The sequence below is a fragment of the Natator depressus genome, chromosome 8 (assembly GCF_965152275.1).
Source record: "Natator depressus isolate rNatDep1 chromosome 8, rNatDep2.hap1, whole genome shotgun sequence".
NCBI lineage: Eukaryota > Metazoa > Chordata > Testudines > Cheloniidae > Natator > Natator depressus.
The window spans coordinates 93526440-93805993 of NC_134241.1; the positions used below are offsets into that span (position 1 = coordinate 93526440).

Genomic DNA, 279554 nt, shown 5'->3' on the forward strand with positions numbered 1-279554 from the left:
AGGTCTATGCAGAGTTCCAGGCAGCGTACAGTCCCTAGCAAACAAAGAGAACAAGGCTGGAACTCAAGCTTGTGTGAAAGTATTGGTAGCTATAGCTCGTAGTTATTTTCTTTAACAAATGCCTCCTGGTTATGAAGAGCTGTGGTTCTATGTATCAAGACAGAAAAGAGGCTTTTGCTCCAAGGAAAAATACATTTTAATTTTTTAAAAATACAAATAGAAATTTGGGCTTGCCCTTATAAAAAACACAGAGAATTTCTAGAGACACAAAATCAGTAGGGTTCTATATAGAAATTACTTTAAAAGACTATCAGACTGAAATAGAAAATTATACCCTACCCATAGGGTTTTGGAATCCTAGAAGAGTGATATTCTTCTCCACTAAATTCTATAGCATGATTTTAAAAACCATACCTGTAGAAAGGCCATTATTTAGTATTACATTCTCTAACGATAGCTTTGTCCCTCCAGAAGAGCTTTCTCTCTCAAGCAAGCCAGCCCCTGTTCTTTTATGAAAACAGACTCTCTATTTAAAATGATGTTTTTATTACTCTCCTATCATGCTGAGCAGCCGGGGGACATCACCCCTTTAACAGCTAGAGTACAAGGCCTTCCATCCCAGGGGATTTGGCAGTTACCAATTGCGCAATAAGTAGAGCAGGGAGCAAGCATGCTCTCTGAAGAAGATGTATTTACTGCATGATAATAGTGCACAGGTCATTCTATTCCAGCAGAACCAGAGCCAGAGCACTGTTTTGTTTCTGAAAGAGACAATAGCTCTTTCTCCCCCTCTCTCTAAAGAGGGTCCCACACAATAGCTCCAAAAGGAAAACCCTTTTGTGTTTGTTATTTGATTCTATGCTACAATGATGATTTTTCAGTCCCTCGCATAGCAGCTACAACTGGCAGCATATCTGCCTGCTTGCAAAAGGAGGGAGGATCTCTTAGTAGCTTTGTGGGGGATATTAGTTTTTTTTTCCAAAAGGCTGTTTGAGAAATTGCGGTCAGCCAGCCCAGTAAACTACTGTCTACGGTTATATAAGCAAGTTAGCAAGGAGCGAGAATGCTGCCTAGTTTTATTGATCACTAAGCTGCTCTGTGCCAGAATCCAGGTTTATAAAGTCTATATAAGGGCACACACATGGGTTAATTAAACACAGGCAACAAAATCTTTCAGAGGCAGTAGAGTAGCTCTTTCTAAACAATCTATAACTGTATAATAACTCCTATTCCTGTTTTGAACATATCTACTCTACCCTGGAAATCACATGCTAAAAAGCCAGGCTCCCTCTTGGGACTGGCCTTTTATACCATCTTTCTGGGCTTAGTTAGACTCAGCTGTGTACTGGGCAGAGTGATCTCTCTCCCTATATAAGTGGCATTACAAATCACCTTCCTTCTCCCACTTTATCTCTGCTGCTTAAAAAGAAAGCTGTATGGAATTCTCAGATGGAGGCTCCTCAGGAAGGAACCTAAGCAGGCTTGCAGTTTGTAATAGGCTTCATTGGATGAAACCTGTTTGTTTCAGTGTCTAAGGTAAACAAAAGAAACTCTGGTTTACTCTCTTCAGTGAGAAGGCCTCCTGATGAGTATTTTGTGTGCTATCAAAGACTACCTTAAGGCAGGTGTCCATTGTATTAATATCTCCTGGTGATTACAGGAGAGAGAGCCTGTCCTGTGGGTAGCCCTTTTTCCCTACTGAGAGTCAGGAGTCCTGTATCTGCTCTGCTGTAACTGTCTCTGTGATCTTGTTTACTGCATTGTTGTAGCCATTGGTCCCAGGATGTTAAAAAGCAGGTGGGTGAGGTTATATCTTTAATTGGGTGAACTTCTCTTAATGAAAGACTTTGCACTACACAGAGGTCTTCTTCAGCTCTGTGGCTTGAAAGCGTCTCTTTTGCCAACTGAAGATGGTCCAATAAAAGATATTCTCTCACCTACCTTATCTTTGTGATCTCGGGCAAGTCACTTCAAGCCTCTCTAGATCTATTTTATCTGTAAAATACGCTAAAACTTCCCTAGTCTTCTGGTGGGAGGATTACTTCATATAAGCACTTTCAGACTGTCTGAAGAAATATATCTACACTGCAATAAAAGACCTGTGGATTGGGCTGGGTCAGCAGGCTTGGGCTGCAGGGCTATGAAATGTCTGTGTAGACATTAAGGGTTGGGCTGGAGTCTAGGGCTCTGAGACCCCTTGAGGGAGGAGTTTCTCCGAGCCCAAGCTCCAGCTAGGGCCCAAATGTATATGCTGCCATTTTATAGTCCCACAACCTGAGTCTTGCAGAACCGAGTCAACTGACCGGAGCCAGCCACGGCTGTGCTGCACGTCTCTTGTTGCAGTGTAGACATGACCTAGAAGTGCACTGTATTACTCTTGTTCTTCAACCTGTGAATGTTACAGAAGCGAGAAGGGGAAGAAGTGATAGGCTGTGCCTTAAGCTACTGAATAACTTTCTTCTTTCTAAACCATCTGTGGACCTCTGCTCCCAAACGAGCTGTGTCCAATCTCACCAGCTTTATTTAACCTGGTGCGTCTGAGAACACTGCTTTTTTTTTTCCCCCCAACACTAGTCAGATTGTCTGCATTGTCCCTGTGATTGCCCTCAGCGTCTGACCAATGAGCTGCTCCCCTTACCTTGTTTCATTAGCTCCTGACGGGTTCTAACCTAACTAGGTGCATCAAATCCCCATATCGAACACCCTCTCAGTCACAACCAGTGCCCTCTCCTGACACTCCTTTCCTGAGCCACATCTCCTTAAAATCCCAGACGGCTCTGTCCCAGAGTTCTGCATCCCATCCGCAGGGATGCCCCAGCTAGACAGACATCTGTTTCAGAAGGTGCCAAATACCTGGTATCGTTTTCTTGGTGCTCATGCCAGGATTCTGTCACATATTCTAGCAAGGGAGCTGGCATTCACAACAATTGCTAAGAGGATGCTCAACAAGTGAAAGGGTAAAAGCTTGTCTTAATGTCTCCTCATCTACCCTTAAAAGGAGAGAAGGGAAGTATGGGAAATAATTTTTAGGTAGGCAGTGTAGCCTAGTGGCTAGAGCAGTGGACTGATTCAGGAGAGTTGGGTTCTAGTCCTAGCTCTGTCACTGGTCTGCTGTGACCCCGGAAAAGTCACATCACTTCTCTGTGCCTCAGTTTCCCCAGTAGTGGGGCTAATGGTCCTGATCTCACAATGAAAATCATTACATAAGAGCAGATATTAACACTGGAATGTCTGAACATTGGCTAAACTAGGACCCACCAGTGTCAAAACAGTAACAATAATTGCTGGCCTTTCAAATGAGACTGGGTATTGTGTCCACTTCCCTTGGCATGGGGGGCCTAACTCACTTAGATGCTTGACAATCCCAGCCAATAAAAACATGAATTGAATGTTCAATGAGCTGGGTTTCTCTTCTCTTGACCACTGTGTGCAGCTCCCTTTCGGTCTTAGTTACTGGGCTTGGTGTCTCTCTACCATGGAGGTGAGTACCACAGAAATGACAAAGGGAGGAGAGAAAATCTGCCCTCCTGTGAGACTCTAGGAAAATCACATCCCGCTTAGAACATGTTACCAGTACTGTAGGCTATTCTTTATAGTACTCACCACCATGGTATATGAGTAATTAATAGTTGCGTTAGTTGTCCTTATCCACGGGAAGTGCTATCCCAAGGGACAGATTGAAAAACTGCGGCACAGAAGTTGAGGTCCAAGACTGAGGATTTCCATGCCCAATTCTTGCTAATTTCCTTTGCTCTGTTTATGTAAATCCCCTAGGTGGCATTGACAATCTCATTCTATATCGGGTGTCCCGGGGCTAAAGGTTCACAGTTTTGAATTACTTTGTCTAGCATTTAGCAGCAACTTCCAGGCTCCCCCTGGAACCGATTATAGATCTTCAAAGCCCCTTGGCCTGTCTCATCTAACAGTAGGGAGAATTGCACCTTCTCTGATTTCTCTGCAGAAAAGCTAGGAAGCACTGCAGTTCCCTTACAGATTGGGGAGGTGATCTGGCTTCACTTGTGCTATCTTTGTCCGTTTCCTTCTGCCACCATGTTGTAGGGATGTGACACGGGAGCACTGGTAAGACAGTGCTCTTGAAAATCCCAACCAATTAAAAACCTGAATTGATTTTTGGCCCCAGCTACAGGAGTCATTGTTACAGATTATAGCTCTCTATTTGATGGGATGGGTCAGTGTCTATTGAATCCAGTGATTGCTGTTAAACAGTTTTCTTAAAGGCTGAATAAGAATTTCATAGGCTTCTGAAAACCTGCATGAATAAACTCTCAATTGTTCATGTAAAATCTTCCAGAGAAACTAAAATACAAAAAGCCATCGAGTTATGGAAAGGGACTGGCCCAAGCCATAAAGTTTGGATCTGAACTTCCCCAAAGTTTGTGGATCTAAGGCTCCAGGGGTTTAAAGGCCTCTAGGACTCTAAAGCAAGACCACCAGACCTCCGCTATTCATTCTGCGCTGTCAGAATCTAAGCATGAGACCTACTGCCTTGTGATTGCTGATTTCAGTTTATTTCTCTGATTTACAGTTTCCTGATTTGCAGGTTGTTAAAATACTTATAAAAAAGGCTGGTCTGGAATATGTTCTGAAATAATTACGTTGATGACTCAAAATCAGCCTGAAAGGGCCTTAATTCATAGCAGCTTATACAATAAGAGAGATTTAGGGGAGAGCTTTTATTCTCAACTCGTATTTTTTAATACATTTCATTCATGTTCATATCCTGTGCTGCAGGCCCCAATGTGAATGAGTTTATATGGCTAAACTAGCTCTAATCCTGCTCTCAGGAACTGGTTGACTTTTTGGAAAAGCTTTCTAGGGCAAATAAATTCTTCTAGTTGAAGGTTAGTGTTGTGTTTATGTTCTGGATATTTATGTGGGGAATTAATAAAGCGGTTTTTCCTTCTTCAGAGACATGGGGGATTGGGGGAGTTTTGAGAGGTTACAGTCTGCATAGCGAGAAATGTAGCCTCTAAGGTAAGGGTCTAGCCCAGTTTCCTTGCTGCAGATAAAGATCCTGGCTGACTTTGTACATAAAGATGTTTTAAGTAAGCAAGAGCTAGGATTCAGGAAGTGAGTGAAATGCATCCTAAACAATTTTCATACTGCACTTCTCTATTGGTGCTGAGGGGGAAACTTGCTCACAAGACACTGTCATGTAGGTAAGGCTGAATAGTTGGGATTTGTAAAATGTTTTACCAAAGCTAGCATCGTGAGTAGTTCCAGGCTTCTCTAATTTAAACAGCCCCCTGCAGCACTGGAAACCGAACACAATGTGATTGTGCAAGTGTAGGAGAACCAGAAACTGACACTAACCATTGAATAATCTCAGAAATTCAAGCGTGGTCAACTCTTGTGATTTGTATTGCAAGTCTTCTGATATTTGGTGCTTTTTTCCTTAAACTCCAGCTCCATGGGGTCATGTGACTATGGCTCTCAGCTTTCATTTAAAGTTTCTACCCTCACACTGGCAGAGAGAAGCTTAGAAATGTAATGCCAATAGAATCCAACACCCGAAGAAAAATCAACATCTGAAACCTTTTTAAATACCATGATTTTTGAAGAGCCCAGATGCATGATTTTGAATGCTCAAAGTTAGCAGTACTGGAAATCTCCCACTGCCTGTTTAGCAACTGTGCATCTGTGCTGGTGCTGGCAATAATGGGGATGTTAATGTCAACTGGCTGCAGGTGTCCTCACCAGCGCTGTCTAAAGCACCGTTTATCAGGGGAGGATAGTGGGCCCCACTGGGGAGGGACTGCTGAATGTGTAGTAGTATTTGCCTGTGTAGTCTTACCTGAAAGAGAGAATGTAGTCTGCAGTGTAATGCAGTGGAACCAATCTGTTTAGATCAGACCTTTCCCAGTGCAGAATATCCGCTTAATTCTCTCATGAGAGGCAGAGGCCGCCCACTGCAGCATTTCATAAGCTCATGAATAGGCTGCTCGAGAACCTCTCCTGAATGACTCTGAAATCCTGTGCCTTGCACTGCTCCCTCTTGCAGCCATCAAGCCAGTGACCCTCTCTCACCCCTCCCTTCCTTGTCTCTTCATCTAGCTAATCCCCTCCTAACATAATCCCACTGATTGTATTTCAAAACCAACCCCCAAATCAATGACCGAACTAATGCTCTTTGCCATCACATGGATCATCCCTTCCCCTCCCACATGTGCATCTTGTCTATTTAGTCTGCAGGCTCTTCTGGGCAGGGACTGTCTCATATTCTGTTTGTACAGTACCTGGCACAATGGGCTCCCACTTCGGTTGGTCCCTAGACCCTACCATAATAAACATGACCAATAAATAAGCACCCTAGAGCTAGAATACCCAAGGAAATATTAGCTTAAAACAACAAATTATCTCTGCAAAGATAATGAAACAAGGATACAAAGACCGGGATGTCAGCCCGGAAGATTCTTTGTGTTGACAATATGTCCAGCAATCAGAACTCAGAATGCTGCAGCAAAAATCGCTTTTCTAGCCCATAGCTATGACCATGTCACCCCCTCAGTCTTTCTCTGCTGATACTCCTCCTTCTCTATGGCCTCAAACAAGTTACTTGTCTTCATTTTCTAGGCCCTTCACAGCCTGTCCGCACTCTACCTATCAGCTCTCATTCAGGAGTGTGACCCTAAATCTGCTGGCACTGGAATGCCACTGAAATACTGATTTATTTATTTTTTCTTAAACAAGAATTCTACAAATTCACATTTTATTTGTATACCGAACTTCTAGTGCAGTAATCCTTGGCTAAACCAGGCATGTCTAGACACAGGCAGGTTGTCTGAAATAACAAGAGGTCTGTTTAAAAAAAAAAAAAAAAAAAATTGCCATGCACCTAAGCACACATTTATTGGCGGGAGGGTGGGGTCGCCAAACCCATGTGGATTGGCGGGAACTGAAATGAAGGATGTCTGGGGACTTTGGAGAGGTCTGGTTGCCTGTCCTAGTTGCTCATGGGTTACCTAATTGCATCCTTCCCCTCAAGATTTTCTACCAACCTGTCCACATCAGCTCACCCTGCCACCCCAGTCCCTGCCAGGTGTACACATGTGGGAAGTGGGGTGAGCCCCCAACCCCGCTCCCCAGCAGGAGCGCCGGGCAGGTGGAGTGGGTTAGGGTGTGGGGGTGCCCATTTTTATGGGGCCCCCCAATTGGCTGGGGCCCCAGGCCTGGGTCCTGTTGACCCAGTGGCTAATGACCACTGGTGGGTACATCCCCCAGTGCCTGGGGTGGAGGAGGGGGCTCTGGGCTGGGGTAGGGTGTTGGGGTGCGGGAGGGGGTCAGGGGTGCAGACTTGGAGGGAGTTTGGGTGCAGGAGGGGGTTCCAGGCTGGGATAAAGGGTTGGGGTTCAGGCTCTGGCCGGGAGGCACTTACCTCAGGCGGCTCCTGATCGGCGGCACAGCAGCTAAGGCAGACTTCCTGCCTGCCCTGGCCTCATGCCGCTCCTGGAAGCGGCCAGCATGTCCTGGTTGCCCCTGGTGGGGAAGGGGTCTCCACACACTGCCCATGCTCTGAGCGCTCACTCCACAGCTCCCATTGGCCGGGAACTGCAGCCAATGGGAAGTGCGGGGGTGGAGCCTCCCTTAGCCATGCTGCGCTACTGACCAGGAGCCGCCCAAGGTAAGCAGGCCAGGGGGCTCTGCGCCCTGCCCCCTCCATGTGCCACTCCTGGAAGTGGCCAGCACATCCCTGTGGCCCCTGCGGGGGGCCCAGGGGACTCCACATGCTGCCCCTGCCTGTAGGCACCACCCCTGAAGCTCCCATTGGCCACAGTTCCTGGCCAATGGGAGCTGTGGAGTTGGCGCTCAGGGCATGGGCAGCACACAGAGACCCCTACCCCTACCCCCCCCAGGGGCTGCAGGGATGTGCCAGTTGCTTCTGGGAGCAGCAAGGGCAGGCAGGGAGCCTGCCTCAGTCCCACTGTGCTGCCGGACTTTTAGCACCTCAAATCTCCCGATTTGGCTTCAGTAGCCTCTGGGAGATACCTGGCGAAACTGGAAGGGTTGGCAACCCTAGTGTCCAGTTAGGCTGGTGAGCCTTGGGGACCTCATCCAGATGCCTATAATGGAGGGAATTGGCCAACCAGCACTGAAATCTGCAGGGCTATCAACAGGAGCAAGTAGGAGTGTCTTGTCCAATTCAGATGTGGCCAAAACCACCTGAGAGAAGGCATTCTTGAGATTTTTGGCCCCAAATGGGAGACCTCTTGCAAGATCCGTTGTTTAAGATTTCCCCCATCTTGTGTTGTGGAGATGTCAATGAGAGATCTGCTGCTTCAGCACAGTTTACAGGGTCACAGCACCATCGGCTCCAAACCCTGGCTCTGACACAGTTCCCTACCTCAAACCCAAACTCTGGCCTAAACTAGAACATTGTTTAGAACTTAACTAGCCATGAGTAAAGAAGGGATCAACAAGAGGCAGTCAGCAAGAGTGATGCTGCCTCAACCAGGCATGAGCCTGACCCACTGTTCCCACTCCATTTCAATAGAGGCAACCTTGCGCCATCATCAGCTGCATCATGTGCTAAATCAAACCTCATTGCCACTTGTCTCCCTTCTTAAAGAATTGCTCCCAAGCAGGATGTAGGACAGACGGAGGCTGAGATTTCTTTAAAGTCACTTCCACTTCATTATTAGTTATTAAAATGTGAATGTTGATTTTTGACTTCCTCTCCTTTGATTATTACTGTTTGTCCAAAAGCAAACTGGAAAGGTGTAATTTATTGCCCCTTTTTAAAATATATTAACCTTCCATTAAAGGTTCTGGTTCATGCCCACAATATGGAGCAGAATCTGAATTAAAGGTGAAAGCTTGTCCTGAAATCTGAACACATGGCTCTGTGCGAAAGTGGAAGTACATATGAGTCTGTAAGATCACCATTGTCTGACGTCCCAGTGAAACTGACCCCAACTGGTGATGGAAGCACCTCTAAAGGGTCAGCCATTTAGCTAAGCACCCAAAGAACCGAGCCAATGTAATTACTCAAAATTTCATGATAGGCTTACTTGGGAGGTTTCCATTACTTCCTGCTTTTTGGTTTGTGCTGGAAAACAGATGTTCTTGCAGTTCTTGGCACTCTTGCTTTACTGGCCAGAACCAGGAAGCATAGAGGGGCATGAAAATAAGAAACCTGTTTTTTAAATTGTATCTGACCATTTCTGAACCTCAAAGGTTGGGGTCTGAGTTTTGGGCAAGCATTCAAATTCGCTCTTGATACCTAAATCAGTTCACACATCCCTATGCACAATATGGTGAGCGAAGGCTAGTGTTTCAGTCTTAATTCTCAATTCCCTTGCTTGGGTTCTTAGCCAAACCTTTAACTGCTTCACTGCTAGGGTCAACCGCAGATTCTCACAGCAGATCATTGTGGGGTTCTTTTTAAATCTTCCATTTCCACTGAAGAGTTGAATCAGTGGTGACAACCTACCAGATACACTGGGCAGCTCTATAGACATCATGTCCCAAAAATCTGTGTAACTATTTCATGTTTGGAGGTTTAGTTAACATCTTTGTCTGCAAACCATTGAACTGTAGTATTATAGTCTGAAATAATGGCCTGTAGCCATTTTATCTTGAACAGCCATCTCATCAGATTACAGATTAAGCCTAGTTGGGCCTGAGCAGTACTCGGATAGGAGATTTCAAAGGAAATCTCAGATGGCATGGGAAATGGATGAATTCAGTTGGTGAGTCTGTGCTTGAAATCCTGCCCAGCGTAAAAGATGTAAGACAAACATGACTTTTATAAAAGTTTAAAATGTAGGTCACTTGTCAATAAAGGTCCCATAGAAGATTTTTTTACAGTAGTAGGGGGCCAGTACCCTGGCAATATTCCAGCTTGTCTCAGAATTCTGTATCTTCATTTCCCTCCTAGTCACTCTTTACTTCTCTTGCTACAGTTCTTGGGCGATGGAGCTGGCCAGGAAGGGCTGAGGCCTTTCCAAAGATGACTGCATTTCACTGATGAATAATGTGGTCTTTGTACTAGTACATGAGCACATCCTTTGGCTGAAAGATGTTTAAATATAATAGATTATTAATCAAGCTTTTGATGACTTTAGAATTTGGCAATCTATCATAACCAAAAAAATGAGGGATGCTTTAGCACAGGCCCAGAGTGTGATGCTTCATGAAAATACATCTTCCAGTACTTTTATATGGCCGCGTAAGGTTCTACCAAACTATTAATTCAATTGACTGAGCAGAACACAAATGTTGCTATAACGATCTATTTATTTGCCAGTGTTGAAAGATTTCTTAAAATGGAATATTAGAGTACATGAGTATCTTGGATATAATCACCACGCTATCCCTGGTCTGTGGCATTACAGCCTCGCTGAGTACTCAAAGGAAACATGGTAATAATGACAAGCTATGGATACAAGTCAAGATGATTGCTGCTGATTGGTGCATTGCAGCTATGACCTGAGCATAGAGCTAGTCTGTTGAAAAACAGGCAGTTGTAAAGCCATGCTACTGAGTGGGTTTTCAGTGGGAAGGACAGAACCTGGGGCCTTGGATTTTAAAGCATAAGCCTCTACTCCCTGAGCTTAAAAAAAGCTCTGTCAGCAAGGCTAAAGTAGGCTGGTCATCCTGTATATGTCCCAGCCACCACAAAAGGGGGTCAGAGCACTGCGCCGAGTGCATATGCTACATTCATTATGGTTGCCTCATTTTCCTCTTCTCCTGTTTCACCCACCTGTTGTCTTGTGGATAAGACTTTGGGGCAGGGAACTCTCCAGCAAAATCAGTGGGGCTGGGTAGCTTCTCCTTCTCTACAAAGGCCCACATCTGCAGGGTCCCAAAGAGATCTATATTCTACCCTGCCGGTCCATCATCTATGTGAGACCACTGGGAGAGAGTGGGACACCACAGGCTCATGCTGATGACACTCTCTCATTCTCAACTGAGACAACCACCGCTGCCACCACTAAGCTGTCAGAGTGCCTTCCTTCAGGAAACGAGCTCTTGGATTAAGAGCAGGGAGCTCAAATTGAACCCTGGCAAGACCAAAGAGATGCTACTCAGAAAGGGGAAACACTTCCAAGAGCTGGCCAAGACCATCTCTACCTGCTTTGGAAGGTGCACAAATCCCATTTGTCAAAGATGTGTGAAGCCTGGGGTCCTGCTTAGCTCCTTGCTAAGCTTGGATGACCAGATGGCCTCAGTTTCCAAAAATGCCTTTTCATCTCCAGCTTGCTAAGAAACTTTGTCCCTTCCTCCTGGACAAAGATCCAGCCACAGTGATCCATGCAGTTGTCCCCTCCACACAGTGAATTACAGAAATCCAGCATCTGAAGCAGAATGTGACTCTGATGCCCAAACTCCAGCTGGTACAGAATGCAGCTCTCCTTCTCCATGGCTCAGGCTGCTGTAAGCACAACAGGCCCATGCTCCAGGCTGCTCTCAGTCAGCTTCTGATGCCAGTTTAAGGCCTGGGTCCCAACTTTCAAAGTAATTAATGGATAAGAATGAACTCTGGTCTCTGAACCACTGTGCTCCTCTGGGGAAATGTGGTTCACCAAGCCCAGGAAGACGCATGTGAGATTTGGAGACAAAGCATTCTTTGCCAAGGGGATCCAGCTATGGAATAGTCTTCCAGAGGAAACTGGGCAAATCCAGAGTCTCACTGTCTTTAGGAACATTGCAAAGCATTCCTCTTGGAGACAGCCTTCCCACCAGAAGTGAGGCTCACAATATGAATACCCCTGTCTATCCTCAGCCCTCACTAATCCCTCTAAAAACAAACAAGTCCTACCCCAAGAAGCATTTTCACCCTGAAAAGAAAGACAGGTAGAGATGGCATGAAGTCCCCTAGTGACTTTGCTTTTGCTGTTGGTTTTATGTGGAAGGCACTATTCTAGGGATGGGCAGCAATATTAAACCCTAACGTAGACAGGAACTACATTTGTACAGCACCTACTAGAGCCCCAACCTATTTGGGCCCTGAATGCATTATTGTAATGGGGATAATGAATAATACAAATAATTGCATAAACCTGCCAATGCACTGAGCCAAGTTCACTGCCAGTGTAATAAATGGAGAGAGGTGAATCAGTAGCAGTAACTTACTTTCTTAAATGATGTTACTTGGTGGTTTAAATTAGATTTCCCCCAAAATACTTAATTTCTGGGCTAAAACCTTCCGTTTAAAATACACCATGAAGTCACAAGAAGGCAATATTGGAGGTGAAAACAAAGATGTTGAGGGCTATAGGTCTTATTTGTCCCTGCTACAAATGGTGCCTCCCTCCCAAAAAGTGGGAACACTTTCACAGTTTTTCTCCAGAATTGCCCCTTTTAACGTTTGTTCGAAAGTCAACATCAATTTTGAAGGTTTCAGAGTAACAGCCGTGTTAGTCTGTATTTGCAAAAAGAAGAGGAGTACTTGTGGCACCTTAGACTAACCAATTTATTTGAGCATGAGCTTTTGTGAGCTACAGCTCACTTCATCTGTAGCTCACGAAAGCTTATGCTCAGATAAATTGGTTAGTCTCTAAGGTGCCACAAGTACTCCTTTTCTTTTATCAATTTTGAAGCCGGTCAAAAAACCAGGATGCTTGGTTGTGGTTTTTTGCAAAACTTGTCATGAAAAATCCCTTCTGTTGGCGTCTTTTGAAATTCCAGCTACATGTATGAAAACTTCCACCAGCTCCGCTGTAACTGTGGGGATTGAGCAGCAGCTCTGCTGCGACCTGGGGTACAGGGAAGGAAGGTTGTGCTGACTTGATCAGCTGCCTCCCAATGGGCTTAACTAGGGAGGCTGGTTTAGGTTTTGCTGAGAATTCTACAGGAGAGGCTGGAGTGAGGATGCATTGAGTCAGCACGTCAGCCAGTCATCCTGGCCATGCTCTTTCCTAGCCTTTTTTGGTTACACTGGCAGTGGACTGACAATTCCCTATTGTCAGAGCACTCCCCATAAAAAGCCTGCATGACCTAGGGCTATATCTAGCCCTGTGAGGTTGAAGATGGCCAAGCAGATCTTTCATATTTCAGTAAAATTTCTTCCCCGTGAGAAGTTCAGCCCAGAGCAGAATTCTTTGTAGCTCAGCTGTAAATGTTCCCTAGCTATGGAGGCTTTTGTGGAACTCTTACCTAGAGTGTAAGAGCTGCAGAGGAAGTGGCTCTGCATTAATATGAATGTCTTCCATAACTCTCAAATTTTTAATATTAAAGTTATCCCAGAGGTATTTACAACTGAAGTGCAAAAGACCCTTAGCTTGAGTGCAGCTCTTGGCACACAGCTGAACGAGAAAGGAAGTCTCAAACTAATCTCAAGGAAGGACTTGCTCCTAGCAGGAGCAAAAAGCATTAATAATCATAACCATTTCCAAGCACAGCCGCTCCAGACTTATCTGCACCGAGCTAATTAACCATAGCAAAAACTAAACACGCGAACATTCTGTTCATTTTGGCTACCAATATTGGCAGGAGTTAAACTATCAGCATCCTATCCAAATCCAAAATATTGCTTCTTCATCCTTTCTCTGCATAGATCACCCCGAGCCAACAAATAGTTCTACATGGTGTTCTGCCAGAACATTCTGATATTCTTTAGATAGATCTGCAAGTCAGCTTTCTTATAGCAGCCTGATAGACCTGTAGCTGTTGCAGCCTGTTCTATGTAGATGCTTGTAAAAGACTCGTCATTGTAGCTCAGCACCTTACAAAGTTTAAATACACTCAGTAGTCTACTGAAAGACTGGATTCCTGCCCTCCCCCCCACCACACACACATTTCTCTCCCTCTGTCCAGGGCCAGGTAGGATTCCTCTTGCCCTTCTATTCTGCTTTTTTTCCCCTGGCCTGAAGCAAGCGGACTAGTGTTTTTGTGGGAAGGGGACAGAGTTAATGAGCAAGTGTGGTATCAGAAGGCTGTCAGATGACTTGTGCATTTTTGTCCTCTGTGTTCCTTAACCAAGATGATACATCCCTTTTTGAGACACACACCCCTATATTATGTATATATTTGTCTGAATATTCCTATACTAGGCATAACCAGTATTATGTACAGAGACCTCCAGAGTATGGAATTTCATATGGAGCTCCTGTAGCCACTTAATTGTTGATGCTCATTTTCACATGTACAGGATTAGCTCTTAAATGGCTAATTTTTAAGCATTTCACTACTTGCTAGAGCGGTCAAGCGATTAAACAGATTAATCACACGATTAAACAATACTAGAATACCATTTATTTAACTATTTTGATATATCCGTTTTCATCATCTGAGTCAAATGCCACCAGCAGAAAGTTGATTTTGTTTTTTGGTGGTTCGGGTTCTGTAGTTTCCACATCAGAGTGTTGCTCTTTGAAGACTTCTGAAAGCATGCTCCACACCTCATCCCTCTCAGATTTTGGAAGGCACTTCAGAGTCTCAAACCTTGGGTCGAGTGCTGTAGTTATCTTTAGAAATCTCACATTGATAGCTTCTTTGCATTTTGTCAAATCTGCAGTGAAGGTGTTCTTAAAATGAACAACGTGCTGAGTCATCATCCACAACTGCTATACAATTAAATATATGGCAGAATGCAGGTAAAATGGAGTAGGAGACCTACAATTCTCCCCCAAGGAGTTCAGTCACAAATTTAAGTAATGCATTAGTTTTTTAATGAATGTCATTAGCATGGAAGTATGTCCTCTGGAATGGTGGCCAAAGCACGAAGGGACACATGAATGTTTAGAATATCTGGCACGTAAATACCTTGCAATGCCGGCTAAAAAAGTGCCATGCGAACGCCTGTTCTCACTTTCAGGTGACACTGTAAATATGAAGCAGATCGCATTATCTCCTGTAAATGTAAACAAACTTGTTTGTCTTAGTGATTGGCTGAATTAGAAGTAGGACTGAGGGGACATTGTTTTGTTTTGGAGTGCAGTTATGTAACAATCTGTAAATTGCACTTTCGTGACAAAGATTGCACTAGAGTACTTGTATGAGGTGAACTGAAAAATACTATTTCTTTATAATTTCACAGTGCAAATATTTGTAATCAAAAATATAATATAAAGTGAGCACTGTGCACTTTGTATTCTGAGTTGTCACTGAACTCAATATATTTGAAAATGTAGAAAAAAATCCAAAAATATTTAATACATTTCTATTGGTATTCTATTGCTTAACAGTGCAATTAAAACTGTGATTAATCTCAGTTAACTCATGTGATTAATTTTTTTGAGTTAATCAACAGCCCCTCTACTTGCATGGGTATGGAAATTAATTTTCCAAAGAGGAATTTGAAAGGCAGTGTGGACATTCAGACCAGTACACAGGAGGTGTTGCCTTGTCTCTGTTCTTAATTCTAGCCAGCTTTCTTAATGAGGTAATGTTCTTCTGTTCCGGGTTTATCTTCTAGCAGACAGGGCAACAGGTAATCCATTGCGGAGGCACACTTGAAAAACATCATAGGCAAGCTGTTTAATGTTAACACTGTCATTCATCACTCAGGCCTTTTGGATAACTTGACAGATGTAGCACACTCCCTTGGGATCCCACTGGCCTCTGGCATTCTGCTTAGTGAAATGTATCCATCGGCATCACAGGGGCAACTGAGACTTGGCAGTGTGGAGGAAGTGGATAGAATCCTGTAAATCTTCAGGAACTATTCAATAAAATGCTTTGTGGCATCATAAGGCAAAAGCAGATTCTCATAATGAAGGGTTTCCAGCAGAAGTCATGGTACTGTTTTTATCCACAATTTGCATATGGTGTTTGAAAATAGAGTAGGATTCAGATTTCATGCAATGGGTTTAAGGTGACCTTTTGAATTTGCCCAAATGGCTTCTGGCTGTTAATAATTGTGAGTGAAATATATATACACAGCAGCCTTTACGCTGCACACAGCAAGTCTGGATTTGGGCACTTAACCCTTCACTAACCTTGCATTTTTGTCTCTTCCCTTCATATTCTGCCTATGTAGTTCCTAATCATGCACTCTGATCAGTGTGTGCAAGTGGGGGTTGTCATCACTCTGCTCATTAGCAGGCCATGCTGGATTCAAATGTCATTAACATTGGATGGGGAATAAATTGATGGTCTCAGTCCATTTCCTAGTGAGCAGGTGTCTACATCACAAAATTGGCACACCCGAGGGTGGAGCGCTGGTGAGGGAGTGTAGGGACACTTCAACTGCTTCTACCTGGCCCTGTCTGTTCTGTGCATAAATAAAACGTCAGTCGCAAGTGCTGTCAATCTAGTTCCATCTACACGACTGATCATGGCTGGGGGTGCTCAGCAAATCGCAAGATCAGCTTTCAATTCACTTGTGGGGGTGGAGGGTGAAATCTCTCCTCTTCAGTGACACAAAGGAAGATTATCCCTCTCCCAAGAAAGCATAGTCTGCTACAAGAGGAGCATACATAGAGGGACACAGAGTCCTAGTGTTACTGTCCACAATGTCCTGTTAGCCAGGTCTCGCTTTGGATGAGTGCTCTGAAAGCTGCTACTTTGTTAGACGACTGGAAGGAATCCTAATCATATGCAATGTTGGTGATGAAAGCAGGCAGTGTATTTCTGCTACGCTGGTGTTATTTATGTGTCAAAAATCCTGTCCCTAGCCACTGATGGGGAGAAAAGAACTGGGCCAAAGCACTAACCACCAGGCTGTAAAGGAGCTGCTGGTAACATGCCATGGGGCCATTGCAAGGAATCTGCTCAGCCAGGTCTGGGAAGGGAGCAAAGCCTGCGTTAGAACACTGACCTGTGTACCTAGCCTGAGAGAGGGGACTGAGTTACTCTGGGCTAAGCCTTCCTTGCAGAAGCAGAGCTGTACTCTGTGCAGTAACATTGCTCAAGATTCAAGCAGAAGTTTGGCAATAACAGAAGTGGCGGGAGGACAAACTGCACATTCTGTTTAAAACAACAAAAAAAAACCTTCCAGCGGGTTTGTTCATTCTCTGCCATCCCTGCGCACAAGTAAATCAGTGGGAGGAGTGTGGCCTGCATCCAAGGGAGAGCAAACTCCTCATGTGCCAAATTATGCACCAGTGCCCTGAGCATCACTCAGCTCCATGTGGTATCGTGTTGGCTTCACCTATTCAAATGCAGATGTGGCTTGCGGTGTTCTTGCTGCCTGCATGTAAATGTAAAATACATAAAGCTCTAGCAGATTTGGAGAGGTCTCTCGATGACCTTTCCAGCAGCAGAAATGTAGCATGTACAGTGGGCTTAAATTCTATTGCAGATAAGTCTCTTTTTATGACCACACTACAGTGGTTTAACTTGCATTTAATTTACATAATTTCTTCCAATTATCTAGTCACATGCTAAAATGATTACCATAAGCCCTGGGTGTGAGTGCAAGGACTGCTTAGAGAATTCATACTCTGGACTCAGTTTAACCCTTCTGCTACAGCTGTTTGACAATAAAGGGCCAGATTGCTGACTGGTATAAATTGGAGTGGCTCCATTCAAGGCAATGGCATGACTGGGAGAGGCTTGTGCCTATAAGGGCAGAATGGGGTCAATAGTGTGGTTTTTTTGTTTTTTGTTTTTTTGCTTTGAGATACCAAAGAAAAACTAGAGCTTGAGACTTGTAGATTTTGGAGATATTTAGGTGCCTTAACTCCCACTGATTGTCAATGAGTGAGGCACTTAAATATCTCTTAAAAAAGAACTAGCCCATAGTTACTGCTTCCCCAAACCCAAAAACAAAATAATGCAGAATAAAGGCTTGTGGCTGCTTTGCAAATGAATGAACTACATATCTCAACTGCTGCCATGTAATAGCATGAAAAATGCTATATATGGCTTTTGCAATCTGCTTCGTTTAAAGCATGTGTTCTCTTAATTCAGCTCCTGTCAACTTTACTATTATGAGGCAAGGGCAGATCTTGCACTGCTTATTAAAAGCAGTACACTACAGGAGTGGGCTGGCTAGTTTGTGCATGGAACATCACCCTCTACTACATAGAATCAAACCAACTCATCGGGTTACACCACATACTCCTAAGAGCTAATGGGAGATTCTCCTTTAGATCAATGAAGGGGAGGATCTGGGATATATCCCAGCTACCCCCAACGTTCAGAGTTGTCATTGTGTGCCAAAGAGTAACTGCTAGAACGATTGTGTAACACGTGACTAGGCAAATTCAAATTACCCAGAAATAGGGTGACCAGATGTCCCATTTTTAAAGGGACAGTCCCATTTTTGGGGACTTTTTCTTATATAGGCGCCTTTTACCCCCCACCCCCTGTCCTGTTTTTTCACAGTTGCTATCTGGTCACCCTACCCAGGAATAAGTGTGTCCTCTATTCAGACTGCTGTATAGATGGGCAAACAATTTCTCCCTTCACAACATCTTTATCCACCATCTAGCTTATTTGCCAACCATTTTTTCCCCTACTATTTGATCAGCTCTTATGGCAACCAGGAAGCCCTCCTAGTAGTCAGGCATGGCTGTGTTACACTGAAGGACTCCTTCTAGTACGTATAAATGCAAGAGCTGGCCTCTACACAACCAAGATCTAGCTTGCAAAATGTTATGGGGAAGGGGAGTAATGTTCATAAAATTATGGGATTTACACCACAAACTAAGGATGTAGGAAGGATGGTCTAGAGATAGGCCAATGACCTGGGATTTAGGATTTGGACTCTGAGCTCTCAGATGAGCCACATACTTTCTGTGTGATCTTGGGCATGCCCTTTAATCTACCCCTATGCCTTTATTTTCCTTATTATTCCCTACCTCAGATATTGTTGAGGATATTATCCATTCATGATTGAGGTTCTCCTATTATAGTGATGAGGCCATGTAAGTATCTAGACAGGGGGATGGAAAAGAATACAACTTGTACATGTAACCCTGAATCCTGATTTCACTGAAACTTCAAGTTTCTAAAATTAGTTTTTTCACTAATAATTCAAACAAATCCTCTTAGATTTGAGTCCCTTTCCTTACCAAAATAGATATTTTGAAAGATAAAATTTCACAGGTTCGTAAGCAAATCTGGACCAATTTGGTTATACTGGGGGACAAAACCTTCAACTTTTGTTTCACGTTGCCTAACTTTGAGACTTATATTTCACATTTCCCATTGCATGAAGAGGATGTACAGTATCAAAATGCCAAAAATCATCTTAGAGTGTCATACGTTATTCCACTCTTCTAAATCTATTAAATATTTCACTGGTGAACTCCATCCAGTTTTTGGTACACGAGTGTTCTTCATGTAAATCACTGACACAAGTGGCATTAAGGGACATACTTTCAGATGGTCTCCATTTTTGGATATGCAAATGGGGCTTTCCATGTGCAAATACGGTTAAGTGCACAGCTACTAATCGGTGCTCAAAATCATCCATTTTCAGTTGTAAGTTTGGGGTTTGCACATGCAAACATTGCATATGCCCCCAAGCCATGGGCTGCGTGAAATTTTTGACACCCTTGTTAGTAGATTTCCATGTCAATTAAACCTTTTAATTCCCCTCCATCTGGGATGAGACATGTTGGTAGACAGTGCTGGGTACCTTGTGCTGCTGTTGCTGGTGTGGAGTCTGTTCTGAGAGGCATAGGTGACAACTCCGTGGGTGCTCCGGGGCTGGAGCACCCACAGTGAAAAATTAGTGGGTGCTCTACACCCACTGGCAGCCAAGCTCATCCCCCTCCCCCCCCTCCAAGCGCACCACATGCCTGCTCCTCAGCCTACCTCCAAGCGCTTCTCCGCTCCCCCAGGCCACCACATGCTGGGAGGGAGGGGGAGGAGCAGAACATGGCGCACTCAGGGGAAGAGGCGTGGCCAGGGCGGGGATTTGGGCAAGGGGTTCGAATAGGGACAGGGAGTGGGTGGAGTTGGGGTGGGGATTTTGGAGAAGGGGTTGGAATGGGGGCAGGGGCGGGGCCACATGGAAGGGGTGGAGTAGGAGCAGGGCCGGGGCAGAAGGGGGTGTCAAGCACCCAGCAGTAAGCGGGGAAGTTGGTGCCTATGCTGAGAGGAAACAAGATTTCAGTCTCAGGGCTGTCAATCTAGTAGCTTTCACAAACAGTGTAAAGCTACGTTTACAAAAGATCAGCACTTTATTTTTTCTTTAATAAGGCCGATGACTTACTGACTCAGGGGAGCCTGCCAGGACTTGGAGTTTAATAAGAGCCCCACTCTAATTTAATAATGCAACTTACTAACAGAGCAATACTTCAGCAGTACATAATTGTATCAGTACTTTTTTTCCTATACCAGGCTATTCTGCCATTTTTTCCCTCCTACAGACATTTGAAATCTCCCTGATATGATACCTTCAGCATTATCTTTAGATTTTGCTTAACCTTGCTGAGCAATCCTAGGAGTCTGAGACGTCTAGAATATTTTGAAATTGCTAATATACCCCTATATGATACCACTTTATAGCAACTTCCTGGCTTGTAATGAGGAGATCTCTTGCAGATGTAGTTAATCAGAAATAGATTACTATCACTCTGCAAACACCTGCATTGGAAGTCTGGCTTTTATTAGTGTAAATTCCTACTGCTGACAAGCTCAGGGAGACAAGGACAGGCAAGAAAACCAAGATTTCCCTTGCACAGCTGGAGTATAAACTTGAAGTTTTGTTCACATTTCTCTTTCTTCTGTAAATGATTTAGCCACTATTGATCAAAATTACCACCAAATAAAAACCAGAGTCTACTAGCTTGTTTTTGTGTGTTACATGGCCATAAAACGTGTCTGTGCCTCCTCTTGGAATCTGCTGTACTTCCTTGGTCTGTTGCATACAGAGAGAGAGGTAGAACAGCAAAGAGACTTGCATTGCAGATACATTTGTTAATGTTAAGTCTTCAAGAAACTAGATCCAGTGCTGGGACTCCGTATTGAATATGTTGGACAGAAAATAAGTTAACTATTCCAAGGGTCTGCACTATCCAGGGGTGCTGGAACAATTTGCGTAGTGTGGGGTGTTAAGTTCCTAGTTCCAGCACCTATGGCACTATCTCTGAATTGTAAAGTTCTGAGCAATGTGGCAGGTGTAAAAGACAGAGTCCTACAGGTAAAATATGTGATCTTAAAAAGAAGAGAAGTCAAGAGTATGAAGCATGTGTAAGAGGGTAGGGAGAAGTTGTGTAATTGAGTGTGCAGTCGGGAAACTGTTCATCACCCTGAGGCCTACTGGGTATGCTGGCTGATTTTTCTAACACCAGAAATTGGAATATGATCCATGCACAGGTGTAGATATCAGTGGAGATTCAAGCTCAATCTTTTGAATAAAGGGACTGTCAGTATTGATTGTTAGGAGATGCTGTTTCAGAAGCTGGACGTTCATATAACTGAGGTTGTGCTAAAAAATCTTGGGACTCTTAAACAGGCAAACCTGGATGTAGAAGCTCACTCTTGGTGGGAGAGCATGCATGTCCTTCAAGGGCAGAAATGGAAATAGCTCGAGAGATAGCTGGGAGAGTTCCAATTTACTATGGAACATTAATATACTAAGGTATTCTGTTTCCAGGCTCTGGTCAAAAAATGCCAAGTGTTCTTTGCAAGAAATGTTAAGCGTTGCAATTTTACAGGGTTTTTTAATTTTTCTTAAAACAAAACCTGAACTTTTTACCAGAAACTACTGTTTTTGCTTCCTTAGAATTGCCAATTTTCAGGAAGAAAATTATGAAGAAATTTCAATCCAACTCTTCCAGGGCCTGATTCCCCAGGGCTTTGTGTAGTCACTGACAGCTATGCAATCAGAATGCTCCACTTTCTTACACCAGGGAACAATTTAACCCCCCTTGACAATGGTTTAAATGGCAGGACAGTGGAGAATCAGACCTGAGGCAAGACACTCACTGCTGCTGGCACCAGGCCCCCCACTAGCACCCCCCACTTCCCCCCCAGGCCACCCTGGACCCAAAGCTATCCTGTCCATAGGATGGACCAGGGCAACCAGCCCGGGCCCTGTGCTTTATGGGGAGGCATGCTTCAGGGGGATGTGGGGTCCAGGGTGGCCCGGGGGGTTAGAAGGGGGCCTGGCTCTGGCCCCATTCCACCCCTTCCCCCAAGCCCCTGCCCCGCCTTCTCTGGCTCCCCCCCCGCCCCCAAGCAACGCTGGGAGCTGGTGGGTCAGGCTGGGGCCGGGTTGCTTGCTGCTGCCAGCACCAGCCCTCCCACCCCCCGCTAACCCACCCAGGCCTCCCTGGACCCCGCATCCCCCTGAAGCACAGGGCCCCCCAAGCATAGTGAGCCCAAACATTGGTGGAGCCGGGCCCACATTCCTAAATATTGGTGGATCATGGGCACCACAAGCCCATATAACTCACCACCTATGGACTGTACCTCACAATTAATTAGGAAACTGTACCAATCCAAGTTTTCATCTGCTCGCACAAAATCTGAGCCAATAGTTTGCAATGTCTTAGCCCCTTTATCCATTGAAGAAGTGTAGCTTGAGTTGAATAAGTCTTCCTTTATTACACTTAGCATGGATGCGTCAAACAGAAAGGAGCAAAGACTATTTCCTGTTCTAAAATGGTATTTTCTCTCAAAACTGAGTAGAATTTGCACAAAAATTGACTTTTCGTCTCTCCCTAGAGAAACATCAGATTTGCAGTGTGCATTCATCCAGCAAGTGACTGAGAAATACTCTTAGTGACAAGATTGTTGGAATATGTGCAGACAACACCAGTGCTAACTTTGGGGGTGCCATACCTTGTGGGAAAAACAATTTGTGGTGAAAGCTCTTGGCCAGCTTAGGAAAAGAGATCTTCGGTATTGGGTGTGGTGCACGTATTGTGCATAACTGCAATCAACTGTCTTCCTTTAGATGTGGAGAACATTGCTGTAAAGGTTTACAAGTGCTTTCATATCTACACGTGCGTGTCGAAAAGCTGAAAGACTTCTGTCGATTTGTTGAAATCAAATATAGCAAATTACTAGAGCATGGCAGCACACGAGTCCTCTCATTGGGACCAGCAATACACAGGATTTTGTTGATTGTTCTATGGGCTTAAAGCGTATGTTCTTTCCCAAGATCAATGCCCGACACTGCTAAAGAAGATCTTGGATCCTGCCACTCAATTGTGGCTTCTATTTGCCAGCAAACAAACTGCCACGTTCCAAAACATAATGGAGATGATACAGAAAAATGATTTGTCAGTGACAGAAGTTGTACTGCAAATATGTTTCCTGCATGTTAACTTATCAGAGAGGCTTGGAGAAAGATTTGTCACAACAGAAGTGAAGAATCTACTGCACACTCTTGTAGAATGCAGGCAAACGAAAGAAAAGGAGTTTTAGGATGTAGTTGACAATTTTCACAACATCCCTGTCCTACTTAGAGCACTGGAGACCTGTCTTTGAGTGCACCGAAAAACTTGAGGTGGGCTCTGCTGAGGAATATGCTGAGAATGCCAGTCACCTAAAGGCGGTAGAATTTTCGAGAGATGGACCGTAATGCAGTACAACACCCAGATCTAGCCAGGGCTGTGGAATTTGTGCTGTCTGCCTGGTACTACAGGACCTGTTTAATGTTGGGGTTTTTTTTTTTCCAATTATGAATGATGCGTGGTGTCCTGAAAAATCACATCTTAATGTCTCCACTATGAACGCTGTCTTGTGTGTGTGCAAGTTAACTTTTCTCTACGACAAGTTGTTGAAAGACCAGCAAACCCTCAGAAAAATAGCATTGTCCGAGAAATACAACTGGTATCAAGCAGCTTTACACCCTGAAGAACGGCAAGACAAGGAACAATGCCAGTAATTACTGAGTTCTAAGTAAAATATATGAAACAACTGCCTTATCTTTTTTGCATACTGTAAGTAAACTCCCTTGAGCACTGACCATCTCTTACCCAGTCCCATTTCCAGTTTAGGGAAATATGGTCACGCTATGCATGTTGATACAATCAGTGATACAAGACTAAGAAAAGACTGGTCTTAGCACTGAAGACCAGATAGTGCTTCAAGTCCTTAATGGCATGAATTTGGTGTTCAACTTGTCCTTGGTAATCAACTCACTAATGCACAATATTGTTCTATTTGCATCATAGGGGACAGTTATGACTGAGTTAGTAAGGAGTGCCAAAATCCCAGACTATCGAGTGCTCCCTTTCTAGTTGGAGATGAGGTAATATACAAACGATAGCAATGTCTACTTAAGCCAGACTTAGCCTGTGGATAAATATACAGGTCCTTTGACCTTCAAAACTTGAAGCGCCTTTGTACAGAGCTACTGCACTGGCTTATATTACAAGATAAATTATGAAAAATAAGTTGACCTCAGTAGTTTTGTTTAGCTGTTCTGGGCATGAACTTTTTTCACTTTAACTCTGTTTTCCAGACCACCTATCTCCCTCACCCGGAAGATGAGGAGAAACTAATCAAGACTGGTTGGAATGTGTTTTGACAACTGACCAGGGTACTGTATAGGGAGCTCCCTCTAGGCTTAGAAAGAGACAGAGAAAGACAAGGGAGAGAAAAAATACCTTCCATTTTGAATGAGTTTAATATTACAAAAGTGATAGCTATGTCACAAGGCGGGAAGATGGGATATAGTCCTGACAAAGTGGATGATGTAAATTTTAAATCAGCTGAGGATCTGATTCAATGGGTACCTGCCTATCTGTATACAGGAAGGCTGAAATAGCCTCAGTAGGACTAATTTGGTCACATTTGAGCACTGTAATGACTGATCTTCCCCACACAACTTGTCACCCTCAAGTGCCAGCCCGTTAAAGTTCACAAAACTAAACCAGCCATTACCACATTATTTTGATAGTGTGACACAAATACAGGCCTCTGTGGATGACATTATCAAACCCAATTATCTAAAGTCTGGGCACTTCATCAGGAAATCATTGGCTGGAACTTGAAAACAGACACTTCCCCGCTACCTTTCCTCAAATCTTCTGTCGTCTTCATAGGCTTTGCTTCCCTATTACGGTTGCTTAAGTGCCGATTACGCACTCAGCATTCCGCAGGAGCTTACAATCAAAGACACGTATCCCTCCAATCACTTAACAGTGATGCTGTCATTTGTGAAACCTGTAAATGTAGATAAATCAGTGTTAAATGCTTAATGTATAACCAAGCACTGTACAAACCTGCAGCTGGAATCTAAGTGGCCACTCGTTCATAATGGATTTACTCATTAAATATATTCTTGTATGTTCCTGTCTAGGGATGGCTCACGCTGGTAATAACTAGTGCACTGTACAGGCACTTTTGTAGTGGTCCTATCATGTGCCCATGGAGTATAAACTTTCATCTTATTTAAATATTGTGGGCTGGCTCCTCAGCTGTTACAAAAAAACGTAACTATGCTGAAGCTCTTTTTCCAGCCCTCTTGGCTGCAAACATAAGCTTCTGAATGCCCATCTTCCTGAGCCTTAAGACAGGTGTCCTCTAACAAGAGCGCTTAAAATGACCTGCTTCTATTTGTCTCAATATGGTATTAGTCTAATGATAAGTAAACGTTCATGAACTAAATTGCTGATCATTTTAGTAGAATCATCCGTGGGCGGGATCTGAGTTGTACCCCTACTTACTTTTAATCTAAGTCCCACATTGATTTTGGGGGCAGGGGGAATAATGCCTAATCCTGAATGGGGTGGGGGGAGACTGCAAATGAGAATTTATGATCTCATACATCATGAGAGCAGAAGGCCCCTGAGCATCTTCTGAATGACAGCAGAGCTCTCATCTGGATTACAGCCTTAGTTTTCAATCCCAGAGGAGTCAGAGGACTATGCATTGTTGATGATTACACCGTGAAGAGCCTAAACTAAACCAGGTGTCTCTCCCATTTTGCCAAAAGCTAGTTTGACACACACTAGCTTATAAATGGATAGCTTTGCCAGATCACACAATGATATATTACACTGGCCACTCGAGTGGCCCCAGTGGTGAAGCAATTTTCACACAAAAAATGCAAATTATTTTAATTGAAAATAACAAATAGGCTGGCTGGTATTGTTGTGAAAAGTATGTTAAAGGGGAAGGTTCTGTTAAGGAAAAAAAATCTGACAAGTCGTAGGTTATAAAAAATTTCAGTTCAAGCTTCTTCATGTTGTAGCAAAGTAAATTATTGCTGACAACTTCTTTCAAAGGTCCCTCTTTTGGTCATGTTAAAATAAGACAATCCACTACTTTTAAATGTGAGTTGTTTCTGTTTTAGTGAGCAGTGGCATGCTGATTGGGAATATGGGAAATGGTTTAGTCCAGCAGCAAGGTATCCAATAGCCAAGCATGAGTGTACCTTTTAAATTGTTTGTGTATTATGCTTAACTTTCTTACTCAGGTGCCTAATTGGAGGCACCTAAACAGAATGCTTTAGGTATCATGTACAGTTCTGTTTGCTTGCATGGGAATAAACTCTAGTGACTGCTACCCCTACAAAAATGGACATTGGCTAAAACTGAATTTACAGATGCTACGTAATATGTCCAAAAAGTGCATCACAGCAGAAAATAAGCATTTGTTCAAGATCTAGCGCCTATAAACAGAACTAGATAGGCTCAGGCCATTTACAATTGCACTGTCTGGTGATGCCATAAGGTTACCAGGAAGTGATTTGTAAGAAATCCTAATTTTGTCCCTCTCCAAAATCAGGCTCTACCGGGAGAACAGACCCCTTTGTGCGTGAAGTGGCTGGCAGGGCGAGGCTAATGTGCATAGCTTGAATCTACAGCGTCCTCAGACCACACAAGCTAAAGGAGTTCTGGCTTTTCCTCCAAATCGTAGCCTTTAAGGTCAGAAGGGACCATTATGATCGTCTAGTCTGACCTCCTGCACAACGCAGGCCACGGAATCTCACCCACCAACTCCTGTAACAAACCCCTAACTTATGTCTGAGCTATTGAAGTCCTCAAATCGTGGTTTAAAGACTTCCCCCTAGGCACTGAAATACTGCAGGAACTTTGGAGTCAGCGTTTCACTAATGCCATGGACTAGAGCAGGGGTTGGCAACCTCTGGCAGGCGTGCCAAAGACGGCACACGAGCCGATTTTTAATGGCATGCTGCAGCCTGCCAGGTCCCAGCCACCAGCCCTGCTCTTCTCTGCCCCCTCCCTCTCCGCTGCGGGGGCAGGGTGAAGAAGCTTGGTCCTGCTGGCTGCAGGGCAGGCAAGGTTCCCACTCCCCCGCCTCTTCCCCCACCATGCGATGTTCCTGCCCCTCCTCCTCTCCCTCCCTGCTGCCGATCAGCTGATGGCCCTTGCGAGGGAGGGCGAGAAGCAGAGCTGCAGCGTGCTCGCTGCTCCGGGGAAGAGGCGGAGAAGAGGTAGGGACGGGGCCTTGGGGAAGGGGGGGTGGAATCAGGGCATATCCCCTCCAGCCCCCTGCCATGAGCCGCTCTGGGCAGGGGGCTGGGAGCACCCCCACGACCGTACCCCACACACCCCAGCCCTCTGCCCTGACTCTTGCACCCCCCACGTTCCCACCCCCACCCTGCACACCAAACGGGAGCTCCTGCACACACACACCCCCCACATTCCCACCTGCACCCCTCGCACCAAATGGGAGCTGCCCAGGTAACCACTCCACACCTAAACCTCCTGCCCCAACCCTGTGCCCCCTCCCTCATTTTATTTTCTGGCCAGTCTGGGGTCCTGGTCGCCAGCCCCACTTAGCCCGCTGCCGGTCTGGGGTTCTGGCTGCCGGTCCCTTGCCAGCCAGGGTCCCGGCCGCAGGCCCCGCTCAGCCTGCTGCTGGCCTAGGTGAACGGAACCCCAGACTGGCAGCGGGCTGAGTGGGTCAGTGGCATAAGATCAGCATTTTAATTTAATTTTAAATGAAGCTTCTTAAACATTTTGAAAACCTTGTTTACTTAACATACGACAATAGTTTAGTTATAGACTTAATATACAGACTTATAGAGAGAGACCTTCTAAAAAACGTTAAAAATGTATTACTGGCATGCGAAACCTTAAATTAAAGTGAATAAATGAAGACTCGGCACACCACTTCTGAAAGGTTGCCGATCCCTGCACTAGAGAGATGCCTGAATGTGATAGTAGGGAGAAAAGACACAAGGGAGATGCTGTCTTTCAGACGGGACATACACCAAGGTCCTCCTAACAGTTAACAGTCTTTCAAAATATGCCAGGGGATAGAGTAAGTCACTAGGACACAGCTTCACTAATTTTTGTCCCTACCTGTCAGAACTTCACAGTAAGTGAGAGACTTTATCAGGAACTTTCCACCTCTGCCACACTTCCTGCATGCTGCAGGCCTCTAGCCCTCCTCCATCTTCTGCCTTCTCCTGCTGTTTCCAAGGAATAGCTCTTGTCTTCATCCTGTTTCACTTCTGTTCCTGGGGCACCAGCTGGCCAAGGAACTTTGGGGATGTAGGAGGTGACAAAAGGTGCAGCACCTGCTTGGTGTAGATAGTGCTAGGCCCAGGGCTGGTCAGGGACAGTTTGCTCTGGACAGCCTCCACACACCCACACACACACACCCATGGAACAATATAGGGGCTGCAGTGATCCATTAAAAGTGGGAGGGGTGACATGGGGGGTCATCAAGTCCTGCCCTCAGGGATGAGAAGGTGAAAGGGGTGTTGCAGAGTGAGGCAGCTCCTGTGCAGCTGGGCTGGGCCTGGCTCCCCACTCCATCCTTGGGCTGGCTCTTGATGCAGCATCACGTGACCAGGGCCGGACTTGAGGCAGGGTGGGAGAAGGGAGAGCTGGGCTCAATTTGAGCGAGTGGTGTTACAACCTTCATGGGCCCAGGCTGCTGTCCGCCACACTACTTCCTTTCTCTCGCGTTGTCTGGGTCGTGCAAGGAAAAGAAATAGACTGGCTCCAATTGCCTTACGCAGCTGTAACACGTTTGCCCCGGGGCTTTTCCTGACCCAAAGCTCTAGGTGCTTCGATGTGAACGAGCTCTCGTGTCGGCAGCACTTACTTTCTGTGAGCACCAGCACATGAATCAAACCCCTTCAAACATCCGAATTTTGGAAGGATTGGCAGGGAAGACCATTATTTACCTATACGGCTCACCCTAAATCAGGATTTACCTGTGCAACCCTTATTCTACTGAGCACTTGCTCATGGGAAATAATCCCATTGACCCCCTGGTGCTAGGCGTGTACCTGCGTGTGTGAGGGTTGCACTGTTAACACAGGAGAACCTGGCCCACTGACATGAGAAAATAGTAGCAGTAGGGCTGGCCACAATAAATAATCCTCCTCCAAACATTTGTTTTAGCCTAAATAGTTTACATGGGGCTGGATTTTTAATCTAGGGCTTTTACAGATGAAAGTGGCAGTAATTTATAGTGCATCCCTGTAAATTCCTTGCACCTAATGCACCTGGTTATTAAAATCGTGGTCACGGTTCTGGATAGAAGGACAAACAGAATACAATGATCTCTTTCATAGTTTCCCCAGCACAGCCTTTGCTTTGGGTAGGAAATATATTTTTTGAATCTTCTTGAAAATAAACACTCATTCCTCTCCATAAAAATAACATGGGGGTGTGAGAAAGATTTCATAAAACTGGCACTTGTCTTATGAACTCCAGACTGGGGTGGGGGGAGGAGGATGGGTGGGGGGATGTGTCTAAGCTCACAGACCTCAAAGGACAGTGCATTGGTACAGCCCTGATTTGTATTATACGATGCAGCCCCAAGCGGGGGATTTCATACAGTCTGGCTCTCAGGGCGTTGTACTGGAGGAGCTCAGGCCGGCTGCCCGAAAAGCTGGTTAGTGTTCATCTGACTTCCGGCTGCTTATTAACGGTGAGGCTGGCTCCTGCATGGATAGTTAAACTGCACAACACCATGATAAGTAGTGACAGAGCCATATATGTCCTGCCACCCGTGCAAATAGAGCCCCTGTGTGCACCACCATCAAAGCTTGAAATATGCACCTTCCACCCCAGTGCTGAGCAGTGAACTTCCTCTGGTTAGTGAGAATTAGCAGCACACTGACATTGACCAAGTATGTTCATTTTCACAGCTGCATTCTAGGCAGCAATGAGACTGAGCAGAGATGCCGGTCTATTTCAGTGAGCTACTCTGAAAGCAGTGGAAAAGGCAGGGGCTCAGTCCTCCAAATCGGGGAGAACTACCCCGCTCTTCACCTGTCCCGCCCGTTGTTCCCCAATGCCCTAGCTGCAGAGGAATGCATACCTTCTGATGCTGCTTTCCAGTAGCTGGTCAACTTCAGGGCAGATCAGAAAGTAGCAATGAGTCTGGCCAGATGCTTGTCAATTTCATGCTGCTGGCTCAGAAAACTAAGAGCAGCAGTGATAAGGGCTTGTTTAGGCAACCAGGAGAAACTAACATGAGAGAATGGGGGAAAGATTCTCTCCCCCCTTATTCCCAATTTACCATCATTTTAGATCTCACTGTCATGTCCCCTCTTATGCGTCTCCTCTCTAAATGATAGTCCAAATCAGTTCTTTCCCTCTGGAACTCTCTCAGTGCTTCTAGTTACCTTTGTTACCCAGCACTGTCCCCCTCTCTTTGGGCTGTCTCTCACTAGTCCATGGGAACATGTACCACTGCATTATATAATGGCATTGCAATATGTTTAGTATCTTCCTCGTCTTCCTTGCACTGAAGTTTGGATTGCTGACCTCTGCTGCAGGCTGAGCAGAGGCTTTTACTGAGCTGTCTGCCATGATGCCCATGTCTTTATCCTTACAACTTGCTTAGACCCCAGCTGTGTAGCAAAATAGTTCAAATTGTTCATTCTAATCTGCATTACCTGACCTTTTTTCCAACAATATACCATCTGCTAACCACTCCTTCAGAACATAAGAACGGCCATACTGGGTCAGTACAAAGGTCCATCCAGCCCAGAATCCTGTCTACCGACAGTGGCCAATGCCAGGTGCCACAGAGGGAGTGAACCTAACGGGTGATAATCTAGTGATCTCTCTCCTGCCATCCATCTCCACGCTCTGACAAACAGAGGCTAGGGACACCATTCCTTGCCCATCCTGCCTAATAGCCATTAATGGACTTAACTTCAATAAATGTATCCAGTTCTCTTTTAACCCCTGCTATAGTCCTAGCCTTCACAACCTCCTCAGGCAAGGAGTTCCACGGGTTGACTGTGCGCTGAATGAAGAAGAACTTCCTTTTATTTGTTTTAAACCTGCTACCCATTAATTTCATTTGGTGACCCCTAGTTCTTATATTATGGGAACAAGTAAATAACTTTTCCTTATTCACTTTCTCCACACCACTCATGATTTTATATACCTCTATCATATCCCCCCTTAGTCTCCTCTTTTCCAAGCTGAAAAGTCCTAGCCTCTTTAATCTCTCCTCATATGGGACCCGTTCCAAACCCCTAATCATTTTAGTTGCCCTTTTCTGAACCTTTTCTAATGCCAGTATATCTTTTTTGAGATGAGGGGACCACATCTGTACGCAGTATTCAAGATGTGGGCGTACCATGGATTTATATAAGGGCAATAAGATATTCTCTGTCTTATTCTCTATCCCTTTTTTAATGATTCCTAACATCCCGTTTGCTTTTTTGACTGCCGCTGCACACTGCGTGGACGTCTTCAGAGAACTATCCACGATGACTCCAAGATCTTTCTCCTGATTAGTTGTAGCTAACTTAGCCCCCACCATATTGTATGTATAGCTGGGGGTATTTTTTCCAGTGTGCATTACTTTACATTTATCCACATTAAATTTCATTTGCCATTTTACCTACTTAGATCCCTCACATTCCTCCATCTTCTCTAGTCATGACTTTACAGTGTTACTGGTGCATATGCCGTACCCCTTTATACCTATGTCACATGACTCCGTGAATGTAATTCATCTGGTTCATCTCCCATTTGCCAGTACAGAAGATGGAACTCTGTATAACAGAATGGCAGAAGGCTGCAGCTATATGCGTTATATTTAAATGTAATATGCCACTAAAGTATTTTTTTAGAATGCATATGCCAAAGGAGCAAGAGAAAAAGGAACATTATCACTAGATTTAAATATATATTACAAACATACATATGATCAACTAAAATGACTACTGCAGTGCTCGCTTTACGGTGATGGTGGCCCTAGAAATACCTAGATTAAAACACACAGCTATGCTTATTAACTACAGTCTGCTTTTTTAAATCCATTTTAGTTCCAAAAGTCATCTGTCTGACTCCCAATTTCCTCACACTGAATGCAAGTAGATCTGGTAATCCAGATCTGTATTTTTCACAGTTCTGCGTAACAAGGAATATGAGGCTTGGATGACAGAAACCCATCTGTATCTCATGTAGACTCTCCTAGATTTATTTTCTATTTTATTGAAAGTGGGGAAGATTCTGGCACACCATTTACTGCATGTAAACCTAATTGAATGTTCAGCCAAAAGAGAAATGATCTTTCTCATGAGTTATCAAAACCACGAGCCTCATTCTGTTCCCATTAAAGTTAATGGCCTAATTCCCTCCATTAACGCTGGTTGGAGTAAATTCAGCCTCACAGATTTCAAAGATGATCTTGAGACAGAGGTTTCAGGCCACATTAGCTTTTGTGCAAATGTAATTCCTTATCTGTTAATATCTGAAATATGCAGTGTAATTGTAGCCATGTTGGTCCCAGGGTATTAGAGAAAAGGTAGGTACGGTTATATCTTTTGTTGGACCAAATTATGTTGGTGAGAGAGACAAGCTTTTGAGCCACCCAGAGCTCTTCTTCAGGCCTGGGAAAGGAACTCCCAGCATCACAGCAAAATGCAAGGTAGAAGAGATTGTTTAGCATAAGTACTTAGCACATATTGTAAGGGACCATTCAAGGTAGAAAGAACAGGAGGACTTGTGGCACCTTAGAGACTAACAAATGTATTAAAGCATAAGCTTTCGTGGGCTACAGCCCACTTCATCGGATGCATAGAATGGAACATATAGTAAGAAGACAGATAAATACATAGATATAGATATACAGAGAAGGTGGAAGTTGCCATACAAACTGTAAGAGGCTAATTAGTTAAGATGAGCTATTATCAGCAGGAGAAAAAAAACTTTTGTAGTGATAATCCAGATGGCCCATTTAGACAGTTGACAAGAAGGTGTGAGGATTCTTAACATGGGGAAATAGATTCAATATGTGTAATGACCCAGCCACTCCCTGTCGCTATTGAAACCCAAGTTAATGGTATCTAGTTTGCATATTAATTCAAGCTCAGCAGTTTCTCGTTGGAGTCTGGTTTTGAAGCTTTTCTGTTGCAAAATTGCCACCCTTAAGTCTTTTACTGAGTGGCCAGAGAGGTGACAGCTAGTGGCGTTCTGTTATTTTCAAATAGATTGACAGAGCCAGAAGAGTACCCAGAAGTCACCTACTACAGGACAGGCCCAACGAAGAAAATAACAGAACGCCACTAGCCATCACCTTCAGCCCCCAACTAAAACCTCTCCAAGGCATCATTAAGGATCTACAACCTATCCTGAAAAATGATCCCTCACTCTCACAGATCTTGGGAGACAGACCAGTCCTCGCTTACAGACAGCCCCCCAACCTGAAGCAAATACTCACCAGCAACCACACACCACACAACAAAAACACTAACCCAGGAACCTATCATTGCAACAAAGCCCGATGCCAACTCTGTCCACATATTTATTCAAGTGACACCATCATAGGACCTAATCACATAAGCCACGCCATCAGGGGCTCGTTCACCTGCACATCTACCAGTGTGATATGTGCCAGCAATGCCCCTCTGCCATGTACATTGGCCAAACTGGACAGTCTCTACGCAAAAGAATAAATGGACACAAATCTGACATCAGGAATCATAACATTCAAAAACTGGTAGGAGAACACTTCAACCTCTCTGGCCACTCAGTAAAAGACTTAAGGGTGGCAATTTTGCAACAGAAAAGCTTCAAAAACAGACTCCAGTGAGAAACTGCTGAGCTTGAATTAATATGCAAACTAGATACCATTAACTTGGGTTCGAATAGAGACTGGGAGTGGCTGGGTCATTACACATACTGAATCTATTTCCCTAAGTTAAGTATCCTCATACCTTCTTGTCAACTGTCTAAATGGGCCATCTTGATTATCACTACAAAAGTTTTTTTCTCCTACTGATAATAGCTCATCTTAACTAATTAGCCTCTCACAGTTTGTATGGTAACTTCCAACTTATCTGTATGTATATAAATATATATATATATATCTTACTATATGTTCCATTCTATGCATCCGATGAAGTGGGCTGTAGCCCACGAAAGCTTATGCTCTAATAAATTTGTTAGTCTCTAAGGTGCCACAAGTACTCCTTTTCTTTTTGTGGATACAGACTAACATGGCTGCTACTCTGAAACCTGTCATTATTCAAGGTAGAGTGGCCTGTTAATACGTCCGCAGTCTTAGGACAAAAAGACGGGATTAGGGGGTTACAGAGTGTTGTAATAAACCATAAACCCAGTGTCTCTTTTCAGTCCATGATTTTTGGTGTCTATATTATATCTGAAGTAGTTTTTTATGAATTAATGATGTTTTTGCCAAATCTTTAAAAGCAATAAACTGCAAGAATTCTGATAAATGGGATTCTTTCATAGGCCTTCACCCTACCCAGAATGGAAAACAACAAGAAAGTCAACGTTAGAGTATAATTGTCATGATAGAAGAATAGAAAACCATTTAACCTTAGGAGCAAGGATTTTTCCAGGGTCTGAAACCCTTCTTTAACCACTAAACTCAATACCTTGTGAGATGTAGAAAGAACAAAGAGGGCATTAGACATACAAATGAGAAAGCGGTCAATTATTGCATTACAATCTCCAAGGATGTTGTTTTAACACACATTTCACATTTAAAGTCTTGCATCTTTTCAAGTGATTCCTTATTTTTCTACCTTATAAATAGGCACCAGATGCCAGAGGGAATTCTCAAAATGTCAGTGAAACCTGAGATAAAATAAGTAGCCTAAGGTCAGGATAAGTTGTTAAAAAAAAAAAACAGGGATGACTTTTCTTTCAGAATTAACACCAAAAAAGGCCTTTCTTCCAATATTCCACATTTAAAAGTTTGACAATAGCAAGTAGGCATGAAACACTGTAAAACCTCAAAATATTTGTCACTGCCCATCACCCTCTTCCCTATTAAATAAGGTTCTGGCACTATCCCCATCCTAAAATAAGTGGCCACCTTTCCTCTCCTAATGTCAAACGTCCCCCAGCTGTAAAAATGTCATCCGATCCATTGGGAAATGTATTGTAACACTACAGCTTATGTTTTGTCTGCCCTCACTTGCCACATTGTTAGGGGAGGAGGGTTGGGAGCCAAGGAGAGAGGTTAGTGCAAAGGCTGCCTTGCTTAACAATGTGTGTGGGCCAGTAGCCAAGTGATTCTGTTTAACCAGTTGGTCCTAGAGCCACATCTCATGTTGGAACATGCAGCGAATTAAAACATACATTTTAAATTAAATAATTCTCCATTATTTTTTGTTCTTTTTTTTAATTCAAAACACTTTCTCCCCACCACCCCCCTCCTTAGAGCCCTCCTGGATTGAGTTACTTGGATCAAAGAACAGGGAGTTCTGTACAAGAATGAGACATGTTAAGTTAAGGGGCTTTTGTGAATTATCTGCCTGCATCCCGAAGGGGTGAGATGTTGTTTTGCAATTCAGTATTTGAATGCAAGGAAGATTCCTAGGTCCTTTCACTGGATACAACGTTCTGAAACAAATACTTTTCAAGAGAATTAATATCTTTATTTTAGCTTCACGGCCTTTCAGAAGAATATCCCTGTTGTGTTCTCAAGAGTCCTGCTTATCTGAACTCTCTTCTGCTGCAATGGATCATTTTCATTAGGCTAAAAGTCAGCTACTTGCCCATGTGCTGCCCTGCACAGCATCCTGGGTTATATAAGCAGCCACTACCAAGTTGTAAACCATAATGATACATTACAAAATGGGCCTTCTGAGCTTGGAAACCTTCATTTCCATATGAGTTTATATGAGTTTTCCTTTTGCATGGAGTTTATAATGTGCCATCATTTTCTTACCCTTTGTTCTTAGAGAACAGTAATTTTCCAGGCTTGCCCAAAGGGAGGCTGTAGGAAAATACATTTACGTGTAATGCACCAAATCAGTCTAGTCAAAAGTTATTTGAATTGGACTTTGTAAATCAAATGTGGTGTTTCATGTCACCTACTCCTCCACCCAACCACTTGCCATGTGAACAAATTTCATTTGTGCTCATCAGAGTTATACACGAGCATAGCCAGGAGCAATTAAACGGCATCTTCTGAAAGGGACAATAACTTCAGCCACACAGAGCACATTTAATTCTGTGTTATGGGAAATTGCAAGTCTGCCTCTCTCTACCTATGCGGTTCCTTGGGGCTCATTCTTCCGCTCCCCTGCACGCAGAATTCCTATTGACTTCAGTAGAAGTCCATGTGTGATAAAGCAATTACAGCACCCTAACAGTTCCTGCCACATGTTACGGATTGTCATATTTAGTAAGCACTCAGGAGTCCAGTTCATGAGGAGAGAAGGTGCAGCAATTCCATTGCACAAGCACTCGGCTCAGCATGAATCTGCTCAGGTTTCTGGAAACACTTTCTTTCCCCCAGGCATGCTCAGAGGCTAAGCAAGGCATTTGCAAAGTCAGATACTAATCGTATTTGCATAGCCCCTCCCACTTGCAATTTAATACCTACCCTTACATGAATAACTTCTTATAGCCTTAAAAATCAGGGCTTTTCCAAAAACAAACTTACTTTTCACAATTTGCATTTGTTTTCTGTGACACTAGATGGTCAAGGTTCATCTTCTGGTTCTCGTGCATTGGCACGATGCTCTTCGTCCAACTTCTTTGGATGTCCAATACTATAGAGAAATGGGCCCCATCCTTATTTAAAATTCATAAAAACATTTTTATTCAAAGTAGGTTTCTGGGATAGCAAGTTTTTCAGCAAAACTGAATTCTTTTGGTCTAAACCAGAGGTTCCCAGCTGGGTCTGATAAGTGGTCCATAGAGCACTGGCTGGTCACATGATGCAGGCACCTCCTTGTTCCAGCTACTAAATGGCCTTAAAAGATGATTAAAATTGTATTAGATGTTTTCCTACTTTTACCTGCTTTTATCAACACAGACACCCCAACTAAGGAAGAGATCATTCAAGCCATCAAATCCTTAAAAAATGGGAAAGCTCCTGGCAAGGATACCTTGAATGCATAATTTTTCAAGGTAAATCCTAAATTAGCAACATCTATCCTGGCCCCTCTATTTACATCAGTCTGGGAAAGGGGAAAAGTGCCAGATGACTGGACCAATGGGGTTATAGTGAAGATACCAAAGAAAGGAATTCTCAGTGATTGTAATAGCTGGAATGGAATCACACTTTTATCTGTGCCAAGCAAAGTACTGTGTAAGATCATAGTCCAGCATATATCAGAGGCAGTTGATAGCGTTCTCAGAAAAGAGCAGCTGGTTTTCGGAAAGGGCGGGAATGCACAGACCAGGTCTTCACTCTACGAAACATAATAGAACAGTGCTTAGAATGACAACGGCAACTCTACATAAATTTTATAGACTTTGAGAAGGCTTTTGATAGCATTCACAGGACCACGCTATGGCGCATTCTGCGGGCATACGGAATTCCTTTCCATATAATCAATGTGATCAAAAGCTTTTATTTCAACTTTACATGCAGTGTTGATCACAGTGAGCTCAGCTTTGAAGTCAAAACAGGAGTACGTCAGGGGTGTGTCATGTCTGCAATCCTCTTCAACATTGCCATCAACTGGGTAATGTGGTGTAGAACAGAAGACATGTCAAGAGGCACTAAATGGACACTCGTCTCATCCCTTGAAGACTTGGACTTCACAGATGACGTCGCTCTCCTATCACATACCCAACACCATATACAAGAAAAAACAACTAGACTCAAGGCATTCAGCCAGCAAATCGGACTGAAAATCAACTGCAGTAAGACATATATCATAACCTTTAATATTGCCTCACCATCACCAGTATGGATAGATGATTATGTTCCCACCAATGTAGAAACATTCATATTCTTGGGCAGCACCATCAGTCAGGACATTGGAACAAGCCAGGACATCTGGAACAAAATCAATAAAGCCAGGAACACCTTCAGGAGCTTAAATACAGCCTGGAAATCATCAAAATACAACACCAAAACCAAACTCAAGATTTACCAGAGCAGCGTACTTTCAACACTACTTTATAGTGCAGAATGCTGAGGAATGAGAAAGTATGACATGTCCAAACTGTCTTCATTCCATACAACCTGACTCAGAAAAATCCTCCATATCTTTTGGCCCAGAACAATCTCAAACCAAGATCTGTTGACACAGTGCAGGCAAGAGGATCTGAGCACCATCATTGCCAGGAGGCGTTGCAGATGGATTGGTCATGTGCTTCGGATGGAAACTGATTCCGTCACCAGAGAAACAATAAGATGGACACCTGAAGGCAAATGAAAACGAGGCTGCCCGAAAACAACATGGCAAAGAGCTTTGGAAGCCGAGCTGAGAAACCTGGAGCACAGCTGGGGAACCATTGAAAGACTTGCCAGAAACAGACAGGAGTGGAGGAGCTTCGTCACTGCCCTAAACATTAGAGGCATAATAGGAACATCATGATGATGACTTTTACCCCGCCACGTCGGCCATTGCTGCTGTGACTAGAGGGGAATTGGGGCATACGATTGTGAATGGGAGGAGAAGGGTCCATGAGGCATACTGCAATGTGGTCCACACTATGTGGGAGTGGGAAGGGGAGTTAACTTCTTGTCTGAACTATCTGACAGTGTCCCTTTAAGTTTATGCCCATTAAAATACAATTTTTGGTGCAACACAATTATTTGGAAGGCCGAGAGAATAAGTCATAATGAGGCAGAATTCACAAAATTATTATTTTTCTGTTGGTTTGGCCAGTTTGCAGATCACCACATGGATGGTTTTAATCTGCTGTAGCTCAAACAGGAATTAATTCAGCCAAATCCTATGTCCTGTGTTATACAGGAGGTCAGACTAGATGATCACAATGTTCCCGTCTGGCCTTAGAATCTATGAATCTAAAAGCTGGTTCTCAGTTATTTGAAGAAATTTGTCATGGTTCTCATGCTACTTGAGCAGTGTTGCTTTGCTGTGAGTGGTCTACAAGTTACATGGCTATTGTTCCCTGATGAGAGGAAAGCAGCTCATGAGGTTTGCAATGCAAATGCTCTCAGGAAGCAAATTTAAAATTCACTCTAAAGCAGTGGTGCCCAAATTTTTCCTGTTGTGCCCCCCCTTACCAATAATGGAATCTGTCCACGCCCCCCCACATTACTGCACAGTTGGCTCAGCAGAGGAACTTGGGCTGAAGGCAGAGCCAGGAGCAGAACTGGGGATGGGGCTGGAGCTGGGGCTAGAAGCGGAGCTGGCCTGAGGGTGGAGAGGGAATGAGGGCGGAGCTTGGCTGGGGGTGGGGTGGGGCTGGAGCTGGAGCTGGGTTGGATGCAGAACAGAGTTGGGTGGTGCTCTTTCCCCGGCCCCATGGGGGATGGTGTCCCCCCCCGCAAATGTTCCTCTGCACTCCCCTAGAGGGGCACGCCCCACCGTTTGGGGGCCACTGCTCTAAATTAATAGTGAGCATGCAAGATTAGAACTTCTTTTCTACGAGCAGCTGTGCTAGCAAAACTCAATCCCATGAATGTTTGGCCATGTTCACTTAGCACAAAGTGCAGTGAATAATCATGGAAAACTTTTGCAGCATGTGGGCAGCTCTTATTATGAATCCTTTCTACCTGTTTTTCTATCCGACTTATAGTGAGTGGCTTCCTTCTGGCAATGAAGAACATTCCTAAAGGATGAGTTGCTGATCATTTTGCTGTATGATGAATTCCCAAGGGGTGGATGCATTTTTGAACTATTTGTACTAAGTTAACTTTTTATTGTAAATAAAATCTGTGAGCCGTACTGTTTTTTTACATTCAGAGTAACACTGGATAAATACCACAGGATGTATCATACTTTTAGGATTCCAGTGCATATGCCATACCCCTACTTACCACTATTGCCAACCAGGAGCGGAGTCGGTTGGAAAGGTCCATGAGATGGCAAGTTACTATTCCTTTTCCTTTCAGTTTCTAGCGCCTGCATGTGACTTTCCTCTTTGGCTTTGAGCGAAATCTTGTCCAGGGTTTTGTCAGCGAAAATGGCAATTTAAAGTAAGCAGGTTGAGAGACCAGAGGACATGTGAAGAGGAAGAAGGGAATGGGAACTTTCTAGCCATCCCTTAGATGAGAAGCTGGAGTGGTCCAGAACCCCTCCTCCCCCGCCACCTTTTCTAACTTAGCAAGTAAGGAATTGGGAGAAGGGGAAGGAAGCAGTTAGTTCTGCTCTTGGTTGGTGGCACACTGAACATCAGGGTGGGATTTTCAAGCACGCTTCATGTTGGCTTAACTCTGGTCCAGTTGAAATCAATGGAAGTTTTACCAGCTCTCTCATCGAGTCCTAAATAACACTACTCACATTGCCACCTTGTATGTCATAAATTAGGGCTGGGATGTTCAAAGGGGCCTAAGGGAGTTAGGCACCTAGCTTGCATTGATTTTTTTGAGTGGAATCAAAATTTAAATAGCATTGTGTGCTTCATCCCCTCAGGCACATTTGACAATTCTGGCCTACATTTTAAAGTGGTCAGCAGTGCCTACAGCGTGCTAAGTGCTTTGGGAAATCATATGATCTGCACAGATCCAAGCTCCAGTAGGCATGTTTTAAGACACCCTTCTTACAGTCCATTTATCTTTTGAGTCATGTTATAAGGCAGCCTTTTTAGCAGTGGAAATTTTGCCTTAATTATGTACTGCTCACTTGATACACTTAATTCTTCTGACACAAATTTGAAAAGTTATTTGCATCAAAGCTCAGTAAGTTGGAAACCTTCCTATATATATAAAATAACTTCCTGAACTAAAATTGCTAAAGGCCGAATCCAGTCTTGTTGAGCTCAATGGGAGTTTTACCATATACTTCAATAGAACCAGAATGTGGGACTAAGAGAACAATACATACTTTGTTCCTGAAAGTTTAACAGGTGCTTACTATAACTAGGTAAAATACTGTATCTTTCTACATGAATGAAATATTCTGCCTTGTATTGCACCTGTATAATTGTATTTCACATACATTTGAAACCCTGTAGAACAAACAGGATGTATATTTTTCTCATCAGGTTTTGTTCTTTGTTTTTCAACATGGATGTCTGAACATCGGCCTGATGTATGTAACATTTGATCTAAGGTGTTATTTCAGGGTTCCATTACATGTAAAAAGGCCTTCTTATTCTCAATCTTTGGCTTTGGAGAGGACCACACAGGATCAAACTCTTCCCACTTGGACTGCCTTTTAAGGCTGAGTGTAGCACAGAAAGTGCTCTTGGATAATAGAACGGCAACAGTTCATAATTAGGGCTGGTCAGAATCCGGAATTCCCATTCTGTGGGAAATTCTGAAACCTGCCTGGTTTCCATTGGAAGACTCGGCAAAATCAACATGTTCCCACAGAAAGTTTATTTCAACTAGCTGGCATTTCCCCAAAAGAAAAACATTCCATCAGAAAACTTCCAACCATACTTCTATATGCACAGTTTTTAGTCCAACACTGTTCCATTTATACCTTCCGAATGTAGTATTTAGCTGTGTTGTTTAAAACCTTATTTTGGACTTTCTGGAATTCATTTCATAGCTGTTTCTTCTTTTCTCATGTAGCTACAAGTTCACAGATTCTTTTGTTGGTGATGGATAGTCTCACATCTAGGGCTTGTAAGTGTAGTCTTTATGAAGTCTATTTTACAGGGGTCCTCTTTTGATGAATGTTTATAAGTTCCCTTTGGATGCTATTGGTCATTGCACCTATCACATGCAGATGGAACACCAGGACCATATCCAACCCTAGGCTTGATGTGACATTTTCACAAGTACTTAAGTGATTTAGAACTCAATTCTTTTTTAAGTGATTTTAGACTCCTAAGTCTCATTGCAAGTCAATGGTGACACTGTTTTTCTGGTGACTGATCAACACTTTGGTTTTTGAAATAACTTTCTCAACATAAAACGACCCCCAAGTCTATTGTTTTGTTCCCGGGAAGTATGGTGTTCAGTGTAAAGTTGTAATATGAAGTGTGAGTAATAGGGTAGGATTTTAATAATTACATTTTATGCTTCAATTTGCTGTGGAAATGAGGAGAAGCCAGTGCAGGGACTTGAGGAGGGGCTGGTTCCAGACAGTGGGCAAGGGAGATGATTTTCACAGCAGCATTTTGAACAGATTGAAGTGACATGTGTGAGGAGCTGGGTGGCCAGAGGGGAGGAAGCTGCAGCACTGAAGGTGAGTGATTGGGTCCTAGACAAGGGTCACCACCGATAACACTTAACAGTCCAGCCCTCAGGGACACTTAGCAGATGAATCCCTCAACCGTGAAATGCTTTTCTTTAAAAATCGTCTCTAAATCTTCTGTTAATGAACTAGAGCTCACGACGATGAAGGCTCTTGGAAACTGAATAGCGCGTATCCAACCTACCCCATGCAGCCCTGCCACTCTGGCTCGGTTCTGATCCGCTTTTTCAGGCCCGAGCTCTTTTATTTGTCAGTGGCCATCAGTTTTGGACCTACAAAGCCTCTCTACTTCTCTGTGCCTCCTTTGAAAAGAGATTGCGTGGTGGTATTGTGATGTACCCAAAGGGGGAATGGGCTCAGGCGCATAAACTCTATTTCATTTGTTACCTAGGGCAGCATTTGAACCCTGCTTTCCAGAGGTTAGAATGCCCCCTTCTACTTCACATTGGAACAAAGGCCATCCAATCAGCAAGGTTTCAAACCCACCGTTAAAACATGAATGTGATTAATGTGTGGCTTTGAATTTCATGTATTATTGAACTGTATACATTGCTCAGTGCTTGGAGGGCTTTCCTTTTTAAAGTGCAATACAAATGTAAGCTTAAATGGGAGAGAGGAAAGAGCTAAGCAAAAGTATTTCCATATGTAGTTTCAGAATCCTATGCCTGGAGGACAAGGGTGGGTTGGGATTTATACTATGTTTCACCAAACCAGAAACCAAATTTGAACCATGTTAATGAAGACACGTTGAATTCAATTGCAGAAGAGCTGTGGGATACAGGACCCCTGCCAAGAATGCTTGGAGTTCGTCACTTGTTCATGGACCGGCTGAACCCCTAGAGGATTATCAGAGTTAAAATAACAAGCACAATGCCCTATTTCCCTCCCAGTATCACTCAGGATTATTATTTCTCAGCAACCAAATTCTGAGCAGGTCAGTCCTTAGACAGATTCAGGTCCTGATCCTGCAACAGGATCCTCAAGGCTGGACCTTCTCACCCATTGGTTTTAATGGGATAGCACATGGACAGAGGGGTCTTTTGGATCTCATTGCAGGGAGGGGGTGCCTCATGGAGTGTTTTTAAATGCAGTTGCCTCTATCAATCTGATGTTCAATGACAGGGATAATTTTAAAATGTGACTTGGCAGTTCTGTAAGGGGGAGGTATGTTGTCCAGCATTTTGAACAAAGAATTGAGTCAGGACTCTTCCATTTTACTCCTGGGCCTGCCACAGTCTCACTGCATGATCTAGGGCAAGTCACCTGACCTCCCTGTGTCTCTAACATAGCAGGAAGTTAATAGGTGGGGTGCCTTCAATGGTGGTTATGAAATTTTAATTCATGGGCGCTGAAGTCTTTGAAAATCACACTGCATTGAAAGTGTCCAGCAGTAAATGCCTGAAGTGCAATAGCAGGTCCTTGCCAGATACAATACAAACCCCCTGTTCCTACTTCGTGCCGCAGCTACCTTTGCAAGCTCTGTTGATTTATTATTTTTTTAATGGCGGGAAGACAGTTCAGCCTCCTGTGGTGCCAGATGGCGTTTGTATTAAATATGATTAGTATATAGAAATGAGCACATAATCCATGGGAAGTAATGTATGATCAATTTCACCTCTCCTTCTGTTCATGAGTTTTCCACCCACTGTTTGGTTTCTATGAATCTAGTTGTTCAAAATTCTTTCAGTTAGTGGAAAAACCCTTAATGGGGTTTACTTGATTAAGAAGAAGGGTTGCACAATTATGCCCTAATGCTTTAGTTCTATATTACAGCTGTGATTCCCCTCCCTGAGAACCACCTTCAGCTTTGCCGCCCTGGGAGGAAGTTAAGTTCTCAATGATTATCCCAGTCTATAAAGACAAATCTTTAGGACAACTTGTGTTACCATCACCCTGCTCTGTTAACACTGGAGTTATTTCAGGCCTTGGGGGTGGAATGAATTCAAATTTTGGCTTAGGTCACAAGTTAAAGTTACTGTTTGTGGAGTGAATTCTCTTCCTCGTCACTGTCCAATCTGCACCTTCTGGAAGTGTTCATTTTTAAAAAGTTGGACAAGGGGCGGAGGGGGCGGGGGTGGTTCATCCTAGTTCCCCATTTGTTCACATCACAAACCCCAGTGCACAGTTGGCAGTCTCTGTCCCGGACCAGAATAGCAGGAGTGTTGCAGGTCACTCTTGTGGTTGGATTTCAGAGGAACATGCTGAGCCACTGCCTGCACTAAATCTTGGATTTCTGAGCATACCAAAGCCTGAATTGCATCATTTCACTATGTAACCCTCTAACCCAAGAACACTGGCAAAGAGTGCCATTTGAATTGACCTCACACGGAATACAAATCACTGGCTCAGCGGAGAGGACCTGGCAGAGATCAGAATTAACAGTTTGTTGGCTTTTTTCAAAGCCCAAGTCTAGGGAATTCCTCAAAGGTTTCCATCTGGATCGGCACCTAGGACTTCATTTGCTTGTGGAAAGGGGCAGGGAGCAGGGCAGGGCTGCTAAACAAGAGAGGAGCACCAGCTGAACAAATGGGATCTGGCTCAGGAAGCAAGCTGGACTACATTGGGAGTGGGAAAATGGAACTTTCTCACCTTGGGAGCCCTGTGAATCCCCGTGCCCCTTGATTTAGCCATCACCAACCCTAGGATTTCAAGAAACACATAATAAGGCACATACTCCATCAGCAGTAATAACCTTCCTGCCTTGACAAAGCTGGTTAAGGGAGATACACTCAAATCTGTGCTTGTCAGTGAAAATCTCCAGATGGTAGATGTAGAATTGCTAGTGCAATGCTTGTCTGACACATTTCCAGTACTGATTTTTCTGGCTTCTCTAGAACACATGCATTGAAGAGATCTTCATCCAATAGATTGCAGGAGAGATGAAGCCCAGCACAATGCAAAATTGATTCCCAAATCCCAGAACAGCTCTGAAATGTCATTTGTTGCCTATGAAATTTTGGGAGAAAATGATTAATTGCCCTGATGGAAATAAGTCCAGTAGAATGTAATTAATGGAGAATGATCATTCTATATGGTTGGGTTTTTTTAAACCAACCTGTGTAATTTTATGGCAGGGATAAAATTCTGTTATATTCTATACGTGTTTGGAGTAATTCCTATAAAGCCCTGTAAGGATGAAGCCAATTGGATTCTACCAGATTCTTCCATAAAACTGTTTTCAGCCTTCATCTATTCCTTCCTGAGCAAGCTGAATTACAGGAGAAATCCATGTGTGCTGGAGACCGTCTTGCTAGTGTGTGGCAGTCAGGTGGCTTGACTTGCATGTGAGCTCATTCCACTGGTATTTTAATAAATTCTGAGCATCCCAGAAGTCCTCTGTTGTGATGCCAACCTTGTCCTGTTTAAACTGACCTCCCCCATTTTTAATTTCACATGACTAGACCTCCTCCAGTCTTTTTAATTAAATCTAACAGAAAATGGGGAGTCTTGCAAGACCAGCTGATTGCCTGCCCCCCTTAGGCTAATTGGCAAACATATATGCGCACCATGTAGTTCCATTTTCAGGATCTGACCCCGGGCAGGGCTCTTTTCTGATATATATATATATATATATATATTGTCAAAGCATGTTTTGCACAGGTTTATTTGGACCCAAATCTTCAAATTCATCAAAACTGTCATGGGCGATTTGCAGGATGTAGCTACACCAACAGTCCAATCAGCTTTGGTGTCACAAACAATTACATGCCAAAGAATGATCCCAATTAGTAAATACGCTACTAATAGGCCACCTCCTCAAGGATGCTGATTGCTTGTGACAGAGGTTTTCCAGCAGACAGCATGAAAACTACAATCCAAGCCTTTGTGGCTGAGGCTTTAGAAAATTCCTTGTTAACTTTCTGCACCCTCCCACCTCCAAAAAAAAAAAAAAAAGACAAAACTGCACACACACAATTAAAAATATTAGAGCAGGAGTGTTATGTTTGTTCAGCTTTGTTGCCCAACGTCCTTTTACAATAAGGCCTACTTCCTGAACAGATCAAAAGAGAAATCCTAAACCATTGCATATTTCCTATCCTGACTTGTACAAGGAGATCCATGATTTGGTGCTTTTCTCCTGGAGTCAATAGAACCATATAAAAGTTAGAAACGTATTTGCTCTCCCATTTCCCCTTCATTCTGTTTCCCTTTCTCTCCTTTTGTGTCAACTTATATTTTTTTCAGGACTGGACTCAAGGGTGAAACTGTCAAGTTCCTGAACTCCAGCTGATTATTCCTTAGTTAGTGCAGGGTGTCTTTAGAGTTTTATGTCACTATTTAAAACAGCCATAGTCATGCTTTTAACAGCTACAGTGTCACTTTCTTGGATGGAATCAGAGAGCCAGGAATGAGAGTCTGTACACAAAAATAGGTGTAGTAAGACCTATAAGAGCTCAGATATTCATTCAAAAAAATTAGTACCCGTGGACAGGGAGGACAGGAAGTGATCAGTCATGCCCTTTTACATGGACCTATAGTGGAATTAAAGGTGAGCCCGATTCTGATTTACTAGTGTAAACCAGTCAGTGAGATTGCACTGGTACAGAACGGAGGGGTGCTGCAGCAAGCACAGTATGCTGAGAACCTAACGAAGAAATACCACTTTCCACTGTGCATGTTCAACCTCTAGCATCCAGTGCCGCAGACGGCTCCAGCAAAGTGCCTGCTCGGGCTAGAGTTCATAACAAGCTGGCTCATTTCATGAGCACTGATGACATAGTAGCTGTGAGATAAGGTTGTGCTGCAGGCTGTAAACTGATAACTGCAGGGGTCAAGAAGATTTCTCCCTTTTGGACAGAATTGCAAAACAGGCCAAATGCTTTAGAGGTTTTTCAGGTACTAGCTACTAGTAGAGACATGATAGCACTAGTCTAGCCTGGTAGAGTAAGTCCTAGGATTCCTTCACTAGGGAAAGATAGTAGACATTTTTAATACTCTAATCCCAAAGTAATTCCTATGTGCTTCCTTCAGAAGGTGTTGGAGGACACCAAACAGCCCCCAACACTCTCACAATAAAATACCCTCCTGAGTAAAGGAATATTAGATCTGACTCAAGCAAAATAAAGAGAAAACACCAGCAGTAAATGGTAATTTCCCCTTTAATGTCCATTGAGAATAGCATAGATGAGATCTGAGCCAAACCGTCTGTAAATCAGATGAGCTGAATTCCCCTTCTCTCTTTATTCACTTGAAAAAACAAGACAAGCCCTGTGATGCAATAACACTCCCAATCATTCATATGTATAAAGCGCCTGCTTCTCGTTCTCACCCCACTGGCTGAATTCTGGAGTTCTGCAAACCTATATGAAATTCAACCTGGGGGAAGGATAATTTAAGAGTAAAATATTCCCATTCTCCCACCATGTGCTCAGAGCATTCAGATGAAATGTGGTAGCCAGGCAAGAGGAATATGCAATTACTGGAAGCTGAGGTTCCTTCCAAAGCCGTCAGCAATAACTAACTGATCTACAGAGCACATATCTTGTGTCTCTCAAAGGGGAGGGAGCTGTTACAGGCTCTCTGGACCCTCCATTAATGGTTAATTCATCACCATTTGGAGTTTAAATTGAGACTGTGCTCTCGTTCAACCACAAGTGATTGGGCTTGACAGCATACACTTACGTAGTAAGGAAGAATAATTCCGTCCACTGCAGGAATTGCTGGGTGAAATTCTATGTCCTGGTGTAGTCCACAGTCTCCTGTTGCACAGTGATGGAAAAGACTCAGTTGGTCATCTCACCCAACCAGTGCAGGACTGTACCAAAGTTCATTTATTAGCGGCTTGTCCAGATTACTTTTAAACCTGCCAAGCAATTGGATTTGCACCATTTGCCTTGGGAGTCTATTCCGAAAGCTGAGACATTCTCTCTTTGTTAGGAAACTTTTCCAACTGAACTTTTGCTGTCTCACTTTTACCCCATTACTTCTAGTTTTAGCATCTGTTAATTTCATTAACGTTCTATTTCCTCCCTCAATGGAACAAATAGTGACTGTTTAAATAAGAGGGATGCAACATCAACTCCATTAGGCCGTGGCTACATTATGAAATTTGCCAACACAAGTTATGTCGGGATGCATAAATATGTCGGGATAGATCGAATTTAGCAGCGTTAAATCGATGTAAACCTGCACCTGTCCACACGATGAAGCCTTTTATTTCGTCTTAAAATCGATTTCCTTACTCCATCCCTGACAAGTGGATTAGCACTTAAATCGGCCTTGCCGGGTCAAGTTTGGGGTACTGTGGACACAATTCGACGGTATTGGCCTCCGGGAGCTATCCCAGAGTGCTCCATTGTGACTGCTCTGGACAGCACTCTCAACTCAGATGCACGATTGTTTGCCGTTGCTCTGACGCGGGGAGGGGCGACTGACGACACGGCTTACAGGGTTGGCTTACAGGGAGCTAAAATCAACAAAGGGGGTGTCTTTACATCAAGGAGTATTTCAGGCAGGACTTCACGGAGGGTTCCAATAAGAAATGGTGCACCTAAGTTATTGTTCTTATTGGAACAAGGAGGTTAGTCTGGCCTCTGATTGATACATGGCTAGATTTACCTCGCTGCACCTTCTCTGTGAGTGACTGCAGTGTGACCTAGAGGAATGAGTCCCCTAGACTGGGGGCGGAGGGGGGGGGGAGTTGCAAATGAGTACAAAATAAATCTGGTCTATTTCTTGTTTTGATACACTCCGTCTATCTTTTACATCTTTGGCTGGCAGCAGACTGTGCAGAAGGACTACATGCCATCCACATCTCAGGGCTGCTCGGCAGAAGATGGTACAATAGGCCTGCTAGCCATCCTCATCTCTTGCCTGCCCGGCAGAAGATGATGCAATAGGACTGCTATCAATCCGTATCACCTGCCTGGTCACCATAAGATGGTTCAATAGGACTGACTGCAGGACTAAAGAGAATGACTTGATCAAGTCACTCCAAATTTAGTCCCTGCGCCCATGTCTGCCCAGGCGCTCCTGATTGACCTCACACAGGCGACCAGGAGCACCTCGGACATGACGACGACGGCTACCAGTCCTATTGCACCGTCTGCTGCCACAAGGCAATGGGTTGCTGCTGCTGTGTAGCAATGCAGTACCGCGTCTGCCAGCACCCAGGAGACATACGGTGACAGTGAGCTGAGCGGGCTCCATGCTTGCCGTGGTATGGCGTCTGCACAGGTAATTCAGGAAAAAAAGGGCGAAATAATTTTCTGCCCTTGCTTTCACGGAGGGAGGGAGGGAACAGGGGCCTGACGATATGTACCCAGAACCACCCGCGACAATGTTTTAGCCCCATCAGGCATTGGGATCTCAACCCAGAATTCCAATGGGCAGCGGAGACTGCGGGAACTGTGGGATAGCTACCCACAGTGCAACACTCCAGAAGTCGACTCTAGCCTCGGTACTGTGGAAGCACTCCTCCGAGTTAATGCACTTAATGCACTTAGAGCATTTTCTGTGGGGACACACACACTCGAATATATAAAACCGATTTCTAAAAAACCGACTTCTATAAATTCGACCTAATTTCGTAGTGTAGACATACCCTCACTTGTGCCTATTTGGTGCCTCACCAGGAGTGCTTGTATCGATGCACAGTGCAGTGCACTATTGGTGGGTATCCCGGTGAGCAACGTGCCACCATTCAGCACACTGTCTTTTGGATAGTTTTGGCAATGCACTGTGGGGCATAAACGAGTCATGCAGGGGTTACTGGGAGCCAGGGGTCAATTTCTCATAAGGCAGCCCATGTAGGGTGACCCATTTTTAATGGGATAGTCCCGTATTTAAACCTTTTTCCAGGTGTCCTGATTTTTTTGTTCAGTATGGGCAAATTGTCCCGTATTTTCTGGGATCGCAGCACAGAGCCAGCAGCGGGGGACAGCAAGCGGCCATGCCCCCAGCCTCTTTGCTCACCCCCGTGAGTACCCATGCCAGGGTCTCCCTTGCCATCTCCTCCAGGGGTGGCAGCAGCACCAGCACCAGGGATGGGCAGTGAGAGCACACCCAGGAGCAGCCTGGGTTCCTCCATTCCCACTGCTGGTCCTCCCCCACTGCCCACCCTGTGCTTCCCAGGAAGCACCCCTGCCATGCCACCATCAGCTCCCGCCTTGCACAGGTGAGTAGCCAGGGCAGGGCTTGCCCCCCTCCTCCATGCACCTTCTATGCCCCTGCCTGGCACTTCGGGCAGCCTACAGAGATGGGGGTCCCTGCTAAGCCCTGGTGGGAGGATCCCTGCTCCCCCAGGTGAAGGGGCTCCACTGGCTCCCTGGAGGGGGGAGCAGGCTGTGAGCAGTGTTTCACCTTGCTGCTGACCCCCCTGCATGTGGGACCCCTAGTGGGGTGCAGAGGAATGTGGAGGGGGGAGTGGCAATGCTACCCTTGTGCTGGAGGGAGGGCGAGGGAGAGTGGCTCAGGCTGGCCAGCCCACTCTGCATGCAGGGGGCTGCGGGGGGCCTTGGGCGGCCCTGCGCATGGGTGTGTGGTGGGGTAGGGGCTCAGACCACCTGCCCTGCAGGTGGGTGGCACGGTGCCTCGGAGGACCAGACCCAAGCACAGGGCAGAAGGTGGGGGCTCGGACCAGCCCTGTGCCCAGGGGGGAAGGGGGCCGTGGGGAGATTGTGGGGAGGGGGGCTCGGAGGACTAGTCCCGGGAGCAGGTGGGCAGTGGGGGGCGGGGTGGTCTTCGAGAATCAGCCCTGCATGCAGGAAGGCAGTGGGGAGGCTCAGACCAGGGGAGGTCACAGGCGGGCAGCGGGGTGGTTCGGGCTGGCTCAATGGGGAGGGGGACCTCAGGTTGGCCCCGCATGGGCAGGAAGCAGGGAGAGCTCAGCCTGGCCCAAGCGTGTGGTGAGCAAGGGTGGCCTCCCGTGTGCGGGAACTCAGGGAGGGCTTGGGTTCGCCCCGCATAGGGGGTGGGAGTTTGGGCCGGCCCAAGTTCAGGCTGTTTTCCCTTTGGGAAAATATGGTCACCCTAATCCCATGTCATTTCTATCCCATTATTTTCACACCTATTGTCAACTTCCCACAAACCCGCACAGGACTTGTCGCTGTCCACCGTCTCTGACAGAAGCACGGGGCCTGCACAGCTCTGCACTATTGTCATGAGCGTTGCAAGCACAGGACACACGATCTGCCAGTATTTGCAGACCAACAAGAAGAATCTCAGGGAATGTGACGATTTCTTGGAGGGCAGATTGCTGTGGGACATAGTACAGACCAATTCATGGTTGTTGGTGGTATTCACAGAGCAGGTGTGGATGGTGGAACGCCGATTCTGGGCCCAAGAAATGAGCACTGGCTCGTGGGATCACATTGTAGTGCAGGTTTGGGATGACAAGCAGTGGCTACAGAACTTTCAGATACAAACCACATCCCTGGATCTGTGTGCCACATCCCTGGATCTGTGTGCCACATCCCTGGATCTGGATCATTCCAGCCATCCAATGCAGGGACACCAAACTGACAGCGGCATTGACAGCAGAGAGGCGAGCGATGATCACACTATAGAAACTTGCAGTGCTGGATTGCTCCCAGTCAGTAGGAAGTCATGTTGGAGTGGGAAAATCCACTATGGGGGCCAAAGTGTGCAGAGCTGTTCATTGTCTCCTGCTGTGCAGGACGCTCAGCAGCGGGCAGGACATACTGGATGGCTTTGCAACTATGGGGTTCCCAAACTGTGGTGGAACAACAGACAGCGTGCACATCCCTATAGAAGAACTAATGCTAAAATGAGTAACAAGAAGAGAAAACTTCTCTTATGCGCTAGCTTAAATCATACTAGATAAACTACTGATTGTTAACAACTAATATTATAAAACGAACAATACTTAACATACCATATAAACTAAACTGTTAACAGGAGCGCATATAAGAAAGATTAAAATTTGTAAAAGAAACTAGGCAAATAAATGCTCCTCTGGCCCATGAAGCCATACACCAACCACTTCAGGAGCAAGGAAGGATTCAGCTACCAACTCAGCAGGTGCAGAATGACAGTTGAGTGCACTTTTGGTAGACTGAAAGGGTGCTGGTGTTGTTTACTCACCAGATTGGACCTCCATGAGAAAAGTATCCCAATGGTTGCAGCTGCCTGTTGTGTCCTGCATAATATTGGTGAAGCAAAGGGGAAAAACTTGCTAGATGGGTGGAGGTGGAGTGGTTGTCTGCTGAGTTTGAACAAGGGCCATAAGCTGAGTTCAGTGAGGAGCTATACGGTGTGGAGGCTTTAAAAGAGCATTTCAACAGCCAGCCACAGTAACATGCTGTGGTATGCTGTGCTCAACCTGGCGCTGCAGTTTGAGGCCTATTAGGAGTTGTGTGGTGCTTGCTGCACATCTGTGCATATATCACTGACAGTGCAGCCAATAACGTTGTAGTGCTTGCTGTATATTTATGATGACTACAGTCTTTGGCACTGATCCAGGGGTTGAGTGTACAAGAGCACTGCTTTCACTGCCAGCAGGCATTATCCACCATGTGTTGCAAACTACGAAAGATAAATAAAAGCTTTATTCAGTTACTAAATCAGCTCCAAAAAAAATCTGAAGAACTTAATAAAAAATACATTTTAACTTCAAAAAATTTAGGAACCTTAAACAAGCAAGGGAAAGGAATACTGATGTCCATTGTAGCTACACATACAACTGTGGCTCTCAGAGATCAGTGGATGTGAAGCTGGGGTTGTCCATGCTTTCCCCTGGTGTGGAGTGGTAGGGGTAGGCAGGGCCCTGACACTTGAGCTCCTCAGAGGTATCCGGGTGGTGTGCAGGGTGATGGTGGGATCTCTGCCAAGGATGGCATGTAGCTCTTTGTAAAAGTGACAGGTCTGCAGCTCTGTAACGGAGCAATTGCTGGCCTCTCTGGCCTTCTGATATGCCTGCCCCAGTTCCTTGGCTTTCACAAGGCACTGCTGCTGGTCCCTGTCGTACCCCTTCTCCTGCATACCCCAAGCGTGTTGATGTCCCCATTTCTATGGCTGGTTTGGAGCTGGGCCTGCACAGCCTCTTCTCCCCACGGGCCTAGGAGATCTAGTATCTCCTGTCTGCTCCAGGCAGGAACGCATCTGGAGTATGTAGTCAGCATGGTCAGCTGCACACAACAGAGCTGCTAGGTGTGCTCGGTCGCCATGCTGGACAATCAGCAAAAGGCACTTCAATAATTCACTGGGGTTTCAAGGGAGGGAGGGGGTGAGCGGGCTTCCATTCTACATGACCCTGGGCAGTGGAGTTAACAAATGTGACCAGAGGGGTCCATGTTGGACATTGTAGGACAGTGGCTAGAGGGACAGTTAGGGTCGACATAGGCAACACAGTGTCTACACTCGCACTGTGCCGACCTCCTTACATCGACCATGGCTCAACACTGCTCAGGGGGCCGGTGTTACTATGTCGGCGTACCAGGGCACTTACAGCAGTGGGAGACAACTTTCAGTGTAGAACAGAGGTCAGCACAACAAGGCGGCTTACGTTGAGTTAGCTTGGTAGCATAGACCAGACTTTCGTCACCTCTCCCCAGATCTACAGGACTATTGCCTTGAATCATTGCCCTTTCTCTGGGGTATTTCAGTTACTTTTCAATCCACTTGACGGTGTTCTTATCCAAGCCACTCTGTATGATTTTTGTAAGACGCTATCATATGCTTTAATAGAGTCCAAAGGCAATAACTCTATCATATTCCCTTTGTCCACTAATTTTGTCTTTTGCATAACTGAGGATGAAGTTGCATAGCTATTTAAAGTGTCCCAAGTACAATACTCTGTGACCTCTGAGGCCTCTAAGTGTTAGTCTTGGAATTCATCTCACTCTCCTCCATTCCTAGTGCTTGGTAGCAAACGCCCACTTTTTCCCTCCTTTTCATTCCTTCCCTCTTAATCCAAGGAATTTCACTGTTATTTTACGTTATTATCTTCATTTCAGATTGTAAAATCAAAGGCAAATATGGGAGTGACGGTCACAGCCACCATGAAAATCAATGGGACGTGGATGCCTAAATCCCACTTAGGAATTATGTGAGTCACTCTCACATGAATGACAAAAGCTATCATTGGAACAGAATGGAACTGGATCCCTGGCTTGTCTAAGGGAACTGTAATGCACAATTCTCTCTGAACATCCCTCTCTCACATTATGAAGGATCCAAACGGCTGAGAACCCATTGCATCCACAGAGGGTGCTTCATGACAGCTCCCGGTATGGTACCATATGATACCCAGAACCTGACTCAGCAGGAAAGGCCTCATTTCAATATGGAGCAAATTCTCCCTACAGGTGGAGATGCCACAGCAGGCCCAGAGTCACCTAGAACAGTCGATGCTGGAAAAGAGACAGCATGGCGCTCCTTTGGACAAGGTTTTTCAGGGTCACGTTGGAAAAGTATTTGCCTTTAAAATAAAAAATATCAAGGACCAATCCAATCTTCACTGGGCATGAGTGGCTCTCACCGAAGTCCCTGGAAACGGCACTCATGTATCAGAGGACAGAAACTGGACCCCTAAATGTCGGAGGAGCAAAAAATCAGCAGGTTTTCTAGAGCAGTGGTTCTCAAACTAGGGCCACCGCTTGTTCAGGGAAAGCCCCTGGTGGGCTGGGCCAGTTTGTTTACCTGCCGCGTCCCCAGGTTCGGCCAATCGCGGCTCCCACTGGCCACGGTTCGCTGCTCCAGGCCAATGGGGGCTGCAGGAAGGGCGGCCAGCACATCCCTCAGCCCATACCGCTTCCCGCAGCCCCCCATTGGCCTGGAGAGGCAACAGCTTCCTGAACTGTGTGTAAGCAATGGTGCTTGGTCCTGGGAGAGAAACAGCTAGTGTGTTTAGCTGGATATTTTCTAGGCACCTTTCCTTACCAGGGAAAGCACCCTGAGTATCAGATACATCTTAAATCCGTTTGAGAAGCAGTGTGATCAAATGCACAGACCTCTGTGACATTCTGATAATCTGCCTTATCCAACATGCTGACATGGGCTTTGCCATGTGTGCTCTAACACACAGGCCAAAATGTTTAAAACCGGGTGTCTAAAGCTAGGCTCCTAAGGTTTTCCTGCGCCTAGCCACTTTGACAACAGAAGGTTCATCGTGCTTTCTAGCACAATTAATGATTTCCCACTCATTAAAAAATAGTGATTCTGGAATCTGAAGCATCACTGTGGTTAAAATCCAGCTGGCGACTCAGTGTGAATAATCATTTGCATTTTATATGGCAACTTAACTTCTATCTAAAGATCAAACAGCACTCTAAATATTATTGCTAGCTCTATTTTATGGAGGGAGCCTATTGCTGTATTCAAAGACTTACCTTTACTCAATTTACAGGGGGATAAACTGAGGCACAAAGAGATGGTGACTTGCCCAGGGTCACAATGAACCAGTGGCAGAGGTGGGGATAGAACCTACATGTGTCCTCTTAACCCTGCATTCTAACCATGAGGCCTTACTCCCTCCCTCTGTTTATATTGTATCTATTTGCACAGCTGTTTCTGAGAGGTAAAGTCAGAGGAAAGAATTATTTTTAAAAACCTGGGTTTTGCTTCTGTTCCACAGCAGGGACTCTAATATCAAGCGGGTCTCTGGGGAAGCTTATCAGGCCAGCCCTATTAGTTACAGTAGGTATATCAGCCAACTATTTTGCTAAGATGTTTTCTTAGACTAGTCACCAAGTCTATCCATGGTGTAACTCCTTTGCAATCAATGGAGTTACACACTAAAGGTGATTTTGATCCCAAAATGATTATTTTGATCTCATTTACATCAGCCCTACACTGGTGTAAATTCACTGACTCGTGTGGAGTTGCTCTTGATTCACATGACTGGAGAGCAAAATCAGGCCCTTCGTGTCTTACAAGAAATGGTTGGCCACCCAAACTTCTGGTTATGTGAACATTGGTCAGACTGTTGGAGCAGAGGAATGGATCATAGAATATCAGGGTTGGAAGGGACCTCAGGAGATCATCTAGTCCAACCCCCTGCTCAAAGCAGGACCAATCCCCAATTTTTGCCCCAGATCCCTAAATGGCCCCCTCAAGGTTTGAACTCCTGGGTTCAGGCCTAGGCTCCATACCCCCCGCAAGCAGCAGCTTCTGCCTGGGAAAGGTGCTGAATCCCCTGTGTGGGGGCAGGTCAATTGACTCCCAGGCTCCAGGGAAAGAGGGGTTCCATAGGGCTAGCACTGGCACGCCACCCAAAGAGGCTAGTTGCAATGGGCTGCCTGCGGCCTGGCTTGTGCTGGCTGACAATTGGGCCCCATAAAAACTTAATTTATTCCTGGTATAAGTGGAGGTATCTCCTGCTGAAATCAATCAGTGTTTGGCCTATTTGCACCTGGGCTGAATTTGGCCCCCGTGTGAGTTACCTGTTAAGAGGTGAGCTCAGTAGTTACAATATGCATTAACTACGACTGGAATGACTGCGGCTTCAGGAGAAGCCCACAGTCCCTCCTTTACTCCAAAGGGCCAGTTTGATTTCCTGGTTGCCTGGGAAAGCCAATGACACAAAGCCATCCTCCCCTTTGCTGAAGTTCAGAGAGTACAGGAAACGATGGGCACTGCCTCTCTCTGCTTTGCCTGAGGCTCAGTGTAAAGTTTCAGCTGTCAGCCATGCAATTAGTCCTTTGCTAGGAAGGAAGTCATTCAACATGCCTAGATTGGTTTCTTGTAAATCAGTCTGCAAGCAGGCAGCCTCACCCACACATGCCCACACAAACAGGCCGGCTGCATTCCACATAAAGCAGGAAAGATATCGATCTTGTTCCAGAAGTCAATTATTTAATGAGGCAAAAAGGTAAACATTATGCCACCTCTTTTATCCTTCAAATCTTAAAATTCTTATATCTAACACTCTTGTGCCAGCAGAGGGGCCCATCAGATTCTTTGTATGTTTGGGATTTAGTAGAGCTGGATGCAAACCAAAGCCATAAATCCATTTACCCCTGAACACTGGAGAATTCGGGAACTAACTACAGATTGACTGTTGAAGCCTCTCTAATGGGCCCAAAGCAAAATCCCAGCTCTGAACACGTCCAAACGCTTAGTGATGTTCAGATCTGACTGAGGTTTAGTTCTTAGAGTGCTAAACTTACTTCTGTCAAGTACTGAAGTTCCATGCAGGTCCTTGACACACTAAAAACTAATGGGGTGTATTGGATATGTTCCCCTGGGGAGGAAAAACGGACTGGAACAAGATATTTCAGTGACCTTGCACAATAAAAATGAATGGCCGGTATTTCAGGGAATAGCTCTAGTGAAACTAGTGCTATAGCAAAGAGTGCCGAGGACTATGAGTTTAAAAGAGGTGGGAGTGGGGGAGGGATTGGGACAACTAATCTGAAATAAAACAGATAAAGGGAAATATGTCAACTCGGGTTTTTGTTGTCAATGTATAGGCTAGCCAACAGCGCCACCTAGTGTCAATAAACTAGAAACAGAATAGTTTAAGACAAAAGGTGTTTTTCTGAATTTACCCAGAGGCCAGCATGTAATAGGTCAATATTCTCACCAGGGGTCTGAGTTGCCCTGGGGGGCTGTGAGCAGGTTTCAGGGGGGGCCACCAAGCAGGGCCAGCATTAGACTCTCTGGGGCCAGGGCAGAAAGCCAAAACCCTGCTGCATGGGGTTGAAGCCGGACCAATACAGTTTTGCAGGAGGGGCCTGTGGGATGAGGCCCCAGGCAATTGCCCTGCTTGCTAGCCCCTGACGCCGGCCCTGTCTTTCATGTGCAGAAGACCCGTTATTGTGGCCCAGGTGGGCTGTGGAGTTTTAATAGCATTGTGTGGGGGAGGCTCAGAAAGAAAAAAGTTGAGAACCCCTGTAATAGGTGATTCCCAAATTAAACGCGGGAACCGATGAACATGAGCAGAAAAATTATAGCCATTTTTAGTCTGTCCTATAACTAAAGTTCAGGGATTCAATGGGTATGTTTTCAGCCACGCTGAAACCTGACACACTGGCAAAATGAATTGTGTGTGCACATTGGAGCACCCAGGCCTGGGATTTCCTGACAGCTCGGGGAGACAGAGGAGCAGTATTCGGTCCCTGCACTTCGACTGTGGGTGCAGGCGCTGCTGGTGCCTGCGCCAAGAGGCGGCTACGTTTCCTGAGATGGAAATGCTGTGTGAAAATGAATGCAACTGGACAGCAGGATCCCATTGCTGGCTTAAAAAATTGGCCCTGTTCTTTCAGAAAAGTTCCCTGGGCAGCTTTGCTAACATTCCTCGTTGTTCCTTTTCATGATAAGAATAGCTTTGCTTCAAAGGTACCACATGCTCTAGCTGCAAATTATTATTATAAAAATACAAAGCAAATGTTGGGGCAGACTCTGCTACCCTGGAGCACTTCGCCTCCTTGGATAATCCCAATGAAATACATGGGCCACGCACAGAGTAATTTACTGCTCATCAGGAGCCAGGGTGGCGGAATTGGTCCCATATAAAGACCACCAGAATGCAATACATATGACTATGCAAGACAGAGGCAACTAGGCTGTGCATTGCATTGAAGGCATTAGAAGACCTCCTGTCTGTGAGGGAAAGGCCATCTGGTTTAGGTCCACGTTAAGATTAAATTTCATGGGCTCAACCTAATCTCTAGTAAAATCTACCCTATAGGTTTACCCGTGTTCTGTTGGCCATGGAGTATTCATATTTGGGCTCCCTCTGCAGCCTACAACCTCATCATTAGCTAGATGTGGTTAACCCTAGGATGGGGGATTTCCAAGGAAATGCTTGGTGCAGCGGGAGCTGATGTTGGTGATTCAGGATACATGCATACACAGGGCAACATGCTCCTCCCTGCTGTACAGCAGCAAAGGAAGCAATACCGGTAGTGCCGACCCCCAAATGTTCACAAATCAGGAGTTAGACCTCAAAAAAATCATGACTTGTTTTAAAAATGAGTAAGTGGGGGGTTCTTTGTATTTACCTTCTGGTTTCTAAGTCTGGAGGGGTTCACATTTTCAAGCTTTTCTTCCCAAGCACAAGGGCTACAAACTTTCATTTAAAAAGAAAAAAAAGCAAGCTGAGATTATCACATGGTCACTTGACTCCAGGAGCTGGGGCTTTAAGAAAAAAAACACCAAATATTTCAAGACTCATAAAATCATGAGAGTTCGCCACGCTGCAATATGCACCAGAGTGCATGCCAGAAAGGTGGAGAGGAGGGAGCAGTAGCTTCCCAATCTGCTACCCCCTGGTCCTAAAAACTACAGAGGCACCACGAAACACATCTCCACAGTTCAAGAGTAATGGGTGGAGGACCAGAGGTGGGGAGAGGTAAGGCTGGGGCGTACCCATTCCCTACATTACACTCCCATTTTGCTTTAGGAGATTGGAAATCTGCTCTGAAGGCATTTTGGGTGGAAACTCCAGTAACTCCTCCTCACATGCAAACCCCTCCACACTATAACCAAACGTTAGGTTGTTTGTGGGTACTAGGCAGCCATGATCAGGTACCACATGGCAGCATTGGTCCTAAGGTGGCTGGTGAATAGCCACAACCAGCCACCATTGGATGCTGGCCAAAGGAAAGGGGAAGCCCAAAAAGTGTGCAAGCACAAGAAGAGTGAGAATTCTGTTTCTGGTGGAACAATTATGTTCAGAAGAATAAATCGTCGCGAATAAAGTCTGTAATTTTGCTGTATATATCGACAGTCATATAAAACTCTAATCAAGGAGGCTGATCAGGTGTTTAAAGCCTTTTACCATGTTTTCATTATTACAGCTAGCTAGTTTCTACAGTACCTCTCTCCTTTCATGCCTGCATCTAATGATGAAACTGCTAGTAGGTTACTTTGCTGTAATTGGTTTCATGCAGTGTTTAAAGTCCAGAGATAAAGCCTGAAGGGGTTTAATGATTTCTTGAGTCCCCTACAAAGTTTTTGGACCCAGATTCTGCTTTTCCCCTGGTTGTAAATCCCCAAAACAGATTGTGGTTTTTCACAGCTGTCCAGTAGCTTATTTCACTGGTCGTTCATGGCCCAATAGAGGGCAGTGGTGCAAAACAGTTAGAAATCAGTACAACAGCTAGCGGTCAGGTTGATTATTGATATTATGAAGGCAAAATGATTCTCTTCCCCACTGTCGCTGTGTGGTACGTTAAAGAGTAGGCTAGTCTGTACCTAGCAGGAAAAATAATCCTGAGGAAAAAAATCATTGCAATTATTTTTTTTAATCACCTTTTAGAAAAAATATTTGGCAACACGAATCTGTTTCTCTCGAACTGGATGGCTCAGAGAATTGGTAACTGGCTAAAGAGTCTCCTTCTTGTTCATCAGACTGACTTCATGCTCAGTCAGCAGAGAGTAGCAGTGATGAAAGACTGAGAAGCAAGGTGGTCTAGTAGGTAAAGCACTGCCCTGGGACTCAGGAGAAGCAGATTTGATTCCTGGTTCTGCCACTGACCTGCAGTGTGACTTTGGGCAGAGAGAATGTTCCCAATCTGGATTATACTGAAAACTGGCCACAAGATGCAGAGGCGGGATCTATTTGTATTTATAAATAGTTCACCTACCTATTTCAGAAGACAACACATGCCGTTAAGCAGCTTTGGCTACAGTAAAAACAAAAAACAACCAAACCACCTTCCCCATTGGCTTATATCTAGTTTTCCTTTGTCCATAGCCTGGGATGTGGATGCTCAGGTCTAATGAGCAGAGCCATGGTGCTCAGGCCTAGTAGTCAGAGCTGCAGTCAACATCCAGGAGTCAGAGCCCAGGGGCAGGAACTGGGAGTCAGGAGCAAAACTGGGAACAAGGCAGGGACAGACACAATCGCAGCTGCAGGCGTAAGTGCTGAGTAGCCACGGGTCAACCCCTTCTGCTGGGCCTAAGTGCAGTCCTAGCAATGATAGTCAGATGATCTGGCCAATTCGGGGTTTTGGCTGCAGTGAGCTGACTGATCCCAGGCCCTGATTCCTAACACTGGGCTTTCTTTAGAAGTCTCCCATCCTTTAACTGACCTGGCTGGATCTTGTTTAATTTGAGATTTGGTCAAACCAAGAGACCTTCAAGAAAAAAGAATGGATACTATAAGAAGCAAGGATGATGATTTAGCAGGTAGTACCGTTCCCCGAATCAGTATGAGCTCATGTCCCTGCATGGATGTATGGGGCACCATGTTGCTGTAGGTGGTGCCTTTCAGATGAGCCTATGAGAACCCTCATGTCCTGAACACATTTCATCTTTTAGCCTATGGATAAATACCTGCTTTTGCTTCACCTGGTGCAGTGATTTTTCAGGTCAGTTTCCTAATGACTGTGTTGTAGTGTTACTTCCTTTGATCTCAGAAGTAGTTGTATTTCAGCACTGGGTCTATGATTTCTAGTTTGTAGTGTTATGGGATTCGTCTGGATTTTAACCTACTCTTTTGTTAGGATACCTAGCTGCTGCAGGATGTGATTTTGGTAATTCATTATTAGTAGTATCTACTTGTAAGTTACACAACACTAACACCTGTAGCCTCCAGTGATGCTTCATTGTGTTAGGTGCTGTACATATATAGCAAAGAGACAGTTCCTCTCCCAAGAGTTTATAGTTAGGCTAATAGCAACAGATGGATAAGACAAGCAAATATGGTGGGGAGAGGGAGGACAAGGTCTCAATCATTTTGACATAGACTAGCTGTGTGCATAATGTTGTTCACCACTGACCTAGCTGTTATCTACTAACAGCGTTTGGGAGATGACACACTAGAAGTGAGTCTTGAGGAGGCTAAAAATGTCTTTACAATACGTGTGGGGGCAGAGGGAGAGGAGTTTCTGCGATGCACAGGGGCAGCAAGGTAGAAAGCAAGGAAGTGCTGGTGGGAGAAGTGGACAAAGAGGCTGGAGATGCTGGTGAAGTAAAGGTAGCCATGGATGATGTTATAAGGTAATACTGCTGATAAGTGAGGTGGAGCTCAGTCCTGGGTATGCCTTAAAGGGTAAGGGCAAGAAGCTCCTCCTATTGAGTCATTATTAGACCAATATCCGTTTGATTTTAGGGATACATACAGTACTGCTTTAGCTGAGACAAAAGAAAACCAAGGCCCCTATCCAATCATGACTACTGAAGATCTCTTGGTACTTCTTGAAAGCTAACCCTGCTGTTCTAACCAAATTGAATGGCCTGCTTGAAATTCCCTTGTAGTTCCATCTGCAGAAATTATTCCTGACTTCCTTTCCTAAACTCTTTGGCACAGAATGGCTGCGGCCTTCCATCCTAGAGTGGTCCAAGTTTTGGTGTTGGTGGGTGAGTGATCCTGGTACGTGCATTTAGTAAAGTGCTTTGGAGCCTGTTCGAATGAGAAGTGCAGTAGAAATGCTATTAAGTGCAATGGAAATCTAGAAATGTCCCAAAGGGAAGTACTCTTCTACCACAACTAAAACTGCTCTAAAGCTTTCTGTCTAAATTCCCTGTGGAATTTCAATTGGAGAAATTATTTATCATTTCCCTTCTTAAAAACCGCTGCATGGTGTTCCAGGTGCAGAATGGCTGCTGGATGCTACCCAAAGCAAAGCCCCAGTACTAAGAACGTGACTGTGTCCTTGAAGACAAATAGGGTAACATTTCTTTTCAGTATGTGCATGTACCTCCCATGAGCATGGTAGGAATTATGGACCAGATCTTCATGTGATGTAAATCAGCTACGCCATGCTGATTTACACCAGCTGAGGATCTGGCCCTACTGACACCCACTTGTTTAATAAATGTGTATTTAGTGCTAGTTTTTGTTAAAATCAAATATAAAACCACACAGGATCTGCAAAGTAAGAGTCCATTCCCCCTCCCTCTTGTTTAATTTCTTTCTTGAGGCTCTTTGTCAAAATAATAGCGTTAACGCCCATCAGCCAAGTGTCTCCCCCCGCAGAATGTTTTATATCTATTTAGTGCTTTGTTAATAGGAGCTTTTAGAATTATTTACCTTTATAGACTTGTTTCTTCAGCTCTGACATTGAATTTACACAATGAAGAGCTGAAGAGGCAGGTTCTGCTTTAAAGGTAACACAGTTGGGAAGAAATCTATACAGGGTGAAAGACCAAAGAGGAGTTTCTCTGTTGCTTCAGCATGTGGCACTGTATCGCAGCAAATCAATACAATCTGCGGCAGGAAACTCTCAAGCGGTTTTGTTTCCTGCATATTCTATATACACACACTACAAAAAGCTGCCTTAACCCTCAGAGCACTGCACACTAATACAATCATCCTCAGTGCATTGCACTGCAGTGCACTAGACAAATTTGCTCCTCCATAGAGTGCTCTCATCCCACCAGTGTTAGGCTCAATCTAAATTCCTTCCTAGCTACCTAATTCTTCCATTATCCCCCACAAGTGACCTGATTCTCTCCACCTCCTAACACTCACAGTTTGTCCCAGATACGCCCCCAGATGCTCCCTGTCTAAAAACTGCATTGTAAAAGTGAAAATTATGTCAAGGGTGTGATTGACCACAAAAGCCACAATATTCAGCTGCAGACAGCGGTCCTTATACCACAGTCACAACATTACAGTGGATGACCTAAAGAGGAGCTCTATGGAGCTCCAAAGCGTGTCTCTTTAACCAACAGAAGTTGGTCCAATAAAAGATCTTACCTCGCCCACTTTGTCTCTCTTATTCCTTTTATTTACATATGCTTCTGCATCACAGAATGGAAGATACGTATGATCAGAGGCTGTTCTAAGGTTCCTCGGAGAGCTACAGCACACAGGTATACTGGGACAATGAAATTCTGAAATAAAATCACCTTGTTTTCAGCCCCTCCAGCCCCTAGAAGAATTCAATGAAGCTATTTGGACATTAGGATGCTAAAGTGATCGGAACTGAGATGGGCACATGTCTAACAGATTGGAGTGATCCAGGCATCAGCACTGGGAAACTTCAGACGTTTGTTTCATAACGAGTGTCTTCTTTAAAATGTCACTACATACTTGTATGCAGTGGTGTTATTGTAGCCATGTCGGTCACAGGATATTAGAGAGACAAGCTGGGTGAGATAATATCTTTTACTGGACCAACTTCTTATGATGATAGAGACAAGCTTTCAAGCTTACAAGAACTCTTCCTCAGGTCCGGGAAACTTCCTCAGAGACTTTCCCAGACCTGAAGAAGAGCTCCGTGTAAGTTCCAAAGCTTGTCTCTCTCACCAGCAGAAGTTGGTCCAATGAAAAACTGGATCACCTTGCCTCATTACATATTTGTGCATATTGGTTGGTTGCTTTTTTGGCCCTACAGAGAAGTATGGCCTTTCTTCCAAAAAGCCACAGTCCACTTCCTTTCCAAATCAAAGGACGGCATTTAGGAACGTTATAACTTATAGTGATCCCTGTGTCTTCACTGTTTCATTGCCACCAAGAACCTTATCCTGCTCTTTGAAGTCAGTGGAAAAGGCTTCTCTGTAATGCTCTTTCTGAATCCTTGGTCATGTGCTCACAAGCATGAGTGCCCAGCCAGGTTTCCTGTGTTAACAGTAAATGAGGCATTTTAATGTAATTCAGCTTTGCTCTGATTGAGGTCTAGCACCCACTGTATTATCATCATCTTCATGCTCAGCCAGGTTTAATACTGTGGTGGCTATGGTTGAAAAATAGCTGACAGTTATATTAAATTGCAAGTCTTTGTTCCTCCATGGTGATGTCACTGAATCTTCTAAGTAGTCACATGGATCCTGGGTAAGAGCTGCTGGGTTACTCTGGTGGTCTTTCCTTCCTGATTTGTTGAACGAATGCTCATATTCCATACTTAATCTAGTTTTTGCATCCTTAAAAGTGAAACATTCAAAAATTATGTAGATGCTCATTATAGCTCCTTAGTTAAGATTGAGTTGAATTTTGCACTTAAAACCTCTGTTATTTGTGAAGAATACCACATATCCTCCCCAAAACTGCTAGAGAGATGAATAGTGTGTGTCTGAATGTCTGTGGTTGTGTATATGATTGAGAGCTGATTTATGAAGGGATAGGCTTTGCATAGTATTTCCTGTTAGGAGGAAGGGTTGTTACTTTTAGTTTTGTGTTATTGTCCCTTAGTAACCTTAACTGTTTATCATAAAGGTGGGGTGGGGGGGTTTATGAATAGACTATAGGCAGAATCAGCCCAATAGCTCTGGTTATGCTGAACTGGAGCCATTGTGACATCAGAGATAACCAGCCATCACGCTCCTTCTACAGCTAATTTGCATGCTATGATTTTATTGACTGCAATGAGGAACTAAGTATGATGCTTTCCAGGGGTACCCAGGGTTGTGAGCACCTCGCTATCACTTGCCCTTAGCATGTGGAAGCCTTGTCTGTGCCCACCCTGGGTCAGCTCCCCAACTCTACTAGCAACATAAGCCCTTCCCTCTAGACCTGCACAGGCACTGTTCTCTCTGACAGGCACATTCCCACCTCCAAGCATCTCTCTAGAGTGTCCAGACCCTGTTCTACTGAACACCCATAGTATTCACAGAAACCGTACACACCAGTTTACCAGCTCCACCTCCAATCACAATTCTGCTTAACACACAGTACTTAGATATGTTTACAGTGAAATGATGTACGAGTTTATTTAACAAAGTATAGTGATTCAAGTGATAGCAAGTAGAAGCATTGGAAACAAAAGGTTACATAGAAAATAAAATCATAATACTTATTCTAGAGCCTAGACTTAATTAACAAGATACTCTCACCAGTACTTTACAACCAGGCTTGACTGTGATCTTCTGTTCATGAGACAAGTCACACTGTCAGCTTGCCTCCTCAATGAAATGTCTTTTGGTACCCTTAGATATACCAAGACAGTCCCTTGGTCCTTTTCATAAACAAGAACCCCACTCCACCCACCCCAACCCTCCACCCTCCTGCTGATTGTTCCTTCATGTGGCTTCCCTCTCTTGTCAATTTCTCTTGATTAGGATCCGGTTCAGCATGCAAATAGACCTCCATTGTGAAGTGGACAATACAGAATACACATATGACCAGACAGGGAGATAAGCATCTGTTATCTCCTGCCTGAAAGGAACCTGTCTGATGTAGATCACCTCTTCCAAGATCTTAAAACACAATTTTCAGTATAGATATATAACTTCTTAAATACTATTCTTACATACATTTTGCAATGATTGTGATGACCAGCGGCCTACTGGCTCTCAGTAGAGACATTACATGCCACCCGTTGGTGAACTAATATGTATATATCTGACCCAGGCAGTCTCTGTAAACCCCTGTGCCCTCTGCCAGTTGGCACTAAGTGGTCTCTGGGTTGCACTAAGGACCATCATGAACTTCACCAGCTTGCACTCCAATTGCAAAGGTGAACTTCATTGACCTGCATTCTCTAACATAAATACATAGCAACTTGCATGTATAAATCATACCAAAACAAAATGCCCCACTGCACACACTTCGGCTCCTGAGGAGAACATGAAAGAATAAACAGCATGACAGATGTTAGTCACATCATTTAACGCGCTACTGGAAGACACTCAGGTACTACGATGAGGAGCGTGGTATAAGAACTTTTGTAGAACCGAATATTGTAAAAGCATTGCGTTTACTCAGCTCATGAGGGAAAATATAAAAATTATGTCTTTAAAATCATTTTTACTGAATCTAGAACCACAAACATTAAAATGCATCAATCATAATTGTATGATTATTGCGTGACCACTACAGGGTGGAGTTATGGTTGTTTGGCTACTTTTACAAGTTTAGATTTTTTTTTTTTAATTTAACCCTATCTCTGTATTTCCTGGGTTTGCAGAGTTTGTTTTGGAGAGAATCAAAACATCCTTGTCACTTTTTTTAACATTTAAATTGTGGAGTGAGAGAAAGTCTTGTAATGCTGGTCTGAGTTGAAGAGCAGAACACAAGATTGGGTACATCTACAATGCAATTAAACAGCCCCTTACCCTAAGCCCTGCGAGCCCAAGTCAGCTGGCACAGGCCAGCCGTTGGTGTCTAATTGCAGTGTAGACATACCCTATATGGTCAATCAGGAGTGAGCACTGCAGAGCAGGTATGATCAGACCGTTGAATAAGTTCTTTCCTCCCAGCTGTGTTTCTCTTAAATTACTGTTTCACTATTTCCATTGCTGCATCATGCTGTTCTCATTCAATGGAAACAGTGTGACACTTTGTTTTTGTATTTAAGAGAATAGCTAGTACTGTTAAAATAAAAAGTAGAGTTCAGCTCCTATGTTCTTTGACCACCAGGATGAGAAGGGGATTAGTCAGCTGCCTTGGCTGGATGTTGTACCTCTAATGATCACACCAGGATTTGCAACTCTAGAAGTGGTTAGCTGGGGTGGGGGGAATATTGGGCTATGATACTCCCCCCTCCTCTGTAAAGCACTTTGAAATGCAGGGTTACAAAACAGAAGAAGAAAATATTGTAATTAGGATTATGTATGCACATAAGCAATCCCCTGCTTGAAACCAAGGTAAGCAACATTGGTGCAAATCACAACTTATAGCAGCTTTGCCTGAGAGTACAGACCAATGCAACTATACTGTTATCTGGCCACCAGCAGCTGTAACTGCAGGCAAATCCACAAGGCCTAGGAGTCTTGCATTTATTTGTTGTTTTTAACTACTTGCCTGTATCACATGGTGCCAAATAACACCTACAAACTCTTTGTCTCTGTTAAAATCTTCATTTATATATTTTGCCTATATTTGCCTAGATGTCTTAATATCTAACTGCATTTGTGTGTTTATTTTGTTAGTATCTGTTCTTGTATTTGTATTTTATAGGATACCTTTCATGATCCTTACTGAGGCCTTTTGATTCCTCACTTTAAAATTTCTCTTTAAAATTGAAGAGAAGCTAAATTATTCCTTCACAACTTCACCAGAGAAGCTACTGGAGACAGAACTCTCTCCGATATCCTTTCTTCTGGTAATACATATTGATGTGTTAAAAGAGGAGGTGCTGCAGCAAATAGCTATATTAAAGAGCTGGAAGTCACCTGCTACTATAAAGCACACTCATTAGGCCATCCCTCGTTTATAATGTTTTAAGTTAATATATATTATGTTTGGGGTGAATGAAGATAGAGAGGGGATGTACCTGTAGCCGATGATTTAAGTTTATTATTCATTTATTGTGTGATTTTATGATTAATCAACATGTTATATCATATATATTCATTGTATGTTAATTAGAGTTAATTAGTAGGATTATAGAAGTATAAGATTGATCAGTATTTACAGGAAATTGTGTATTAGATATAAGTAAGACAAGCTAAAATGCAAGAACCTGTAGGCTGGTGCCTGCAAGATTTTAGTTTAGCTATTTTAGGCCTTGGAGACAAGAAATGCTGACATAAGTAAATGACCGACGAATACGCTCTAAGATTATGGGAAAAAAGGCACCAAGTGGTAATGTTGCGAAAGTCTAGCCGAAAGATTAAATTTTAAATTATAAAATGCTGTAAAAGCAAATCTTGTCTCCAACATGTATCTTAACACGTGGTATGTTAATGAGAACCTACATGGCCTATAGAATTCAAGGTCCCTTATGTTTCTAGGGACACAAACCAGTAAGAGAGGGTTGACACTTCCGTGTACATGCGCAGAATGTAAGTATAGACAAAATCATTATAAAAAAGGGTGCCCACAGTGGGAAAATTGAGCTTCCTATGGGAAACCTCCAACAGGATCCATCCCCATATTGATGATCAATCCATGAGACAGCCATCAGACTCTAACACCATCTAGGAGGATGTGAGTATGTCTGTAGTTATAAATGGTGCATGGATATATTTAGGAATTGTATATGCTGTAACATTTATAACTTTGTTGGCAGCTTTAATAAAACGACTAAAAATAATGAACCTTCTTGTAATTGTGTTACTTGCCTTTGGTTTCATGTGTTCCTATGAGCTCTAAATATAAAACAAACAGAGATAACTCTTATTAAACTTAAGACTGTAGCTGCCAAAGGCAAACCCACTGTAGCATAACCATGCTAAAATTAACATTAAATAAAATAAAAGGCTACATACCTAACTAAAATAATAAAAAAGACCATCTCAGCTCAAGAGCAACGTACTATTAATTTCTTAATTTATTGCATAATCCTGCCACGTTTGTTGACAGTTGTGTGTGCCAAGTTCTCACCCACAGTTTCCACCCTTCTGCCCATGGAGAGAGATGCTGTTCATTTGGCTGGCTACCAGGCTGGAAATCTCCATTATCATCATCTGACCTGCCTGCGTCAGGTGCCTTATCCTAAACCATTAAAGTGAGTCAAAAAGAGTGTTCTTCACTCCCAAACAGAACACAGCTGCTTTTATAATGCACATGACTTGCATACTCTGGTCACCCCTGGTCTACACTACAAACTTATGTCAGTATAACTATGTCACTCGGGTGTGGAAAATCCACACCTACCGACTGACCTACGTCCTGGTGTAGACAGTGCTGTGTCAACAGGAGGGCTTCTCCTGTCAACATAGCTACCGCCTCACGGAGAGGTGGAGTACCTACGCTGACGGGAGAAGCTCACTAAAAGCTACAGCAATACAGCTACACCAGTACAGCTATGCCACTGCAGTGCTGTAAGTGTAGACAAGCCTCATGTCCCTTCATAGAATGTCTGGAAAGAGAAACTCTTTGTGGAAACCATTAATATATATGTATTTCTTACTCCTGTTTTATGCAACTCCTATTGCTTACCTACCTGAGTTTTGAGTATTAAAAACAATAATGTACCTGTCTTTTTATTCCACTTCCCTGTATGTCTATTTATTCATAGCTATAAAGGATTTATAAACAGGAAGGTTTAATCTCATAGCAAACTCTCCTTGATAACGTTACTCTGCTACTTCAGGGAGTCAATCCTTTAGCATAAATAAATTATACAGACAAAATAAAGGATTTGATGGCAGTATAACAAATTTAAATTCTCCTCTACTAAAATCGCCAAACATTTGTTAGCCACTTTCAGCTACAAGGAGCTGAAGCTTTATTTATAATAGGCACATAGGAAAATAAAAACATGATCACAAAATTATTTTCCAGTAAATTCAAAGATTTTGGGTGAAATCCTCACTCTGTTGAAGTCAATGGGGAAACTCCCATTGGGCCAGGATGTCACCCTTTGCCTGTGCTGTGCATGCATGGTCTCCACAGCAATACAACTGTTTGTTCTCACAGAGTGAAAATGTTGCATTTGCTGTTTAAGTAAAGGTGATCTCTAAAACACAGCATTGCTTGGATCTGTGAAGAAAAGAATAAACAGCCAGTTAAAAATATAAATCAACACAACAGCCCTGCATCAATATCTCTGCAAAAGTCATTGTACTTGATTCAGTCACATCTTATTTTTAGGCTGGTTGTCTATCCAAGCTATCCAAGGTAGCTATGACTGCCATCCCAAAAGCTGTCCACAAGGTCATGTACTTCTGGCACCTACCAAAACATTAATGGATACTGCAAAATACTCTTTTGTGAGTAAGTAACATTCTTGGGGGTTCTTAGGTATTTGCATACCATTGATTCTGTAGGAACTGGTTAACTTCTGTAGAAATAACACAATCCATATAGCTGGTAAATTCGCACTATATTAAATAGGAACACATTTAAATCAATCACTGAATACATACCCACATTCCTGGTGACCAAAGTACCCATTTTGATGCTCTAAATTAGGGGTGGAAAACCTATGGCCTGCAGGCCGGATCTGACCTGTTGCTTAATTTCACTCGGCCCGTGGCAAGCCCCGAGCCTAGGCGCCCCACAGGGCTGGAGCTGTGAGCACTGGCTTGCCCCGCCATGGGCGGGAAGCCCCGAGCCTCGATGCCCCCCTCCCCTACCCCACGGGGCTGTGTGGCCCGCTATTGATTTTTTCTGTAGGCCAATGGCCCATGATAGAAAAAAGGTTCCCCACCCCTGCTATAAGCATCCTGTGACCTTAAGAACCCCTCAGTGCCAACTGGCAATGGGATTACAAGAATAGCCTGATATGTACATTCTCGTTCACCGAAGAATATCACGTGAGGTCTTAAATGAAAGCCAACGACATGTTGGTCATTAATATTGTTGTGAAATGTGAGTACAGTAACTATATAAGGAATTATGTGTGTATATTGAGAATATGTTCCTAAAGTCTGTATCAAGGCAGAATTGACAGACAGGTTTTCTGTCATAAAAATGATGTTTATCACCCGTCTCGCTGGCATGTAAGTTAAGCATATAAGTTAACACAATGGAGACTCACTTACATATGAAGTCAATGGGAGGGTTGTGAACTCAACAGGGAGGCAGCACACCAGAGAATATGCTATGAGGGTAGGGGTCATCCAAATTCTGAAGTTCAGACAATGAACTTTGGGGAAAATAAGGAGAAAGCAAGGAAGACAACCCTTTATCCTGCACTGAGCACATAACTGGGTAATACAATTACATTCACGAAAACAGGATCACAACCTGCCATCGTGGGAAATGCTGCAAAGAACATTTGGATGAGATAAACTTCTTTAGACAGAAAGTTCGCCTGTTAGGTTTAGTCTCTAGAAATCATGTTATAAATATACATGTTTTATTTGACCCTTTTGTTCCCTTTATCCTTTTTCATTGTCTCTTGTATCTTGAACCTTTGATAATAAATGTATTGTTGTGCTTCCTTGCACCCTCCAATGCCCTTCTGGGTCTCTAGGCACCACATTCTCTTTGCAATGCTCCATTTGGGCGCGTTTGCTCAGCTAACCTCCTCCATCTGGGGCATAAATTCCTTCTAGTGATATCACAGGAAAAATGTGTGCAACTTGGGACCCACAACCTTCCTGGAGGATTATTTGACATCCTCCCCAGCACCTCCACTGAGCTGTAAAACGTGGTCTTTGCCTGAGGGCAGTCTCCAATGAACCCTGTCTGGTGAGATGGTAAAAGGCACCTTTGGGACTGGCACTCCTGGTTTCTAAAGTGACACTGCACTGTTATCACTCAGTGCTATCTCCACACTTGGCCAAAATGTCATCAGTTTGCCCAATATAAAATTACAGCTAGCTAGTTTCAGCACTGCTTGACTATAATAGAGCATCTATCACTACAACTGAGTCCACGGCATTCTGCTTCCCTACTACTTCTGCCTGCAAGCCAATAAGGCATGCAAAATTACAGATGTAGTCTGCTGAGCTGAGTGCTGGGCTTCCTCTGTATAGCCTTAGGCAAGTCACTTAAACTCTGTGTGCCTCAATTTTCCCATCTGTAAAATGGAGATAAGTCTGACCTACTCACAGTGTGTTGAGGACTAATTAATGGTTGTAAAGTGCTTCAAAAATGAAAAAGTGAAATGTAAGCACTACTGTAGGTAATATCATTGACTGAAGAGTCAACATTCAACATATTAAATGGATCAACCAGAAATGCTGGAATTTTTCTGGAGCCTGCCATATTTGAGCCTCGGAAGCTCAATGAACTCTAGTACCTCATGACTGGAGTCAGTGTGAATGAAAATGCCCTACCTTGTTCTGGAAGGTGAATTCCAAAACATCTCACAACTTCCACACAATTGATTTGTACGTAGTTCCATTAAAAGAGTGAGAGGAATTAGAAAGTCTATATTGCGTGACTTTTTCTGCCCATTGGTTTGTTGACATGAGGAGTGTGATGGCTAGTGACATACTGAAATACAAAATGAGTCAACATTATGATGTCAAGTTGTCCCTTGTTTCACCTAAAAACTGTGTCTCTCAAAATCTTGATCTTCATAGATAAGTACTGTAACAAATCCAAGGTCATCTGGGACATCAGTGTCACTGCATGCCATACCATGGCCACTTCGAATTTCATAAAGATAGTGAAGACGTAGACGATCCTCCCACTCCAAAAGCACAGGTCCTACTTCTTGAGTTAAAGGAGACTCTTCATTAATGGCTAGCAGTACAGAGCCTATGACATACAGTTGAGCAATTCTAATTATAGTCAGTAGAGGATACATACACAGTACTCAGCTCATTACAGCATTATAACCAATGCCTCTTTCTTACTTGTAGTGTTCCTGATTTTAGGATCAGCTTTTCCAATTTCCTCCTAAATTGCACCCACAGGGTTTGCCTCTACATCTGCAGAATCCACCACGTCTGCGCCTGTGCTCCTTGAGCCTGCCTGACCATTTGCACACGTACCTCACATTTACCTCTGTCAAGTCCTCATTTATGCCACCAGTTCTGCCAGCCTGTGCAAGTACAGGGTTTATGGGCACGGCAGAGATGGGCACAAATAAGCAAAGCAGGCAGAGGCAGGTTTGGGAGGCTCTTTCCCAGTCCTCGCTGCCCGCCCTCCAAAGGACAGGGTGGCATTAGTCTGGAAAACTCTCGTCCACCTCGCTTTCTGTCTCCCCCTAGCAGCCCCCTTCTTCTCTCCTTGCCTTGCAACCTCCTCCATCAGATCCCTGGCAGCTCCCCTCCATTACCCTCCTCCTCCTCCTCCTCCTCCTCCACTCCTGGGAGCCTCCATCCCACTCCCTCAGCCTCCCCTGGCACCCCCCTGCCCTGAGACCCTTCGCCCCCTCAGGCTCCCCAGGAGGCGGCATCCACCCCCTGAGAGCCCCTCCCTCCTGTCCCCTCTCCCTGCCCCCGCAGCAGCCTTTTCAGGTTCCCATGGCAACCTCCTCCTCCCTCATACCCCGCCCCTGCCTCGCCTCCATTCATGCCCAAGAAGCCACGCCCCTCCCTTGTCACGTGACCAGGGCCCCAGGCGCGTTCCCCACCAGGGCTTTCCCGGCCGCTTCCGGGTGGGTGCGGGGCTCGCGGTCCTGAGGCGGAGGGGGAAGGCGGCCGTCAACATGGCGGCGCGCAGAGCGGGCAGCGCCTGAGCCCGGCTCCCGGCCCCGATCCCCCCCCCCCCCCGGCCCGGCCATGGAGAGCGAGGAGGAGCAGCACATGACCACGCTGCTGTGCATGGGCTTCTCGGACGCGGCCGCCATCCGCAGGGCCCTGCGCCTGGCCAAGAACGACATCAACGAGGCCGTGGCGCTGCTCACCAACGAGCGGCCCGGCCTGCACTACGGCGGCTACGAGCCCATGGACAGCGGGCAGGGCCAGCCGGGGCAGGGCGGGCACGGCTCGCCGGCGGGCGGACAGGGCTCCCGCGGAGGGGACGGAGACGGCGGCGGGGGGAGCGGCGGCGGCGGCGGGTTCGACCCACCTCCCGCTTACCATGAGGTGGTGGAGACCGAGGTGAGGCGCGGGGGGCTGCCTGGGACGGGGCCCTCACCGCTGCCTTGGCTCCCGGGCGAGCTGAGCGCTGTCAGCCGGTGCCGGGCTGCGCCTAACGGACCGGCCGGTGTCGCCTCATCCCCGGGTTAACGGGCCGATCCCCCGCAGGGGCCCGGCCCGGGAGGGTGGGATAGCGACCCTGTGAGCAGAGCCCGTCCGCTTTGCTCAGCTCCCACCGCTCGCCCGGCAGCGTTGCGGGCAGCTCGGCCACCTCCCAGCCCCGGTGCCCAAAATACCTGGCCGGGGCCCCGGCATCTTGGTGTAAGGGTGCCGGTCGCTAACTCCACCCAACCTGGATGACTAGGCTACTGGGCCAAAGGCATCGGGGAGCTGGTAGGTTTCCAGTGCTGCGTTGGGGCGGTTCCAAAACTCAGTGGGTGCACGGGTGAGTGCTGCTCCCTGATGTGCTGGCAGAGCAGAGTCTGATGGTAGCTTTAGCTTCTCCCACAATATGGATCCTGTTGTAGGTTGCCCCCAAAATGGAGCAGCTCTACCCGTGGCATGTGGTAGCCAGTTTCAGCCATCATCAGCTCAATTAATTCAAGGTATCGCTGCCACCGCCCCACTAAAAGCGTTTTTCTCCTCTTTGGTGGTTGTGGAGAGAATATGCCGTATTTATTTATTTTAGTTTCTGGAAAGTGAAGTGCTTGCCATTCGCTCTAAGCATTTTAGGAACACCGCATTATCTGGCTTTGCCAGGCTTATTTTTTTTTCTTTGCCTCATTGCATCAGCCAGGTGGCTCTACACTGTAATGTTCTTTTATTATTATTATTTTATTTGGTTAAAAGAAAGAAAAAAGAAAAATTACAGTGTGATTACCTTGGTTTATGTTGCACAAATCAAAATAGAGTTGGGTTTGTTACTGGATGCTAGGTTAATACAGATAGAAGTAATGGAAATAAGAATAAATGACAACTTAAAAGATGGTGAACTGGAATAAAAATGCTTTAAAATATTGATTTTTCAAACATTATAATTTAAACTTATCTGTATTTCAGAATAGCTTTTTGATAAAGGTACTGAAGAATACTGCCCCTTCACAACTTTGCCTCTTCCTACTGGTCTGCTTTTGTCTCTTCTCTCATCTCTCCTCTGTCAGTTATGCCAGCCTTATGTCGTCAACCCTTATGCCAGCTTCTCATGCAAACCTCTTCATGCCTCCTGTGCTGCTTCTCGTGTGGATGCCTTCTCTGACCTTACGTGTAAAGCCATTACCCTTTCTTCCCTCAAATCTGAATTCAAAACTCACCTTTCCCATGATGCCTTTAAGAAATGAGGCAATAAATGTCTAGATTGTTGAATATAGGGGGGTGGCTGGTGCTTATCTCTATTTTTTAATGTTGCTATTATATGCGTGTGTGTGTGTGTGTATATATATACACACACAAGCTGTACCCCTACTTTCACTGCATCACTTTACTTAGGCATATCTTAGGAACGTGAATAGCCCTGTTGAACTCAATGCGTTAAATCTTCAGTAGATGTGCTTTGATGAATTATCTTACATGCATAAAGTTACTCATGTGGAGGTGTCTGCAAGATCAGAACCATATATTGTTTGAATCAACAAAGTTACAATGGGTAAACCACAAACTGGTTTTTAGTGTCTGCCTTGGAGAGGCTGGTGGGGGACGGGTATCGTGATCCCAATATGTGTGATCTCTTGTCAGTAAGCAGTTTATGACCAAAGAAGGGATATTTAATGTCTTTAATTTCAAATAAACGTGTGTAGTTACACATGAGATAAGATGCTTTTTTCAATATGATATTTAAAGGGACACGGGCCATTTAAACATTACATTTGTCTTTTTTTAACCTATTCTTGTTACAAATGATATCTAAGATTATGATACTACCTCTGATAGAATAGAGGGGGGAAATTCCTTTGCTTGTGTATTTGATGCTTTGTGTATAGTGAACTTCACTGTTTCTCTTTCATAGTAAAATATTTCCCTTTTAGTGGTAGTGTTACAGAAACTAGGGAAACAGAAACAAAATACGGAAAATATGACAAATTGCAGAGGGTTTAGGAGCATTTGGGAGTACAATTTCAGCAATAGGATCCACACAGATGCAAGGGTTCTTCCACACTGACAGATCTGATTACAAGATTGAGAGCCTAATTTTTTGTAATGTAAAAGTCTTACTCACAGGAATAGTTTAGGGAACAAAATTAGATGTTTTTGTATTGCATTGTTACGGTTCTTTACTTATTCCAATTTTTCCTCTTTAAGGTATGAGCTGTGACCAGCTATTGTATTTTGTGTTCATTTTTTTTAAATTGTAACCTGGAGCATTCCTATATATACTCATATTAGGAGACTACTATAAAAGACACCTTCTGAAGCAGAGCTTCAAGATATACAATTGGTTAAAGAGACAGACCACTGAGAAATGTTTATTTGCAACATAAGATGCTCTTTCTCTTACTAATGCTAGCTTACATTATTAAAAACTAATACATTTTAAAATCCAGTTTACATTTTAATTTGTTTTTCTCATCTTTGACAATGAAAATTAAGTTCTTAATGTTCTTAATGTTGCAGTGTTCAGGTTGAGCAGGACTGGTTATGTTTTATAAAAGCTTGTCTTTACAAAATTAAAATTTTGGCCAAATATATGTTGATGCTTTTTCTTGTTTCCTAATAGTAGTTTTAGATGCCCCCTTTGTGCTTCAGCTGAGTTGTTTCTGGGATAATTTTAATGAGGTTTTAAATAAGGTGTTCTCTTGAGAATCCATGAAACTTTCCAGAGAAAAATATTTCCACAGCATTTGGATATTCCTAGAAATGCCTATATATTATGTTTGTTGTGATTACTAGAGTTGCATGTTAAGCACTTGTATTGACAATTTTTGATAAATAAGCAAGGTGATGGAATTTAGAATAGTCCTATAATTCACTTGCTGATTATGATGCATGCCATTATGGTGGGTTATATTATTGCAGAATTCCCTACCCTAGCTACCAAAAAAGTCTGTTCAACCATCATCAACTCCATCCATCTTGGAGATATATAACGGGGAGCCTGTTTGCTTGCTGCATTATCTGCCTGTGTGGGCATGGAGTCCATTAAATTTAAGGCTTAAAAAAAACCCAAAACACATTTGACATTTTGGAGACATTTCTGCGCTCTTAATTCCCCTTATACTGTCCTGTTCTTTGAGGCCCCATGGGACTGGGGCTTTTGAGCCTGAGGCTTGCAAGAGGAGATTGTGTCTGTGTCTTGGTGGCTCTGGGGTTGTGGGATCTCTTCTCTTTGGAACTTATGGTAATAACTTAATAAGTCCTCTTTAGAAATTCAAATCCTTTTTTATTTCAAATCCTGTTTTAGTATGGCATGTTTCTTATTTTTCTGATTTTAAGGTTTATTCTCTTGAATTACAAATTATAAACTTTGATTCAATGATTAAAATGCCAAAACTGCTTGTAAATATATGCTACGTACATTTAATAATAAAGTCAGTGATGATGTGCACTGTAATTGCATATATAATATACTTGTTAATTTGTATTTACATTGCACGTTAAGGATATGCAGTCTAAAACTAGACAAAGCCAAAGGATGAGAATCTAAAAGTTGGAGTGTTCAGATAAAATCCCAAGAAAATACAGGAAAGGAAGAATTTAATCAGGAAGGTAATATCTTGATCAGGAATACTCTGTAGTACATTAATAAAAGTGATGTAATTAATAACATCTCTTGGTTTAAGCTTCGTGGTGAATGGGTGAGTTTCAGTGAGCAAGGGTCTTAAACATTTGTTATGTGGGGAGAAGAGCGAAGGAACTTTCTCATCCTTTGATGATAGTAGGGAGGATTGTGACTGTTATATTGTTACCATCCTCTAAATGGATCAGAATAAAAATTCTCCTGTGAAATCAGAAACTGATCTTAAAGAGAGAATATGGTGGCGGTGGTAACTCTCTTACTCTGGTTATTGAGAGGAAAATTTAGAGGGCTGGGAGCTCATTATATAACTTAAACCCTGCAGTATGACAGAATAGTAACATGCTGTGTGCTTCACCCATACTAGATGCACTTGCTGATCTGCAGTTTTATGTGTTAGTTTCATTTCCTAACTTTGCAATTAAAAAGAATCTGGAATTCATATTAGTTTTTCAGGTTTTTTAGATAGGAATTTCCTTGGTGCTCACTCCCTAGTATCTGAACAGTTCACATACCTGAGGTGTTACTGCATTTTTCAGCTACCAGTCTAATTAGCAGTGATGGCTGGGAAACTGAAACTATGTGCTCCAGTGTCTGATTCTTGCTGTAGTCCTGAACCAGTGTCATTGCACACCAAGAGCCAGTAGTACAAAGTTTGATCAGTTTCATCAGGATAAAGGTGTGTACCTTCTATCTCTGAATCTGGTTGTTAGTTTTGACCTGAATTAGGGGTCTGCTGCTCTCTTTCTCCCCCCTCTTATCTTCTCCACTGACTGACACTTGTCTCGAGTGCTGAGCAGGGCAGAGCTGAGGCCCTTGCTCAGTACTGACTTCAGGGGGACTGCAAAATGGGATCCTCCAGCTTGGGGAGTACTGAGCAGGCCTTGCAATTCTTGAGCATGGCCAACCCTTGAGATGGGATAGCAAATATAAAGTTCTGAAATGTATGAGATATGAAAAGACAGCACGTTTTCTGTTCAGCATTTACTTCTGGCATATAATGCTGTTTAAAAGTCAATGAAAACAAATTATAGTAATAGCATTCAGCATACACTAGCATATTTCTGCTGTTTCTGTTGAACTTCATGTTAGCATTTTAAGACTTGCCAGAAAGTATGCACGGTAGAGTAATTGCCTCTCTGTTAAATCTATTTCTAGATTATCACTTAACAAGTGGCACACAGTGCAGGGATGTTATGCTTTTTTATCTAGATGGTATGTTTCAATACAGTTCATGAACCTGTGGATGCAATTTATTTTTTACTACAGGATGTTTTTCTCTAGACAGAACTGTGGTGGTCTGGTGAATTACATTGTATTAGTGTGTTTGCCTTAAAAAAGTTACCATTTTTTGTAATACAAAATGGAAGAGCTTCAGGCATAATATAGGTTACAGAATGGGTTTGTATTCCACATTTTCAGTTGGAGTTCTGTTACCTCTGTATCATTCATACTGCAGGTGTAAATAGATTTATAAATGATTGAGTGCTTTATGTAGTGGTGACTGTGAAGGCAAATGTGACCATTATGCAGTCGCTAATGTACGCAGAAACTTGGATGTTAGAATCTGTTACGTTGAGTGAGGGAGAATGTTGGCCAGAACAGAGGTTCGTTCACCTTTTTTCCTTTTGAAGATGACATGACACTGGATACGTGTTGAATGCTGGAAGCATGTCACTTTAAGATAACATGAAGGATACCAGATCAGCTGCCCCTTTTCTTCCCCCCAAGTACTGCAGTGTCAGCCTGGGAGGGGATCCCTGATCATGGTGTGAGGCATACAGTTTTCATCTAAAAAGAAAAGGAGTACTTGTGGCACCTTAGAGACTAACCAATTTATTTGAGCATGAGCTTTCGTGAGCTACAGCTCACTTCATCGGATGCATACTGTGCATCCGATGAAGTGAGCTGTAGCTCACGAAAGCTCATGCTCAAATAAATTGGTTAGTCTCTAAGGTGCCACAAGTACTCCTTTTCTTTTTGCGAATACAGACTAACACGGCTGTTACTCTGAAAGTTTTCATCTACTAGCCCAGTGGTTCTCAACCAGGAGTACGCATATCCTTGGGGGTACAAAGAGGTCTTCCAGGGGTTACTCAACTAATTTAGATCAGTGTTTCTCAACCTAGGGGTTGCACCCCTAGGGAGGTCATGGGTTGGGTTAGAGGGTTGCAAGCGCAGGGCTGGCATTAGGGAGTGGCAAGCAGGGCAATTGCCCAGGGCCCCATGAAGCTAAGTTACATGCTTCAGCCCTGCTGCGTGCAGATCAATCTTCAAACAAGGCTCACAAGTGAAAAACAGCTTGAAATATCACGCTGAAATGTAAGTACAATATTTATATTCAAATTGATTTATTTTATAATTGTAGGGTAAAAATGAGACAGCAAATTTTCCGTAATAGTGTGCTGTGACACTTTTATATTTTTATGTCTGATTTTTGTAAGCAAGTAGTTTTTAAGTGAGGTGAAACTTGAGGTATGCAAGACAAATCAGACTCTGAAAGAGGTATAGTAGTCTGGAAAGGTTGAGAACCACTGCACTAGCCCAGAAGTAAGGCTGCTAACACTGAGCCATCCTGACGCACTGAATATATTTTGTATGTCATGGTTGAGAAAAAGGGGAAAATTATAAATTCCTCTTTGTATGTAGACTGAAACTTGAACTATACAGCAAGCTAGTTTATTTACTTAGAGTGAACTAACTTTTAACTAAATGTCATTGCAAATAGGTGAGGCCTATCGATTACAGTTAATCTTGTTTGCATCTTCATACGCATCTCACCAAGAAAAATAAAAATTGAATGTCAAAATTCAAAGAAGTGCCTCCCCCCCCCCCCCAAAAAAAAAGTTTGATTATTTTTGCTACTCTTCTAAAACATAATTAAGTATCACAGTAGGGTTTCGGTTGCCCCAAAAGGTCCTCCCTGTATAAGGCAAAACACCTTGGACCAGCTAAGTTATACCTGCTTATACAAGTCTTGATTAGGCCCTGTTAGCATAACATAAATTGAATGCATATTAGATTTACTCCAACCGGCAGACAAATTGATTTGGAAAAAATATAGAAATCTGCACACCACATTCTTTAAACATGGATTTTAAATTAAGCTGTTTTCACAAGAAGTATGAAGTGTTTACTCTTTTCATATATCTCTTGCTGATCATAATAGAAGCTGTTGTACATGCTTGAAACAGGGTTGTGAATGAATGATGAAGATGAATGTCAATTTTTTAGCAGCAAATCTACATACTTTCTGATACCACTCTCTGAAGAGAAAGTGAGCAAAATGTGTAATTCTCTGTCAGGAGATTGACTTCTGTAGAAGGAAAGGAAGAAAGCAAGAAAACTCAAGAAGTCTGCTTGCCATACAGACTTCCTTAAATTTGAGCATTTACTGAGCCATATAGGAAAAATTCTTCTCCCCTTATGGCCCAGTATTGAGTATATTATGATAAAGCCTCTCCAGTGAAAAATCCTGTCATACTTAAAAGCAGAAGTGCAATATCTTTTTCAGCTTGATTGGCTTTTGTTGAATGTGCAGGATCCTACTCAACCAGCTTCCTTTTATTCCTACTAACATTGCAAAGTGAAATGTGTAGTAAAATTTTGTTTTATAGTGATGTCTTGCCTGGGAGGGAAAGGCTCAAAATGGAGCAGACCCACCAGTGTGCAGAGACCAGATGCAGGGATTCTGTAGCGAGGAGCAGCAAGGGTTTTGGTAGGCAAGCCAGGAGAATGCTGGAAGCATGACCAGAGAGTCCACAAATTCTGTGTGATCCAGTAAGAAACCATGACTGATATTAAACTCCCGGAATGGAGGAGCAACCATGCATGTTATAATGGTTGTAGTGTCTCTTTGGATATTCTCTTACTCTGTTAAATGGTTTTTAACCATCATTACTGTGATCTTCTTGTTAAAGTGTGACTAATAGATTGTATGCCTTCTAGCTGTCCCTGACTCACTTTAAATACGTCCTCTCTTCGTCAATTTGTGATGTATGAGTTTTGGTTCCGCTTTATACCGTATTGCACGAGGATACCGTTGTACTATAGACTCATCAAAGATTGTTTTCAAAGGTAGTTTTATGTTCTAGGTAGAATTCCATCATTCTGCCAACATTCTTCCCACGTTCTACCTCATAGAAAAGAGGCTTTGTAAGGAAAATGGGCCAGTAACCTTTGTGAACAATGTGACAGCAGCAATTTTTCACTAGCTATACTGTACGCATCTCAAAACTGTGTTGCAATAATGAGGCGAGAGAGTAGTTTTTGTGTTTAACGGTAATGTGACTCAGGAAGTGTGGATTCTGTTCCTGGCTCTGCCACAGATTTACCGTGTGGCTTTGAATATAGTTCTCTGTGCTTTTGGATTCCCTCTGTAAAATGAGAATAACGATACTTGTCCACCACATAAGTGTACTGTGAACGTTAAGGCTTTTAAAGTGCTTTGACATCATTGCATAGAGGGAGCTATATGTTTGCAAAGAATAATTCTTTTGTCATGTGTGATAAATCTTAGTCTTTAACTAAACAAGTGTGTTAAATTTAACCCCATGATCTTGCTGTAAATTTCAGACAGTCCTGTTTATTGCACATAGTGATTTTGAATTATACAACATGAAGATCTTTGCATGTAATTCTGGAAGTTTTTACAATGTGTTTTACATAAGAATTGGCCTTGTAAAATAATTAAGTAATCAAATAAAGCTTTGTGGTGGATGCTGTCATTAAATTCCTGTCTAGCTGCCACTTGATAGCCACATGGCAGTAGAATTTTAACACGCTTCCAGTTCTCTGCACTTGCATTTCTAAAGATACTTAGTAAGCTAGAGTATGTTTCTTGGTTTTGCCTATTTAAATTTTTCAGCACTTTTTTTTTAAGTAACTTGACATATCTTTCACTGTTTACAAATCTTGATGGGCCAAGAGTAGAGACAGATACCAAGAAACTACTTGAAGAGGGTAGTACTGGATGAGAATTAGACTGAGTTGCTAATGCTAAATTCTAGCTTTGTATTCAGAGGACTTGCAAATCAATTGGCATGTAATCTGCAGTGTATTGAAGTAGTTGTCACATAAAAATTAATGCTTTTAAATTACTAGATTGACTCAGGACACATGTTATAGAGGTGATGTTTGTAGTCCATGCAGATGAGAGGTTGACTTCTCAGCTGGGCAGGAAGTCTCTTTGATATAACATTCTCTAGCTGCATTTTCTGGTCATCTTCCCAGTCTAAAGCACTATTCTGTGGCAGATGTTTAATAAGGAAGTGAAATACTGAAGGAAAATGAGGATAAAAACAAATTGCCAGTGTTAGAAGTTAATTCCAGCAGATCATTAGGAATGCTTTTGGATTAGCAAACAGTAGCTCTTTGTAAGAAGAGGGCTGGGAGGGTAAGGGAAGTGCTTATTTATTTGTAACCCTTATTTTCAGAAGCACTTGGGTATGTTAAATTTGCAATAGGAATAGTTTTCAATATGTAAGTTTCTGCCACACTCTGAGCCAAATGCAGAGGAGTCTGGGGTAGTCTGAATTTACCTTGCTTCTTCAGCTCTTCCACTTGCCTTATTTACACTGATGCAGACTCCCTTTCTACTTGCACATGCTTCACTAATGTGAAGTTTACACCTCCTTGCTCATTGTCTCTGTATGTGGCCTGTGGAGTTTAGGGAGCCTAGCATGGTGTAGTTCGCAGGCTGTAGGGGTAGAGGAAAGGAGTGTTGTGGGGGGAAAAAGAGCAGCTAATAGAAGCGTGTAAGAAGATGAGTTAAAGAAAGCCACCCCCTACTTAAATTTACATTTATCATAGCTCCTTGCTGTGTAAGTTTCGTCATTAGACTCCTTTTACACTCCTACATTAGTAGGTGGGAGTAAGTAGGACTAAATATCTGAGTTAAGCTCCATGTATGGAGGCTTAGAACTGACGTGATATATTATTATTCTCTTCATGGCAAGCAGGATTAGGCACTTGCTGATTTTCATAAGCAAGATGGCCTAATGGCTAGTGCTACATACTGAGATTTAAGAGAAATGTCAGTTTTGTTTTCCTTACTAATTTATTGTGATCACCCTAATTTAATACCTCGTTTAGAATCCTGAAAATCTTTCCCTACTGACTTATTTTGTCACTGGGCAAACATTTTTATATCTCTAGTGATCTTGCAGCACTGTAATGTCAATACCTAGTGTCCTGGCAGAAGCAAATAACACTACTGATGATGTGTTTTTTGTTTTTTTTTTTAAATTCTGGAAATCTGTCATTCATTAAGGCACAATATTTAATTCCTACTAAAGATTGTTTTTTGGAGTTCTGGCAAGCAGTATGTTTGTGTGTGATCACTCCAAAATGTTTTATAATTATTTACTCCTCAGGATCGGCGCAATGATTAGTCTATAGAATTGCATCTATGAATGTGGAATATACCTGTACACAATTCTGTTTAAAATATTTCTTGTCATAGTATTTAAAACATTTTCACCTTCAGATATGTTTTTACATGTACATGACATATACACAGCCACAGAAGAAGCTTACAGTATCAATGGCATTCCTTGTAATGGCTTTATTTTCCCCTTTCCTAGACTAATGCTAGTTACCTAACTTTAAAAATGAGGCCAAACAATGTTTGCAATAGGTGCCATTGTACCTCCTGATCTCTCATGGTTTCCAGGACACACGATGGTTACGCTAAAGCAATGGTTCTCAACCTGTTTACCATTGTGGGCTGCATATGCAGCTCTCTGTGTTGTTTGGGCCGTATCCACACGTACTACCTGTATGGCCCTGAGGATGTCACAGGCGCTGCAGCTGTATGCGGATTGGGCTGCAGGTTGAGAACCACTATACTAAAGGGATCAATATTGCCCTTCCTTAAGCCACACATCTCCCAGGAAATCAAATATGTGCAAAACATAGGCTTAGGATCCCATGGTCTTTTTTTCAGCTATAGCCCTACTAATATTTGTGCACTGTGCTGGACTCTGAACATCTAGTCAGTTGGGCTGGGGAACACTGAATGGTAACGTCACACCATTACCCTGGAAACCAGGAATTGCAGTTCCCACCAGTACTCTTATAAAATTTTAATTAAATAAGTTTAATTTCTAGACTGGCTTTGGGCTAAGAGGATTTCCTTTTGGAAGTGTGTATAGCATTCCTGTATCCAGTCTTATACAATACACTGGCTTTGTTTATGTAGCTTGCAGTTTTGAATGAAAAATAGGAAATCGAAGAAGATGACTTTATTGGGCCTAATTTTTAATAGTTATTAGGGATTGTAACAAAGAAGATTAAAAAGAACAGGAGTACTTGTAGTCTCTAATGTGCCACAAGTACTCCTGTTCTTTTTGCGAATACAGACTAACTCGGCTGCTACTCTGAAAGAAGATTAAGCCCACTGATAGACCCTTGGTAACAGTCTGAAGCAGTGGTGAGCTGGAGCCGGTTCGCAAGGACCAGTTGTTAAATTTTGAAGCCGGTTTAGAAGTGGTTGTTAAAGGGGTGGGCAAACTCCTGCCCATGGGCCACATCCGGCCCGCGGGACCGTCCTGTCCGGCCTGCCTGAGCTCTCAGCTGGGGAGGCTCCCCTGAGAATCCCTTTTTTAATTTTTACTCACCCAGCGGTGCTCCGGGTCTTCGGCGGCACTTCAGCAGCGGGCCCTTCAGTCGCTCCGGGTCTTTGGCGGCACGACCCAGAGCGACTGAAGGACCTGCTACCGAAGTGCCGCCGAAGACCCAGAGCGACTGAAGGAACTGGTTCTTCAGCTTTTGGCAGCTCATCACTGGTCTGAAGTAGCCTCAGAGCCTATATCTTGCTCTGTGTGTGTACACTGACTTAGAGGCTTGATGGGAGCATATTTAAATTCACCTGTAAAAAGGATCCCAGTTAGCTTCAGCTAGATGGAGCTAGCCCTAAGACTTCTCTTGTGAACTGAAAAGCAATCCTCATATACAAGTGCTACTAAATGTTAATTGCTTCCCATACCTATGTTGCAAGCTACACTTACATTTGTGTGTAATAGCACAAATTTGAGCTAAAGGAGTTGACTTTCTGTAGAAATTTAGGTAAATCATCCAAATGCTTAAGCAGTCTAGGACTTTTTTGGTATCACTTTGATAGCAGAACAGCAATAAAGTATAACCTTCCTGACTTTGCTAATCAGCTAAAACTTCATAATTTTCACACATGAAGCAGTCTCCCTCCTTTTACAAAGATGTAATAGCAAAGTGCTGTAGTGGCTTCTTGTCTTGCTAAAACTTAATTATTCTAACCATATATATGCAGAACACTTATCTAAATATTATGAAGTATTATCAACAATTTAAGCTAGATTGCACTCTCAAAATAAATGAACACTATATTTATAGTACATTTTGGCATGTACTATACTTACTAACTGGTAAAATTCTTGTAAATCACAATGGGTCTCTGTCACTAACTTGCACTAATGAAGTTCTGCAAAGTTTAGTTTTGATTCTCTGAAGATTAGAAATGGATGCCAAGTTTGCAGTGAGCAGTATGTATTAGATGAATTTAGGGTAATGTTGGGAGTCGAAAATCTTTGGTTCTGTTCCCAGATCTTCCACTTGTAGGACTTTGAGGAAATCACTTAACCACTGTGCTGATGTCCACCAGTTTATAAAACGAATAGAAGACAAACATTACATCTCACTTTATAAGGTAGACAGTGTTTTGAGATATTTGGTTGAAATTACTGTGTAACATGCAAAAAAGTGACTCTGGGTGGTTGATTTTAAAAAAAAAAAATTCAGCTTTCAGCATCTGCCATAATAGATCCTAGACTCAGAGACCAAAAGGTGGATTTGTAAATTTTTTTTAAAAATTGAGGTCCCCAGACAGACTGCAGAACATACGTGCTGTCTTAAATATGAAAATTCCTCTGGATAGCTAACTAGAAGAGGAACTGGAACTGTCATGTGTCGATTTCAGGATTCATTTCTGTCTCCTAGGTTGACAGACATCAAACATTACAGATCAGGGAGCAGAGATAAATGCTCCCTGTTTTTATGAGTATCTGATGTAGTGCTTTTACACTGCCTTTCATCTCAGCGTCTTGAAGCATTTTGCAAATACTCATGAATCGTGCCTCAACACACTGAGGTAGGGAAGTACCATTATTGCTATTTTATAGCTGAGGAAACTGAAGCATCAGGAAGCTGTGACTTAGCCATTGTCACTGAGCCATGCCTATGGAAGAGCTGGAAACAGGTTCCATATGTCTTGGCTCCTCATCCTGTGCTTCTTAAGCACTAGGACGTATTCCAAATGTGTTACTTACTGATCTTAAAATGTGAGTTGCGTTTACATATAGGCACAGATTGAAATCACTGGGGAAGTCTCTGAAACAACAAATTGAGGCACTTAGATCTGTTTTCTTGGCCGTGAGACGTTCCCTTCATATTGTAAAAACCACAGATTTATTAGCGGGGACTAGTGAGACTTTTAGGTTGACCGCTAGTATTCATCCCAGGTCCTCAAAGGTTCTGGTCCCCCATTGCTTATTGAAAGAAATATGATTCCATATCTGTTTCTATTTTAGGAACTTCATTAAAAGTCTTAAAGTAAAACTAAAATTAAGAAAACATCACCAGAGTTAAGTTGCTATTAATAATACTAAATTACACTAAGAATAAAATGCTTTGACTGTTAAATCAGAATTAAATTAACAAATGAAATCTTAAATTAATCTTAGTATTGGATAAGTATTGGATAAGTGTTAAATTATCCATTTAATACCAAAAATATTTAATACTTTTAAATTCTGAGAGGGAGTTGAGGAAGGTGGCTGTCTGATTATAAATCATAACTAGAGAATTTTGCCAAAGTCAATTAAATCTACAGTTGGGTCTCAGTAAATAGTGTAATACTGAAACATGCGTGCATAGTGCATTTCTGCAGGATATCTGGCTCTCACATCTGCTATTAAACCCTAATTTTCAAGAGCACTACACTAATGCTTTTTTTTAAAAGTTGAATAATAAACCATTTGAATTAGTATCCAAGGATGATATTAACAAGAAGCAGCCATGCATTTCTAGGGAGTTACTACCCATTTCAGGTGTGTTGTAAGATACAAAATTGAGTCCTTGGTAGTATAAACTACTTGAAAAAGGCAATAATATTCCAGAAATGAAGGGTCTGAAATTTTACTATTATGAGGTAGAAGCTGACTTTGCCTTGTAAGCCATTTCTGTGTTTGCTAAAGGCCGACGACATAGGCTTGACATCACTTGTAAAGCTGCTTTTGTGTCTTGAACACTATATAATTACTATTTAGTTGTTTGATATCTTTTTGGGGCAGGGTTTTAGCAGAAGAAAAACTCAGCTATATTTTCTCCAATCAAAGGAATATGACAAGGGATGCTTTCCCTTTCCCAAAATGATGGCTTAATTTATTAAGTCAACTTTCTAACCACCCAACATCACCATTTCCTCGTGTAAATGGCATTCCTTTCACTATACTGTTAGTGAAGGTATGTGGCTGACCCCCTCAGAAATACACAGATTGTTGGGGGAATTTGTATTTAACATCTCCTCTCTCATTTCCTCAGTGGTACTGACTTAAGTGATCACCTTCTGTTGTATGGTTTTTAATCTCTGTGGGGAAGGAAGCATAAAAGGTCAGTACTGCTGAAAGATAATAGTGACACACACAATGGACAGCTGAAGTCCTTTAACATGTTCAGCGTGGGTAGTAGCAGTTGAGTATCCATGCCAATTTAAGAATAAGGACTGGTCTACACCTGAAACTTCGGTCGACCTAGCTAAATGGCTGAATTTTTCACACCCCTGAGTGACATAGGTCAGCTGACCTAAGTCCCAATATAGACACTTCTAGATCGACAGAAGACTTTTTCCATGGACCCAGCTACCACCTCTTGGGAGAGTGGATTTACTACGGCGACGGAAAAACCCCTTTCATCGCCGTAGCAAGCGTCTGCAGTTCTGCTGCTGTAGTGTAGCTATGTTGCTGTAGTGTAGACACCGTTAGCCTCTCCTGAAACTGCCAACAAGATGCAAACTGATGCCAGCAGTGGATTTATTTTTTTAAAAAACACTGATGCTTATCCACTAAGAAATGGACTGAGTCCACAACTCACTTCACGTAAACCAGTCACTAAAAGGTCATTTTCAGTCAATACAAGCCTGGATAGGAGTCAGATCGATGACCTAGGTTCTGCACTGATGTGCCACTGACACCTCTTTGAGTTATTTTTCTTTTTTACTGGACTAATAATTATCCTATCTTGTACTAGAAAAAGATGACTCATTTTAATAAATGTACAATCTTTTTTTCTGGTCTACATGAAATGAGTTGTGGTTTCAGTCCATTTCCTGGTGGATAGGTGGCTGTGGTAGCACCCTGTTAGCAGTGTTTGAAGAGGCCAAGTCTTAAACTGGTGTGAAGGTTCAGCTGTACTACTTACATTGTATGTTTTAGAGTGTTTAGACTCTCAACCTTTCCAGACTACTGTACCCCTTGCAGGAGTCTGATTTATCTTGCATACCCCAAGTTTTACCTTACTTAAAAACTACTTGCTTACAAAATCAGATATAAAAATACAAAAGTGACACAGCACACTGTTACTGGAAAAATTGCTTACTTTCTCATTTTTACCATATCACCTTGATCGATCAGTCCTTCAGCCCTCATACAGATTGTGCCAATCACAACATGCCTTCCATTCTTCTCATATCCTGGCCTTCCTTTTTCATGTGCGGCCATGTATTTTCACGATAAAATCTTCCATCTCTTTGGAGGTCGGGCAAGTGGGCATTTCGGTTCCCAGGGGTACCACTCGGCGACAGCTGCAGTCCATCGATAGTCAGTGAGCCTCGCTATATGCCCGGCCCATCGCATTTTACTATGCATGCTCTCAACAACAACATCCTGCACTCCACTCTGCTGTCTGATCGCTTCACTGGGGACTCAGTCGCTGTTGGAAATTCCCAGAATTCTTCTTTCCATCGCCCTCTCCGTGACAGTCAGTTGCTGTTACTCTGTCTTCGTCAGCTCCCATGTTTTGCTGCCATACAACATTGCTGGCAGTACTGTTGAGCTGAAGAGGCTGGCGCATGTTGCCTTGTTGGTTTTTCTGCTTGCTTTCTTCACGAGAGCTCACCTTCCTGATCGTGGCACATGTTAATTTCTTGGCCAAAATAGACATATTGCTCAACTTCTACTTGTTCTCCTGTGATTTTTATTTGGGCTTTTGGCAAGGTATCAGACCACATAAATTTTGTTTTGGAACTGTTAATTTTCAGTCCGACTTGGCTGCTTTTTGTGTTGAGTTCTCGCAGCATTTTCTATAGTTTGGTAGTATTTTCTGCGATCACACAATATCGTCCATGAATCTGAGATGGTTTAAGTGCTCTCCATTGATGTTGATTCCACCCCTTTAAATCATCTGCCTCGTTACCATTTTGAGGCAGGCTGTTAAGAGTTTCTGTGAAATGGTGTCTCCTTATTTCACACCTTCCTTAACTGGGATGCGAAGGGGAATATCAAATAAAGTTATATTTGTAGTGCAGTCAGAATTTGCTTCCTTTAATGGTTTGATGTAGTTTGTGTCGATGCCCTGCTCTGCAAGAGCTGTCAACGCTGCATTGATCGCTGTCAAACGCTTTTCATAGTCGACGAAGGCAGTACATAAAGGGAATTTGTATTCCCTTGAGCTTGTTCAATCGCTGTTTTATAGTGAAAATATGGTCCGTTGTGCTGAAATTCTTTTGAAAGCCTGCTGCTCTCTGGGCTGCTGCTCATCCAGACTCTGTGAGAGTCTGTTTGTTGTTACTTTGGTGAACAGCTTGTAGACATGTGAGAGTAGGTATATTGGACGATAGTTCTTTAGATCTTCATGATCGCCCTTCCTGTACAGCAGAATGGTGTTGGACTCCTTCCAGCTAGATGGTATCTTCTGCATGTCCAAGTAATGGCTAAACCTCTGAGCAAGGGTTTCCCAGAGGTCTTGGCTTCCAGCTCTTATAATTTCAGTTGTCAGTCCATCTTTATCTGGGGCTTTTCCTTCCTTCATTTGGTGAACTGCATGTCAAACTTTGCTGACAAGGACTGGGAATACGTGCTCATTGGTTTGTTGAAGTGTTGGTACTGGGACATTTATCTGAGAGGCGAACAGTTTGGTGTAGAAATCTTTGCAGACTGCTTTCATCACTGTTCTGTCAGTTACTGGTTTTCCCTCCCTGTTCTTCAGTGCCATTATTGTATCATATAATTATAAAATAAATCAATTGGAATATAAATATTGTACTTACATTTCAGTGTATAGTACAGGGATGGCCAAACCTACTGACCCTCTGAGCTGTGCATGACAATCTTGAGAAGTTCGAGAGCACCTGCAGTCCCGAATCCCCTCCCCCTCCCCTCCCCACTGCCAGAGGTGATGCATGGGGGGAGGCGCGTGGGGTCATATCTCCCCCGCCCCCTCCGGATTTTTACCAGGATTTGCTGGCTCTGCTCGGTCACATGATGCTGCCAGGCCCCCTCCCTGCCAGGCAGCTGCTGGAGCCAGCAAGCTGGGAGCTATGGCCATGGGGAGAGACAGTGGCAAACAGCTGGGAGCTGCAGGGAGAGCTTCTGCTTTTACTGCTGCCTCTCCCTGTGGAGCTAAAGCAGCGCCTCTCCACACGGAGCTAACACCTGGAAGTTGCAGGGAGGAGCTGCTGGGGGAAGCTGGGGGGGCATGCCTGGGTGTGTGTGACTTAAGCTGTTGGGGGGGGCTTTAAATTGTGCCCCCCACTATCAGTAGGCACCAGTTGTCTCGCACAGAAGGTCCTAGACCCACCACCCTGCCATGGGGAAGAAGCCCGAGCTTCTGGTAGGCAGAGAGTGGGGGGAGGCGTCGGGGGCTCCGTGAGCCACACTTTAACTGTAAAAGAACCGCATGCAGCTCATGAGCCACAGTTAGGCGACCCTGGTATAGTATAGAGAGAGGTATAAACAGGTTGTTGTCCGTATGGAATTTTAGTTTGTACTGACTTCGCTGGTGCTTTTTATGTACAGACGCTCCCTGACTTACGCAATTGTTCAGTTCCAGAAAGCCTTGCATAACTCTAATTTTGCATAAGTCAAACGTATACCCGAACGTTACGCCAAAAAAGAAACCAACCCCAAAACCCTCCTATTTCTAGCTTATGGAACTTTTTCCATAAGTGTGAATTTGTGTAAATCGGGTCTTGCGTAACCCAGGGAGTGTCTGTAGCTTGTTGTAAAACTAGACCGATATCTAGATAAGTTGATGACCCCCGGAACTCCTCTGTGTACCCCTAGGAGTACATGTACCCCTAGTTTAGAACTACTGTTTTAGAGCACTTGTGTTGTCAGTTTTGTCTCCAATATCTTTCAGCATAATAAATTCATTAAGGGTATGTCTACTCTGGGTATGAGCTACAAGGTATAATCTCTGGCCTGAGTAGACCTATTCATGCTGCATCTGATGAACTAGCACACTAAAAAAGGAGTGTAGCTGCCGTGGGATGGGCTAGCTTCCCTGAGTACATTCTTAAGATCTCAAATGGGATTGTGTTCAGGGCGATTAACCCATCCCACCAGTTGTGCCACTGCAGCTACATTTCTGTTTTAAGCACACTAGTTCTATTAGAGCTAGCATGGGTATGTCTGCTTGAACTGAAAATTACACCTTCCAGCTCCGTACATACGCTTGGACTTTCAAACTCCTCTTACCTAGAAAGCTTACTAATCCTCCTTCCCCCCCCCCCCCCAAAAAAAAAAACAAACTAATTTCAGACATAAATTACATAGGAATGTATTTACCACATCAGATCAGGCTGTTTCAACAGCAGTGGCCAACACCTGATGCTTCAAACGAAATACAAAATCCTATAGTTGCTTGCCAACTACATAGTGTTTTTCACAAAGTTGGATGTGGGGGAAACTGCTTCCTGTCTGCTGACAAGCTTATGCCCTGAAGCTTTGGACTTAATTACTCTTTTGGGCTGTGCAGCTGCAAATATTAATGGTCATGATATCCAGCCTTGTTCTGTTTTACTTCAGCAACTGTATCCCAGTAACACCTGTAATAGTGAATGCCATGGGTCAGTTATATACAGTCTGAGTTTATTTCTAAACTTACTGCTCTTGAATCACTGTTATAGTTAGGGTAGAATTTTTTAAAATAAACTGGACAAAACCTCCGTATAGGGGATGCAGTGAGAACTAGGAGCTCCATTATTTGCTCAAACAGACTGAATTCTTTACCACTTTCTCATGGATTCTGTTTTCTTTTGATTTTCTTTCTTTTGTTCATTTCACTTCCCTGACACTGGTGTGGGGGGTTTTTTGGGTTTTTTTTTTTTTACACTTGAATATGTTTTGTCCTTGTCCGTCCTCCCCACATTACTCCTAAGGGAATTCTGGCCCCCAAAAATAAAAATTCTGCACACAATATTTTAAAATTCTGCAAATTTTATTAATTAATAAACAAATATGGAGGCTCCAGCATTGCAGTGGGGAGCACCCTGCAGCCCTTGCCCTGGGAAAGGGACTCAGCGGTGAAACTGCACCCACCCCTGACAAAGTACAAGGGCTGGGCCTGCCCCAGAAACACCCTGGGGCCCTGCCCTTCTGTGTCAGGCACACCAGTTGTGGGCAGGCAGGCTCAGCCCAGCAGAATCCAAGTGTAGAGGGATTTCATGTGGGGAGAGCCCGGTGTGGGACAAGAGGGCTTTTTGTGGGGTAATCTGGGTGCGGGCAGCTCATTGGGGGGATCTGGATGCACTGGGACTCATTTGGGGCTTTCTGGGTGCAGGGGGGTCCAGGTGAGGGTGGTTGGGACTAGGCAGGAAGGGTCTGGGTGTGTCATGATGGGGCTTGGTGGGGGTTTATATCTGTGGGGGTCTGGGTGCTGGGACTGTGGGGGGGCTCATTGAGGTGGTTCAGGTGCGGGGGGGGGGGGGCTTGTTTGATGGGGTTCAAAGTGCCTGCTTATTAGGGGAGCCCCAGCTTCTGCCACCGAAGGGATGCCACGTGCTGGGCTCCCGCTTCCCCTATCCACTTCTCATCCTCCTTCCCACCGTCTCCTGCCCTCACTCCCACATCCCTGCCCTATCCCACCCCACTTCCTTCCCTACTGCCTCTTCCCCTATCCTATTCACCTTCCCCTGCCCCCCTTGCCCTGCCCCACTGCAGGCACTCATTCCTGTACAGAAGACAGGATGGCTTCTAGCACACAGAAAGGGAGGACCCATGAGGCAGCGTCCGAGCGGCACCCTCCTTCAGCTGGGCAGCCCTGTGCTCCAAGAAATGGGAGGGGCAGTAGCATGTGACCCTGAATGCCCCCCACGCCTAGCCTTTGTTTGGGAGGGCAGTGCCCCTCCAAACTAAGCCCGTGGGCATCCCCTGGTCCCCCACCCCCTACATGGCTTCCCTTTACTTCCGTATCATTTTCTGTGGGGAAGCAAAGAAATCTGTGGGGAGACATGAATTCTCTGCATGTGCAGTGGCACAGAATTCCCCCAGGAGTATCACATGGCTTTTCTCCTGAGTGCAGTCCTGTTGCTGTTACTGTATTTTTGTTTTCACTTATTTCCAACTGGTGCAGGACCTGAGCCAAATTCTGTCCTTTCTCCTGTTAAAGTTCTGCCTCCTGTTTTCGTGTCAGAGGGAAAATTCCTCTTTGTGAATCCCACTACCCCACCCCTCACTGGGTGATCAGCATTAGAAACAGAAAAAATGGTAGCTTGTTTCCCAGGCCCTTATTTTATCTGGCATCACTGCTTTACCTCACGTGGCACTTCACAAAGAATGTTGGGCTAATTTTGTGTGTGCTCTCTGTGTGCAGGAATAATTGCAATTCAGTGGCAATTACAAGGAAATGGGTAACGTTGATCTGAGCAGATTGCTGCTTGTCCTGTGTGGGAGGGGGATGGGAAAATACAGCACTGCTTTTTTTAATGACTCATTTTGACTGTAAAAAGGGCAGAGTTGTGATTGAGATTTGGGTTTTTTGATAAATCACTACTTTATGTACAGCATATTAGAAATATTTTAGTCTGTCTTGTTTCTTAAAATGAGGGAATGATCGTGTCATGCAGCTGAATTACCTCAAATGATACAATATCTTGCCTAGTCAGATGTTTCACAGTGAATGTTTAGTAGAGAATAACTGAGATGAAATTGCAGAATTCTGAAGTGAATAGGGTACTTCGCATTGTAAGCATGAGACATTTATTACCTTTAGTATGTAATATGTTCTGTGATAGTGTTTAAGAATACAGAATATTTGGTATTTAATTATTAGAAATCAAATTATAAAAATACTAGGGGTATTTGTTAGATATTATTTAAATACAGTATTGCTAACCCCAGGTGTTCAAGAATCATGAGGCAGGCCCCCCAAAATTGAGAGTGGCTTAAAAGCTTAAAGCTTAGAAAGAAACCGAGCTTATTTTTAATTTGTCTTCTAGTTTTTGAACCTTTAGGGTTCATGTTTTCCAGCTTTCCTTCACGACCAGGGCAGTTTTTTATTCAGCTAAGATTCTTCTGTCACAAGACTCCAGGAATATTAATATCACAAGACTTAAGTTTAAATCATTAGTTGGCAAGCCTGGAAATAAGACATGTAAATACACACATGTATAGAGGAAAGTACAGTCCCTGTTTCAATGGGTATTCAATTGAAACGTCAAATTCTGCCCTCAAACATACTTGCAACTCCATTTGAAATCAGTGGGAGTTGTACATGCTAATTTTGTCTTAAAGGAGTTGATAAGCTAAGTAATCACTAGCAGCGGCTAAAAATGCCTCCTTCATTTGTATCTCTTTTCATTCACAGAAAAATGATGAAAATGGGAACTGCTCTGGAGAAGGTATTGAGTTTCCTACAACCAATTTGTACGAACTGGAGAGCAGAGTCTTAACAGATCACTGGTCCATACCATATAAGCGAGAAGAGTCCCTGGGCAAGTGCCTAATTGCATCTACCTACCTAGCAAGACTTGGTAAGTTCTGTTTTTGACTTGTTTTGTAATGAGTCCAGTGTGTATTTAGGAAGAGTACTTACGAATTCTGTGTAAAGGTGTATACAGAGGATACGCTCTAGAAAACTGCAATTTTTATACTTACTAACTAGTGCCATACAAAAATATTGCTAGAACAGTTAACAATCTGCTGTTGTGAGCTCATACTGGTTTTGCAAAGAGGGTTTCAGTTTTGTCTTGCTCATGTGTGCTTGATTGTAGGATAGAATAGGCATGCAGTTCTTTCTATGTTTTAAAGATTGTAAATATTTTTGTATGTAAAATGGTTTCATTTTAAAAATTACTGTCAATAAAGAGCTGTATTAATTTACTTGGGCATTTATTATTATATTAATGATGTTTGTGTCCAAGCTCACTCCATATTAAGCTGTAGAGTGGTTTATTTGACCAGGCTGTCCTAGTGGAAATACTCTCTATTGCCATATCATAGACTTGAGTTGATTCCTCTCCGGTCAACAAGTTGTCAGGGGCTGAGGGTGCTGTGGAGGCAACATGTTCAACTCCTGAAATTGAAGGTATACATGAACTTGCTTTTCAGTATGCCCTCTGGCAAGCTAAAAGGAGGTTATGCTATGTTGTTGCATTGGTGGAAGACAATACAGTGCGTAAAAAAAAAAAAAAAAAAAAAAAAAAATTAGCTGAGTGTACTGTAGGCTGTATGTGAGTTTGTTATGGTGGATGAGCAGCAGCAGAATGATTTGTGCAAGTATCAAAACATAAACTGTGTCGTTGAAAGGAAAAACACCTATAGAGGTGAGGTTCTGATAATGCCATGTAGTTGTACCAGATGGAATGTTTGGAAACTAAACTGCCCCTAATTTCTAAAAGGCTGGAAATCTAGTTTCTTTGACTTCCAGTCCCTTTTGGTGGAAGATGTAGAGCACGAGTAATGTAATCCCAATAGGATGCTTATTGCTTTGTGTTGCAAACACCTTATTTGATGAGCTCATCTTCTGTGACCTCAGTAGCAAGGCTTTGAGATCTAGAGCTCAAGAGCCTGTAGGAAACCAGCCAGAGGTAATCCTAAATTATATACCCTCTATCCTTTCTGAAAAGGTCTTTCTGATTCTGATGAGAATTGCAAAAGATTCATGGACAGATGTATGCCTGAAGCATTTAAAAAGGTAAGGGGGAGGAAAGTGCACAAATCCAACTTTTGTGTTTGGGAGTCCATTTCATGAAATGTTCTGTTCCATTCTGATGTGTCTCTGATATTATGGTGACTGGGGTCATATAAATTTTTCAGTAAAATTGAACGCTTATGCCCCAATCCTGCATCTGTGCTGAGCTCCATTTAAATCAATGGGGTCTTTCATATGGATGCGTCCCTGCATTCGTAGTCAGTTGCAGGATCACGGCCTTAACTGGTACATGTTGATACAGTGCTTTTGAAGGTCTAAAGTTCCATAAATATTAGGATGTATTATTGTTTAGTACTAATGATCAGTCTTCCTCCCTCATTCTTCCATTGCAATCGTTCTGTCCCCCAGGTCTGAAAAACTGGAGTCATTGATTCCTCTCCTCTCTCCATTACCCTACACAGTTAGACCCCTAACTCCTGCCACTTCTGCCTTTTACAGCCTAGCCAAAATTTGTCCCTTCCTTTCTGTGCTTACCACCAAAACTCTCTTCCATGCTTGGTTTTCCTGCCTGGCCTACTGTGAACTCCTACGCTTTGGAGTTCTCAATATCCATCTTGCTTTCCTCCTTCCTATTCCATATGCTGTGGCCTAACTTTCTTCCTTGCCCATCACTCTGACTATATCACGCTATCCCACTTAAAATTACCTTTACTGGCTTCATGTCCCCTTCCACATCAGTCTCAAACTTTGTCCTTCCTTTCAAAGCTATGAACAAACTCTGTCCTGCTTCTGTCTCAACACTGGTTGCATGACACTTTCTTATTTGGACCCAGTCTTCCACTAATTCTTCCTCCAGACCACTCTCTTCCCTGCCCCAGTAATAGTCTCCATGGCTTATCCTAAGCAGCCCCTACACTTGGAATGGTCTTGCTTACCTTGTATGCTTTGCAGCTTCTATCGCCCTCTCAAATCCTTCCTTACAAGCCATCTTTTTCTACAGTCCTTCCAAACCATGATTTTCTGAGCCTCTTTTAATATAGTAGTTTAAAAATATCAAATCCAGATATTGACATGTACCATACCATATGAGCAACTCCATTACCCTGTTTCTGTGTATTTCCCTCTCCATGCCATTGCCCCTTCGTCCCGTGCATTCTCTTTCTTGTCATGATCATGTCATATAAGCATGATGGTGCACAGACTACCTTATCCTGCTACATAATGTGCCATGCGCATCTATGGTCCTATATTCCAATGGTAAACAAGGGATAGACCTTTGAAACTAACTGGTATTTTAGGAGTTAAGAATAATGGTCTTGTATATGATTTTCTAAATGTACATCAGTTATTAAGCCCTATAATTTCCAGGAAAAATTATATTTCAGGTAGAAGGATTTAAAGAAAATAACATCATGTTCCACTTGGCTTGAGAGTAATGTCTGTGCTCTTTAACCACTGAGTGCTTTGTACCTACTTAGTTTTCATCCTGTATTGTTGGGGTGTGGGTGGGGAGGAGGAGAGATGGAAAGAGGGTAGCTGAAAGATTCTGTTTGCGGAGGTTAGTCTTCTGCTGGGTTACATTTACTCTAAAATACGCATAAGCCATTCATGAAGCTTAACGCACTGTAGTTTCTGAAAATCTTAAAAAATAAATTAAATAGTTTTTGGGTTCTGTGAGGTTATAAAGCTTAGTAATTTGCATGCAAGCCCAGCAAACGCAGTGGGTAATATTTACCTAATTGCTGTTTCTACCTTTTAAAAACCTAATGTAGTTCTGTTATCAGTTTGGCCTAACATGGCGGTTTAATGCTGCCTCTCAATCCATTAAAAATGTTCTTTAAACATACACCGCTTCAGTAGTGACATTTTCCTTGATTTCTAAGGAAAATTATATTAGAGAGGTGATATAGCAAACCATGACTGCAAGCAAAGTAATGTGGCCATGTGACAAGCTTATTGCAAGAATTAAAAATGGATTATCTAACATCCTACAAACATGTCAACAGAGTTACTCAAGCATTTAGGAATAAAAACATTAAAGTGAATGGCTCTCTTCCATACAAAACTTTTCTGAATTAAATAGTAATTTCCAGGAGAAACCGTCAGTGTATTTTGATGATTACCTCTTAGTGTCTGCTATATCCTGTTTCTAATTAGGAAGTTTTAAAATGGTGGAATTATAACTATCACTGTTGCTTTTCCTACCTTTCTGCTGTATAAAGATATCATAAATAATATTTATATTAGAGTACTACTACCAAATACTGTTACGGAAAAGTGTTACTCTGAAAATAATGATCAGTGCCAGAGATTGATGCATCTTTCTCATTTTGGTAGCTGCTAACATCAAGTGCTGTTCATAAATGGGGTACTGAAATCCATGAGGGAATCTACAACATGTTGATGCTGCTAGTAGATCTGGTCGCAGAGAGAGTGAAACAAGACCCAATTCCTGTTGGCCTTCTGGGTGTGCTTACAATGGTACTGTATTATATCCTGCAATCTCTTGTAATGGTAATATTTTACATCCATGGAGACATTTGACTCACTTGGAGGGAGGATAGAAGTTATAGAAGGAATTAATATTCATTAGTTTTATTAATGTCCTTAAAATATGAAAGTCTCTAGAAATGAGTTCTTAAACATCACAGATGGTTTGTTTACAATCTTCAGGAAAGCTCTTGTGACCTCTAATATTTCTGCTGCTACTGTTTACCATTTAAAGCATGAACTCAAACTGTGGCCAAAATATTAAAAAGTAAGTAATGATTTTTTGCATGTCTCAGGTTTTGTGTGTCGAACTTGAGAGATCTGACCAGGCCTGATTTTTCAGATTGAGTGGTCAATGCTTTCTGAAAATCAGCCCTCTTTAAGGTATTTCATGTGTAGCACTCAAATCATTGGTCACTTTTTAAAATCTTCCCTTGTATTACTGCTCTAAAAAGGCTACCTTGCCAAAAGAATGACCATAGCCCTGGAAGGCGGGAACTCCTGTCTTCTGATCCCTGCTCTGACACTATTGTGGTCATGTGCAAATCACTTTAACCCCCTTTCAGTCTGTCCTCCCTCTCTGTAGAGGAAAATCAATAAGGGGATATCTGTCTGCCTCACAGAATTGTTGGAGATTGTTTGTACTGTGTTCTGAAGTTGTAATACTGTATACGTTAAGTACTAAGTATCATTAACATGAATTATCCATGCTAAACTGTTAATTTATATTTCACTTGGAAAAATTAGCCATGCTCAAGAACTGTGTTCAACTACTGAAGTCAAATATTAACAAGATCAGTCTTTGAGGCTCACAAATAAGCCACGTTGTGACTGGTTTTTTAATGTTTGTTTTTTTTTCCCAAGGCTTTTAACCCTGACAATGAATACCATTTCAAGAATCGAATGAAGGTATGCCAGAGAAACTGGGCAGAAGTCTTTGGAGAAGGAAATCTGTACGCTGTCTCACCCATATCTACTTTCCAAAAGGTGATCATACATATTTTTGTCTGTTTTATAGAACAGAAATGCTTTATACCTAGAGTATAAAAGGCTTATCCAATATATGTAAATGCTTATCCAAAATAAGCTGAAGTAAATCTTTAAAAAATATTGAGTGGCTTTTGAATACCAAATGTGGTGGCTCTTTAGAAGAGCATTCCCTTTTCATGATTGCGAGAATGTTCTACCAGAGGGACTGGATCTGGGGATTGGTGCCCATTCCTCTCTAAATCTGTCATCATTACTACTAGTCCAGTAATAAACAAAAGACCATCTAACACAGTGGTCATCAACTGGTAGATCGCGATCGACTTGTCGATCCTGGCACCTTTGACAGTCTATCACAATCTTCAGCGCTAAAAATCTGGTGGCGCAGCGTGGCTAAGGCAGACTCCCTGCCTGCCTTGGCCCATGACGCTCCCGGAAGTAGTCTGCATGCTCCTGTGGTCTGGGGGGGCAGGGGTCTCCACGTGCTGTTCCTGCCTGCAAGCACCGTCCCCACAGCTCCCATTAGCTGGGAACGGGGAACTGCAGCCAATGGGAGTTGCGGAGGTGGTGCCTGCAGGGGAGAGGCAGTGTGCGGAGCTACGCGCATGCCACCGCCCCCCTAGGGGGGGCTGCAGGGGCATGCTGGCCGCTTCCGGGAATGGCATGGGTTGAGGCAGGCAGGGAGCCTGCCTTAGCCCCACTGCACCACCTCCCGGGAGCTGCCCAAGGTAAGTGCTGCCCAGTGGGAGTCCGCCCCTGAGCCCCGTTGTGGAGCCAGCACCCTGTACCCCCTCCTGCTCCCCAACCCCCTGCCCCAACCTGGAACCAAAGTCCATCCCAGAGCTTGCACTCCTCACCCTCTCCTGCACCCTAACCCCCTGCCCCAGGCTCAGCCTGGAGGCCCCCTACACACTCCAAACCCCTTGGCCCCAGCCCAGAGCCTGCACCCTCTGCCCCAGTCCAGTGAAAGTGAGTGAGGGTGGGGGAGAGCAAGCGATGGGGTGAGCGGGGTGGGGCCTTTTGGAAGGGGCAGGATAGATCCTGGTTTGCACTTAATTTCAAAAAGTGATCTTGTGCAAATAAAGGTTGGAGACCACTGATTTAACATCTCTAGCTTTTGCTGTATAAAATGACCTAGTTGCTCTTGTCCAGATCCTAATATACCAGTGTCCACCTCACAAAACCACCGTCTTAATTAACCCTCTTGTTAGCAGTCTCAGCAGACAGTTCAAAACTGATCAAGTCTACATGCTCATTCAGTCTCTCGCACCTAAAGGTGGTCCCTTCAGGTCAGGGTGGTGGCACTCCGGTAGAGATGCAGTTTGAGGCTTGCAATGCCTTTGTGGGTGCTGTATCTGTTGTGTGGATGAAAATTGTTTCAGTCTCTGGTTATCACTCTGTTGCTAAAAAGAAAGCACGGGGCTTGTGAAAACAAAAAGAAACTGCCAAAATTCAGGGAAGGTTCTTCCATCATATTCCACACTACTGATAAGTTATAATTATGGCTGTGTCAGTCAGCAGCCACATAGCTTAATGTTGCCGCAACCCATTGTCGGTGATGACGGGCGTTGTCCAAAAAAGGATGATGGTAATAAGAACAACTCAAAGCTCCAGCTGCACTCAGTAAAGGAGGTAGCATAAACACACAAATATATTCTTTGAAGTAGTAGCACATACATAAAGCTAATTAACCCAAAATGCTAAATACAGCGCACAATAAAAAAACCTGCCTTTCACATATTGTTTTAAAATATGTTGCCAATTAACTTTTTTTAATTATCTAGGAACCTCATGGGTGGCTGGTGGATCTGGTAAACAGGGTAGGTAAAGCTAAACTGAAAAGAACTGTTGATAGTATCTGGTGTCTGTCACTTGAATTCATTGCTCTTAAAAGTGATGCTTCATATTTGTTCGCATAGAGGATGGCAACTGTAGAGCAATGAGTTTTATACTTTAACCCTACCCAACATAGATGGAAAGGTCCTTGCCAAGGCAATCATGCTCGGTTGCCTCCCTCTTCCTTTCCCACCTTTGCACTACTGATTTGTACCCTTCAGCTGAGGAAGGCCAAAGGTCACCTCTGGGGCTGCCATGCCATTCCACAAACAGCTGCTAGGGAATGCTAGAGAGATGCATCCTGCATGCTGTCCCTCAGCTTGTCATCCTATGTGGATCTTCTATGTTGTGTTCTCCAATGAGCCATCAAATAGACGTGAAAGCACAAGTCTTATGTTAAACTTAAAATCCCACTGTGGAAGATCCTTGTTGACAGCTCGAGCATCTCGTCTTGAATTCTTATTTCAGAGATGATCATTGGAGAACAAAGCTTTATACGCTCCAAGTTAAAGCTTGGAATATTTGCTTTAATCACATATTTAAAATGCAGACAGTTGTAATTCATTGACTTGATACTGCTTTTTGCAGTTTGCAGAGTTGGGTGGATTTTCAGCAATTCAGTCTAAACTCCATTCAGAAGATATTGAACTTGGGGTAAGTTAATCTTCTGTTGATGTCGTTCGTTATATGTTCTATAGCAAGCGATACTGGTAATTCGATACATAGAACGCTTTCTTCAGTACTGAAGAAGTACTCCAAAAAGAATGCTGGGAGAATTCTTTGGTATGGGATGGTTGGAGGTCAGGGAACTATATATTTGAGATGAGACTTAGAGTTGGTCTCTACAGAGAGTTGACACCTGGCAAGCTGGGATGTAAATCTACGCATTACATTTGCATCCTAACTAGCCACATGTACCGTGTTACCATGCTCTAAAAGTTCTGTAATGCATTATGGTCTACTGCTGCTTGAAAGAAAAACAAAGTCTTGACCACTTGTTACTAAAGATCCCATGAATCTACACAGAAGAGAGCAGTTATTAGCATTGGTGTCCTGAATTAATTTCAGTTTGGGTAATTATGTTCAGCATACCAGTTTTAAGTGGGTGTAAACTGTTACATAGTTTTAGCATTCATCACTGAAGTAGCTGCATTTCAGTTGCAGGGAAGGTGATTCCCATGTGTAAATTATTTTTAAAATATCTTTGGTTTATATATTTCGTCTGTCTATCTTATCAATGGAAGAAAGCATAAAATCATCACTCGTGAAGTTTGCAGATGGCCCAGTCATTGGGAGAATGGTAAATAACGAAGAGGGCAGGTCACTAAAACAGAGCAATCTGGATCACTTGGTAAACTGGGTGCAAGCAAATAATATTTTAATATGGCTGAATGCAGGCCATACTTACACAATGGGGAAAAATATCCTGGGAAGAAGTGCCTCTGTAAAGGACTTGGGAGTCATGGTGGAGGATCAGCTGAACATGAGCCCCCAGTGCCATACTATGGCCAAAAGGGCTAACGTGATCCTTGAATGTGTGAACAGGGGAATCTCAAGTTGGAGTAGAGAGGTTATTTGTCACTGGTGCAAGCACTGCTGGAATTCTGTGTCCCGTTTTGATGTCCACAATTCAAGAAGGATGTTAAAAAATTAGAGAGGGTTGAGAGAGGAGCCATGAGAATGGTTAAGGATTAGAAAATGTGCCTTATAACGGTAAACTCAAGATGCCGAATCTAGTTAGCTTAACAAAAAGAAAGTTAAGGATTGACTTGATTACAGTCCATAAGTACTTACATGAGGAACAAATATTTAATAATTGTCTCTCCAGACTAGCAGACAAAAGTATAATGTGATCCCTTCGCTGAAAGTTGAAGCTAGACCAATTCAGGCTGGAAATAAGGTGTAAATTTTCAACAGTGAGATTAATCATTGGAACAATTTACCAAGGGTTATGGAAGAGTCTCCATCACTGGCAATTTTTAAATCAAAATTGTATCTTTTTCTAAAAGAGATTCTCTAGGAATTACTTTGGGAAAGTTCTGTGACCTGTGTTACAGAGGATGTCAGACTCTATGATCACAGTGGGCCTTTCTGGCCTTGGAATCTCGGCACTAAATAACTCTAAATATGTTAACTACTGCATCAAAATTTGACACATTTAATGACTACATAAACTATACGAGGTCTTAGGTTCATCGAGCCTAATGGTGTTTGGTGTTGAATGTAATCTAGAAGACTCGGATATAACAGATTTCAAATCTAAATAACCATGTCTGAGAACCAGAATACTGAGAGGAAGCACATTTTTTCAAATTTTAATTGTCTGTAAAGTAATAACTTGTTCATCACCTGCAGTTGAGCTACAAATTTGGAAAATTCTGTTTCCTTTTAGTGGGTTGATTTCTTCTTCCTCCCTCTTCTCCTCCCTCTGCCCTCCCACACACACTTATTAAGGAGAGGCAAGTAGTTTATATGCAAATATGAGAGAAGGGGAGTTTATCTCATTAAATTTAGACATTGCTATAGATTCTCTCCTCTTAACTTACTAGTAACTCCTTTCTTAAAGTGATTTTTGACGAGGGACACTTAACTTACAGGCTGTTGGTTGTAGTGAGACACTCACTATTATGTAAGTCATTGCCTCTTCTCAGGAGGAAATTGGTCTTGGTATGTCATAATGGCAAGTGAATTTCCTTCACTCTACATGAAAATTGATAAAATTTGGAAACCTTGGATCTCAAGATTTTTTTCATTCCATATGTGAAGGAAAATCCTTGTGTGACTGATCTGCATGAGGAACATTCTTCAGCATTGGGTCCTACACAGAAATCCACTTTCTGTTGAAGCCGTCTGGCAGATAGTGATAGGATTCATGAAGAAGGTGAATGTTGGATTTGGGAGAAGAAATTCTCTTTTGTGGCTTTCCACCAGAGAACATGCATTGGTACTCTACAGTGCTGCAGAGTGAACCATCAAAGCATTTATTGGCTCTTGCATTGGACCAAAACAGACCATGAACAGACTATAACAGAACCATAAAATGACCAAAACCACTGAAAGTTGAGATGGTCCTTTTGTGTTAGCAAGCAAGAGATGCAATACTTAATGCATGCCATTATTTTAAGTCTGTTTCTTGAACTGCGTGTTGTCAATCATAACTAGTCAAGACGTCCCTTCAGTGCTGAAACAAAATTGTAAGCAATGGGAGGATAATTGGGATGTATGATACATGCTGCTTGTAAACCTTCACCTATGTTTTAAAGAATTTAATCATCAGTCTTGAAAGGGATTACTGTGTCTGCGCCTAAATATCTACTATCTTTCTTCCAGGCAGTCTCTGCATTAGTTCAGCCATTGGGGGTGTGTGCAGAGTATCTCAACTCTTCTGTAGTGCAGGTAAAACACCATTTTTATGAGTTAATTTCAGACAGTAGAAAAACAAACTTTGAAACACATAGCTATATTGCTTCCTTGAGTTTTGTATTTATTTTTCTGTGTTAAAATGGATCTCTTAAAAAATGGCATCCAGAAGGCAACACTACTGGTACTTAAGTTTGGCATGAGAATCGGAAAGTTAACATGGAAAACTGAATTAGTTTATCACCGACTTAGTATCAAAGTGGTGGTTAATTTTGAAACACTCTTAAACATGTCTGGTTTAGGGTGCAGGGTACTTGTTTTGCATAGGCTGCTAATATTGGTTGAGTGACACATTTTGTGCTGTAAGATGTGCAAATACCAATTTTTAGATGCATTCACAAGTGAAGGTGGGGAAATAAGTTGCCTTTCACAACACATGGCTAATAGCCACCAGGTTTAGATATGTCAATTTTTGAAAACTTTATTGAAGAAGATCTCAACATACTTTCTTCATAAACAAGGGCTGAAGGAAAGTTGCATGCATTAGAGAAATGTCTGCATATTACAGTGGTGGGGAGCTACCCAGAACAAGGAGACCATGTGTGCCATTTGTTACCCAAGAGAGTAGAAATGCCATTTTTAATTACAACTATGTAGTCACGGGATGAGATTTTCAAAGTCAGTTGAAAATCTCAACCTAATTTTTTGGTTAATACAGAGTAGAAGGGTTTCTCACTGTGTGAATATTCATTTGCTGAGGATGGTAATCCTGAATCTCCTGATCTTCATCAGTGTAAATCAGAAGCAACTCCTTTGCAGTCAGTTGAACTATCGCAGGGTAAAAACAGGTGTGACAAGAATCTGCCCCAATGAGTACCTCTTGCTTTAGACTGCTAGCTTTGTGACTGAGATCTAGTGTGGGTATGTGAGCATCAGTTGGAAAATACGTTGCTAGAGAGAAATGTCTCTGATCCACATACCTTTGGTAAATTGTGGCAGATATTGCAACCCCATGCAGTATCTTTAGGGGCCATTGTATTAAATTTATGAGTGGATTATGTGTGATTGTGTTCTTCTTTATGGGGGAGGGCTACCAGAGCTCCTCTAAAACCTAAAAACAGTGAGGGCGGTTAAAGTGAGTCACTGAGACTGAACAGTTAAAAGAAATGCCACACCCTGCGGAGGTTTGCAAATGTACTGGTTCAAACTGAGTTTTTCAGAGACCACCAGCCAAAGAAAGGGCTTTTGGGGATAAAAAGACTGGATTTAAACTGATTCAGGGCCTTCTCCCGTTTCTTGGATCAGAAAGGCCCCAGCTCTTGTGAAAGAGTTGGAAAGACTTTGGCCTACTAGGGTCCTGTAAGACTTGTGGGTGACTCCTAGTATGTTGTTTAAATCTATTTATTGTTTTTATATGTTTTTTTTCTGTAATATTTTTACCTTAAGAATAAATGTGCTTGCATAGAAAGAGCTGTGTGGTAATTTCTAGATGCTGGCAATACACTATTCATAGCCTTCAGAGAGAAAGAAACACAAGTTCTGGTTGTAAGGCACACTGGCTTGCTGGGAATATTGCAGCTGGTTTTGGAGGGGGGTTTGGTCACTCTGTTCAGAAGAGTGGCAGATAGAAAGCCACTAGGTGTCAGGTTGACTTCATTGTACGTATAGCAAGTGTTGTGTGTTGAAAAGATTAGGTCTCTTTACTAGATACTTTTATGGTACAACCTGCTGTTAATTCATCTGGGAAATTTTGACTTCTTCCTTTACATTACTTCATTCTCTGTTCATACCAGCAGGATGGTTTATGTATGCCATATTTGTGTTAGCTTATGTATTCAAAGTAAATGTGATCTTAAGTTGTTTTAGCCTTTTTAGAGAGAGAAGCTTTTGTATTTCATTTTACTGCAACCAGATCTTCCAAGTAACTTGACTTTGGAAAATAAAAAATGATTGTCCTTGTATTTTCTCATTCCTTAGCCCATGCTGGATCCAGTCATTCATAAAATGATTAAATATGTACAGAATGTGGAAGAGAAGGACCTAAAAGACAAGGTAACATTCTGATTATATCAAATATACATGTAGAAACTACTGTAAATGTTAATGCTAAACCACCATAACTTGAGAACAAATTATACTAGTTTCTGTTTGGAAAGTATCACTTGAGCTAAATTTAGACTGAGAATGTTTGTAATAGGAAACTGTGCTAGTGGGTTGGCTGAACTTACCAGGATCCACTTTAAAATCTTACTCAGTGTTAGACCTTCCTGTCTAAAAAGACTTTTCCCCTCATAGTTGTCCAACATGTTCCCCTAGGTCCAGTCATGCAAGGTGCTGAATACCCTCTATTCTTGTTGACTTTCAGGTGCCTAGTACCTTGCAGCATTAGGCCCCATAGCCTACATTTTTAAAGGCATTTAGGCATTGCTCTGCTGAGTGTTGCAACACCTAACTGACTAAGGAGGCTAGATATCATTTTCAAAAGTGACTTAGGTGGAGCAGAGCCTAAATATCTTTTAAAATCTGAGGGCTGCATGGCTGCTTTGCTCTGCCGTGGCTGCAGCAGATATAAAATTGCATTTCTTTACAGATACAAATATTGTATTGTTTCCAAAAGAGTGTGCTGATCTTTATCAGAGGAGATCATTAGATTTCAACATCTTCTGACATATTTTTGTTCTACATTGTACTGAATTTGTCCTCTATGTTTAATGAGTCTTTATAGTGTCTTTTTCATGAAGCTTATTTTAGGTTATAGCTGCACTGAAATTTTGTGGGTAAAACTTTTGTCAGTCAGGGATGTGAGAGAAACATTCTCCTGATGGATGAAAGTTTTACTGATGCAAAGCCATGCTGTGGACAGCGCTTTGTTGGAGGGAGACTCTCCCCCGCCAACAAAACTACCGCTCTTCATTGTGGGTGGTTTTATTTTGTCAGCAGGAGAGCTCTCTCCTGCTGACAAAAAAGAGCAGCTACACTGCGTACGTTACAGCAGCATGGCTGTAGCAGTACAGTAGTGCTGCTGTAAGGTGCACAGTGTAGACGTAGTCATAATGATGTGTTGGAAATGTTACTGTTTGTGCACTTAAAAAATAGTGATAGACATGAAATATGTATCTTACAAATTAGAACATTTTAGCACATTTAACTTTCAACAGAAGTTTCTTCATTACCCCTAAACTTTTGTCTTCATAGTGGTTCTTTCTAGTAGTGTGAGTAATACTTCTCCAGATGTTCACAGAAAGACAAAGTATTGTGGATTATAGATCAAGCAGCCTTCACCAGGTTACTATTATTACCCTTTGTGTCTATTATCCAAGTCTAAAACATGACAGAACTTATGCTTAAAATAAAATGTCTAAAAATCTGTACAGCCATTACTTTAAAAAAAAATGTTTTTAACAGAGGCTAGTTAGTATCCCTGAACTCCTGTCTGCTATAAAGCTACTGTGTATGCGCTTCCAACCTGACCTGGTAACTGTGGTGGATGATCTACGATTGGACATTCTGTTGCGCATGTTAAAATCTCCCCACTTCAGTGCAAAAATGAATTCCCTCAAAGAAGTAAGTCTGAATTTTTGTTTGAGTATGACAGGCTATTCTTGCTGTACCAAAAGTAGTGTCTGAAAGGCAAAGGGGCGGGGTGGTTTTATGCAAATCATGTGGCCTTAGGGAAGTCTTAATTCCAAGCAAAGAACAAAGGAAGTCAGTCTAACAAGAATTATTTTTGCAAGTTAGCAATGGATGCAAGGGTTTTGGTTTCCTTGGAAAGAGTCCAAGTCATATCAGCCTTCTCTAAGGACTATTGTTTCAGCTGTATTTGTGAGCAGTAGTCTCTGCCATGCCTGGGCCATTCATGGGTATTCCACAGTAAGATAAATCTTAGATGTATCCCAAAGGCTGTGCTGAGCTAGCAAACATTTTATTCCTCATGTGGAACTGCATAAAAAAAACAAAACTCTAAATTCAGCCTCTCCAGATGTCACTTACAGTATGCAGGTGTAGTCATTCAGTTCTTATTTCCAAAGCTGGTATATCTTAGTACTCCAAGAAATTGCTTTTTTAAAAGCCCACCAAATTAAATGTATTTGAAGGCTTTCTTGGTTCAGTTCTTGTTTCTGGGATATATTAAACCTTTCTCAATTGTCATTTGAAATCAGTAACTCCACTGTGTTTATCATTAATCTTGGGTCCTTGGTCATAAGTGTATCGCATTCCTTGTGAAATTACATAAATGCAGCATTTTGGGTTTCGTCCAGAACTTGTACTTTGGTCACCTTTATCACTAGGCTGAGCTGAAGTGTAATGGTTCCCTACCATGGAGACAGGGAACTAATTTGAGAGCCACAAAAAGAAACCTGTTCTGCAATAATAAAATTTTAGTAAATCTAAAGAAGTTTGCGGTACAGGAGGGCCCTCCTGTCTGTGACAGAATGGGATTAGGAAATTGATGTAAAAAGGTACCCAGCAGGCTTTTCTCTCTTTAATAACTGGCCTTTGGCAGCGCATTGTTATATTCTCCTGATGCTTGTACTACTTTGGGCTTTGCAGGAGAGTGCGCCTTTTGAATGGACTCGTGTGTGTGTGTGTGTGTGTGTGTGTGGAAGAAAGACATATATAATACAGCAACAGTTTTAACATTCTGTGATTTATAGGTAACCAAATTAATAGAAGACAGCACTGTATCGAAATCTGTAAAGAATGCAATAGATACAGACCGATTATTAAACTGGCTAGTTGAAAACTCTGTTCTATCAATTGCACTAGAAGGTAAGCTTTTTTACCAGTTGTTTTACACTATGAACTTTGAATGTCATAGGCTTCAAGGGACTGTCAACTGGACTTTTTAAAAATTGTTTTCTGATAGAGTACCCTTTATAAAGAAGTGCTTGGATTTTTCTACAGTGTTTTGATTATTTAGAAGGGTTCTGAGAATACCACCACCAACCATGCTGAAGCACACTTCTTTCCTTTTTGTCTGCTGATGCCTCCTTCAGTTGCACTTTCAGCTTTGCTGGTCTTATAGGTTACCACTTGCTGAGTCTAGGGGAGAGTGTGAGGTTTTTCAAAGCTGACTAGATGCAATATGCTGTCAATTACACAGAAAACAAGCTGAAAAAATAGAGAAATTATGGGTATTTCTTTGATCTTTTTTCTTTTAGTAATCTTAAGAATTGTAATAATAGCAGGCACAGAATTTTCAGATGGAAATGACTTTTCAAATTGATTCTCTTCCTTTGAAATAAAGTACCAAGTTTCTTGCTATGACTTGTATTAAATTATTCATTTTTATATTATTCACAATTTCTAATTTAGCTGTCTGTCTGTTCGATTAGGTAATATAGACCAAGCACAGTACTGTGACCGCATAAAGGGAATTATTGAACTGCTGGGCAGTAAACTGTCTTTGGATGAGCTCACTAAAATTTGGAGAATACAGGTAAGCTTAAGGATTGTTCTATTTTATGTATCATTTAAAAAAAACACTTAGGCCAACATTTTCAAACTTAAGTGCCTAAATTTAGGCATATAACTTTGAAAATAGTGAAAATCTAGCTGTCCATTTATGTGCTGGATCACATCACTTTGTTCATTCCCTATGGAATCGTGGTGTACATTATTAATGGACTTAAATATCAGTGTAGACTCCTTACATTCAGTTTTCAGCCATGGTCGTTAGCATTTCACTTACCTCATGAGCACCATGGCCCTGGCCCCAAAAGTGCTTCTGGGAAAGAACGCCTTAACATGTACACGTTTACCAGTCACTTACTATTGTAACTACTGCTTTCAGCTAAATAAGTTTAGATTCCTGTTTATTTTGTACCTGTGTTAATCTTTATTTCCTAATAAACATCTCTCCCTTCAAGGTTGCACTCCTTGTTCTAGCACAGTGTTTCTCAACCAGTGGGCCATGACTTTGTGGGGGTGTCACAAAAGGCAGTTGAGGGGATCGTGAGGTATTGAAAATGTTATTACAATCTAAACCAAATAAAACCTCTCCCCCATTTCCCACGCACCCTTACCACTTAGTCAAGTATTCTGTTAACCTCTCAAAACACATTCACATAAATTAAATAGGCTTCTCATTGATACCCTTTTTTACGCTTTTATAGTGAATGTAAGAGGGTTACAAAAAACTTAGGCTAATATAATGTTTCACCCTTTATTTTAAAATCTATGACCATACTTTAGCATTTTAATTTTCTTGGATGAAGGTATGAATCTGAATCCAACTCTCTATCTGCCTTTAAATAGAGGGAGCTCAAATTCTGTTAATTGTCTCTTAATGATTTCTACTCTATTACATATTTACTATTGACAACAATCTGTTGGTCTTCTTACACTCACATTAATCAATGTGTAGAAAATGATTCTCAAATTCTTAATGTGAACTGCTGTTTGAAAGCTCTCTCCTCAATCAAAACTGCTTGGTCTGAAATTTAACATGCTAGTGCCAAGTTGTAGTCAACACAAACGGTTTAGCCTTTTATATTTTGTACTAAATAGTTTAAGCTTTTCGGACACTTTGTATAAATTTACAGTAGGATTGGGGATGATAGCAAGTCTCTCTTGCTCAGTGAAGCTGTGACATTGACATGACTCATCTTGCACTTCTGAGCTCAGCTGTAATACTTTGTCTTCCTGCTGGCCTGTTTGTGACATGGCTTTTGTATTAAGAGGCTTTGTATCACTTCCCTCTGAAGAGTCTAAATGTGATGGAGGGCGGGGGAGGTGAATAGAGTGCCCTGAGCGTAAAACGGTGTAATGTTGGTGGAAGACTTCGATTTTAACTAGACTTTAGGTTTTGTTCAAAATTCCCAGTGTGTAATGTAAAGAAGTTGTTGATAGCTTGGCTGGTCAATGCACTATTGCGTATTCAGATTATCATTCTGTTATCGGCCTGTTTTCACATCCTGTACAGGATGGTATTCATGTGAAGTTTTCTAGGTTCTTTTTAATGATCTGGTAGCTGCTGACACAGCGCGTCACCTCAGAGGAGGACAAATCAGTGCAGCATTTTAAAGATGCTGCACAAATGAAGCCGTTGATTTTTTTTTTCCTTCCGTTTCCTTCGAGACTGAGTGTGTCCTCTCTGCCTGAAGAGTAACATTTCTGTACACTACTGAACTTGAAGGCTCTTGGAGCTTGCATAGAAGGCACTCAACTATTTACATTTTGTTTTTAATAGGAACATTTCAACTGGGCTTCCCCCACTTCTTGCTACGGATTGATTAATCTGGTGTGTAGTGGTGCATTCAGTGTTGATGGGTTTTTTACTTTGTAAAATCATAATGCAAAGATTTTTTTTTTATTCAGTGTAACTGTTTGGCTGCAGCCAAACAGGACACTTTGGCTGAATGATTATCATGTCATTGTCCAGATCTCAGGAAGAGCTGTGTGAATCTCAAAAGCTTGTCCCTTCCACCAGCGGTATTACTTCACCTGCCTTGTGTCTCTCATTCAACTTGGTATTTTAATTCCCTCAGTTATAAACCCTACCTTCTGAATGCAGGAACTGTATTGAATGCTACAACTTCCTCATGCTTCCTTCTGGGATCTACCGATATCTCGGCCCAAATCTCCTCTTTCCTATTTTTATTTCTGATTTTATTTTATTTTTAGGGAGATGCATAGCTTAATGGTTAGAACACTACAGATTAGCGGGAGTTTTGGTTTCTGTACCTAGCTCTGCTGCTGATTTGCTCTGATCTTGGACAAGTTGCCTATATCTGTGTTTGTTTCCCAGTGTGTGAAATCTTGCCCTGGGGTGTGTACATTGTAAATGGAGTGGGTGGTATGTGCCAAGAAGCAAGTGTGTGAGTGGTGCGTTTTAGCCATGGGCCTCATTTGGAGTCATGCTTGTGTTTTTTATTACTTCATGGTCATTTGCGAGGATGACTAGGGTGTGTAGGACACCTGGAAGAAGCATGATGTTGAGGAAAGGATGGAAGCATAGCAAACCCAGTTTTGGGTTTAGAGAGATGCATAAAAGAAGATGCACAGAAAAAAAGAGAATACAGGGTGATGAAATGTGTTCTGGGAGACATCAAAAAGATTAGATTGCCCCCCACAGCTGGTGTAGAGTGAAGGTTTAGGCTCCACTTTTTGATGCAGCATCAAACCAGGATGACACCATGCAGTTTAGGTTCATCAGGGTTATGTTTTTGGAGCTGGGATTCCCAAGCCAAATTTTAAATTAACAGCACTTCTGTTCTCATAATGGTAGAAACCTACAGGTCACTGAGTTCAATTTTCATTTTTCCCCCCATCTGGTGAAAGCCTCCCATGCTCATTCTGTGTTCCCATGTAATGCAATGAAAAGTTCCAGCACAGGAGTCGCGGATACTGCCAGCACTGCAGTCAGTGGAAGTGCTTCAGCTGCAGCTCCCCCACTGTAAATGGGACTGAGCAGTTGACAAGATATTTTCTCTGAGAACCCTTGATTCTGGATTTTACTTCTTCCACTACCGTATCCCACAGAGCCTGGGATCTAGTAACTTTCTGGTCACTGTGCAAAGCCTACTTCATCTGTCAAGCACTCACTGGGTTGTATAGATTGATGATTGGGGTGGGAGAAGTGTTTATGGAAAGCTACTTATTTATATTGCTGGTGAGTGTTTGAAGGCTATGTGAGATTCAAGGATTGTGATAATTTTCCTCATGAGGGAATCCCAGTGGTTTCAGTGGGGCTTTCTAGAGGTGCAGGAATTGGGGCCTTAATGTTCATAAACAGAAAAAACATTTCTATATATGTACGTAACTTCCATGAATAGCTTTGGAAAATGTATGGATGGAGAGGAGAGATCTGCCATTGTCGTGTGCAGTGGTGCAAGACAATTGCGGATAGCATCAATACCTTCCTGTTTAAATGTTAAAGTATTTCCATATGTAATTTTAGACTGAACATCTTGACAAGCAATAAACTGACAGCTGTACATTCAGCAGATTGATGGATATTGTGGTTCCTCGTTCTACTTCTATGGGTTCCACCATCCTACCTTAATTGATGCAATCAAAATTCTGTAATGGTGGCCACTAGGATGTGGAAATCCTGCAAACACCTGTGTTGGCATATCTTTTCCTAGTTCTTAAAATGGTTAAACACTGAAATAGAAAATACTTCTGAAAGAGTGAGCAGTTAATTTAAAGTCAGTTACTCCTGCCCTACAGTATCTGCCTAGAATATTTACAATTAACATAGCATTTCTCACAAATATCAACTGTTTCTTTTTGGACAGGTTTCAGAGTAACAGCCGTGTTAGTCTGTATTCGCAAAAAGAAAAGGAGTACTTGTGGCACCTTAGAGACTAACCAATTTATTTGAGCATGAGCTTTTGGACAGTATTTCAGCCACCTTTGGGGGTTTGGTAGATTGAGAGTACTGTCCTGTCTTTTTCTAGAATGATTCTCTAAATGATTCTCGATTTCCATGAGATGCGGCGATACTCATTTTTTCCATGGTTGCTCAGACATCTGAAGGATTTTACATGAAATGTGTACAGTCTTGACTTTCTCCTCCTTGCAAAGAACTAGTTGTTGTCTCTCATTTCCTCCCCTCTTATTTAGTCAGGACAATCATCCACTGTGATTGAAAACATACACACTATTATTGCTGCAGCTGCTGTGAAATTCAGCTCCGATCAGCTTAATCATCTATTTGTTCTTATTCAGAAGGTAAATCTTTATCTGAATTTAAATTCCTCACTAAACCAGGAATGTTGATATGTTTGAGCATCTAGTCTACAAATAACATTTCTAATACAAATTTCTTTTGAAACCTATAATATGACTTTGTGAAGATTAAAATATTTATTTTAAATAACTCAGCTCCCATTGTGCTGTCGATTTAATCTTTTAACTCAGGTTTCAACCATGTTATGCATTCTTACTGCTAAAGTATGTTCAGAAGAAGATTTCATTATTGCCTCTAGCCACTCATGATAAATTTTTGGAACAGTGTTTGGTGAATTAGATCTCCTATCAATAAAACTGAGTTCACATCTAATCAAGCTGGCAGTGGCACATGTTGAAACTGTGCCCCTTTATTAATTGGTGATATCACAGTAAAATAGGTCAGAGGTGGAATCAATTAATTTGAAACTTTGCGTATTTGCTGCTGTAATAGAAATTCTGTTTCTTTGTCTTGCAGAGCTGGGAGACTGAGAGTGACAGAGTGCGACAAAAACTGTTGAGCCTGATAGGACGCATTGGTCGGGAAGCTCGCGTTGAGACAACCACTGGAAAGGCATGAGAAATAAAATCTGCCATTGTTAGGATAAAGAATAGAATTACATCTTTTGTAATTACTAGTGTCCCTGACCATTCATGCTGTTCTTGAAGGTCCTAGAGGTGCTTTGGGAACTGGCTCATCTTCCAACATTACCCTGTGGACTAATTCAGCAGGCCTTGGAGGAACATCTGACAATTCTTAGTGATGCTTATGCAGTGAAGGAAGCAATCAAAAGGAGCTACATCATCAAATGCATAGAAGACATTAAGAGGGTTCGTTTCTCTGTAGAATTACTTTTTTTTCCAAAATGGCATATTCTCTAAAGAGTGGCTTGGGCAGTATCGACACTTCTTTCAAATGACATGGAATTGGACACTTGTCGCATCTGTAAGCTTGTACCTCGGGGGACTCTGAGAGGGGGAGATTTTACGTGAGCCAACTTGTTTACCTTGAGACTCATAGTAAGTCTCTTGCCTTTGTTTTAAACAAATTTGCAGCCCCAGGAGTGATTAGTTTGGGGGAAAATTTGAGTGGACTCAGGGTTAGAATTTTCAGATGGAAATACTATTAAGATATGTCAGTGTTGAAACTGTGTCCCCTTAATATAAAATATTTCAGATTTTTCTTTGAAAGAGTAAATCATGTTTTCTGGTTTGTCTGCTAGACAAGTCTCAAAATACAGATTGGTTTTTAAAACCCAGTAATATTCTTTGTTTAAAGAAACAGGCATGAAAAATGTCTTCTGGTATAAGAACCCATTTTGCAGCAGAATTTGCCAAGAGGTCTCCTGGGCAGCAGCAGCATGCTGTTGCAGGGAGAGGGTTTTGACCATGTGAAATTCATGGCACATAGCTTAAAGGATTTCCCATTCTATTTACAGATCTGCCCACGTAATAAATGATCTTTCTGTAGGCCTGCAAGAATGCACCTGTCCTTTTTCCGTAGTCCAAAATGAGCCATTATGAAGGAAATGGCTTGTTGTTACTTCGGTTTCCCCCTCTCATGCTAACCTAAACTTAGACTAGCCTTTCTGTCTTTCCAACACCATCCAAGAGGTGGGTTTTTTTGGTGGTTGTTTGGTAGAACAGATATTCCTTCGGTGCCAAGGTACCTTGCATTCTTGCTTTTCTCTAAAAATCAGAAGTGTAGATCTCAAGCTGTCTGCCCTAGGGGAAATGTTTGTTGAAATCCAGAGTATTCTGTATCTGGTGTTCACTTCTCTTTCCTGTTCTTGCTAGAAACTCCTCAAATATATCCTGAGGCATCCTTCTGTAACAAGTTTTTTTTCTCACTGCTCCCTGCTGCAGTATCTCCATCTAGAGCTTTGATAGTACGTAGTTTTAAGCCAGTTTTACAAATGCAACATTTACCTATCTATCCCCACCCCAAACACATACACAAGGAGAAATTAAAACAACATTTGAGAGAATATTGTCAGCACTGTCAAAGGTATGGAGAAGTCTGCAGTGTAGCTTTCTTTCTGCCATGAACAGGCTACTGAGAACGTAACATTGATTGTTAGCATCTAACCTAGAACCAAGATGCTGCTTTCCCAAACCAAATTTGGTGTGCCAGCTTCTAATGTCAAACTTTATGGAAAATAAAGCCCCCTAAGGGTTCAGTCCTGCAAAGTGCTGAATGCTTCCACCTCGCAGGATCAAATCTTAAGTTCTGTTACAAAACTGAGTTTAAATATCTTATCAGAGGGCTCCTTGTGACCCTAAAATGTCTCATTGAGAACCACTGATTTTCCCCCTTCCAGCCTCTGAATGCCATGGTAGTATTATAATAGTTAAGTTCTGTTTTTCCTGTCTCTTCTCACCACCTCCACAACCTAGTCTTTCATTGAGTAGCTGTATTTGGTTACATTTGCCCTCTAAACCTTGGCTTGCCTCTCCATCTTACCTGCTGTCAGCTAGCCATCTCCTTCCTCAGCTATCTGGTGTAATTGTGAAAGCTGAAACTGTCAGTGGAGATGAACCAAGGACTAGCGACTGCAGATTTATGAAAGAAAACTATTATCCTGAAGCTGGGGCATGGATGATAATAAATAGGTTTCTAGGAATCTCTTACAAGAAACAATTCTAGTATTGTTCAGCATGTACATATGTGTAATTATTTTAACTTCTTTTGTTACTAGTCATCTCAACATCATAATCCCCAATTTGTTTGGGTGGTACCAGCTTTACGTCAGCTCCATGAAATCACACGTTCGTTTATTAAACAAACATACCAAAAGCAAGATAAGGTAAGGCACTTGCTAAAATATTTTTGAAAGCACATCCATCAAACTTCTTCTATAACAAAGTTAAGTTAAAAATATGGTATGTATTTATGGCACTATTTGAATTGAGGTGTTTAATGTTGTGGTAGTGTCTTGACAGTATAATTTTACAATGGTAATTCCTTAATACTCTGTGCTGTCCATTATATGCGGATAAGCTTATTTCTTTTGATATGTCTGAATTATCTCACAGTATCTTTGCGATTACTAACTACAAGTGAACCTGATTGATAAATTTAAGGGAACAGGTTGTTTTTTTAATTGACTTTTGACTGAGGTAATAAAATCAGTTATGACCTTTAGGAAAATAGAAATAAATGGCTCCAATCTACTACCAAGTTGTGCTTTGCGTTATGCCAGCTTTGAGTGGAAGTGTTTGGCTTTGCATGTAGTGCTGTGCAGTGCTACATAGCCAGATGCTGAAAGCAGTTGTCTTGTAGGATGGTTTGTAAATGGATGGGGAAGGATGAAGGTGAACCTTCAAGGCTCCTTTGTGACAGTTTTGATAGTGCTGAAAAACCCCACAGTTCTCTGATATTTTTTTAATTCCCATAAAAATGCAAAACCTCTAAGTGTGTCTGTTGTGGTGCTGCATTTCTTACACTGTCTTTCTCAATGTTTCTGCCAAGAGCATTATTCAAGACTTAAAGAAAAATTTTGAAATAGTGAAACTGGTGACTGGAAGCCTAATAGCATGTCATCGATTGGCTGCATCTGTAGCAGGTCCTGGTGGACTAGTTGGAGCAACATTAGTCGATGGCCGATACACTTACCGGGAGGTACTGAACACTGCTTTCTAATGTTAGTTACTAGAAATTGTCGGATGAACAATGCTATAAATCACCCCAAAAAAGCCATGGTCAGCTGAAACACAGAAGGCTAGACAATGTACAATACTGGACACTTAATGTACACTGTATCTGTATGTGCTGCATTTCCTCCCTCCAAAAATTGTACTCTGTTTTGTAATTTGGAATAGAAATATACTGAGCTTTATTACTTACCCAATAAATTAAATGGTGGGTTAGCCTCTATATATTAAAACCTGTGGCATATTTTAAATGGCTGAATTTGGTGCTGACTACTTAAAACCAAAAAATATTTTCCTATTTAGTATATGGATTCATATATCCACAGAGCACTTGCAGCACAGTATTATTGCACCTTCGATCTCCTTTTTTATGCCAGGTGGCAGCTCAGGCTAGTTACTGTTATGGGGATTGGGAGCAACCTGAGTGTTTTCTGAAGGGGCGCCTGAAATGAGATCTTTTGTTTAAAATAGTGAAAATTGCAGGCCCTGCTTTGTCCACATGGAGCTTGTTACAGGATCAGTCAGTTTTTGGTTCTTAACGCTTCGCAACATGTACAAAAAATAACATAACGTATTTCTAAGTTTAAGTTCTCTTTTGAAAAGATGACAGTTTTTTGTTATTCCCTTTTCAGTACTTAGAGGCGCATTTAAAATTTCTGGCATTTTTTCTGCAAGAAGCCACCCTCTATTTGGGTTGGAATCGGGCCAGGGAAATCTGGGAATGTCTTGTGACGGGTCAAGATGTTTGTGAGTTAGATCGAGAGGTAAGAAGCCCAAGAGATCAACATTTGGGGGTGGGAATGGAATTTAATAGCTCATGACTGGAATACATGTATAGAAAATAAATTGTTTATAATGTTTCTCACATGCCTTACAAAGCACTAATGCATTATATCCTGTTAGTGCAAGGACAAATGGAGCAGCTATTATGTGTTTAACGATAAATGGCATACTGCCTTGAACATTAAGACCTATTTAGTTGAAAGGGAATGTTGATCTAGAGTCTAGATGAGGGTTATCCACTCTTTGAGCTGTAACTTCCATCTGAACAGCCAGAGATGTCATAAATGAGCCTTCACTTAATGTTTTATGCAGTAGACAGCACTAGTAATGCCTAGTACTCTAATGTGGCACTGCAGGCTTGTGTAATATGTAAGAACCTGAGTCCTGTGTGGAATCTGAACCTTCTGCTCCAGAAGAAAGTCTACTGTTATCTGAATTATTCTGGTACATAGTAATGTTGTGTGCAATAGCAGTACACTTCAGGTGGTTACAAACTGCCGAACATTTTAACTATCTTGCCTTTTCATGACAAGTCCTTTATCTAAGCTTTTTTTTAATGCACTCATCACTATAGTGTCTGAAATAATTTGAAAAAGCAATGTTGATGTACTTAAAAAAAAATCTTTTGATCTTCAAAATATGGACCGTACATTTATACACCTATACTTATTCACAGATGTGCTTTGAGTGGTTTACAAAAGGACAACATGATCTGGAGAGTGACATACAGCAGCAGCTCTTCAAAGAGAAAATTCTCAAACTGGAGTCGTATGAAATTACTATGAATGGTATGAAAATGTTTTTGGTCACCAGGTCGTAGGAGTAAATATATACCAGAGTACTAGATAGTAGCTTTCAAATAAAACATTAAACTTAGTTTCTTAGACCTGTGAAGAGCTTTAAAAACTAACACTAAGAGGTCTTTTTTTAATGAGTCTAAATTTTTAATTGCTATTAAGAGTATCCTTTATTATTAGTGTATTTAATGTCCTGTTTTAATAAAAACAGGAATTTATTCTAAATAAAATCTTTCGTGATTTTTACATACAGGTTTTAGTTTATTTAAGACATTCTTTGAGAATGTGAACCTATGTGATCATCGACTAAAACGACAAGGAACTCAGTTGGTAAGTGTGTTGCCCTTTCATTCCTATGAACAGTACATGAGATCTGGGGAACAGGTCCTTTTTAGTACAGTATGTGAGATCTGGGGAACAGGTAGGTCCTTATTTTAAAAAAAAAAAAAAAAACAGCCATTTTATATGGTCATATTTGTACTAAAATCCTCAGGTCCTTTTAGTATTTTCATTACAAATTCTTGCTTTTTACCTTGAGAAATTAAGGGTGGGATATTTGTAAAATGCCGAAGCCACCAAATGTTGAAAGTCAATGTAACAGATTTCAGGTTGGAACGCAATAACATCATGAAACTTGAAAGACCAGTCCCAGTTTTCCTTTGCATTGTTAGTGAGCAAATGAAGTTCTAGTGTGTGTAACTTGTTTTGCTGACCCCTAAAGAAAAAACCTATTGTATGTTTAGTTATTTATGTACCTTTTTACAAGAGAGATGTTTAGTAAATTTAAATCTTAATTACATTGTAATGATTTTTAACTTTGATATGATCCTGCACTGCTATTTAAAATAAAATTATATGACAAAAAATACATTGCAGTATACATCTAGATCTGCTCATTGTCAGGAATGTTAATTTACTTCAGACTTATCTATGGTGCTCATAGACCTGTTGTGAAGTTTTGCAAGATTAAGTACATGACCAGTATATGCCACTTGATGAGCATTTTAGCATATGATTTGTTGCTCTTTTGACTTACCTGTGTGAAGTAAATGTTTTGTATGATCGTTGAACTCCTAAATTGTTCTTTGAATTCTTCATTATTCCATTGCTTGGTTGAACGTTTACCTCAGAAGTCGTCATTTGTCTACATATAGACAAAGTGGGTTAGACTTAAAATTTCCACTGATTATGTAGGTTTGAAATTATATAAATTTAGTTCATATTGTATAAATATTTTCATAGAGTTGACAACACACTGAAAAATACAGCTTCTAAGACTTTAGGCAAAAGTTACTTTTCCCACAGATCTAAAACAAGCGTGATTTTATGATTATACATACTTATAACATGTAACACAGTCAAATTGTATTTTACTAATGTATTTTCTTTTAAACAGAATGTAGAAAAACTGGAGTTAATAGGGATGGATTTTATTTGGAAAATAGCAATGGAATCACCTGATGAAGAAATTGCTAATGAGGCCATTCAGTTGATCATAAATTACAGCTATATTAATCTAAATCCTAGATTGAAAAAGGTAAGCGTAGTCTGTTACCAAGAAAGGTATTTGACCCACATGCAGAGGTTCAATTCTCTGGAAATTGTGATATATATTGCAATTAACTAAATTTGTTGTTGACCATTTTATTCTTATGAAATTATTTTTAAAGTGCTAATGTACCTGTCCTTCATACCTTCAGGATTCAGTGTCGCTACACAAGAAATTCATTGCTGATTGTTACACAAGATTAGAGGTAAGTGGCAGACTTAAATTTGTTCATGTTCCTAAAGCCCTTTCTGTCTTCAGTGTTATTTTACTTGCAGAATGGAAGCAGTGTTTTGCAGTGTGTTTACAAAAAACTTGCTTTTCAAGAACTAGAGAATACAATCCTATGCACTCTCCCAAAATATTGCTAATCTTAAATTGAAGGTTTATAGAGGAGAATTCACAAGCTTCTGCATTTTAGCTGAAGATGTTCGAACTTCAAATCACAGTGCAAACTGTACTTTATGTGAAGACTAGAATATTGAATTGTGGTAAAGATGCATGTTAAATTCCTTTGAACTTGAAAATCAACTTTATTGAGGGCTTAAGGAAGATTTTTCTCCTCTGACACACTATTTCTGCAATGTAATTTATGTAGAAAAGCCACAGAATGTACTTAAACTTTGTAACCTTTCCTATTGCCTAACTAGGAAGATCTTTAATAGTTTTCATATAACTTCATCACTCCAGAATAAATAATACAATATAAATGCTGTTTTACATTGGTGCATCTTAAATTCTAGGCGGCCAGTTCAGCACTTGGTGGTCCGACATTAACACATGCTGTTACAAGAGCTACAAAAATGCTTACAGCAACTGCTATGCCTACCGTAGCAACATCAGTACAGTCTCCCTACAGGTAAGTCTGTGTTTGAGGATAAAATCAATATTTTTTTTTGTAGGAATACAAGGTAATTGTAGGCCAGTAACACATTCTGGTGACAGTTCCTCTGCATGCTAGATATGACCAGCTGGGCTTCCATAGTTTAAATACTGATGCTCTGCTGCGTTGCATTTCTGGTAAATCATTGGCGCACAGAGTCATCGATGAAATATTCAGCTTCTCCCCTTTATAGCCTTTTACATCTCCTTATACAAAACAGATTGCTCAGTTGTAGTGCTTCCTTTCCCTGCTGAGCATATGAAGGCAGGGAGCTGAGAACATTGAAGGACATCAGTAAGGAGAGAACATAGAAGGGAGGGGAATATTTTTGTACAAACTTAACTGATTAGAATCTAGTAATTACCAAAATGTAAGTTTTGAGTCATAAGGTCGTCCATCTCAAAGGATCACCACCATCAGCATTCTTGTGGACAAAAATCTCTTAGGTTTTAGAATGCCAAAACTGTGTGTTTGTAGAGAATGGTCCTTATTTTCACTATCCATCTCCTATTCTGAACAAGAGTGCACTATGCCAAGGTTGCTTACAAACAATCTTCAGGTGTTTGCATTAATGGCCACGTACAAGAACAGCAGCTCTCTGTATGTGAACTAAGCCTCTATGTTTAGAAAGGGGAGTGGTTACTCTCCACTGTGTAGCAAGTTCCGTTCTTAAGTGGCACTCTTTTTTTTTTGAAGTAGCATAAACCAGTTAACATCATGGACTAATATTTGCAATCCTAACTTTGTGTCTCTTCCTTTTCTTGTAATACTTTTGTCTCTAGGTGTAAGTTTATAGCCACTCGCACAGTAGCTTTTCATATTTACATTAAAATGTATTTGATTTCAGAAGAGATTGTTTAAAAAAATCTCAATATAAGGAATGAGACTGGAAGTCTAAATGCTGAAGTCCTTTAAACTACAAAGATTATTGCTGCTTAAGAGCTATTAGATCTGTGGAGTAGAAGATATTGGGCGAGGGGGTTTGACTGTCATCCTTGAGGGGACTGATGTTTCTAAATTTGTGTTTTAGTACCTGGGCACAGGGAAGGGCCCTTTAGATATGCACAATGTATGTCCCCAAACCTAGTATGACACAGGAAGTGCAATTCAAGACTTACACTTTGCTTTGCCAATGTGCCTCAATCTAGCTACGCCACCTCAAAGAGTGAGAGTTGTATTTAGTCTCTACTAAATTCAGTCCTTGCCTTCGGCTGTTGTCTTTTGTGATTGAACTGAAACCACTCACCTTATCCTTTTTAAATTTTTGGATACAATCTTTAGGTCAACTAAACTTGTCATAATTGAGAGACTGCTACTTCTGGCAGAACGCTATGTGATAACTATAGAGGTAAGAGATTTTCTTGTTACTAACATTCATGTCCTTTCTCATAACTAGACAAAAATTTAGATGCTAACTCCAATATTTTTAACAATACCGTGAGTTGTTTCAGCCCAGGTACTGTAGAATCAGTTACTACTAATACTGTGAAAATGTTTTTGTTTTTCCAGAAGTGTTTACACTGATTTTTTTTTCTTTCTGTAGGACCTTTACTCCGTTCCTCGTACTATTCTACCTCATGGTGCCTCTTTCCACGGACATCTTTTAACACTTAATGTTACATATGAGTCTACCAAAGATACCTTCACTATAGAGGTCTGTTTACCCAAAGTTACACGTCATGCCATATTGACCTTACTTATTTGTGAAAACATAGTGTTCACTAACCGCGTTATGTTGCATGGATGACTTGAAGCACAAGCTAGAGAAGTGTAATGGGCACAGCTAGCTTCAAAACCACATTTTTCTAAAAGCTTTGTCTACACACCTAAAATTATAATAACGGAAAGGTTTGTGGAAAGAAAATATTTCCTTGCAGCACTTTCACTCTTCTGCTGTATAGTTAGTATCCCTGGCTGAAAAGACTTTTATTAATATTAATAATAGAGGAGCAGAAGAACCCTTAAAAATGTTAACAGAACACTTAAAAAAAATCAGGCCCTACTGTTTAAACAGCTTCCTGCAAACTAGATCTCGTTTTATTTAACAGGCTCATAGCAATGAAACTGTAGGAAGCGTCAGGTGGAAGATAGCAAAGCTGCTGAATTCTCCTGTGGATAACATACAGATATTTGCAAATGAAAGTCTGGTATGTTAATTAGTTACCTTTTATCTTGTGAGTTTGAATCGTTCCTTTCACCAGAACTAAGTGTTAAATATTTTGTTGCAGCTAACGGTAAATAAAGATCAGAAGCTACTCCACCAGCTGGGCTTCTCTGAAGAACATGTACTTACAGTAAAAACATCAGGAAGTGGAACCCCCTCGGGGAGCTCTGTCGATTCCTCAACCAGCTCCAGCAACAGTAGTGGTGTCTTTAGTTCATCTTATGTGATGGAACAGGTACAGTATAGTACTCTGATCTCTGCGTTTACAGTGCACCCTTTCACAAGCACGTCACAATTGAGGTGAAGTGGCAGAGTAAGCTAATGCTGTAGTCCTTCACTTCCAGATTTGATTTCAAATTCTGCTACATATCAGAATTAAAAATGGGAGAGTTTGATTTGCATTTGTTTGTGTTACAAAATCAACACACAATGCAAGACTCATCTCAGGTGATTTAGGATTGGAATACCTGGGGTATTGCAGGACTACAGGTCAGGGTGGTTCATGTTTTGACAGACCCAGAGAATGAAATAACTGGGGTATTTTCAGTCAGTGAAATCCTTTGGCAGAGCGATATGGAAAAGCTCGTGCAGTGGCTATATACTATGTGGGTGCATCATGCTTTTCTCAGACCAGGACTTAAGTAACTATTAATTCTGAGCATTAAGTACACACATTTAAAAAAAGAAAAACAACTGAGACTGTGGCAAAACTTTTTTTAATGGTGGCTTTGATTTCAAACAAGTAATTAAAAAGGCATCACCTTTTGTAATCCAACTCAAATGAACTGGATTTAAAAGCTGCATTCAGCTACAAACAGCTGATTGTGCGTTTGTTTGCTATGTATTGATCACCTCTGCAGTGTCTTCTGTTAAACTTTAATCTTAAATTAAGATTTGCATTTGACTTTAAGATCTGGTGATTTGTGGGCAATTAATTCTAACACCAAGTGAGATTTTTTTTGAACCAGTGAAGCTCAGGTGTGTTAAATTAAAAATCTGGGAGTGGGTCAAGATAACTGTACCACTCTGCCATTACTCTCCAATTCACAATGAATAATTGGCCTAGAGGGCATCTTTTGTCTGATGTAGATGTAATGCTGCACAGTGATATGCAGATATAAGAGATACATACTGGGGTTTTGTATTAGAATTCAAATTGTGTCTTGGGCTAGAAAGTAGCTGAGACATCTCTGAGTCATTTGCTTCAACAAAGAATCCCACAAAATAGCTTAAAGGGGGGAAAACAACCTTTGTAATTGTGTTTGTTTAATCCTCAGGAGAAATCCCTCCCTGGAGTAGTGATGGCTCTCGTGTGTAATGTTTTTGACATGCTTTACCAGCTTGCTAACCTAGAGGAGCCAAGGTAAACAAGCTAAATAGTTATTAAACATTGGAGAAATACTCTTACTGAAAGTCCAAATAACCACATTAAAAATTGTTACCAATTTATGTGGACTCTTGTCCAATATGACATTGAGTGAATCCTATCTTATGTGGAATAATTGCTTTGAACTTTCCAGGATAACTTTGCGTGTACGGAAGCTTCTGCTGTTGATTCCTACTGACCCAGCTATTCAGGAAGCACTTGATCAACTAGATTCTCTAGGAAGAAAGGTATGGATTAAACCCATATTAAATTCTTGTCTCTGTAGGGCTAAAAAGAGGCATTTAACATTGGGATTTTGTAATACTGTGTTGGGTGTTCATTTGTGAAGTTTTCAAGTTCTATAAAACTTAGTGATAAGGCAGAATAATATTGTCTCAGGGTTTTTAATGCTTTGTTTCTAGGTGGCTGGGAGGGTGGAGGGGGGTTGTTACTGGGACTATACAAGATGCCGTTCCAAGGCCTACTTCTCCTAAAGTGTAGGTTTATATCTGTGCTTATTCCTCTCAGAAAACACTGCTGTCCGAATCAAGTTCTCAGTCTTCAAAATCCCCATCCTTGTCTTCAAAGCATCAACACCAGCCCAGTGCTAGTTCGATACTGGAAAGTCTCTTTAGATCTTTTGCTCCTGGCATGTCCACCTTTAGAGTGCTCTACAATTTAGAGGTAAGAAACCCTTTTGTCAACATGCGCCTCAGTTTTCGAGCATTGCAGTTAAAGCAATTGATACAGTTTGAAGTCCTGCAAAATATATTGTCAGTTGCTAGAAATATCATCAGCTGAACTAGGATTAATACATTACACAAAACAAGTGATGTAAAGCAGAACATTACATGATAATATGGTAATGAAAAGTTCAAAAGAGCTTGGAGCATGAAGTATGAAGCTTCTCCTTAAGGTTTCATTACAAACCCCAGACACCTCTTATCATTGTAATTGTAAGATGACTTTTAAATGTGTTAGTAAACAGAACAGACAGTTTTGGAATTTATCTGTATGTTTCTCTCTGCCGTCATAGAAGGCCTTAGCTATTGGTTTAAATCTTTGGCTGGATCTGCAGAGGTTCTGAACGCATGCATCTCTATTAAAAATGAATGGGAGCCAGGGGTGCTCAACATCTCTGAAAATCAAGCCAAATTTAATTTGGATTGTTTGGATTACAAAATAAGCTCTCCATTAAAGTGAGTCACCGTCAGATGTCACTGAAGATGTGAAGGGGGCTGACAAAGCAAAACATTAACTGCCTTTTAAGAAGAAATATGCCAAGGCTCACTTTTAGGGCCCAGGAGGTGCCTTTTTAGGAGATGCAATTAGTGTGGTGTACTGTACTTCTGAATCTCCAAATAGACAGACAGGGATATTGTTCTAATGGATACAAATTCAACGGCAGGAAAAGGGCTGAATATATTACACTCACTTTCTCAGTCTCTTCTGTTGAAGCTGTTTCAGTCTCTGTTCCAATGACTATTTATACAAATGTTGGATGCAGTTTTGTTGTAGCCATGTTGGTCCCAGGATATTAGGGGCAAGGTGGGTGAGAAGTTGGTCCAATAAAAAAATATAACCTCCATCACCTTGTCTCTCTGTTTACACAAAGTGGGAGTGAAAATGACCCAACTTCAAATCCCTGCTCCAGTGAACCCAGTCTCCCGCGTCCTGGGAGAAAGCCCTAACCACTGAGCTAAAGCGTGTAAGGGAGACACCACCAATGTCATCGCTTTTTGACTGAAACTATTTGGTGAATGTGTCAAATTTGCAAATAGTGACGCTGAGGGGGGAAAAAAAGTGCAGCTCTAGGGTTGATTTTATCAGGGCACTGAGATGTAGTGCAGACCCAGGACCTCTTCCCGGGGATGATCGTTAAACTGGTCTGAAATGCTTCAGTGAGGAGTTTAGTGGGGAGTTGCCAGGCCTTTGTGGGATGACAAGACCAGAAGATATTGAACATCTGGAACAGGGAAGGAGGCTAATCCGTCCCCAAAAATAATATTTGGTATGGGAGTTATTCAGAGCGATGGGGTAGGCCTCTCCAACAAGGGAGTGCATATATTTTAGCAGATTTAGGTAAGAAATTGTTAAGAATCTGGAAACCTAGGTGAGAATACTGGGGAAGGCAGATAAGCGAACTGCTGCTGTTAGTTTCTTTGTGGCTAATGTCCAGTGCATGTACTTGTTCCGCATGAGTCCAGTTCCCTGATAAACTGGAATTGGAAGTGGACTAAGGGGAAGGCATCCCCTAAAGTTGAGGTACGGTGTTGGAGCTCCTAAAGTCTGAGAAGACAACCTTCTTTCTCCAGCCCCTTCACCTTTGTACAACGGGAGGGCAGTAAGGTCCCAGGAACAGGCTGGGGACCAGCTGGAGGGGTGGGGTCCTGACAGCAGCCCTCCACCAAATTCAGATGACTAGAGATGGAATCGTGACCTGCGCTGTATGAACTATTGTTGGATAATTCCCAGAGCAGTTAAGTTAAACTTGCGGCTGAATTAATCCACATCCCTTGTATATCTTGTCTCCTTTCCACATGTTCAGAACAGTGAGTCAAATGCTATCATAAGATGACTCTTTACAACTCCATTACAGACCCATCTAGATTAACATGTACAGGTTTGGGGTCCCATTGCCAGACATTGTTGTCAGCAGCAGGTTAATTTCCTAGTGTATTTGGGGCATAAGAATCCATCCTGGAAACAACTGATAGAGGCATACGCTCATCTCTCATCCCTGGTGTCTGCAAAGCCTTCTATAGGAATTTTCGTAATCGCCATTTACCTTCATATGTCTGTTACTAGTACTGCAGTTCTCCACCTTTTCTATACCACATCCCATGTTCTAACAAAAAGTTTCAGGCTCCTCCTCTTCCAACGAGCCATGAAGAAAGGTAGAGTGGTCGTAACCCCCCAAAACCTGTTTGCAGCTCCCCGATTGAGAGAGCAGTCTGCTGTGTCACAGTACAGATGCCCTCCTGGATGAGAGGATTCTGTTTTGCAGTGGGACTGGTATCCCAAAATGATTTTTTCACTTCAGAGCAAATAAGTAACAAAATGCTTATTTCCCAGCAGTGAGGCTAATGAGGAAGCAAACCTAACTAAATATTTCTTAGGTCCGATAATTAAATGGATTATATTAGCGGATTTGTTCCTGAAGTTCAGTCAAGTATAATGGAAAATATTTTCTCTTAACAAGCCAGATTTTTTTTTAATCCCTCGTATTTGTTAGTCTGCTAAAGCTATTAAACACACGGATCCAGCCAAGAATATTAGTGTGGCTGTTTACTGAAAAATGGCTCTGCAAATTTGCTACCGAGTCACAGACACAGACATGGAATCTTACAGAATATTGCAGAGAACTGAAAGTCACGATTTGTTCTTTCTGGCTTGTTGGATTATAGCTCTTGCATTAGTAAAGGTTCTGCAACTGGAGTAAGTAAATAGTAAAAAAAAAACTTGTGTTAAATGTTAAACGAAGAAGATTCAATTCGGAATACACATGAGGATCTTGCCTGTCAGAGCAGGTCCCTATGTGGTTGCTTTTCTGATCATCATTGCACTTTATGACTCTCACTGCTGAGAAGGGTACCTTCTTGCAAATGAGAGGAGCAGTATAATAAAGATGACATTCCTAAAAGCCATAAAATTTCTTGGATCCTCTTCCTTTTTTTCACACCTCGAAAATAAAAGTAGAAATGTAAAATCAAAACCTCTTTGGGAGCTCTTATTTAATAATTATTATTTCTGTGGAATAGCATCTTCTTAACAAGAAAGGTGATAGAATTGTAACCCTCCAGTGCCCCTGTTAAGCCTGAAGAAATAATTCACATGTGAGTCCAGACTCCTCCCTTCTTACTATGTGAGCCATTTATGATTATATCAGTCACTTGTCACGGAATAAACAGAAGGCAATGTTTTAAAATATTGTTTGGTTCTTTATGGGTCAGATGGTTGCAAGGCTGTATCTTTGAATTACTGAGAGCAGGAAATGCTCGGTCTTAGGGTGAGACTGCCTGGGATATTGGATGCCACTTCAGAGATGCTGTAGTTTTTGTATATACTAGTTATGAAACATTTATACTTGTATGCATTTCAGGTACTGAGCTCCAAGCTGATGCCGACGGCAGATGATGAAATGGCAAGAAATTGTGCCAAATCTTTCTGTGAAAACTTTCTAAGAGCAGGAGGCTTGAGGTTAGACCTTATAGACGTTTATTTTTTTCCATGACACTAACTTCTTATCAGTGATAACTGTATAGTTTCTGTAATAGGCTCTAACACACTGCTAACAGTATAGCACACTTGCATAGGTGTTCAGTTTTTTTCATCTAGCAGTATGAAAACTAAAATGGATTGGGTCCTGTGAATAAAAAACTACCTGTAGATTTAATTACTTTCACTAGTAATGTCTGAACAGCCACTCTGTATCTACAGTATGTAGTGTATAATCTATATGACATTAAAGTCTGAATCAAAGCTAATTCATTTGCATTTTTTTCTCTATTACTATAGTTGGTAGTTGGGTGCTAAATAAGTAGTCTCACTTCAGTTCAAGTATACAGATGTGCGTATTACACAACCTCCCCGCTGGCACTAGTTGGCATTTTTAGCAGTGTTAGAATGGACCAAGAATTGGTCAGTGCAGTTGATCTTTCCACTCTTACCAGGAGGGACCAACTTTATGGATAAGAGTGGAGGCACAGTGGCACTTTGGAAAAACTTGCAGAGCTGCTGCCTGTTGTATCACTTGATAAGTACAGTACTTTGCTCCTACAGCAGTTTTCATCTCAAAGCCCTTTGTAATGGGGGGGAAATAGGGTCTCCTTCACCAGAGGTATCGGTCTGGTACTTCTGTCAGCACTAAGTCGCTGAGAATGGCTGCGGAGGAAATACCTGAAACTCGTTACCAGCAGTCTCCTTTTTACACCATCTTATAAAATAGTGTCTCTTATTTTTAAGTTTGGTGGTGAATGTGATGCAGAGAGACTCCATCCCATCAGAAGTGGACTATGAAACAAGACAGGGAGTCTATTCCATCTGCCTGCAACTTGCAAGGTATGAGATTGCCTTTCATTGTATATAAGGCCACTAGTAATGCTACTTGCATTTTTTAGCAGTTGGCCTGTTATCTCGAAACGTAACAGTGATTTGAATTCTGTACTAAAACTCTCTGGTCACCCAATATTCAAAAATAAACCTGACTCTCTTTTTTTTTTTTTTCTTTGTGTTTTAGGTTCTTACTTGTTGGCCAAACACTTCCTACCTTACTAGATGAGGATATCCTCAAAGATGGGGTAGAAGCACTGTCCTCACGCCCATTCCGTAATGTAAGCCGACAGGCTAGCAGGCAGATGTCCATTTGTGGAACACCTGAGAAGTCATCCTACCGACAGTTGTCAGTTTCTGACAGGTCCTCCATTAGGGTGGAAGAGATCATACCTGCTGCACGGGTTGCGATACAAGTAAGTGAAGGTTTTACAGTCTTGAAGATATAGCACTGTGCTGTAGAGTGAAAGGTGAAACTTGCTCTTAGTTTCTGGAGTTTAAGATAAGTAGTGCTGTGAAACTGGTTCTCCAGGCACAGGACTCATCTCAAGGCTTAGGACACAATCCAGCTATCCCCCTCCCCCAAACCTCACCCTGACTTTTATTTTTAACTACAAGGTGTCTCTGAAAGACCTATAACATACTGAACTAGTAAACCAATAGATTGGCTATTCACATTGGTTTGCTAGGGATGTTTGCAGACATTGAAATGTAATATTGTACTTTGCTGTTCATTTTATTTTACATGATACGTATTGTGTGTCACACTGTCCCATCTGCAAAGAGAAGAGGTGAAGTATTTGATTTCATTGTACCATCACAGAAAGCAGAATTGAGGGGTGACCAGATGCCTTTTGCCAATGTGACTAGACCCCCATGCTTACCTAGTTAAAGTCCTGAAGTTTCTAATCTACCAAAATTGCTTTTAACTGTAATTTTATAAAAATGAAACGTGCAATAGCTTGGGAAAAACACATCTAACTTTTTTGTAGAGAGAGCAAGATGATGATCTTAAGCATCCAGAATCAGAATTTCCTAGTGATTAATCTGTTGGGAGAGGCCACGTACTAAAACACAGTGCTATAAAAGGAATAACTTGACCCATTTTCCTATTGTCAGATTGAAAGAAATTGCATGGGCTGTGATCTATAGCTAGCACAATGTGTTAACGTGTGTAGGATCTCAATTTAGGATTCAGTTGGTGCTTTCCTACCAGAAGGAAGTTTGCATGCTTAGCTCCAGATGGAAGGAGGGGAGTCTTTCTGTAGTGACTCTTCTTTCTGTTTCAAAGGCAGTGTTGCTGGCTTTCAATAAGCCATATTAACCACTGTTTCATATGAGCAAAAAGTCCTTGTGTCATGGCACCAGATAATAAGCAATAATAATGATAATAAACAAAACTGAATGGAAAGACCATGTGGTTCCTCCTTTCCTCGTGGTAAAGGAGACTATGGGGTGTGGCGAAAGTAACCACTCTTTCCTGTTCCTTCAGACAATGGAGATAAATGATTTCACGTCTACAGTGGCTTGCTTCATGCGACTTTCTTGGGCTGCTGCTGCAGGACGACTTGACCTAGTGGGGAGCAGTCAACCAATAAAAGAAAGTAACACTTTATTTCCTCTTGGGATTCGAAACAGACTTAGCAGCTCAGGTATGTCACTTATAGGTGAGACTGCATCATTTAGTCTAAGCAAAATACTCTCAACTTACTCCAGTTTTGTAGCACTTCTAGAGTTCTTAGAAGATGAACTCCTTCTAAATTGCTACTTAAATCTACAGTACTTGCTGTGTTCTTGCAAAGTTTTTAAAGTACTTTTTAGAAGAGAAATGTTGATCAGAAAAGCTTTAAAAACCACAACTGATTATTACATTTGTTGTTTCTAATCTAATGCAGGAAGCAATTGTAGCTCAGGAAGTGAAGGAGAGTCAACAGCACTCCACGCCGGAATCTGTGTGAGACAGCAGTCTGTATCCACCAAAGATGCTCTGATTGCTGGAGAGGCCTTGTCTCTACTCGTTACGTGCCTACAGTTACGCAGTCAGCAGTTGGGTATGCAGTAGACTCTTACTAATTCAGACTTTCAGTATAATGTAATTAGTGGGGAGTCAGGTTTTGAAGATGAATTTATACATTTTGTGCTTTCCTCCTTACTGAATTTTGCTCTTATTGACGCATCTAAATTCGCAGACACAATTGAATTTTAAAAAAATGGAAAGGAAGCTTTCAGTCTGCTGGTTTTCTCTCCAAGATTTAATATTAGATGGCCTGCTGATATTTTTATAAATGTATCAAGGTAATTGGGATACAATATTTCAGTCGCTTTTTAACAAAATTAATGAGGTGTCTTCTGTATTCATTATTCTGCATTATGTAACTTCACTATAGAACTGGTGCTTTGGGGATGATAAACAATATGCTTTCAATAGCTCTTTGAGGGGTATCTACGATGAGAGCAAATGGTACTGAAACGTTTGGGATTGTATACTTTATTGATCAATTACCACAAGTGTGTTGCTGGTGTAGACAGGCTGCATTACTTATTGGCTGTTGTTATTTTCTTTGTCAACTTTTCATTGCAGATTAACCTTTTTTACACTGAAATCTCCCCCAGCATTGGTTTCTGAAATAAACTGCAGCAGTGCAATAAACATAATTTAAAATGTGCCCAGGGGTTATGTTTTCTAGGCTTTGATTCAGCAAGATACTTGTATCACTGGAACTGCTTATGTGCTCAGGTACCTTGCAGAATCATGGCTTTAATGAACTGTGTGTGTTGGGCAAATTTACTTAATGTTAGCATCAAAATGGTTCCTGCTTTGCTTGAAGTAATCACTTCTGCTGATGTTACTGTTTGCCTACCTGTAAATTCAACCATAGGGCTAGTAAATCACTTCACTAGCACTTGTGCCTTCACATACAGAGAGGCTGAAACCTTTACTGGGGTGAAGAGGAAGTGTCCTATTTATATTAATAATCTACAATCTATGGAAGGGGAGAAATCAAGGTGTAAGAAGATTTTTCCATACCCATAAATATCTCATCCTTGGTGTTGGCGAGATACATTTTTATTCTAGTGGTAGTTAAATAAATATAAATTAAATAATAATCAGTTGTTTATATTTTTAACAAGTTCCATTGGCAAAAAACAGTGACTGCGATTTGTTTCATTTTTAGGATCGTTCTACGGCTTGCCTTGTGTTGCTGACTTCATCATTGACATTCTACTTGGATCACCAAGTGCCGAGGTGAGTGGCTGGAATTAAGATTTCTAAGTCATTCACTGATCCCACTGCAATATAACATCTTGTTTACATTACTGGTCTCAGACAAAAATATTCATTTCAGCACTTTCATTATCTGACTGAGTAATATATAGAACATATTAATCAGACATCACTGATTGCAGTATTAATCCCTGTCTCAGTTAAAAATTATACCTTTTTTATAGTATTATGTCATACTGTGAGAGTATAATCTTGATTTGTTAGCTTCATATATGACTAGTTGTCACAGGGCAGTGTTCCCTTACCCTGGATTCCTCTCTGCAAACAGTCTTCATGGGGGATTTGTGGCAAGTTCAACATCAAGTGCTTCATGTACAGTGTGAATATAACTGAACAAGTTCCCCACAGCTCAAAGTTCTTACATTTTCCCTAGGCACAGGGTGAGGTGGGGAGAGATCTCACCTCCCTGAGAACTTGGGCTTCTCTAGCTCTTTCTTCCCACTACTCTTCTTGTCTCTCTTCTAGATGTCCTCAGCTGATGAGCTGAGCCACCTTGTTAATTGGCTAATTGTTCAGTCCTTAACCAATTATCTCCCTAACTTTCCCCATGTGGGGATGTTTACCAAGTGCTCAGGCTAAGTCTACTCACACTCTGTCACACCAATGTTAGTTGAAAGTAAGACTATGCTGACTAGTTTGAATAACCCAGTTTTGGGGAGGTCTGAAGGCGAACACTGTCACTCTTCCAGTCAGGACTGAGAATCTCACAAGGGGCTGCTCTTTTTAGTTTTCCAGCCAAAGAGGTTTGGAGAAGCATATGAATTCTTAGGTGCTCACCCAAACGTCTGAAACATACAGCTAAATGCAAAAGCCTCCTAGCATTAGTTTTCTATGTGATTGAGAGCAAGCCCTCAAAAGTTTGGATATTCTGAAAGTCAAGGTTGCGCCAACCACACTAATTTGGTCACATAGCATATGCTGTATATTTTATGATAGGTAGTTTTTTGCATTCTCCTTTGTCTGTTTACACTTCTTCTTACCTTTTATTAATATATTACAAAATTATATAGCATGTCCACCATGGGCAAGTGAACAACATTTGGGGTTTCTTGGCATTGGGATGCTTGACTTTGCAATCTTAGTGTTGTGTTGATACTAGGACTGTCGATTAATCACAGTTAACTCATGTAATTAACTCAAAAAAATAAATTGTGATTAAAAAAATTAATTGCAGTTTTAATCACACTGTTAAACAATAGACTACCAATTGAAATTTATTAAATATTTTGGATGTTTTTCTACGTTTTCAAATATTTGATTTCAATTTACAACACAGAATACAAAAGGCTCACTTTATATTATTTTTATTACAAATATTTGCGGTATAAAAAGGATAAAAGAAATAGTATTTTTCAATTCACCTCATACAAATACTGTAGTGCAATCGCTTTATTGTGAAAGTGCAACTTACAAATGTAGATTGTTTTTGTTTTTGAGTGCAGTTATGTAACAATGTAAAACTTTAGAGCCTACAAGTCCACACAGTCCTACTTCTTGTTCAGCCAATCGCTAAGACAAACAAGTTTATTTACATTTACGGGAGATACTCCTGCCCACTTCTTATTTACAGTGTCGCCTGAAAATGAGAACAGGCATTTGCATGGCACTTTCGTAGCCGGCATTGCTAGGTATTTACATGCCAGGTATGCTAAACATTTGTATGTCCCATCATGCTTTGGCCACCATTCCAGAGGACACACTTCCATGAGGATGACGCTCGTTAAAAAAAAAAATGCATTAATTAAATTTGTGACTGAACTCCTTGGGGGAGAATTGTTTGTCTCCTGCTCTGTTTTACCTGCATTGTGCCATAGACTTTGTGTTACGGCAGTCTCGGATGATGACTCAGCACATGTTGTTCATTTGAAGAACACTTTCACTGCAGATTTAACAAAACGGAAAGAAGGTACCAATGTGAGATTTCTAAAAGTAGCTACAGCACTCAACCCAAGGTTTAAGAATCTGAAGCGCCTTCCAAAATCTGAGAGGGATGAGGTGTGGAACGTGCTTTCAGAAGTCTTAAAAGAGCAACAGTCGGATGTGGAAACTCCAGAACCCAAACCACTAAAAAAGAAAATCAACCTTCTGCTAGTGGCATCTGACTCAGATGATGAAAATGAATGTGTCAGTCTGTACTGCTTTATCGAGCAGAACCCGTCATCAGCATGGAAGCATGTCCTCGGGAGTGGTGGGCGAAGCATGAGGGGACATATGAATCTTTACCATATCTGACACGTAAATATCTTGCGATGCCAGCCACAACAGTGCTATGCGAATGCCTGTTCTCACTTTCAGGTGACTTTGTAAAAAAAAAAAGAAGCAGGCAGCATTATCTCCGGCAAATGTGAACAAACTTGTTTTTCTGAGCGATTGGCTGAACAAGAAGTAGGACTGAGTGGACTTGTAGGCTCTAAAGTTTTACATTTTATTTATGAATGCAGTTATTTTTGTTCGTAATTCTACATTTGTAAGTTCAACTTTCATGATAAAGAGATTGCACTACAGTATTTGTATTAGGTGAATTGAAATACTATTTATTTTGTTTTTTGCAGTGCAGTTATTTGTAATAAATATAAAGTGAGCATTGTACACTTTATTTTCTGTGTTGTAAATTGAAATCCATATATCTGAAAATGGGGAAAACATCCAAAAATATTTAAATAAATGGTATTCTATTATTCTTTAACAGAGCAATTAAAATTCTATGGAGAGTTTAGTAGGTCAAGTTACTCCAGTTGGAATTTGGCCAGCATCCATATCTATGAATAGAGCCACAGTGCTTAAAGACAACAAGTGATTAGGATCTTACTTTAATATCTCAGCCAAAAGAAGGCATCTCTTCAATCCTCACATGCTGTGTTAGGTTATTGGCTCAATACTGACTGGGAGGGAAGAATGCCATCTATCAAATTGCCAACATTGCTTCTACAGCACTTGCTGGCTCTTTAGAGGTCTCCAATTCTATTGATATTCTATTCATATCTAGTGCGGCTTAACTTGAGATGTGAAAGGATTACATATGGGATGGTATGCTTTGTAATGACTCCCCCGAAAGGGTCATCTGCAAGGGCTGAAACAGACCTATGGATCTAAAAGCACAAGTCTCTGCTACTTGAGCTGAAGGACCCAGGGCCATTAGCTCAGAGGCAGTAGCAAATTTATAACCAACTTGATATGGTGTTGCCACCACAGGGGGACAAAAAGCCACACTCGGTGGGTCACGCAGTCCATTATGGCTTTCCTATTTCTAACTTATATTTTTGTTATAGATTTCTAATCAAAGTATGTGTACCTTGGGGAACGTGAAATACAGAGTACTTTCAATGCTTTTGTTTCAGATTCGTCGCGTTGCCTGTGACCAATTATATACCCTTAGTCAGACAGACACATCAACTCACCCAGATGTACAAAAACCAAACCAGTTTCTCTTAAGTGTCATTCTCACTGCCCAGCTGCCTCTTTGGTCACCAACCAGCATCATGAGAGGAATCAACCAGAGGCAAGTTACATGCATGTTTATTCAGAAAGGAAAATTCACACGTTTTAGAAAAAGGCTTTTGCCTTAAGGATTTTCAAAATCTTTGAAGTCTGAAGAAGATGTAACCTTAGCAGTCAACTAATACCACACCAGTCAGACTTTTTAAAAAGTTTTTTAAACTTTTTAAAGTTTCCTGTCTACAGTAGACCATGAACATTAGAGTCCAATTCATTTGTATCTTCGGGTGTAACCTTCAGATCTTGGATGCTGCCCCGGGTGCATGGAAGTGCCACTATGTGCTTCCATCTATCCAAGGTTTAACGGCAAGAAGTTTTATTCAGGAGAGTCCAGACTGAATGCCAAACAAAGATGTTTGGTTCTTTGAACGTTAAGTCTGGACCCATCAGTTGTGACACTGACCTCACACATTCCATCCCTGCCCATTACGTTTTAATTAGACTGTAGATATCAATTCCATTGACTTTTCTGAAGAATGCTTTTTAGTTGGAAAGTTGAATTCAACATTAATTTTGAAATGCAAATTCTGTGTCCACCATGGTAGAAAAAGAATAACTTAAGAACCTGAAGCATCTTAGCCTCATTCTAACAACTGTATGTGATCATCTAATATGTAGTTTTGTGAGGTGAGGGGAAAAAATTGAATTGTCAGTCCAAAATTCAAAAAGTAGCTGCTATGAAGAAATCTGCTTTGAAGCTACAGTGGTGTGCATGTGGAGGTATAAATATGTAGATCTATAACAGTGTGATTGGATGGATGGTGGTACATGTTTAAGCAAATGCTCTAAGGTCTAGACTTATTTAAAAACCCTCTCCCCATTTGTAATTACTCCTCTCTGTTTTAGGCTCTTATCCCAGTGTACGGAGTATTTTGACCTGAGATGCCAGTTACTGGACGATCTTACTTGTAAGTATGTGTTAGAGGTTGGAATGCGAACTCTAATATGACATTTATATAGCAACCAGAAGTGTTCTAGGCACTTAGACATGTAAGACAAGTCCCTGCCCATGACAGCTTACAGTCTAAGTAGACAAGACATTGAGAAGTCAGGGAATGGGGGCAACACAAGCTTTTATATTTGTGCTTTTTAAAAAATGGTTCACCCCCTGAACTCATACTGCCTGTACCCTTGCTTAATACTCATTTTTGTTTGTATATTTTAATATGTTTTTCACTTTAAGATTCTCTCCCTTTCTCTCCCTTCTTACCTATTGCCCCTTATATCCCTCCCCTATCTTGTCATGTAGTGACACTTGGCTTTTGACTTGGCTGCCTCCCTGTGTGGCCTGGTTTTCAGAGGTATTGAGCACCTGTGGCCCTCAATGCCTTCAGTTTAGCTGTCTAACTATGAATTTACATGCTTAACTTCAGGCATGCACATTTAAAAATGCTCACCTTAAAGACTTTGACTTCTTATTTCATCTTTTTTACACATGGTTATGAATTACCTGTAGTTGTATAGATATGTACATTTCCCCTCTTTCATGTGCTAAATTTCTTTTGACCAATTTACAATGAACATCAATAAGTTGGTGGTGAGCTGCAGTTTCATGAGCTATTAATTAGCTGCATAACTAAATGCCTGCTGTTGACATGAAATGTAATGTGCCATATCCATTGTTAATGACTGAATCTGTGAAATTCTTGGGATTGTCTATAGGTATTTAAGTTCTTCATGTGTGTAACTTCGATTTTTTTCTGTTTATTCCATAGCTTCTGAAATGGAGCAGTTGAAGATCAGCCCAGCTGTCATGTTAGAAGATGAGATCACTTGGCTGGATAACTTTGAACCCAACCGCACAGCTGAGTGTGAGACCAGTGAAGCTGACAACATTTTATTAGCAGGACACTTGAGGCTCATTAAGACTCTTCTTTCACTGTGTGGGGCAGAAAAGGAAATGCTCGGTGAGTATTCTTTTGTGTACCAAAGTACATAAACCAATTTGAGTTTGATCTCTTTATCACTTGAAGATGTCTGGTTTTGGTTAATAAAGTAGTAGGTAGTGTCTTTGGCAAATCTATGCTTATGATGGCGTGTAGAGTACAGGCACTACACATGTAGCTACACACAGCAGTGAAAGGCAACCCACACCCACACTTGTCTCTACAGTGTGTAGCTACATGCCTCAGTGAAAGGCTCTGACAGTTCCCCGCTGCTGGAGCCTTTCACTGCGGTGGGGAAAGGCTCTGGCAGCAGGATACTATGCTGCAAAAAATAGCGGTGTGGACTTTTTAGAGGTGTGGACATTTTAGTCACTGCTTGGGCATGTAGAGAGCACGTGTATGTATACCCTTGGGGTTCCAACGTTTAGGGCACTCTACTCACCAAAGCCATGCTTTCCCTTCTACACTGCTGTTTATACCCATGCTAGCTGGGCATGCAGTGTTTGTATTTTACACACCACCGTCAATGCAGACATAGCTTTATGAAGCCATTTTGTACCGGGCGAAGTAATGAGGGGTTACAAGGAAAAATGTACCTGAGTTAGTAACCATGTTCTTCATTGCAGGTGGTTTGGGATTTGTAGTGAATTATTTAAAGATACTTTTTTCTGCCATGGTCGGTGTGGAGGAAATTTACAGGAGAATATCAATATTGTGGCTGCATATAGTTTTGTTGCTGCTGCACCACCGCTGCAGCATCTAGGAATTCTGAGCATATTCTCCTTTGATAGTTACTAGTGTCTGATTTGAAAAAATCAGTCATGAAGAAAATAGGATAGTTCCTGCTGCTGCTGAAAGTCTAGCATGGTGACATTCTAAATAGGTGGCTTTCTTGATATGGACAAGATTTGACTGTCTTTGTAGCAATAAGGCAGATACTTAACATTAAATGTGGATTTGCTTTCTTACAGGTTCATCTTTGATTAAACCGTTATTAGATGATTTCCTCTTCCGAGCGTCTAGGATTATCCTGAACAGCAATTCTCCAGCTGGCAGTGCTGCCATCAGTCAGCAGGACTTTCACCCAAAGTAAAGAAAAGAATTTGCATTTTTGTTCACACTGTACAAGTTCTTGCCTAGCTAGATTGCAGGCTGGAATTGTAAGATATGGGGATTAGTGCAATGGGTCGACTTTCAAGCTATATCTTTGAGTACTTTAATAATCAGCTACTGGTGCACTGGATAAAGGATTGTACCAAAACTTGCCAATTCCTGTTTGCATTTAAACTCCCACTAATCTCTAAATCCCAACGGATTTGCCTGTCAAACCTATAAAGAACTTCACATACAGTAGAGAGTTGTACCCAGTGGGCATGGTATCTTGGCCTACAGGTGATGGAGTCCTCTAGCCTGAAGAATATTCATCACTATGGGGAGATGGCTAAATAACACATACATGGAAAGTTAACAACTGCTTCTTCAAGTGGTGTCCCTGTGGGTGCTCCACTTCAGGTGTCAGTGCGTCCCAGCACCGTTGATCGGAGATCTTCAGTAGCAGTGCCCAGTCGGGACGCATGTGCGCAGTTGGTGTCTTGTGGCTTCTTTTTTTGATCTTCAGCACAAATGGATCTCTTCCCACAAAATGAGTAGCATTCACTGGTACAGGTCCAGGGAATAAAATTCTCACAGCAAGTTGTGAATCAGTCACTAAACATCTTTTGATTTTGTTTTCCTTTGGCAATTATAAGTGGGTTACACAGTCTGACTTACAAGATTTACCAGAATTTAAAATTATGGAGTATGACTACCTACCAAATAGATCCCAGTTGTGGTTTTCTTTTTAGGTGCAGTACAGTGGATAGCCGATTAGCAGCTTATGAAGTGCTAGTGATGTTGGCTGATAGCTCACCTTCCAATCTTCAGCTTATTACAAAAGAGCTGCTTTCGATGCACCATCAGCCTGACCCAACACTTACCAAGGAGTTTGATGTAAGTAAGATGCCTTGATGCAATTTAAATTATTCAGTGTGATTTGAAATACTGTTTTTAGCCACTTCCTTGTTCCAACCGCAAATGTTCCAGAGCCTTCATTTTAAAGTGATATAATCAGATCTGAATTAATGCATACCTATTGATCTTTCCCAAGAGCAAGCACACTTTTGAGTCTATTAGGCAGTTGTCATCTTGATAAATAAAATTATTGCCTAAAAATCCCTGACTGGTTTGATTTAAAAGGTATACAACTTTGTAGACTGTTCTTAGGTATCTTATATTCAATATTGGCTGTACAGCCAGTTATAATAACTTGTGAGCATAGCTCTCACAAATTTGACTCAGATCTCAGTGAAATGTATGAAAATGTTGTTTAACAGCCAGCATACCTTTTTATAACTGCCTATATAATAATAATGTGATTTACAAGCTGTTGGAGTCCATAGTTTGTATAATCTATTGATACAGAGAAATGTCAATTTTCCCCTTAGTATCTGCCACCTGTGGACAGTCGATCCACTTCAGGATTTGTGGGGCTGAAGAACGGTGGTGCCACTTGTTACATGAATGCAGTCTTCCAGCAGCTATACATGCAGCCAGGTCTCCCTGAGGTAAATTTAACTTTTAATTTCTGACAGATGCTTTCTGCCAACCGATACTTTGATTTGACTATAAATCAGAGCTGAGTAAATAAAAGGGTTTTTAGTCAAATATTTGTCAAACACTGCAAAATTAGTCAAATTATTTTACAAATATTCAATTAGTTCTACTGTAAATTCATTTAAGTCCCAAAATAGATTCTTATTGCGTATAAAAATGTGGAGTATGTGAAATAGGCTGAATGGCTCAGGACATGCAAATTCTTAAGAGAAATGATAGGTTATAATATCAAAATCTGTTTTTAAAAAGGAATTTTTTAAATGAATCTATTGTTTAGCACTGCAAGTTTTATCTAAAATGTAAGTTTTTATTCACAAACTCAGTTTTGTCTTCTTGGAACACTTGTGCCTTGTTTAAATGCACAGTAGTAACAGAATTATTAATTTAAATTCTTACGTGACATTTTTGCAAATAAGTCATGTTACGGATGGTAATTTTTTCCCTCCAAGGCATTGCTTTCAATTGACGACGATATGGACAATCCAGATGACAGTGTATTCTATCAAATTCAATCTCTCTTTGGCCATTTGATGGAAAGCAAATTGCAGTATTACGTACCTGAGAACTTTTGGAAGGTATCATTTCCATTTTATTCAGCCTATATAATTTTCCTAGTTAGTAAATATGTGGGACTTGGATTCAGACGTGGTGAAACATGTCAATATTTCTGACTCTTACTAGTAATTATACATCTGTCTGGTCTGAAACTAATAAATATCCTTTTTAAGGTACGTAGAAGCCATAAAGGTGTAAATTTCACTTTTTACAGTTGTCAAGGTTCCTTCCCCGCTCTGAACTCTAGGGTACAGATGTGGGGACCTGCATGAAAGACCCCCTAAGCTTATTCTTACCAGCCTAGGTTAAAAACTTCCTCAAGGTACAAACTTTGCCTTGTCCTTGAACCCTATGCTGCCACCACCAAGCATGTTAAACAAAGAACAGGGAAAGAGCCCACTTGGAGACATCTTCTCTCCCCCCCCCTCCCCCCCCCCACAAATATCCCCCCAAGCCCTACACCCCCTTTCCTGGGGAAGGCTTGATAAAAATCCTCACCAATTTGCATAGGTTAACACAGACCCAAACCCTTGGATCTTAAGAACAATGAAAAAGCAATCAGGTTCTTAGAAGAAGAATTTTAATTGAAGAAAAAAGTAAAAGAATCACCTCTGTAAAATCAGGATGGTTAATACCTTACAGAGTAATTAGATTCAAAACATAGAGAATCCCTCTAGGCAAAACCTTAAGTTACAAAAACAGGAATCTACATTCCATTCAGCACAGCAATTTTACCAGCCATTAAACAAAAGGAAATCTAACTCATTTCTCGCTAGATTACTTACTAACTTTTTACAGGAGTTCTGAAGAGCATTCCTGATCTGTTCCTGGCAAAAGCATCACACAGACAGACAGAACACCTATGTCGTGTCCCGTCCCCCCCCCTCGCTCCAGCTTTGAAAGTATCTTGTCTCCTCATTGGTCATTTTGCTCAGGTGCCAGCGAGGTTATCTTAGCTTCTTAACCCTTTACAGGTGAAAGGGTTTTGCCTCTGGCCAGGGGGGATTTTATAGTTCTGTATACAGAAAGGTGGTTACCCTTCTTCCCTTTATATTTATGACAACAGTGGTTACTATAAAACTGCTAATCTTTTTGGTCTTTATAGATCTTCAAGATGTGGAATAAGGAACTTTATGTTCGAGAGCAACAGGATGCTTATGAATTCTTTACTAGCCTTATAGATCAGATGGATGAATACCTCAAGGTAGAAGTGTGTGTGGGTTCCTGTTGTGTTTTTGGTGGGGTTTTTTGTCCCTGCACCTTTGGAAAGTAAGTTAAGAACTGCTGTCATTCTTAACAATTTTAGTCAAGTGCAACAAAATCTTACTAATATTTGATAACAAAATACAGAGGTTTAAAATGAACTGTAGTTTTGCCCTGCCAACCTTCCGCCCTGCACACCTATTGCTCCTTCCATTTTGGATGGGCTTTTGGGAAATGCGGTTTTGATAGACTCTGAGAAGTTCATAACTTGTGGCTTTAGCACCTTAAATCTGCTAAACCGGTTTCTTTCTGTAATTTGCCTGTGGTGTCCAGAATTCTGGCAAAAATCACTTTGGTTATATATATTGATAACATAAATATAATTCCTGCCACCCTAAGTCCTTCACATGATGCCTCTGATCCCCACCACTTAAATTCCTGGTAATGTAACTTTAGGTCAAGGCCCCACATGATTCATGGCCCAAAATATGGCATTTATTCTAAGTCCATCATATAACAATTATGTTGATTAATACTGTATTTTGGAGGGGAAATTGTTCCCAAACTTCTCTCCAGAATGGGATCGTTTGTGGGGAAAGAAGTCATTTCTGGTGACTGCATGTGATCTTTTAGAAGGCAGAAAATTAATATGATATATTGATGTAACACAGGTGCATTTTTATTTAAATTATACCGATGGTTCAGTGAGGCTAGTTAAATTATGCCTGTCTTTTGGACTCAGTGACGTGAGGAAGATGTGACTTGTTTGAGACTAGGATTGAATCTTTGTTTCCATTGATTCTGGTTAGTGATAAAATAGGAGGCCGCATTAAGGTGTGTTTGGGTGACCTTAATTGTTCGTTTACTGGCATTCTAATGTGGAGGGCCTAGAACGCCAATATTCTCAGTGTGTGTTCCCCTTAAGTTATTGACAGATATTTGTCTTTAACTTTTATTAAGATGGGAGTGTTTGGCTTGGGAATTTTCTTTTGGCTAAGAATTGCTCAGTGAGATCAGTTCCCATGGTGTTTGTAAGTTGCCCAGAAATGAACCACATCTCCCTATGCATGTTGTTTCACCCTCCCACACCCAAAAAAGGTCCCCTCTCTTTCACGCTCCAAGTGTGGCTTCATGCCTCCCACTCTCCCAGTCATGGGAAGAGACTTACTTTGAGGGAAGGTATGGAAAGCAGTCTTGAAGAGCAGTTTCTAGTCTACTCAATGGCCCACCTTATTATTTTACAGTAGCCAAAAAGTACCAGGCCTCCATAAACCGACTCTCCCTGTCTGGATTTGGGGAACTCACAGCTATATCTGCACTGGTGCCATAATATATTCAGGAACTACTTTAATTCCATCCACAAACTCACCACCTCCCCCGCCCCAAAAATACCACAACTAATCAAAGAAATCATTCTTCATCCAGATAAAATAGATAAAACACACGTGGAATTTCTAGGCCATTGCAGTTCTTAGAGATTGCTCATGTCCATTCCATTGTATGTGTGTGCGCTCACCCCGTGCATTGGTGCCGTAAGTTTGTTTTTGTTTTTTTTCCCTCAGTGGTATAATCTGTAGGGGACTGGCTCTGGTGCCTTCTGGAGTGGCGCGCATATGCCCCCTGCTGGCCCCCTCCCTCCCTCAGTTCTGTCTCACCACCAGAGTCGGTGCTAGAACACTCCCCTTGTTCTAGCAAGTAGTTTCTCTTTCAGTGGTTCTTTGAACTTTTATTGTGTAAATAGTTGTATAATTATCAGTTCCTAATAGTGTCAGTGTACTTATTCATAATCCCCCGAGGGCTTAGTCCAGAGATGGGGCATGCCCACCCATGGGCTTCAAGCCTGCAAGAATCCCATACTGATCAGCAATCCGCATCTTATTTGTTTGAAGTGTCTGGGTGAGACCCACATTTGTGAAAAGTGCCCCATCTGCAAGGGATTCAAGCCCTGGACCAGAAAGGAGAGAGACATCAGGCTCCGTGTGCTCCTCATGGACTCTGCTCTTGTACCGGCCTCGGAGATGGCACATCCGGATTCAGTGCTGAGTACTTAGGCATTGACAAGAAGTGCACCCCCGGCACCGGCTGCCTCCTGATGACGGACCTTGCACCAGTACCAGCCAAAAGGCACAAGAAGCACACTGTGACGGGGCGTTCCCCGGAGTCCCGCAAGGATAAGGGAGTAGACGAGCCTGGACCAAGTCAGGCAATCTCGCTGCCACCAGAGCACAGCCACACGGCAGCCTCACCTATTGGGCCTAGTCCACCCCACAATCTGCCTCCTACCCCAGGGAATGGTAGAAGTATGTGGTACCTCACGGTGCCGTCCACCCCAGAAGCCTTTCAAGTGGCAAAAGACCTCCTCCTCCTCCTCCTGATGCTGCCTACTCCTCGGGAAGAGAGGCCTAAGGATCCCTCCCACCCACCCGTTTCTAGGGGAAAGCCCTCAATGGCACCCCTGCAGAAGTCACCCCCACGGCACAGTACCCATGCCCACTTGCCAGGACTACTGCTGTGTCCCGAATCACAGACCCACAGCAGGTTCTTGGCACCGAGCTCCAGGATCCACACATCAGTCACCGGACCCCCGGTACCGGGCCACAGAGGCATGCTGCCGGTCCCCAGAATGCCAGCAATGGTCACCGGAAAGGCGCCGCTCCCCAGTTCACAGTTGCCAGAGCATCGTGGATGATCCCCGCACTCCGGATTCCGGTCACTGGAGCCTGCGCACCATTCCTGATGCATTGTTCTCCAGATTATTACCAGGCCTATGAGCAGTGTCGCTGGATACGCATCATGGCTCAGCGGGGTCCCGATACCGCTCCCCGATTGGCAGGCACAAGACTACCAGACATAGTGGGGAAGCCTACTCTGTGGTGGCGCTGCTGTGCTCACCAGAGGAAGACCATTCCTCCTCGGGCTCTGAGAGAAAGGAGTAGATGGGCCCCCAGGAACCAACTGCCACCTGCACAGCAAGCAGGTTCTTCCCAGAGCCAAGCTGCAAGCATGTGGCCACAGGGTCAGTGGCTTGGGCCCTGGTAAATCTATAACCCATTGGCAGTGCCCCAGGCTGGCGGACCTCAGGCCCATCGCTCAGTCTCAGAGGTGTTGGAAAGACCTTTGGCCTTGGTGTCTGGACTGCCCCCAGGCTCAGACGTCACGTCGGTCCAAGGAGCCCAAGAGAGCCTTCCTCCAGTGGCCGTGGTTCCCCAGGAAGGGGACGTGGAACCCACCCCTCATCCCGGGTTGGCCGCCTCATCATCATTGCCTGATGAGGCAGTAGGAGGCCTGTCGCAGACTGTGCCTCAGGATGATGGCAAAGCCCACCAGAAGCTGCTTAAACAGGTGGCAGCCAACCTGGGATTGGAGGTGGAGAAGATGTCCGAATCCATGGATTCCCTATTTGATGTCTTGGCAGCAGCGGCCCTGGCAAAGATGGCTCTACCTGTGCATGATGGGGTAGTCAAAATCGTAAAAGCTCTGTGGCAGACTGTCATCCCTGCCCCCCATTTCTAAGAGGGCAGAGCTCAAATACTCTGTTCCTGCAAAGGGGTTTGAGTACTTATATACACACCCCTGCCCTGGGTCACTAGTGGTTGCGGCCGCCAACAAGCGTGACAGGCAGGGGCAGCCCAGCTCGACCTCGAAAAATAAAGATGCAAAGTGACTTGATTGCTACGGCAGGAAAATTTATTCTACAGCCAGCCTACAGCTTCGCATCACAGACCAGTAGGCTCTACTCAGCAGGTATCACTTCAACATATGGCAGTCCACTGCCAAGTTTGCTGACTTGCTCCCGCAGGACATAAGCAGGACCTTGATGCCGTGCTAGATGAGGGCAGGGCAATCGTGAGAGCCTCTCTCCAGGCTGCCTCAGATGTGGCAGACTCTGCAGCCAGGGTAGCGGCCTCTGTGATGGCTATGAAAAGTTGGCGACGGTCCAACAGTCCATCCAGGGCCTCCCATTCAACAGCTCAGCCCTTTTTGTTGAACAAACAGACAGCAGATTACACAGCCTAAAAGACTCGAGCCACTCTCTGCTCGCTGGGTCTGTACACCCTGTCCCATGCTAGAAAGAGATTTTAAACCACGGCAAGCGCAGAGATTCACAGGCCAGACCAGAGCGGAACCGTACCGCAGAAAGAGTAGGGATATAGGCGTGGCCAAGGCCAACCCTTCCACGTCAACCAGGATATCTTCCTCCCAGTGTGCTGTCCAAAGCCTCACGCAACCAATGAGGAGAGGCGCCTGCACGCTCAAGATGTCAGCCGTGCCCTGGCTTTCTACTTGGAGCGCGCCAAGACCTTCCGCAGATCAACTCAGCTCTTTATGGCAATCGCTGAAAGGATGAAGGGCCTTCCGGTATCCTCTCAGAGGTTTTCAAACTGGATTACCACCTGCATCCGCATTTGTTACGAGTTGGCACAGGCTGTGCCTCCACCAATAGTGAAGGCTAACTCGACGAGGGCTCAGGCATCTTCCTGGTGCATGTCCCTATCCAGGACATCTGCAGGGCTGCGACATGGCCTTTGGTACACATGTTCCCCATGCATTACACCATTACCCAGCAGGCCAGAGATGACGCTGGATTTGGCAGAGCTGTGTTGCAACTGACACATCCATGAACTCCTGCCCGCCTCCAGAGGTACTGCTTGGGAGTCCCCTACAATGGAATGAACATGAGCAACCCATCTCGAAGAACAACCGTTAAAAACCGGTTACTAATCTTTCATGTGAGATCAGCCTGTTTTTTTAAGCTTTAGAACTTCATTTCCCAAATGCCTGTTCCTATTTGCCTTAAACTTCTGTGAAAAAATTCTAATGTGGCATCAGATTACACATGCTGCATTTTAGGAGGATTGATTTAGCACTAGCAAAGTAAAATGGGGAGGGGGAGTGATGAAATGGGGATTAAAATAAGACTATCTCTGATCTTAATTTTAGACCGACTTGCTTTTCAGATTTTTGAGGCGATGCATCTTGGTGATGTAGCTTGTATGAAACACTGAAAATCAGGGGGGGGGGTGTATATATGAAGTACTCTGTACACAGTGTAAGTAAGTTAACATTGTGATGAGTTAATTTCTGCAGTTTCTGCTTTTGTACTTTGCGACCTTAACATTGCATTAGCACAGGGTTTTTTATGTAATAGATAAAACTGGGACTCAATTCAGGATGCTGCTCTTTGTACATTACAAAAATATCCGACTGATACTTTAACTTTCTGTCTTCAACAGAAAATAGGACGAGACCAATTATTTAAGAATACTTTTCAGGGCATCTACTCGGATCAGAAGATCTGTAAGGACTGTCCTCACAGGTAAGTAACTAGGCAGTATGAGGCATCACTACATCATGGAGTTCACTTCTGCTTCTTAAAGTAACAGATGTGGGAGGAGGAATAAACTTTCAACTCTATTGTAATCTTAGTATTGCAAATCCCTTTAATATTCACTGACCGTTTGCCCTGTACAACATAATTTCCTATACCTGTGTCCTACTGGCTCAGAATTCAGGACCACTTTTCTTTCTTGTTTAAAATTGCTCATATATTAATGTCACGTGAGCAAATTTGGAACCTTCTCACCTAGTTGTACAGTACCATGTGATGTCTCCAGTTGTAAAAAGGAGAGCACAATGGTACTTTGTAAACAGTTGGTGACTAAAACGCTTCCAGCACCTTGTCTATTATAGGAAAAATCTCGCATTCCCAAGCTAAAATTCTAAGGCTTTCATAATTCCTTATATTGGTCATCACATTTTTTTTCTAATTAGTGGCTCCAAAATAGAAGCTGAAAATGAGAGCAGGAGCCCTATAACCAGTGGATGGCCACTTAAATCAAATAGAAAATAATTCTAAGTCATGGTTCTCTTGTCAAGTCAGATAGGTGTGAGAAAATAACCCTAATCAGCAGCTGAAATCTCAACAAAAGTGAAGAAAGCTCTGACCAGAAATTGTAACTACTTTCAGAGTTGATCCTCTTTATACGAGTTATACTTTCCAGAAGTGGCTATTTATCTTTATGAAAACTGATAAGCAGATTATTACTTGTCTGTGATCACTTAGCAAGCCAGTAGCAGAGCTGGGAATAAATCTCACATTTCTTGATTTCCAACCTTTGCTCTAACAATTGAAGATTCTACCTAGGAGGACATATCTAAGCTAGATATGTTTTGCTTTGTTCTCTAATATTTTAATGTTTTTTTTTCCCCCTCTTGAATCTAGGTACGAGCGCGAAGAAGCCTTCATGGCTCTCAATCTAGGAGTCACTTCATGTCAAAGTCTGGAAATTTCGTTGGATCAATTTGTTAGAGGAGAAGTTCTGGAGGGAAGTAATGCATACTACTGTGAGAAATGCAAAGAAAAGGTATTTTACTTTAGTGAGGAGAAATTAAAATACACACTATGACTTAGACTATGTGTACACTGTGCCGCTGAAGTCCTGCCGCTGTAAGGCATGCAATGTAGCTGCCAACAAAATAAAACCACCCCCAACGAGGGGTGGTAGCTTCGGTGGCGGGAGAGTGTCTCCTGCTGACACAGCGCTGTCCACAACTGCGCTTTTTGTCATTACAACTTTTGTCGGTCAGGGTATGCCCTGATCAACAAAAGTTTTCCTGACATAAGTCAAGTGTAGACATAGCCTTAGTATTAACTTGTTTTCTACATGGATGTAGGAAGAAAGATTTCCTATGGCATATGAGGGAACAATGTCTTTCATTCACGATCACAAGATTAAATCCAAATCTGTAGCCCTAACCAAACATCAAGTTCCATCCCCTATGACTTGAGTTTTCTATATCATGAATACTCAGATGAGCAACTGGATAGTATAAGATGTTTTTTTCTAGAGGTGTAAATAACCCAGTCTGCGTGGGTTCTATACACATCGCTCATTGCTTGTGTGTGTGTTTCTAACATTCATCCGGCACTGTGTACAATTTTGGGACATTCTTTAAAAATCATTTAGACTAGACAGGAATTGTACAATGTTTTATAATGAGTATCTAGACAGAGGTGACTTTCTTCTCTCTTTAAGAGAACTACAGTGAAGCGCACCTGCATTAAAGCTCTGCCCAGTGTTTTGGTGATCCACCTGATGAGATTTGGATTTGATTGGGAGAGTGGCCGCTCCATTAAGTATGATGAACAGATAAGGGTAAGATAACTGCTCTATATTCTCCCCCTGGGGCTCCTCTTGAATTCCCATATTTCCCTTATCCCTTCCTCAAAAAAGCATTTTTTCAGAGACCATTGTACAGTGATCTTCTCTGCAGTGATAATGTTTGAATGTAGCTCCCTGTGGAGCCTTTCAAGGGCTTAGTCTGTTGTTTCCACTTTACTCCCAAGTCCTTGATGGCCTGGAAAGCAAGAGCAAAAACCTGCTTCTTAAAGAAATGCTGGATAACTCATACATTGTGTGGATAAGGCAAAAACACAGCACTTCCATTAGATATTTCCTATGTATAAGGCATTTATGAGTAAGTCTGTGTTTTTATACAACTACAGTAAGCTGGTAACATACCAGATGGTGTCTTAGTTTAATCCAAGATGTTTGCTTTTGAACAGTTTCCCTGGATGTTGAACATGGAACCCTACACGGTTTCAGGAATGGCTCGACAAGATTCCTCTTCAGAAGTTGGTGACAACGGGAGAAATACAGATCAAGGAGGTGGAGGATCCCCACGAAAAAAAGTTGCCCCTACAGAAAACTACGAGCTTGTTGGTGTGATTGTGCACAGTGGCCAAGCCCATGCAGGGCACTATTATTCCTTTATAAAGGACAGGAGGTAACGAATGAGAATGATCACACACGTTAGTGGGTTAGGACCAAAGCAACTGGGTCTGAAGATGACTTGTTTTAAAAGGAACATCCCAGGTTCCTTGTTAAACGTAGTGAGTCCTTTAAAGCTACCAACAAAGACGCGAGCTACTGAAAAAAACGTAAGCGCTTCTGGAAAAAGTTGAAAATCTAGTGTGAACGAACGTCCAATCCTGTAAGCTATCCCAGTTAATGTCATTTGGTGTCTGCGCTGCATCTGATCACAAGCCACCCAGCCAGGGTAGACAGACTTATGCTAGTGAGCTAAAAATAGTTGTGTAGACATTGCTTTGACATTACAGCTGGGACTCAAGCCTGGATGGGGAGGGGCAGGGGGCTTGAGAGCCTGATCTCCAGCCCAGGTGGCAAAGTCTATACAGCTCTTTTTAGTGTGCTATGGTGAGCCCTACTATCAGAAGTCTGTCTAACCAAGCTGGAAGGCTCTTTCCTAGATGCAGTGTAGACATACCCATTAGGGTTCCATGCAGGCTTGCAAGATTGCAGCTTTCAATGATATCTCAACATTAGATGACATATTTCATGCTTTTGAATTTTAAATCGCACCTTTTCATTAAAGTAATTTTTTTTATTTTTTTTGGTAACTTTAAGAATTGTTTTAAGCCCTTCTTGTTCACCATCAAGGCAGACCCAATCTCAGGAATTTCATTGCTAGAGAATTGCTTTTTTTTAATTTAAGGCACTCAAACCTATCTTGTAACTTCTTTCACCTTTCTGTTGTGTTTGACCATAGGGGATGTGGAAAAGGAAAATGGTATAAATTCAATGACACCGTTGTTGAAGAATTTGAGTTAACTGATGAAACCTTGGAATATGAATGTTTTGGTGGAGAGTATAGACCGAAAGTATATGATCAGTGTAAGTAATAAGTATAGGCTTAATGAATAGTGGCTTTGTTTCATACTAATTCACTGCAGAGTTAAAATTAAGTAAATGTTATCCAAACATACTAGGAGTTATTATTTTGAATTAACACTTTGACCCGGAGTGACTAGAATTAGAATGTCTTAAGTTACATTTTGACTAGGAAACCTTCCTAAGCAACTTTTCATAAAGTTTTCCACATTACTGAGGAATGTTTTCACTGCTTATAGAGAGAGGGTTGAATAATACTTATTGAACCAAATTCCCTGTAGCCCCATGCCTTATGTGCTCACTTCCCTCAGAGTAGACTGGGAGTAAAATGGTTAAGATTACTTTATATAGTTTATCTTTTGCATTAATTGTCTATTGAATTATGTTTCCTCTGTAGAGATTATAAAGCTAATTATACCTACAAAGACTGACTTGAACCTCATTTTTCCTTAAAGCTAACCCTTATCCCGATGTGCGTCGGCGGTACTGGAATGCCTACATGCTGTTTTACCAGAGAGTCTCGGATCAGAACTCTCCAGTCTTACCAAAGAAAAGTCGAGTCAGCGTTGTACGGCAAGAAGCTGAGGATCTCTCACTGTAAGTTTATCCTCCTATCTGAGGCATTGCTGATGCCATGATATCTAGATACCATAGACAAAACTAAGAACAGGATAATTCCTGTCCCCCAAAGGAGCATGCTGTCTACCCTGTTTTTTTTGAAGGCTCTTAATGAGTACTTTTTTATTGCTTCTGTCAAGGTTCCCTCCCCACTCTGAACTCTGGGGTACAGATGTGGGGACCCTCATGAAAGACCCCCTAAGCTTATTTCTACTAGCTTCTGTTAAAAACTTCCTCCCCAAGGCACAAATCCTTCCTTGTCCTTGGACGGTATTGCTGCCACCACCAAGTGATTTAGAGACAGATTCAGGAAAAGAACCACTTGGAGTTCCTGTTTCCCCAAAATATCCCCCCAAGTCCCTTCACCCCCTTTCCTGGGGAGGCTTAAGAATAATATACCAACCAAATAGGTAAACAAGGTGAGCACAGACCAGACCCTTGGGTTTTTAGGACACTAAAAACCCATCAGGTTCATAAAAGCAGAACTTTATAATAAAGAAAAAGGTAAAAGAAGCACCTCCTGTAAAATCAGGATTGAAGGTAATTTTACAGGGTAATAAGATTTAAAACACAGAGGATTCCCCTCTAGGCAAAACTTCAAAGTTACAAAAAACAGGAATAAACCTTCCTCTTAACATAGGGAAAATTCACAAGCTAAAAAAAAGATAATCTAACGCATTTCCTTGCTTTACTTACAATTTTTGTAATCTTAGATGCTTATTTCAGGTACAGTTTTAGGAGAGGTTTTTTTTTCCCGCCTGGTCCCTCTCTCAGTCCCGAGAGAGCAAACAAAGAGAGCACAAACAAAACCTCCCCCCACACATTTGAAAGGATCTTCTTCCCTTATTGGTCCTTTTGGTCAGGTGCCAACCAGGTTATTTGAGCTTCTTAACCCCTTACAGGTAAAGGAGGGATTTTATGCTACCCTTAACTGAATGTTTATGGCAGCTTCCATGAGTAACTTTCATGCTCCCACCACTGTTGTAGTGAGAGGTCTGACATTGACTCAAACAGCATCCAAAAATATATGTAGATAAGGATCAAAACACTTTATTAAGATGACATTTTCCTGTTGGTATATTGAAAATTGCCTTGCAAGATTCTCTCAGGATTCAGTTATCAGCATTAAACTTGTCTGTCTCTTAGATCTGCTCCATCTTCTCCAGAAATTTCACCCCAGTCATCACCTCGACCACACAGACCCAACAGTGACCGTCTCTCCATCTTGACTAAGCTGGTCAGAAAAGGAGAGAAGAAGGGACTCTTTGTAGAAAAAATGCCTGTACGAATATATCAGGTAAAGAACTCCAAAAATAGGGACTGAATGCTGCTTCTGTCCATTTATTCTTAGGCACAGCAGGTGAAATACATTGTTTTGAAGCTGACCCTAATGTAGAAATAGATTTGTTGAAAACAAAACTAGATTAAAGGTGGAAAATGTTTCAGGACTGTTTAACTCATTCCTATAGCCGTCAATCCAATGCTAATAACTAATTGTACAGCACGGTACTTTTACACCATATTATTCAAAAACATCGATTGACAGATTCCCTGCCTTGAAGAATTTTTAGTTTAAAACAGTCTAAATGAACATTAAAATCCATGTATATAAGGGAGAGTGAAGAGATAATTGATGAGAGCAGAAAGGATGGTGTCCTTGAAGTGAGTCTAAAGAAAAATAGAGAAGATATTTGGCAGATAAATGGGAATTCTATCTAGCTGTCCTTGTTTTTGGAGCAAAATGTCAGAGCAGTAAGGTGGGGAGAATGGGAGAAACCAAAAGGAAGAGAAGGAGACAAGCTCAGACATACAAATGTTCTCTCTTCCTGTGAGGGCTTTGAAGTTGGCTTGGTAAGATGGGAAGCCAATGGAGGGAGAATTGGTGACCATTTAAGCAGTGGAGTACAGGAGGATTTACAGTGCAGTCCGGTGTTTAAAACATGTAGTCACAGAAAACAGAATTTGTTTTAAACTTATTGTGAGGCTTCTAGTGCAACTTGCTTGGGGGAAACTCTGCATGCATGTACATTATCGTGACTCTTTGTTGCACCTGCTACTTTTATGGTCCAATAACTTGTGTAGCACATGTTAGTGATATCCTAAGCTTTCATTTTCTTGGCACGTAGTCTTGTAACATTGCTAAATACAAACAAAACCACAAGCTATCTTTTGCTGGGCAAGTGGGTAAATTAGTCTCGTTCTGTTAGTGTGATTCTTACCGTATTTTGGGAGAAAATAATTGCCTTTATGGAAGTCTTTCAGTACTAACTTCCCCAAAGCAATACAGTGAGCTCAGAGCACAAACAAGTTCATTGCGTGACCATGTGCCAAACACTCCCAATCCCTCTGGAGTAGGTAGGATTGGAATGTAAATGTGAGCACTGTAACCTGGGAGGATGTAATGGTTTCTTGCCGTCCATTACTAACAATAACCACTTTTCCTTTACAGATGGTGAGAGATGAAAATCTGAAATTTATGAAGAATAGAGATGTGTACAGTACTGACTATTTCAGTTTTGTTCTGTCGTTAGCTTCTCTGAATGCTGTAAGTAGCAGAATTTTAATCCTTGGGTGCTATAATATTGGACCGGAGGGCATACAGAAGGCTGTTTGGGCCCCAGTCTGAAGAAAGGCAGCTGGGTGGATTAATTGAATTCTTGTTTAAACTATTCAATATTTCCAATTACCTTTCCTAGTGACAGCATCTAGTTAAAAGCTGGTGCTATCTTCCTGTTCCTGATAATGGAAACAGTTGTCATCAGGCTGCAATAAAATGTGCAAAAGTGTGATTTAAATTTCTGTAATTAAAAAACTATATAACAGGAGTGCAAGTTGCTAAGCTCTGGCTGGTTAGCATTCCCTTCTATATGAAGGGTGGATCACAATTGAGATTAGTCACCATCATATCGTTCTTTTTCCAGTTCTTGACGCTTTGTGTAAAACAGCGCTTCCAACTTTAAAGGGACATTATTTACAAGCCTAGCAGCTCTGATAGATGCGCTCTTCAGTGTCCTAGAGCTCATACAGTCCTGTCTACTCACAACAATGGAACAGTAAACAAACCAGCATCCTGGGTTGGGTGGGGTTTTCAGCAAGTTAGTTCATATTTTAACGAAGGTATAGCCCTAGTTTTAGATTGCTCTTGCGTTCTGAGCTGGAGAGTCTTCATTTCAGTGTAGATAAAATTTGGAGCCTGCCAATGTGCCTCCAAATAAAGCAGAACTTTAAAAGATGAGTATTTTGCTATGTTCATTGATTCTTGACAAATATGAACAGAAAAGTGGTACTGCTGGACTGGAGTGAATGTGTTGTTTCTTTCAGACTAAGCTAAAACACCCCTATTACCCATGTATGGCAAAGGTGAGCCTACAGCTAGCGGTCCAGTTCCTCTTCCAAACCTATCTACGAACCAAGAAAAAACTCAGGTAAGGATTCATGTTAGTGTTCTATGGGTATACTCGCTGAGATCTGCTGACTTGTAAATCCTGTCACTTTTTGAAGCATTGCATTTAAACCTCTTGACTCCACAAATCCACTTGATATCCACCAGCACAGCAGTAGTCTCCAGCTGTGGGATTCCAAATACAAATGGAATTTGCCCAACACAAGAAAATCCCAGGAGGGAAACTTGACAACTTATTTCTACTGCAGTTGTCCGTGTCATCCATAACATCGTTATGGGGGTAGAAAGGATTTAAATACAAGTAAAATGATCAAAGATTTAATTAGCGTGTATTCTGAGTTGAGAAATAAGAACTCTAAATTCTGGTATTTTATGAGCCCAAGTAAATTCTTAGTTTTTAAATAAATCCATACTCGTTCTGACTATTGCAGAGTTTATGAATAATGTCAGAACCCACCCTTTGGATCTCAGTGCAGGAATGGCTAGGCTGGATTTGAGAGAGTAAAATGCGATGCCTGGTTTTTTCCCCTAAGTGTTTCACTATTTTGTCCTGTGCTGTCCAACATCTTTGCAATTCAAATCAAGACATGGGTCATCTGTGTGCTGTAGACAGGTGAAACAAAAAGAGAGCGTCTGAGTTCCTGTATCTTGTTAAATTCTTAAGATATTTTTCAGTGGTGGAAGCAGTAGCTCCCCAGAAAAAGGAGTCAAACCACTCCCCTTTGATTGACCAGTCGTTGGGTCCTGCTGTCCTGAAAGCTGCACAGCAGAATAACTACCTCTAGAAACACCAGATCTTGATGATCAGACAAGAAAAAGTCAGATATGGAATTCTGCTGTTTTACTGATCCTGCTGTCTCTGCTTCATTAAAGGATTGATACGGAAGAATGGATTGCCACCATTGATGCATTGCTTTCTAAAAGTTTTGATGCTTGTCAGTGGCTAGTTGAATATTTGGTTGGATCAGAGGGACGAGAGCTTGTAAAGTAAGTACCAATATCCTCTCTCAAGTCAATATAAGTAACATTTCTTAAAGGTGTGGTTTGTCAGTTATTAATAAAAGTAGAAGAGCTGTTCAGTATCTTCCGTATCCCTTAATCAGATGTTTAGAAATAGTATTTGTCATAATCTGATTGCTTAATTTTTCATGAAGAAGCCAATAAATATAATAAAATAGTGATATCCACTTAAATGGAGAAACAAATGTCTAATAATCTAGTTTTAGTGATTGCTTTGAAATGCATCTTGAAGAGTTTGTGGAGCTCCTTACTAGTTTCTGCTACAAGAGGAAGGGAACAGAAAACATGATTAAATATATTTTAAAAGATCATTGCAGGTATTCTCAATTTTGTTTCTCTTACAAAGATGTAGAAGCTAAAGTATATGCTTTGAGTAAGTTCATCCACCCACTGACTCCTCTACAGTGAAGTCCCTAGGTGAGCAATTTAATGGGTCAAGTTGCTCAGAAGGATGTTTCAAACAGCTTTTATTGTACTTAATAGAAGGGGAAGGTAATTTGTGTTCAAGAAACAAAGCCCTCTCCCCCCGAAATGTGCTAGTCAGGTCTTATTTCAGAATGCCTTTCATTGAGAATTCTCAAGTTATTTTTCAGTTCTCAGCTTTTTATGAAGGTGGTTGTTTACAAAAGCTCTTCAGCCTAGTTTGTTTCTTTCTTAGGGGCATTTACATTAAATCCTTCTCACAGATTGTTGGTTTTATCTTGCACTATTCCAAGGTTTCAGTGGGGATTTCCACAGCAACTCTTTTGAGCATAATAAATCCAGTCCATTGCTGGTAGCTATTAGACTTTAAATGATTGGGGAGCTCACAACTTAATGCTGCCTTGTTCTGGGATTACAAGAAAATTTTGTTTTGCATCCAAGGCTCTTAACTTTTTAGCACATATTCCAATGTATTAGAAAACTTCATGATCTAAGTTTAAGCATTTTCTTAATTGTATTAAATATTTAGATGATAAATCATAATTATTTTGAGGGAATAACTCTTCTGCTGTCATACTACAATGATCAGGTGATCCATGGAAATACGGTATATTTCTAGCTAACTAGCCATAATAATCACTAATTGAGGCAAGGAAATTCAAAGTTGACGTTCATTCCTTAACTCTAGTTGTGAGTGGCTTTGTTTTTCTGCATCAAACTCACCAGTGTTTAAACAGAGTTCTCTCTGAATTACCTATATGCTTTGGGGTATTTTGGATTTCATATCAGGAAGTAAGTTTGCTGGTTCTTGTTCAGAAAAGGAAATATCTAGTGTTTAGGCATTTTCAAGGCACCTGTCTTGTAATCTAAGATGGAAAATGTTGGAGTGTGCCAGCTCTGAGAAGTTGAGGCAAGATCCCATTTAATCACTTCTTAGTGGCTGAGAACATATGCTAGGAATCTGCTATGCTACCCTACTGTATGCTATGTATAAAAGCGCTGATTGAAGAACGTCGATGCTATATGTATAGATGTCTCTTATGAATTGTACTATAACTTCAGTTTGGTCTTTTAAAGTGATAAAATGCAGTTTCACTGCTCTAAAAAAATAAATCCATTGGAAGTTGCAATAGGAGCAAGCATGTGAACACAAGCTTCAACTCTTGTCCTTTTACATGCCAAATGCCAAACTTCAGCATGAAGTAATAGTGTAGACAAATCAAAGATTTGATCCCAAGCTCCCTTCAGCTTTGTTGTGTATTTTCCAGGACTTTCCTGCTGGAGTGCAGTGTAAGAGAGGTTCGCATTGCTGTAGCCACCATTCTTGAAAAAACTCTAGACGGTGCCTTGCTTTATCAGGATAAGGTCAGTGATATTTCATTCTGAATTAGTGTATTGATTTTTGTAATGTTATAGCTGTCACTGTATTGCCAGAAAATACCATGCACCTCTGTTAATGACCAAAGTAGAAGGCTTTAATAACCTCATTCTCCAATTGTGAAGCCCTGTGGAAGGTGCTGGCCAGATTTGGCTACCCTCCAAAATGTGTTAAGGTCCTAAGGCTTCATGATCAGGTGACTGCCACAGGTCTCTGTAATGGCCTTGAGATGGAATTTTTTGTCATAAAAACTGGGGTTAAGCAAGGATGCGTTATTGCCCCAATCCTGTTTCCATCTGTTTAGCAGACATTTTGGTCCTCATTAAAGATCACCTCCCCAATCACCACACTAATGCCAGCATCCTCACTGAAGCCAATGTCACCAGCATGGAAGCAATGATCCTCATGTGCCAACTTCGCTGGGCTGGACATTGTGTGAGGATGCCAGACTCTCTCCTCCCAAAACAAGTCCTCTACTCTCAGCTCACCCATGGTCAGAGGAAACTCTACAAAGAGACACTGAGAATATGTCTTTAGAAAACTGATGTGGACATCCCAAGCTGGGAAGAACAAGCCACCAACCAATGCCAGTGGTGTCATATTTTCCATCAGGCAGTGGCCCGATTAGAGGAGAAGTGCCTTACCCTCAAAGCTGAAAAGAGAGAGGAGGAAGGAAAAAGAAATAACTTGCTCCCAGCGGGCCGCTGGCCTGCCACAAAATGTCTGTACCTACTGCGGGCGGATTTGCGGTTCCAGGATCAGACTCCTGAGTCATCTCAGGACCTATATGTAAATCCATGGTAGAGATCATCCTCGAAATCAAGGGATTGCCAATCAATCAATCAATTTTAAGGGCTCAAGTTTAGTTAAAACACAATATTTCCTGTAAAAATATATAAATAACATTCAGGTTTGTTGTCTCAAAGAGAAGCTGACCCCACAAAAAATTTTTGAAAAATTTGTTTGGAAATCATTCTTTGTCACGTTTTGATTTATTCTCTTTTGATATTACCAAGAGTGGTTCACAAATTCAGAATCTAAGAGTTACCTGCAACTGCTTCCCCTTCCTTATCTGAAGTCAGATGTCTCTGACATCAGCATAGTATAGCACGCTGGAGTGAATATAGATGCAATGGTGATTAGAGGATTAACTTTGGGTGAGAGCGTCTCAGTAGGTGAGCTTTTTCACAGTGTTCCTGCTTACATGCAACTGTCCCTAGTAATACCACAAGGGAGAAACCACAAGAAATTATGAAACAAGGAGTAGTTTCAAAACAGTGCTAGTGTTTTTTCCGGGTGGGGCAGATGAATTTAGACCTACTGTCATACAATTGTCCTTGAGTTGTAAGAGAAATTGAGAATATGATCACTGTTCTGTGCTTCTAGCATATTTCCATGCGTTGCCAATGGGCTTTTAAGCTAGTCTTAATTGCCAGACAACTGTTCACAGCGGGAATTAATTTCCTAACTTTGTATATTGACTTTTTCAGTGAATGCTTCTATGTGATGGATTAAGATAACACTCTCATGGGGAGGAGGATGTTCCTACCCCTTTGGGCCACTGTTCAGGAAGTTGTCTAATTAAGGCTATAAGGAAAGTCTGCTAAATGGCCCAATGAGACACAGCTGGCCAAATTCCATTTCTCTGAGCAAGGTCTGCTGAATGTTGATACTTTGCTTTCATTTTCATAATGTACATATTACTGTCTGAAAGGGGAAAGCTGGTTTTGACCGTGCTTCATCCTGGTTTGATTTTTCTCCTCACAATAAGTACATCCGAATATAAACACAGTGGTGGTCACTAGCCCTTAACCTTGATGGGGGGTGTTTTGAATGATTTGTACAGTAGACAATTGCCACTCTAATTTAAATATTACTTTTTGACAGTTAAAAAGTCTGCATCAGGTAATGGAGGTGCTACTTGCTCTGTTGGATAAAGATGTTCCCGAGAACTGTAAAAATTGTGCCCAGTACTTTTTCCTGTTCAACAACTTTGTACATAAGGTAACTAAATGAACTAATCACTTTTCAAACTATTTTAATTTTAAAAGGACACGAGAAAAGGAACTGGTTATGGATACTCTAGAACCAATTTAAGAAAACAGTGGTAATGAGAACTTTCCAGAATTCAAATGAGTAAAACTCCTATCTCTGTAAAGTACATGACTTTTGAACACTAGATTGGGACAAAAAACTATAGAAATACAAGCAAAGTATACATGTTAAACCCTTCCTGTGCTGCTTAAGTCTAAATGTAATAATTTGACAGTATTTAAAGAAATAGGCTGAAAGGTTTGCGGTGGAAAGCTGAATAGCGGAGAGGATGGGGCTGTACATCACAGCATGGTTTCTTACTGTTTTAAAGCCACACAAAGCTTACAAACCACTAAAGCAGAATTTCAGAAAGCATCCTTTATTCAGTGCTCTGGCTATGTGAAGGTGTAGCTTATTGATAGAGAAACACTTTCTTCGTACGTAGGGAATTTAGAGTCTAGCCTATGCAGCAAATTACTTTTGTTCCTGAAAAACATCATTCTGTATCTGTACAACAATGTAACTTTGCATTCTGTCTTTTGACAGCAGGGTATAAGGGCTAGCAATCTTCTTCTCCGACATTCTGCTTTAAGGCATATGATCAACTTTCTCCTTGGCCCCAACCGGCAAAATAACCAGGTAACTGCCTAAATGGCATGTATGTCGTGTGTGCTTAGGTTGGCTATTCCCATATTTTTCATATGCTTAAGTCAGAGGACAGACTTTTCATGAGGTTTAAAAAGGAGCATTCCTCTGATGATTTTATCATTTTCCTTTAAATCTGTGCTTAAACTCCACTTTTGTCTGTATGAATTGATGTTTCGTAGCTGTGATGGTCTGAGTGTAATACAGGAAGTTTCCACTGCGTCAAGAGAAGAGAAAGTTATAAATGCTTGGCTTCTTTGAATGTGTTACTACCGATGTAAGTAGGGAGTGATGTATATTTTGCTCCTTCCTTTGCCGAACAGAACCGCAGGTGGAGTTCAGCACAAGCTCGGGAGTTTGGATTCCTTCACAATACTGTGGCACTACTGGTTTTGCACTCCGATGTCTCCTCACAGAGGAATGTGGGTAAGAGTTACCTTTCGGTTTTTATATGGCACTTTGCTGAGATGATCTTACATTTGTGGAGGGAACTAATTTTGTCATCACTGGGGAAATAAAATTGCCTTGAACATTGAAAACAATAGTGTGTATGTGTGATGTACAGTTGAGCCCACGTGTTTTTTCACCTGTGTACATGTAGATACTTGGATCCCATGGTGAACTAAAAATATGGCTGGCACTCTAGGAATATGTGAATATATCATTTTTATAGCACCCTGTCATCCAAATGTCCCAGAGAGTTTTACTAGCATCTGTGAATTAAGCCATATCAATCCAGTCTGGGCCATGTACAGACACGACCAGCTTTCAACATTGTACTTTGCTTGCATTTTCCATATCCCTTCCAGCCCTTTCAAAAGGATATTTAATTATTAGGTAAAGTTAAGTGAGCAGTTAAGTATCCAGCCACCTGCAGCAGAAAACGACACTCCTGTTAAGCTAAGTGCTGTGGAAGGGATGAAAAGACAAAAGTTGGGATCCTCAGTGCTTGAAGTGGGACTTGAGAGACATCCCCTCCCTCATTTGAAAGAAAAGTTTCAGTACTGAACAGGATTGTTAAATTTGCCAAACTCTGAGCTGGGAGTAAGGTTTTAAAGCACTAGAAAGGTGTTAAGCTCTGTTGCACCACTTGAATGTGGTGGTAGTGATTGTGTTAACCTTGGATACTTCTATCAAGTTTTAACCTACGTGAGTAAACTCATTTGCTATGGCCTTTTAGCACTTTATTAAGTTGTCACTAGGATGCTGACAATGTAATAAATGGTTCATTTTCTGTGCTCAAGAGATTGTGTGGTGATGCCTATTGTAGGTGGTGCAGCACTTGAGATGAAGGTTCTTGGAAACTATTTGCTGCCAACAGAGATTGCAGCAAACTCAACATTGTCACAGAATGATGGTGGTTTTTGAAGTGCAGAACAGTGTTATATCCGTGGGTTGTGTGTTCTATTTTTTCTTTTAGCTCCTGGTCTCTTTAAACAGCGTCCACCTCTTAGCATCACTGCCTCAGGTCCACTTCTGTCCCTCCATGAAGAAGTGGAAGCCTTGTTGTTCCTGTCTGAGGGGAAGCCTTACTTACTGGAGGTAGCTATTGTGCTAAATGTCTCCACATTTTGTGTGTTTAAAAGCTGGTGTTACGTTGGTTCTTTGAAATACCACTATACTTAAGATATAAAATGAAAATTTTAGTCTTTGGAACACACATCAGAAAATATCAACTCAGCCTTTTTACACTGAGAAATTTCAATAAAATAGCTCATAAGTGGGCTGCAAGCCAACTTACTGTTGAAGGCAAGCTTAGCAGAGATGGAAAGCAGCAATGTTATGGAATGCTGTTGGGGGTGGACTGACCTGGCCTCCGTGGGGTAGAAAGCAAAATTACATCCCTTCTAAAGGATACTAAAAAAAAATCCCGTGTTGAAATGATATGTGTATCTCTCTGTTAGGTGATGCATGCATTCCGGGAGCTAACTGGATCATTGTCCGTTCTCATTGAGATGGTGGTGTACTGCTGCTTTTGTAATGAGCACTTTTCCCTCACCGTGCTACATTTCATCAAGGTACAAAGCTAATCAAAGTAGATTTTCAGCGTATGGTCTGTTCCAGGCTTTGAACTTAGGGTTGTGTTCCAAGGGCTTTAAATATTTTTGTGGGGATCTTAAGTATTGTCTGTACAGCTCCTTGGAGTTTTCTTTAGATTTTAAGGTTCAAATAAATAGTTCTAAGAGTTTTTTATAAACTACAAACAAGGAATGTTAAATATGTTATATTTTGAGCTATTATTAAATTACATCAGATTTATGCGGGTGTGTATTCTACCATCTGATGAATTTTGTATTTCTAACATACAGAACCAGCTGGAAACTGCCCCCCCTCATGAACTGAAGAACATATTCCAGTTACTTCATGAGATATTGGTAAGTGAAGAGTAAAGACTTGTATATGAAGCACTGCCCAAGCAGGCTGGATTACATTTAACTACCTAACTGAAGGAAGGCATTATTATGGTGGTTACAGTTCTGACACACACATCCTATAATCTTTCCTCCTTTCAGCTGTGTTACTTACTCAATATTGCAATAGTCAGTGAAATGCTACAAGTCTTGTTTTTTTCGTTTTGGACCTGAAGAGAATCAGGTTCATGATTCTAAGGAATGGTAGGAGGGAAAACAGCACAATAAATTTAATGGATTTCAAGAAGGCAGACTTTACCAAATTCAGGGATTTGGTGGGTAATATCCTATGGGAAGCAAGTCTAAGGGGAAAAGCAGTTGAAGAGAGTTAGCAGTTTTCAAAAAGACATTAAGGGCACAAGAGCAAACTATCCCACTGCATGGGAAAGAGCAGAAGTATGGTAAGAGACCATCCCGGCTTAACCAGGAGCTCTTCAATGATCTGAAACTCAAAGAGTCCTACAAAAAGTGGAAACTAGGTCAGATTACAAAGGATGAATGTAAACAAATAACACAAGTATGTAGTGACAAAATTAGAAAGGCCAAGGCACCTAACAAGATTAAATTAGCTAGAGATATAAAGGGTAATGAGAAAACATTCTACAAATACATTAGAAGCAAGAGGAAGACCAAAGACAGGATAGGCCCATTACTTGGTGGGAGCGGGAGAAGGGGAACAATAACAAAACGTGGAAATGGCAAAAGTATTAAATGACTTTTTGTGTTTTTCACCAAAAAAGTTTAGTAGCAATTAAACGTCTAACTTAATGAATGCCAGTGAAAATGAAGTAGAATCAAAAGCTAAAATAGAGAAAGAACAAGTTAAAAAATATCTAGACAAGTTAGATGTCTTCAAGTCACCAGGGCCTGATGAAATACATCCTAGGGTACTCAAGGAGTGAGCCATTAGCGCAGGGGTGGGCCACATCGGGATTGCAAAGCTGCATCGAGGGCCAGGTAGGGAATGCTGTGCCTCCCCAAACAGCCTGGCCCCCTCCCACTTCCTGCCCCCTGACTTCCCCCCTCAGAACCGCAGACCCATCCAACCCCTGCTGTCTCCTGAGTGCCCCGACCCCTATCCGCACCCCATATAGGTCCCCCGGGACTCTGATGCCTATCCAACACCCCCGTCCCCTGACTGCCCCCCCCCAGAACCTCCGCCCCATCCAACCCCTCCCTATCCCCTGACTGCTCCTTGGGACTCCCTGCCCCCTTATCCAACCCCACCGCTCCCTGCCCCCTTCCCATGCTGCTCAGAGCAGCAGGAGCTTGCAGCCCCACTGCCTGGCTGGAGCCAGCCATGCCACCGCTCTGCCTGGCAGGAGCAGAGGGCCAGAGCTCTGGCGGCATGGCAAGCTGAGGCTGCGGGGGAGGGGAAACAGCGGGGGAGGGGCCGGGGCTAGCCTCCCCGGCTGGGAGCTCAGGGGCCGGGCAGGATGGTCCCGCAGGCTGGAGTTTGCCCACCTGTGCATTAGCGATTATCTTTTGAAAACTCATGAAGGACAGGAGAGATTCCAGAGGACTGGAAAAGGGCAAATATAGTGCCAACGTATAAAAAGGGGAATAAGGACGACCCAGGGAATTATAGACTAGTCATCTTAAATTCAGCACCTGGAAATATAATGGAGCAAATAATTAAGCAGTCAGTTTGCAAACACCTAGAAAATAATAGTGTGATAAGTAGTTGTCAGCATGGATTTGTCAAGAACAAATCATGTCAAACCAACCCAATAGCTTTCTTTGACAGGGTAACAAACCTTGTGGATGGGGAGAGGGGGGGAAGCAGTAGATGTAGTATATCTTTACTTTAGTAAAACTATTGATACTGTCTTGCATGACCCTCTCATAAACAAACTAGGGAAATACAACCTAGATGGAGCTACTATAAAGTGGGTGCATAACTGGTTGGAAAACCATTCCCGGAGAGCAGTTATCAGAGGTTCACAGTCAAGCTGGAAGAGCATAACAAGTGGTGTCCCGAAGAGATCAGTTCTGGGTCCAGTTCTGTTCAGTATCTTCATCAATGATTTAGATAATGGCATAGAGAGTACACTTATTAAGTTTGCAGACAATACTAAGCTGGGAGGGGTCACAAGTGCTTTAGAGGATAGGATTAAAATTCAGAATGGTCTGGACAAACTGGAAAAATGTTCTGAAGTAAATGGGATGAAATTCAATAAGAACAAATGCAAAATACTCCACTTAGGAAGGAACAATCAGTTGGACACGTACAAAATGAGAAATGGCTGCCTATGAAGGAGTACTGCGGAAAGAGATCTGGGGGTCATTCAAGCTAAATTTGAATCAACAGTGTAACACTGTTTCAAAAAAAAGCAAACGTCATTCTGGGATGTATTAGCAGGAGTGTTGTAAATAGAACACAAGAAGTAATTCTTCCGCTCTACTCCATGTTGATTAGTCTCAGCTGGAGTATTGTGTCCAGTTCTGCATGCCCACATTTCGGGAAAGATGTGGACACATTGGAGAGTCCAGAGAAGAGCAACAAAAATGATTTAAATGTCTAGAAAACATGACCTATGAGGGAAGATTGAAAAAATGGGTGTGTTTAGTCTGGAGAAGACTGAGGGGATCATAACTGTTTTCAAGTACATAAAAGGTTGTTACAAGAAGGAGGGAGAAGAATTGTTAACATCTGAGGATAGGACAAGAAGCAATGGGCTTAAGTTGCAGCAAGAGTGGTTTAGGCTGGACATTAGGAAAAACTTCCTAACTGTCAGGGTAGTTAAGCAGTGGAATATATTGCCTAGGGAGGTTGTGGAATCTCTGTTGGAGATTTTTAAGAGCAGGTTAAACAATCACCTGTCAGGGATGGTCTAGATAGTACTTAGTCCTATCTTGAGTACAGGCGACTGGACTAGAAGACCTCCCAAGGCCCCTTCCAGTCCTACAATTCTGATTTATAACACAAAAATCTGAAGAACCTTTGAGACCATGGTTATAATGAAGAGACGATCTTGCAAGTACCTCTCACATAACACTAAGTTCTACCAACCTTTTTTGTTTTCTTCACAGGTTATTGAAGACCCTTTACAAGTAGAGAGGGTCAAATTTGCATTTGAGACTGAAAATGGATTGCTAGGCAAGTAGCCCTACTGTGTGAAATGTTGTCATTCTTTCCTTTGAGAAATGTCCAAATAACCTATTGGTTTTTATACCTTGCTGAACTGAAGAACCTCATAGTGGAATTGATTTCACATGTTATACAAAAGCAGAGCATAAGAATATCGTGGTGATAGATGAGAGGAAATGGACTCTTATTTCTCCCAAACAAAACAAATCATTGAGCTGATAGAGGGATGGAGTGTATGTACATCAGGGAAGGCCATTCAGAGTTCAAATTCAGATCAGGCCCAAACTATTGGGGGGCGAGTGTACACACAAATATACAGTATTGTCATAAAGGTCCTCTCCTCAGCCCCATTCTGCAATATAGTCCTTGCACTGGAGACAAGGAGGAAAAGTGGTTAGTATATAGGAAGCAACCTATATACTAATATTAAAATTTTTGGCCTTTCCGTGGAGGGGGGAAGATGTGAAGAAAATGTGAAGTAAGTGGAAGAGATGGGAGTTTCTTTCAGTTTGCTGGTTGACTTTCAACCCAGTTGCAAAACAGATTCCTTGAGAGAGTCTCCTCCCTACACATCTTAGTATTTTTGCTGCCTCCTCCAGTCTTCCTCCCTTATGAATGTGATGATCCCTGTTCTGATTCAATAATCTTACCAAGGACTGGATGCATGCCTCCTGTCTTTAAAAGAGTGTAAGCCTGTATTCAGGCCGTAGGTCATCTCCAGGTGCTTTGATCCTACTGTATCAGAGGGCTGGTGTCCAAATGCAGGCTCTCCTTAGCTAAGCTTTTTTTTTTTCCCCTCCTATCCCATGAGTCAAGGTTCTTTCCCCCAAAGCTTCTCTGACCTGGAAGGTAAAGTTCAGGGGCGGGGGGAAGGGGAGCAGCAGCCCTAACCTCATATGGAATGATAGTAGAACCTTCTCTTACTGTGTGGAATATGACACACACACATACAGCCCCATCCCAGGATTTGGTTCTAATGTGTGCTGCCCCCTTCTAATAATGGTATTACCAAGAGCTCTCTCCAGTCAGCAAGTTGCTGAGCCCTTCCCCACCCCTTTAAGGTGGTGGCACCTTAAAGGCTAACAGATTTATTTGGGCATAAGCTTTCGTGGGTAAAAAACTCACTTCTTCAGATGCATGGAGTTTTTTTACCCACAAAAGCTTTTTTTACCCACGAAAGATTATGCCCAAATAAATCTGTTAGTCTTTAAGGTGCCATTGGACTCCTGGTTGTTTTTGTGGATAAAGACTAACAGGGCTACCCCTCTGATAATTGCTTTAGAAGTTTTAGCTCCAGTTGGAAGTTGGTGAGCTGGGTCCTTTATCCTGGCTTTGATCGTTAATTTGCTTCCTAGTAGATGGAACCATGTAAAAATCTGTAGTAGGATGGATAAGAGGAAGATAACGGTATTACCAGAGATTTACAGCTTGTCTGTAAACTGCGGTTTGAAATCCAGGTACAGTGCATAAAATAATTGCCTGCAGTTTTACTTTGATCTAGGTTAGACAAAAAGGAAGGTTCAGATAAACTGTAAGAGAATCTTGAGCAGAATTAGTACTGTTAGCATGAATATTTAATAAATGTCTAACATTTCTGAAAGCTCTAATAAATTATAGGAGGCTGGTAGTTTTTTTACTTTAGCCTGATGTTTTCAATCCAATTTGTAGCTGTTTGTATTGCAAAACTGTGTGTGAATTATGTTTTAAATATTTCTGTTCTTTTTCGAGTGCTTGCTCATGTCAGTTCCATTCTAGGTGGGCCCGTGCCCACGTGCGCAGTAGTCAGAGATGTTTGCCTTGGCGGTATCCATAGGGTCAGCTGTGGCGCCCCCTTGAGTGCCAAGCTCATGCGTCGGTATATCAGGCCCTGCCGGCCCTATGTTCTCTCAGTTCCTTCTTACCACCCGTGGTGATTAGTCGAAGCTCCTTTCCTTGCATAGCAAGAGCTAGCGATTTCATCTCTTCTGACTTAGAGCCTTAGGGCCTTGTAAATAGTTTAAGTAGTTGTTAAGCATAGTTAGAAGTTAGTCCCAGCGGGGACTTCGCCCCAGGCAGGGCATGCCCCGGTCTCTCAGGTTTAAGCCCTGCGTGGACTGTAACAGGCCTATGCCTGTAAGTGACCCCCACAGCAGCTGCCTCAAGTGCTTGGGGGAATCACACGTGAAGGACAAGTGTCATATTTTTAAAAATTTTTGACCCAGGACTCAAAGAGCAGGATATTCATTTGCGGGCTCTCCTCATGGAGGCTGTCCTTTGTCTGGATTCCGAGCCATCCTGCCAAGACTCGCCTAGTACCTCGGCCTCGGTGCACAGTGAACCCCCAGCACCAGGCTCCACCCAGCACTGCTCCCCGTCGCTGGTGCCCAGAAAGAAAAAAAAAAAGAAGCACGGCTTCCCGGGACTGGGCAAGAAAGGCCATCAGGCAAAGGACCCAGTTCGGGCTGCCCTGCTACTCCAGAGCCACGTGGACATTCCTCCCCGGTCGGGGCCCTTAGCCCCAAAGGATCCACCACCAACTCCCGGAACCAGTAGGGGACCCAAACTCCTGACTGCATCAACACCTTCCCAAGCTCCCCCAGTGCCAAGAGAGCAGAGGCCTCTGCCTGCGCCACCTTGGCAGCACTGCCAGTGGCCAGTGCAGTGGCCTTATTGGAGTGCATGGGACATGCCAGTCATGATGATGCCCCCTTCGCACCACTCCTCAGCCACTGCCTTGGAGCAACAGTTGGCGGCACCAAACTCGGTTCATGAGTCGCACTCAGAGGTTTGGGTAGAGGAGACTGCGCCCACCCCTAAACCTCCTTCCCCCATGGGGGATGATGCCCCGGGGCCTCACCCAGTGGTACAGTCATCTCTTCATCCCCAGACAAGGCGGGTCACGGGACTCTCGAGGGCTAGCATGCCTGACAACTTTAAAGAACACCAGGCCCTGTTTCAATGGGTGGTCGAGAACTTGGGCCTAGAGGTGGAGGAGATGGCCAAGCAGGCGGACACCTTGTTCAACATCCTCTTAGCCTCTATCCCGGCCCTTGTTGCACTACCAGTGCATGACGGGATCCTCAAAATTGCCAAGGCCCTCTGACAAACCCCATTTTCCATCCTCCTCGTCTCCAGAAGGGACGAAAAGAAGTACTTTATCCTGGCCAAAGGGTTCAAGTACCTTTATACCCACCCACCTCTGGGCTCGCTGGTTGTCTCTGTGGCCAACGAAAAAGTCAAGCAGGGGCACACCAGCTCAACTCCCAAAAATAAAGAGGCCAAAAGACTGGACCTTTTTGAGAGGAAAATTTGTTCCACTGCCAGCCTGCTATTCTGGGTGGCAAACCATCAGGCCCTCTTGGGCAGGTACATTCGAGTCCTTCCCACAGGGTTTGGCCCAAGAATTTGGCACTCTGGTGGAGGAAGGCACCTCGGCGGCTAGTTGCTCCCTCCAAATGGCGTAGGATGCAGTGGACTCAGCGGTTAGAGTGGTTGCGTCGGCAGTGGTTATGAGGCACAGCTCCTGGCATCAGACCCCCGGCCTGTCCCAAGAGATGCAGAACTTGATCCAGGACCTCCTCTTCGATGGGAATGGTCTCTTCTCTGAACAAACAGATGCAAGGCTGCATGGGTTGAAGGACACTCAGGCCACCCTTTGCTTGGTGGGCATGCATACACCACAGTCTTCACAGAAGCAGTTCCGGCTGCTCCCGCCGCCAAGGCCTGGGCAGTCTCGTCAGGGGTCTGCTGAGAGAATGGGTAGACACATGAGCTTTAGTTGTTTCCAGCCTTCGTATTCCCGCACAGCCTGGCCCGGCAAAGCATCTCGGGGGCCAGAAGTGCTCATTTTGAGGGTGCAGTCGAGAGCGACGCCGCAGTCAATTCCCCGGATCCACCCTGTTCTTTCCTCGAACGTCTTCATCCCTACCGTTCAGCCTGGTCGTAGGTCACCTCAGACCGCTGGGTGCTGGACATAATATCTTGGTGCTATACCCTGCAATTTTCCGCCGCCCCCCCTTCTCACCTCCTCTTCTTTCCCATCTTCCTTCAGGGACCCTTCTCACGAGCAACTCCTCGTTCAAGAGGTTGAGAACCTCTTGCACCTGGAGGTGGTGGAGGAGGTCCCTCAGGACATGAAAGGAAAAGGGTTCTATTCCCGCTACTTCCTAATTCTGAAGGCAAAAGGGAACCTCAGACCCATCCTGGACCTGCATCTCCTCAACAAGGTCTCTCAAAAACTTGAAGTTTTGCATGGCCTCCATCATCCCCTCCCTGGATCTGAGAGAGTGGTACACTGTCCTCGACTTAAAGGACACTTATTTCCATATTTCCAGGTCACAGACGCTTCCTCCATTTCATAGTGGGCGGGCACCGTTTTCAATTCACAGCGCTGCCCTTTGGCCTCACGCCAGTCCCCATGGTGTTTACAAAATGTATGGAGCCAGTGGCCGCTTACCTGAGACGTCGAGGCGACCGGGTCTTCTCGTATCTCAACAACTGGTTCATCAAGGGCAGGTCTCGGGAGCAAGTGTAGTGGAGTCTCAATCTGGTGCGTTTCACTTGCCGTGACCTGGGCCTGTTAATAAACGAGAGAAAATCCACCTTAATGCCCGTCCAGTGAATAGAGTTAATTGGGGCAGTTCTCAAAACCACATGAGCCAGAGCCTGCCTTCCGGAAGCGTGTTTTCAGGGCATGTCAGACCTGATCTCCCATCTAAAGAACCACCCGCTCACCCAGGCTCACACCTGCCTGCGGCTGTTGGGCCACATGGCCGCATGTACATGCATGGTCAGCCATGCTCGGCTCCATCTCCGGCCCCTGCAAACATGACTGGCATCGGTCTACGTTCCCAGCAGGCACGACCTGGACTGGGTAGTCAGGGTGCCAGACCACATCAGGTTGTCCCTGAATTGGTGGTTGGACCCCAGGTTGGTGTTGGAAGAAGTCCCCTTCGTGATCCCATACCCATCGCTGATCCTGGTCTCCAATGCTTCGGGCCTGGGCTGGGGAGCCCACCTAGGTGAACTGAGCACCCAAGGCTGCTGGTTGCGGGACGATCTGGCCTTCCACATGAACGTCAGGTAGCTCAGAGCAATTTGCCTGGCCTGCCAGGCTTTCTTGTCCCACCTGAATGGCAAGGTTGTGCAGGTCCTGTCGGACAACAGCACCATGATGTATTACATCAACCGGTAGGGCGGTGCCAGGTCTTTGGCCCTTTGTCAAGAAGCTCTCCGCTTTGGGGATTTTTGTGTGGCATGCCATTCATCTGATAGCCGCGTACCTGCCTGGGACCAGGAACATCTTAGCAGATCACCTCAGCAACAGTTTCTCCTCTCGCCATGAGTGGTCGCTCCATCTGGAGGTGGTCACTATAATCTTCCAGAGGTGAGGGACTCCCCGGGAGGACCAGTTTGCATCCAGGCAGAACAGAAAATGATGCATGTTCTGTTCGATTCAGGGAATGGACAGAGGCTCCCTATCAGACGCCTTCCTCATTCTGTGGTCGGGGGCGCTGATGTGTGTCTTCTCACCAGTGCCACTGATTCACAGAGTCCTTGTGAAGATGAGGCAAGACAGGGTGAAAGTTATCCTAATAGTCCCCATGTGGCCTCGTAAGCACAGGTTCGACATGTTGCTGAGCTTTTCAGTAGCCGCCCCACTGCAGCTGCCCCTCTGGCCGGATCTGCTGTCACAGAACCACAGCAGCCTTTTGCATCCAAACCAGTGCAGTGCTGCACTTGACAGCTTGGCTACTGCATGGCTAAGCGCAGGAGAACGGGCATGCTCGGCCCTTGTCCAACAGGTCTTTCTGGATAGCAGGAAACCCTCCATCAGAGCAACTTACCTGGTCAAATGGAAAAGATTCACATGCTGGACCTTGGAACAGCATATTCAGGCTGAGCAGGCCTCGTTGCAGGAGATCCTGGATTATCTGTTGCACCTCAGACTCCAAGATTTGTCCTTGTCATCGATCAAAGTCCACCTGGCCGCTATCTCGGCTTTCTATCCTTCGTTCCAAGGCAGGTTGATCTTGGCTCGCGACATGACGGCACAGTTTTTGAAAGGTCTGCAGTGTCTCTACCCTCACGTCCAGGATCCCATCCCCTCCCTGGGACCTGAATCTCATGCTGTCGAGACCATGGGGTTTCCATTTGAGCTGCTGGCTTCCTGCTGTCTCCTGCTTCTCTCCTGGAAGGTCTCGTTCCTGGTCACGATAACATTGGCCCACAGTGTGTCCAAGATCAGGGTGCTTACTCTGGAGCAACCTATATGGTGTTCTACAAAGATATGGTCCAGCTGTGACCACACCCAGCGTTTCTGCCCGAGGTCGTTTCCCAGTTTCAGAATGGCCAGGTTATGTACTTATCAGTCTTCTTTCCAAAGGCTCGTGTGTCACATGAGGAGCGCAGGCTACACACTCTGGACATCAGGAGGGCGCTGGACTTCTACACAGATAAAACAAAGCCGTTCCCTATGTCAATGCAGTTGTTCGTTGCAGTGGCAGACAGAATGAAAGGTCACCCAGTGTCTGCTCAGAGGATTTTGTCCTAGATCACAGCCTGCATCCGTTACTGCTATGAGCAGGCGAAGGTGCCTTTGCCCGCGATCATGACAGTGCACTCGACTAGGGCACAAGCGTGGTCAGTGGCCTTCCTGGCACAGGTATCAATCCAAGAGATCTGTAGGGACTCTACCTGGTCTTCTGTCCAAATGTTCGCGTCTCATTATAGACTTACCCAGCAATCTTGAGATGACACTGGCTTTGGCAGAGCAGTGCTGCAAGATCGTGAACGCTGAGCCCACCTCCATTGATACTTACTGCTTGTGAGTCACCTAGAATGGAATCAACATGAGCAAGCACTCGAAGAATAAAAAATGGTTACCTACCTTTCGTAACTGTTCTTCGAGATGTGTTGCTCATGTCCATTCCATTACTGCCCTCCTGCCCCGTCAGAGTTGCTGGCAAGAAGGAACTGAGAGCACGTAGGGCTGCCGGCCCCTGATATACTGATGCATGAGCGCGGCACTCAAGAGGGCACCACAGCTGGCCCTACGAATACCTCTAAGGCAAAAATCTCTGACAACCGCACACGTGGGCGCACGCACACCTAGAATGGAATGGACATGAGCAACACATCTCTAAGAACAACAGTTACGAAGAGGTAGGTAACTGTTTTTTTTCTCATTCCAGCCTTGATGCACCATAGTAATCATGTGGACAGCAGTCGTTGCTATCAGTGTGTCAAGTTCCTTGTCACTCTTGCTCAGAAGTAAGTAATGGTAAAAGAAAGTGAAAAGTTCATGTTAAACTCTCCATAGTAACAACCTCACAAATTTTCAGCCTGTCACAAACCTTCCTGTTGCTAATATGGATGATGTTACCTACACCTTTGTCACCTGTAGGCTGGGTTACTGTAATGCAGTTGAAGTTCAAAGGCCTGCTCTTGAAGTCTACTTAGAAGTTTGAAAATGAGATGCTAGGTTCCTTGGAGATGGATTGAAGTTGTGTGTGGGTTTTTTTTTAAACCTACTAGCAGCTGAGTTGGATTTCTCCTGCCACAGCTGATAATACCAACATCGAAAGCCAAAGCAGGAGAGCTGCATTCTGTATTTGTCAGTTCTTGCATGAGAAATGCAGGTTTCTGGTAGATAAATACTAGGAAGGATTTCAGATCTTTTATTTCAAAATGTTTGAGTTTTTAAATCTAATCATATATTATATTAATAATTAAAGGTTTAAAATATATGCTTTTGGCTCACCTTTAACCACAGTGGACTATCTGATGTAAATTTCATTCAACTTTATTTGTGTATATGTAATATACATTTTTGCTATCACTAAGCCAATTAATTTTTATAGCATTTGTCTTCAAAAAAAAAAAAAAACCATTGTGTTTGCAATAACGACATGTAGAGAAGGCAATGACTGGATTCTTGTAATATGTGTGAAGGAAGAGCGGTCTTTAAATTTCAGATTTAACAGAAAGGACTGCCTTCATTGTGGATAATAAATATGCTCTCAATTTCCAAGGTGCCCTGCTGCTAAAGATTATTTCAAGGAGAATTCTCATCATTGGAGCTGGGCTGTACAGTGGCTACAGAAGAAGGTAATTTGACTGTGGCAATATTATGGAGAGACTGACTTCTCTTCCCTGTTACATTTGCAGCCAGACTTCTATTATAAGTTGATTTAGGTGACATTTTTTTAATTTAATTTTTGTTGACCCAAAACTATTCACGAATTTCCCGATAGTTGAGGCTGGGGAAAGTTTTTCACAATCGGCTTCAGAAAACTGTCTGTGTGTCTGTCCTTCCATTTAAAACTCTTACTCCAGTAGTTAGGGCACTTGCCTGGGATGTGGGAGACCCTGTTCCAGACTAGGGATTCACATGTGGGACTTGAACACAGATCTCCCTCCCTCCCTCCCTTGGCTGTTCTGTGGTAGATTGCTCTCTGTCTCTCCTGTTGAAAGTTTCCATTTTGTATAAATTCGTAAATATTCATTTGAGCAGGTGAGTGCCCTAACCAATGGGCACTAGGCTATTCTGTTGTCAGTCTCCACAATTCCACTTTGTATAAATCTATAAATATTCATTGGACTAAAGAGAGAGTGAGAGAGACTGTTGCCTAGTAATTGAGGGACTCACGTGGGAGGTAGGAGATGTGGATTCAGATCTTCTCTCTTCCCGAATCAGGAAAACCAAAACATTTTCTGAACAGACCTGGATGTTGTCCCTGATTTTTTTGGGTTTGCTGGCCAAAATGAAAAATCAGTCATTCACCCAGCTCTAATTATAAGCTCAAATCTCCCCTTGCCGTATTTTTGGGATAGGCATGAGTTTCACCTTGGTTTCAGTGATCATTATTATGACAGAGTGCAAGTTTTTCCTGGAATCGCAAGTATTATGACATGGCTAAACAGATGCATTTGGAAAAGGCACTTTATTTGGCTCCTTACTTTAAAATAGAAAGGTTTGTGTACACACAGATGTACACATAGGTACCAGTAAAGAAAACTCATACATAGTTTTTATAAATCAGAATATTTTTTAAATCAGTGATGATCCTCCTGACTCGTCCCTCCCCATGAAGAAAGCCAGCTTTGGAAGCTTTCAGAGGCTGAAGTTGAATGTAGAAAATCCAGTGTGGAGACCTTCCCTTGCCAGCATGCTGGTCCAAATAGCCACCTTCCACAGGAGATTTCTTGCAACCCATTGCGGTTGAACACAGAAAAATGTATGTGTTAAACAGACACCACTTTCCTCTCAATTCCCACTGCCATGGCTAGGAACTCTAGTTCCCATTCGCTCCCAGCTAATGCAGGCCCGGCGGTGGCTCTCCAGTACTCAAAGACACTTAAGTGTGAAGTTCAGTAGAACCAGTCCATGTTCTGCTTCTGCAGCCCAGATTAGGCCACGGTCTCTCTGCGAGCGCTGCATGGGGTATCTTTGCTGTCCCACAATCCCAGACTCTCCAGCTGCAAAAACCTCCGTCTTTCTCTGACAGCTTTTACAAGGCAGTTGTGTTGCCAGTGCAAAAACTGCACCACACTGAAAATTGAAAATGTGGTAACAGGCATGAAATTAAATTTGCTATAAAAATAGAGCAGTGTTATTGTACTGATATTATTCATCTTGGGTTTGGAGCCTTTTCATTAATTAAATAAGAATGTTTCATTGATGCTGACACAGGCTCTCCAGTGTGCTGCACAGGTATGCCACAGACTTGGGGAACCTTGACACAGACTTTTGGCCCATCCTGCTGTGGAATATACAAGCAAGGCCTTAGGCATGTCATGTGTTTCTGCTGCTCAGGGTTAATTTTGACTTTGGTTTTTATTTAGATGTCCGAACACTATTGGGCTCCACAGAGTAATGTGTCCAATGAAACATCCACGGCAAAAACCTTCCAGCGCACTATTTCAGCACAGGTACGTGTCGTAATCACAAGAGGTAGTGTGTGGTGTTTTCGTTTCCCTTTCCTACTCCGCACTGAGTGGCCCTTTTCTTGGCATCTTACTACAGACAGATGTACTTAAGTGCATTCTTCTCATGGGGGTTGGATCTTAAGTCTGTTCCTGGCTACAATGGGCACGCTTAAGTGAATCCACGTGGTTACCTCAGTTACTTCCTGCCAAACTATGGCAGGTCCATTAGCATGTTATAAATATTGGCAGATGTTGAGTTTTTAATTACAATCATTGAATGGATTGGGTATATGGCCGCCTTGGCATCTAACCTCCTGAATTTCCATCCTACCCTAGGACACGCTGGCCTATGCCACAGCCCTGTTGAATGAGAAAGATCAATCAGGAAGCAGTAATGGATCAGAGAGTAGTCCAGCCAATGAGAATGGAGACAGATATCTACAACAGGTAAGAAAAACAATCATAATCCAGTCTCGTGTGAAGAATGCATTATGAATGATTAAAGCAATGGGCTTCATACTAAGAATTCCCAGTGCTGCACACTTTACCTAATGACTGCATTCTAAAGATGTGATACAGACAAAATAACCCGTCTGCAGGCAGGGTGCTAACGTTTCACTGTATACCTTTTTAAAGAACAATGTGTGTACTACCGTCATTATTTTTGTGTGTTGAAAGGGCTCGGAGTCTCCCATGATGATTGGTGAGCCTAAAAGTGACCTTGACGACGTTGACCCTTAAAGGATATCTACAAACTCAAGAGCAAGAGTTAAACCGAAATATTTAATGCCTGGCACCTTTTTGAAACTGGAGTCCCATCGCTTACACCTTCAGAGGAGACTGGAGAGAGAATGCTTTCTAAGAATCCGTGGCAACCCTGAAGAATTTTGTTTCCCTCAGAGTTAAAAGCATTCTTCATCTGTGAAGGTTTAGGAACTTTAATGCTGCAAAGAACTCCTGCGGTAGCTAGTGTGATTGTCCAGACAGGATGAAAGTTTGTCAGGAAGATTTTATCAAGTTCAAAAAAAGCTAGTGGTTGACATTTTTATTATGTGAACATTAAATGAGTGAATGTAAAACTGTTGCTTTTTCTGTGATGCTGCAAAAAAAGATTCTTTTGGGTTTTATACAGAAAAAAAATCAGTCTGCCTTTAGGTATGGGGGGCAAATTTTTACTCTTTCTGATAATATTGAATAGGAATATTCAAAATTCTGTAAAGATGTGTGATGACTTACATTGTAAAATATTAGTTTAAGAATCCGTCTACACAAGGACCTTTGTATTTAATATGTCTCCCCGCTGGTTTGTATAGCGCCTGACAGAGGGGTCGCTAAGAGAGCTCTGAAAGGACTGTGATTCCTTCTAGAATGACTTTGGCACAAGAACTCTGGAATTGGTGAGCTTTTTCTGATAACCTTCTGATGTCAAATTGGGAAGAGCAATAAAAAAGCTTTGTTTTCTCTAGTAACAGGTGTGTATGAAATGACATAGGTGGATTTAAAAAAAAAGTTTAATGTTTAAAAAGAAAAAAAGCACTTTAAGATTGAATTGTTGCAGTTTGACTCCATTAAATCATCTTTTTAAGACTTGGAGACATATTGAATAAACTGTAGTCTTAATCATGTGATCTGCAATCATTTGCTTATGCTTTGAAGTTACTGAGAAAGTTGGTATTGGTTGTATATGATGAATAATTCCTTGAGTGAGTTGGAGCCATTGTTGTGTGGATTTTATAATAATTTTAACGCAGGGAAAGAATGATTTGGCTTTGTATTGTCACTTGTGCAGGCAACATCTAAAATGCCGCAGCTAGATTTATTGGCTCCTAAATAACTGGAAACCCGTTGAACTACATGAGCGGAGTTTTGTTTTCCATGTTGAATGCAATTCAGTCATTTCTAGTAGCTCGGGATACTAGCTTCTTTTGTGCCAATTGAGTTTTCATTTTTGTACATTTTTGCATTTTCAGTTTCACATTGTCTGCACTGCTTTTGCCTTTATTTATGGATTCTGCCTTACTTTAAAAAAATAATGCACAGAATTGGGGGCAATCTTAAGGAGTGCCCGCGTACCTCCAAAATGGATAAATTTGCCAAGTCAAAGGCACAACCAGCCAAGAAGTGCCTTTTTTCTTTTTACTTTTATGTACTGTTGTCAAAACAAGAACTGGCAGATGGCTTTTCACTATTGTGCACTAATCTGGAAATTAACCAGTCATTTCATTGTTGAAGCAACCATCCGATAGGATTTCAGTTGTACAGCTCAATAACTTATTGCTGGTTAGAGAACCCGGGTCAGAAACTGCGTGTTCCAAATAAGGATGGCATTGTAGTGGATATTTTTTTTCAAAATAATGCCGTCATTGAAACATGGCAGAGTTAGCAGATTTTATAAATGTTTCTGATAACATGCTGGGAAATTTTAAATGTGATGTTTTAAATTAATTTTGAATAAATAATTCATTTCTCACTGACACCTCTTTCCCCACCTTCCCTATTACTTCATAACAGGTCATAAAATCATCTCAGAAATAGCCCATATACAGTGGTGATGTGATGTCATTGTTCCTAGGGGCCAGCATCAATTGTCACTTCAAATCCCTATTATTTCCTATGGAAACTACACCCTCTGTTACTGCAGGCCACCGTAGCATCACTTGCAAAACTGCACCAAGATGGCTCAGATCACCACTGTATATTCCACATCAATACAAACTTTTCATGGTTCTGCTCATGCTGGTACGAAGTCAGTGGCTATAATTTTCAGTACTTTGGTTTCCAGCTGCTGTCATTTGAACCTGCTGAAGATGATTTGGGGGGGGGGGGTTGAAAATATCGTTCGACAAAGGTAGCTTTTTGTGTGTGCAAATTGTGACGTGTTTCTATGTTGTAATTTTTACTGCCAATCTTTTGGATGAAAATGTTTTTATACATCTTACAGTATGCTCAGTAAGGGAGCAGCCATAGCCTGCCTATGCGCTCTTGGGGATGGATCTGTCCAACTAATGCATAGACACTAGCGCTGTTAAAAATAGGCCGTCCTGATGAACAGTCCTGGGACTCCTGGTCAGTGGAATAAAGTTATTCCTTTCCCAGAAAACGAGGGCAGTCTTCAGATTGTTCATAAAGCTGTGCTGTCATGTGGTTGATCCTCTGACCTTGAACTCTCCCATAGCCAATCCTTCAGGTAATGAGCGATAGATTATTATCCTGATACACTTTTTTTTGACAGCCCCCATAAGATGACCTCTAATTTGAAAGAGGTGAATTACTTTCAGTGCTATTCTACTGCACACCCTTATTGTGCGGCTGTCTGCAAGCACAAGAATAGACAGGTGTAATAGCCATCTGCACCACTCCACCCTGCTTTCTTACAGCAGAATAAAGTCACTTGATTAGACTGCCTAAACGCTGTGAATATTTTGCTTGTCATGGAGTAGGATTAGCTGGTAGTTGCCTGAGGGTCAGATTTTGCCCTTATACTGACTTCAATTTGTGCGTGATGCATAAAACAGTGAGATTCTGCGTACTCTCGTTATGCTGGTTCAAAGAAAGAACTTATATGAAAAGCAGGAAACAAAAAGACATCGTATTTGTTGTTATATGCACTGGGTCTTCCTCTTTGTAGAAAGAGCAGACGCAATAGCTGCAACCAGGAATGTAAGTCGCAATGCTACATTTCTTAAGGAAACAAAACCCTTCCTGACAGATGCCTACTCCCTGCGGTTGAATGGTCTAATCAGCAAAGCCCCTCTGCACTGTTAAGAAACTGTTCTAATCTTCAAGCATGATCAAGGCTGCCATGTCCCATCATGTTAATTACTTACTCAAAACCTTGAGCCGGTACACTAGTGTGAAATATACTGGTGCTTTACCAGTTGACTATCTGGATCTCCAAGCAAGCTATTACTCCACACTTCTCAGGGGCTTAAGCATTGTAAGTGCTTTCTCTTATCTCACCCCTTCACCAAATGGAGCGATGCACTTGGCTCATGTATCAACCACGAAGCAGCAGATACCACACTGGAATTTGTCCGAGGGCTCTGAAGTGCCCTAGCGTGCCTCAGGGTAGTAGAAAATACTAACTTGCCATGGGTAATGCTGCTGTTGGGCCTCTAAAGAAAGAGCTGCCCCTGTTGCTACTGTTTTATTATTCAGGCACAGTGGCAATTATTCACTGCTCTCCCTATCATTTAGGAAAACCAATTTTGATCTCCTTGGGTAAGCTGTGAAACGGTCCAATTAGCACAATAAAATGCACATAATTTTCCATACCCTTTTTTGAGCTTTTATTAATTCCATTTCTGCTCTTTAAGGAGCATCCTACTGACCAGCAATGTTTTCTGCCCTCCAGCCTTCTCGCTTAAGTAGTTTTAAGTTGAAGTGAAAAGGTTTCCTATTTTCCCTCAGATTTAGATGTCCTGAGTTCAAAATCGAGCAGGCTGTCCCTGCTTGCTTAATAAAAAAAAAAAAAAAATTACACCCCCCACCCCCACCTTGGATCTTTGCAAGAATCCAATAAGAATCCTGGCAGCTCTACCATAGGGTGTGTTTTTGGCACAGGTAGGCAGGGGCTAATCTTGTATTAAAACTGATTAATATCTGTAAGGAAACTGAGTAAGTGCTGGAAACATCTCAGGTTGTAATAAGGCTAATCTGTTGAGTGTTTTTGATTTCTTAATGTTAATCACATGGCAGTCCTCAAATGGGTGATTTGCTGTTTAGTTGAGCAAATTAAACCCCTTTATGCAGAACAATCCTTGCTTTCAATGTCTTTATGATAAAGCACCTCCCCAGGGAATTGCTTAATGTGGATGAAAGTCTTCCTGTACTGTGTTCAGATGTGGCATAACCAAGACTCTGGTGTCCTCACTGACAGCCCAGGCTTTTGACACTGGTCAGTTCCCTAGCTAGCGCACTTACCTGCTTAGTCAAACTAATCTGTCTTCTACACTGGATGAAATTGTGCCTTAATGGTAGACAGCGCAAAGGAGCAGATTCAGCTTCATTCCTGTCTGGGGGGGATAAGTGCAATAGAGTCGTTTTGTTTAGGGTGCAGAGGGAAGAGAGAATTTTGTCCAAGAATTTGAGTGCAGATGCCAGCTGACTCCATGCTAAGCTGCTATCTTCTTCTCTTCCCCCTGCAGAGCACACTGCATTGCATGTACTTAAAGCAGAAGTTGGAGAAATGCTACATCATAGAAGCCACCTTTCCCAACCCCATAGCATCCCTACTCGTCGTCTTACAACAGCAAACTGTACTACAGCCACCCTTCTTTAAATGCAGGTTAAGTCCTGCTAGATATATTTTATTTAGTGCACCAAATTGAGATAACTGACTTCTCAGAAAATCCTAGCCAAGGCAATTGTAATTCAAACTGATCGTTTTCCCAGCTCCTTTGTGGGCTATATCTTAAGCTGAGTGCATGGTCCGATTGAGTATCCAAGTCAGTTTAAAGTTCAAACCTTTTACACATTAAAACAGCCCAACTGTTCCCTTATGAAAACTCCATGTACTTCTAAATTAGAGTGCTTATCCGATATTGTTTACTTTGAGACAATAGCTCAAACGTTCTTAGGAGGTTAGTTTTATTATGGATAGGTAAAAGCAGCTTATAAGTAGAATGAATAGAAGCAAATCTGTGAAAGCCTTAATTTAATCAGAGGGACAACAATGTGCTATTTATTAACTGGTAACTTTCCATCTAAGGCCCCATTTAATACAAACCAACAGGAAGGTTATGCAGTTCATTCTTGCAGTCGAATCTTTTTATTCACCACTACGGCTATCGTAGGTACCTGTGTAGAAGAGCTTCACTGTTAGTTCCTCTAGCAGAAGTGACTGATTCTTCCCATGGGCTAACAAGTAGTTGAAGGGTAGGGGTAGATAATTTTGCCCTTCTAGTACCTCTCCTCAGAGGCTCTGTAATGCTACCCTCTAAGAGAGGGTAACGGAAGCACAGAACAGCTACTGTGTCCAAGCTCTCAGCCTGTCACTCAGCGTCTACGCTGTAGTTGGGAGCGACCCTTCCAGCCCCACTCGGCAGCTGTGCACTAGGGGCTCTAGGTAGCGCTGGAGAGGTTCTGCCTCAGGCAAACGTTTGGGTTCTCAAGCCTGCCTGAGCTCCAGCACAAGCTGGACTGTCCACATTGCTGGGTTTAGTGCACTGGCTTGGTTACGTGGGGTGGGAGGCTCGCTCCCAGCTTCATTCAGCACAGCTATACCTTAGTGGGGCCAGGACGACTCCTCGCTGTCCTGTACTTGGTCTAACCTCCTGTGCACCTGAGTGACCTACTTGTCTCCTCTCCTGTCCAAGCAACGTGGATGGCTAAGCACCCTGCAAGTTCCCTGGGAGGTGGATGCCCATTCACAATGCTGAATACAACGGTTAATCTCCTGCCATTTTACACTAAGACGGTTGAGTACACAGATGAACTCCCAAGCTGTGGCATACATCTTTTATTTTAAAAAGACACCATTATCAAATGGGCTGTTTATAAAACTCAGAATAAATATTTTCAAGATACAAATGTAAAAACCACAGTACTATGAAAGCTTTCTTTATAAAAAAAGAACTGGTAATGAATTACAGCACGTTAATTCAAATATATAAACTTCCCAAAAGGAGACCAGTTAAAGCAATACAGGAGGTCGACATTTACACTTCAACTTTCTTTTGCTCTTAAAAAAAAAAAAGCTAACAAAGCAGCAGCAAAAACTCTATCTTTACAGATTAAAATCTGATTAAGCAAGCACTTAAACTAGAGGTTGCAAGCTTGACTAAGAGTAAACTGGGGCCTATTTGCCACACTATTAGGCTACCTTTTGGGAGAGCTAAAGCTCCGAAAAGTGTCAAACTAAATGAGCTAGCCCTGAGGGGCTCTAGTTGAAATCTGAGGAGTAAAGAAAAAAGCCCCCCCAACAGTGCATTTGGTTACAGAGATTTTGGTTTGGCCAAACTGACGATGCAAGTGACTACACCATAAAGATCACTTTTGTACTATAAATGTTACATAAACAATGCATTGTGGGGTCAGGGATTGTAGTGAGATATAAACCAAGCCTGGCTAAACTACGATCATGTCCATTAGCTTTAATGTACTTCCTAGGAATTCATACTGCATTCATCACTGGGGGATTGGTTGTTACCAGCTGATCCCTGCTGGGGGGGCCTAGAGAAGGCGAAGTGATGGTTTCAGTCCAGTTCCTAGTGGCCAGGAGGCTGTATCCCAAAAATAATCAGAACTGACCCTCATGTGGTTGGTCTCAGCTAACGAAGGAAACAGTCCCCGGACGAAGGGCACTATGCCTCATGCACAATTTCTGGACCTGCAGAGAGAACCTCCCCACACTGAGTGATCTGGGCATGGGGATGGTGTGGCCAGGGAGGAGTGCTGTGGAGGCAAAGGACTGCCAACTAGGAGACCCAGAGGAGGCCTGGGCCAAATTCCTGCTGTTGCCACAATGGGGCTAACTCCCTGATGTTCCTCTCTGGTGGGTTTTCCCTGGGGGTGGGCGGTAATTCCCTCTCCAGACCTCCCCTGTCTCAGCAGCTCAGAGGCAGCTAGGTGGGGGAATCCATGGCGCTGCCCACACGGCGCTGTTGTGCACAGAGGCCTTCACTTTGCACATTTCAGTGCCACGACTGCTGGAGCGGGGGTTGTAAGGCACTTGGGGCTCTGCTTGGAGGAAAGACGCTATAGAACAATCAGAAAACAAGAGATTTTACTAGAAACAAAAAAAATTAAAATCCCTGCTGGGGTTTTTGGCTAATTGCAAATCAGAGCATGAGGGCCCTGTGCTACGCCTCCTGGAGGATCAGCCCGAGGGGGGGACTACAGTGGCTTTAAGGCACATTTGGGTGTTGCTGCCAAGGCTGAGACAGCTTAGGCAGCTGAACTGCCTACGGGAGACTGTGCCAGCCAGAATCGCCTTAATGGCAGCCCCTACAGCTTCACCCACACCCCTCACTCTCTGCACTAGGGGATCTAGAGAGAGCCACATAAGTCCAGTTCCTGAGCCAGGGGAATTGTCCCCTTGCCAAACCCAAGGCTTTCACGGCCCCCTCGCTGCCACAGCTGCTCACGGGGGCTATAGCAGGAGGGAGAATCCGTCCCCGAGTGCAGAAAAAGGAAGAGGTGGTAACACAAATACCCACAGAATGCTGCAGAGGTAACCAAGGTACCTAGCAACCACAGCCAAGAACAGTGAAGGGCTTGCTGACCTGGTGCAGTAAATACACCTGCTTCGGTCACCCTCAAACCACTTGACTGACACTGAGCTTATAAACTTGCTGCTTGATAATAGAAACAAAATATGCTTACAAACTGGTGGGCAGGACTTCTTGCCAAATGTCGCCCTGCTAGAATCCATATGTGGTAAATTAGGAGGTCCTGTGGAAGGGGCGGGGGGTGATCTCATCCTCAGGGCGCTGGGATTGAGCATTTCCAGACACCACAACCCTTGCATTTTAGATGTGTTATGACTCCCACCTGCAAGCAATTAGTGATTCTTATTCCATCACGATCAGCCCTGACCGAACTGGGAGTAGTGGCCTCAGCTCTGGAATCTGGAAAGGTGATGGTTTTGGAATGCGTCTTTTTTGGTGTGATGTCAGTTTCGTCTCAGCAGGGGCGCCTTGTGGCCATGGGCACTGTCCTCACTTGTAGTTGGAAGAGTGCTTGTCATTTTCCAAATGTCTGCTTCTGCAGCAGATGGTGATGGCCGCTGCCCCTTTGCCAGCGAGAGCACTCGTTACCACGCAAGTGTCATCCACGGCGTAGGCGCCAAGGGTGCCGGGCCCCCAGGAATACGCATTGCATCCTGTCAGAGTCCAGCCTTCATCACAGGACACTGCCACCTACCAGGAAGAGGGATGGAATCACTCTTTGTGGGGAAATATTAATATGGGTACGATTGCGAACTGGGGTAAGCAGGGACAGCTCCATTTATTTCAATGACTGGATTGATGCTATGTAAAGCAGCTTTATGAGGTGGGGGGGGTTATGAAGAACCGTTAGAATGTGGTAAGAACGATTTCAATAGACAGCTAGCAAAAGGATTCTGAAAATACCTACTGTGATTGGTTCTGCCATACCTTTTCTTGGAAGCCCACGGGTGAATGTTCCTTCACCTGGCATTCAATGCTGGGGGCGTGGCAGCAGGAAGTATGCAAGGTTACATCCGTTCTACCTACGCACTGGTGGTGTCCGGTCTCCATCCTTAGAACGGGTCTGACGTTGTCACTAAACTCTCCAGCAAGAGAATGGGAGCTACAACCTGCCAATAATACAGAACACTTCCAGGTGAATGCTCAAAGCCTGCTCTTGTGAGCAATTAGTTGTCAGGGAAATAAGTTTCTCTTAAAAACATGAAGCAGAAAATAGCATGGAATGGTGCAGGGGCAGCATCTCTGCCAACGCACCTCAAACCGGATATGAAATGCTCCCGGATATCACCAACAGAGGCCGTTCCAGAGTGGACAATGTCAGTCAAACCAGCATGGCGATTGTGATACGTGGGCAAGTACACTCCAGAGGGTAAGACGAGACCCAAAAATTGTACTTGTGACTTAAGCAGGGTGTTTAATTTTGAACGTCAGGGCTAACAGATTATTCATTTTGCAAACCACCAGAAATCCAGGAACTGGAACCCACAAACAACAGCGAGAGGTGCTCTGAGCCACTGAAACTGTCAGCATGCTAAGGGAATGTGTGTGTCACAATCTCCCATACAAGGAGAACATGAAGTACTGGGAACAGAAACTGAAGTATCAGCTAGCTGCTTAGTTCAGGAACTATCAAACCAGCCTATACAGCACAAAAATAAGACCACGGATATAAATTAATCCAAGGACCTCCAAGCACTTTGTAAATATTCAACTGAACTTCCCAAGTGAATGTAGCAGGATTATTCTGGTTGCACAGGTGACTAGGCGGAGAGGGCGTTTGATAAATTATAAGAAGTTGGAATTAACCCTAAGACTCCCAAGAGTTCCTTTAAATTGGGTATCTCACTTATAAACAGAATGGGCTGGTCCAGCCTCAGACAGCAGAGAGTAAGGTTGGATCAAGTATTACTACTCTAGTTGTCATCAGCAAGACAGCCTACCATACCTGTCAAAACATGGTTCTCCTTGGAGCAGCCCACTCCAGTTGTCGAAGTACCATCTGCAGTCTGGGAGCTGGTGTGAATCTGGCAGTCAGCTTTGGGCCAAATGCAACACCTCGCTATAGCGTAGACACCATGGCCGCCAAATGCATTGTGAGCCACACACTGCTTCCTGCCTCCATGAACCTACAATTCAGAAGGCACCATTGTAAGGCAACGTTTCCGACGTTTCTAGTCCCTGCTCAGGGGAGCTATAGGAGCCTTGAGGTTGTTCCCCACACACACTATTTGCTAAGGGACAAATCCGACAGCCCTGATGGAGACCAAATGCCTCTGGAGTGCTGGAAGGTTTTGCCTGCGTAAGGCCTGATGGGTGGGATCCTCAATGAACTATTGGGTCCTAGGCTGAGGCCTAGATGCTAAGATATTTAGGGGCCGGACTCCCACTGAAATCAATGGGCGTCAGGCACCTATGTACCTCCTGAGGAACGGCCTGAGAGATTTCAACAGGACATGAGATGCATGAGGGTCAACTGCAGCACCCCAAACCTCCCCGCCGTGGAGCATCACCTCAATACGCTCTCCTCGCCGCTTGCCATTCGTGGAGAAGCTTGAGCAGCTGAGCATCTCCTCGTTCCCACTGCAGCGCACGACAGCTGTCGCAGAGCGAGTGGACCCGGACGGGGCAGACCACACGGAGCGGCAATACAACTGCTCACCTGAAAAGGGACGGCTCAGTCATCAGTCCCGTGCAGCAGGTTTGCTTCCCGTCGATGCCGCGTCCTCAGGAGCACATGGAATGCGCCAGGGGCCACGTTCAGTCACGTGAGTAAGTAAAATGGCAACAAGTGGGCTCAGTTCTGCACCAAGCAGCACGTATCGCTGACCACAAGGGGTTTCAGAATGAGAGCAAGCCCCGCTGCGCTCTCTACGTGCACAAACTCCCTGCCAACTTCTGAAAACCGGACCCTTCTGCCCTGCCCCAGCTCTGCCTAGTCCCCCCAAGGCCCCGCCCCCTGCTCTGCCTACTCCCGCCAAAGCCCCGCCCCCTGCTTGCTCACTGCTCTCCCTCCTCCCCCTTCCAAGTCGCTTGATCCTTTCCTCCTCCCTTCCCCTGCGCAGCTGGGCTCCCTTTGCTCTGGGGCTGGGATGGGAGCTGCGGCCTGAGGAGGAGCCTGCTGCCTGCCTGCCCATGAGATGCAGGTAGGAAGCAGCCTCGGCTAAGCAGGGACTGCTGGGGGTTGATGACCTAGCGTCTCACCTGCCACCCTGCCCGCAGTAACCGGGCTTTTGGTGTCCAGTCAGTACATCTTTTCAGTCCCCTTTCTGACTAGACTTTGTGGGTGAAAACCAGCCACATGGCAACCCTATGTGACTTTCTTTGCACAAATCCAGCACAGTCAAGTCACTAGGGATAACTTACCTTAGGCCTACAATGCAATTAAAAACACGCAGCTGGCCCATGTCTGCTGACTCGGGCTGGTGCTAAGGGACTGTTTAATTGCAATGTAGATGCTCTGGCTCAGGCTGCAGCCCGAGGTCTGGAGCCCCCACGCCCCAACATCTACACCATAATTAAACAGCTGGCACGGGCCATCTGTGTGGTTTTCATTGCAGTGTAGACGTATCCTTAGAAGAGAATTCCAGCCCCTAAGTGGGTGTTGTTTCAGTCATGCACAGCTCAGCCTTAGTACCACGGCAATGCTGTCACCTTGAGCCTCTCTCTTGGCTGCACATCTGCCCCAGGAAGCGTGCGTGACTTACCTGCCATGAATTTGCTGGGCAGTCCTGCCACTCTGTTGGGCGTGACCAGCCTCTGGCCTTCAGGAAACCAAGCCTCATTGATAACGTTTTTGATGGAGAAGTGAATTAGCCTTTGCCTCAGCTCAGAGAGCGTCAGAGCAGAGTCGGTGTTCAGAACCATGGCTGCGATGCCTAGGAGAGATGCACACACGCCATTTCGGTTTTAAAATGCGGATTTGAAGGTGAGAACGCGTATAGAAAGCCCTGGAGAATATACAGGCAAGCAGCAGCGTGTCTGCTTTAGATTACACCTCCAGGTGCCAGGTCTGCTTACACCTGGCAACGCCATTGCAGAATTTGTGTCACCAAAACCAACACTTGTATTTGCACTGCAGCTATGTCAATTCAGAACCAGGCACATTTCAAAGGGGGAGAGAGACCTGACCACCTACCATGGATCATCAGTTTGAACCCAGGATCTCTCACACTAAAAGCAAGAGCTTCTACTTCCCAACCTAGCCCCTACTAGCTATCGTCAGCTCACAAGCCTCCTTTGTAGATCAGCCACTAGCAGGGGACAAAGACCCATACTGAGGTCACGTGAATGACATGCGCACTGTCCTTGGAGCAGACATACAGGAGTACCTGAGACTGTGATCGTCACATGGTGTAATGAAGAGGGAATGTTGGGAATATTTTTATGATGCCTATGCATGCCTCAGTTTCCCCCTGTGCTTTGCACTGCTGTGCACGAACTGTGAAGGTTACACAGCTACTCTTGGGATAGAACAGAGCACATTAAGTGTTGAGTCACATAACTGCTGGGGATGGTATGAATGGGTCATCTAAGGACAGGCTAAGACCGACCCATATCAATGGAGGATCCAGAAAGAGAGTGGGAACCCCAATGGCCAGAACATTCATAACTACCAACCAAGAGGGAGGAGATTTTCCCCCACTCCTCGCCCGGAAGCAGAGCAAAACCGCAGCTGGAGAACCAAGGGAGAAGGTGCCAGGTGCCTGGGTTAAGAGCTGGCCTTTGGAGACACACACACAGACCTGGGGCCAAGGACAAAGGGACAGAGACTGGGAGAGCAAGACAAGATGGCTTTCACCACGGCCAAGCCAGACTCTGTCTTCACCTTTTCCTCTCTTTGCTAACCGAAGGACTGTTCGATGCTGTAGGACAGGTGCCAACTAAATTGTTAGCTTGTTTTGGAGAGGCAGCCTAGGGTGGCTGCAAATAAGCACGGTGCCCTGAAGGAGCACCGTACAAGCCTCCCAAAGGAGTCTGGCTTGGATGGATTCACTGCAGGAAGCCATGGATCACTGGCACCTACAAGCCCAGTTGCAGAGTCTCAGAGGCCACGGGCTTGCCCCTGTGGCTCTATTGGAGTCCTTGGGGCCCAGCCCACAAAAGGGGTCACTGCCAAAGGGGTCACTGCCAGGCTGGGGGGATGCACCAGACGCTGTGGATCTGTGACACGTGGCTACTGGGTCACTGACGACACTGCACCAGATGAGCTCTCCATTCGGGACTGGACCTCATCACACCCTGGATATCATGCCGCCCCTTCAGTCATACTCCAGTGCAGCGCCGGCCTTCCATTTCACTCTGCGATTCATCAGGAAAGAAGGAAGTTCTGCTTTGCAAAACCAATATTCTCCCAACGGGATCCCACATTTGAGATCCTTAAACTTAACCTCCAGGCAGAAACATTTCAATGCACAAGCTCAGGTTTCTTCTTCATTTAATTCTTCGCTGATATACAGCAGCCTGATGGAGGGAGGTGCACGAGGAAAGAATCATCTAGGGAACCACAGGTCCCTGCAGCCTCCTCTCCACAGCATCAGCTTCAAAACCAGTTCACTCCCCTAAATGTTCCCATTAAAAATGTTAGTGACCTAGCATCAAAAAAACTTGTTGCCATCTGAGACTATTTTCCCCTAACATAACCTGCCGCCTAATTGAAAGCGTTCTTTCCTCATCGTAAACGTTTTCTCTTCTTCCCCTGCCTGTTCATCCTGTAGGGACTCATACTCTACAATCCCACTAGGACAGAGCGTGTGTATTTATGGTCTGAGACGGAAACGTGTTGACAGTTAACAGCACTCAGCCTTGGGCCCAGGAATCCACAAGACACATCACTATTAGATCGTAGCACACAGCCGGGCATTTCCCATTGCTTAATCAGGGCACAGGCATGGATCTGCATGAAGCTGCTTTGTAAGGCTGGAGACGGGGCGGGGGCAGAAACTGATGTACAGATGTAGATGGACAGCACAGGGAGGGCCTTGCCCGATGTGGCCCAGATGCCACAGTACGTCTACACTGCAAAGAAAAACCCACAGCGCGGGCCAGTTGAGTCAGGCTTGCAAGGGCTTAGGCTGTGGGACTAAAATTGCTGCACAGATGTTCCCATTTGGGCTGGACCCCAGGCTCTGAAATGCGGTAAGCAGGGCGGGTTTCAGAGCCCTGGTTCCAGCCCGAGTGGGAACGTTTACACCGCTATTTTTAGCCCCCAGCCTGAGTCAATTGACCCAGGCTCTGAACCTTGGTGCCATGGGATTTTCTTTGCAGTGTAAATGTACTCACAGTCCATACCAATGGTAGCTCTGGGCCGTGGCTGTCAAATAGTGTAGCATCAGGCCATGCACTGACTGCTTGCAGCCCTGTGTACTGTAGTTTTATCTTACGCCTTCCCCTGGGGCAGCACGATGCTTGTTTTGTCTGTAGGGCCCCACCTACACTGCATGACTCTGGTCACCTTCCAGCAGCCTCAGAAACAAATCACCTGATTGCAACCAAGTCCTGCCTTGTCTTTACTACAAGAGACACAGCAGTTGTTACCTGAGAGGGATAAAACACGGCTCCGCTTTGCAGCACCGATTAGTATATGGCAAAGCCTAGAAGCCCCAATGGAGAGCAGGCCTCCATTGCGCTAGGCGCTGTACAAACACATAACAGGAGACAGCCCCTGCCCCACTGAGCTACACAGACAAAGGACTATTATCCTAGTGTCACAGATGGTGAATTGAGGCACAGAGAACTTAAGTGACTTTCCCCAGGTAACACAGGAAACTCAAGTCCAATGCCTCCCCGCTCCTGTCCGAGGAACTAGGACTCATGTTTTAACCACACCCCCGAAGAGCGATAGAACCCAGTTCTGCCCAGGTTGCGCTTGTGCTAGTCAACGTAATGTGCTTTGCTGGGGATGGTTCATTTTTACCCTGCTAGGCACACGGTCACACAGCCACTACTGCTTGATCCTATTGTTGCATTTAAAAAATACAATCGATTCACCTGCCACGTGTGCAGCGGCTTGGGACGTCCCACTCTGGGAAGTGAAGCAGGTGCTGCAGTCGCTGGAGGCCCCTATGATATCGTCGCCTGGGGCAAAGACATCCACACACCGGCCAAAGTTTGTTCCTAAGGCTCCCATGGAAGCAGGCTGGTCCTGGAAGTCGGTTGCCCCGACAGTGATCACCTGAAGGTTAGAGCACAATGACACGAGTCAACTGGGACGTCAGCAGCGAACGGATTGTCCATAATTGCATTAAAAGTCCCAAACCAATCCACCCCGGCCTGTACAATTCCTCCTGCTCACCAGGGTGAAAGCTATTGAATAATGTTTTGCCTTCACAGGAACACAAAACCACGCCCCTCCTTCAGGATTAGAGGAATTGTAAATGACTAGGACGATATAATTCCCCAGGGAGACTCAAAGTTCATTGAAAGGGTGGGGATAGTTAGGAGCCCAGAGCTCCTTCCAGCAGGAGCGATGTGCTTCGGGGCCCCCTCCCCACACCAAACAAACTGCGGTGGGGACTCTGACCCATAGCACGCTTTGTCCAAAGGGCAGGACATTCTACACCAAAAGAAACTGAGGCACAGATGGGGTGACATGCCTTGATCAAGGCCAGACGACAGCAAACCTGTGGCAGAGTCAAGAATAGAAGCCAGGTCTCTCAGTACCCACTCAGTCAGTGAAAGCAGTGTCCTAGCCCCATACCTCTGGTTCAGATGCAGGTGAGTACAAGCAGGCATCCTCCTTGTAGTTGCCAGCTGCAGCAATCATTACCACTCCCGTCTGCACCATCAGCCGACAAGCTGCATTCAAAACACGGCTGTAACCTCCAGCAAAGGGGAGCAACACCACCAAAGGGGTGTAGGGCTGGGCAGTCAGGGTCTTCTTGATAAACTCCAGACCTGTTGATCAAGCACAAATGAAGCGGACAGAAACCGATCACAGAAAAGGACAGCACTAATGACTCGCATCCTGCTAGCTGGGAAGTGGGGGGCCAGATTCAGCTCTCCCCTCCAGCTGGAAAGAAGCAAGATCCTTTTCCGGAAAACATCCTTAGCAATAAAATACAGGGAAAGAGACTTGGTGAATCAGCAACTGTTCCTCAGTACAGGCGAGCAGGCTGATGGGATGAGTCAACAGAACCCCAGCAGAGGTGCCCTCCGGGAGGGGCTCTCCTTCCAGTGAGGTTAGGAAAAGCGGTTAACCCCTTGTTCACTCGGGACAAGTGCACCCTGTCACAGAGTGTTCAGAGGCACATCACAGTGAGGTGCTAAAGGTCAGTTTCAAAAGAGCTCAGCAGATTGGGTGTGGGGCACTTCTGAAAATCCACTTCTCAGGTGCCTAAATGGGAGTTGAGCGCTTCTGACAATCTGACCCCATGGGCCTGAGCCAAGTGCCACTGAAGCCAACAGGCGTTGGCTTTCAGTGGGCGTTGAATCGGCCCCTAAAATCCCAACTGTCCAATCAGGCTCTCATGAGTTAGACACTACACACCTCAATGGTTCTTACTCACCAATCAGGGTCCCGCTGACCGTGCCCTTGCCTTGGCAATTAAGCACCCTAAGGCTGCGAACGCTGGCTCCCTTAGCCACGCCAGCGTCCCTCCCGCTCACCACGCCGGCCATGTGGGTTCCGTGGCTATCGCACTTGCTGGCCTGCCAGAGAGGGGAAGTCAAGCAAGGCAGCGAACGTTTCCAGAACCATCCCATGCATTGGCACCAATACACACACTTGGGGCCCAATCCTGCAAACACTCACACGCACGATAGTGCTTCCACTGACATCAATACAGAGAGACTCATGCATGTTGGTGCATGCAGGATCAGGCCCTTTATTTGCTACCACCATTTCTATCATTACACTTTTATGCTATTCTCTAGCATATTAGCCATTTTCAGTGATACAGCTGCTAAATAACACAGGAATTGCTCGCGGGGTCAGACCCATTGTCCATCTAGCCCAGTATCCTGTCAGACAGTGGCTAGCAGCAGATGCTTCACAGGAAGGTTCAAGACGTGGGACAATCTGCCCCCCATGAAGGTTTGATCCTGATCCCTAGTAGTTAGAGACTGGCCTAACCCCTGAAGCATGAGGTTTTATCCCTTCCAAAATTCTTTCTTTGCATTAACTCTGGATAGTCTCGTTATCCATATAACCATCCTTGATGGGCACCCTCCAATCCCACTGAAGGCCCCGGGCTGTGAACTTGAGATGCAGGTGTTCTTATGCTTAGCAAATCTAAGAGAGATCAAAGGCTAACACATAATAGTGGGCAGAGTCCTATAGAGAGGGGTGGCAATTGTGCAGGGTGCCAGCATGCTTCTGTTGCCCTGGGTTTGGGATGCTCACATTACTCTTACGTCAGCTGGGCCCCATTCCAATCACCACAGGCAGTGAGAGCCCAGGGCCCTGACAGAGCCCATAGGCTCGCTCACCTGTCTGTGAAAGCGCGTGCCGTCCTCCTCTGGCACGTTCTCGAAGTCCGTCACAAACACTCTGCCCTCTATCTCCCGATGGTTGCTCTGGATGCTGGTGTCTAGCAGGTAAACCTCAACCAGATCTCCTTTATCTACCAAACACAAGCCATGGCACAGTCAGTGTGAAAGGCAGCAGTGCCCTCAGAAAGCACACACACCGTTATGGCCAGAGCAGTCGTAGCTGTCATCAGCCCAGCACTCTAGCCGATGACACAGATGTTTTCTGGGCACTGCCATCTTACAAACCACATGGCTACATTTTTACAGCCAAGTTATCAATTCCTGCAAACAGTGGCTTGCAAGGGAAACAACAACAAACAATGCATCCATCCAGTGCCTATATAGGGCCCAATCCTGCAAACTCTGCATGCACACAGCTCCCACTGACTTCCAGGGTAGTTATGCAAGCTCCCTGGCCCCCCAGAACCATAGCTATAGCAGTTTCTTCGTTTCTCGACTCCATCCTCCTAAGGATGCGCACAAGGCGCCAACGACCTGCAGGGAGAGCAGGAGAAAACAATGTAGACCAAGGGCTCTGCTCCAGATGTTGCCAACCTGCCCCGTCCTCACATGGTAAATGTATCCCAGATTTGGAGGGGAAGGTTACCATAGGTTACCATGGCTCGGCCCCCTCCCTAGCAAGCCACGCCCCCTCAAAAGCTCAGAGTGCCAAAGACGCCAACAAACTCCCTGGAGAAGAGGACATCGGTCCCCCTGGGGTAGGAAGAAAGGTTGTGTCCGAGATTCGTGTTCTCTCACTTTTCTGCACACACTTGGAACTACATTTGCGCAGGTTTCCTACCTTCTCTGCATGCATTTGGAGGGTGCAATTTTGCCTCTGGAAATCATCTCCTGCCCCATGAATTCTCCTTTAAAATAAATTCAAATAAGGGGGGGGGAGGAGAAGAGCCCTTACTGGGAGGGTTATATTCGCCAGACTTGTACTGTGCTGGGACGATCCTGCCGAGGTTCCAGGGAATGCTCTGAGCAAACACGTAGGAGTCCTCTTCAATGTAATCAACGTGCGGCAGCCGCAAAGCCTGTGCAAAAGAAACATCACAGAGAGATGGCATGGACACACCCTAGCTACTGAGTACTCGGTGCACACCACGCAGAACAGGAACAACGTGGGATGCGCTCAGCTGTTCTCTCTAGCAGCTTCCTTGCACCGGGCCAGGGAAAGATTGCAGCTGCCCAAGGCAGGTGGCTTATTCTCTCCTAGGCTCTGATGCTGCACGACTGAAGCTGATGAGGGCTGAGTGCTCAACTGGTCAAAGCCCAACCAGCAGGATGACGCACCCACAGAGCTTTATTTGTCGAATGTGGGGAAAAAAAACAACCTCAACTCAATCCCAGACTCAGAGCTGCATATGAGGAGCCAAACATTCTGTGGGTGTAAACTGATGCCCTGGAGTCAGCGACGCTGCACCAGTTCACAGCAGTGGAGAAAGTAGTCCTCAGTCCGAGTCCGAGAGCAGGGTTTGTTACTCCAGGCATTCCAGCTCCATTAGCGCCAGTTCCGTAGCTGTACTACGGAAGCCTGCACAAGGGACGAAGAACTGACACCATGGGAGACGGGGCCATGCCGTAGGCTCGATTTCCAGTGGGACCTGGCTCTAAGACTGAGGATGGTCACAATGAGTTTCACAATATTCTTGATGTGCCCATTCCGGACTGTCCAGCCCCGCCCACATGACCAGTATCTTCCACTAGGGTGGGACAGCTCCAAGCAGAGGTGCAACCACAGACAAAATGCTGGTAGAGAGCAGGAGCCTCCTAATGCATTGAGGTGGCCACTTACAAGATACTAAACCGCCAGCAGTTGTCCCTGTAGCTCCAAGGTTGTGCCCTTTGTAGCCCTTGCTAGAATACACATGTACCACAGTGACCCTTCTTTCCTGGGAGCAGTGCTGGATGCAGCTCCCTGCAGAGCTCATCAATGCCACTTGCTCTGGAAGGCACAGAGGGGTTCCTAGAGACATAGGAAGGATGGTCTGATGGCTAAGGCACAGATCTGGCTGTCAGGGAATTCGGGTTCTAGGCCTCACTCTACCACATTCATTTACTAATTTCTGCGCCTCAGCTCTGTGAGGTTCTATTCAGCAAAGCACTCTGAGGTCCTCTGGCAGGTGCAAAGGGGAATTACAGAGACCCGTGCCAGGCACTCCCTCTGCCAGGGGTGGCAGTGCTGCCCTGGGAGCAAAGGGCTGGCCTCAGACCTCAAACTCAAGTCGCTATGTGGTAACACGCTCACACGACCCCTGACAGCATGACGGACCACATCTGCAACTGCAAAACGATTGTCCTAAAGCAGCGAAAACAAAGAACTTGTGAATGGCCCAGGCTCCTAAATCTGTAGCAGCCCAGTGAAGAGAGAACATAAAGTAAAACAGCTCCTTAACTGAATTTCTTCTCCTGGGGAAATCCCATGTTCTTCTCACAGTCACCTCCTCAGAAGAGGAGCACTGTATTGCCTCTGCTTAAATGCAAGTTACGCCCACGTGCTCTTTGATCAGTGAAGACATATGACTAGCAGCCACAAGTCTGTATCCAGCCATGTGGGTGGAGTACCTGGGACTTGCATCACCTTGGATTCCTGACTGGATCTACCTTACTTTGGATTCTTTCCGAGTTTTACAGACCCACCATTTACAATTTGTTTCAAATATCAGTGAGATCCCACACAAAGCAGCAGGCATCGGAAAGCAGGTATGCAAAATCAGGGCAATGACTTTTGTCAGATTGGGAAGGGACAGTGGAATTGCCGGACGGGTCAGACCCAAGGTCCACCTAATCTGGATTCTGTCTTGAACAGTGGTCAGCACCAGATGCTTCAGAGGAAATTACAAAAAGTCTCATGCAGGTAGTTATGGAATAATCAACCCACAGGAAAGTGTCTTCCTTAAACCCATAAATTAGAGATTAGTTTATGCCCTGAAGCATGAGGATTTACAAATCTTGCAAACTTGTGGATGGAGAGGTGGGTATTTTAATCCTTACTCTTGCAACTCTAGATGTTCTCACTATCTAGACAGACAAACATTCTCTAGGTTGTATCCTTTTACTTCCAGCATATGCTGCTTTCCTGCCTTTCAATGTACATGGTTCTTGCCTCAAACAGAATTGTTACCACTGGGAAAAAAAACCTACTCTCCACACTGCCTGCCCTACCCCAGATGCCTCCGAACAGAAAACAAAACCAGTGCAGGCTGAAAAGACAGATGTGCAACATCCTCTTACCATATCCAGCACATCACTGCTCATCTTTACAAGAAATCCCTGGAACAGATCCTGGAAGATGTGAAGGATTTTGGTTAGGTAGCCATGCTTCGCTGCTCGAGCTTGCAGCCTGCGGATGGTTCTCTCTGTCTGGGATTTATGAGTTTCCTCCTTCAGCACCACTATGTACTGCCCGGGTAATCTCCACATGTCCTGAATTTAAACAAGCAGAAGCAGATTTTTCAAAGCCATGCACCTTCACAGAGCAAACACTGCTGTTCAAATTCTCACTGCAAGCTCAGACACTTGAGCTGTTAGTTTAATCAGCACAGCAGAGTTCATTTTGTAATGTAATCTACACATGATCTAAAGGAAGGAACTGGGTGCAGTATTGTGAGCCCTAACTATTCAAAAATCATGAGATTGGCTTCACAGTCATGAGATTTTTTTAAAAAATAATTTAGGTTTTCTTTGGCTTCTGGTTTTTGAGTCTGCAGAGCCCACACGGATCACATTTTCAAACTGTCCTCTGCAACCGGAAGGGCTAGAAACTTACAAAACAAAAGGGAGATTTTTACATCATCACTTGACTCCAGGAGCTGGGACTTGAAGAAGAATTTACGAGAGCAGGCAACACCATGAATGCACTGAGCCTGTATTATTCTCATGGAGAGGCACTGAGCTCTCGCAGCTGCAGATGAAGTAGTCATGGGGAGATGCAGGTGCCAGGCCCATTCAGAGCTTAACAGGGGAATGAAATACCCCACACTTCTCATTAAACTGCATGGACACAGTCGCCATGGCAGCTGCATTATACTCAGAAAACATCTTACCAAGTCCCCAAACAGTGTGAAATCACCACTTCATCATGGGGAGGTAGAAGGCAAGAATGGGGGTTAAGTGGACAGTCTAGCAGGTCAGCGGGTGGGACACCAACCCAGCCCCATCCCATATGCTCAATTCCACCCTCAGTGACCAGAACCCTCCCACACTCTCAGGACAAGCCAACCGCCCTCCTGCCCAAATTTTTCTGTACCTGCAGCTCCCTGCATCACTTACCAAACCCTGCCCTCCTCAAGGGGAAGAAAAGGGTCCCCCCAGAGCTCTGTTTCTAAAGTCACGCAGTTGGGTCTAAAAGGGCTTAAGAGCCTGCTCCCGAAAGAGGTAGAAAAGAAACTACGAGGCCAGGTCCACAGCCTAAAGACACCAGCCCATCGTAGCTGCAACAAGTTAGCGCCACAAGTCACTGCCTGCCCCCGCACACCAATGTGCCTTCCCTAAACCTCCTTCCCAAGCATGGCTGCTTTGCAACCCCGCACGCTCCACAGCGCAAAGCCGCTCTCCAGAACAGGGGGCGCGTGGCTTTATTTATTTGATTTCTCTGGCTGTCACAGGACACAAGAGACACTCAACAGACTCCCAGGGAGCTCACACCAAGAAGGTGGCATGCGCCCATCCCTCTTGCCATCCCCTGGCACCGTCGCCTCTCGCCTGCTGCCCAAGAGGCTGCAGGCACGTCAGCTCCGTCTCTGCCCCTCCTTTATGCCGAGATCCACCTGATCACCACCACAACCCAGCGCTAACATAGAGACCTTTTATCAGGAGGTCCCGCAGGTGGGCACGCAGCGGTGCAGCTAAAACCAGCAAAAATCATTTGATTCTTTGCAACAGTTTGTTTTATTCATTTCATCCGCGGGTGGGGGAGGGGGGGAGGAAGATCCTGCCCCCCTGGAGAGGGAGGCTTGGGGGAGAATCAGGTCCTGCCCTTGCGGGTGGGGCAGCCTCTCCTGGGGGAAGTGGGGGCTCTTGCCCCTGAGGGATTGGAGGCCTTGGGGGTGGGAAGAGAGCTGCGTCCTGCCCAGCAGCGCGGGAACCATTTTTATAGTGGGGGTGCTGAACCAAACGGGTGTATGATGGAAACCATTTCAAGCTACGGCACCCCTCGTTCCAGCACTTACGGTCTCCCCGCCCCCCGAGGGAGTCGAGTCCTGCCCCCAGAAGGAGAGCGGGGGGCGGGGGAGTCGAGTCCTACCACGGGGTGGGGTTGCAGATGGAGCCTCACCCCGCAGCGACGGCTCCAAGTCTCCTGCCCCACGGGGCCGCTCAGGTTTGGCCGCACGGCGGAGAGGGGGGAGCCCAGGCGCCAGGGGGCCGTGGCCGGAGCTGGGCAGCCCCGGGGGCAGACGCCGGCGCGGCGGGGCGAGCTCTTCGTTTGGTCTGCATGTGCGTGGCACGCAGAGCCACGTGCAGGGGCCAGGGAACCGGAGCCCCCCCCCCACGCGGCTAAGGGACTTGCCCGAGGTCAGCCGAGGAGCCAGAGGCAGAGCCAGAAAGCGGCTCCCCCGGCCTCGCGCCCTACCGCCGCGGCTCCCCGGCCTCGCAGCTCAAGCGCCCCTCCTGCACCAGGCGGCTCCCCGGCCCCGGGCTCCAGCCCCCCTTCCCCGCCACCCAGCCCGCTCTGCCGCCAGCCCCGACGCCGCTCACCTTGTTCGTCCTGTAGAAAGCGGCCGAGCCCAGCTGCCTCCCGACCTCCGTCTGGTTTTCCTCCTCCGAGGGGAAGGACAGCGCCAGCTCGTCGTCCTCGTCGTGCTCCTCCTCAGCGGCGGGGCCCGGGGCCAGCAGGGCCAGCGTGCCCAGCAGCAGCAGAGCGCGGGGGCAGCGGCCCATGCTCCGGGGAGCCTTAGAACCCAGGGAGCGGCGGCCGCAGAGCCTAGAACCCGGCTCGAAGGCGCGAGGCGGAGCCCAGAATCCGGGGCGCGCGGAGCCTTTGGGGGCGCGCGGGCTGAGCTCTGTGGGGACCCCGGCAGGGAGCGCGATCGGCTCCCCCGGCTGCTCCTGCAGCGGCTGAGTCGGATTCGCGAACGGCGAGTGCTCCCCTCGCGCACACGCTCGGTGTGGCCACTTCCCCCCCTCACACTTCCACGTGCTTCCCGAAATCTTTTGGGCGTGGATGTGCCGGATCACGCCACTATTGTCCCATCGGACCATTCTAGCTTGTTAAACATTAATTGGAGTTTTACTTATCCATTGAGATCAGGTTTCTGCCCCTTTTTTCTTTCCTGGCGTCATATTACAGGATTATTTAAGAAAAAAAAAAAAAAAGAATACCATTCACAGCTTGAGGAAGAAAAACGCAGATTTTTCTGTGCATGAGCCACTCCAAATACACCAAGGAGAACAGTCTAATTAAATGCACCTGGGCAGTGATTGCATGTAATAGACATTGCTGTATTTTATACTTGTAATGTGCATGCAGTTTTATGCACACATATTACAAACTAGCAAACAGTCCTACTGTGGGTTATTGTATTGCTACCACATACAAGAAATAGTTGATTCCAGTTCTCCAGAGTATAATAAATTAACATTTTCCCAGTACTTTGATCCTAGGAAAGTATATTTTCCAAGGGCAACGCAGGCGTATCCCACAATTGTACTGAGCCTAGCCACAAGTAAATGCTAACATTAAAACAGCAACATACACAGACATACCAAATTAGCCCAGCTAGGGACAAAGCCTCCTGACTGCAAGTCCTATAAATAAAACAGAGCATGGGGAAATGAATTTGTGTTTTTTTTTTAATTAGCTGGCAAAAATAAAGGGTTAACAAAATCCATTACTAGAACACACACTCCACCAGACAAACTGTCCAGAGGAGGGGCAGCAGTTATGTGGACATCCTGACGTCCCACAAAAGACACAAATAGTAGAAGCTTTGGAAAAGAATCAACCTTAAAACCAGCTAGTACAGTTCTGCATGATCCTTAGGGCAGGGATTCAGTGCTTTGCTTGTCACACATCACCTACTGTAAAAACCTAGGATTAAGGCAGACAGAATAAAATGGCTGCTCCATAAAATCCAGAGTGACCTGCAAACTAATCCCTGCAAAGATCTAGCTAAATTTGGAGTGAGATGAAAGCTGTCCCCAGGAAATAATAACGTCATGATAAGAGAACCCACTCAGTCCACCAGAACATGCCCTATGTATCTATCTTGGTTATCACTTTGCTGCATCTTCTCCTTTGAACAAGTGAATAGCAAACTCAGAGCCATCACTGGCAACCTGCAGAATAACCCACGTAAGACAACAGAAAAGCCATCACCAGGAGGTGACATTGGCACACTGTCCCTAGCAAGGCACCACAGTAGGGCAGCAGGATCTGTGAACATTTACAAGCAACATGATTACAGCTGCAGGTTTGTCACAGCAGGGGAAAAAATTAATGGAAAGTGTGATCTTCCTATTTGACCGGGATCTTTTTGTGTGTCCGTGACTTACCCTGCAGCTGCAGCTCCTGTCCCGTGGGGCTGGGACTAGCTCCCCGCTCTGGGCATTGCAACCCAGTTGTGGGGTCACAGATTTGGCTCAGATTTGTCCCAGCCACCCCTGCATCATGATGGCGAGGAGCGAGGTAGCAGGCCAAACCTAAGTGGCACTGCAATCCAGCATGCCAGGTCGCGGCACCTGGAGCAAAGAGCCAGGTTCAGCCCTGCAGGGCACAGGAGCCACTACTGCCCAGGGTGAATGTGTGGTGGGCTCGTTTTCCAGCCCCTGCCTCCCTTCCCTTCTAAGCCAGGATTAAGGTTGGGGTGCAGGGGCAGAGGATGCTGCTGGGGGTAGTCAGTACCCCATTGTTTGTCAGGGCATGTTTAATCAAAAATCGTAGCACAGACACTAAACCCATGACTTTTACTAAATTTACCATGACTGTGATTTTTGATAAAAAAAATGCCATGACAAATCTGGAACCCTCAACATGATAATTCAGTGCTTTGCACCAAGAAAAGAAACAAAAAGAAAGAAACTTTGGTCCATCGTATACCTTGAAATGGAACTTCTCTCTCTATACAAAAGAAACCAGACTCCAAGTAACTCTAAGCATTACTATTTTTAGGCAAATCATTATAGCATGAGAACTAATTGCAGCTCAGTACTATTAAATCTTTGCTGAGAAATGGGCCAACACTGCTAGTCTTCTGTGACATTTATCAGGGGTCGGTTGGGGGAATTTCGTTCAGGAATTCTCCTTAAAAACTGATGCCATGTTGTGGCCCCTATGTTTGCAAGGAAGCAAAGAATTAGAAAGGTTCAAGTGTAATAACATTACAGAGAGGGGGAAGAAGAGATCCCTCCCTAACCCTAATATATTCTGCTCAGGACATTTTATTTTTGATGTTGAGAACAAAAATCTAACTGAGACTTTTCATGTATTAGTGAGAGAGCTGGCAAATCAAAGGTGGAAGCTCAACAACAGTTTTCAGAGGAAGGGGTTTGTAAGTTGCTTATGGGCTTCCTCCGGAGATGAATTTTCATGAAGGACTCTAATCCTGTTTAGGAATTTTTACAGGCGCGTCACACACTGCAATGATTTTTTCCCCCCAGTGTTCTGGTCTATATTTTTGGGCAGCTGTCAGGATTTCTTTGCAAATCTTTGCTACCAAACCATTAGGAAATGTTTAAAATATCTGCATGAGGACAGTGTATTTATATAGAGCATCTTTGAGGCAGGAAGCCCTCAAAAATTTACCCTAGTTTAGTCCAATATATACTGCATATTGGAAGGCTCATTCAGAGATGCCGATTAGTTCAATACACTGGGCCTCAGGAGACCTGCGTCCTGTTCCCAGCCCTGCCACTGACCTTCTGGATGACCTGGGGCAAGTGACTTCACCTCTCTGTGCCTCAGTGTCCCCTCTAACATGTCTATTTAGACTGCAAGCTCTTCAGAGCAGGGACTGTCTCCTATATGTTTGTACAGCGCCTAGCACTATGGGGCCCTGATCTTGGTTGCACCTCTAGGCTCTGCTATGGCTAATGAGAAGAGGGGGTTATGTGATAATATTAAGAAATAATAATTAATAACTGTAGTGGGGTGGCTGCCCCACTCCTATGCTAGATGGGGCTTCAGCAGGCCAGAGAGGCTGCGCAGGTTGGCAGCCAATCAGAGAAGGCCTGTTAGGGAGCCAATCAGAGGCTGAGTAAGAGGCAGCAACCAGGGCCAGGCAAGGCCCTATATAAAGGCTGCCCAGGCGAGAGGTAGTCAGTCTCTCTCAGGCCCTCAGAGGGTGAAGGTTGGTCTCCTATGTGATGGGACAGGCAGCTGAGGTGAGCAGAAGGGAACTCCAGCCTGGTACCTGCCAGGCTGCAGGCCCTGAGGGAAGGGCCTAGCCGGTGCAAAGGGGCTGAAGAGGAAGCATTCCAGGGAGAGAGGCGGACAAGGGGAGAGAAGGAGGGCAGGAAGGCTGCTGCCAAAGGGTCCCTGGGTTGGGACCCAGAATAGAGGGTGGGCCTGGGTCCCCCGCTTGCACATACACCCAGCCATTTGATGTGGTGATAGCGGACTGCACCAGACCCCTGACACAAAGGGTTAGACTTTGGGGTGTGGCTGGCTGCTGCGGCTGGGCGAAGTGAAAGACTGCTGAAAACCTCCCCCTGGAAGGGGGTGAGCGAGGACTAAGGGGCACTGCCAGAGGGCAGTGCCTTGAAGAGGATGCTGCAAGAAGGGAGCAACGTGGGTCCAGGTGCCAATGGAGGGTGAGAGACACATGGGATACCACCAGTGGAAGGTGTGCCACACTGGACTCAGCTAATTCCCTGACGAGCCAGCAGGAGGCGCTGCGGTGGTGAGTCCCAACCCTGTCACAATAACACTTAAAATCATCTTATTTATATTTTCCAGTCCTTTGGTCTAAATACCATGTGCTGAGCATCACTGAAATAATCATACTGGCTTCTCTTTAGTACAAATGAGCTATTGCTAGGGGCTGAGCTTGCTCTTATTGAAGTCAATAGGAACCTTGCTATTGATTTAAGTGGAGATTTTCAAAAGAGCATAATGGAGTTAGGTACCAAAACCCATTGAAACTGTGTGGGACTTTGGTGCCAAACTCCCTTAGGTCCCTGTGAAAATCTGTGCTTTATAACAGCTGCAGCATCAGGCTCTGGTTTTGGACATTTCAAGTGCAAAAGCAATGAAATTAAATGGACCTTTACAGAAAATAGGAACTTTCAGCTAAACTGAAGGGACAACAACACAAACAAAGATGGCTTTGATTTAAAGTCCCAAGCGCATGCATGTCTTACTGGGGTGGGACTTGACCACTAACCTTGTTAAAACAAATTAATTAGCATAATGAGAAGATGGAAGGGGTGACTTGTCCAAGCCCATGTGACATCAGAAATCAGGCGGGGTAACTGAGGGGAGACACAAATCCTTTTGCTGCCAATTCTCTGCCTCTTGTCCATTTCACACAGCTGCTGTCTGCTCAGTGGCTCCCTGCAACTTGGCTGCATCTCTGGGCAGCAGAGGCAAATTGACAAGCAAGGGAGCCCAGCAATGGGCAGGATCCTGAAACTGACATGAATTGCTCCAGCTTTTCAGCCCAGCCAACCCCTGCGGCCCTGAGATGTCCATCAGGCGTAAGAAGCTGACAGCACATGGCCCTCATTTTGCTTGGCAGCTGCTTCCACAGAACTCCACCTCCCGTTTCCTGGCCCTCCATGGAGCATGAAGAGTAAAAGAGCTGGATGTTCTCATCTCTCGTGCAAGGAGAGAAATCTTGTGTTAAACGTGAAATGCCTGAGAATCACCTTTAAAAATAACAGGGTCGGTCGACATTTGCAGAGCTGGGAACTAATGCTAGGCTCATAAAGCAGTAGTTCGGCCCCTCAGTACAAGTGGCCTGGTTTTCAAAGGCACTGGGAACCTGCATCTCCCACTGACTGGGATGTGATTTGTGGGTGCTCAGCACTGCTGAAAATCAGGCTACTATATTTAGATGCCTACGTATAGACTTAAGAGCCTAACTGTAAGCACCCAATCTAGACCCTCAGGTGGCTGTGGCCCTATTAATAGCAATATTTCTTAAGCAGCGGTGTGCATATGGGGCAGTAAAGTGAGGAGATTGATCTGTTCTTAAACCTTTCCGGGTAAAGTTTTTTATGGCACATATTTACCTCAGGGGCTGCTCAGCCCTCTGCCCCACTCCTAGCTCAGCGCTTCCAGTGCTCCTGGCGGCATCACAAGCCTCACAGCTTAGAGTCGGGTTGGGATTTTTTTAAACGGCTCATGATTGCAGGAGAAACTGGAGCTTTCTCGTTTATTTATCTGTTGCCCTTATGGGATGGGGTTTACAGACCCCACCCAGACCTGAAAGGGTTAATGTGCTGCTGTAGGCCTAATCCTGCTACACCTGTAGGGGTGCCAGGTCTGAAGGGAGGAGGGTAAAAAGGGAAGGCCCTGCTCAGGTGGGGGCTGGGTTAGGAGGAGTACAGATCAATAATATTCATGTGGTGAGAGACAAGCCTAGCCTGGAGCTGAGCTGGGATTGATGCCTGATTGAGCCTGCCTGGAGGGAAAGACAGGCATTGATAAGGAACAGTTTGGAAGTACCTGGGGACCTGATAGGCCCTGGAAGCAGGGTGTCTCACCAGAAGAGGTAGGAGAGTGAGTGAGAGCTGAGCCCAGGGGGTGAGTGGATGAACAACCCTAAAGGGATGAGTGCTAAGTCATTTGGGCCAATCACTCCTTTATTTTGTGTTTTGTTTGGACTGGGACTCTGGATTCTGTTCCCCCTCAAAAGGGACTGAAGTGTTGTTGTGACCTGGCTGGAGGGCTGAGCCATGTAAACCACCAGATCAGGTGGGGAAACTGAGGCAGAGGGCAAAGCACTGCAGGCCATCAGGAAGTGCATCGAGGCTGGTAGTCTGCTTGGATCTTGCTAATACCAGCCCCTGTCTCCTACTGTGAGAATGGAGCCAGGCTGTACTCAGCTAAGGAGGCCACCCACCAGTTCCCTACACAATTCTCAAGTGGAGATGAGGCAGCCTTAGTAAGACTGTTCCCATCCCTCCTGTTTTCACTGGGTTGGAAGCAGCTGTCTCCTGATCAGCATGCGGTCCAGGGAGCAGGTAGTTAGGGATCAGGGGACATGGGAAGGCAGGGACTGGGCCCAGACAGGTAGACTTACAGGGGGGAAGGTAAGATGGGGCGCAGGGAGGAAGGCAGTGTGATAAAGGGAGAATGTGATGGGCAGGAGACTGAAGGGAAAGGGAGTTAGAATGTAGGGGAACAGGAAGATTAAAGACCGGGGTGGGGGGTGTGGACAGGGGAATTTTGGCATTTGTGTGTTTACATGAGGTTCAGTTTCCAGCCTGAACCCATCTTGTGTGAACCCTGGGGTGGGGGCTTCCACCTGCCGCTTGCTGGCCAGAAAGCGCTGCGGTCAGCACCGAAGCCATGGCTCCCGAGCCAGGCTGCTGAATGGGTCAGGTGGGGCTGGCTGCCGGCCCTGCTGGTAGGCAGGGATTTCAGCCAGGGAACCACACAGATGTTGAGTTGTTGCTTCCACCCGTTGCTGCCAGGTGACCTAGGCTGTGAGGCTGGTTGCTGGAGTCAGCTTGTGGGAATGCCTGAGAGGCACGGCGCTGTCCGTGTGTCTGGAAGCTGACAGGTAGCGGCAGCCCTCGGTATAAATCCCTCCCTGCGAGGCCTGCGCGGGAGTGTACATCACCCAGCTCCTTAGCCCTGTAAAACGAAGCACCCAAAAGGGCAGATGGGGAGACAAGGTCTCGCTAACGCGCTCCCATGGCCCAGCTCGCTGAGGTGCTTTGCCGGGAGCACAGAAGCGAGGCCCTCGAACACAGCCATCCCCCCCCTTCGTCCCCAGGCTAGTGGCTAGTACTGGAAGTGCTCCGTGCGCTCTGGGGGCTGTGGGGCGGGGCTGCTGAGGTTCTCTGGTATACCGTGGCTTGTTTTCAAAGGGGGAGGGCGGCTGACGCTTCACAGGGCTGGGAAGCACCTTGCTACCCCCGTCCCTTAGCGTCACAACATCTTGTCTGGGCCAGCTCCTCAACCCCATAGGCCACAGGCAACACCAGCACTCCCCTCTAGGCCTTGCAGGCCCTGCTGTCGCTCTGCAGGTTAGCCATAGGCCCAGCCCGACCGCCGAGCATCACCCTGGAGCATCCAGCCCCTGCTGCACAGGATACTCGCCATGCTCACAGATTCGTCGCTTCCAAAGGAACATGCAGCCCAGCTTCCCCGTCCCATGCAGATCACTGCTATGTTTAATGCACAGCACTTGGATACGGTTCTAGTGAAACCAAGTATGAGCATATTTAACAAAGCCCAGAGTTTCCAATAGAAGTGTTGGGTGAGTTACCTATCCCCATCTCAATATTATGAGATTCCTCATATAATACCTTGCTCTTGGTACAAACACCCTTCATCCACAATCCCCAATTGCTTTACAAAGGAGGTCAATATCCTTATCCTACTCTTCCAGCTAGGGAAACTGAGTCATGGGGGCCTTGCCCGAGATCCCCTAGGAAACCAATGGCAGAGGCTGGTACTGAAATCAGGTCCCTGAGTCCCAGTCCAGTGCTCTGTCCTCTAACCCACAGTGCCTGCTGAAGTGGCGGGACAGAGAATAAGGCCAAAAGAATCAAAAGCAGCCACTTATCTTGGAGTGCCCAAGTTGATATGCTAGGGCCTGACTGACTCCAGTGACTTTGATTGGCAGTTTGGGTGCTGAGTGTCTCTGAAAATGACACCCTGAACCAGCAAAAGGAAGGACAGGAGAAAAGTGAGTGCCTCCTGTGAGGTAGGGGTTACTGAGGAAATCACTCAGCACACACATATGCTGTTCAAGCCCCCATGCTCCCCTCTTGTCAAGTGCAGAAGAAACTTTTTGCTCATGAATTTTGATTTTTCCATAAATCCAGATCACTAGGAAAATTTGTCAAAAACCAGCAAGCAGGTAAATGTTACACTCATTCAGTGTGTAAAATTCAAGCAGGAACCTGTCCTCCTCCCCTGCAGTATCGACAATGCACTGGAAATGACTATATGCGCTTTGCCAGCAGAGGGCAGGAGGCAATAAGGTTATCAAAACTCCAGCAGCAAACTCTTGAGCCGGATGGACACTACCAAACTCCCTACGGTGTGAGGTAGGGGGTAGTGTGCACCTGTGGCATAGTGCTCTGCTCTGTGTTGCATTCTGATCCTAGGGCTGCTCTGTGCATGGCCACTCCTTTGCCCTCTATTAGAGCTGCTTAAGGGTAGCTCTAACTTCTGCTGGACTGCAACAGCCGTGTGCCGAAACTGCAGCAGAGGATCGGCCTGGCCTAGCATAGGGGCATCATGGACATGCCTCATGTCTCTGATTGTACCCTGCTTCCTTTCCCTACTGGCACCAAGGAGGGTGAGTGGCCAAAGAACCCTAACATCAGCCACTGGAGGGCCTGGCCCCTGGTATGTAATTCTCTTTCAATGAGGGAAAAACACAATCCTCTGCAAACTTGGAGACAAAACACTCCTTTGGGCAGCATATGTTTGCTTTGAAGTAGGACATTAAAATCCCCAGGGAAACTGCTCAGTAAATTGTAGGTCAACAGCTGAGCTGCGTAATGGAACTGTGTGCCACAGAAGGCAGACTAGAGTTCACTGCTGGTATTTCTGTAGAGAGCTTTACCACTGAGCTCCCAAATCTGTTTATACAGAGACCGCCCAAAAAACCCTTGTATATTTGTGTTGTTTTCTTCTAATATTTAGATTGGGAAGAGAAAAATGGCATATTTATGCCCAGGGAATGCTCCGTAATCTTTAGCACTTATTAGGTTCCATTAACTCCCACACAGCTCCTGTGAGGGAGATAAGAATTGTTGTCCCCATCGTTAAGATGGGGACAACTGAAGCAGTGATATTAAGGGACATGCCAATGGGAGGGAATTGGTGCCAAAGCTTAGAACTCAGGCCCCTGTTCTATTCCCTAACTACTACTCACGCTTCCCCTCCCAGGAGAGACTTCATAGAAGTGTAGGACTTGAAGGGACCTTGGAAGGTCATCTAGTCCAGTCCTCTGCACTCAAGGCAGGACTACATAATAACTAGACCAGGGGTCTCAAACACACAGGCTGCATGTGGCCTGCTGAGTTATTTGCTGCGGCTTGCCAAGCTCGCCGCCTCCCCCCCCCAGTTATTTCCTGTGGCTGCCAAGCTCCCCTTACCTGCTGCCCCACCCCTCAGCACACCGCATCCCCGCTCCTCTGCCTACCTGCAGGTGCTTCCCGCTGCCAAACAGCTGTTTGGCGGTGCTTAGCGCTTTTCAGGAGGGAGGATCGAGGAGCCGCATGCTCAGGGGAGGAGGCGGGGCAGGGGTGGGGATTTGGGGAAGGGATGGGAAAGAGGTGGGCAGGGGTGGGGCCTCATAGAAGGGGTGGAGTGGGGGCGGGGCTGGGGCAGCAGAGGGGGGGTTGTCTGTGACGCGGCCCTCGGGCCAATGTACTAGTCCTCATGGTAATTCTAGTTTGACATCCCTGAACTAGACCATTCCTGGCAGGTGTTTGTCTATGCTGTTCTTCAAAACCTCCATTGACAGAGATTCCACACCCTCCATTGGCAATTTCTTCCAGTGCTTAACCACCCTGACAGGAAGTTTTTCCTAATGTCCAACCTAAACCTCCCTTGCTGTGATTTTAAACCCATTGCGTCTTGTCCTATCCTAAGAGGTTAACGAGAATGACGTCCTGACCAGTCCTGCACTCAGACCACGAATAATCGTAAGTCAAAACACAATGGAGACACCCACACATGGGTATTTCCTGTGTGTATTCATGCTTGTGTACTGTAGGTCTCTTATGTAAGAATACGCTAGGGGCTGAGAAGTAGGCATTAGTATCACTCCTGGCCCAAGAGATTAAATGTTGAATTCATGTAAAGATCTGCCGGTGTAAAGGGTTCAGACCAACAAGGCCATGTCTACACTAGCACAGCTGTTGGCAAAACTTTTGTCACTCGGGGTGTGAAAAAACCCCACATCCCTGAGCGACATGAGTTTTGCTGGTATAAGCGCTCGTGGGCACAGCGCTATGTTGGTGGGTGAATGACATAGCTATGGCTGCCCGTTGAACTGGTTTTATTATGTTGACGGGAGAGCTCTCTCCTGTCGGCATAACATGGCTACATAAGCGCTCTTACAGCAGCACGGCTGTATTGGTACAGCTGGGACCCTGTACGCTTTGAAGTGTAGACGTGGCCCAGCTCATGAACTGAGGGGGTCTTGTGCTCTAGTTTTTTAAATATGTTCTGACTCCTACAGTAGCCGGACTAGGAGCAGCTCTCCTAGCTCAGATAAAACGAGCACCAGTGTGTTTGCACTTGATTGTTGAACCCCTCCAGAGCTACAGGCAGCTCCAGCAGTGAAAGGCCTGACGGGTGGTTTCCCCTGTATTCACAGCCCCTGAGAACCTATTCCAGTGAGCTCGCTGGCTCAGTATTTAGGCCAAAGAGGCTTGAAAGGTTTGACTGGCAATCCCAAGATTGGTTCAACCAACTGCAAGCAGGGCATGTCAGTCTCCCCTACAGCTGCCAGCAATGCAGGTTTTCAGAGCCTTCTATTCTGCCACTAGCTCACCCAGCCACATGAAGCCCTGGTTTAAAAACACAGACTGAAAGCTCAAAGCGGGAGGTTCACCTCCCCGGCAGTGTTCTCAGCCAAGACCTTCCTTTGAGGCCTCGGACACCCACCTGCACCAGATATATACTGCGAATATACAAACATGCCAGTAGGGGTCAGCACTCACTTCCTTCTGTAAGCAGACCCCAGGCCAAGCGCTAGGCTTGATTCACAAGGAAGGGCTCTGGAAAGGCTCCAGCCAGCGTTTTCAAATGTGGGTGCCTAAAGGAAGGCACCTAAATCCCTACAGAGGCACCTCACTATGTGACCTGATCAGTGGGAGCTTTTCAGGCCTCTTCGTCACCTGCCTCATGTTGAAAATACCGGCATGCTGTGCCGCCAGCCGCTAAACTGGAGAAGCGGCTCGGCTCTGTACAATGTGCCCGTGTCCCTGCGTCCGCTAGCATATTGTAAAACTAAAGATCTTCCTCTCTGCTGACCCCACCTCTGCTGTCTGGGGGGCAAAACATGGCTTCTCATTGCCAGCGGGGTATTTTAAAACCAGGACAATGAGAGACCCACCCCACTCTCCGGCTCGGATAGCTGGAACGGATGCTGGGGGAAGAGATTCTCCCCCTATGCCCAACCCAGGTTGTGGAGTGACCCGCTGCTCCAGCCCCACCATGTCCCCTCCACAGAGGGCAGAAGGGAAGATCTGCATGGCACTTACCCCGAGCTGACCCTCACCAGCACCAGATCAACGGGGCTGTGCAGGAGCTTGGACCCCAGCCTCAAAGTGGATCAACTGCCAGCCAGCCCTCCACAGCCACACAGGCAGGCACTGTTCCAACCCACCCTGGGACACCGTCCCTGCCCCCCCTCAAAGATCTTAGCTTCTCCGTAGCCAAAGGGTGGGAGGGGAATAGGCACAGAGGGGACGTGACTTGCCCTACCTGGCAGGGCAAGCACACAGGTGGCAGAGCTACATCTCCGTGGTCCCAGCCGAGTACCCTGTGCACAAGAGCAGGCCACCGAGCCCAAGGGCATGCTTTACAGTACACACAAGTTGCTCATCGGAACATGTTAGGTTTTCATTTCTACCCCAGTGAAGATGGTTATTGCCAGCAATGTCTGCGGGTTCTTTAGCTCCCTTGCCCTCCACCAGCACCACCTCAAGGTTATTGCCTAGGACCATGCCCAGCTAACAGCGGAGACGTACAGCCGAGGTTTTGGCTTTCTGCTTTGTCCCGTTTTTAATTTCATGCAGGAATGTCTCTCTTCTTACAATGTTTTACCTCCACTGAGAGCAAAGTAGTTCAGACTCAGACTAACATCAGCTTCGTTCCCTGAGGAATTACCTCACCGGGGCTATCTGGTAGTGGTTTGTGTGCACAGAAGATGCTACACGGACAGACTTGGCATCTGAGTTCTGTCAATGCAGCTGCGCTCCTGATGTGCCTGAACCCTGAGCTGAAGGGGCCACCTCTTGGAGCAAGGGGATAGCCCAGTCTCTGCTGAGATTGTCAGCCATGGCGATTGTAGCTGATGCTTGTTGGAAGGTGGACTGAAATGACCAACTCAGGTGCGATGGTGATGTGGCCCCGTGTAAGAATCTAGAGAGAACTCATTTCACATGGGACAGAATAGCTAGGAAAGGCCAATAGCTGTCGCCACCTACTGTCCAAAGCTGAATTTGAAGTGGAGATGTAGGGCTGTATCCTAACCCTGGTAACATCCTGGCCACCCCACTGAAGTCAACCTGTAATGTGGGGCAGAGTTTGCCCCAATCTACTTGTCCTGTTCCCAGCTGTCCCTCATGCCAGCTCTCTGCCAAATCATGAAAAGATAAAGCCAGCGGTAATATCATAAACAGACCAGCGTGCCCGCCCACCCACCTCCAGCATGGAGAAAGCTCACCCTTGATGTGACCCCACTTGTTTAATCAATGGCCCATGTGCTATCTGTTGCATGTGGCAGACCCAGAATGCCACCTAGAAACAGAGTGAGAGGAAAGGAAGGTTTGGGGGAGAAATGGAGAGCTGCATGAAAAGGGAAAGAGTCTCAACGGAGCATTCACCCTCCATGTATGACGAGTCAAGAAGAAGGGACGGAAGAGGAGCTAAGTACCAGGCAATTTCTGGAGGATCCAAAAATTGGTCATTCTAGAACGTAAATGGCAGTTAAAGGGAAAATAGCCAGCCAAGTGTAAACGGTTGGAATACTTGTTCCCTGCACCCTGCTTGCAGTATTTAGGAAATGCTTTCCTCTTTACTCCCCACCTTTATCACAGCATGGTCAGCCATAAATATATAAACAGTGTGTGAAAGCCTAGCCCTGTGGGAGTTTTGCCACTGACTTCAATAGGGTCAGGATTTCACCCCAGTCTTTGACCTTTGGTTTTTGCTTTCTAGTGTCTCTGGTTCTATTCAGGATGTAAGTGAGCATGAATCAAAGTTTATTTTTTGTATGACAGTCAGTCCCATTGTGCTAGATGCCGTACGAACACCTAGTCATAGGCAGGCCCTGCCCCACAGAGTTCACAGCCTAGGATATAAGCGAGTAACAGCTAGTGGGAGGTAGGCGGAAGAGAACTGGAAGCGTGGCGGGCAAGGGTTTATGTACAATGGTGTGCAGAGTCAGCCAGGTTGAAAGGACAGTCCATTTTTGTTTGCTATATGTAAACAGGAAATAAGCATGATCTTAATGACCCTGGCAGGCCGGCTGGCCATTGGCAGGTGTCAAGTCCCCATAGGGACCATGATAGGATAGGTCTTAAAGGGAGGATTTGAAAGACCTGATGCACTAGTTCTGGGATGTGATACTGCATGTGGGCCTTGAAGGATTCACTTACCACAGCTCAACTTCAAATCAGACGCAGAACAAGCCACTTAATCAGGGTGGCCCTGTGTCCCGCCCAGTCGAGAGGAGATTGCACGGTCCCCAGAGACAGAGCCCTGTTCAGCATCTAAACTCCCTCCTAGTTCCTGCAGAGTTTATATTTTCTGCTCTGAACACCATGGAGATTGCACAGATTGGGACTGAGTGTAGATGCTCCGCTCTACCGCCGGTAGAGCTAACATGGGTTAGAAAGAGGAATATCCTAAACCAACAGTGTTCCCTGGGAAGGCCAGTCCCAAGGGATAGTACAGTAATGCCAATAAATAGGCTGTTTTTCCTATTGAATGAGATTAGAAAGGTCCCATCCCAATAAACTTTATACCACTAAAAGGGAATGTTCTATACATGATTTGTGTAAATCAGCTTTTTCCCACACTCACTCGGATGTACTGAGTGACACAGACAGGAGCATCAGATCCTCCCTTAGTTGTCTTTTTTTTTTTTCTAAGCTGAACAGTCCCAGTCGTCTTAATCTCCCCTCATATGGAAGCTGTGTCATGCCCGGTAAGCTGAGGTTCTGTGATTTGTCCAGAGTTCAAGGCAGGACTCTGAAGGACGTGTACAGGTCATAGCTCCCATTGGGTTGGGTGTCTCTATTTATTGTAAACAAGACTTTAAAAGCAATTATGTTTACATCTCTTCTGGTGCCAAATAAGGCCTGTCTCTGACAAAATGACTTAAACCAAATGCTTCCTATTGAGAGAGAGAGAGAGAGAGAGAGAGGGATCCACAAAAGAACTTTAAGTGCCTCAACTCAAGCTGTAGGCACTGAAGTCTTGGGTTTGGCTGCCTACATCCCAGCTTTGGAGCCAATCCACAAATCTGGTGCTGAACCCTGTCGGTGCCTAAACTCCCTCAGCATCTCCATTTTTCACAGCGCCATTTCTCTCGGTGCCTATGTTCTGCAGCTGGGGATATGCTGGCATACGCTGCTGCCTCACTCTAGGCATCCAGACACCCATCTCTCAACTTAGCCCCCCAGCAATTCATGACCTGGAGAGAGACAGGCATTCGGCTGCCTACGTTGCATGCAGGACCCCATCTAGTAGGCATCCTCAGAGACTGTCTACTGGTTGGGTCCCATTCCAGGAGCAAAGGAAGAGGGGGTGGGGTGCTGCCCAGGGACTAGCACACTTGCCTGGAATGTGGGAGACCCAGGTTCAATTCCCCCCTGCCTAGCAGAGAGGAGGAAGCAAAAATTTGAACAGGGGTATCCAGCCTCTCAGGAGAGTGCTCCAACCACTGAGCTCTGGGATACTCTGATTCATCCGTTGAAGTTGTTGGTCTCTGGATTAAATAATGAAAGAGTGGTTGGCGCAGGGGGGCTGGACCTGGGGTCTCCCATCTCCCAGGTGGGTGCCTGAACCACTGGCCCCCAGAGTCATTCAATGACTATTTCAGTATTTATCCACAGTGGAACAATCACTCGCTCCATCCACTCTTTCATTATTGATGCAGAGTACAACTGCTTCAACAGGAGGCCTATGAAGGGTATTACCACCACCAGACCTGGGGAATTGTTCAGAGACAGTCCAGTGGTTTAACTAGGAGTCTTGGAATGTAACTGAGCCAAAGAAAACAGCCTGGGTTTGCCTCTGCTGTGCCCTGGAAGATCCGTATCCAAGCAAGAGGTCAGGGAATGAAAGGCCGGCTCACCTATCTAATGAGACTACCAGCTAACAATCACCTACACAGTGGGGACTGGAGGGAGGCTACCAATTCATCTCACAGGCGTGACCCAATATTCTTCAGAGGGGAGCAACCTTCTCCCAACAGAAGCCAGATCAGAACCAGGGGCATATTGCTGTGGGGTGTTATCTGAGCCATCCAGTTGCTTAGGTAGCTTGTGATTGTTACCGATCAGTCCTAATGAAAGACTTTGTGAGTGACGCTGAACCCCTCCCTCTCTATCCATGGGGTCCCTGTCCATTTTAGAAATAGGCCCAAGTCACAAGATGCCTCAGATCCAGAATGGGGTCTGAACTTTCGCTGGGTGGGTGGATTCAGGGCTCTGCTTTGGGTTAACTTACAGTACAATGCCAGGGCCTGGTTCGTTGGTGCCTTGCACCCTGTATAGTCACTGTCCAGTGTTCCTGGCAGCCCTTAGCAGCGGAATTCCGTTTCAGGAGCATTGACAACCACTTTGTTCAGATGTAAATGACCAGCTAGCAGGTGAGGCAGTGGGGATCTGGCCTGAAGGGAGAACACTTACTCTGTTACCCCCAAGTCTCAGGGGGAAATTAGGACTCTGCAGGACCCCCTGCTGCCACCCACAGATGCAAACAGCATCATTTTGGAGAAATCCACCTCTGCATGTGCTTTCTGTAGGCTATTTAATACCTCAGAGAGCCATTTCTGGGGCTGACAAGCAGTGAGATTTGGTCTTCTCATGGTATTTCCTCTATATTGCTATATCATAAGAAAACAAAATAACACATTAGTTTGACATCAAGGGCTCCCTTGGGCATTAAAAAGCCTGTGAAAAACATAAATGCAAGACCCAATATATGAGACACAACCGCTCTCAGATCCCCAAGCACCCCTTAGAAATAATCTGTAAAGATCTTTAATTCCAATGGCCTGAACTGTGAGTGACCTTGTGCAGCAACAGCCTAGTGCTCAAGTGTATGATCCTGTTGAATGAAAGCCAAGTAAGTGTGTGTGTCATGGCCCTTTGCTCAAAGGCAGATCAAGGACTCTCTGTACTTAGCTCCTGTGGAAAACTCCAGTTGCACACAACCTATTCACATGATAAAATGAAACCAAATGTTAATGGTATAGAACCTGCAACACCATCACCACTGTATCATTCAACTTCAGGCCACAGACCTACATGGCCCTTTACAAATATAAGGGCCCAGGTTTTCAAACAGAGGTACACTGTTGGGGTGCTGAATAAATGACCTGGTTTGCAGATGGCCTAGTTAGGAGTCACATGGCTGGCAATTGTTTTGCCACTCATGGTCAGTTTCACACAGCTGCTGCTGGCTTGCTCCATGGCTTGCTGTCAGCTTGGCTTCATTTCCCAGCACCAGGAGGCAAACAGACAAGCAAAGGAGCCCAGCAGCTGCAGGATCCTGAAACTGACTTGAGTCACTCCAGCTTTTCTTCCCAGCTGACCCCGCGAGACATCTGTCAGAGCATGAAGTGGTTCCTCGGAAGCAAGGAGCTGACAGCTCACGAGCTGCATTCTGCTTGACTGCCTCTCGCCTGCAGAACTCCTCCCCTTAGATTGAGCCGCCAGCCGAGGTGAGGAGTTAAGGAGCCAGACATTCTCAGCTGAAGTACCTTTTAACCTGGAAACTACAGCAAAATAGCATTCAAGATCCCTAGTATTGGTACTAAGTGAATTGTGGGGCTTTTATGATTAGAAAAAAGCTTTGTCAAATCTATGCTTCGTGAAATCCACCTTGGGTGAATACACTGTTGCCTACCTAAAAACTAGTCCTGCTGTTTCAGTCAGAGAAGTTAGTCTTCTCCTTCCGAAGCACATGATCTGGCCCTGATCCTGCCAAGGGTCACGCTTGTGCTGAACTCTGTTTGCATCGACAGCCCTTTTCAAGACGATGGGACTGCTCCCAGGCTGAAAGCCAAACACATGTAAGGCTTTGCAGTATCCGTGCCATAGTTTGCATGGTGCAGCATTGCTGCCTTCTACGGAAAAACCTGCATGAGGGGCTCAGGGTTTCCTGTCTCCAGATGGTACTTGCACTGAATGCTCTTGGGGAAGAGATTTGGATTGTGGAGACTGTGATGCCAGCCAAATCCACAGATTTTAGGGATATGCAGAGACAACGGCTCCCCAGCCCCTGGGCAGCACAGACCTGGACTATCACAGGTAGTACCAGGGCCCTATATTCCACCCTGCAATGTCCAGGTGATCAGCCACTTGTTGGCCTGGATAGCCCTGCCTAGAGTAAGGACTCACTTTCCTGAGTACTGTATTTACCTAATTATTTTTATTGGGCAATTATAAAATCCATTGCATTCTTTCTTGGACATTGGCGTTTACATTTGCTGCCAGCCTGAGCCCTGGCCTCCCATTTGTTCCCATTAACTCAGGGTCCAAAGAACGAGCGGTGGGCCCCAGCAGACTGGGGCCCGGATTCTGAGCATTCTAGTGCAACTGCTAGGGCTTGGGTGCACGTTTTAAGGGCCCAAACTACATTTCCCCCTTTGAAAATATGGCTCTGCGGGTGCAGGTAGGAGGCCTGTTAATTGATGCCAATGGACTCCCAGTATCCCTGGCATCTCCCTGGGATTGCAGCCTCCATGTCAGTTAGGCCAGCAGCTATGTACAGGAGTAGGGCAAGTGAGTGTGGAGAACCGACCTGTTGGGCATTCATTGCTCTCGGAAAGCTCTCCAAGCACTCGTATTCCACAGAGGGTTGCAAGACAGGCTGTGTTTTCAGTAATGAATCAGACTTTTTTTTTTTTTTTTTTTTTAATGTTCCAAACATCCTATCTTCCCCCTACAAACCAGTGCACTCCCAGGAGGCAGGATGCGACCGAACAGCCACAAAGCCTGCACCGGGCTGTGGCCTCCCAGGAAGCTGCCCCCAACCCCCAGTCTGAACAGGGTTGATCTGCAAGGCACTTGGAATACTGAGCATCACTTGAGCCAGCCTGGGTCTGTCTCTGACAGTCTCTTTCCCCTCTCCAGGGTTAGGTCTCTGGCTCAAAGATAAAATCATCTGCTATCAGTAAATTCTCTGGCCCCTCTTTTAACCCGTAATACATGTTGTTGTCCTCCTCTTCCACACTCTGTCTCTCTCCTGATTCTGCTGCCTTTGAGCCAGGACCTGAGACCAATGCAAACTGTCTTGCTGAGGCAGTCGCAGACAGGTAGTTCTGGGGTAGGGCCGGTGTTTGCTCCTGGCTTGGATGCCACCTTTCCGCCAGCGGTGAGTCAATCAGGGCAAAATCTTCATAGCAAGGAAGCTCAGACCTGAGCTTCTGGGTGTACCCCTGTGATGGGAGTGGATTCCTCAGGGAGCTGGTGGATCCCCCCAGAAACAGGCTGCTGGAGGTGGATCCCTCGGAAGAGGGAAGGTCAGTGTCCTCTGTGAAGGAAGCCAGCGGCGCTGCACTGTGGGACCTCTCTGATGGGCTGAAAATGGCATAAAGGTACATTTAAGGGCACAGATTCATTTACTGGCTGGTTTCTGTGCTGCTGTTTCCCTGTTTTGTGTTTTGGCCATGGGGTTTACAGTAAATCAAGCCGAACAGATGCTCGCTGGGTTCGTGGTGTTCCTTTCACCCGCTGACTTGTGCCTGGTTTTCATAATGATGCCATTCTGTTTATTTCCCCTCCCCATTGTGGATCTCAGCTGCCACTAGCCAGGTGAGGCTCTGACACCATATGGACAGGGAGCCCAGTGCCTCCATTATTTTACCTGCCCATCCCTCCTCCTCTCCTTCATCTGCTGTGCAGCAGCTTCCAAGGAGAATGTCAAAGGACACAGTGACAGTCTCCTTGCTGTAAATCCTGGCACAGACCTAATCAGACTCTAGTTGCTCTCCTGCCAGTGGTTCCTGGAGAATAGAGAGCTCAGAGCTCCTTTCATCACCCAGGAGATAGGTCTGCTGTGAGCCGCTAACTGCTTATCCAGAAATAGTTTAAGCAGACCAAGAGCATGTCAGAAGGCAATGGCCCAGTAACCTCCCCCTGCCATTTCAGTTGGCTATGATACTCTTCACCTCTCATCCTAAACAGTTGCATAGTGTTGCTTATGGACACGTTAAAAAGCCACCATGTTCTACCCCAGAGATGACTGCATTCCAGCAAGGGGGCCAACTGAGTCCTACATCAATAGTTCATACAATCGGTTAGTAACCTTTGTAAAGCAGTTGGGGATCAACATGATTTATTGTTCTGACAATTCTAACCCAGGTTCTTACACTGAGCCCATCACCATGGCATCTGTACACCTCACTTGAAGTCTTTAAATGAAGAAGTAGTTAGGTCTCTCTTTGCCTGAAACTCTGAACTGGAACATGGATTTACTCTGAGGAATTACATTTGTTTATTGAGATGTATACCAGTGTAAGGAAGTTGCTTTCCCCAGTCAGATTTTGGAAGTGATTTGATCAGGTCTGCTACAAATAATTTGGATAAAAAGGCACATGATAGTTTGCCAAACTTTGATTAAACGTTCCCAAAGAGAACATAATTTAAATAATTAATATTAACTAAACACCAGCTGATTACAGCAAGTGGGGGAGCTAGATTCAGGGTTCAGTCTAATGATGATTTCAATGAACATATGCACTGAAATAATATTCAGCGCCTGTGAGCTCTGTGCTGATCTGGGGTTTGCCATCATGGACCCCTGGGTAGGACCCGGCTGGGATGCTAAGGGGCCCAAACCCTATTGGCAATCCATATTTGGGAAATAATTACCTATTTTTGCTTTAAACCAGGGAATTGAAACCCTGCAATCCTCCAGGAAGGTTAGGAAAGGCCAAAATCCTGCAGTTAATCATGCAGGGGGTGATTTTCAAAGGCACAAATGGGGACCTGGCTGCCCAACTGTCCTTGGTGCATTTGAAAACCTTCCCCTTTCCAAAAAAACACCCCTTCCTTTGACTTCAGTGGGTGCTGGCTCAGGCTCTCATGAGGCCGGAGCTGAGTCGGGGGCTGTTTTTCTTATTTAAGGGGCTAGAGAAAGCCCGTTGCATTAGCCTTGAATTGTGTTTTGGGAGAGGAGAGAGCGCCGCAGCACCTAGTTAGGCTCATGTGAACTCAGAGTGTCCTAAATTGCCTGAATGGATTCAATCCAGTTGTAGAACTCTGCGTGAAGCGTCTGACGAGCAAGTTCATGTCCCGTCATTCGCTCGATTCCCCTACAGAGACGTTTGCCAGGCACCGTGTTCCTGCTGGCCCACGCAGCTCTCTGGCTTCACAACCACAGTGGCTGAGCAGGAAACCAGTCACCATGCCCCTTTCGCTGCTGAACCTCCACCTCCTGTGCTGTGCTGCTGTCACATGTCACTAGTCTCCTGATGGGCCTGGGATGTTGGGGTGTGCCCAGAACGTCCAGCATCACAGCAGTGCACCCTACCTGCCCTGGATTGCGCTGCTTCCTACCTGCATTGCTGCTGTTTTCATTGCAGTAGCTCCCAGGATGCCCACATGAGGTATGGACCTGGGCTCTCACACCAAACAGCAGTCTAGGTGTTTGGCTGGAGCCCGGGCTCTGAAACCAGGTGAGGTGGGGAGGGACTCGGAGCCGGGGTGCCAGCCTGAGCCCGAGCACTTACGCTGCTGTTTGTAGCCCGCCGTAGCATGAGCTCGAGGTTCTGAGACTCGGTGCCATGGGTTATTTTCCCCCCGTGTAGACATGCCCGTAGAAAGAGACAGTCCCCGTCCCAAAATGCGTACGGGTACCTGCAGCAGGCATGTCCCGGTTAGATGTATCGAGCGGGAAGGATTTGATCACCATGTCTGCTGCCTATTTTTTGTCTGTCCTTATGTCTGTAATGAGTGAATCTCCATAAGTGCAACTTTACTGCCCTTTGGACTCCTCTATAGCAGAGCCTCAAGGTCACCTACCTGCTGATTGTTGCTGTGACCACTTGGGGTACTGGATCTCTGCAGGTTTCTCCATTGCTCTCTGAGATCCTGTGGACCTCAGCCTTGGCCTGTACAAAGGGATGGGGACATCCTCTTGTCTTGAGCTCACAGTCACCTAGGAGTGAGGCCATTTGAATCCCCAGACACTCCACAGAGCCCTTTGCTTTCCTCTGGATCTGTTCATAAGATGGCAGGCTTTTCTCATAGACATTAGCTTCTTCCTGGCTGGTGTAGGGAGTCTGGGAGCTGGGGTGAGGGAGAAAGAGGGGAAGGGACGCTATTAAATTCTGCCATTTAACCGGATTCCAATAGTTTCTGGTTAGACGCAGGAATTTTATTATTTGCTGAGAAAGAAAAGAATAAAATGCCACAAAAGGGAAGAGCAGCACGTTCATGTCACATCGAGGGGATTTGTATTGGAGAGGGGCTATACCCAGATCCCCACATCTGAACTCCCCAGACTCTGGGGAGGTTTGGATCCAGCCCGTAGTGACCAGCGGTCACCCCCAGCCGAGAGGCATTGAAATTCACTATTGGTCTTAGTCTAGTTCCTACTGAGAGAGCCTGCAGTACATCCCTGCTGCTGTCGATGGCAGTTTGACGTGGGGGACTCAGTGGGAGGTTGGCTAGGAAAGGACTGAAATCAGTGGGACGGCTAGCTGGGAAAGGACTGCAGGGTCAGGTCAAACTACCCTCCCTTCCTCCACACCACTGTTGGCAGCCTCATCAGAGAGAAGCCATGTAGTGAAGGGTTGAAAGAACATGGAAATGGAGTCCTCAGTTCCAGAACAAACTGCTGCTTTTTTTTTCCAGACAAAATATTTTTAGCCCTCCCTCGTGCCAGGGTTTTCAGACCCTGACCTCGTCCCCCGAGGCACACAGATAACCTTGTGTACAAGCTAAGGCGCTCATTAAAAACCAGATTGCAAACTGTTGAGCTGAGGCTGAGAGCCTGGGGTCTTTCCAACATACCAGCTCTTCTCCGGAATTTCATTTTCTATCGAAACAGCAGGCTTGTGTGACAGGAACTTCTCAGACTCCGTCTCCATGGGGACAAACGTTATCTTGGGGGGGAAGAAAAAAGGAGGGATGAATCATTCCTCTGAATGTGAACAAAGAGGGTGAATCTCCTGCAGTGGAGGAGGAGTTTTCCCTGGCATAGGGCTATCATTAACTCCTTCCCAGCAGTGACATCACACTTTACTGGCACTTTAACTAGGTATTTTTACATCCAAATCACTGCAAAGGAAGAGGTATCTAAGCCCCCACATCACATTTACAAAGAATAGACAATATGCAAGCTACTCCCCTGGCCAGGAAACTCAGGCTGATAAGAAGAACCACAACAGGGGCTCAAGCTTCAGATGGGTAGCCGTATTAGTCTGGATCTATTAACGTGGCAAAGAGTCCTGTGGCACCTTATAGACTAACAGACGTATTGGAGCATGAGCTTTCGTGGGTGAACACCCACTTCGTCGGATGCAACAGGGGCTCAGTCGTGCAAGGTCCTGAGTGTTCGGTGGTCCATGGAGCATGCTCAGAACCTCAAGCCTGCCCAGGCTTGGACTCGATTATGTCACCAATAGTGCACTCAGTCCTGCCATCCTGCTGGATGACAATGGGCGTTCTGCCTTCTGAGGCACAGAGGAGACAGGTAGGGGAATGCCAACTCATTCCAAATGGAACTGAGAGCGTGCTTGTACTGGGCCAACTGGTGGGCCTGCAGGCTCTGAAGCACAAATCCCAGCAGGAGTTGCCAGCTTGGCCTCCCTCAGCACCATCAGAAACTGTGGCAGATCTTGAGGGGAGACAGAGCCCTTCAAGGGAATCAGAGCTTCATCATGGACTTCAGTCTGAGGAGAAGCTGGGGGTTCCATAGCTTTTCCCCTCCCTCCAGGAGCCATGTTTGGTGGCCAAAGCTCTGGGGGATGAGACTCTTCCCAGAGATTCTTCCCAGAGAGGGATGGATGTTTGAATGGGTTATTCCAGCCTAGAGGCTGCAGTCCCAAAATGGAGACATCTGGGAAAGGATGGGCCAACGGGTCGGATTCCCAGCATTCCCAATCCACACCCCTACAGACTCTGAGGACTGGATCCAATTCTAAACTTCATGGCTGGCCTCTATCACTCTTATGGGCCAAACCAAAGCCCCAGAGCCAACCCCTCCACCCCCCACCCCAACCTTCAGGAAGTCTGGATCCAGATCCAAACTCTCTAGTTTACAGCTCTCTCTTGGTGACACTAAAAAGGCCTAATTGCCAGCAATTAAAGACACCATATAATACAAAATTCTGGAGAGGGATCCCTATCACAGGTGAACCCTTCAGCTTATTGTGCTATAACTTCCAGTTCTGCCCCTCCCCCCTACCCCATGCTGTGTCTCAACATGCACTCTCCTAGGCCCAGATCTACTAATGAGCCATTCTGCGCCCCTGAGGGATTGTCCACACATACAGTGCTGCAGTGGCGCTGCTGTACTGCTTAGCGAAGATGCTAGCTACGCCAACCAGAGACCTCCCGTCGCTGTCCGTACTCCACCTCCGCAAGAGGTGGTAGCTACATTGACAGGAGAAGCCCTCCTCTCGACATAGCACCGTCGACACCAGGAGTTTGGTCGGTATCCCTGCGTCGCGCAGGGACTCTAGACTACAGACATAAGGCTGTCTAGACCAAGCCTAAATCTAACCCTAGAGCTAATGTCTTGTTTCCATTGGGAAAATGGTGTTCTTGGATAGATGTTTCTTCAGGGAATGGGAGTTTAATTGTTTTACTGCGCTTTCAACATTCTTTAACCAGGAGATTTTCCGAAGGGGGTTTTAATGACCCACCTAAGTCAAAGGGTTGGGGGCTGGGCATGGGTTCAACAGGGTTTAGGGGTTCTTCTTCCCTTAATCTAAACTGAATTTAAAACAACTTTATATAAAACTATCAGCCACGGATGAGCAATAAGTAAACGCTTCCCCCTCCCAGCGCCTTCCTGGCTGTCCCCTGTACCTTTCACTTACACAGCTGTGTTGTTGTTTAGGCAAAAGATCAGTTCTTCCCCTACTCTACGAATTTCTTCCATGGTGTCGTGAATCTGTTCAATAAGCTGCTTGCATGAAAACATTTCTGCTGCACCAGCCTGCCCCTCTGTTACATGTCTCCCAAAATAACTTGTTTCAAGAGTCCTGTTAAGGCAAGAGGAACCCTTTGGAAAGCAGACAGTGAAGACACCGGCTGAAAGCGGGGGAGGGAGCTCTCTCCTTATCCTTCAAGATCTGGCCACCATCTGCTCAACTTCCACTGGGGAGGGGAATGTGGATTTTGGGGGTGGCTTTCAAACAGCGAACTTGAGAAATGGATCAAGGCTTTCTTCATTCTTTGATTCCTGTTCATCATTTCACAGCAATGATTTACACTGCAGCTGTCACTGAGAGGTATAGCAAAGGGCTTTGGACATACAGGATAGTTTCTTTTAAACGATTCCTTCTTTCATTACTAACAGGGATTCACTGCATTGCCCAGTAAAAGTCAGCACTGCTTTCAGTAAAGCCTGAAGTGGTTTTATCCCTGGATCAGAGAAAAGAATGACACCCTGCCCAGCTTCCCCTGTGCCTGCTACACCTGTAACTCTCTGGAAACGGCAGCCAGCCTTCTCCGCTGTCTTAGCATCCTAAGGGTTAAAGCCAAACCTGGCAGAAAGCAGGCTCTTTGGAGATAGAAAAACAAAGTGTGTGTGTCCTTAGGGGGCATCTCCCCTTAGATATCAAGGAGCACTTTGAACGGCTGGAAGGGTATACGGTTTTGTAACCCCAGGTAGATGTAATCCCCCTAACCCCTTCCAGGGACAGTGGCAATGTGTCTGCTCCCCTTGCCCCATGCACAGAGGTAACTGGAGGTGCTGTGGGCCATGTGGAGAAAATAAGGCAGAAGAAGTATCATCCTCTCTTCCCTGCTCCACTCACAGCTGTTTCACGTATTCTTTCTTAAACCAACCCGAAGTTATGGTAACTTTTAAATGCCCCTTTGAAAGTTAGTCTGAATTGCCTGACTGTGGCAGAGGGCATCTTATGATGCCTTGATGCTCCCAAGCCCCTCTCGAGGGAAGCAATGCATGATACACCCAGGAGAAATTGCCAGCCAGTCAATGGGACATATACACTCAGCAATATCCCAGAACCAGCCACAAGCACTGACCGATGATAGATCAGCTGCCAAAGGAGAGAAGGAATGCTGGGCCAAGCCTTGCAGTGACTGTACAATCATTATGCGTGGATACTAATACTTTTCATCCCTGGGTCTCAAAGCACTTTGGAAGGAAGGGTAAGTACACCTATCCTCGTTTTACAGATGGGGAAACTGAGGCACGGAGTTAAATTACTTGCCCGTGGCTGCCCAGTGAGTCAGTAGCAGAGATGGGAATAGGACCCATGTCTCCTGGTCTGGTGTCTTAAGCATTGCACCACCTTCCCCTCAGCAGGGCAGTTAGCTGTCTCAATGGGAATTTAAGTCATCAGCTACTATTGTTAAGCACCTGTGGATGGTTTTTGGCTCCCAAAGATGCCTTGCAGTGCCCCGCCCATAGCCCCCCTATGCCAGAGAGGCAGACTGAGAAAGCACAGATAAGAGAATCGACCCTACCTTGGGGTAGCACTGACACATGCTCCAGGTGATCCCCACTGCTATGGTTAAAACCCCCAGGGTGCAAAAGGTGATGTAGACCTGGGGCTTGTCCACGCTCATGATGAACATCCCAATCATCACCAGGAAGAAGCCCAGCACTATGAGTCCGTAGCGGAAAGTTTTATCCTCAGCCATTGCAAACCACACAGGTAGAAACCAACTGCACAGTGAGAATGCAGAGAGCTAGCCCGGGGCTGGGAGGGAACAGATGCCAGGGAGCCCCTTGCCTGTCTGTGTCCCAGCGAGCACTCCTCAGGTGCACAGCCAGGAGTGTGTTCCCAGAGGCTGCCAGGGCTGAGGATCAGCTGCACATTCAGACCAGTCCTGCCCAGGGCTGAGCCAGCCAGTTTTTAATGGGAGTGTAATGAATGCAAACAAGATCCCGAAATTCACAGTCCAGTGAAGCTGCCCAGCGCACTTCACTCTAACCTTCCCTCAAGGCACGTGCAGTCCGGGCTCCAGAACACCTTACCTAGAGAGTGCGAGTCGGAAAGGGAGAGTTCACAGGGGAGGGGGCAGAGATAAGGCTAACCATTGGGCACTTGCAGTAACCGTCCCATGCCTGACTATACTAGCTGCTTGGTCTGGAGCTGGCTTGGTATTTTGGCAGAGGTGGGCAATCCAGCAGGCAGATGGGCAGTGGCTGTTTATTTTTCAGTGCTCTGTAAAGGGCACATCTACTGTAGGAAAATGAGTACCCCCCTGCATGACAGTCTAGGTATGAACTAGTATATTTAATCCTCTCTTGGCATGGGGGATGGACTCGATGACCCCCTGAACTCCTTTCCAGACCTATTTTTCTATCCGGGGGTGACAAGATGTCCCGTGTATGCCCATCCTTACACCAGTGCTCAGCAAGGGCTGCTGATTCTCTTAGCACAGATTAAGGCCACCGACAAAAAAGATCCAGCCCAGTTAGATTAATGACCCGATGTCAGATGTCGCCAGATGCTCTGGATGTCCCTGTGCTGCTGAGCTGTACTGGAACCACATCAGTAGAAAAGATCAGGCAGATGCCTTCCAGGCATATCATACAGCACGGTGTTCCTGAGCTCTGGGGATGTGTCTTTGCACCAATATGTTTGTACGTGATTGAAAAGGAAATGATGTTGATTTATTACTTGTATTGCGATAGCACCTAGGAATACCAGTCTAGGGTCAGGGCCCCATCGTGCAAGGTGCTGTGCAGACACCTAAGAAGACAGACCTTGCCCCAAAGAGCTCACAGTTAGGCAGGTTGCAACAGGATAATTCCTTGTTAGCATTGGAAACTCCATCCTTTTCTTGCAAGGACCACGAGCAAGGTCACACGCCAGGCAGGACAGATGAATGTCTACCAGTGGCTATGGGGGAAATCGCACCGTGATGATTCCCCGTGAGCAAGAGCCTTGGGTGTGTTTTGAAGGGATTCTGGCCAGAGCTGGTCAAAATATACTTTTTTGCAGAAAACTTTGGGGGGAAATTATGGTTATTTGGTTCTCATTGAAATTTCCCATTTATTGTAAAACAGAAACCTGAAATGTTGATTTTCAGAAAGGTTTTTTTGAAAATTAAAACTATTTCTAGTATAAATGTTCAGTGCTTTGGTAAAGCTTTTGCCAAAACAGTAAACTTTTCCTGAAAACTTTTTGCTTTCCAATTTTTTGATAAAATAACAGAAAACTTTAAATGTACACATTTCAACCAACTGTAGTGATGTGTCCTGCTGAGGAAACCGTCCCGAAAGAGCCCCTCAGAAATCCCTAAAAGGAGATATCAATCACACCCACACAGTGAGGGATCACGTTTTTCTTTCTCTGGTTCTTCATTCCTTGCCCTCTGTGCCTTCTGGCTGGGGTGCGCCCTGCACTCAGCTGCCAATGACCATCATCTCCCTGCTCTCCAGGAGATGGGATTGGGACAACAGTGGTGATAAGCCTGGGCACTAGCCCGAAGTCAGGTGGAAGGAAAACTTTCCCCACAGCACAGTTCTTGGAGCGCAGAGCAGGTCCCGCTCCTGTGTCATGGATTCTAATGGCTGACTTGAAATCACATGTTGTCCTGTATAGGCGAGATTGGGAGAAATGGAGCAGGGAGGGGGAAAAGAGAGAAACTCCCGTGAGAAAGGAGGGTGGGAAATGGAGCCAGGGAAAGCAGGAGGAGTGAAAAACAAATCCACAGACTGTGAAGGAAGGAGCGGAGATGGGGAGGGAGAACTTCCCATGGGGACAGACACCTCTCCCAATCCCAGGAGAGAATGTTTGGCTTTGGGATGGCTGCCATCTCTCCAGAGAGACAGAGCTCATGCTTCTGTTCGGCTAGGAGGACAGGTGATTGTTTTGATTTTTAAATGGATTCATCCTGGGGGATAGGAGAGAAGTGTGGCTTGAATGACAGGGCAGCTGGCTCTGCTAATCTAAAGCAAGAGGGCGTGAGGGACAATCTCAGGTTCCACCCTTGTTATCTGGATACTCTGGGGACAGGAGCACCAGAACTACCTAGGGAGAGGGAGCCCTCATGTGAACGTGTATCAGATCCCCATCGTTCCCTGAAGTCGCCCCAGGGTGCTTTGTAGCCTACATGCATGGGGTCAGGAAGCGAGGGCTAGTCCTTTCTCCGTCCCCAGCTGTCCCAGCGGGGTGCCTCAAACAATCAAATCACAGAAATGTGTCTTTTAAACATCATTTTCAACTGCATGATTTTTTTCATGTAAGTGTATTTTAAAGGGCTACAGAGGGCAACATAGGCCCTATCCGACATTCAGCGGGTTCCACTGGACCCTGGGGAGTTAATGGGTGATTTCAATTACGTGGGAGGAACGACTGCCTTTCCCTAGCAACGCTTAATGCTCCCACGTTTTCATATTGTAATCTCCCTTTGAAAAATGGATTTAGGAATAGTGGGACTAAAAGCTTTGGGCTCCTGGCGCCCCCCTGTGGATTTGACACACAGTTGCACCAGCAAAGGTCAAGATTATAGGGACACCAACAACTGTATTTTCCACTCCATGCATCTGATGAAGTGGGTTCTAGCCCACGAAAGCTTATGCCCAAATAAATTTGTTAGTCTCTAAAGTGCCACAAGGACTCCTCATTGTTTCAACAACTATTAGTGATTAATGAATGTAAAACACTAAGGAACCCATTCTCCCCTTTGCAGGGATAACCCTGTGAGGGGAGAGGGAGCACTGTGAGCTTAACGTTCCAGTCCTTCCATCAGGGTGCGGGTCCCCACGTGTCCTAGAATGTATCCAGGGGCTCAGGCCCCCTGGAAACTGTAGCCCATTCAAGATTCACAAGGATCTCCCCCAGAGATCATGGACATCTCCCCAGAGGCTTTGCTCTTCAGCAGCAGTGCTTCACTGAGGCCACGCTGCCAGGTACCTCCATTCTTACCGCTACCCCAGACACCCCGCACACACACACACACAGAAAGGGGAGGTTACCGCACCAAGGTGCCCATTTTGCTATTTTCCACCCCCAGCTTTGTGGGAGAGTAGCCCAGCCATCCCACCAGCTCTGAGAAGCCAGATCCCTGCAAAGCCTGCCTGGAGAGGACTCCTCAGAGCTGGACGGGAAGGTGGGCGCATTTCCCACAGGCCGGCACCAGTCTGTCGGAGGCTGACTGAGCGAACCCCCTGCCAATGGCTGGTAGATCCCAGCTTGGTGTCTTTTGACAGCCTGAGGCCGGGGTCATGCTACAGGCTTCTGCCGACATCGCTGTGTTGGTCTGGGGTGTGAAGCGGTGTGATTCCCTGCCCGGAATAGTTCCACAAGCAGAGGTCTCTAGAGCAGACGCACTTCTACTGGTATAGCTTGTTTCATTCCTGGGGTGGTGTGTCTGTACCGGAACACAGTGCCGCTTTGCCCGCAGGGCTGTGTCCACACTAGCGGTGCTTTGCCAGCAGGGTAAGCTGGTAGTCCTATGCCAGTAAAGTGCTCATTGTGTAGACTTGGCCTGAACGTACCCTGATACCAGCACAGCCCCTGACAGAGAATACTCACGGCCTTTGTTGCAGAGCCCACTCTACAACTCGGACACTGGGGCACTGTCTCTATGAAGGAAATCCACACTGCAATAATGTAGTGACCCTGGCTCTGCCCCCTAATGATGTCTCAGTGCGGCTGGCTTTAGGACAAAATTCAGCAGCACCAATGTAAGCCCCAGTCTGTGCTGGTGCAGCATTAGGGGTTGTTCGGGTGTAAAGGAATTCCTGTAGCTACAACGGTGTGCATATCCTTAATCTATAACCTGTGCGCCACAGGAGGTCTGACTATGTGATCACAGTGTCCCTTCCGGCCTTGGAATCTCTGAAGCTAGATGCAGCCTCGATGCTTTTTAAAGAGGGTGGTAATTATGCTAGAAGGGGGGGGCACCAGGATTAGAGGGCAGCCTGACATGAAAGCCCATGGCGGGGTTTTAAATTAAAAGGACATTGTATTTCTCATCCATTTAAAACAAAGCTGGTTGGTTATAATCTCCTCTTTTAGGTCCTTCGGTGTGTTTGCTCGTAAGTGCTGAGCAGCTGGCTTTGATTTTGGTGGCTCTAAGAGACAGTCATAGAATGGCATGGGATTGGCAACTAGAGAGAAGATTAAAAAGGAAGCTCAAATGTTAATGCTAATGCAGCTGTGGCAACGTACCTTCGGGGGAAATGGACTCCCTGTGATCTTGAGTTCTCTGGTTTTCCAGGAAGTCTAAGCAGGGACAATTTTCTTGGCAGTAGGTTGAACTTTCCCTGTATCATTCATTTGATTTAGTTGGGGATTAGGTCCTGCTTTGAGCAGGGGGTTGGACTAGATGACCTCCTGAGGTCCCTTCCAACCCTGATATTTTATGATATCCCAGCGGAAGTTTATGCAGGCTAATTCCCAGCTGCAGGCCAGACCCAGCTAGCCCTATTTCCTTCGTAAACTCCTGGGGCCCACCTCTCACTGCCTTGCAGGTTGTGCAGTCAGATTCAAAGCAGTGGAAAATCAGGCCCACAGACTTTTTGTCTATGAGCCAGAAATGTCCTTGGAGGAGAGAGGGTGCACAGTTCCTAGGCAGACATGCCCTGATAGCCCATGCCCATGATGGTAAGAAGAACCTCAGGAAGGATTGTTTTCTAAACAAGCCTGCCTACACCAGCCAGGGAAGCCAAGCTAGCGACAACTCTACATGCACTAGGACTTAAATTCAACCAGAGCTGTCCAGAGCAGAGCTCTAGTAAATATTTTCAAACCCATGGGGCAGAAGCCCCGAGCCCCAGGAAATAATCTATGAGAATTTAAACCCTGCATTCACCCATTCTAGATATGGTCCAAATGTTGCTTTGTGATAGGACTGCAGATCGAGCCCATGGCCTTGGGCGAGTCACACTCTCTGGGTCAGATCGGGGCCCGCTCTGTGCCCCCACACCATAGAATATGGGGGGTGGAAGGCACTTCCCTAAATCAATGGTAGGAGCCTGAGGAGATGGGGAAACAGCCATTGCAAAGCCCCTGCTCCCCTTCTCCCGCAGATGAGTGAGGCATGAGAGTGAGCAAGGCCTTGGCTTTGCACACATACCCTCCCCAGCAGGCACTGGGCAGCAGTGGGGCCAGTGTGCCAGAGGCTGTACCTTGCACCAGGTATAGGGCTGGCCCAGTGTATGTCCCCCCTGCCGCCAGAGGAAACAGGGAGTCTGGGTTACAATCCGCTATGCTGCTCCAGGAGCAGCCTGGGAAACACTGCCATGACTGAGCCCTCTCCGTCTCAGTCCTTCCACCTGCAAAATGGGGATAATTCTACCACCCTACCTCAGAGAGGCCCTACCAGGCTTAGTTCAATGATCCAGTTTATAAGTCATGGTGAGATCCTCAGGTGGAAGATGCAAGAGAATTGCAAAGTATTACATTACTGAGACACAATCATTATGATTTTATTTTAAGAGCTCTGCCCTGTAGGGAGTCCCAGGCACCGAGGGGTTAAGGACAAGCAGATCCCATGAGGTAAGTAAGTTTTTTCACTCCAGTTCTCTGTTGCTGCCCTTCTGGTTTTGTTAAGGCTGGTGACAGACCCAAAATTCATCTGACCTTGTCTTTATCTTCTGTCTGTTTGTACAGGCTCTGGAATTCTCTTTGGCTCTATTTCCCAAACAAATGCTCCAATTCTCTTTGTAAATAAATACAAAGAAACCAACTGCCAGCTACCCTGCCATAAAGAGTCAGTGGGAGTGCAGGAGGGCGGGAAGGAGCAAAGATAATGGCAGGAGAACAGCTTTTCATGGTCAGAGAGAGCAAAAACAATATTTGAAAAATACCTCAGCAACGTCCTTCAAAGTTTCTCTCATTGAACGTGGAGGTTCTTCGTGAGCCAGGCCTTCCTTCACACACTAGTAAGTGTTAGTCTTAGAAGATGGTTTGCAAGGAGTGAAATTACATCAGTTCTGTCTGTGCTGAGCGTGGGGACAGATTAGGCTTTGGATATTGTCCACCATCCCCAGCTAGTGAGAGATTATTTATTAGAAGCAGTGCTGTTTTAAGGCTGTTGAACCACACACGCAGAGCAGGTCCTTGAATTGTTCTTCCATATCTACTATGGGGTCTGCAGAGCACTTCACAACCTAAACGTCCTCTGACGAGGACACATCTAAGGTTATGGGCCTTCTGCCAGAAGAAATCCTACAACAATCCCTCTTTTACAGAGTTTGTTGCTTAGATGCCAAGGATCAAATGACAACAGCCTATACTTTATCTGGCCTTCACGGCTGGCTTAGATGCGCATTTGTTTATTGAAACTGTATAACGTATTTAAGTGGCTCTGGGTGTACAGTGATAGCGCACTAGGTAAAAATCAAACACAAATACAAAAACTCTACTACATGCTTAAGACCAAAAGGCAGTAAATGAAGTCACATAAGTATTTGGGGTCATTTGTCGGGAGGGGAGAACAAACAGGAAACAGCTGAGATATGAATGAATGTCCTTTATAAGCAATTATTGGTCACAGTTTTGGAAAATTAATTGTAAGCACGGTATATACTTTATTTTTGCTTTAATATTTTTATGGGGGGAAGATTGTCCATTAACTTCAGTTTGCAACAACAAACAACAAAAGAACCAAGCAAAAATTCCTTAAAAAACAAAAAAAAATCCAACTCCTCCCAGCCCAAGAAATAGGAGGAGACAAGCCCCTCCCCGCCCCATAAAGGAGAAATAAATCAACTAGAAAACAGAGACCCCACAACCCCAGCACACACACAAAAGCAATGACTACACACTACTCTTCTTCATCTCCTCATGCCTCTAGAGAGTCTATATTGGCATACGCACACAGAATCATAAAGGTTCCATCAGGATCCTGGCAATTCCCACACACAGGGAATGCCTAGAACTTTGCAACAATTTTCACAGGAGATTTTTATTTTGCAACTACAAATTCTTTTACACAATTCCAGTCTGAATGTGAAGCATTTACTGTAAGCTCTGGGGAGAGGTTCACTCCTGTGGACTCAGTGGCAGACTTTCCGCTACAGAGGCAAGGCTCCAAAGGCTTGGGGACAGATTCTTAGCTGGTGTAATCCGCGTAGTTCCTCTGTGGCCATGGCACTCTGTGAATTTACACTGTCTGAGGATCTAGCTTAGTCTCACTCTAAAATGGTCATACATTTTGATTCCCTGAAGCTGCTTGATTGCTTCCCTCCCATTAATGCTTTGATATGTGTCACCATGGTGATTTTACAGGCTTGCTTTCTCCCACTGCCTTATGTGTGATTTCCCACGACAGCGAGAACTCTGCACTTCCTATATTTGTGTCCGTGTGTATGGCAAATGACAGTCATAAAGTACACTGGCTAGTCATCATTGCCATCCATAAAAGTGACAACACTACCTCTCCCCTCTTCTTCTGCAATTGCCAGAAGTGTGCCCCACAGCTGTTTCTGGAGCTCATGGGTTTTCCATGAGACAGCAGCAAAGTGATTGACTTCGTGGGACAGCAGGCTGAATACAAGCCACTCAGATTATAAAGCTCTGCCCTCGACTCATTAGCTAATTAGTATCAAGGATTCCCCACAAGACGTTATTTGGGAGAGTTTGTCTTGCGTTGCTCGCAGAACAGGGAAGCTGGGTTTTTTTTCCTCCTGGGCAAACAATCAATTGAAGTAAGCACATTTTTGCCATACATATACACACTATACTGGCTGGATTTTCAGAGGTGCTGAGCACTTCAGCTCATGACCAATGGCTGGGTAAAGCTTAAGTCCCAGCGTTCTTATCTACCAGAACAACCTCGGAGCCGAATGACTTAGGGAAATGTTGTCAAAAGTACATTCAGCACCTAGGAGCCAAGGCCAAGCTTCTCAAAAGAAACTGGTGATTTGGGATGTCTCAAGTTTGTGGGGCTCAACTTGAGGCTCCTTAAGAGCCTGTTTTTCAGAGGCGAGTTGCTCAGCACCGTCTGAAAATCAAACCCCTTTAAGGGGTCTTATGCTGGACACCCAAAAATCACCACTGAAAATCTTAGCTGGTGTCACTGAGTGGCAATGCAGCTTAGCCTGCTTAGTGACTAAATCATTTCTTAAGATGGCACTTAGGCACCTAAGTTACCAGGCTTTTATAAAAATGTTACCCTAAGATGCTAGTCTTGGCTGGATCTCTCTTGTAAAGATTTCCCCATGCATTTCAACAGGCATCCTAGGTTCTCAAAAATATTTTCTTCTCTGTCCTGCTACCTGTCAAATATTTGCAATCATCAGTAATTGTATTAAAAATATGAAAGCTTGAAAACATTCTGATTATCCACACAACTCAGAAAATGGCAGCATTGAGATTATCTGGATTTACTGTAATTATTCTGGATTTACTCCTAGAAAAGACAGAAAAGCCATTTTGATCTGAATAGCTGATTTATGTTTCCCCTCTCACTTCATGATCATTACTTTAGAGAAGGAAAGGGCAGGCTCCAAAGCAAACAGACGAGGCAGCAATCTATAGAGTCCAACGCATTGTATGTGGTTCATAGATCACACGCCATGTACACTGATGTCTTCGTAGCTGGGCGGTGGTGTAGCGCTGGGCTCACCCTGTGACTCTGTTTCCCTCCTGGATGGCATGGTCCTGAGCAGTACACTGTCTGAGGAGCTGCGTCTGCGGCAACCTGGCCACGTATCATCCTCATCTAAGTCTCCGTACAGAGGGGGTGTAGTCTCCTCCTTCCCGCCATGAGGTGGTATATAACCGAGGGTACTTTGAGCAGGCCTGCAGTTCAGGGCTTCTTCATAGGTGGGGATAGCATTGGCATCCCAGGCACTGAAACAAAAAGCAAAGCAAACCTGCATCAAGCTAAACCAAATCAAATGCATCAGATTGTAAAATAGGATTTATAATGAAGTACATGGACCAGGTAAAAGTAGCTATCGCATTAGCTAGCAGTTGCTCCAAAACTCAAGAGAGGTTTGAATTTGACCAGGTTACGCTTTCTTTAACAGGGGGAGGGGAGAACCTACCACTACCAATTGCATAAGAATAGTCACAATTATTAAACCAGAGGTCCTTAGACTGTGGTCCCAAAGTGAGTCTGCAGGGGACTTGGTGGTGGTGTACGGAATGCTTGCTGGACACAAAAGTTGCAAAAGTGCTCAGCATCTAACAACTTCTACTGTGCCCCTGGTGCTGGTGGCTTCTCCTCCATTCCAGATGCTAAGCATTGTGTTAAAGTGTGGTTACATATTACTTCCTAATGTAAGCAATTGTTATTGTTATCACACGGAAGTCAAGGGAGCTGTTTCAAGAGAAATTTTCTGCATGAAAGCGTGGTCCACTTTAATGAAAGACGTTTGAGAAACCCCATCATAAGTGTCTGAAGGCACACAGTGCTGAAGGCAATTTTGGTCCACTGCCACTCTGCACCATGTGGTGGTGTTTATAACAGTGTGTCGAAAAGTGAGAAACTGTTAATACTTTACAGCAGCAACAGGCTGTGCGTTTGGGCATCCCAAAATATGGGCCTCTCCTGATCTGACATGATCGTGCAGCTGATTTTCAGGAGACCTGGAGAGATGCTATAGCTTCAAGCTTCCTTCCCACCCTCTCCTTCAAATTGCTCTTTAGCGTTTACTTCTGCTGTCATGTCTAGAGGGATTCAGCCAGCCAGTGATGCCTAGATTCTGTTGCAGTTGGGGCTAGCTGACTTTATTTATGTCTTTAAAAAAATCTTCACGTAGTTTAGAACCACAGACCCCAATGACGATCCAAGATCTTATTGTGCTAACTTGCCAAGGACAGTACAAACATGCTGCTAGGTTGCATTCCTGCCTGATCAGGTATAGTTTGAAACAAGAGGCAAGAAGGGAGTGTGGCAAATGAAAGCAGGGAAAATGGAGGAAAGGGAGGATGAGGGTTCCAAAAGCATCATGGGTATGGAAGTTATTGCAGGAGAGACTGGGGCTGTCCAAGTGCCTTTCAGATCCTGTCTGGGGTCTCTGGGTGCTGCCACAAGCCAAATACATATTATATTATCATTATTTATTAGGTATTAATAATGTTTACTGTTAATCATTAACTAATCAGCAGTGCGGAGAACCTGGGAAAAACACAATGTTTGTGCCTTTCAATTTTGTTTTGCTGAGTAAACATAGGCTGTGTACAGGTAAAACATTTGCACAACCTTTGATCTTCTCACTTCCCCTTTCCTTGAAGGGAAGATTATTTTTCAAAGCGGGTGGGAAATGTGTGTAAGGCCATGACCACAAACCTCTCAGTTAAACCTGTAAAAGGGCCTGGCTTGAGACTTGAGGTTTGTATTGCAGTGTTAGGACATGGTGACACACATACACACGCTCCAGAGAAACCCTGTGGGATCTCATGAAAACATCAAGCCATGATTCTTCCTTAGTCTGTAAACTATTGTACCTAAGGGAGCCAAAAGCTTGGGACTGAATGCCAGAACAAGGTGGGCATGTGTCACCACAGGAGACTTTCATCATTAGAATGGAACACAATGAAGTTTACATGTGAGGTGTTTACCTGAATTATCCACAGACCAGGCAGCACCTAGACAGCCTCTGTGCAAGCTGTCCTACGCTGCCCTGCCAACGGGTCTCATCCTGCCCTAGCACGAACACTGTTAGAGCTGCCGTCTGTTACAGGAGTGCTCTATAAATGGGAAGGTCTGCATATAGGTAAATAGTTAGTAGATAAGGTGGTAGTAGATGATGCTCAAGAATTCTGTTTGTACAGCCCCAAGCACGATAGGGTCCTGGTCCATGACGAGGGCTCCTAGGCGCTATGATAATATAAATAATAGTAACATCCAGCATTGTTCCTGGGGTTTGTAGGACCAATACATTTCTTCTTGCTGTGCACGGCAAGGGGCTTCTTGTGTGCAGCTCTTTACATGGAGCTCTTCACATCCACACACCAGTCAACAGGCTTCTCAGGCTCTCAGCAGGGCTAATACAGTTGCAAGCCAGAATTTGCCCAATTAGCTTATGGTGGGAAACTGGCCTTTTTAAACAAACAAGTTTGTAAGTCAACAAGTTGCCCCAGGCCGGCTGTGGGACGTTCAATAGAAGCTGGGTGGGAAAATTCCAAGAACACATTTGTTCACTGGAATTTGCTGATCTGTGGAAAACAAAACATTTCACAGAGACATTCACTTCTGATGAAGGCAGGGATTTGACTGAAACCTGCCTGGCTCCTGCCTGCTCGCCCACCCAGCTCCTCAGCAGCCCACCTGCCAGACTGCCTCAGAAATGGGGAGCCCAGAGCTCCCCAGGTCTATGTCCCCAGGGCAGCCTACCTGCCAGGTGGCCTTAGAGCAGGGGACCCTAGGGCTTCCAGGGCCTGCAGCTCTGGGGTAGACACCAAGCAGACTGCCCCGGAGTTGGGGATCCGTTCCCTTTGTGGAGAATTTTGGTTTCGTTCTGATTTGGAATGAAACCTCCAGTTTAAAAATATCACAATCCTCCATGAAACAGAATGACCTTTCTCTGCCCTGCTCTGTTCAAAGGTTTCCAAGTGCAAAAGCCAACACAGCTGCTGGGGTGGAAGGAGCTCGTTCACAACGGCAAAGCTTTCTTTGCTGAACTGTGTGTTTGTGGTGAACCCATAGTACTGGGCTAATCACCACCAGGTCATGGGGGTAGTACAGGAGAAGGGCCAAAATTAGTGGGCCAGACCTCAGCTGGTGTGCATCAGTGTAGTTCCACTGAGGCCAAAGGAACTACACTGATTGGCACCAGCTGAGGCTCTGGCCCTGGATTTTAAAAAGCTTCCCAAAAAGCCTCTGGATGATCAGGAGCCTGTAATTTGTGTCCCAAGAGAGAATTTTTACAGTAAGTGCTTATGTTCCTTTTAGACTTATTTTTCCCATAGCCTGATTTATAGAAGACACTTCCACGGGCTTTTTTTCCCCTTGGTGATTTATTTTGTTTTCAAAAATATCCCTGAAGTCACTCAGAGACAGAGAGCATGAGTACAGAAGAAAAAATGGTTTTGATTCAGAACTGGGAACAAGTCCCAGAGATTCAAACTGGGTGAAGAGTACCTAGCTAAATGTGCATTTTGGGGTGCTGGGGAGTCTGCCCCAAAGCCCATCAAAATCAGTGGGAATCTTTCCACTGACCTTAATGGACTTTGGATCAGGTCTTTTGTCTAACTGCATTTCTGTTCTACTTAGCAGTTAGTTGTGATGATTTTCTCCTGTGTGTGTGTTGTTTTTTTTTACCCTGTGTCCAATACAACTTGCTTCTATTTAAGATGACTGAGATTAGTTGTATGGACGGCAAGGTCAATGAAAACCACTGCCATATGCTGTGGTGAGATGCCCACTATTATTCCTAAAACAGCATCTTGAAATATCCTTCTGCATATGGTGCTGCAAGAAAGGTGGCTAAGATCAGCACGTACATGGGCAGAGCCAGCTGGCCTGAAGGATGCTAGGTTTGATTACGTCACGAGCAAGGCCCAGCAATTCCTATTGTATTGAAATCTATCTGCCGCCCCGACCGGGAAAACCGAGAAGTCTGCTGCTTGCCAGGAGCTAGGATTCGCGATGTGACGGAGAGACTGCCGAGGCTCATCAAGCCCTCGGATCACTACCCCTTCCTGCTTCTCCACGTGGGCACCAATGATACTGCCAAGAAGGACCTTGAGTGGATCACTGCGGACTACGTGGCTCTGGGAAGAAGGATAAAGGAGTTTGAGGCGCAAGTGGTCTTCTCGTCCATCCTCCCTGTGGAAGGAAAAGGCCAGGGTAGACCATCGAATCGTGGAAGTCAACAAATGGCTACGCAGGTGGCATCGGAGAGAAGGCTTTGGATTCTTTGGATTCACCATGGGATGGTGTTCCAAGAAGGAGGAGTGCTAGGCAGAGACGGGCTCCACCTAACGAAGAGAGGGAAGAGCATCTTCACAAGCAGGCTGGCTAACCTAGTGAGGAGGGTTTTAAATTAGGTTCACCGGGGGAAGGAGACCAAAGCCCTGAGGTAAGTGGGGAAGTGGGATACCGGGAGGAAGCACGAGCAGGAGCGTGTGAGAGGGGAGGGCTCCTGCCTCATACTGAGAAAGAGGGGCGATTAGCTGGTTATCTCAAGTGCCTATACACAAATGCACAAAGCCTGGGAAACAAGCAGGGAGAACTGGAAGTCCTGGCAAAGTCAAGGAATTATGACGTGATTGGAATAACAGAGACTTGGTGGGATAACTCACATGACTGGAGTACTGTCATGGATGGATATAAGCTGTTCAGGAAGGACAGGCAGGGCAGAAAAGGTGGGGGAGTTGCACTGTATGTAAGAGAGCAGTATGACTGCTCAGAGCTCTGGTATGAAACTGCAGAAAAACCTGAGAGTCTCTGGATTAAGTTTAGAAGTGTGAGCACCAAGGGTGATGTCGTGGTGGGAGTCTGCTATAGACCACCGGACCGGGGGATGAGGTGGACGAGGCTTTGTTCCGGCAATTCGCAGAAGCTACTAGATCGAATGCCCTGGTTCTCATGGGAGACTTCAATCACCCTGATATCTGCTGGAAGAGCAATACAGCAGTGCACAGACAATCCAGGAAGTTTTTGGAAAATGTAGGAGACAATTTCCTGGTGCAAGTGCTGGAGGAACCAACTAGGGGCAGAGCTCTTCTTGACCTGCTGCTCACAAACCAGGAAGAATTAGTAGGGGAAGCAAAAGTGGATGGGAACCTGGGAGGCAGTGACCATGGGATGGTCGAGTTCAGGATCCTGACACAAGGAGGAAAGGAAAGCAGCAGAATACGGACCCTGGACTTCAGAAAAGCAGACTTTGATTCCCTCAGGGAACTGATGGGCAAGATCCCCTGGGAGAATAACATGAGGAGGAAAGGAGTCCAGGAGAGCTGGCTTTATTTTAAAGAATCCTTATTGAGGTTACAGGAACAAACAATCCCGATGTGTAGAAAGAATAGTAAATATGGCAGGCGACCAGCTTGGCTTAACAGTGAAATCCTTGCTGATCTTAAACACAAAAAGAAGCTTACAAGAAGTGGAAGATTGGACAAATGACCAGGGATGAGTATAAAAATATTGCTCGGGCATGCAAGAGTGAAATCAGGAAGGCCAAATCACATCTGGAGTTGCAGCTAGCAAGAGATGTTAAGAGTAACAAGAAGGGTTTCTTTAGGTATGTTGGCAACAAGAAGAAAGTTAAGGAATGAGGGAGGCAACCTAGTGACAGAGGATGTGGAAAAAGCTAATGTACTCAATACTTTTTTTGCCTCTGTCTTCACAAACAAGGTCAGCTCCCAGGCTGCTGCGCTGGGCAACACAGCATGGGGAGGAGGTGACCAGCCCTCTGTGGAGAAAGAAGTGGTTCGGGACTATTTAGAAAAGCTGGACGTGCACAAGTCCATGGGGCCAGATGCGTTGCATCCGAGAGTGCTAAAGGAGTTGGCGGATATGATTGCGGAGCCATTGTCCATTATCTTTGAAAACTCGTGGCGATCCGGGGAAGTCCCGGACGACTGGAAAAAGGCTAATGTAGTGCCCATCTTTAAAAAAGGGAAGAAGGAGGATCCTGGGAACTACAGGCCAGTCAGCCTCACCTCAGTCCCCGGAAAAATCATGGAGCAGGTCCTCAAGGAATCAATTCTGAAGCACGTAGAGGAGAGGAAAGTGATCAGGAACAGTCAGCATGGATTCACCAAGGGCAAGTCATGCCTGACTAATCTAATTGCCTTCTATGACGAGATAACTGGTTCTGTGGATGAAGGGAAAGCAGTGGACGTGTTGTTCCTTGACTTTAGCGAAGCTTTTGACACTGTCTCCCACAGTATTCTTGTCAGCAATTTAAAGAAGTATGGGCTGGATGAATGCACTATAAGGTGGATAGAAAGTTGGCTAGATTGTCGGACTCAACGGGTAGTGATCAATGGTTCCATGTCTAGCTGGCAGCCAATATCAAGCGGAGTGCCCCAAGGGTCGGTCCTGGGGCCGGTTTTGTTCAATATCTTCATAAATGATCTGGAAGATGGTGTGGATTGCACCCTCAGCAAGTTTGCAGACGACACTAAACTAGGAGGAGTGGTAGATACGCTGGAGGGTAGGGATAGGATACAGAGGGACCTAGACAAATTGGAGGATTGGGCCAAAAGAAATCTGATGAGGTTCAACAAGGACAAGTGCAGAGTCCTGCACTTAGGATGGAAGAATCCCATGCACCACTACAGACTAGGGACCGAATGGCTAGGCAGCAGTTCTGCGGAAAAGGACCTAGGGGTGACAGTGGACGAGAAGCTGGATATGAGTCAGCAGTGTGCCCTTGTTGCCAAGAAGGCCAATGGCATTTTGGGATGTATAAGTAGGGGCATTGCCAGCAGATCGAGGGACGTGATCGTTCCCCTCTATTCGACATTAGTGAGGCCTCATCTGGAGTACTGTGTCCAGTTTTGGGCCCCACACTACAAGAAGGATGTGGAAAAATTGGAGAGAGTCCAGCGGAGGGCAACAAAAATGATTAGGGGACTGGAACACATGACTTATGAGGAGAGGCTGAGGGAACTGGGATTGTTTAGTCTGCGGAAAAGAAGAATGAGGGGGGATTTGATAGCTGCTTTCAACTACCTGAAAGGTGGTTCCAAAGAGGATGGATCTAGACTATTCTCAGTGGTAGCGGATGACAGGACAAGGAGTAACGGTCTCCAGTTGCAGTGGGGGAGGTTTAGGTTGGATATTAGGAAAAACTTTTTCACTAGGAGGATGGTGAAACACTGGAATGAGTTACCTAGGGAGGTTGTGGAATCTCCTTCCTTAGAAGTTTTTAAGGTCAGGCTCGACAAAGCCCTGTCTGGGATGATTTAGTTGGGGATTGGTCCTGCTTTGAGCAGGGGGTTGGACTAGATGACCTCCTGAGGTCCCTTCCAACCCTGATATTCTATGATTCTATGAAAGGCCACGTGCTCCTGGTGGTGGGACGTGCCCGGAAATCAACATCTGCTACAGTCAGTGGTACACTTCCAGCCCTCCCTAAAGTTTAGGAGGGAAGAGTTGAGGTTAGGCAAAAGGAAAAGGCTCACAGCTAAGCAACTGGGCAATGGACCAGACTCCCATGGGATTTGAGGGAGGCTCAGTTGCTGATTCGCACCAGCTGAGAGAGCTGTTCCTAAAGCAAAAGCCCCCAACCCAATGCAGGATGATCAGGTTGAATGTCACAAATCATTTTTTCCCAGCCCTAATATTTATGGCATCCCATAGTTTCTCAAACACCACTGTTGAGCCACGCAACACTTCCAAGCAGTCTGCAGAGCTGTACCTGTCACAATAATGGAGCGCAGGCAAGTGAAACAAGAGGCAGTTGTGCCCTGCCAGAAGGGTTCAATTGCACAGATTCTTGCAGAAGAATCTGTCTCTTGTAGTCTTCAGCTTGTTGGGTCATGACACAAAACCTGAAACCTGTCACAGAGACAATCTGTCTGGTGGTTGTTCCTTTGAGGGTAAAAACAATCACAACCACATTTCCTGATGACACCAGCTATGAAGCAGCAGCAAACATGAGCCAAATTGCAAAGCAACCTGACGGGAACAAAGCAATTAAGACTACAGAGAATTTAGGAGTATTGATGCTAATGAGCACACAGTCCTACCCCTGTGGAGAGGAAATATACTGCAGACACAAAGTGGTCAATGGGAAATATATCTGAGCAGCAGCATCCATCACAACAAAGTGAGCTTATTTCTACCTTGTCTTGATGCAGTCCTAATATTATCTTTTAAAATAACCAAGGACTAGAGTTACCATAGGGAAAATGTGGAATTGGCATAGACAGCTGTCTTCTTAAGGTAGTAATCTCCTAGTGGCCCACAGTAGGAAAAGGGTATGTACTAAGGTATTGCCAACCCCAAACATTGTGAGTCGGGCTCCACAAATCATGTGTTTGGCTTAAAAACCATGAGTTTGGGATTCTTTTATTTGCTCTCTGGTTTCTGAGCCTTTAGAGTTCACTCAGGTCACATTTTCAAGTTTTTCTCTGAAGCCATGAAAGCTAGAAATTTACTAAGAAAGAAAGAAAGGCTGAGAGTCTCTTGATTCCAGCAGCTGGGGCTTTCAGAGAAACAGTGAATACTTGTGATTAAAAATCCTGATAGTTGGCTACACTGGAGTAAGTAGTACTTAACTAACCCTCCCATCTCCTTTGTGAAGGAGGTTATGTTTGATCAGTGCTTTGAACATCTAAAATCCTACATAAACACTCAGCTTTATTATATGGTAGTTTAATCATGTAAGTTACTTATTGTCTGGTCTTGGAAATCCTAAAAATCAATGAAAACTAGGGTTTAAAAGAACTCGTATTTAAAAAAGCATAGTTTCCCTTTTGAGAGTCATCGGTAGCAGAGATGGCACTAACCTGCATGTCCTTTTATCAAGAGGTTCCACGGTGAAGTAGTGTAGGTCTCTAGAGAAGTGGTACTGATAGTGTCGAGACATCCCCCGAGCGTTTGCTTTCACTGACCACAGAAGCCCAAAGAGGAGGAGGATGCCACCGATGCCACAGCAGAAGAAGCTGACAGACCTGAGCAGTGCATTAGAGGAGGAGGAGTTCGGCACCACTTTGGCTTCTCCATGAGGCACAGCCATAGCATCGTTATTAGACGTGGGTCCCACCTCTCCATCGCTCCACCAGGCAAAACAAAGCGTTCCTGTCACCAGCAGGATAGCTCCAGTGATGGTCACTCCATAGCGGAAAGAAGCAGCCATTCTACAGCCAGAGGCCTAGATATCAAACAGGTCAAAAGGAGAAGGTGACAGGGCCTAGGTCATGCTGAAATAAAGGAAAGGGACTGAGGTGATAGGGATGCTGTCATGGTTTCCAGAAGGCAGGACCTTCCAGATGGGACAGCTGTCAAGCAAGAACCACTCTGTGGCTTACAGACTTCGGTGTCCTCTTAAATTGCTTACTATGGGCCAAACGCTCCTCTCACATATGCAGTTCCCACCATTTCAAATGGGAGTTGAACATGTGTCTGAGGAGGGAATTTGGCCCCCTGAACCCAAGAGTAAAGATACCTATAGCTTTGGGCCTGTGAACCCTTCAGCGACCTTGTAAATATCTTTACAGTCTTTAAAAATAAAGTCTAACATTCCTATCCAGGCTAGATGAAAATCCAGAATTGGTGTCTGTCAGCTCCAGAGATTTGCATATTTTTTTGTCTTTGGATTTCACTCCAGACTTCCTCCCAGCTTGGAAAAGTGCCAGATTGTTTTATGGTCAAAGCTCTTTCCAAGATGTTAGGGGAAAGGATATAAACCTAAGCTGCCATACCTTCCAAATCAGGTACAATTATTACATGTTTTCTCATCTGAGTGGTGACTGTAAAACACTGGCTCAGGGACAGCAGGTATCCTGACCGAAGCACAGCTAGGGATAGATCAGGCTATGCTGCACTCTTGCTCTCTGAGTTAGTTCTCCAGCTGAAAGTTAGAACACTAAGACTCGTGTATATCTACATGCATTTACTCCACTGCAATTAATTTCATTATTGTGGGTAGCTCCAATAGAATAAACTCTAAGATGCTGGCAAACCAGGAAGACATCCAAAGCAATAAATAAGCTGCCTGAGCTCGCATCCAGGAGGCTAGGTGGATCCAAGCTTGGGTGGCTAGCGCAAGCCACCACCGGTGCCACAATGTCAACACTGATATTCTTAGTACGCTAACTCCAGCTGAGCTAACACAAGTCCATCTACCTAGGCTGCAGTGTAGATATACCCTTGGTCTACAGCACCTGGCAATCGCAGAGTTCCTATCAAAGACTGAGTTCCAAGCTAGAATTTTAATAGGAGTCAATGAGCAACCACCTTAAGAGTCAGGGATCTGTCTGCCACGTATAAGCTAAGCACTTTTGGAGGGCAAACAAATCATTGCTTTTCCGATGCACTCCTCAACAAGTTGGACCCCAATTCTGTAGTAAGGTGCCTTGGTTCTAATTCTCTGGCAGTTTCATTTAAATAAGAAAATAGACATTTATTTTGAAATTAAATGTAATTTATTTTCTCTCTCCTGCAGTCTCAGTTTGTGATATTGCACATGTATTGATGGTGCATCTCTGCATGGTAAAAGGTATTGGGGGTAAGGGGAGAAGTTTAGTAGCTAGATATGGGGTTTTGGGGGTGGCTGGCATTTTGGGATTGAGGGATAAGCAAATTAGACGGATGCTTCTGCTGAAATGCTCAGCAGCATTAACATTTATGCCATCGTTAGGGTTCAGAGTCAAAACACCTTGACATGAACAAGGAAATTCACATCACACAGAGCTATTGTTTTCTGCAGCTGCATAAAGGCATCATGGTCTCAACTAACCTTGACAGTGTGATCTGTGTAAACTTCAAAACCACCAGGGTCAGAAACAATATTGTTTAGACTGAAAAGATAGCTTCTGGAGTCCAATTCTGTGGCTACGAAATTGTGGGATACAGGAAGCCCTTGCTACCTGAGTTGGAATTTTAATGGCTTTTGGTAACTGGTTCAGATTATGTCTATTTGTTAAATATGGGATTTTTCCCCTCTGTAAAATGCGACATTATCTGTGTGTGTACAGTGCCTGTCACCTGGGGCTCCGAACTTGGTTGGGCCTATACAAGGCACTGTAATACTAAATTAATAATAATAATGTATATGCTTATAGTAAAAAGAATGCGGGGGAAAGAATACAGCTGATATGTTACACAAACTGAATACAGTGGTTCAACAGCTTTCCATGAGCGGTGAGGCTGCCCTTTACTGTATTTTTGCTGCAGTGGTATTCATTTAACCTCATTTTTCACGTTACAAATTAGCTTGAAGATCATCTTCAAAACTGAGTAGCCAGATGAATCCACACCACATCTGTAACCCACGAGCTGTAGTTAAGTAAAAAGCACCAGTAAACGTCCAAAAGTTCAAGATCAGTTCAGCATTGTCAAAACTGCAGCTACTTATCAGACGGGCCAACTAATGGAAACCTGAATTACTTGGTAGTGAAAGAAATGCTATGTGATCTGATCCACATTTAATGAAGAGCGAAGATGAGAAGTAAGATTTATTAAAGTCACCAGAAGCCTGGATGACTCAGAGGACGGATAACATGATACATCTTTCAGCTTGAGGTCATGGGTTCCAATCCATCCCAGGCTGGCATTAAGCCAAAATTACCATCTGCTAACTGATTAGTGGTCATTGCAAAATGAATTAGTGTTTCATGTGTGTAAGTAGACAGGTCAACATATTGGAATTGGTACCATCATTGGCAACCTAAGGAGAGAAAGCAGTGGATGGATTGACTGGAGAGGGAGATTGAACTTTACTATGAACGTGACCCCTCCAGTGCAGCCTGAGGGTACATAAGCAGGGTAGCATGGAGAAGTTTGCCCATGTGCTGTCCTTGAAGTGTGGTACCTCATCATGCATATATAGAGGACTCTGGTCTCCAGAGTTTGTCAGTTGATCATTTTTTGTGAGCATTAAATTCTACTGATTTTTTTTTCAAATGAATGAAATAATAATCAACGAAGAAAAATGATTTTTTATGGAAATATTAGCAAAGAGCCTCACACCAAAGTCCCTGGATCTAAGTAATCCCAAATTTAGTGAAGTTCAGATGCCAATTCAAAATTCAGCCCTTTGATCCAACAGTCAAATCCCCACCAATGGAATTTCAGCTGGATCCAGAAATCCACCAACACATCTCAGATTGCAGGATCAGGGAGCCTTTGAACGTGAGACCCTTCTCAGGATCTCAATGAGCAATTTAACCTTCAATCAAAAGGCTTCATACCAGAGTCCCCTTCAAAACTCCACTTCCTCTCAAAAGCACTGATGTGTTTGTTTTCTTCTCCCACTTAGGAGGCTTTTCAATTGACTTTCATAGGCTAAGACCATTTGGAAGATTTGTATATTCAGGGCTTCAATTAACATAGCTAACAAAGTATTTAAAGTTAAAGGCCTTGATCCTGCAATTGCAGCATCACCAACTCTCATGATTTTATCATGAGTCTTGTGATAGTTCGTGTTTTTTGTTGAAGCCCCAGCTCCTGGAGTCAAGTGATGACATGAAAATCTCAACTTCCATTTAACAAAAAATAAGATTCTAGCCTAAATAGTTGTGGAGAAAAGCTTGAAAACATGAGCTAAGTGCACCCTGAAGGCCCAGAAAGCAAAGAAAAGCACCTCCATATTCACTATTTCCCCAATACATGATTTTTTGGGGGCCTGGCTCAGGATTCTGCAATCAGCTTCAGATGGATGGATTCCTGCCCTGCGTACTGCCCACATTGCCCTCATGGGTAGGAGTGTAGATGCAGGGCCCTAAACAGTATAAAGATAACTTGAAGAGGAGAGGAGAAGTTTTATCTTAAATCCAGTAGATGCCTGTTCATTATTTTGTATGCAAATAACCCCGAGAACGCTCTTCAGTTCTGCCTTCCAGAATTACTGCGTGGGGGAGGTTAAGAACTGAAGGGAGTCTTGGTGCTTGTGAAGTGTGATAGATTGACAGCTCTAGAGAATAAAGTTCTCTCTTGACATAATAGGCACAGCACAGGTAGTGACAGCGCAAGCTTCCGCCACCCACCCACCCTCCCACCCCGCCTGCCTCAGGCTGGATCCAAGAGGGTGATTTTTTCAACACGACAGGTTCCTGCTCTGACACCCCACCTCTGTTCCCACCACCACCACACACAGTTTTTTTTTACTACACCCACAACAACAAAACGTGCAGCATAGGCTTTTAAACCCTTTTTAAAAGGCTTCTCAAACATTTAATGTTTATCCCAATGTGTGAGCTGAAGGGGAAAGAGGACAGAGAAGCAGGGGGAAGAGCGAAAGGACTTTATCCCTCTCTGTGGCGATGGCTAAAACCATAACTACAAGAGACTACGGTTCTCCCTGGTTCACATAGTTCCAAAGGCAAAAGACATCGCTGCTCTTCAGAATGCACCAAAATGAGTCATGTCAGGTATTATCAAACAAATTCCAAGAGAAGGATGCACTGAGAGCACCCCTCCTCCCACCAAGGATGGCTAATTACTAATTTCAAATACTGTCACCCAGCCAATGAGACACTTGGATAGCTTGTTCCCCCATCCACCCACCCCATTTCCTATATTAATCCATAAAGAGAAAACCCTTTGACCTGATTCTAAACAATCCTTATGGGGGAAAACGTATTTGTATGTTCCATATACAACTATTATTACTATAGATGTCTCCAACAAGATACTTAGATATTGCATCCCCCATACAATTATGCAGATGATGATTCATAAGATCTACTGTTAGTTAGAAAAACCATCTTATCCAGAGCCACAAGAGACAGAACGAGGCTTGAATTTCCCCCATATCAAGAGAAAGTATGACTCCACCTCCACTGCCAGTCTCTCAACTGTGCACTCTTGATGCTTTTAATGCTCACAAATAAATACAATTAAGAAAACAAAGTAGGCTGAGAAGCTGGCGTGTTTAAGAAGGTTCCATCTAGCTTAGATTTGAGAGAGAGAGAGATTTATATATATTTCAGTGCAAAACAAAATCAAAATACTGGTTGAGTTTTAACACAGCATTCAAGTAACTCTGCTAATATATTAACCTCCTACATGTGGGCTCGAGATGAGATCACATGCCCTGATGGCAGATTTGCAAGATGGAAGCACTTCTGCAATGGGATATGCAACCATGTTTTCAAAAAGCATTGCTGACGTTGTGTGCTCTGGGGGACTAAAGAAGGATGAGAAGAGTGGTGCCCAGTCCACTCAAAAATTAAGGGACATACCTGAACTTGTGGGCCATGGTCTTTTGGAAACTGGTAACATAAATGACTGGGGATAGAATTATGCAACATGGCAGGTTCTGATTAACAGAGCAGGGCACAGTGCCTAGCTAACTCAGCCCATAGGGATCCCAACTCTTTTTAAAAAGAGGGCACTTTATATTGACTGCTGTCAGACAGATCTGGATGTTAAGCAACCCCACTAACAAGAGAATACATCCTATTCCCCTCTGAGTTTCTAACATCTTCGTGGTGCAAAGTCGCTAACAAGCACTGCTCCTCCTTTCCCTTACTGCATACCTAGGGCTGGGAGGCAAAGTAGGGGGGTACTCACCCACCTCACAGCCTCAGATACCCCCCCATCCGCTCAGCTGACAGAGGGCCTGGAGAGCAGCAACTGAAACTCTTCTAGCAGCAGGGGCCAGAGCACTAGACGGATCTGCTCCGGGGAATGCTAGCCTTGCGTACACAGGTCCCAGTCCGACAGTCCAAGCTCCCCAGTGCCTACAAAGAAAACTTTGGCAACAGCAGCGCCCCCCAGCGGAGAGGAGAGAGGCTCCCACTGAGCTAGTGCAAAAACAAACAACAAAAAAAATCACAAAACAAAGCAAGAGCAGCTGCTGTAATCTCAGAGTCACAAGTGATGCTGCTGCACAAGATCCTTCATGCAAACTAGCAAACCCCTCCCACCCCGCCCTCTGCTTATTCCACGGACACTCCTTTGGAAAGTCTGTTCTCATCAAGGGAGTGTGGCTACAGCGCTCCTCCTGCTGCCTAGCCAGCCACACCCCAGCCTGCAGTAGGCACCCCGCCCCGCGGAAAGCTTGTCTTCCATACACGCTTTATCTTGCCCTGACAAGAATCAGGGCAAAACCATTCGCCCAGAATCCCATTAAGTGGGCAGAACGTCATGGGAACCCCATCAAATCCTCCCCCCAGAGCTACAGATGTTTCACCGAAGTCCTTGTTTCCTCCACTCAGGAAAAGCCCTGCGTGTGGCAACCCGCCTGTGCTGCCACTCTTGCCTAGGGTTGTTTCTGCTCGGCTTGCCTTGTCAAGTGAGGCGGCAGCCTGCTTCCAAGAATTCAGTAAGGCTGGCCGGCTGCTCCGTTTTCGCTGTTGATTCACCTTCCCGTTCCCATCCTACTGGGAGCATCAGGTATAAAGTGATGCGATTACATGACAAGCTCAATTTTCATTTAAAAACAAGCAAGTCTAGCCCGTTAGGTTACCATAAAGCAGCTTGAAAACAAGAGCTTAAAAACGAGAAAGCAAATAAAAAGAACCCCAACTGTATTGTTGTTGTTTTCTTAATCTCCTGGTTTTAAGCCAATCTCATGATGTGGGGCGGGGCAGACACATCATTTTTGAATGTTTGGAGTGGGCCATGCTGCAGGAAAGGCACTGGCTCTGAGCACAAGCCAGCACAGAAACAAACAAACAGCAGTGGGGCAGTTTAGAGGCTGAGGGTAGCGAAGAAAGGATGATCTAGTGGTTAGGGCACATGCCCAGGCATGGGGAGAGCGGGGGTGCAGTCTGTGCTCTGCCACAACCTGACTGTGTGACCTTGAGCAAGTCACTTAGCCTCTGCGTGCCTCTGTTCCCTGTAGATGAGGGATGGGCGCATTTCCCTGCCTCGCAGTGGTGCTGCGTCATTAAAGATTGTGATTGTGGTACTGGGGGCCACATAAGCACCGGAGATAGAGACCTAGTGTTCCCTGTTTCTGGCCTAAGTTTTCAGGCTGAATACTTTTAATTGGCAGTGGCTCGAATCACCTGTGGATCTGGATTCCAAACAAGTGTGAAGTTTGAGGGTGTTCCAGTCTAAGGTTTGGCGACTTGTCCACCTTTATTGTTCTGTTTGATATCTGGATTTATAGGCTTTTTAACAGGTGAAATTCTGTAAAATTTGACATGCATGACCAGAAATTGTCCTGTGCCACTGTATAGTGTTGCTGTGTGGTGCTTAAGAGCTGTCATGTTTCTCCCCAGAAACAGCTAAACACCTCTGTAGCTCACTTACTTCCCTGTAAGAGTGCTGCAAGACTTACCACTGTAATAATGAATTAACACTTTACAAGTATACAACACCTTTCATCCACAAACATCATTACAAAAGTGGTTAGTCTCCCCAATTTCCAGAGGGAAAAAAGGAGGCACAGAGAGAGTAAGTGACCTGCCCACGTTCACACAGTAGCAGAGCGTAGACTAGAACCCAGTAATATTGAATCTCACTTCTAGCCACTAGTCTATGCTGCCTCCACCTAAACCTGGTACATTCATGTTTGCAAAGCAGTTGATGGCTCTCAGTAAAGGGTTCTATGTAGGTGTTAAGTATCAGAATTATAAACAAACTACAAGCGTTCCAAATGGCTTTGAAATCATGATTTTTCAGTTGACGCGAGTGTTTCTTCATTCTGCGGTCTGGATTTATAGGCGTTGTCTATGTTTGAGTGTTGCCAGTTCAAAACACGGTGCATCAGTAAGCAATGTGTGCAATGTCACCTTCATGCAGGGTGGTGCAGGGAGAGTCCTGATTTTGAAAGAGTTTGCTCCTGTGAACAATTACTTTCAAAAGGAACTAATGTGCCTTCTGGAAGGAGTCGAATTGATTACTATTGCCCATGACAAACTTCAAAAAAGAGAGAGACATTTGAAGAGTCCTCCAGAGATGTCACCCAAGTACCTTGTTTTGAAAGATGCATGTGATGAAACGTTAACGTTAAGATGTGCCACCAAAAGAGCCAAGGTATTGCTCCCAAAATTTCAAGATTTCTAAGCCCTGGTCTACACTAGGACTTTAGGTCGAATTTAGCAGCGTTAAATCGATGTAAACCTGCACCCGTCCACACGATGAAGCCCTTTAGTTCGACTTAAAGGGGTCTTAAAATCGTTTTCCGTACTCCACCCCTGACAAGTGGATTAGCGCTTAAATCGGCCTTGCCGGGTCGAATTTGGGGTACTGTGGACACAATTCGACGGTATTGGCCTCTGAGAGCTATCCCAGAGTGCTCCATTGTGACCGCTCTGGACAGGACTCTCAACTCAGATGCACTGGCCAGGTAGACAGGAAAAGAACTGCGAACTTTTGAATCTCATTTCCTGTTTGGCCAGCGTGGCAAGCTGCAGGTGACCATGCAGAGCTCATCAGCAGAAGTGACCATGATGGAGTCCCAGAATCGCAAAAGAGCTCCAGCATGGACTGAACGGGAGGTATGGGATCTGATCGCTGTATGGGGAGAGGAATCCGTGCTATCAGAACTCCGTTCCAGTTTTCGAAATGCCAAAACCTTTGTCAAAATCTCCCAGGGCATGAAGGACAGAGGCCATAACAGGGATCCGAAGCAGTGCCGCATGAAACTTAAGGAGCTGAGGCAAGCCTACCAGAAAACCAGAGGGGCGAACGGCCATTCCGGGTCAGAGCCCCAAACATGCCGCTTCTATGATGAGCTGCATGCCATTTTAGGGGGTTCAGCCACCACTACCCCAGCCGTGTTGTTTGACTCCTTCAATGGAGATGGAGGCAACACGGAAGCAGGTTTTGGGGACGAAGAAGATGATGATGATGATGATGAGGTTGTAGATAGCTCACAGCAAGCAAGCGGAGAAACCGGTTTTCCCGACAGCCAGGAACTGTTTCTCACCCTGGACCTGGAGCCAGTACCCCCCGAACCCACCCAAGGCTGCCTCCTGGACCTGGCAGGCGGAGAAGGGACCTCCGGTGAGTGTACCTTTTAAAATACTATACATGGTTTAAAAGCAAGCATGTGAAAGGATTAATTTGCCCTGGCATTCACGGCTCTCCTGGATGTACTCCCAAAGCCTTTGCAAAGGGTTTCTGGGGAGGGCAGCCTTATTGCGTCCTTCATGGTAGGACACTTTACCACTCCAGGCCAGTAACACGTACTCAGGAATCATTGTACAACAAAGCATTGCAGTGTATGTTTGCTGGCATTCAAACAACATCCGTTCTTTATCTCTCTGTGTTATCCTCAGGAGAGTGAGATATCATTCATGGTCTCCTGGTTGAAATAGGGTGCTTTTCTTCAGGGGACATTCAGAGGAGCCCGTTCCTGCTGAGCTGTTTGCCTGCGGCTGAACAGAAATATTCCCCGCTGTTAGCCACGGGGAGGGGGGAGGGTTGAGGGGGTAGCCACACGGTGGGGGGAGGCAAAATGCGACCTTGTAATGAAAGCACATGTGCTATGTATGTAATGTTAACAGCAAGGTTTACCCTGAAAGACTGTAGCCACTGTTTTATAAAATATGTCTTTTTAAATACCGCTGTCCCTTTTTTTTTCTCCACCAGCTGCATGTGTTTCAATGATCACAGGATCTTCTCCTTCCCAGAGGCTAGTGAAGATTAGAAAGAAAAAAAAACGCACTCGTGATGAAATGTTCTCTGAGCTCATGCTGTCCTCCCACACTGACAGAGCACAGACGAATGCGTGGAGGCAAATAATGTCAGACTGCAGGAAAGCACAAAATGACCGGGAGGAGAGGTGGCGGGCTGAAGAGAGTAAGTGGCGGGCTGAAGAGAGTCAGTGGCGGGCTGAAGACAGGGCTGAAGCTCAAATGTGGCGGCAGCGTGATGAGAGGAGGCAGGATTCAATGCTGAGGCTGCTGGAGGACCAAACCAGTATGCTCCAGTGTATGGTTGAGCTGCAGCAAAGGCAGCTGGAGCACAGACTGCCGCTACAGCCCCTGTGTAACCAACCGCCCTCCTCCCCAAGTTCCATAGCCTCCACACCCAGACGCCCAAGAACGCGGTGGGGGGGCCACCGGCCAACCAGCCACTCCGCCACAGAGGATTGCCCCAAAAAAAGAAGGCTGGCATTCAATAAATGTTAAAGTTGTAAACTTTTAAAGTGCTGTGTGGCATTTTCCTTCCCTCCTCCAGCACCCCTCCTGGGCTACCTTGGTAGTCATCATATTTGTGTGATGAATGAATAAAGAATGCATGAATGTGAAGCAACAATGACTTTATTGCATCTGCAAGCGGTGATCGAAGGGAGGAGGGGAGGGTGGTTAGCTTACAGGGAAGTAGAGTGAACCAAGGGGCGGGGGGTTTCATCAAGGAGAAACAAAGAGAACTTTCACACCGTAGCCTGGCCAGTCATGAAACTGGTTTTCAAAGCTTCTCTGATGCGTACCGCTCCCTCCTGTGCTCTTCTAACTGCCCTGGTGTCTGGCTGCGCGTAACCAGCAGCCAGGCGATTTGCCTCAACCTCCCACCCCGCCATAAACGTCTCCCCCTTACTCTCACAGATATTGTGGAGCACACAGCAAGCAGTAATAACAGTGGGAATATTGGTTTCGCTGAGGTCTAAGCGAGTCAGTAAACTGCGCCAGCGCGCCTTTAAACGTCCAAATACCACCATTCTGCACTTGCTCAGCCTGTAGTTGAACAGCTCCTGACTACTGTCCAGGCTGCCTGTGTACGGCTTCATGAGCCATGGCATTAAGGGGTAGGCTGGGTCCCCAAGGATACATATAGGCATTTCAATGTCCCCAACAGTTATTTTCTGGTCTGGGAATAAAGTCCCTTCCTGCAGCTTTTGAAGTAGACCAGAGTTCCTGTAGATGCAAGCGTCATGTACCTTTCCCGGCCATCCCACGTTGATGTTGGTGAAACGTCCCTTGTGATCCACCAGGGCTTGCAGCACTATTGAAAAGTACCCCTTGCGGTTTATGTACTCGCCGGCTTGGTGCTCCGGTGCCAAGATAGGGATATGGGTTCTGTCTATGGCCCCACCACAGTTAGGGAATCCCATTGCAGCAAAGCCATCCACTATGACCTGCACATTTCCCAAGGTCACTACCCTTGATATCAGCAGATCTTTGATTGCGTGGGCTACTTGCATCACAGCAGCCCCAACAGTAGATTTGCCCACTCCAAATTGATTCCCAACTGACCGGTAGCTGTCTGGCATTGCAAGCTTCCACAGGGCTATTGCCACTCGCTTCTCAACTGTGAGGGCTGCTCTCATCTTGGTATTCATGCGCTTCAGGGCAGGGGAAATCAAGTCACAAAGTTCCATGAAAGTGCCCTTACGCATGCGAAAGTTTCGCAGCCACTGGGAATCGTCCCAGACCTGCAACACTATGCGGTCCCACCAGTCTGTGCTTGTTTCCTGAGCCCAGAATCGGCGTTCCACAGCATGAACCTGCCCCATTAGCACCATGATGCATGCATTGGCAGGGCCCATGCTTTCAGAGAAATCTGTGTCCATGTCCTGATCACTCACGTGACCGCGCTGACATCGCCTCCTCGCCCGGTATTGCTCTGTCAGGTTCTGGTGCTGCATATACTGCTGGATAATGCGTGTGGTGTTTAATGTGCTCCTAATTGCCAAAGTGAGCTGAGCGGCCTCCATGTTTGCCTTGGTATGGCGTCCGCACAGAGAAAAGGCGCGGAACGATTGTCTGCCGTTGCTCTGACGGAGGGAGGGGCGACTGACGACATGGCTTACAGGGTTGGCTTCAGGGAGCTAAAATCAACAAAGGGGGTGGCTTCACATCAAGGAGTATTTCAGGCAGGACTTCACGGAGGGTTCCAATAAGAAATGGTGCACCTAAGTAATTGTTCTTATTGGAACAAGCAGGTTGGTCTGGCCTCTGATTGATACATGGCTAGATTTACCTCGCTGCACCTTCTCTGTGAGTGACTGCAGTGTGACCTAGAGGAATGAGTCCCCTAGACAGGGGAGGGGGGGGAAGCAAATGAGTACAAAACAAATCTGGTCTATTTCTTGTTGTGATCCACTCCATCTAGCTTTTACATCTTTGGCTGGCAGCAGACGGTGCAGAAGGACTGCATGCCATCCACATCTCATGGCTGCCCGGCAGAAGATGATGCAATAGGACTGCTAACAATCCATATCGCCTGCCTGCTCACCATAAGACGGTTCAATAGGACTGACTGCAGGACTAAAGAGAATGACTTGATCAAGTCACTCCAAATTTAGTCCCTGCGCCCATGTCTGCCCAGGCGCTCCTGGCCGACGTGGCCAGGAGCACCTCGGACATGACGATGACGGCTACCAGTCCTATTGCACCGTCTGCTGCCACAAGGCAATGGGTTGCTGCTGCTGTGTAGCAATGCAGTACCACGTCTGCCAGCACCCAGGAGACATAGGGTGACGGTTACCTGAGCGGGCTCCATGCTTGCCGTGGTATGGCGTCTGCACAGGTAACTCAGGAAAAAAGGCGCGAAACGATTGTCTGCCCTTGCTTTCACGGAGGGAGGGAGGGAACGGGGCCTGACGATATGTACCCAGAACCACCCGCGACAATGTTTTAGCCCCATCAGAGTGCTCCATTGTGACTGCTCTGGACAGCACTCTCAACTCAGATGCACGATTGTTTGCCGTTGCTCAGACGCAGGGAGGGGCGACTGACGACACGGCTTACAGGGTTGACTTCAGGGAGCTAAAATCAACAAAGGGGGTGGCTTTACATCAAGGAGTATTTCAGGCAGGACTTCACGGAGGGTTCCAATAAGAAATGGTGCACCTAAGTTATTGTTCTTATTGGAACAAGGAGGTTAGTCTGGCCTCTGATTGATACATGGCTAGATTTACCTCGCTGCACCTTCTCTGGGAGTGACTGCAGTGTGACCTAGAGGAATGAGTCCCCTAGACAGGGGTGGGGGGGGAAGCAAATGAGTACAAAACAAATCTGGTCTATTTCTTGTTTTGATCCACTCCATCTAGCTTTTACATCTTTGGCTGGCAGCAGACGGTGCAGAAGGACTGCATGCCATCCACATCTCATGGCTGCTTGGCAGAAGATGGTGCAATACGACTGCTAGCCATCCTCATCTCTTGCCTGCCCGGCAGAAGATGGTGCAACATGACTGCTAGCCATCCTCATCTCTTGCCTGCCCGGCAGAAGATGGTGCAACATGACTGCTAGCCATCCTCATCTCTTGCCTGCCCGGCAGAAGATGGTACAGTACGGCTGCTAGCAATCTGTATCGCCTGCCTGCTCACCATAAGACAGTTCAATAGGACTGACTGCAGGACTAAAGAGAATGACCTGGTCAAGTCACTCCAAATTTAGTCCCTGCGCCCATGTCTGCCCAGGCGCTCCTGGCCGACGTGGCCAGGAGCACCTCGGACATGACGATGACGGCTACCAGTCCTATTGCACCGTCTGCTGCCACAAGGCAATGGGTTGCTGCTACTGTGTAGCAGTGCAGTACCGCGTCTGCCAGCACCCAAGAGACATAGGGTGACGGTTACCTGAGCGGGCTCCATGCTTGCCGTGGTATGGCGTCTGCACAGGTAACTCAGGAAAAAAGGCGCGAAACAATTGTCTGCCCTTGCTTTCACGGAGGGAGGGAGGGAACGGGGGCCTGACGATATGTACCCAGAACCACCCGCGACAATGTTTTAGTCCCATCAGGCATTGGGATCTCAACCCAGAATTCCAATGGGCAGCGGAGACTGCGGGAACTGTGGGATAGCCACCCACAGTGCAACGCTCCGGAAGTCGACGCTAGCCTCGGTACTGTGCAAGCACTCCGCCGAGTTAATGCACTTAGAGCATTTTCTGTGGGGACACACACACTCGAATATACAAAACCGATTTCTAAAAAACCGACTTCTATAAATTCGACCTTATTCCGTAGTGTAGACATACCCATAGTCACTGAGCACTTATCAGGATTCCAAAGTGTAAATGAGCCACAGGGATCCCAGATTTATCATGAATTGATTAATGAAACCAGTGATGAATTCCAAAGGAGATTTCCTGAGAAGGACTCCAAGTTATATAAAAGCTTGTCTGCAATCTATTCTACCAGCTCTCCACATTTCCTGAAATTGGAATTACAGCTTTGATTGACTTGCCTGGATTAGATATTGAGAAGGTGAAATGGCTGTATTTAAACCACTGATCGATAAAAGAAATTGCAAAAGAAAAAACTGAAGTTCTAGGTACAGCCAAAGAATTAAAGGAGGCTTTCCCGTGTTTTTTTGAAATATGTATCAGCATTCTTGTTGTCTGGAGTCTAATCTGCAACTTGTGAGAATTCCTTTTCTTGTTTGAAAAGAATTTTATCACACCAACGGATGAGTATTACCCACAAAAGAAGGAGAACTCTTATTCTCATGCAATATGAAAGTAATTTGGCTTCAGAACTGAGCCTGGATGTCTTTGTGGAAGAATTCAGACATCTTTATCCAAAAAGACTCAACTTAAGTTTCATGAACAGTTTAGTTTACCTTACAGGGCACTTTCATGTTAAGAGCTATATTTTTATATTTCTAATCTTTACATTTTTTGAATGCTTGAATATTTTTATACTGAACAATCACATAAATATGTATCTAATTTTTAGGAAATAAGAAAAAATAAGGTTTAAAAAAAAGGTTGCTGACTGGAACTACATTTTTCACTAAATACGTGAACTTCTGAAGGCAACCACAACTGTGTAGTGTTTAGATGTTGCTTGTAATTATTAGAATTGGGAACACTGGCTGTTGGAAGGCTTAAAGGACAGGAAACAGGAAGGAGGCGGGAGGAGTTGAGAGGCTGGGAGAAAGCTACAGAGGGTGCAGCAGTTGCTTGGTGAAGAGGTTTCCACTTTGAAAATAAAGTCCTCTCGAAGCTTGTTAGTACCTTGCCTGGTTGATACAACGTTTTGGCGACGAGGATGGATCTTCTGCCTCTGAACCCACCTGCACCCTTTCTGCAAAGCCCCGGTGAGCCTGCAATTGCTTTTACTACCTGGATCCATATGTTTGAGACTTATCTGCTAGCAATCAGCGCTACAGAGATTTCTGAAGTAAGAAAGCGTGCTCTGCTAATCCACTGCCTTGGAGCAGAAGGTCAGCATATATTTATCATCTGCAAGGGGAAAAGTGTAAAATATGAGACTGCACTCACTGCATTAAAGAATTTTTTTGTGCCAAAAGTGAATGTAGTAGCTAATCACTACAGATTTCGCCAGCATGAGCAGAAACCAGGGGAAACTATAATGCAGTATATTGCTTCCCTGAGGAGTCTGATTGTAATTTGTGACTTTGGGAATATGGCAGATGAGATGATTAGGGACCAGCTCATTGAGAAACCAACCATGCTTCATGTAAGAGAACGCTTATTTCTTGAACCACAACTTACACTAGAAAAAGCAATAACCATTGCTACTCAGATTGAGTCAGATACAGCGGAAGCCAAAATAATGAGCATGGATACAGGAGGCACAGTCCAGGCTGTGACTCCTTTGCAGAAAAGTTCACTACCACTGCAAACACACAATTGCAAGAGGAAAACTAATGAAAAACTACCAAATCAGCAAATTCAAAATACAGTAAAAGAATGTTTCCGCTGTAGGTCCCCACAACACCTTGCAAGCTACACAGGATGTCTGGCAAAAGTAGCTCAGTGCAATCATTGCAAAAAGATTGGGCATTTTGCTAAAGTATGTCGCAATAGCCAGTTCAATCAACAGGTGCATGCAGTTACAATGCCAGATGTTACTGTGCTGAGCGTGGACAAAATCACTACTGCACGTATCAACCTGCCTGCCTTGTCATGAAAGCTGTCCTCCCTTCCTAGTGTCTATGTCCTAGCTCTGGGGCTCCTCCCCAAACAAAGTAAGCTATACCGATAAAAGCTGTTGGGGACACTGGGGCATGGCCACTAGGTAACTCGAGGGGATGGAAGACCACGAGTGTCGATGAAGCCCCCTCGCACTAGGCCCAGGTGTCCTTGGCCCCCCCTCCCGCCTGGAGGCACTCGCAGCAGCTCTGCGTACTAGGCCCAAGTGTCCTTGGCCCCCCCGCCTGGAGGCACACACAGCAGTTATGCTGAGAATCTGCAACAGTATGCTGCAGAGTCAGACTGCCTGAAACTAAGCAAGGCCAAACAGGGCAGATATGGAAGAACAATGCTGAATAAAGCAGCTTTATGTATAGTTTAACAAATGATACAGAGAACCAGGGAACTAGCTGGGAACTGGATTGGCTGGCTATATGGATACTTGGGGCAGCTTGCTATTGGATAAGTATGCTGGGAAAAAGGATGTATAAAAGCCTGTGTAACTTCCTGCTCTGTGTACAGGATTTGAGATTCAAATCTCCCTGTACCTATTTGAAGCTTCAAATAAACTTTTCTGCTTCTCCACCCCGTTGTGATTATTGAGTGTAGCACACCGGGTAACGAACCAACTCAAGCTGTTGTTCAGCCTCTCGGCACTGGGTAAGGGTTAGCCTTAAGGCTAATTCTGCTAGGGTCAAGGGCAGCATGTCAAGGGGCATTCCCGTTTGGGGGGACAGTGGAGTTGGAGCACATACCCAGCAATCAGTCTGGTTTGTTAAAGTAGCAACATGGTGCGCAAGCGAAACAAAGGAGTTATGCTCCCGATATGCACAGTTTGGAAATACCAATACAGAGAATAACAATGTTACCCAATTAATTATCACCAGAGTCTTCCCAACCCAGGGTCTCCAGTACCTGGGTGGGCCCATTTTAGCATTAAGGTGCCCGCTATTTGTGTCTTTTAAACAGTAGCTTTAGCCCGAGATCGTCACTAGATGAGGAGTCAGCAGGTTGGACGGTCCACTGTTCTGCTGACGAGGGGGCGGGTACTGCCTTCAGACGAGAGTGATGGATCCAGTTCTTGTGTCCCTCGATCTTTGCCGCTGTATGGGAGATCAGCAGGACGGTATAGGGTCCTTTCCACTTTTCCTGGAGAGGCTTGTCTTTCCAGGTGCGAACAAGCACAGAGTCACCAGGCTGTAAGGAGTGGACGGGAGAGTCCAAGGGGAGAGGCTGGGAATCCTTGGTATACCTGTGAAGAGACAAGAGAACAGCAGACAGGGAACACATATACTGTGACAAAAAACCATTACCCAGCTCCCATTCCCCTGACAGAACCGGGTGCCATTCATAGGCCATGCCCTTTCAAACATAATTTCAAAGGGACTGAGCCCTAATCTACCCTTTGGGAGAACACGGATACGGAGTAGGATGAGGGGCAAAGCATCAGGCCACCGCAGTGAGGCTTCTTGACACACTTTTGAGAGATGCCATTTGAGGGTCTGATTGGTACTCTCCACTACCCCACTGGCTTGCGGTCTCCAGGGCGTATGGAGTTTCCAGGGGATCTGTAAGGCATGTGAGATGCTTTGAATGATTTTTGACGTGAAGTGTGTCCCGTTGTCAGATTCCATCCACGGGGGAATCCAAAGCGAGGAATGATCTCCTTAACAAACTTGAGGGCCACTGTTCTGGCAGTGCAGTTACGGCATGGGAAGGCTTCTGGCCATCCGCTGAACCAATCCACTATGACAAGGAGATATTTGAACCCTTGCGTCCGGGGAAACGCAGTAAAGTCTATTTGCCACACTTGTCCAGGGCCTGGAGTGAGTTCTAGGGCAGCTGGTGGCACAGGATGTCCCGGTCGGGGGTTATTCTTTTGGCAGACTAAGCAGTCCGCTTGTACCTGGGCAGCCAGGGGTCAGAGTCCGGAAGTGATAAAGTATTTTGGATAAGTGCTTCCCTGCCAGCATGAGTGGTTTGATGTAGTTTCTGCAGCACTGGCCAGATTAGGCCCTTTGGTAAGAGGACCTTCCCTTCTGGGGAATGGAGCCATCCCTCCTTTTCCCGGAGACCGAGTTTGTCAGTTAGCTGTCTCTCCTCCCCAGAGTATTGAGGGGTTGGAAGCTCCCCTACTGATGGGATAAGGGCATGCATATGGGCGTTCTCAGTCTGAGGGGATGGCAGGGTGGCAGCATGCTTAGCCTCTCTATCTGCCCGGGCGTTACCTCTGGCCACATCTTGATCCTCCCTTTGATGGGCTTTACAGTGTACCACCGCCACTTCCGAGGGAAGTTGTACGGCTTCTAGGAGCCGGATGATTTGGGGCCCATACTTGACTGGGGAGCCTTGGGCTGTCAGCATTCCCCTTTGCTTCCATAGGCCAGCATGAGCATGCAGCACACCAAAAGCATACTTTGAATCAGTAAAAATGTTGACCCGCTTTCCTTTTGACAGTTCAAGTGCACGGGTCAGGGCTATTAGTTCGGCAAGCTGGGCAGAGGTCCCAGCAGGCAAACCTTCAGCTTCCACAGTGTCATGGAGGGTCACAACAGCATAACCCGCCCTCCTTTGCCCATTCATTACAGTACTGCTACCATCAGTGTACCACTCGTAATCTGCAATTGGGAAGGGTATATCCTTTAAATCCGGACGGCTGGAGTACTGGACATCTATGATCTCTAAACAGTCATGTTTCTGTTCCTCTGTTTCTGGCAAGAGAGTGGCTGGGTTAAGGGAGGGGCAAGGCTGTAAGGTGACTTCAGAGTTCTCTAACAGCTTAGTCTGATACCGAGCAATCCGAGCCTGGGTGAGCCAAAGCCCTCCCTTTGCATCCAATACGGCTCGGACCATATGGGGAGTATAGATTTGCATAACCCCTCCCAATGTTAGCTTCTCGGCTTCCTTAAGCACTAGGGCAGTAGCTGCGACCGCCCGTAAACATGCCGGCCAACCCTTTGCAACCTGATCCAATTGCTTAGAAAAATAAGCCACGGGATGTCTTCATGCTCCTAACAGCTGTGTGAGCACTCCTAGGGCCACCCCCTTTCGTTCATGTACATACAACTGAAACGGCTTAGAGAGATCCGGCAGGCCCAGAGCCGGGGCTTTCATCAGTTTTCTTTTCAGGATTTTAAATGCCCTGTCAGCCTCTGGGGTCCAATAGAAGGGGTCATGATCTGCTCCTTTTACACAGTCGTACAGGGGTTTAGCCCACAGTCCAAACTCTGGGATCCATATCCTGCAAAAGCCTGCCATACCCAGAAATGCCCTGAGCCACTTACGGTTACTTGGGGTAGGAACTTGACAGATAGCTTCCTTTCTTTCACTTGAAAGCTGACGCTCCCCTTGTCGTATGTGAAACCCGAGGTACCGTACCTCTGGGAGGGCAATTTGAGCCTTACTCCGTGCTACCCGATATCCCTGGAGTCCAATAAAATTCAGGAGGCTCATGGTGGCTTTAAGGCAGGGGGTTTGGCCCACAGTGGCAATTAACAAATCATCTACATACTGCAGAAGGAGGGCCTCCTCATTATCCCACTCCTCTAGGTCCCTGGCCAGAGTCTGGCCAAAGAGGGTGGGGGAGTTTTTAAATCCCTGGGCCAACACTGTCCAGCAAAGTTGCTTTTTAACCCTTTTTCGGTCTTCCCACTCGAAGGAGAAGATCTCCTGTGACGGGGTGGCAACTGGGATGGTAAAGAAAGCATCTTTCAGATCAAGAACTGAAAAATGGGTATACTGTCCCCCTATAGAAGCCAATAAGGTATACGGGTTAGGGACAAGAGGGTGCAGAGTCTTAACCCGTTCATTGACTGCCGTTAGGTCCTGTACCAGCCGATACGTGCCATCAGGCTTCTGTACGGATAGAATGGGAGTGTTCCAGGCTGGCTGACATTCCCGGAGAATACCATACATTAGGAATCGATCTATAGTTTCCTGTAAACCTTTTCTGGCTTCCCTCTTGATTGGATACTGTTTTACTTGCACTGGGCCATTCCCTGGTATGAGCTGAATAGTAATGGGGGTCTGGTGGGTGGCCTTTCCTGGGATCCCTGATGCCCACACGAGGGGGTACACTTGGTTTTCCCACGGGCTCCATTCTGGGGCTTGCATGGCTGAGGGCTCAACTGCAAGGGTCATGATCCATGCATTCTCAGGGGGTAAGGTAAGGGTTAGCAAAACAAAGCAGTTTTGCTGGTATAACTGCATCTACCTTAGGGCTTTTCCCAGTATAAAATGGAGTCTTTTAAAAATCACATCCCTAACCAACATTACTGTACTGGCAAAAGTTTTATGTATAGATCTGACCCTAGATGCTGATTTTTTATTTGAAAGAGAGCATGCCTGAACTGCTAGTCACCCCAAGTAGGTGTCCATCCAAGACTCTAGGCACACTCAGCTCAAAGTGTAGACATACCTTATAGAGGAACTATCGCAGTAAGAATGCTTACACTGAGAAACCTCACTCCATTCACCTTTTCCATAATATTATTGTCTTTTTCTTTTTAATTGTGCAATCTCATTGGGTTTATTGGTTCTTCCCTTCCTTGCTCAACCACTCCAACTGAATCCTGTAAGTAAACAGTAATAATGTTACTGTTTGCAATACACCATCAGAGGCTCCAATTTCCACCAACACACTTGGCCTAATCCTGGTGTTCTTTCTTACAGCCTAATTCTGAAAAGGCTCTTTTGTGGCCCCAAGTCCTGCAAGCTGCTCCATATGGGTGGACTTCTGCACCCACACAAAGTCCATCCAGGGGCCCATCCACAAGGAGCAACGTACAGGTTCTGGGCCTATTTAATTCTCCTTACTAGCTACAAAAGCATTATTATATCATGCTCAGCACTATAGAATCTGGGTGCACTTAAAGAACATTATTACAGCAGGAGTCACGAGGTGAAGCTGTTATATACAGCCTTCCAAGTTCTTTTTCTTAGTGTGTGAGCAAGTGTTCAGTCCTGGGAAGACCTGCTGTGATGTCATTTTTATTTATGCAACATTCCAGTTAGAAGCAATGGTCCTCCACTGGGAAGCTAACCTGCCAAACCCTGGATATCTGTTACTCCTCAGCAGAGGGGCAACAATATAATGAAGTGTTCCCTTTCCTTCTCCAATGATAATGAGGTGTAAATTATATTGGTTTCATGTTGCTGTGAAAAGCAGAGATTCATGGTCATCCTGGTCTCTCCAGGAAAGGAGTTTTACAGCGGTCTCCAGCTGTCCTGAGATGTACAGTCTTTGTGGACAGCTCCATTGTTCCTGAGTGTTATGTCTCCCAAAATCCATTTTCCCAAATAAGCTTTATTAATTGACTACAGTGACATTAATTAGATCAGAATAACAGTATGAAAATGTAGCAAGAAAAACGAACTCAGTTAACACAATGAGTAGGTCCATGTTTATAAACTACATCTAGTTCTTCTACTTTCTTGGGTTCAATCTCCAACCAACTCCAGCTGCAGCTTCTTCCAGCTGGCAAGTCTTTAGAACTCTGTCACTCAGTGTTGCAGCTCTTAAAGGTGTAGTAACCATACACCAGCACCAAAGCTGGTAAAGCAGCACCACTCTGATGGCATGCTACTGTTGGAGAAGGCCCTGGTTGCAGAGATAGAGGCAGGTGTGGTAGTCTTGGGCCATGGAGGTCTTTTTAGATTAACTATGACCTTAAATTCTCTCCAGTGTTCTGCGGGAGCCATTCATGTGCTCCCTTCCAGTGTTGCTTTGCAGACAAGCAGCCATGTGCTGGCTAACTGTCAACTGCAAGGTACTGATTCAAAGGTAATTGAGGATGCTCTGCACTTCCCAGAATCAGGTCTCCACTCCTTAATTAGACAAAATTCCCACTGAGTTCTAGCCTTGAAGTTTACTCAGGCTAAACTCCCATTGAAGTTAAGACTGAAGAATTAGCCCCATTATTATGGTTTCAACAGAGAATCAAGCAGAAAAATGTCAGGACATGTAGGAGAAAATGCAAATAGCTTCAGCTGCGAAAACAAGAGCTGAGAAAGTTACTGGCTAAGTAAACAGCTTTTATCTAGATGTTCAGTTACCTAATCTGAAATTACAGGTGCTACACAACAACCTATGATAAACAGGAGATCTATGGGGTTCTGGGGGTTGGAACTGAGGCTCATTCCACCACAGGCAAAACCACTCTCCAGCCAGAATGACTGATGGAGAAACTCTGAGATCTTTGTGGAGTTTCCCCATCAGGCCCCCTCCCAAATGTATTTCCAATGAAGGGGCTGGTCCAGCCCTGGGCTTGATCGCATGGGAGTTTTGCCTGAGTAGAGACTGAGTTGGATTGGTCTCATTCTGAACACAAATATGAGGTCTGAGGTTTTTTTAAACATTTAGACAATAGGCAGAGTTGCTTCTGGGTAAAGGTGGGATCGGCTGACCAAGTCCCTCAGAGCCATGCTTAAGTGTTCCAGGATGTATGATATCCCAGTGTACAAACGTTATAATAGCTCCATATTGTTCCTGCTAACAATTAGTGGCACTTTTGCAAACTGACCTCACAGCAGCAGCAGAAGGAAAACTTGGACTTCTGACAGTAACTGCTTAGTGTATTGTTATTAAGCGATTCCACACTCCTTACACAACCGCAGCTCCCACTGACTCTCTTCTAATGTCACAAGTGTGCTATTAAATAATAGACTGTCTCTTCACAGGGATCGCACAAAAAGGCAGGCTCCTTCTCTGAAGAGTTTAGACTGGTAATGGTGGATTTAATAGACCCCAAAAGGGGTGAAGGGTGGTAAAGGTGTACACTTTGAGTAAAACGGCATGGAATTTTGTATTGATTCTTTAAAGACTCTTTTGTAGCCCGTGCTACAGAAGTGAGAGGGGTTGGAATGAGGCAAGAGTGGAGACTTGGTTAATGGATTCTGGAAGAGCGTTCCTAGAATGAGAGGTCGCATGGATGAAAGTCCTGAGACATTGGTGAAAGGAGATGAAAGGGGGATTCAGGCTGGTGTTGATGGAGCACAGCATACAGGGTGGGAATGGGACTGGAGACCGGGGAAGAGGTGCAGGAAGGAGCTGTGTGATGCATTGAAAGCCAAGTATAAGAAGTGGGGGTTTGTGACACTTACAGAATGCAGCATTGGACCTGGAAGGATGAAAGGTACCAATCTGAAATAAGATGCTCGGTGTGAGTCACCCCTGCTGGAGCATTCTCCTCCAGGGCAGGGCAGATGATGTTTGCACTACTGTCTTCCCACAAAGGTTTCACCCAGGGAGGGCAGCTTTAATGGGCACGGGGGCACTGTTCTCCAGCTGCCTTGTTTACACTTCCTCTCCAAGCTTATTATCGAGGCTGTGATGGCTGGCTCTCAGTGCTTTGTGGGCTGGTGCATTGAACCCTGTTCTGGAGGACGTTCCAGTGCTGGGTCCCTCCACTAGGATGTGCAATGGCAGAAGCTGTTACCGATTCTAGGAATCAGGAATTCGTTAAAACCATTGGGCCAAATCCTAAAGTCCCTACTCAATCCTTACTCTGGCAAAACTTCCCCTGACTCTGAGAACCATTGTATGGTGTAATGTTTTGGGGTTTGGGCTTCTTTCCTGCAGGTTAGGGACAATAATTGTGCTAGCTCATGTGTACCCCTCTGGTCACTGTTTGTTACCCTCTGTGACCACTCCATAGAGCAGGGATGGGCAAACTATGGCCCAGCGGCTGCATGCAGCCCTTCAGATGTTTTAATCTGGCCCTTGAGCTCCTGCTGGGGAGCGGGCTCCAGGGCTTGCCCCACTCCACGTGTGCTGTGGCTTCCCACGGCTCCCGGAAGCAGCAGCATGTCCCCTCTCTGGCTCCTACGTGTAAGGGCAGCCAGGGGGCTCCGCACACTGCCGCCGCCTCAAGCACCGCTCCCGCAGCTCCAACTGGCCAGCAACCGCAGACAATGGGAGCTGCAGGGGCGGTGCCTATGTACGGGGCAGCGTGCAGAGCGGCCTGGCCGTGCCTCCATGTAGGAGCCAAAGGGGGACATGCCACCGCTTCTGGGAGCTGCTTGAGGTAAGTGCCTCCCGGAGCCTGCACCCCTGACCTCCTCCAGCACCCCAACCCTCTGCCTCAGCCTTGATCCCCCTCTCACCCTCCTGCACCCCCAGCCAGAGCCCTCACTCCCTGCACCCGCACCCCTGTCCCAGCCCAGAGCCCCCTCCCGCACTCTGAACTCCTTATTTCTGGCCCTACCCCAGAGCCATCACCCCCTCCCGCACCCCAACCTCCAATTTTATGAGCATTCATGGCCCACCATACAATTTCCATACCCAGATGTGGCCCTCAGGCCAAAAAGTTTGCCCACTCCTGCCATAGAGCCTCTATTCAATAGAGTATTCAATAGAGGAGGTGGGTCTGTTACAACTCTGGGTGATAGAGCCTGTTGCTTAGCTCAACCTTTAGAAATTTACACGTTAGGGCTGTTGTTTGTTCAATCCTTGTTGGCCAAAATGGCTGCAATCCCTAAGCTAAATATCCAAGTGTAACAGAATGTCATGTTTTCTCTGGGAAACCCAGAAGGTGTCAGGTTTCAATAAGTAGATTGACTATAATAAGTTAAGAATCTTGTGCATCCTTGATTTTAAATGGTCACATCATAAAGACAGGGGTCCGACACCTGGTCCATGACTAGGGCTCCTAGGCATGATGGTAATTGGTAGTACAAATAATTATAATAATACTTGCTAAATAATAGGGGAAATGGACCAAATTCACTACTGGTGGGACTCCAGTGAATTCAACTGGGTTACACCAGTGATAAATTTGGCCCAATAATGTTTAAATAAACTGACATCAAGATATTCTGAGCAATCTTTCAAGCTTCAGCTGTACCCTCTCAACTGCACTCAGAGATTACAGGGCTATCCAGGGAGTAGTTGATAGTCTTTTATTTTATTTCATTTCATTTTGGGCAGCACAGAGGCACAAAGGAGCAGGTTACTGTGATATGATAGCACCTAACCTATAGACATACCATGGCTATATGATTTCGCAGCACTGTTTTCACTGACACAGCAGTATAATCATTCCTGACTGGGAGCAGGCACTCTGCAAGCATTTGCATTGTTACACCAGTGTGTTGTGGAATTGTGTGCAAAATCAGACTACCACAATGCTGATGCAGCCAGCTTTACGGAGACCCATCCTCAGAACAAGATTAGACACTTAGGCCCAGATCCTCAAAGGTAGCTAGGTTCCTAACTCTCATTGATTTCAATGAGGGTTAGATGCCTAAATTACTTTTGAGGCTTTGGGCCTTACCTCCTTAACAGGGTTCTAAAATGACTGTGAAATATATTTGAAAACCACTTATAAGGGATGCAAACTGTGTTTAGGATGCAAAGTGTGCACCTTTTCTGTAACATGGATTGAAAGTCGGAGGGCCAAATTCACTGCTGGTATAAGTGAGCCCAACTCCACTGGAGTTGTGCCTGTTTAAAGCAGTGGTGAATTTGACACCCAAGATGGGCAGTGTTCATCCTTCCTGCCTTTTCTTGGGCCCCGATCTCAATATTATGTTAGCATGGTTTATTCCTAAAAGAAACAATACAAGTAAAACCCTTCTGTTGAGGAAGTGCATGGCAGATGTTAATATGTGCTGGAGAGATGGACTGCAGGCCTTCTGGGAAGACATTATTGTTAAGGCAATGATTGTGACATTGAAATTTTTAGTAAATTTCACTGCACAGGTATGGGGGGCGGAAAGTTAAGTTACAGAAAGGTTACCAAATAATGTAGTTTGTGCTACATCAACATACACAAGCGTAGAGTGGAGGGGTGTTGAAAGGTGAGGCCCAGGGGAGGGGAGGTTGGAGAGCCCACCCCACGCTCACCCCATCGTCCGCTTCTATTCGACAGGAGTGAGCCTGGCTCCCTGTTCTTTGGCGTTGCGACCAGGCGCACGGTGTCACACGCCACTCAGGTTTGGCCAGTCAACCCCTCCGTAGATGGAGACAGTAGCAGATGGGGCAAACCTTAGTGGCACTGCGACCCCATCCACCAGGTCACAATGCCACCCAGTTTGGGGGCCTAATATGTTTTTATCATCATTTCCAAGATTTCATGGACATGATTCAAATTCACAATTTCTGTGACCACCATGACAAAATCATCGCCCTAATTATTGTTGATGCATTTTCAGGTCTATGCGTGAAGGAATACAATGTTTCAATAGAAAAGGCCAGTGCTTTAAGTCATTACAGCTTTGTGGCAGTAACAATTCCACCACTGCTGGTGAAAGAGAAAAATTGTTCCCCTACTGTGTGATTGTAGTAGGAGGTATATGGATTACTGTTATTTCACTGAATATTACTATAAGAGGTTTCCAAACAGAATTTTACAAAAGAGGAGGTAATCTTGAGACCTCCCCTGGTGTGTAGAGCCCAAAAAACAGTAGAACCATTTCAGTTCAGCTCCATGGGGTATGTCAGACCATAAAGAACATATGCAAAGGGACTCCACATCCCATCATTCTCCAATGTGTGTGCATGATCCATCCACTAGCTACTCCTAGGGGCATTCTGCACCAAAAAATTAAAAATTCTGCGCACAATATTTTAAAATTCTACAAATTTTATTTGTCAAATAAATGTGGAGGTTCCAGCATGACACTGGAAAGTACAGGCCACCGGCTGAACAGAGGTGGGAGATCACTGTGCAGCTCACCCTGAGGGCATGGACTCAGTGGTGAGGCTGCAACCAACCTTGACATAGTGCAAGGACCAGGCCTGCCCCAGAAACACCCCAGTGCCCTGCCCCTCCATGCCAGGTGCACCAGGTGTGGGCAGGCAGGCTCAGCAAGGCAGGATCCAAGTGTGGATGGGCTTAGTGTGCAGGGGATCCAGATGTGGGTTGAGAATGTTCTGTGTGGGGCAATCTGAGTGTGGGTGGCTCAGTGGGGGGTTGCTGTGGGGTTCTGGATGCAGGGGCAATGGGACTCTGCAGGGGGGTCTGGTGAAGGTGTCTGGGGCTCAGCAGAAGGGTCTGGGTATGGGGGAGATAGAGTTTGGCAGGGGGGCCTGGGCGAGAAGAGCTCAGAGTGGGGTCCAGATGCTGGGGGAGTGGGGCTCAGTTGGGTGGGGAACCAGGTGCAACTGGTTGGGGCACGGTAGGGTGGGGATCCAGGTGCGAGTGGCTCATTGGGGTGGTCCAGATGCAGGGGGAGTGGGGCTTGTAAGGTGGGATTCTGGGTGCGGGGGGAGCGAGGCTCAGCGGAAGGGTCTGGGTATAAGGGGGTCTGGATGCATGAGGGTTAGGTGATCCTTCCCTCTGCAACAGAGGAACGATGGGTACAGGAAGCAGTGGGGAGGGGGTTTGCAGAGCTTACAGCCGGGGGACAAATCTGGGGGTGGGTCTGACACAGCCCTGGATGCCGTGCAGGAGAAGAGGAAGTCCTGTCCTTCCAAGCCCAGCCAGGACTAGCAGCTGAACCCAGTACAGGATAGGAGCCAGAAGCCAGGTCTTCCCCAATCCCACCCCCTGCCCCACAGTGATTTACCTCTCAGCCGGCTGCCCTGGGCACCCAAAACATGCTGCTGGGGAAGGTCGCATGCCCACTCTTGTAGCTTCCCTTTGCTTCCCTGTCAGAAAGTCATTTTTCTGCGGAGAAGCAAAAAAATCTGCAGGGGACATACATTCTGCACATGCACAGTGGCACAGAATTCCCCTAGGAGTAACTAGCCAAACCCTCCAGGCTCCATCCATTCACAGACATGAGACCAATTGTATTTGGAAGCTGCTACAGACTCTGGACTGCAGTAGTGGCTGTTCCATACCATAGCAAAGTGCAGAACATTAACAATTTAGTGGGAAGTTACATAAGGTTGCATTTAAGGCTGATTAAGACATGCCATTAATGTGAACATATACAATTTTTCTTTCTCTTTCCAATGTTTTTTCCACTGTGTTTATATTTTGAGATGTCTGATGAAAGAAGAGCACTGATGATCAGAAAATGTTTATTTATTATTTGGGCACTATAAGTTTTCTGATGTCCTTAACTATTAATTTACCTGTTTTAAATGCTTGGAAGCAATGTAAATGATGTGATAGCTAACTACATAATAGACAACCAGCAATTTTAACTGGTTGTTTCCTGTCTGTATTTTTTTTCTTTTACATTATTAACTTTTTCTTTTGTGTAGGTAAATGAAGATGAAGGGCTGGATCCACAGCTGACTTGAAGGTAAACTAGGGGGGTTTTTTAGCGCATAGCTTGGAATTACACCAGTTTACATCAGCTGGGGATCTGGCCCATAACAGTTTTAAAATTTTTAAATAAACCAAGTAGGACAGGGAGCAGATTATTAAATGAAAAGGAATGAATGGTGAAGGCCAAGACAATAATGGCTTCGCTTTGTTTGGAAGAATGGTAGCAATAAATGTACATGTGGCTTATGCAGCTAAGTGACAGAGTGTAGATGGATTTTCTGCGGGAGTTGAAAATGTGACTAAGAATTTGGTCCATATCATCCCTTGCATTAAAATAACTTTGAATTTTTTCCCTCCCATTACTTTGCATTAAGATGTTTGCAAACCTCAATCCTCAGATTACATCAGAATTCTCTGTGTGTGTCCCACAGTGTTGCAATGGAGGTGCTGCATGTGGTAATCAGCATAATGGTTTATTGGGCCCCTAAGAACAGTACTAGTGACTGAGCAAATCTGCTTCAATCAGAAGACCAGAGGCAAGGAAAGGAAGAAGCTGCTCATGAGCCCTTTGCTGTGCATCCCCAACAACAGGTGATAAACTCTTTAAGGATCGCAACCCACAGACTGAGAACTGCAGCTTGATAACATTCTGAACGGAGGGAAAATGGTAACCCAATATTGCCACATAAATGGATCCTCTCTTAGCCCTTTTAATGATATTTTATATGAATAAACCCAGGCTTTATTATTCATTACACCTAACTTCTCCTGCTATTGAGCCCCATCGCAATCCTAGATCTCACTGGGCACCTCTCCATGCACAAAAAGCTGGAACAATCACAGCCTCCCCTATGACTGGTGCCACTGCTCACTCCTGATCAGCAGCATACATAGGGTCAACGGGGCCACAAAACCAACTCTTGAGTCATTGCCACCCTGAGAAACCACCATTGCCACCTCCCTCCACGTACACCTCTGTGTGCTGCATGACATACCAGAAGCAGTAGGCGTCCATCTGTAGCACCAGATTCTGGACCCCCTTCCCAACTGTTTAATGCAGAGTGATGATTGGTCACAGCCATTTGCGGCTAGTGGCACAGCCCCACAGTGACAACGCAGTGAGGTTCAAAATCCCTTTCCCAGCCCAGCTTTGTTTTGACTAGTTAATTTTTGTATAAAGCCCAGACAGTGTGTCTTTTCACAGGCCATTGTAAAGCTGTATTTAATAAACTTTAGAGACAATCCACAAAAGCTCTAGGAAGTTCTGCGGCATGTTTATTTCAGTAGCTCTGTGAATGTTCTGACCGTTCGCTGACCTTGCTTCCTGACCTACGGTGCTGAGCCACCAAAGCATTTGCCAAATGCAATGGTTTGCTAAACTTCAAAATTTTATTTCGCATTCTACATCTGCTTCCTTCCCACACGATGAATGTGACCCCTACAGCAGGAGGTGTATCCAAATTCTGTATCAGCACTGATCATGCCATCTTATTATGCAATTGATCCTTGGTTAATAATTCAAATATATGGTTCCATTGATATAACACTTTGGCCACACCTGTTAATTAATAAGGCCTCACACCAACACCCTTGTGAGATGGGAAGTATTATTATCCTCTCTTTTACAGATTCAGAAACTGGAGCTATGGAGTGAAGTGATTTGCATAAGGTCACAAAAGGATTCAGTGTCAGAGCTGAAACTGTAACTCAGGATTGCTTGGTTCTCTGTTTTGTGTTCAAACCACTAGACTATCCTTTTCTCCAGATGAAATTCTCCCCAGTGCAAAGAGCTCAAACCAGACATTCCTTATCGATTTATGTCCCAGTCAAGCCCATAATGAGAGAGTTAAGTGGGGGTCAAGTGGTGCGGTGGACCTTATCTGAACTCTCTACAGTGGGATGAATTTCATCCTCTCTGAATACCATCTGGAGACTGCTAACACACTAGAAAGTGATTGTCCAGTACACTCGTCTGCCAGTAAAATGGAGTTTCTGACACTCAACAACTACAAATGTGATTATCATACTAGACCCTCAAGTGCTCCTCACTAAAGTTTGTTGCTTCTATTCCAGAACTTGAAATATTTGCAGAACATGTCAGGTGATAGGAACCATGTGAGACTGATATTTTAATATCCAGCGATAATTTATTTGTAAATATCTTCCTAAAGTTAGTGTCTAGATACCAGGGTGACTGAGCAACATCAAACAGATAATATTCTTTTCACATAAAATCTAAGGACCAGGGGGAGATTTTCAAAGGCACAAAGGGCAATTAAGTGCCCAATTGCCACTGAAAGTCAATGGGTGTTGGACACCTAACACATTTGTGCCTTTGAAAATCTCCTTAATTATGCTGGCTCCTGCACACGTGCATTAGGATGAGGAAAGGAGCTGGGACACGTTCCACCCCTTGTGCACCTGTGTACGAGACATTCCTTATCTCTCCCAAGCGTTCCCAGGTCTTATGTTGGCCTTACCCCAAGCACACTGTATAGCTCTGGTGCCTTTTAAAGGGTGTAGCAACCCTAAATCCTCTGGTGCTATTATCCCTTACTCAATAATGTTGCCAGGTAACTAACACCTAGGTATGGCACTTGCTCCTCCTCCCTAGCTCAGCCCTGCTTCATCATACAAGTTAGCTATAAATTCTTACTTAGTGTAAAAGTGACTGACTATGCTATTCCATGGAAATAGTCCAAATCACTACATTTTACAATCATATTAGTACAGGATTGTTTGCCATTACTCTGGAATTTTGTTGTAACAGAATGGCTCGTTATAGCCTTCATGCTCCAATAGACTTCTCTTCTGAGCCAATGAAATATACGTAGCTTTGCACCTTTCTTCTGATTCCCACACACCTGCCAGAAACAGATTCTTCTTGCACAACAGTGAGCTTAACTGAACTATACAATTATTGAGACTGGTTTATACTTGATTTTTATATGGTTTTAATCTTTTTTCACTAGGGTGGAGACTCAAACATGGCTAAACAGTAGATTTAAAAAAATGCCTCTCAATTCTGCTCAGTGCTCTGTGGTGAAGTCAGACAGCAAGGGGAACCTGTTATACAGAACTTGCCATACTGCATCAGCTAAGTGGTCCATCTAATCCAGTATCCTGTTTCTGAGTGACCAGTGCCAGCTGCTTGAAAGGATACTGCAAGGCGCACTGTGGTAGGCAGTTATGGAAAATTAGTCTGAGGTTGGATTATGCTCTGAAGTTGGAGGGTTTATATTCTAAAGTAAACGGTCCCAATCTTTTCATTCTTTTTTCATAAGATTTTTTGTATGCTAATAAATCCTATTCCCTAAACCATGGGAGTACTGTATACAATTACAAGGGCAATCAGTGTTACGTTGGCCACAAAGTAAATTGATTGATGAATCAGATTTAGTATTTTACTTTTGTAGAAGACACCAAAGGAAGATTGTGGACTTGAAAATTAGATTTCTGTCTGAATTTTGTTTTCTCTACCATTCTTGCAAGTAACACCTACAATTACTAAAACTGAAAGAAGCTGGCATGAAAAAAATTGTCTCCATTTCATCAGTTCCTTTACTTTGTGCATTTGACATTGCTCTATGTGTAGTCCATTTCACTGTTATATTAATGGTCAGTTGCACGTCCAGTCTCAAAGCAGTGTTTTGTGTTGTACTCTTGAACCCTTCTATTCCCCTCTGCTGGATAGGGCCTTAAAAACAACAACAGAAGAACAAAAAAACCATTATGAACAAATTTTAAAGCATCTCTACATAAAATAATTTCAAGAGATAGTATTTAAATTGAAGTCAACAGTGTCCCTTTAAAAATAAATTATGTTGTCACTCAATTAAAATTTCTTTTGCTGGTTCTTATGTCCAAAGATTATCGTCCTGTTCATTCAATACTATGAGAGTATCCTGTTTCAAGTGTGGACGAGACACTTCTCTCTGTTTAATTTTGGTTATCTTTTGCCTTTTATTAAAATTTTCATGGAGAAGAACATGTAAGAGTTTATACCTATTTTTTGTTGGTTGTTTTGTTAGCGTCCTAACCAGCAGACAAAGGGAGCCAATCCATCTCTTGTGAAAGTGAGAATTATGCCCACTTATCCCTATGCTGAATTTGGCCCAGTGTGAGAGAAGGGGAAGAAAAACATGTTTATTGTTAAAGACCATGACTAATAGCTGTTCTCAGTGGGAATTGCTGAGCCTTCATGAAAAACTAGTATGGGGGCTCTGCCTGTTCTTTCCCAGTGCTGTTCTGATGCTTTCCCCATAGAAATGGAAGGGTGTATATGGCAACTCGTATTGCCATATATGCCTGGGCAACAAAATTAACTAAAAGTTGGTCCAACTTTAATAAAATCAGTGATCTTTTATTGGACCTCAAAGCAGTTAATAAAAGCAGGAGAAATATTCACACCAAAAGTCGCAATGCTCAAAATGTGCTATTTGTTTCAAACTCAAAATTGGTCCCTTTTGACACATTACTGTGATGCATCATGCCATAGTGACTTTTTGACACCACATCATTGCTTTCTGTTCAAATGTGATGTTTTGACACCACATTATTATGCTGCAGCACAGTGTGTTGACACAGTTTGACATCACATTAGCATGCTGTATCTGAAAGTGGCAGTGTTTTGATACCATGTCATGCTGCAGTGGTGCTTTGATGCAGCATCATTATATTGCATACTGGTATAATGAACTTTCATCTCACCACCTGATAGCACTGTGCTGCAGTGGCATTCTGTCACTGCCTGATGGAGCTGTACCATTGTGCTTTAGAGACACATCTGCCAGATGCCTCAAATGTTTCTCATTTCAAGGGCTACCACTCCCTTCAGCTCAAAGTTCCTTACATTCCACACAAATTTTATATCTCTTCACTTTAGTTGTTAAATTATTAATGTTAGGAATAGCAAATCTTTACACTGAGGTTAAACAGGGGGCTGGGGGGGGCGTTATGCTAAAGCAGGGGTTCTCAAACTGGGGGTTGGGACTCCTCAGGGGGTCATGAGGTTATTACATAGGGGGATTGCGAGCTGTCAGCCTCCACCCTAAACCCCGCTTTGCCTCCAGCGTTTATAATGGTGTTAAATATATTAAAAAGTGTTCTTAATTTATACAGGGGGGTCGCACTCAAGAGGCTTGTTATGTGAAAGGGGTCACTAATACAAAAGTTTGAGAACCACTGTGCTAAAGGAATGAATTCCACAGCATTTTAAGTTTCTCGCATGATTCATTTGTGTGTGTCTGTGTTTCTCATTTTGGGTTGTCACATGCTACACCCCACATTTGGGCCTTGATGGGGGGGGGGGGTGAGGCACAGTCTGGGGGTGTTTTGTTGCCACTTCATGGCATCATGCCAAGGACAGGAGTTTTTTCTCTGGGGTAGCCTGCTATAGCATGAGGGATGTTCTGCCACATAGTGATTCCCTGTGCTGGTGTCAAAGGGCCCATCACCCGAGGGGCCCACGGAGATGTGTCTGTCTGGCTTGTCAGGAGCACATGAAGCAAGTTTGCCCCCATACAGCTTCATCACCACACCTCACCCTGAGCTGATGCCAGCCCAGCCTCCCCAGTCGCCATCCCCATATCCCTGGCCCTCCCCATCACTCAACCCCCCCCCCAACCCTCCCTGTCCCCCAAAGCCCCCTTGACCCTGTCCAAGCCCCCCTGCCCTCCCATCCCTGTCTCCCCATCCTCCCATCCCAACCCGCCCTTGGCCCTTGCAAT

At 44.5% G+C, this 279554-nt stretch overlaps 4 protein-coding genes across 7 annotated transcripts; 1 reads left to right on the top strand and 3 right to left on the bottom strand.

Moving 5' to 3' along the window:
• Positions 1-74068: 74068 nt before the first annotated feature.
• Positions 74069-183190, top strand: USP24 (ubiquitin specific peptidase 24). Of its 2 annotated transcripts, XM_074961674.1 has the most exons (67): positions 74069-74389; positions 95931-96096; positions 97192-97259; positions 99555-99698; positions 100572-100694; positions 102479-102514; positions 103119-103184; positions 105861-105926; positions 107868-107942; positions 109296-109454; positions 110546-110660; positions 111227-111330; positions 115461-115568; positions 116044-116139; positions 116235-116396; positions 118265-118372; positions 119038-119187; positions 119852-119983; positions 120679-120790; positions 121053-121129; positions 122196-122336; positions 122500-122553; positions 123089-123204; positions 124510-124576; positions 124772-124882; positions 125277-125375; positions 125457-125627; positions 126670-126755; positions 126913-127006; positions 127287-127442; positions 130861-130958; positions 131724-131819; positions 131998-132226; positions 133303-133462; positions 133706-133861; positions 134987-135057; positions 138435-138595; positions 139438-139499; positions 140307-140498; positions 141449-141566; positions 142322-142466; positions 142961-143080; positions 143579-143704; positions 144790-144888; positions 150122-150204; positions 151111-151252; positions 151925-152044; positions 152455-152675; positions 153459-153583; positions 154036-154177; positions 155345-155495; positions 156648-156743; positions 157520-157623; positions 158475-158588; positions 160313-160409; positions 162310-162426; positions 163003-163095; positions 163425-163527; positions 164522-164643; positions 165006-165119; positions 165411-165476; positions 168546-168612; positions 175776-175854; positions 176616-176691; positions 178429-178515; positions 178849-178959; positions 179191-183190. In XM_074961674.1, the coding sequence occupies exons 1-67, from the start codon at positions 74069-74071 to the stop codon at positions 179251-179253; spliced, it is 7809 nt and encodes a 2602-aa protein (XP_074817775.1). In that variant the 3' UTR covers positions 179254-183190. The 2 variants fall into 2 exon arrangements, with proteins under 2 accessions (XP_074817775.1, XP_074817776.1); XM_074961675.1 differs by lacking the exon at positions 115461-115568 and having other exon boundaries at positions 74080-74389.
• An 874-nt stretch (positions 183191-184064) lies between these two features.
• On the bottom strand, positions 184065-202372 carry PCSK9 (proprotein convertase subtilisin/kexin type 9). The gene is made up of 12 exons (XM_074961676.1): positions 201855-202372; positions 199392-199583; positions 197068-197191; positions 196110-196243; positions 195188-195329; positions 194380-194576; positions 193671-193854; positions 190388-190558; positions 189194-189342; positions 188629-188809; positions 187611-187792; positions 184065-187373 (listed from the first exon to the last, which is right to left on the bottom strand). Exons 1-12 carry the CDS (start codon positions 202356-202358, stop codon positions 187173-187175), a joined length of 2361 nt encoding a protein of 786 aa, XP_074817777.1. The 5' UTR covers positions 202359-202372; the 3' UTR covers positions 184065-187172.
• Positions 202373-220093: 17721 nt separating this feature from the next.
• BSND (barttin CLCNK type accessory subunit beta) lies at positions 220094-228207 on the bottom strand. 2 transcript variants are annotated; one of them, XM_074962295.1, is made up of 4 exons: positions 227868-228207; positions 224217-224308; positions 223224-223490; positions 220094-220778 (listed from the first exon to the last, which is right to left on the bottom strand). In XM_074962295.1, exons 1-4 carry the CDS (start codon positions 228042-228044, stop codon positions 220334-220336), a joined length of 981 nt encoding a protein of 326 aa, XP_074818396.1. In that variant the 5' UTR covers positions 228045-228207; the 3' UTR covers positions 220094-220333. The 2 variants fall into 2 exon arrangements, with proteins under 2 accessions (XP_074818396.1, XP_074818397.1); XM_074962296.1 differs by lacking the exon at positions 227868-228207 and adding an exon at positions 226250-226402.
• A 6149-nt stretch (positions 228208-234356) lies between these two features.
• Positions 234357-251758, bottom strand: TMEM61 (transmembrane protein 61). Of its 2 annotated transcripts, none has more exons than XM_074962297.1 (3): positions 251455-251758; positions 245723-246087; positions 234357-237160 (listed from the first exon to the last, which is right to left on the bottom strand). In XM_074962297.1, the coding sequence occupies exons 2-3, from the start codon at positions 246070-246072 to the stop codon at positions 236875-236877; spliced, it is 636 nt and encodes a 211-aa protein (XP_074818398.1). In that variant the 5' UTR covers positions 246073-246087; positions 251455-251758; the 3' UTR covers positions 234357-236874. The 2 variants fall into 2 exon arrangements, with proteins under 2 accessions (XP_074818398.1, XP_074818399.1); XM_074962298.1 differs by having other exon boundaries at positions 251451-251758.
• Between the last annotated feature and the right edge of the window lie 27796 nt (positions 251759-279554).

What these genes read in the sequence shown, in the direction of transcription:
- USP24 (XM_074961674.1), top strand. Translation starts at nt 74,069, where the DNA reads ATGGAGAGCGAGGAGGAGCAGCACATGACCACGCTGCTGTGCATGGGC. An exon ending in TCAACTCTTCTGTAGTGCAG is followed by an intron (nt 105,927 to 107,867) that starts GTAAAACACCAT and finishes CTCATTCCTTAG; the next exon opens with CCCATGCTGGATCCAGTCAT. An exon ending in CGTTAGCTTCTCTGAATGCT is followed by an intron (nt 156,744 to 157,519) that starts GTAAGTAGCAGA and finishes TGTTTCTTTCAG; the next exon opens with ACTAAGCTAAAACACCCCTA.
- PCSK9 (XM_074961676.1), bottom strand. Translation starts at nt 202,358, where the DNA reads ATGGTCCGATGGGACAATAGTGGCGTGATCCGGCACATCCACGCCCAA. An exon ending in GCAGTGATGTGCTGGATATG is followed by an intron (nt 197,192 to 199,391) that starts GTAAGAGGATGT and finishes TCTTTTGCACAG; the next exon opens with GCTTTGCGGCTGCCGCACGT. An exon ending in CACCTGCATCTGAACCAGAG is followed by an intron (nt 193,855 to 194,379) that starts GTATGGGGCTAG and finishes TCTAACCTTCAG; the next exon opens with GTGATCACTGTCGGGGCAAC.
- BSND (XM_074962295.1), bottom strand. Translation starts at nt 228,044, where the DNA reads ATGGCTGAGGATAAAACTTTCCGCTACGGACTCATAGTGCTGGGCTTC. An exon ending in GAAATTCCGGAGAAGAGCTG is followed by an intron (nt 223,491 to 224,216) that starts GTATGTTGGAAA and finishes CCCTCACCCCAG; the next exon opens with CTCCCAGACTCCCTACACCA. An exon ending in GTCACAGCAACAATCAGCAG is followed by an intron (nt 220,779 to 223,223) that starts GTAGGTGACCTT and finishes TGCCATTTTCAG; the next exon opens with CCCATCAGAGAGGTCCCACA.
- TMEM61 (XM_074962297.1), bottom strand. Translation starts at nt 246,072, where the DNA reads ATGGCTGCTTCTTTCCGCTATGGAGTGACCATCACTGGAGCTATCCTG. An exon ending in CTTGATAAAAGGACATGCAG is followed by an intron (nt 237,161 to 245,722) that starts GTTAGTGCCATC and finishes TTTTTGTTTCAG; the next exon opens with TGCCTGGGATGCCAATGCTA.